Raw genomic sequence first — 259,893 nt, forward strand, 5'->3', positions numbered from 1 at the left:
TGGAGAGGGAGCGGGAGCGGGAGAGGGAGCGGGAGAGGAGCGGGAGCGGGAGAGGGAGCGTGAGGAGTGGGAGGGAGCGGAGCGGGAGAGGGAGCGGGAGAGGGAGCGGGAGGGAGAGGGAGCGGAAGAGGGAGCGGGAGGGGGACAGGGAGCGGGAGCGGGAGGGAGTGGGAGGGAGCGGGAGAGGGAGCGGGGAGCGGGAGAGGGAGCGGGAGCGGGAGAGGGAGCCGGGAGAGGGAGAGGGAGCGGGAGAGGGAGCGGGAGCGGGAGGAGGGAGCGGGAGAGGGAGCGGGAGCGGGAGCGGAGAGGGAGCGGAGCGGGAGAGGGAGCGGAGAGGGAGCGGAGAGGGAGCGGGAGCGGGAGAGGGAGCGGGAGCGGAGGGAGCGGGAGAGGGAGCGGAGAGGGAGCGGGAGAGGGAGCCGGTGGAGAGGAGGGAGCGGGAGAGGGAGCGGGAGGGGGAGGGAGGGAGCGGGAGGGAGCAGGAACGGGAGCGGGAGCCCGGCGGGGACGTCCCTCACCTTGTGCAGCGCCGGCCCCATCACCGGCACCAGGAACCCGTTGTGCACGTAGTCGACCCAGCTGCTTCTGCACCAGGGGGTGCGCGACCTGCGGGGCCGGGCATGGGGTCAGGGTCACGGGGGGGTCAGGGTCACGGGGGGTAAGGGTCACGGGGAGGTCAGGGTCACGGGAGGTCAGGGTCACGGGGGGTCAGGGTCATGGGGAGGTCAAGGTCATGGGGGGGTCAGGGTCGGGGGGGGTCAGGGTCATGGGCAGGTCAGGGTCACAGGGGGGTCAGGGTCATGGGGAGGTCAGGGCTGTGAGGGGGTCAGGGTTGCAGGGGAGCAGGGTCATGGGGGGGGTCAGGGTCACAGGGGGATCAGGGTCATGGGCAGGTCAGGGTCACAGGGGGGTCAGGGGTCATGGGGAGGGTCAGGGTCATGGGGGGGGTCAGGGCTGTGAGGGGGTCAGGGTTGCAGGAGAGTCAGGGTCATGGGGGGTCAGGGTCACAGGGGGATCAGGGTCACAGGGGGGGTCAGGGTCATGGGGGGGTCAGGGTCACAGGGGGGTCAGGGCTGTGGTGGGTCATGGTCACAGGGGGGTCAGGGTCACAGGGGTCAGGGCTGTGGGGAGTCAGGGTCACGGGGGGGGTCAGGGATCATGGGGGAGGTCAGGGTCATTGGGGAGGTCAGGGTCATGGGGGGGTCAGGGTTCACGGGGGGGGTCAGGGTCACGGGGGGGTCAGGGTCACGGGGGTTTCAGGGTCATGGGGAGGTCAGGGTCATGGGGGGGTCAGGGCTGTGGGGGTCAGGGTCACGGGGGTCAGGGTCACGGGGGTCAGGGCCGCACCTGTATGACGGCCGTTGCAGAACTCCAGCGAGTTCATGAGAGCACGAGGGAGGAGACGCCGATCCAGTCCTCGCGGCGCAGGCAGTGCCAGTCGTCCCCCCGCGCCTCCAGCTTGCGCGGCAGCGACGAGTACAGCGCGCTCAGCCCCGTGGCCAGGACTGCCAGGCGGCACTCAGCGCCCGCGCCGCCGCCGCGGCCCCGCGTCACACCACCCGCGGCCCCGCGTCACACCACCCGTGTCCCCGCGTCACACGACCCGCGGCCCCCGCATCACACCACCCGTGTCCCCACGTCACGCCACCCACGGCCCCGCGTCACACGCCCCCGGCCCCGCGTCACACACCCGTGTCCCTGCGTCACACGCCCCTGTCCCCGCGTCACACACCCGTGTCCCCGCGTCACACACCCGTGTCCCGTGTCACACACCCCTGGCCCCGCGTCACACACCCGTGTCCCCCCGCGTCCACACACCCGTGTCCCCGTGTCACACACCCCTGGCCCCGCGTCACACACCCGTGTCCCCGCGTCACACCACCCGTGGCCCCGCGTCACACGCCCCTGGCCCCGCGTCACACACCCGTGTCCCCGTGTCACACACCCCTGGGCCCCGCGTCACACCACCCGTGTCCCCGCGTCACACCACCCGTGGCCCCTGCGTCACACGCCCCTGGCCCCGCGTCACACGCCCCTGGCCCCGCGTCACACACCCCTGGCCCCGCGTCACACCACCCGTGTCCCCTCACCACCCACCCATGTCCCCTCATCACACCACCCGCGGCCCCGCGTCACACGCCCCTGGCTCCACGTCACACCACCCGTGTCCCCACGTCACACACCCCTGGCCCCTCATCACACCACCCGTGTCCCCGCATCACACACCCCTGTCCCCGCGTCACACACCCGTGTCCCCTCATCACAACACCCGCAGCCCCGCGTCACACACCCCTGTCCCCACATCATACCACCCGTGGCCCCACATCATACGCCCCTGTCCCCTTGTCACACACCCCTGTCCCCACGTCACACACCCGTGGCCCCACGTCACACCACCCATGTCCCCTCATCACATCACCCGTGTCCCCTCATCACAGCACCCGTGTCCCCTCATCACACCCATGTCCCCTCGTCACATCACCCATGTCCCCTCATCACAACACCCGTGTCCCCTCATCACAACACCCGTGTCCCCTTGTCACAACACCCATGTCCCCTCATCACAACACCCGTGTCCCCTTGTCACAACACCCATGTCCCCTCACCATCCACCCGTGTCCCCTCATCACATCACCCATGTCCCCTCATCACACCCATGTCCCCTCATCACAACACCCCTGTCCCCTCATCACATCACCCACGTCCCCTCATCACAACACCCCTGTCCCCTCATCACAACACCCGTGTCCCCTCATCACAGCACCCATGTCCCCTCATCACATCACCCACGTCCCCTCATCACAACACCCCTGTCCCCTCATCACAACACCCATGTCCCCTCATCACACCCATGTCCCCTCATCACAACACCCGTGTCCCCTCATCACATCACCCGTGTCCCCTCATCACAGCACCCGTGTCCCCTCATCACAGCACCCGTGTCCCCTTGTCACAACACCCCTGTCCCCTCACCATCCACCCGTGTCCCCTCATCACATCACCCATGTCCCCTCATCACAACACCCGTGTCCCCTCATCACAACACCCATGTCCCCTCATCACAGCACCCATGTCCCCTCATCACAGCACCCATGTCCCCTCACCACCCACTCGTGTCCCCTCACCACCCACTCGTGTCCCCTCATCACAACACCCACCCGTGTCCCCTCACCGCCCTATGTCCCCTCACTGCCCGCCCGTGTCCCCTGCCCCCCTGTGCCGCTCCTGCCCCCCAGACGCTGGAGCGTCCGTGCGTGCAGCCCCCGTCCCAGCCCCCCCACCAGTGCCAGGGGAAAGGCGCCCCCGGGCCCGTTCAGAGCCGGGGGCTCTGTGCCCGTGTCTCGGCCAAGCCCCCGCGCCGCCTTCCTCCTGCCCCCGGTCGCACCCGCGGGACCCGGCCGCGCCGGGGGGACACGGGGACGCGGCGCGGGCCCCCGGCTGCCCGCCGTACCGGGCAGAAGTAGGAGTTGTCGGTGATGGACCTGGCCACGGCCGGGTTGCCGGCGGACATGGCCATGATGAGCAGCAGCGCGTCGCGCGCCTGCTGGCCCAGGACGCCCTCGTGGTGGATGAAGGGGATGAGCAGGGAGAAGATGATGAGGTTGGCGGGGCCCTGGTCGGCGGGGCTGTGGAAGAACAGCTCCAGGACGGCGGGCTCCTGCGCCACGGAGGCGCAGAGCTGGCTGAGCAGCAGCACCAGGCTGTTGTCCAGCGCGGCCGAGCCGGGCTCGGCGCACAGGCCCAGCAGCCGCAGCAGCGGCGTCAGCACCGCGCGGTGCCGGAGCAGCGGCTGCCGCGCCTGGCTGATGAGCATCTCGTAGAGCTTGAGCTGCTCCACCTTGCGCTCCTCGCTCGGCTCGCCCTGCAGCTGCCAGCCCAGCAGCCGCTCCAGCACGTCCTCGGCGGCCACCAGCTCCAGGATGGGGCCCCGCGGCGCCTCCCCCCGCGGCCGGTCCTGCGCCAGCAGGTTCAGCATCTGGTAGGTGTGGTTGCGCACGGCGCTCAGGTCGTCGGGGGCCGGGCTGCAGCCGCGGCGCTCCAGGATGCGCAGGACCTGGGGGACGCGCGGTGAGCGCCGCGGTGAGCGCCGGGGCGCCCGGCCACGCTCCCCGGCTTCGTCACACACACGTTTGTCTCTTGGTGAACTCGCCCGTCAGCTAAAACCTGCTTATTAGCCGCATTTTCCTGAAAGCCAGGTCCGTGTTTGGGCAGCCGCAGCACGGGACGCGAGGTCAGGGAGGAGGGTGGACGGACACCCCGCGAGAGGGGCAGCGACAAACAGGAGACCGAAACCTGGCCAACTGCCCGTCCCACCCCACTCGTGGGACTGCATACAACAGGGGGAGACCACCAGGGTCTCGCCCCTTTTCCCTATGGGGACATTAGGAGAGGACCTTGCGAGTGGTCCCTGCGAACCGAGGCCAGTGACAGACCGAATCCAGCTCCGGTTGGCTCAGAGTCCAGTCCGGGGCTCTGGGTGCCGGCTCTGCAGTTGCCGGGGCTTTCCAGATGGGTTTGGTGTGTTTTGTATTATCTTCTCTATTTTTACTGGTAGCGTTACTACAACACCTTTGATTTCCCCAACTCCCTTCTCCCTGACGCTCCGTCCCTCCCGATGGCCTGTCCGGAGTGGGAAGGGGGGGGGTGAAGGGGGTGGCGGGGTGAACCATGCACCCGCCGCGGTTTAGGGTCACCCGCACGCACAGGCGTCCCCGCGCCCGCCGCCTCACCTGTGCCCAGTGGTTCTTGAACACCATGAGGCAGGTCTCGGGGTCGGCGGTGACCGGGCTCTGCAGGCTGGCGCTGCGGGGGGCCCGCTGCCCGCCCCCCCGCGGGTTCAGCTTGCTCAGCCAGCTCATCCTGTCCATGGGGACGCGCGGTCACGGGCGGCGCGGTGTCCCGCGGGGGGCGGCGGGTCCCACTGCGGGCTGGCGGCGCCGGGGGGGCCGCGCGGCCCCTCTCTCCATCCTGCTGCCTCGGCCGGGCTGCGGGGACACGGTGGCTCAGCGACCGTGGGGCCTGGGGCACCCGGACAGCGCCGGGGTCACTCGCACCACGCTGGGCACGGCTCCCCATGGTGGGGAGCGCGTCACTGAGCCGCTCGGTGGGAAAAGCCCCCCAAGATCATGGAGACCACCCACAACCCGCCCAGCACTGCCCACGTCCTGAGAACCTCCTGTCCGTCTGTCCAGCCCTCCAGGGCTGGTGACTCCAGCACTGCCCTGGGCAGCCTGTTCCAATGCCCCACAGCCCTTTGGGGAAGAAATTGTTCCCACATCCAACCTCAGCCTCCCCTGGGCAACTTGAGGCCGTTTCCTCTGCTCCTGGCGCTTGTTCCTGGGGAGCAGAGCCCGACCCCCCTGGCTCCAAGCTCCTTTCAGGCAGTTCAGAGATCAGAAGGTCTCCCCTCAGCTCCTGTTCTCCAGCTGAACCCCCAGCTCCCTCAGTCTCCATCACACTTGTGCTCCAGCCCCTCACCAGCTCCGTTCCCTTCTCTCCACTCGCTCCAGCACCTCAAGGCCTTTCTTGGCGTGAGGGGCCCAGAGCTGCCCCCCAGCGCCCCAGGCCGCGGCAGGGCCGGTGGGGGCGGCGGCAGCGCCGGGAAGGACGGGCTGCCGGGTGGCACAGCTCACGGCTCCAGCTGCCGGCGCCGCCCCCGCACCCAGCGCCGCACTTTGCACCCGGGAGCCGGCACAGCCCGGGGTGTGGGGACACCCAGCAGGGACACCTGGGACAGCGGGGACACCGAGCTGCGGCCACACCAGGGCCGTGCTGGGACACCCAGCGGGCCGGGCCAGCCCGGGCAGGGACGGGGACCAGAACCGAGCCCCCCGGGGAGGCACCGGCCGCCGCCACAGCGGTGACCCCAGGGACACGGGTGGGGACACGGGGGAGGCTGCAGGTCCTCCCACCCAAATCCTCAGTGTCAAATCCACAAGCTCACCCGGCACGAGGGCCACAGGATGGGGACACCGGCAGCACCGGTGCCATGGGGATGGGGACACCGGTGCCATGGGGATGGGGACACCGGCAGCCCCAGCACCGCAGGACGGGGACAGCGGCAGCACCGGCTGCGGATGGGGGGACAGCCCAGCGCGGGGCTGCGGCAGCACCGGCGCCCACGGGCGCTGCGGCACGAATCCAGGGATATTTATAGGGCCCCGGCACCGCGCTGCCCGGGGGGGCCAGCGCAGCCCCACGGCGCCCGGCCCAGAGCCCCCGGGGACCCGGCGGCCCCTCGGCAGCGTGTGCGGTGACGGCACCGGCAGCCCCCGCGCCACAGCCCCCGCCAGCCAGCTGCCCACCCTGCCAGAAATAACCTCCCGGGCAGCGTGTGCCGCGGGGACAGCGGAGCGGGGACAGCGGAGCGGGGACAGCCCGGGGGGACAGCGGAGCGGGGACAGCCCAGGGGGACAGCGGAGCAGGGACAGCCCGGGGAGACAGCCCGGGGGACCAGCCCGGGGGGACAGCTGGAGCGGGGACAGCGGAGCAGGGACAGCCGGAGCAGGGACAGCCGGAGCAGGGCCGGGTGCCACGCGTGCCGAGCGCGGCAGGCATGCCGGAGCGCGCCGGCGTGGCGGGGCAGGCACGGGGCCCTCCCCGGGGACACGTCCGGGAGCAGCCGCTGTGTGCGGCCCGTCCCGCACCGGGCACGGCTCCGGCCTCCCCCGCGGTCCCGCCGGCAGCACGTGCACGCCGGGGCCCGGCCAGGAGCCGGTGCAGGCCACCCGCGGGGCCAGCCAGGGCCGGCCGGGGACACGGCACCGGGGACACAGCAGCTGCCCCGGGCGGGGGAAAACGGAGCGGCCGTCACGGCGAAGCCACAGGCGCGGCCGGAGCGGGGCAGGCAGGACCCGGAGCCGTGCCGCTGCGCGGTAACCAGGGGACGAAGCCCCGGGCACGCGGCGCCGGCGGCAGGGACGGGCGCACCCTCCCGCGGCTCAGGGACATTTATACCGCGGCACAGCCAGTGTCCTGTTCCAGCGCGGCGAGGGCTGACCGCGGTTCTAAACTTAGACCCTGCCTAAGGCCGGCGTGCCGGGCCAGCCCGCGCAGACCGCGCAAGGGGACGAGCCGGGCAGGGCAGCGCGGTCACCGAGGCAGGACACGAAGGCGAAGGGCAGGGCGGCTGGGCGCCACACACAGGCGCGAGGGCCGGCAGCCCCACGGCCGGGCTGGCGTGGGACCCGTGTGCCGCGGGGACACCGGATGCCACCGAGACAGCCCCGAGAGCCGGGAGCTGCCAGCACCGGCTCCCTCCCGACCCGGCAGCTCCCGGAGGGACCCAGCGCCAGCCAAGAGCTGCCGGTGCACGGCACGGTGCCCCGAGCCCAGCCGTGCACCGGGAGCGCGGCCCTCACCCGCCAGCACCGGCCCCCAGGCCGCCCTGTGGGGACACGGGGACAGCCAGGGTGCCACCGCAGCCAGGGCACGGTCACCGGGGACACAGCGCCCACCTGGGCCCCCACCGCACACCGGAGACCGAGCGGAGCGCGGGGAGCTGCCGGCACAGCGCCGGGCGTCCCCGGCCCGTGGGACAGGGACACAGCCCCGCGCAGGCACAGGGGGACAAGGGGACAAGGGGGACAAGGGGGACAAGGGGGACAAGGGGCTCCCAGGAGCTGCTCCCGGGGTCCCGTTCTGCACCCGGTGGTCACTGGACCGTCCTCTGCACCCCGGAGCTGGGGACACGGCGCAGGGTCACCTGCTCACCGCAGGGAACCGTGTCACTGCTCACAGCCGTGCCCGCGGCACCGGGCGGGCACCCAAACCAACCCCTGGAGCCGGGGCGGGAGCCAAGCGCCGGGTGTCCCAGCACCGGGTGTCCCAGTCCCGGGTGTCCCAGCACCGGGTGTCCCAGCATGGGGCGTCCCAGTCCTGGGTGTCCCAACACGGGGTGCCCCAGCATGGGGCGTCCCAGTCCTGGGTGTCCCAGTCCCAGCTGTCCCAACACGGGGTGCCCCAGTCCCGGGTGTCCCAGTCCCGGGTGTCCCAGTCCCGGGTGTCCCAGTCCCGGGTGTCCCAGTCCCAGGTGCCCCAGTCCCGGGTGTCCCAGTCCCGGGTGTCCCAGCACCGGGTGTCCCAGTCCCGGGTGTCCCAACACGGGGTGTCCCAGTCCCGGGTGCCCCAGTCCCGGGTGTCCCAACACGGGGTGTCCCAGTCCCGGGTGTCCCAGCACCGGGTGTCCCAACACGGGGCGTCCCAGTCCCGGGTGTCCCAGTCCCGGGTGTCCCAGTCCCGGGTGTCCCAGCGCCGGGTACCCCGGGGGTCAGCGACAGGACGGGCACAGCAGCCGTGCGGGGTCCAGGGACGCCCCAGGGTGGCACATCCCACTGCTGGGGACACCGCACGCCGCTCCCGAGGCGCTGCCCGGGGCGGAGCCGCCTACCTGGGTCAAGGTCGCGGCGGGTCCCGTCCCATCAGCGCCGCACCTGGAGGGGACAGAGGGGACAGGAGGCGTCGGACGCGGGACCGACCCCGGGCAGGGCCGCCCCCGGCCCGCCGCCCCCCGGCAGCGCGGCCCAGCCCAGGCCCGGCCCCGCCGCTCCGCGCCCCGGGCACCCCCGGGCACCCCCGGGACACCGCCCGGCCCGACCCCCCGCGGGGACACCCGGGGCCGCGCAGCCCCGCTCGGCCAAGGGCAGGCGGCGGCCCGGGCGCCCCGCGGCACCCAGCGCAACGGCACCCAGCGCAACGGCGCCCGCCGGGCCCCGCCGAGCGGCCCCGCCGAGAGAGCCCAGCCCAGCCCAGCCCGTCCCGTCCCGTCCCGCCGCCCCCGCCCGCCCCGCCCCGCCCGTCCCGTCCCGCCCCGTCCCGTCCCGTGCCGCCGCTCACCGGCCGCCCCCGCTGCGGGCCCCGCGCGCCCGCCGCCATCTTCCCGCCGCCGCCCGACGCACCGGCCGCGGAAGCCCCGCCCACGGCCCCGCCCACCGCGCCCGCGGCCCCGCCCCCCCGCCGCGGTAGGCGGGGCCGACAGAGGGGGACTGGGCGGGGCCGGGACACCGGAGCGCTCATTGGCTGCGCTGCGTATGGGGCGGGGCTCAGGGCGGGGCCTGGGGCACAGCGGGGCTGGCGGGGCCGCGCGGGAACCGCGCATCCCCCACCGGGCACCACGTGTGCCGGGTGACCCCTGCACCGGGTGACCCCTGCACCGGGTAATGTCTGCACCGGGTAATCCCTGCACCGGGCACCCCGTGTACCGTGTACGCCTGAACCGGGCACCCTGTGTACCGGGCACCCCGTGTACTGGATACCCCGTGTACCGGGTACTCCTGAACCGAGCACCCCGTGTATCGGGCACCCCGTGTACCGAGTACTCCTGAACCGGGTGACCCCCACTTGCAGAGGGCACCGCCTGGCACCGGCCATCAGGCACGTACCTGCCCCCGGGCACCAGGGAGGTCAGCGGGTGTCCGGGTCCCTGCCCCGCACCGGCAACCGGCAACCGGCCACCGGGGACCGGGCTCTGTCCTGCTCCCGGGCAACCGGACAGCACGGGGCAGCGTGACCCTGCTGTGCCACCCGCACCGGGCACCGGGAGCCCTGCACCGGGCCCCATCCCCGGCACCCGCCGGTGCCCCCGGCGCCGCTCCCACCTCCCCACGGCCGCAGTGCCCCCCGCCAGGCACCCGCGCCCGTGCGTGTCCCTGCCCCGCGGACCCGGCTCCCCCCGCGCCGCCCCGGGGGTGCCCCGGGGTCCCCCAGCAGCCCCCGGCCCGGCGCTGGCACTGAGCCCCCGGCTCTGACCCCGCACACTCCCCCGCCGCCGGGTGTTCCGGGGGGACCACACGTGCCCCCCCAGCAGCACGGCCAGGATCGGGCCCGCACCCGGCGCGGGGGCTCCCGCAGCGCCCGGAGCCGCGGCTGCCGCCGCTCCGCCGCCCCGGGGGGCCGGGGACGCCCCGGGGAGCGCCGCGTTGCCAGGACGCGCCCGGCGCTGGCGGAGCCGGGCGGCCATTCCCGCTGCGCGATGCTCGGCGCCGGCTCCGCGCTGTCCCGCCGCTGGGCTCGGCCCCGGGAACGCGGCTCCACCGGGGCCGCCGCCGCACCCGGCACCGGGAGCGCCCGGGGGTGAGCGGGGAGCGCGGGGCGCGGACCCCCCTCGGCGCCGCGGGGCCGGGCGGCGTCACAGCGCCGGGGTCCCTCTGTCCCCGCAGCGCCCCCCGGGACTGGACCCTGGACCCCTCGGGAGACTGGTACTACTGGTGGATCAGCATCGTGGCGCTGCCTGTGCTCTACAACTGCATCGTCCTGGTCTGCAGGTGCCGGGGGGCGGCGAGGGGGCCTGGGGGGGTACGGGGTGTCCTGGCGTCCCGGGCACCGTCCCCAGCACCGTCCCCGCCGCGGTGACGCCGCCCGCGCCGCCAGGTCCTGCTTTCCCGCGCTGCAGGAGCAGCACGCGCGGCTGTGGCTGAGCCTGGACTGCGCGTGCGACGGGATCTACCTGCTGGACATCGGCGTGCGGCTGCACACCGGTCAGTGCCACGCGCCACACGCCCTGCCACACCTGCCACGCCCTGCCACACCCTGCCACACCCTGCCACGCCCTGCCACACCTGCCACCCCCTGCCACACCTGCCACTCCCCACCCCATCCCCGGCCCCGCCCGGCCCCCTGCCTGCACACACACACACACAGACACACACACACACACACACAGACACACACACACACCCGTGTCGGCACAGCCGTCACCCACCAGCCAGCCCGGCACAGGGTGGGCATGCCAGGGTTCCAGCACCCACCGCCCAGCCCCTCCCCCAGCCCCACGGGCAGCCCAGGGGATCCCCAGCGACACCCCACGGGACACCCGTAGGGTCCCTTCCAGGAGACCCAGGCCCTGTCCCAGGCACCCCCGTCCTGCACCACCAACCTCCCCCTCACTTGGAGCCCCCTCTTGCTGGGACCCCCACGTTGGCGTGTCCCCACCCTGCGCTGTCCCCCCGGCTCCCCGCGGCGCGGGGCGGGTGCTGACGCGCTCCCCCAGCCTTTGTCGAGGACGGCATCCTGGTGCGGGACCGCGGCCGCATCCGGCGCCGCTACCTGCGCTCCTCAGCCTTCCCCTGGGACGTGGCTGCGGTGCTGCCCACCGACCTGCTGTGGCTGCGCCTGGGCACGGCGGCGCCGGCGGTGCGCGCCAACCGCTGCCTGCGGGCACCGCGCCTCTTCGAGGCCTTCGACCGGCGGGAGACGCGCACGGCGCACCCCAACGCCTTCCGCGTGGCCAAGCTGATGCTATACGTCTTCATCGCCATCCACTGGTACGGCTGCCTCTACTTCGCCCTCTCGTCGCGGCTGGGGCTCGGCGCCGACGCCTGGGTCTGCCCCAACGCCAGCCGCCCCGGCTTCGCCCGCCCGCTGCGCCAGTACCTGCACAGCTTCTACTTCTCCACGCTCATCCTGGCCACGGTGGGCGACACGCCGGAGCCGCGGCGCGAGGAGGAGTTCCTCTTCGTCATCGCCGGCTTCCTCCTGGCCGTGCTGGGCTTCGCCACCATCACGGGCAGCATCAGCTCCGTCATCTCCAACGTGAACGCGGCTGACGCCGCCTTCTACCCCGACCCCGAGCCGGTGCGGCGCTACCTGCGGGCGCAGGGCGCGGGCGGGCGGCTGGCGCGGCGCGTGTCCCGCTGGCACCAGCACCTGCGGGCGCAGCGCAAGCTGCCGGCGGAGCGGGCGGTGCTGCGGCACCTGTCGCGGGGGCTGCGGGCCGAGGTGGCGGCCGGCGTGCACCTCCCGGCGCTGCGCCGCGTCGGCCTCTTCCAGAGCTGGGAGCCCGGCGTGCTGCGGCAGCTGGTGCTGCGCCTGCGCCCGCAGGTCTTCGGCCCCGGCGAGTTCGTGTGCCGCCGCGGGGACGTGGGCCACGAGATGTACTTCATCCGCGAGGGCCGCCTGGCCGTGGTGGCCGAGGACGGCGTCACGCAGCTCGCCGTCCTGGGCGAGGGGCTCTACTTCGGGGAGATCAGCCTCATCAACATCAAGGGTGAGCCCCCTAGCCCATGGCAGCCCAGCGCAGCCCCTGGATCCCCAGCCTCGCCCAGCCCCTGGATCCCCAGCCTCGCCCAACCCCTCCATCCCCAGCCTCGCCCAGCCCCTGGATCCTCAGCCTCACCCAGCCCCTGGATCCCCAGCCTCGCCCAGCCCCTCCACCCCCAGCCTCGCCCAGCCCCTGGATCCCCAGCCTCGCCCAGCCCCTCCATCCCCAGCCTCGCCCAGCCCCTCCATCCCCAGCCTCGCCCAGCCCCTCCATCCCCAGCCTCACCCAGCCCCTCCATCCCCAGGGAACACCTCGGGGAACCGGCGCACGGCCAACATCATGAGCATCGGCTACTCCGACCTGTTTTGCCTGTCCAAGGAGGACCTGGCAGAGGTGCTGGTGGAGTTCCCCAGCGCCCGGGCCGCACTGGAGGCCAAGGGCCGTGAGCTGCTGCTGCGCATGGGCAAGCTGGATGTGCGCGCCGAGGCCGCGGCGGCGGCGGCCGAGGAGGAGGCCGAGCGCCGCGTGCAGGCGCTGGAGATGGCGCTGGAGGGGCTGCAGACCCGGGCGGCCCGGCTGCTGGCCCAGCTGGAGTCCAGCGCCTTCAAACTGGCGCTGCGCGTCCAGCGCCTCGAGGGCCGGCTCCGGCGGCGGCGGCATGCCGGGACAAAGGGTCCTACCGGGGGACAAGGTCCTGCCACGCCGGGGCATCCTGCTGGGGCTCAGGGTCCTGCTGGGGAACCAACTCCCACCAGGGCACAGGGTCTCACAGGGTTGGAGGGTCCTAGTGGGGCTCAGGGTCCTCCCAGGTCACAGGGTCCCAGTGGGGCTCAGGGTCCTCCCAGGTCACAGGGTCCCAGTGGGGCTCAGGGTCCCACCAAGTCACAGGGTCCCAAAGGGGTGCAGGGTCCTCCCACGTCACAGGGTCCTAAAGAGGTGCAGGGTCCCAACAAGGCACAGGGTTCTCCGAGGGCGCAGGGTCCCACTGGGGCTCAGGGTCCCCCCAGGGTTCTGGTTCTTCCCAGGTCACAGAGTCCCCCCAGGGCTCAGGGTTCCCTAAGGGCTCAGGGTTCCCCCAGGGCTTGGGGCCCCAGCGGGGTACAGGGTCCCTTTAGGGCACAGGGTCCCCCCAGGGCTCAGGGCCCCCCCGGGCTTCCAGGTCCCCCGAGGTCACAGGGTCCCCCCAGGGCTCAGGGTCCCAGTGGGGTACAGGGTCCCCCGAGGTCACAGGGTCCCCCCAGGGCTCAGGGTCCCGCAGGGGGCCGGGGCACGGGGAGGACGGGCCCCCATCGCTGAGTTACTCGGGGCTGGGACAGCAGCGACAACCGCTGCTGGGTAGCCGTGACAACCGTTGCTAGGTAGCCGTGACAACTGTTGCTAGGTAACCGTGACAACTGTCGCTAGGTAACACTGATAACTGTTGCTAAGTAACGGTGAGTTGTTCGTGAACCGGGACAGCGCTGGAACCGCGGCGAGACGAGACGGGAATGGGAACAGGGACGGGGCAGGGACAGGGACGGGGATCGGGATGGGAACAGGGACAGGTATAGCAATCGGGATCAGGATGGGGACGGGGAAGGGGTAGGGGCAGGATAGAAACAGGACAGGGACAGCGACAAGGCAGGACAGGGCTAGGAACAGGCATAAGGACAGGGACAGTGACAGCGACTGGGATAGGACTGGGATGGGGATGGGAATGAGGATAGGAACAGAAATGGGGTAGGGTAGGAACTGGAGAAGGAGAAAGAGAAGGAGAAGGAGAAGGAGAAGGAGAAGGAGAAGGAGAAGGAGAAGGAGAAGGAGAAGGAGAAAGATGCGGGCAGGACCCGGGCAGGGTGCGGGTAACAGGGGCGGGTGCCGGTGCGGGGTGGCCGGGGGCTCCCGGAAAAGCGGCGGCGGCGGCGGCAGCCGAGCGAGGACCCGGAACGGGGCGGTCCGGGGTGGGGGCGAGCGGGGACCGGGGCTGGGGTCGGGGCAGCTCGGGTCCCCCCGCCCCGCGGGCACACACAGGGGCAGCGGGCAGGGCGCCGGCACCGCCGCCCGGTGACCGCCGGTGGTGACACCACCACGGCGACCACCACCCGGTGACAACCACCACGGCGACCACCGCCGCTAACAACCACCACGGTGCGCGCCGCCGGTGACAGCCACCACGGTGACAGCCACCACGGTGACCACGGCCGCCGCCTCCCGGTGCCCCAGGAGCGCTCCAGAGGGCGCCGTGCGAGCGGTCCAGGCGACCACCGTGCGAGACCCCCGAGCCCCCCGTCCCAGGGCGCCGCCGCTCCGCTGTCCCCTGTCCTCTGCCCAACCCCGCCCCGCACCTCCCGCTCCCGCCGCGTCCCCCCGCCAACTCCCCGGCGTCCCCGCGCTCCCTGGGGCCGCCGCCGCCCCCGGGCTCCCCCCGCTCCCGCTGCCGCCCCCCGCCTCCGGCCCGCCCCGCGCCCGGCGCCGCCCCCGCTCACTCTCCCGGCGGCTCCGGAGCGGAGCGGAGCGGAGCGTCCTCCCTCCCGGTGCCGGCGCGATGGGCGCGGGGCGGCTCTGAGGGCGCCATGGACCCGCGGCGCCTCAACGAGTCGCTGCAGGAGCTGCTCTGCCGGCCCGGGAACGGCTCCGGCTCCGCCACCGGCCCCGGGAACGGCTCCGCCGGGAACGGCTCCGCCTGCGACCTGCTCCGCAGGGGCCTCCGCGGGCCCCCGGCCCCCAAAGGTGAGACCGACTCGGGACAGGAGGGGACGGGAGAGAGCCCCCATCCCGCCCTGCGCCTCCGTGCCCCCGTCCGCCCACCCAGCCCGGTGGGTCCCGCCGCACATCCCGGTGCTTCCCGGTGCATCCCGGTGCCTCCCGGTGCACGCCGCTGTTCCTCCCGGTGCATCTGCCTGTTCGGTGCAGCCCGGTGCCCGTCGTCCCCTGCCCGGTCCATCCCGGCGCACGCCCCGCCGTGCGCCCCATCGCCCCGGTTCATCCCACTCTGCACCCCGGTGCTCCCTGTCTGCATCCCCGGTGCAGCCCCCGGCAGCCGCCGCACCGGGCCCGCCCCGCCAGCCGCTCCCCCAGCTCCGGTCCCGGTCCCGGTCCCGGTCGGGATGCGCCCCCGGCTGGGGGCTCGGCGGGACGGGCGCTGCCCGGCGCTCCCGGTACCGACTCCCGGGGCAGCTCGGCGGGGCTGCCCGGGCTCCGGGCGACGCTCAGCCGGGGGCAGCGGGAAGGTGAAGGGGACCCTGGCAGGGGGCCCACGGGGTGCACCCACCGCCCTGCACCCCCACCAGGACCCCAACCCGCCCCCCCGCGCCGGCACCGGCTGCCGTTCCGCTCCCGGGGATGAGCAGCCCCGCTCACGTCCCCCGAGCCGGGCAGCGGGGGTTCGGTGTGGGACCCCGCTGCGCTGCCAGAGGCCCAGGGTGGCCACGGGCAGACCCGTCCCGCGTGGCGCTGGGGACGGGCAAGACACGGGCGGCACCGCGGCTGCCACCCACCGGCTCGGGGTGTCCCGGCGCTGGAGCCCGGCCCAAGCAGCGGCGGCTGCAGAGCCAGCACAGGGCACACGGGCATCCCCCCGCACAACCGCTGCGGCCACGGCTGCCCGGCTCCCGGCTCCCCACGGAGCCCACCGGCCACGGCGGGAGCCAGCCGGAGCGCAGGTGCCGGCACCGCGCTCGCCCCCGCTGCTCGCCGTGCCGGGTGCCGCCGGGGTACCGCACGGCAGCCACGGCCCTGCTGCCCGCAGACCTGGACCTGACAGTGCGCGTCCTGCTGTACACGCTGATCTTCGTGCTGAGCGTCTGCGGGAACGCGCTGGTGGTGGCCGTGCTGCTCCTGAACCGCCGCCTGCGCACCGTCACCAACTCCTTCCTGCTGTCCCTGGCCGTCAGCGACCTGATGCTGGCCCTGTGCTGCATGCCCTTCACGCTCGTCCCCAACCTCATGGGCACCTTCATCTTCGGAGAGGCCATCTGCAAGCTCATGGCCTACCTCATGGGTACGCGGGGTGGCGGGCGCCGGGGCGGGCTGTGCCGTAGCGCCGCGGGCGCTGACCCCCGCTGCCCGCAGGCGTCTCCGTCTCGGTGTCCACGTTCAGCCTGGTGGCCATCGCCATCGAGCGGTACAGCGCCATCTGCAACCCGCTGCAGTCCCGCGTGTGGCAGACGCGCTCGCACGCCTGCCGGGTCATCGCCGGCACCTGGCTCTTCTCGGCGCTGCTCATGCTGCCCTACGCCGTGTACAGCACCACGCGCGCCGTGCCCGCCCGCGGCGCCCGCCCGCCCGTCAGCCAGTGCACCCACGACTGGCCCAGCGAGCACGTCCGGCAGGCCTGGTGAGCCCCGGCACGCGGGGGACACGGCGCGGCCACCGCCCCGCCGCTGCAGCCGGGCCGGCGAGCGGCTGGCGAGCGACGGCGCCTCGTTCTCCAGGTACGTCCTGCTGCTCCTCGTCCTCTTCTTCATCCCGGGCGTGGTGATGATCGTGGCTTACGGGCTCATCTCCCGCGAGCTCTACCGAGGGATCCGCTTCGAGCTGGACATCAAGGGGGACGGCGCAGGTGAGGGGCCGGGCTGGCACGGGGCGGGGGGCAACGCTTTGCTCTGAGCCCCACATGGGCAGAGCCTCAGGGTGCTGCGGGTCCCCATGGTGACACATCCATGACCTCAGGGTGATGTGGGTCCCCATGGTGACACCACCATAACAACCATGACCTCAGGGTGCTGCGGGTCCCCATGGTGACAGCACCGTGACCATGACCTCAAGGTGCTATGGGTCCCCATGGTGACACCACCATGACCATGACCTCCAGGTGATGTGGGTCCCCATGGTGATACCATCATAACAACCATGGTCTCAGGGTGGTGTGGGTCCCCATGGTGACACAGCCGTGACCACGGCCACAGGGCGCTGTGGATCCCCATGGTGACACCACCATGACAACCATGGCCTCAGGGTGCTATGGGTCCACATGGTGACACAGCTGTGACCATGACCTCAGGGCGCTGTGGATCCCCATGGTGACACAGCTGTGACCACGGCCTCAGGGTGACACAGGTCCCCATGGTGACACCACCGTGACCATGACCTCAGGGTGACGTGGGTCCCCGTGGTGGCACAGCCGTGATCACAGACTCAGGGTGATGTGGGTCCCCATGGTGGCACAGCCGTGACCATGACCTCAGGGTGACGTGGGTCCCCATGGTGGCACAGCCGTGATCACAGCCTCAGGGTGATGTGGGTCCCCATGGTGACATAGCCGTGACCATGACCTCAGGGTGCTGTGGGTGCCCGCAGTGCCATCGCCGTGACCGTGTCCCCTCCGCCCCACAGCGCAGCGCGGCCGGGACCCGGCGCCCGCGTGTGACGAGGGGGACGGGTGCTACCTGCAGCTGTCGCGGCCGGGCGGCGCGCTGGAGCTGCGGGCGCTGGGCTCGGCGGGCGCGCAGCAGGAGCGCGCGCGCATCAACAGCTCGGAGGCGAAGCTGGTGGCCAAGCGGCGCGTGATCCGCATGCTGGTGGTCATCGTGGCCATGTTCTTCCTGTGCTGGCTGCCCATCTTCACCGCCAACACGTGGCGCGCCTTCGCCCCGCGCGCGGCGCAGCGGGCGCTCTCGGGGACGCCCATCTCCTTCATCCACCTCCTGTCCTACACGTCGGCCTGCGCCAACCCGCTCATCTACTGCTTCATGAACCGCCGCTTCCGCAAGGCCTTCCTGGCCACCTGCGCCGGCTGCCGCCGCGCCTGCCCGCGCCGCGCGCCCGACGACGAGGCGGCCGCCGCCACCCGCCTCGCTCTCCAAGTTCAGCTACACCACCGTCAGCAGCCTCGGGCCCCCCTGAGCCCCGGCACGGCCCCCGCGCGCCTGTGGCCCCGAGCACCCCCTGCCCTGGCACCCCCGTGTCCCCCTGCCCTTGTACCACCTGTGCTCCCTTGTCCTGGCACCCCTGTGTCCCCCTGCCCTGACACCCCCGTGTCCCCCTGCCCTTGTACCACCTGTGCTCCCTTGTCCTGGCACCCCCGTGTCCCCCTGCCCTTGTATCACCTGTGCTCCCTTGTCCTGGCACCCCCGTGTCCCCCTGCCCTTGTACCACCTGTGTCCCCCTGCCCTGGCACGCCCATGTCCCCTGCCCTGGTACCACCTGTGCCCCCTCGTCCTGGCACCCCGTGTCCCCCTGCCCTGGCACCCCCGTGTCCCCCTGCCCTGGTACCACCTGTGTCCCCCTGCCCTGGCACGCCCATGTCCCCTGCCCTGGTACCACCTGTGCCCCCTCGTCCTGGCACCCCGTGTCCCCCTGCCCTGGTACTGCCAGTGCCCCCCTACCCTGGCACTGCCGGTGTCCCCCTGCCCTGGTACCACCTTGCCCTGGCACCCCCGTGTCCCCCTGCCCTGGCACCCCCGTGTCCCCTGCCCCGGTACCACCTGTGCCCCCTGTCCTGGCACCCCCGTGTCCCCTGCTCCGGCCCCCCATGCCCCCCTGCCCTGGCACAGCTCCCTGCACCCCCAGGCTCCAGGACCCCCGTGCCCTGGGGTGTCCCCACCCTGGGACCCCGCAGCCACGGTGCCCCCCGCCCCACACAGGGTCAGCGGGGGCGGGGCCGCGGGCCGGGCTCCCCAGCGACCCTGGGGGGGTGGGGGTAGCGGTGCCCCCAGCCCAGGGTCTCCCACCGCGCTCCCGGGCTCCGGCCAAAATAAACTCGCCCTCGCCCACCCGCGCCGCTGCGTCCAGCGCTGCCCACCCGCCCGGGTGCGGGCACAGCCGGGTGACGGGGGCACAGCCGGGTGACGGGGGCACAGCCGGGTGACAGGGTGACGGAGGTCGGGTGATGTGGGGCAGACCGGGCTGATGGGCTGACGGGGGCCGGGGTGACAGGGGCCAGACCCCCCACTGCACAACCGCAGACCCCGGACATGAGCCGGTGCAGCTGCTGGGAGCAGCGGGGACAGCCCGCCAGGGACAGCCGGAACGGCACGGGAACGCACGGGCGTGACACAGCCCGACATGTCACACACACACAGCTGGATACGCGGGTGACACCCGCGCGTGGACCTGCACACCCGGGTGACACCGGAGAGTGGACACGCACACACAGCTGCACACACGAGAGACACCCACGCGTGCACACGCACACACGGCTGCACACACGGGTGACTCCTCTGATGTGTGAGCAAGTGTCACACAAGTGAGCACACACACGTGAGCACACACCCACACCTGTGCACACACACAGACACGTGAACACGCACAGACACACGTGAACATGCACACAGACACACGTGAACACGCACAGACACACGTGAACACGCACAGACACACGTGAACACGCACAGACACACGTGAACACACACAGACACGTGAACACGTGCACACACGCACCTGCACACGCTCACGCCGCAGTCCCGGCACAGACACACACCCGGCACCCACAGCAGCTCCACACGGGCAGAGCGTGCGGGGACAGCACGGGACAGTGACCGACACAGGACAGGAGACAGCGGACACGGTGTCCCACAGCCCCAGAGACTCCATGTCCCACAGCCCCAGAGACTCCGTGTCCCACAGCCCAGAGACTCCATGTCCCACAGCAGAGACTCCATGTCCCACAGCCCAGAGACTCCATGTCCCACAGCCCAGAGACTCCGTGTCCCACAGCCCAGAGACTCCGTGTCCCGCAGCCCCAGAGACTCCATGTCCCACAGCCCAGAGACTCCATGTCCCAAAGCAGAGACTCCATGTCCCACAGCCCAGAGACTCCACGTCCCACAGCCCAGAGACTCCGTGTCCCACAGCCCAGAGACTCCGTGTCCCGCAGCCCCAGAGACTCCGTGTCCCACAGCCCAGAGACGCCATGTCCCAAAGCAGAGACTCCATGTCCCACAGCCCCGAGACTCCATGTCCCGCAGCCCAGAGACTCCATGTCCCACACCCCAGAGAATCCACGTCCCACAGCCCCAGAGACTCCATGTCCCACAGCCCAGAGACTCCATGTCCCGCAGCCCCAGAGACTCCATGTCCCACAGCCCAGAGACTCCGTGTCCCACACCCCAGAGAATCCACGTCCCACAGCCCCAGAGACTCCATGTCCCACAGCCCAGAGACTCCATGTCCCACAGCCCCAGAGACTCCATGTCCCACAGCCCAGAGACTCCATGTCCCGCAGCCCCAGAGACTCCATGTCCCACAGCCCAGAGACTCCATGTCCCGCAGCCCCAGAGACTCCGTGTCCCACAGCCCAGAGACTCCATGTCCCACAGCCCAGAGACTCCATGTCCCGCAGCCCCAGAGACTCCATGTCCCACAGCCCAGAGACTCCATGTCCCGCAGCCCCAGAGACTCCGTGTCCCACAGCCCAGAGACTCCATGTCCCACAGCCCAGAGACTCCATGTCCCGCAGCCCCAGAGACTCCGTGTCCCACAGCCCAGAGACTCCATGTCCCACAGCCCAGAGACTCCATGTCCCGCAGCCCCAGAGACTCCGTGTCCCACAGCCCAGAGACTCCACGTCCCACAGCCCCAGAGACTCCATGTCCCGCAGCCCCAGAGACTCCGTGTCCCACAGCCCAGAGACTCCATGTCCCACAGCCCCTGACACTCCGTGTCCCGCAGCCCCAGAGACTCCGTGTCCCGCAGCCCCAGAGACTCCGTGTCCCGCAGCCCCAGAGACTCCGTGTCCCGCAGCAGAGACTCCATGTCCCACAGCCCCTGAGACTCCGTGCCCCACAGCCCAGAGACTCCATGTCCCACAGCCGCAGAGACTCCGTGTCCCGCAGCCCCAGAGACTCCATGTCCCACAGCCCCAGAGACTCCATGTCCCGCAGCCCCAGAGACTCCATGTCCCGCAGCCCCAGAGACTCCATGTCCCACAGCCCAGAGACTCCATGTCCCGCAGCCCAGAGACTCCATGTCCCGCAGCCCCAGAGACTCCATGTCCCGCAGCCCCGAGACTCCATGTCCCGCAGCCCCGAGACTCCATGTCCCGCAGCCCCAGAGACTCCATGTCCCACAGCCCCAGAGACTCCATGTCCCGCAGCCCCAGAGACTCCATGTCCCACAGCCCCAGAGACTCCATGTCCCACAGCCCAGAGACTCCATGTCCCGCAGCCCAGAGACTCCATGTCCCGCAGCCCCAGAGACTCCATGTCCCGCAGCCCCAGAGACTCCATGTCCCGCAGCCCAGAGACTCCATGTCCCACAGCCCAGAGACTCCATGTCCCGCAGCCCCAGAGACTCCATGTCCCGCAGCCCAGAGACTCCATGTCCCACAGCAGAGACTCCATGTCCCACAGCCCAGAGACTCCATGTCCCACACGACCTCAGCAGCCCGGGCTGGTTGGTCCCTCTATAGATCCCCAGCCTCACCTGCTCACACAGTGTCACAGAGCAGATCACACAGGGTCACAGAGCAGATCACACAGGTCACAGAGCAGATCACACAGGTCACAGAGCAGATCACACAGGGTCACAGAGCAGATCACACAGGGTCACAGGGCAGATCACACAGGATCACAGAGCAGATCACACAGGTCACAGGGCAGATCACACAGGGTCACAGAGCAGGTCACACAGGTCACAGAGCAGATCACACAGGTCACAGGGCAGATCACACAGGGTCACAGGGCAGATCACACAGGGTCACAGGGCAGATCACACAGGTCACAGGGCTGATCACACAGGTCACAGAGCAGATCACACAGGGTCACAGGGCAGATCACACAGGTCACAGAGCAGATCACACAGGTCACAGGGCAGATCACACAGGTCACAGGGCAGATCACACAGGGTCACAGGGCAGATCACACAGGGTCACAGGGCAGATCACACAGGGTCACAGAGCAGATCACACAGGTCACAGGGCAGATCACACAGGTCACAGAGCAGATCACACAGGTCACAGGGCAGATCACACAGGGTCACAGGGCAGATCACACAGGGTCACAGGGCAGATCACACAGGGTCACAGGGCAGATCACACAGGTCACAGAGCAGATCACACAGGTCACAGGGCAGATCACACAGGGTCACAGGGCAGATCACACAGGGTCACAGAGCAGATCACACAGGGTCACAGAGCAGATCACACAGGTCACAGAGCAGATCACACAGGGTCACAGGGCAGATCACACAGGTCACAGGGCTGATCACACAGGTCACAGAGCAGATCACACAGGGTCACAGGGCAGATCACACAGGTCACAGAGCAGATCACACAGGTCACAGGGCAGATCACACAGGTCACAGGGCAGATCACACAGGGTCACAGGGCAGATCACACAGGTCACAGGGCAGATCACACAGGGTCACAGGGCAGATCACACAGGGGCACAGAGCAGATCACACAGGGTCACAGGGCAGATCACACAGGTCACAGGGCAGATCACACAGGGTCACAGAGCAGATCACACAGGGTCACAGGGCAGATCACACAGGTCACAGAGCAGATCACACAGGTCACAGAGCAGATCACACAGGTCACAGGGCAGATCACACAGGGTCACAGAGCAGATCACACAGGGTCACAGGGCAGATCACACAGGTCACAGAGCAGATCACACAGGTCACAGGGCAGATCACACAGGGTCACAGAGCAGATCACACAGGGTCACAGAGCAGATCACACAGGTCACAGGGCAGATCACACAGGTCACAGAGCAGATCACACAGGGTCACCAGAGCTGATCACTGCAGACAGATGGCCCTGGGACAGAGCCCTCTGGGCAGGTGTCCCTGGACAGACATCCCTGGACAGACATCCCTGGACAGACATCCCTGCAGACGGGGCTCAGCGCCGGGTGCTCAGCCCGGTTCTGGCGGGGGGACCCCACAGCGACAGCTCCGCTCAGAGCAGCGTCACCTCGGGGCCCTGCGCCGGGGCCGGGAGAGGGGCTGGGGACCCGCTCGAGCTGCGCGGCCCCAGCGGAGCAGGCCCGGGCCGCTCCCCGGGCGCAGCAGGCGGGACGGGGCTCTGCTCACCGCCCTGCACGGCCCCAGGGGCTCGGGCGGCACAAACCCGACCCCGCGACTCTGCACCCGGGGCCGGCCGCGCCGAGCCCCGCGGGGGCGCCGCTCCTGGGGCCACGGCCACTGCGGGATGGGCTGAGCGGACAGACCCCCTTCCCGGGGCCCGGGGACCCTTCCTGTGCCGCAGAACCGCAGCCTCGCCGTGCGGCAGCGCCGGAGCAGCTGGAGCCGCGGGAGAGCCCCGAGCTGTGCGGGACCTGGAGCAGGAGCCGGAGCTGCGGGAGAGCCCCGAGCTGTGCGGGAAATGGAGCAGGAGCTGGAGCCGCGGGAGAGCCCCGAGCTGTGCGGAACCTGGAGCAGGAGCCGGAGCTGCGGGAGAACCCCGAGCTGTGCGGGACCTGGAGCAGGAGCTGGAGCTGCGGGAGAGCCCCAGCTATGTGGGACTGGAGCAGGAGCCGGAGCCGCCACCCGCGGGGCCTTAAACTCCAGCGGACGTGTCTTTAATCCCCCGTGTTTCCAGTGGACGTGCCCATCATCCCCGCGTTCGCAGCGCCGCCCCTCGCCCCCGCTGGCCGCCCGTGTCCTCGGGGTCACGCCGCCCCCGCCCGCCAGCCCCACAGATGCGGGGCCGGACAGAGCAGGGTTTGCGCTGCTCAGAAACACGAGCCGGCCTCTGAACGCAGCACCAACCCGGACCTCAGGCTAAACACCCCTCGCGCCCCGAGGCCGTGGTGTCGGGGAGGAGACGGACACCGGCCACGGGAACGGCCCTACGTCACCTACACACCCGCAGCTGTTTTCCCGTCTGTTGCGATGGCACAAAGCGGGTGCGCTGGTTCGGTCCCCCTGGTGCCACCGTCCCGCAGCCCCCGCGTCCCGGGCTGGCGGGGTCACGTCTGGCTCCGGTTCACCGGTTCACCGGTTCAGCCCGACTTGCGTTCAGCGGGACGCTGCGCTGCACGTGCGAGTGTCGGGACAGGGAGCTGTTGCCAAACTGGGGCAGAGCACCGGCACTGACACAGGCACCGACACCAGCACAGGCACCGGCACCGGCACAAACACCGGCACTGACAGCAAAACAGGCACAGGCACCAGCACAGGCATTGAGACAGGCACTGGCACAGGCACCAGCACCGAGAGCAAAACAGTCACCGGCACAGGCATTGACACAAGCACCAACACCGGCACAGGCACCGGGACAGGCATTGACACAGGCAGCGGCACCAAGAGCAATACAGGCACCGGCACTGGCACCAGTACAGGCTTGAGAGCAAAACAGGCACCAGCACAGGCACCCGGCAGCACCGACAGTGAGGAAGAGCCAGAGCGGCAGCCTGTGCCAGGGTGATCACACTGTCCCCCGGCAGCGGTGACCGTGCCCGGCAGCGGTGACCGTCCTGGCAGCGGTGACCGTCCCCGGCAGCGGTGACCGTGCCCGGCGCTGCCCACGCACCGTGTGCCGCCCGGGAACACGCTGGACCTCGGTGTCCGGACCCGGTGAGTCCCGAGTGCTGTGAGCGGGTGAGTCACAGAGCCGTGAGGAACCGGCGCCTCTCCGCAGCGCCCCCAGGCGGCCCCGTGCCCGGGCAGCCCCGTGCTTGCGCCGCTGGACGGATCTGCTGCCTCGGGGGACTCGGAGCCCCAGAGCGGACCTGCGGAACCGGGACCCGCGGCCGGTGCTGCCGCTGACAGCCACGGCAGCCCAACGGTGCCAGCAGGAGCGGCAGCCCCTGCCCGGTGGGAACGCGCGCCCCGCACGGCGCTGTCAGCAGCGAGGCGTTAACGAAGATCTTTATTGGCACTGTGGCACCGTCCGTCACAACCGGGAGCAGCGCTGGCACGGAGCGGGAGCACCCCAGCGCCGGAGCCGTCCCGGTGAGGGGGCTGGCACAGCCGGTTCCCTCCGGTGCGCCGGCACCACGGCACAGGACGGCTGCGGGGGCTCCCGGTGCCGCGGGAGGACGCGGTGCGCAGGGTGCGCGGAGCCCGGGCCGCGCCGAACGTCACCCCGGCACGGGGGACGCGGGGGCCCGTCCCGCAGCCCCGCCGCGCCGCTGTGGAAGCTGCCGCCCGGGCGGCCGCCGCGCTACGTGCCCGGAGCCTCCCGCTGCGGCGCCGGAGCCTCCCGCTGCGGTGCCGGAGCCCTCCCGCTGCGGTGCCGGAGGCCGCCGGCGCGGCGGGGGGGGCCGCGCTGGCCTCGTAGTCCGCGGCGCGGCGCTGCAGCACGGCGGGGAGCAGCGCCACGTAGGCGCCCATCAGGCGGTGGTTGGAGTGGACCAGCTTCCCCGCACACCGGTCCAGGCACGACTCCTGCGGGACCACCGGGCGGGGGCCACGGGGGGGGGCGGGGCAGGGGGACGGGACGGGGGGGGCAGGACGGGGAAGCGGGGAGGGCGGGGCGGGGGGGGCGGGGCGAGGGGAGCGGGGCGGGGGGGGCGGGACGGGGGGAGCGGGACGGGGGGGGCAGGATGGGGGGGCAGGACGGCGGGGCAGGACGGGGGGCGGCAGGACGGGGGGGGGCGGGGCGAGCGGGGCGGGGCGAGCGGGGCGGGGGGGCGGGGCGGGGGGGCGGGGGCGGGGGGGGGCGGGGCGGGAGTGAGACACGGGGGGTGAGGGGGGTGTGAACGACAGGCGAGAGACGCGGGGGGTGAAGGGGACGGGGGAGCGGGACGGGGACCTGCAGCCGGTACGGGTCCCCCCCGGTCCCACTTACCCCGTCCCCGTTCCCCCATCCCCGTTCGCCATCCTCCGTTCCCCCGTCCCGGATCCCCCGTCCCCGGTTCCCCCGTCCCCGGTTTCCCCCGTCCCGGGGTTCCCCCACGCCCGGTTCCCCCGTCCCCGGTTCCCGGTCCCGGTCCCGCCTGACCTCGCGGCCGGTGAGCAGCCGGTAGTTGAGGTTGCAGACGCAGTGGCGGAAGCAGAGCTCGGTCATGCGGTTGTACACCAGCAGGAAGTCCCTCAGCTGCGGGGGCGGCACCGGACGCTCAGCCCGCGGCACCGCACGGCACCGGGCCCTCGGCCCCCCCGGCCCCGCCCCGCCCCCCGGCCCCGCCCCCCGCGCCCCGCCCCCCGCGCCCGGCCCCGCCCCCCCGCCCGCTCACGCTGCGCAGCTGCTGCCGGTGCTCGGCCCCCGGGTCCATCGGGCCCGCCCGCGGCGCCGCTTCCGCCCGGGAAGGCGCTTCCGGGAAAGACGCCGCTTCCGCCCGGCGCCGCCGGTGACGCCACGTCCGGGATCCCGGCGGCCCTCGCTCGCGGCGCGACGCGACTTCCGGCGTGTCGCGGGCCGAGCGGAGCGGGGGGGCCCGGCCGGGCCGCGCGGCGCAGGTGGGTGGGACCGAGACCGGAACCGGAACCGGAACGGAGAGCGGGGGGGCGGGAACGGGAAGCGGGGCCCGGGGCGGCGGGGCCCGGGGCGGCGGGGAGCGGGAGCCCGGGAGCCCGGCAGGTGAGCCCGCGGCAGCGCTGCCGGTAACGGCCGGTGCCCGGGTCCCGCGCGGGCCGCGGGGGGGGCGGGGCCTCGGGGAGCCCGCGCTGCCGGGGGCCCGCTCGAGGGGCGTCCCCGGGAGCGGGGGGGGCAGGGAGCGGGGCCGGGCCGCAGCGTCCGCCCCCCGGGCTGTCCCGTGTGTGTGTGTGTGTGTGTGTGTGTGTGTGTGTGTGTGTGTGTGTGTGTGTGTGTGTGTCCCGGGCTGTCCCGTGTGTGTGTGTGTGTGTGTGTGTGTGTGTGTGTGTGTGTGTGTGTGTGTCCCTCCCCGGCTGTCCCGTGTGTGTCCCCCCCCGCCCCGGGCTGTCCCGTGTGTCCCCCCCCGGGCTGTCCCGGGTCCGGTCCGGGCCGTGTCCCCTGGGGCCGCTAGCGGAGCGGGGGGGACTCCACCTGCTCTGGAATGTGCCCGGACCGGTCCGGGCGCCGCGGCTCCGCTGCTACGTGGCGCTGGCCCCGGCACCGCGCCAGCTCCCGCCGTGCGGACAGACGGACAGACGGACACCGCGGGGCCCGGGCTCACGAGGGACGGGGGAGCGCGGGCCCCGCGCCCGAACCCGCGAGCCGAGGGGCAAGGGGGCCGCGCCAGGGCCGGCGCGGGGCGGCTGGGGACGGCCACGCCGCGGTGTGACGGAGCGGGGCTGCGGTGGCTCCAGGGGGCTCGGGGACCTGCAGGCGGTGCCGGGGCGGCTGTCCCAGGGAACCCCCCGTCCCCCGCCCCCGCCCCGCTGTCCCAGGGAACCCCCCGTCCCCTGCCCCGCTGTCCCAGGGAACCCCCCGTCCCCTGCCCCGCTGTCCCAGGGAACCCCCCGTCCCCTGCCCCCGCCGTCCCCTTCCCTGCGCCATGGGGAGCGCAGCCCAGGCTCGGCCCCTCGGTTCCATGGCGCTGGGGCCGGTCCCGCGGGCGCCCGTCCCCGGCGGCGCCGGCAGCTCCGTGTCCCCGCAGGCGCTGCCATGTCGGACGGGATGATGAGCAAGGCGGCCACCATGGAGATCCCCATCAGCAGCAACGGCGACGCGGGCAGCCTGCCCGAGGACGACAGCCTGGAGCAGGTTTGTGCCGCGGTGCCGCCGTGCCCTCTGCGGGCCGCGCTGTCCCCCGTCCCCTCTGCGCCTCAGCCGCCGTGTCCCCCGCACCCAGGACCTGCAGCAGGTGATGGTGTCGGGGCCAACCTCAACGAGACCAGCATCGTGTCCGGCGGCTACGGGGGCACGGCCGAGGGCATCATCCCCACCGGCGCCATCAAAGGTGGGACGGGCTGCGCCGCGCTGGGGGGCCGCCCCCCTCCCCTGCGCTCCCCCGGGCGGTGACCGCGGGCGGCTGTGGGCCCCGCTGTGGGTGTGCGGCACCCCGGGCCCCGGTTTGCAGTTGTGCCGGGCCGGCTCCGCACTGCGCGGAGGGGTGGCCAGAGAGACGCTGGTGCCACCGCTCTGCTCCAGGAGGCGCCGGGTGCCGCGCGGCTGTGCCGAGAGGAGGGGGCTGGGCTGCGCAGGGGGCAGGGCAGGCGGCTGTGAGCCCCCCGGGAGCTGTGCCGGTCCCTGTGTGTGCCCCCACGGCAGCTCTGCCGGTCCCGGTGTCCCGGGAGCTGTGGCGGGGCGCAGGGGCAGCCGTGGCTCTGCGGTGAGTGCCGGTGGTGCTGGGCTGGACCCCCGCCAGCGGTGCCAGGGCAGGTCTGTCCCCGCCGTGTCACCCTCTGCCCCGCGGGGTCCTGTCACACGTTCCTTTCTGTCCCTCCCACGTGTGCAGCGGGTGCGCGGGTTTCCCGGCGCGGGGGACGCTGCGTTCCCTCCCGTTGCCTGTGCCAAGGAGTTGCCACGGCTGCCATCCAGCGTCCGTCTGTCCCGCTCCGCGGCACGGTGACCCCGGCCGAGGGGACGGAGGGCGCGGTGTCCGCCTGCAGCCCCCGTGTCCTCGGCGGTCACCTCACGCTCGTCTCACCCGCTGCTGTCCCGCTGCCGTCCCGCCCGCACACTCGTCCCGTGTCCCGGCCGTCCCCGTGCCCGTCCCCCTGTCCCTGCGCTCCCCGCCCGCCACCCCCCCGTTTCCAGGGTGCCTTGTCCAACCTCACCCGCCCCGAGGAGCACCCGTGTCCCCCAGCGCGGCTGCCGCCAGCAGGATGGCCGACCCGGCCGGTGCCTCAGGTACTGCGGCCGTGGGGCTGGGGACGGGAGCGTGGGGTCCCTCGGGCCCCTCGCAGTGACTGGGCTGCAGCCGCGGCGGCGCCACGGTGCCAGCAGTGAGGCCGCGGGAAGAGCTTCCCAGCGCCCACCGGCCTTGCGGCTGTGGCAGAGACCTGGTACCGGGGGCAGGGACAGCGCTGCCGGAGCAGCGGGTGGCTCAGAGCTGGGACCTGGCGGTGCCGGCTGCAGGAGATGGTTCTGTGGCACGGAGCCCGCCCGTGTGCCGGCTCCCGTGGCACGGAGCTCGCCCGTGTGCCGTGTGCCGGCTCCCGTGGCACGGAGCCCACCTGTGTGCCGGCTCCCGTGGCACAGAGCCCGCCCGCGTGCCGCCCAGGCACTGCCAGTGGGGCAGGACGTGGCTCGGGGCTGCCGGGATCACGGTGCAGCATGGGCGGTGCCGGGGTCACCTGGCGAGGGGCAGCCCTGGCCCTGCGGCACCCGGGGCCGGTGCCTTCTGCGGTGCCACCGCTTGGCCCCGCCAGGACCCCAAAGGGCTGGTGAGCAGCTTCCCCGCAGCGCGCGCCGGGCGTCGGGTCCCGGTGCCCACCAGCTGGGCGGTGGGTGCTCAGCGCCAGAGCGGCCCGAGCACCGTAACGCCCGGCTCGCGCGCTCGCCGCTGGCGGGGAACGTCTGCTCCGGCACGGGGCTGCGCGGGGCCGGGAGCCGCGAGGGGCGGGTCCCACAGCGCCGGTGCTGCCGGACCCCGCTCTGCTGCGCCGGGTGTTTTGGTGCTCCCGGCAGTCCCCACACGGCGCCCCAGGCCGCCCCCGCCCCGCACGCACGGGTGGGTTTGGCTCCGGTGCCAGGCGCTGTGTCTGCCCCAGGCTCCGCGCTGCACCAGCCCCACGCCGGCCCCGCCGCCGGGGGAGAGGAGATCGTCCGCGGCATCGCCGTGGAGAAGTTTGACATCGTCAAGAAGTGGGGGATCAACACGTACAAGGTGAGCGGGTGCCAGGGGAGCCCCCCGGGCGCGGGAGGGGCCGCGCGGCTCCCCTGACGCGTCCCGGCCCGCAGTGCACCAAGCAGCTGATCTCGGAGCGGTTCGGCCGCGGCTCCCGCACCGTGGACCTGGAGCTGGAGACGCAGATCGAGCTGCTGCGCGAGACCAAGCGCAAGTACGAGTGCGTGCTGCAGCTGGCGCGGGCGCTCACCAACCACTTCTACAGCCTGGTGCAGACGCAGCACGCGCTGGGCGACGCCTTCGCCGACCTCAGCCAGAAGTCCCCGGAGCTGCAGGTTTGACCGGGGGGGCGTCCGCAGCCCCTCGCGCCGGGGAGGGGACCCGGGGACCCAGCCTGGTCCTGCAGCACCTGTGTGGCTGGGAGAGCAGGACAGCTCGGGGACACCTGGGGAGGAGCAGGAGGAGCTCCGGGACACCTGGGGAGGAGTGAGGAGGTTGGAGACACCTGGAAAGGAGCAGGAGGAGCTCGGGGACACCTGGGGAGGAGCAGGAGGAGCTCGGGGACACCTGGGGAGGAGTGAAGAGGTCGGGGACACCTGGGGAGGAGCTCAGGGACACCTGGGGAGGAGCAGGAGGAGGTCGGGGACACCTGGGGAGAAGCTCGGGGACACCTGGGGATGAGTGGCGAGCTCGAGGACACCTGGGGAGGAGTGAAGAGGTCGGGGACACCTGGGCAGGGGCTCGGGGCCAACCATGCTCGGCAGCGGCCATGGGGACGTGGGGCCGTGTCCCCGCACCTGGCTGACCCGGGGCCCGGCACAGACCCCGACCTGCCCTCCCCTCCCAGGAGGAGTTCGGTTACAACGCGGAGACGCAGAAGCTGCTCTGCAAGAACGGGGAGACGCTGCTGGGCGGCCGTCAACTTCTTTGTGTCCAGCATCAACACGCTGGTGAACAAGACCATGGAGGACACGCTCATGACGGTCAAGCAGTACGAGACCGCCAGGTAGAGCCGCGGGCGGGTGCGGCGGGTGCGGCGCGTCCCGGCGCCGCGGGGCTGTGACGCCGTCCCCGCGCAGGCTGGAGTACGACGCGTACCGCACGGACCTGGAGGAGCTGAGCATGGGCCCGCGCGACGCCGGCACGCTGTGCCGCCTGGACGCCGCGCAGAGCCAGTTCCAGAGCCACAAGGACAAGTACGAGAAGCTGCGGGCGGACGTGGCCATCAAGCTCAAGTTCCTGGAGGAGAACAAGGTGCGGGGCTGAGGGCTGGGTGTCCTCGGCCCCAGTCCTGCCTGCCGGGGGGCAGCCAGCGGAGTGCTGGGCTCCGTCCCCCTGGCGCTGTCATGGCTCGTGGAGCTGACCCCCTGTCCTGGGCTGAGTGGGGTCCTGGCCCTGTCCCCGTCCCTGCTGCAGCTCTGACCTGTCCATGTCCCCGTCCCTGCTGCAGCTCTGAGAACCCATCCCTGTCCCTGCTGCAGCTCTGACCTGACCCCGTCCCTGCTGCAGCTCTGACCTGTCCATGTCCCTGTCCCTGCTGCAGCTCTGACCCCATCCCTGTCCCCGTCCCTGCTGCAGCTCTGACCTGTCCATGTCCCTGTCCCTGTTGCAGCTCTGACCTGTCCATGTCCCTGTCCCTGCTGCAGCTCTGACCTGTCCATGTCCCTGTCCCTGCTGCAGCTCTGACCCCATCCCTGTCCCCGTCCCTGCTGCAGCTCTGACCTGTCCATGTCCCTGTCCCTGTTGCAGCTCTGACCTGTCCATGTCCCTGTCCCTGCTGCAGCTCTGAGACCCCGTCCCTGTCCCTGTCCCTGTCCCTGCTGCAGCTCTGACCTGTCCCTGTCCCTCCTGCAGCTCTGACCTGTCCCTGTCCCTCCTGCAGCTCTGATCTGTCCCTGTCCCTCTGCGGTGCGGTGTCCCTGTCCCCTGACCCCCGTGCGGTGTCCCTGTCCCTCTGCGGTGTCCCTGTCCCTCTGCGGTGCGGTGTCTCTGTCCCCATGCGCTGTCCCTGTCCCCTGCAGATCAAGGTGATGCACAAGCAGCTGCTGCTGTTCCACAACGCCATCTCCGCGTACTTTGCGGGGAACCAGCAGCAGCTGGAGCAGACGCTCAAGCAGTTCAACATCAAGCTCAAGACCCCCGGCGCCGAGAAGCCGTCCTGGCTGGAGGAGCAGTGAGCGGCCTGCCGGGGGGGCCACGGACCTCGACTCGGCCTGGGGGAGCGGGGCGCTGGGCCCGCGGGGCCCCCACCTCGCGCACAGCCCGGCACCGCGGCCGGGAGCCCCCCGCCCCCCGGGGGCAGCGCCCCCTGCCCGGCTGCACCACACGCCCCGGCCCCCGCCCGCGCCTTGGGGTGGGGGGACGCTCCGGGCCTCCCTGCACCCCCGGCCCTGGGCAGGGCGCTCGTTCCCAAAGGAAGATGGAGCTGCACAGGAGCAGCACCGGGGCTGCGGGTGCCCCCCTCCCCATCCTGGGGGCTGCGGCTGCCCCCCTCCCCATCCTGGGGGCTGTGGGTGCCCCCCTCCCCATCCTGGGGGCTGCGGGTGCCCCCCTCCCATCCTGGGGGCTGCGGGTGCCCCCCCCTGCACCGGCACCCATGGTCCTGCCATCTCCCCGGCGCTGGGGCTGCGCCCCCTCCCTCCCCGCAGCCCCTCCAGTGTTCCAGCTGATCCCCAGTGCTCCCGGCTGATCCCCCGTGTTCCCAGCTGTTCCCCAGGGTTCCCGGCTGATCCCCGGTGCTCCCGGCTGATCCCCGGTGCTCCCGGTTGATCCCCGGTGTTCCCGGGCAGCTGCTCTCACACTCCCCCCCCAGCCGGCCCAGGCCCCCCCACCTCACACTACACTCCCCCCAGGACGGGCTGTCCCGCCTGTCCCCGGGGCTGCACATGTCCCCCACGGATCGCTGCTCTGGGGGGGCCTGTGCCCTGTCCCCAGGACTGCACGTGTCCCTTTGGGTCTGGGGGGGCTCTGTGCCCTGTCCCTGGGGCTGCACGTGTCCCTTTGGGTCTGGGGGCCTGTGCCCTGTCCCCAGGACTGCACGTGTCCCTTTGGGTCTGGGGGGCTCTGTGCCCTGTCCCCAGGACTGCACGTGTCCCTTTGGGTCTGGGGGGGTCCTGTGCCCTGTCCCTGGGGCTGTGCGTGTCCCTTTGGGTCTGGGGGGTCCTGTGCCCTGTCCCCGGGGCTGCGCGTGTCCCTTTGGGTCTGGGGGGTCCTGTGCCCTGTCCCCGGGGCTGCACGTGTCCCTTTGGGTCTGGGGGGGCCCTGTGCCCTGTCCCCGGGGCTGCGCGTGTCCCTTTGGGTCTGGGGGGGTCCTGTGCCATGTCCCAGGGGCTGCACGTGTCCCTTTGGGTCTGGGGGGGTCCTGTGCCCTGTCCCCGGGGCTGCATGTGTCCCTGCGGATCCCGGGCCTGGGGGGGTCTCTGTGCGCTGCTGCTGGTGAGGGGGGGGTGGGTTGGACCCCGGAGCCGCGGGACCCCCCCAAGGACCAAACGTGCCCGTCCCGGCGGATGCACGTGGGTGTGCGGGGCACGGCCGGGGTCCCGCGCCCCCCGCGTCGCCTCCAGCCCCCCACCCGCAGCACTGGGCACTTTCTCCTGAGACAAGACAGTTCGTTTCCGTTGCTAATTTAATCCTGGGTAATTTAACGTCTGGATCTGACACCCCCGTCCCGGTGAAGGTCTGACCCCCCCCCCGTACGACTCCAGAATAAACGGTACGATCATGGCCCCGCGCTGGGGGTGATGGGGACACAGGGACGGCCGGGGGTGACGGGGACGTGGGCACAGGCGGGGGTGGGGCTGTGGGCCCGTCCCAGCGCAGCCCGGGGCTCCCCCCGAGGACCTGGGGGCACCGGGAGCGCCCCCTGCCCCGTGTTCCCCAGCGCCGGGGGTCCTGGGCTCTGCCCCCTTGTCCTCTCAGCCCCCGCCTGCTCTGTCCCCCTCGTCCCCTGTTGGTTCTGTCCCCTTGTCACTGCCGGTTCTGTCCCCTCATCCCCTGTGCCCTTTGTCTCTTCATCCCCTGCCCACTCTGTCCCCTCGTCCCCTGCCCGTTCTATCCCCCCTGTCCCCTCGTCCCCTGCCCATTCTATTTCCTCTGTCCCCTCATCCCCTGCCCGCTCTGTCCCCTCTGTCCCCCCGTGCCCACTCTGTCCCCCCATGTCCTCTGTCCCCTCGTGTCCTCTGTCCTCTCGTGCCCGCTCTGTCCCCCCGTACCCGCTCTGTCCCCCCATGTCCTCTCTGTCCCCCCGTGTCCTCTGTCCCCCCGTGCCCGCTCTGTCCCCCCATGTCCCCTCTGTCCCCCCGTGTCCTCTGTCCCCTCGTGCCCGCTCTGTCCCCCCGTGTCCTCTGTCCCCCCATGCCCGCTCTGTCCCCCCGTGTCCTCTGTCCCCCCGTGTCCTCTGTCCCACCATGCCCGCTCTGTCCCCCCGTGTCCTCTGTCCCCCCGTGCCCGCTCTGTCCCCCCGTGTCCTCTGTCCCCCGTGCCCGCTGCACACGCGCAGCTGTGGGGTCGCGGGGTGGCCGTCGCTGCCCATGGGGCGCAGCCGCAGCCCGGTCGGGGGACAAGGGGTCGTGTCCCGGCGCTCGGGGTCCTGCCCCGCGGCGGGAACGGGGCCGCCCGGGGACAGCGGAGACGACGAGCCCGGACCCGTCCCCACGGCAGCGGGGACACGCGTGACAGGGCTCGCGCACCAGCGGGCGCTCGGGCTCCGTCGCAGCGGCCACCGGGTGCGCGGGAACCGGGCGAGGCCGCGGGAGGAGCTGCTGCCGGTGCCGGCCCCGGCTCGGGGGACGGGGCGCTGGGGTCTCCTGCGCCCCCCAGACACTCCCTGGGCACCCGCTGCCGTCTGTGCTGGGGCGAGGGGCCTCTGATCCGCCCCCAGCCGCTCTGAGCTCCCCGGAGCCCCGCCGGGAACCGGTACCGGCTGCGGGGCTTTCCCGATGGCCCGGGAACAGGAGACACGGGGAGCGACCCCAGGGGAGGGGGCTGGGGGGGACCCGGACAGGGGCTCGGGGGTCGTTCCTCGGGGACGGTGTCCCTGGGGGGTGTCCCTGGGGGGTGTCCCGGGGGTCTCGGCACTGCCGGTAGCCGCCGTCCCGCTGGCAGCACCGCGGCCGGGCCGGTTCCGTTCCCTGCGCTGGCTGCCTTCCCGGGGCCGGTTCCAACCGGGCGCCGCAGCCCCGAGGGCGCACCGACCGGGACAGGGGACATCGAGTGGGGCAGGGGGCACCGAGCCTGGCATGGGGCACCGAGCGGCACAGGGGGCACCGAGCCTGGCAGGGGGCACCGAGCGGCACAGGGGATACCGAGCGGCACAGGGGACACCGAGCCGGGCAGGGGGCACCGAGCGGGACAGGGGACACTGAGCGGGACAGGGGACACCGAGCCGGGCAAGGGGGCACTGAGCGGGACAGGGGGTCCGAGCGGGGCAAGGGGGGCACTGAGCGGGACAGGGGACACCGAGCCGGGCAAGGGGGCACTGAGCGGGACAGGGGGTCCGAGCGGGGCAAGGGGGGCACTGAGCGGGACAGGGGGCCCGAGCAGGGCAGGGGGCCCGAGCGGGGCAGGGGGCACGGAGCGGGGCAGGGGGCACCGAGCCGGGCAGGGGACACCGAGCGGGGCAGGGGGCACCGAGCCGGGCAGGGAGCACTGAGAGTGACAGGGGGCCCGAGTGGGGCAGGGGGCATCGAGCGGGACAGGGGACACTGAGCGGGACAGGGGGCGCCGAGCCGGGCAAGGGGGCACTGAGTGGGACAGGGGGTCCGAGCGGGGCAGGGGGCCCGAGCGGGGCAGGGGGCACCGAGCCGGGCAGGGGGCATCGAGCCGGGCAGGGGACACGGAGCGGGACAGGGGACACGGAGCGGGACAGGGGACACGGAGCAGGGCAGGGGGCACCGAGCCGGGCAGGGGACACCGAGCGGGACAGGGGGCACCGAGCGGGACAGGGGACACGGAGCGGGACAGGGGGCACTGAGCGGGACAGGGGGCATCGAGCGGGGCAGGGGACACCGAGCGGGACAGGGGGCACCGAGCGGGACAGGGGGCACCGAGCGGGACAGGGGACACCGAGCCGGGCAGGGGACACCGAGCGGGACAGGGGGCCCGAGCGGGGCAGGGGGCACCGAGCGGGGCAGGGGACACCGAGCGGGACAGGGGGGCACCGAGCGGGACAGGGGGCACCGAGCGCGGCAGGGGGCGGTCCGGGCTCCCAGCGCTGCACCGCGGCCCCGGCGCTCCCTCCGCCGCCAGCGCGGAGCGACCGGGGCACCGGGGCGGGGCCGGGGCGGGCGGAGCCGCAGCAGCCGCGGGGCGGCCGTCGTCCCCCTGCCCGTCCGGTCCGGCCATGGGCTCCCCCCGCCGCCCGGAGCCGCCGCCCCCCCCCGGGCCGCCCCCCCCGGCGCCGCCGCCCCCCCCCGGGCCGCCCCCCCCGGCGCTGCCGCCCCCGGGGCCGCCCCCCCCGCCGGGCGAGCGGCTGCGGGCGCTGCACTGGGAGCCGCTGTCCCCGGCGCGGGTGCGCGGCCGCCACTCGGTGTGGGCTCCGCGGCCCCCGCCGCCGCTGGACCTGCCGCGGCTCCGGCTGCTCTTCCGAGAGCCCCGCGGGGCCGCCCCGGGGCAGCGCCCGGCGCCCGCGGTGAGACCCCCCGACCCCCCCGACCCCCCCGAACCCCCGCGCTCCCCGGCCGCACTGACCCCCCGGCCCCCCCAGACCGCGCTGCTGGAGCCCAAGCGGAGCCTCGCCCTCGGCGTCTTCCTCAAGCAAGTCAAGCGGTGAGCGGAGCTGCCCCCCCGGGACACCCCTCCCGGGACACCCCCCGGGACAGCCCCCAGGGACACCCCCCCGGGACACCCCCTGGGACACCCCCCAGGAACACCCCCGAGGGACACCCCCCCCTGGACCCACCCCAGGGACACCCCCCGGGACCCCCCCCAGGGACACTCCCCGGGACACCCTCCAGGGACACCCCCTCGGGACACCCCCTCCCGGGACCCACCCCAGGGACACCCCCCCCGGGACCCACCCCAGGGACACCCCCCAGGGACCCCCCCCAGGGACACCCCCTCGGGACACCCCCCCCCGGGACCCACCCCAGGGACACCTCCCCCGGGACACCTCCCCAGGGACACCTCCCCAGGGACACCCCCCAGGGACACCCCCTCCCGGGAGACCCATCCCCCTCCCAACAACGTGCGCGCCCGGTGCTGCACACAAGGGGCGGGGGAGACGCCCATGTCCACGTCCAGCCCGTGGGGGCAGAACGAGGCCTGTCCCCGGGGGTCCCGGCGCGGGGGACATCGCAGGTACCTGCTCCCCGCCGGGGTCCCGCACACGGGTGGGGAACAGGCGGGTCCTGCTGCCCCGGGCATGGCGGGGGTCGCTGCCCGCCGCAGGGCTCAGGTGGGGTGGGGTGTGTGGGGCAGAGCGCTGCCCGCGGGCGGGCCGGGGGCAGCCGTGCGTGCGCGTCCCCAGGCCCGTCCGCCAGATCGTGCAGGACATCCGCGACGGCGTCGGGGCTCCGTACGGGGCCGAGAGGCTGCGGGAGCTCTCCCGGCTGCTGCCCGGCGCCGCAGAGGTGAGTGCTGGGGGGGGGGCGGCCCCGGCGAACCCCCCTGACCCGCGCTCTGCCCGCAGGTGGCCCGGCTGCGCTCCTTCCCCGGCGGCGCCCAGCAGCTCCCCGAGCCCGAGCTCTTCATGCTGCTGCTCACCGACGTGCCCAGGTGGGGGCCGGGCTCCCGGGGTCCCGTGTGCCGGGGGTCCCGTGTGCTGGGGGGTCCCGTGTGCAGGGGGTTCCGTGTGCAGGGGGGTCCCGGGGGCCGGGGGTCCAGTGTGCCGGGGGGTCCCGGGGGCTGGGGGATCTTGTGTACCGGGGTCCCGTGTGCCGGGGATCCCGGGGGCCGGGGGGTCCCGGGAGCCGGGGGTTCTTGTGTACCGGGGTCCCATGTGCAGGAGGTCCCACGTGCCACGGTCCCGTGTGCCGGGGGGTCCCGTGTGCAGGGGGTCCCACATGCCGGGGATCCCGTGTCCCGGGGTCCCTTGTGCCGGGGGCTCCCGTGTGCCGGGGGTCCCTTGTGCCGGGGTCCCGTGTGCCGGGTCCCGGACCCCCGCTCTCCCCTCGCCCCCAGCTACGCGCGGTGCCTGGAGCTGCTGGTGCTGAAGGAGGAGTTCTGGCCCCGGCTCAGCGCCCTGCGCGGCTCCATCCAGACGCTGACGGACGCCGCCGGCGGTGAGCGGCCCCGGGGGTGCGGGGCGGCGGGCGGGGCCGGTCCGCGCTCACCCTCGGCCGCTCCGCAGAGCTGCTGCGGTGCGAGGAGCTGCACACCATCCTGCACCTGGTCCTGAGCGCCGGCAACCACCTCAACTCGGTGAGCCCGCGGGAACCGCTCCCGCGGTGACCCCCGGTGACCCTCCGGTGACCCCCGGTGACCCCGCTCGCTCCCAGGGCGGCTACGCCGGCAGCGCCGCCGGGTTCCGCGTGTCCTCGCTGCTGAAGCTGCCGGACACCAAGGGCAACGAGCCGGGCGTGGACCTGCTGCACTTCGTGGCCATGGTGAGCGCGGGCCCTGGGGACAGCCCTGTCCCCTGCTGTGCCCGCTGTGCCCACACCGCCGGGCTGTCCCCTGCTGTCCCCGCACAGCTGGGCTGTCCCCGCAGCGGCTCACAGGGCGCCCTTGGGGCCACACTCCCCCGTCCCGCTCAAGGCCGCTCCGGGGGGGCCGCGCCCGCCCCCGCGCCCGGGGCTGTTTTCCCGGCACACGGGACCCAGAGCGCGGTTCCCACGCTGGGCGGGAGGCGGGACTGCCACCCCCGTCCCGCCTGCCCCTCTGCCCCCCTGTCCCCTTGTCCCCCCGGCCCCCTGTGCCCCTGCCCCCTTGTCCCCTTATCCCCCTGTACCCCCGTCCCGCCTGCCGGCTTGTTCCCCGTCCCTCCTGCACCCCTGTCCCTCCTGTTCCCTTGTCCCTCATGTTCCCTCTGTCCTGCCGTCCCTCCTGTCCCACCTGTCCCCCCGTCCCTCCTGTCCCCCCGTCCCTCCTGTGCCCCTGTCCCTCCTGTCCCCCTGTCCTCGCCACTGGCTTGTCCCCCCGGCTGGGTCCGGTCCCTCCTGTCCCCGCCGCCACAGCCCGTCCCAGAGCCCGGGTGCCTTCGGGGACACTTCTGTCCCTCCTGCCCAACGCGGCCCTTGTTCCAGGTCACCGGCAGTGTCCCCGCAGCACGTCTGGCCGGGGACACGGGGACGCGCCCCCCTGTGCTGTCCCCGTCCCCTGTGCTGTCCCTGTCCCTGTGCTGTCCCCGTCCCCTGTGCTGTCCCCGTCCCCTGTGCTGTCCCTGTCCACTCTGCTGTCCCTGTGCTGTCCCTGTCCCCTGTGCTGTCCCTGTCCCTGTGCTGTCCCCGTCCCCTGTGCTGTCCCCGTCCCCTGTGCTGTCCCCGTCCCCTGTGCTGTCCCCGTCCATCTGCTGTCCCCGTCCCCTGTGCTGTCCCCGTCCCTCTGCTGTCCCCGTCCCTCTGCTGTCCCTGTCCCTGTGCTGTCCCAGCTCCCGCGGGCGGCTCGGGGGGCCGGGGCCGCTCCCCCGCCACTCTCTGTCCGTCTGTCCCGCAGGAGGCGGCCAGGGCGGACCCGAACCTGCTGGAGTTCCCCGCCAAGATGCCGCACGTGGGCCCGGCCGCGCGGTGAGGGCTCCGGGGGCGGCGCGGGGCGCGGAGAGCGGGGCGGGCCGGTGACCGCGCGTCCCCGCAGCATCGATGTGTCGGAGGTGGAGGCGGAGCTGCGGCGGCTGGCGGGGCGGCTGGAGGGGGCTCGGGGCCCGGGGGGCCCGCCGCTGCAGCCGTTCCTGAGCGCGGCCGACGAGCAGCTGCGCGGGGCGCGGGACGCGCTGCAGCGGATGCAGCGGGCGGCGGCGGCCGCGCTCGAGTTCTACTGCGAGGAGGCGGCGCCCGGCGGGCTGCGGGAGCTCTGCGCCGTGCTCAGCGCCTTCGCGGGACGGCTGCGGGCGGCCGCGCAGGTACCGCCCCGCGGGGCACACAGGCACGCGTGGTACCGCCCCGCGTGGGCACCGACCCCGCGTGGGTACTGACCCGTGCGGGAACCGCCCCGTGTGGGTACTGACTCGTGCGGGTACCGCCCCGTGTGGGCACCGTCCCGTGTGGGTACCGACCCCGCGTGGGTACCGCCCCGTGCGGGTACCGCCCCGTGTGGGCACCGACCCCGTGTGGGTACCGCCCCGTGCGGGTACCGCCCCGCGGGGCACCCAAACACACGCGGGCACCGCCCTGTGCGGGTACCGACCCCGTGTGGGCACCGCCCCGCGTGGGTACCGACCCGCGTGGCACCGAAACACGCGTGGGCACCGCCCCGCGTGGGCACCGAAACGCGCACGGGCACCGTCCTGTGCGGGTATCGACCCCTCGAGAGTACCGACCCGTGTGGGTACTGACCCCGCGTGGGCACCGCCGCGTGCGGGTACCGACCCCGCGGGGGTACCGTCCCGTGCGGGTACCAACCCCGTGCAGACACCACTCCGGGGTGGGTACCGCCCCATGTGGGTACCGAAACCCGCCTGGGTGCCGACGCCGCGCAGGCACCACCCCGCGTGGGTACCGACCCGTGTGGGCACCGCCTCGTGTGGGTACCGAAACCTGCGCAGGCACCACCCCGCGTGGGTACCGCCCCGCGCAGGCACCGGCCCTGCGCCCTGTCACCCGTGGGACCGGCACCAGCTCCGCCAGCCCGCGGGGCGGTGCGGGTTTGGGCTCCCCCAGCCCGCGGGGCGGTGCGGTGCGGTTTGGCCCCGCAGCCCGTGGGCGGTGCGGTTTGGCCCCGCATCCCGCTCCGCTCCGCTCCCGCAGGAGAACCGCGCCCGGGAGCAGGCGCAGCAGCGGCGGCAGCAGCTGGAGCAGGAGCGGCTGAAGCGCCGCTCCATCGCCACGTGCTCGGCGCGGGACGCGTCCCCCCGGCCCCGCGGGCCCTTCCCGCTGACGCCCCAGCCCGGCCGGCACGGGCTCCGCGCCCCCCGGCCCGGCCCCGCGCCCCCCGGCAGCCCCCGCCCGGCCCCCGCCCCGCAGGGCCCCCCCCGCCCGCCCGGCGCCCCCCCGGCGCTGCAGCGGCGGCACACGGCCCCGGAGCTGCCCGAGGCGCGGGGCTGCGCGCAGGGGGCGCCCCGCGACCCCGCCCCCCCCCGAGCCGCCCCCCCCGGCCGCTGCCGCCCCCCCCGCCGGCCCCGCGCGCCCCTTCAGCCTGGCCGCCCTGTTCCGGGGCAGCGGGGCCCGCGGGGACCCGGAGCCCCCCCCCGCCGCCCCCGGCCGCGCCCCCCGGCGGCTCGGCGCTGCTCGGCTTCCTCCGGCGCCTGGCGGGCGGGAGGGGGCGCGGGGCCCCCCCCAGCTGAGGGGCGCGGGCTCCGTTTTACCCCCGTGTCCCCAGCCCCTCTGCTTCCTTGTGACAATAAACGCTGAGAATTCCCACGGCTTCCTTCCCCGCGGGGGGGCCCACGCCCCGCACGGCCACCGCCCCGCGCCGCTGTCACGCAGGGCCGTGGGGGCACCTCCGCCGGGCACGCGCAGCGCGCTGCTGGCCCCGTGGCTCCGGCGTGGCCACCGTGTCCGCCCCCGCTGGCCCGGGCCGGCTCGTGACCCGTCCCCCCGTCACTGCGCCCTTTGTTGCCACCCGGTGCCACCCGTGCCAGGCGGCGCGGAGGCGGCTGGAGCGCGAGCCCGCCTGCCCCGGCGGGCACCCCGGACACCCCAGGCACCCCCAGGACACCCATAGGCACCCCCAGACAGCCCCAGGGACCCCCAGACAGCCCCAGGCACACCCAGACAGCCCCAGACAGCCCCAGGGACCCCCGGACACCCCAAGACAGCCCCGGACACCCCCAGGCACCCCTAGACAGCTCCAGGCACCCCCGTACACCCCCAGGCACCCCTAGACACCCCAGGCACCCCCAGGGATCCCCAGGGACCCCCGGACACCCATAGGCACCCCCAGACACCCCCAGGCACCCCCAGACAGCCCCGGACACCCCCAGGGATCCCCAGACATCCATAGGCACCCCCAGACACACCCAGACAGCCCCAGGCACCCCCAGACAGACAGCCCCGGACACCCCCAGGGACCCCCAGGGACCCCCGGACACGCATAGGCACCCCCAGGCACCCCCAGACAGCCCCAGGCACCCCCAGACAGCCCCGGACACCCCCAGGCACCCCCAGGCACCCCCAGACACCCCCAGACAGCCTCAGGCACCCCCAGGGACCCCCGGACATTCCCAGACACCTCCAGGCACCCCCGGACACCCCCGGACAGCCCAGACAGCCCCAGGCACCCCCAGGGACCCCCGGACAGCCCCAGACAACCCAGGCACCCCCAGACTCCCCCAGGCACCCCCAGGCACCCCCAGGCACCCCCAGGCACCCCCTGGCCCGTGTCCCATGTCCCGTGTCCCATGTCCCCGCATGGTGCCGTGCCGTCCCTAGCGCTTGGCAGCTGTGTCCCTGCCGTGGGTCGTGCACAGAGGTGGGAGCTGCAGGATGCTGTACGTGGTGCTGTACGCGGGGGGGTGCTGGGCTGCTGGGTGCTGGGTGCTGGGTTGCTGGGTGCTGGGCTGCTGGGTGCTGGGTGCTGGGTTGCTGGGTGCTGGGGTGCTGGGTGCTGGGTGCTGGGTTGCTGGGTGCTGGGCTGCTGGGTGCTGGGCTGCTGGGTGCTGGGGTGCTGGGGTGCTGGGTGCTGGGTTGCTGGGTGCTGGGGTGCTGGGTGCTGGGTGCTGGGTTGCTGGGTGCTGGGTGCTGGGCTGCTGGGTGCTGGGTTGCTGGGTGCTGGGTGCTGGGCTGCTGGGTGCTGGGGTGCTGGGTGCTGGGTGCTGGGTTGCTGGGTGCTGGGCTGCTGGGTGCTGGGGTGCTGGGTGCTGGGTGCTGGGCTGCTGGGTGCTGGGGTGCTGGGTGCTGGGTGCTGGGTGCTGGGGTGCTGGGTGCTGGGTGCTGGATGCTGGGGTGCTGGGTGCTGGGCTGCTGGGTGCTGGGGTGCTGGGTGCTGGGTGCTGGGTGCTGGGGTGCTGGGTGCTGGGTGCTGGATGCTGGGGTGCTGGGTGCTGGGTGCTGGGGTGCTGGGTGCTGGGTGCTGGGGTGCTGGGTGCTGGGTGCTGGGTGCTGGATGCTGGGGTGCTGGGTGCTGGGTGCTGGGTGCTGGGCTGCTGGGTGCTGGGGTGCTGGGTGCTGGGTGCTGGGTGCTGGGGTGCTGGGTGCTGGGGTGCTGGGTGCTGGGTGCTGGGTGCTGGGGTGCTGGGTGCTGGGGTGCTGGGTGCTGGGTGCTGGGTGCTGAGTGCTGGGTGCTGGGGTGCTGAGTGCTGGGTGCTGGGGTGCTGGGTGCTGGGGTGCTGGGTGCTGGGTGCTGGGGTGCTGAGTGCTGGGTGCTGGGTGCTGGGGTGCTGGGTGCTGGGTGCTGGGTGCTGGGGTGCTGGGTGCTGGGTGCTGGGTGCTGGGGTGCTGGGTGCTGGGTGCTGGGTGCTGGGGTGCCGTAGCCTTGGGCTGGTGTGGGGCTCCTGCCTCCTCGTGGGGACACGAGCGCGTGGGGAGCAGCCGGGCGGTCACCGATCAATCCCAGCATGGAGTGGGTTGGAAAAGCCCTGAGAGACCACCCAGTCCAAGCCTTGGTCCAACTCCATCCATTGACTAGATCATGGCACTAAGTGCCATGGCCAATCTCGGCTTAAACACCTCCAGGGCCGGTGAGTCCAGCACCTCCCTGGGCAGCCATTCCAATGCCTGACCACTCTCTGTGAAGAATTGCTTCCTAATCTCCAGCCTAAATTTAAGTTTAAGCCCCCTTGTCCTGTTGCTGATGCCTGGGAGAAGAGCCCAATCCCCACCTGGCTAGAACTGCCCTTCAGGTAGTTCTAGAGAGTGCTGAGCTCAGCTCTAAGCCTCCTCTTCTCCAGACTAAACAAGCCCAGCTCCCTCAGCCTCTCCCCATAGGGCTTGTGTTCCAGTCCCTTCCCCAGTCTTGTTGCTCTTCTCTGGACCCGCTCCAGCACCTCAATATCGTTCCGGAGCTGGGGGGTCCTGCTGCCTCCGCCTGTAGGTGAACGGGGGTTTGGGGGGGCTGGAGCCCCCCGAGTGTTTCCCCGTGGGCACAGGAAGGAGCGCGTGGGGCCAGGGAATTGGGAGCTGGCCCGGACTGCACAGACCTTGCGAGTCTGGTCCAACGTCCTGCTCGAAGACGTGGGGTGAGACCCCACGGCTCATGACACCCCACGGCTCATGACACCCCACGGCTCATCACACACCCCACGGTTCATCACACACCCCACAGCTCATCACACCCCACAGCTCATCACACACCCCACGGCTCATCACACACCCCACGGCTCATCACACACCCCACAGCTCATCACGGACCCCACAGCCCATCACACACCCCACAGCTCATCACACACCCCACAGCTCATCACACCCCACAGCTCATCACACACCCCACGGCTCATCACACACCCCACAGCTCATCACACCCCACAGCTCATCACACCCCACAGCTCATCACACACCCCACAGCTCATCACGGACCCCACAGCCCATCACACCCCACGGCTCATCACGGACCCCACGGCTCATCCACCAGCACCCTAAAGACCCCCAAGAATCAGCCCCTTGCCCCAATATTGTGGGGTCCTCACCGGGCAAAACTTCCCCCCGTGTCACCCCAAAGTTCCCACCCCACCACCCGTGGGTTCTTGTTCTCGTCGCCCTTGCTAAACCCCATCGCGATCCCCATTGAAGGACAGACACCCCCCCCCCGCCCCGCGCCCCATATTATATTTTGGGGGGGGGGGTCTCCCAGCCGGCATCCCCCTCCCCATTCCGAAGCGGATGCGGGATGCGGTTGCCGTGGCGACAGCCGGGTACCCCGGGGATGCGGAGTGGGCGCGCCCGGAGCCCCCCCCACTGCAGAGCCACAGCCCGGACGCGACCATTCGTGCCGGGGGGGGGGGAGAAGCGGTGTGGTGGGGTCTCCAATGTTCCACGGGCCCCCCGCGCGGGTCCCAGGGCTGGGGGAGCGCAACGCGTCGCGGAGCGACGCGTTGCGCACCCCCAGCCCTGGGACCCGCGGGGGGGGCCCGTGTAATAGGTGTGTCCCCCCACTCGTGTCCCCCCCCCCATCTTTCACCGTGGTGCGCTCCCGGCTGGCAGCGCCGTCCCCCCCCCGCCCCTGGCGCAGTCCCCGCCGCCGGCCCGGGGCCGAGGATGCGGGGAAGGGGCCCGCGGAGAGGAGGGGGCTGCGTGGGGGGTGAGTGGGTTGTCACGCGTGGGGGGGGGCGGTGCGGAAGGGGGTGTGTGTGGGGAGTTGGGTGGGGATTTATAGGGTGGGGATGGGGGTGATAGGGATAACGGGGGGGAAGGGACAAGAAGGGGGGTGGGTGCGTGCGTGGGTGGGTAGGGGGACAGTGCGGGGTGGGGGGTCCCACGGGCAGGACGCGCACAGGGACACGGGGGACGGGATGCGGAGCCCGCAGCATCACGTCGGACACCCGCAGCGGCCCCGCGGGCCGGGCTGGCGCTGCCCCCCGTGTGTCCCGGTCACCCCCGTGTCCGTGTCCCCCCGTGTCCCCCCGTGTCCCCCGTGTCCGGGCGGCGCTGCGGCGGGCGGTGCCGCACAATGGCGGCCGGGGCGGGGCCGGGCCTGGAGCGCGGGGGCCGCCGCAGCGCCGTGAGCGGGGCCGGACCGGGACCGGGACGGGGAACCGGAATGGGACCGGGGGGACCGGGCGGCTCTGGGACCGCTGTGGGGCTGGCGGGGTGTCCCGGGGCTGCGGGGGATATGGGGGTCAGCGGGGGCCGGGGGGCAGGGGTGCCGTGGGTGCCGTGGGGCGGGGGTGTTGTGAGTGCTGTGGGTGCAGTGGGGCAGGGGGGGACCGGGGCAGGGGGCCGTGGGTGCCGTGGGGCAGGGGTGCCGGGGGTGCCGTGGGGCGGGGATGCCGTGGGTGTAGTGGGGCAGGGGGTGACTGGGGCAGGGGTGCCGTGGGTGCCGTGGGGCAGGGGTACTGTGGGGCAGGGGTGTTGTGGGTGCCGTGGGTGCAGTGGGGCAGGGAGGGACCAGGGCAGGGTGCCGTGGGGCAGGGGTGCCATGGGTGCCGAGGGACAGGGCTGCTGTGGGGCAGGGATGCTGTGGGTGCAGTGGGGCAGGGGATGACCGGGGCAGGGGTGTTGTGAGTGCCGTGGGGCAGGGGTGTAATGGGTGCCGTGGGGCAGGGGTGCCGTGGGGCAGGGGTGCCGTGGGTGCCATGGGGCAGGGATGCTGTGGGTGCCATGGGACAGGGATGCTGTGGGTGCCGTGGGTGCCGTGGGGCAGGGGTGCCGTGGGTGCCATGGAGCAGGGGTGTTGTGGGTGCCATGGGGCAGGGATGCTGTGGGTGCCGTGGGGCAGGGGTGCCATGGGTGCCGTGGGGCAGGGGTGCCGTGGGTGCCATGGGGCAGGGGTGCTGTGGGGCTGGCAGGGGCTCTGTGCCGGGCCCACCGCTATGGGGTGAGCAGCCGCTCGTGGGGCAGAGCTGTGGGTCCTGTGGGGCTGGGTGGGGGTGTCCGGGTGCCGTGGGTCCCCCCTGTGACCCCTGGAGCATGTGGGGCTGAGGGCTGTGGGGCTGATGCTGAGGGACTGTGGGGCTGATCCTGTGGGGCTGTGGGGCTGGTGCTGAGGGGCTGCAGGACTGATCCTGTGGGGCTGTGGGGTTGATGCTGTGGGGCTGTGGGCCTGGTCGTGCAGGGCTGTGGGGCTGTGGGACCGATCCTGCAGGGTTGTGGGGCCGATGCTGTGGGGCTGTGGAGTTGATGCTGTGGGTGTGTGGGTCTGGTTGTGCGGGGCCATGAGGCTGTGGGACTGATCCTGTGGGGCTGATGCTGTGGGTCCGTGGGTCCGGTCCTGCGGGGCCGTGGGGCTGTGGGACTGATCCTGTGGGGCTGTGGGGTTGATGCTGTGGGGCTGCGGGGCCGGTTGTGCAGGGCCGTGGGGCTGGTCCTGTGGGGCCATGGGGACAATGCTGTGGGTCTGTGGGGCTGATGCTGTGGGGCTCTGGGGTTGATGCTGTGGGGTCAATGCTGTGGGGCTCTGGGGCTGATGCTGTGGGGCTGATGGTGCTGTGGGGCTCTGGGGGTTGATGCTGTGGGGTCAATGCTGTGGGGCTGTGGTGTTGATGCTGGGGTCTGTGGGGCTGATGCTGTGGGGCTCTGGGGTTGATGCTGTGGGGCTGCGGGGCCGGTTGTGCAGGGCCGTGGGGCTGGTCCTGTGGGGCCATGGGGACAATGCTGTGGGTCTGTGGGGCTGATGCTGTGGGGCTCTGGGGTTGATGCTGTGGGGTCAATGCTGTGGGGCTCTGGGGTTGATGCTGTGGGGCTGATGCTGTGGGGCTCTGGGGTTGATGCTGTGGGGCTGATGCTGTGGGGCTGCGGGCCGTGGGTCCGTGGGCGCACTGACCGGCCGCCGCAGGCTGACGGGGACGCCGCCATGGCGCGGCACGAGGCCGGCGCCAGCCCGGTGGTGCGGCAGATCGACCAGCAGTTCCTGGTGTGCAGCATCTGCCTGGACCGCTACCGCAACCCCAAGGTGCTGCCGTGCCTGCACACCTTCTGCGAGAGGTGGGCACCCCCGTACCCCCGCACCCCCGCACCCCTGCACACAACCCCAAGGTGCTGCCGTGCCTGCACACCTTCTGCGAGAGGTGGGCACCCCCGCACCCCCGCACCCCCGTACCCCCGTACCCCTGCACACAACCCCAAGGTGCTGCCGTGCCTGCACACCTTCTGCGAGAGGTGGGCACCCCCGCACCCCCGCACCCCCGCACCCCTGCACACAACCCCAAGGTGCTGCTGTGCCTGCACACCTTCTGCGAGAGGTGGGCACCCCCGCATCCCTATACCCCCGCATCCCCATACCCCTGCATCCCCTGCAGATACCCCTGCACCCCCACACACAGCCCTGCACCCACTGCATTCCTGTGCCCTCTGCATCCAGTGCACCCCCCCAGCCCTGCATCCCTGCACCCCCTGCATCCCCTGCACCCCCACACACAGCCCTGCGCCCCCTGCATCCCCTGCACCCCCCCACACAGCCCTGCACCCACTGCATTCCTGTGCCCTCTGCATCCCTGCATCCACTGCACCCCAGCACACAGCCCTGCATCCCCTGCACCCACTGCATCCCCTGCACCCCCTGCATTCACTGCACCCGCTGCCCCCACACATCCCCGCTGTGTCCCTGGCGTGTCCCTCCTGTGACCTGCTGTGTCCCCAGCACCACTGTGTCCCCACTGCACCCCTGCAGTGCCCACGGGCCTCCCTGTGCCCCCAGTGTGTCCCCACTGTGCCCATGGCCCCCTGCATCCCCACTGAGTGCCCGTGGCGCCGTGTCCCCGTGGCGCCGTGTCCCGCTGCTCCTGCCGCACGGCACGGGCTGTTGGTCTGGGGGGTTTGGGGTGTTTTTGGGGGTTTGGGGCGGGGGGGCCGCAGCACGTCCCCGGGCTCTGGGCTCTGCTGATGAGTGTCCTCTCTGTGCCCCACAGCCCGACCCCCAAAACGCGCCCCCTGCCGCTCCCCTCTGTCCATCCGTCCCTCTGTCCATCCGTCCCTCTGTCCGTCCACCCCTCGGGCTCTGGCAGCGGCTGCTCGGTCACCGCGGCGCAGCCTCCGGTCCATCTGTCCTGCCGTCTGTCCGCCCCGGCCCCCGCGCCCTGGTGTGCCGCAGCGCAGCCCTCCCGTCCGTCTGTCTGCCCCGCGTCTGTCTGCCCCTCCAGCCCCGGCCCTCTGCTGCCGCCCCACACCCTGAGGCGTTGCCCTCCGGTCTGTCCGTCCTGCTGTCTGTCTGTCCTGCCAGCCCTGTCCTGCTGCTCCTGCCCTGCACCCCAGTGTGCCCCAGCGCAGCCCTGCTGTCCGTCTGTCCATCCATCCTGCCATCTGTCTGCCCCTCCAGCCCCGGCCCTCTGCTCCTGCCCCACGCACCCTGATGCCTCCTGTCCGTCTGTCCTGCGGCCAGTCTGTCCTGCCAGCCCTGGCCCTCACTCACGCACCCGTGTGCCGCAGTGCAGCCCTGCTGTCCGTCTGTCCTGCTGCCCGTCCAGTCCCTCCCTCTGCTGCTGTCCTGCACCTCTGTCCCTCCTGTCCGTGTGTCTGTCCTGAGCCCCATCCCTCTGCTTCTGCCTGCACCCCGTCCCTCCCGTCTGTCTGTCTGTCCCTCTGCTTCTGCCTGCTGCCTGTCCCATCCATGTGTCCGTCCCATCCGTGCGTCTGTCCCGTGCTGAGCCGTGTCCGTCCCGTCCGTGTGTCTGTCCCACGGCTGAGCCATGTCCATCCCGTCCATGTGTCCATCCCATCCGTGTGTCTGTCCCGCAGCTGAGCCGTGCCATCTCGTCCGTGCGCCCGTCCCGTCCGTGTGTCTGTCCTGTGCTGAGCCGTGTCCGTCCCGTCTGTGTGTCCATCCCGTCCGTGTGTCTGTCCCACGGCTGAGCCGTGTCTGTCCTGTCCGTGTGCCCGTCCCATCCATGCGTCCGTCCCATGGCTGAGCCATGCCCGTCCCGTCCGCGTGCCCATCCCGTCCGTGCGTCCGTCCCATGCGGAGCCGTGCCTGTCCCGTCCGCGTGCCCGTCCCATCCGTGTGCCCGTCCCGTCTGTTTGCCCATCCTGTCCGTGCGTCCGTCCCGCGCTGAGCCGTGCATCCGTCCCGTCCGTGCATCCGTCCCGTCCGTGCGCCCGTCCCGTCTGTTTGCCCATCCTGTCCATGCATCCATCCCGCGCTGAGCCGTGCGCCCGTCCCGTCCGTGCGCCCGTCCCGTCCGTGCGCCCGTCCCGTCCGTGCGCCCGTCCTGTCCGTGCGTCCGTCCCGCGCTGAGCCGCGTCCGCCCGCAGGTGCCTGCAGAACTACATCCCGGCGCAGAGCCTGTCGCTGTCGTGCCCCGTGTGCCGCCAGACGTCCATCCTGCCCGAGCGCGGCGTGGCCGCGCTGCAGAACAACTTCTTCATCACCAACCTCATGGAGGTGCTGCAGCGCCAGCCTGACGGGCCCCATCCTGCGCGCGGCGGCGACCCGCTCAGCGCCGTCACCGGCCAGCCCCTCTGCTGCCCCAACCACGAGGGCAAGGTGCGCCAGGACGGGCGATGCGGGGGCTGGGGGGTCCAGGGGGCTGCAGGGATCTGTGTGGGCTGCAAGAATCTGGGGGAGCTGCAGGGCTCTGGGGGGCTGTGGGGGTCCAGGTGAACTGGGGTCCTGTGGTCCTGGGGGTCCTGGTGGCACTGGAGGGTCCAATGGTCTGGGGGATCCCAGTGGCACTGGAGGGTCCTGTGGTCCAGGGGAGTCCTGGTGGCACTGGAGGGTCCTGTGGTCCAGGGGAGTCCTGGTGGCACTGGAGGGTCCCATGGTCCTGGTGGCACTGGAGGGTCCCGTGGTCCTGGGGGGTCCCAGGGGCACAGGGGTCCCAGGTGCACGGGGGTCCCGGGGGCACAGGATTCTGGGGGTCCCGGGTGCACAGGGGTCCCGGGTGCACGGGGTCCTGGGTGCACAGGGTTCTGGGGGTCCCAGGGGCACAGGGTCCCGGGTGCACGGGGTCCCGGGGGTGTGTGTGCGGCTCCCGGCAGCCGGTGCCCGGCGCAGGTGATGGAGTTCTACTGCGAGCCGTGCGAGACGGCGATGTGCCGCGAGTGCACGGCCGGGGAGCACCGCGAGCACCGCACCGTGCCGTTGCGAGACGTGCTGGAGCAGCACAAGGCGGCCCTGCAGCAGCAGCTGGACGCGGTGCGCAGCAGGTACGCAGCGGGGCCCCGGGGCGCCCCCCGCGCCCGCCCCGCGCCCACCCACGTGCCCCGCAGGCTCCCGCAGCTGGCGGCCGCCGTGGCGCTGGTGTCGGAGATCAGCCGGCAGCTGGGCGAGCGCAAGGACGAGGCCGTGGCCGAGATCGGCAGCACCTTCGAGGAGCTGGAGGCGGCGCTGCGGCAGCGCCGGGGGCTGCTGGTGCGCGACCTGGAGGCCGCCTGCGCCGCCAAGCAGAAGGTGACGGCCCCGCGGCGCGGGTCCCGTGTCCCCGTGTCCCCATGCACCATGTCCCCATGCACCATGTCCCATGCCACCACGCCTGCATGCTGCCGTGCCCGGTGCAGCCCTGCGGGGTCCGACGGGGCTGGGCTGGACAGTTGGGGTCAGGGTCCCGTCCCCGGGGTCAGGGTCCCGTCCCAACCGTGAGACTCCCATCCCAGCAGTGAGGGGCCCATACCTGTGGCGGGGTCCTGTCCCCAGGGTCCCGTCCCCACAATCGGGGCCCCATCCTGCTTTTCGGGGTTCCAACCCCGTGACCAGGGTCCTGTCCCCATGGTGGGGTCTGTCCTCATGATCAGGGTCCCATCCCCATGATCAGGGTCCTGTCCCCGCGGTGCGCTCTGTCCCACGATTGGGTCCTGTCCCCACAATCTGGTCCCGTCCCCGCGGTGGCCGTGTCCCTGTGTTGAGGTGCCGTGTCCCGGCGGCGGCTCTGTCCCCGTGGCAGCCATGTCCCCATGGTGGCCGTGTCCCCGCGGTGGCCATGTCCCCGTGTCCCCGTGGTGGCCGTGTCCCCGTGGTGGCCGTGTCCCCGTGTCCCCGTGGTGGCCGTGTCCCCATGGTGGCCGTGTCCCCGCGGCGGCCGTGTCCCCGTGTCGAGGTGCCGTGTCACCGTGGTGGCCGTGTCACCGTGGTGGCCGTGTCCCTGTGTTGACGTGCCGTGTCCCCGTGGTGGCCGTGTCCCCGCGGTGGCCGTGTCCCTGTGTTGAGGTGCCGTGTCCCGGCGGCGGCTCTGTCCCCGTGGTGGCCGTGTCCCCGTGTAGAGGTGCCGTGTCCCCGTGGTGGCCGTGTCCCCGCGGTGGCCATGTCCCCGTGTCCCCGCGGTGGCCGTGTCCCCGCGGTGGCCGTGTCCTCGTGTCGAGGTGCCGTGTCCCCGTGGTGGCCGTGTCCCCGCGGTGGCCGTGTCCTCGTGTTGAGGTGCCGTTTCCCCGTGGTGGCCGTGTCCCCGTGGTGGCCGTGTCCCCATGGTGGCCATGTCCCCGTGTTGAGGTGCCGTGTCCCCGTGGCAGCCATGTCCCCGTGGCAGCCATGTCCCCATGGTGGCCGTGTCCCCGTGGCGGCCGTGTCCCCGTGGCGGCCGTGTCCCCGCGGTGGCCGTGTCCCCGTGTTGAGGTGCCGTGTCCTGGCGGCGGCTCTGTCCCCGTGGTGGCCGTGTCCCAATGGTGGCCGTGTCCCCGCGGCGGCCGTGTCCCCGTGTCCCCACGGTGGCCGTGTCCCCACGGTGGCCGTGTCCCCGCGGTGGCCGTGTCCCCGTGTCCCCGTGGCAGCCATGTCCCCATGGTGGCCGTGTCCCCGTGGTGGCCGTGTCCCCGTGTCCCTGTGGTGGCCGTGTCCCTGTGTTGAGGTGCCGTGTCCCCATGGTGGCCATGTCCCCGTGGTGGCCATGTCCCCGTGGTGGCCGTGTCCCCGCGGTGGCCATGTCCCCATGTCCCCACGGTGGCCGTGTCCCCGCGGTGGCCGTGTCCCCGTGTCGAGGCGCCGTGTCCCCGCAGGTGCTGCAGGCACAGCTGGAGGCGCTGCGGCAGGGCCAGGAGAGCATCCTGAGCAGCTGCGCGTTCGCGGAGCAGGCGCTGCGGCACGGCACGGCCGGCGAGGTGCTGCTGGTGCAGAAGCAGATGGGCGAGCGGCTGGGCGAGCTGGCGGCGCGCGCCTTCCCCGAGCACCCGCACGAGAACGCGCAGCTCGACCTGGCCGTGGAGACCGACGCCGTGCGCCGCTCCATCCTCAACCTGGGCGCGCTCGTCACCACCAGCGCCACGGCGCACCAGACGGTGGCCACGGGCGAGGGGCTGCGGCACGCCGTGGTGGGGCAGCCGGCCTCGCTCAGCGTCACCACCAAGGACAAGGACGGCGAGCTGGTGCGCAGCGGCGGCGCCTGCCTGCGCTTCCAGGTGAGAGGCACAGCTGGCGCTTTCTGTGCATAAGCAACGCTTGGTCCCGTTCCCTAATCGTGTTCCTTAAACACGGGCTCGCTAGAGCACAAGCAAACAGCGCAGGGTGCGCGGGGAACCGCTCCGCCCAGCTCGCACACCTTTGACAGCAAGAGCTGTGCTTAAACGCAGTGAGGAGTTACACATTCCTAGTGACCCCAGGAACGCCTGTACATATCCATAACCTTCCCCGCTTCTCGTTAAAATGAGTCTCAGAGAACCATTTCCATAGTCTCCTCCCTGACCCTCCCCTGTTCGCCTGTGCAGTGCCACTTGGCGGCTTTGAGGAGGGCTCTCTAGGGCTCTCTAGGGCTCTTTGAGGGTCTCTGTGGGTCTCTGTGGGTCTCTATGGTCTCTCTAGGGCTCTATGGGACTCTGTGGTCTCTATGGCTCTCTATGGGACTCTGTGGGTCTCTATGGGACTCTGTAGTCTCTGTGGTCTCTATGAGACTCTATGGGTCTCTATGGGACTCTGTGGTCTCTATGGCTCTTTATGGGTCTCTGTGGGTCTCTATGGTCTCTATGGGACTCTGTGGGTCTCTGTGGGTCTCTATGGGTCTCCCAAGCCGCCAAGTCAACCCAAACCAGACTGGCGCCCCTTGTGCTGTAAATCTTGGTTATCTTGTCTGCTCAAGGCTCCAGCTGGTGCAGTAAAGCTTCTGAGCTCGGCATTCGATGGGTTCTGTTTGTCCTAGCACAAAGCTCTAAACCGAGCACTTGTTGTGTGCCTGAGCCTTGAAGCTCAGTGGGCTGCCAGGCACCCACTGCGTGTTAGCTAGCCCTGGAATCGCGAGTCCCCTCTGTCGACAGAACGTCGTCAACGAGCTTCACGACTTTGTACACGGGACTCAAGCAGCTTGTCCTCGCCCAGGCTCAGAGCCCGAGCCGCGCCTGGTTCGCTCTGCGGGCTCGGAGCGTCCGGCACGCTCACGGCCGCGTTTCTCGCGCAGGTGACGGGGCCGGACGGCGGCGCGGCCGAGGCCGAGGTGCAGGACAACCGCAACGGCACCTACGAGCTGCAGTACACGCCGCGCGCCGAGGGCGACTTCCAGCTGTCGGTGCTGCTGTACGGGCAGCCCCTGCGCGGCAGCCCGTTCCGCGTGCGCGCCGTGCGGCCCTGCGACGTGCCGCCCTCGCCCGACGACGCCAAGCGCCGCGTCAAGTCCCCCAGCGGCGCGCACATCCGGCAGAAGGCCGTGCGGCGCCCGTCCAGCATGTACAGCAGCGGCAAGAAGAAGGAGAACCCCATCGAGGACGAGCTCATCTTCCGCGTGGGTGAGCGGCCGCGGACACCGGCGCCGCTGCGGGCTCCCGGGGTCCCCGGGGCGGTGAGGCCTCCCTGGGGGCTTCCTGGGGCTCCTTGTGGCCCCCAGGGCTGTGGGGGCTCCCTGGGGTGCTGGGGGCTCCTGGGGCTCCTTGTGGCCCCCCAGTCTGGGGGGTTTCCTGAGGCTCCTGGGGCTCCCCAGGTCAGTGGGGGCTCCGCAGGATGGGGGGATTCCCTGGGGCTCCTCGGGGCCCTCCAGGGTTGTGGGGGCTCCCTGAGGTTGTGGGGGCTCCCTGGGGCTCCGTGCAGCACTGGGTGTCCCCGTGTGTCCCTGCTGTCCTCGGTGTCCCCACTGTCCCCATGTCCCCGCTGTCCCGGTGTGCCAGTGTCCCCAGTGTCCCCGCTGTCCCCCCTGTCCCCGCTGTCCCCGGTGTGCCGGTGTCCCCAGCCCCGCTGTGCCGCAGGAAGCCGTGGCCGTGAGAAGGGCGAGTTCACCAACCTGCAGGGCATCTCCACGTCCAGCAGCGGCCGCATCGTGGTGGCCGACAGCAACAACCAGTGCGTGCAGGTATGGCCCCGCACGGCACGGCACGGCATGGCACAGCCCAGCCTGTCCCGTCCCAATCCCGCCCCATCCCGTCCCCGTCCTGTCTCCATCCCCATCCTGTCCCATCCCCATCCTGTCCCATCCCCATCCTGTCCCATCCCATCCTGTCCCCATCCCCATCCTGTCCCATCCCATCCTGTCCACATCCCCGTCCCATCCCATCACATCCTTGTCCCATCCCCATCCTGTCCCCATCCCCATCCTGTCCCATCCCCATCCTGTCCCATCCCCATCCTGTCCCCATCCCTGTCCCATCCCTGTCTCATCCCATCCTGTCCCCGTCCTGTCTCCATCCCTGTCCCACCCCCGTCCTGTCCCATCCCGTCCCCATCCCATCCGTGTCCTGTCCCATCCCTGTCCCCGTCCTATCCCATCCTGTCCCTGTCTCTGTCCCATTCTGTCCCCATCCCATCCCATCCCTGTCCCGTCCCATCCCTGTCCCCATCCCATCCATGTCCTGTCCCATCCCTGTCCCGTCCCCATCCCCGTCCCATCCCTGTTCTGTCCCCATCCCTGTCTCATCCCATCCTGTCCCCGTCCTGTCTCCATCCTGTCCCATCCATGTCCTGTCCCCATTCCGTCCCTGTCCCCATCCCATCCCATCCCTGTCCTGTCCCATCCCTGTCTCATCCCATCCTGTCCCCATCCTGTCCCCATCCTGTCTTCATCCTCGTCCTGTCCCATCCCATCCCCATCCCATCCCTGTCCCCATCCCATCCCATCCCATCCCATCCCATCCCTGTCCCCATCCCATCCCATCCCTGTCCTGTCCCATCCCTGTCTCATCCTCGTCCTGTCCCATCCCATCCCCATCCCATCCATGTCCTGTCCCATCCCTGTCCCCATCCTATCCCATCCTGTCCCTGTCTCCGTCCCATCCCATCCCGTCCCATCCCCATCCCTGTCCTGTCCCCATCCCTGTCCCATCCCGTCCCCATCCCATCCGTGTCCTGTCCCATCCCTGTCCCCCTCCCATCCCTGTCCTGTCCCATCCCTGTCCCCGTCCCCTCCCGCGCCGCTGTCCCGCAGGTGTTCTCCAACGAGGGGCAGTTCCGGCTGCGGTTCGGGGTGCGCGGCCGCTCCCCGGGGCAGCTGCAGCGCCCCACCGGCGTCACCGTGGACACCAACGGGGACATCATCGTGGCCGACTACGACAACCGCTGGGTCAGCATCTTCTCCCCCGAGGGCAAGTTCAAGGTGAGGGGGGTTGGGCGGGGGCGGGGCGGCGGCCGCGCCCGGCGCTGACCCCTCCCCCGCAGAGCAAGATCGGGGCGGGGCGGCTGCTGGGCCCCAAGGGCGTGGCCGTGGACCGCAACGGGCACATCATCGTGGTGGACAACAAGGCCTGCTGCGTCTTCATCTTCCAGCCCAGCGGCAAGATGGTGGCCAAGTTCGGCAGCCGCGGCACGGCCGAGCGCCAGTTCGCAGGTACCGCTGGGCCCGGCTCTGGGTCTGGGCCCGGCTCTGCGCCTGCTCCCGGCACTGGCTCAGGTTCCGCGCTCTGCGGCTGGTTCCAGGCTCAGGTCCTGGGGTCTGGGTCTGGTTCTGGGCTCAGGTTCTGGGCCATGGTTCTAGTTCTGGGCTTGGGCTCTGGGTCTGGTTCTGGGCTCATGTTCTAGGCCATGGTTCTAGTTCTGGATTTAGGTTCTGGACTCTGGGTCTGGGCTCTGGGTCTGGCTCTGCGGCTGGTTCCAGGCTCAGGTTCTGGGCTCTGGGTCTGGTTCTGGGCTTGGCTTTTGGGTCCTGGGCTCTGGGTCTGGTCGTGGGCTGAGGTTCTGGGCTGTGGTTCTAGTTCTGGGTCTGGGCTCTGTGCCTGGGTCTGGCTCAGGTTCCGCGCTCTGCGGCTGGTTCCAGGCTCAGGTCCTGCGGTCTGGGTCTGGTTCCAGGCTCAGGTTCCGGCCTCTGGGTCTGGGCTCAGGTTCTGGGCCATGGTTCTAGTTCTGGGCTTGGGCTCTGGGTCTGGGTCTGGTCTCTGGTTTTGGGCTCAGGTTCTGGGCTCTGGTTCTGGGTCGGGGCTCAGGTTCTGGGCCATGGTTCTAGTTCTGGGTCTGGGTCTGGTTCCAGGCTCTGGTTCTGGGCTCTGGGCCTGGTCCTGGGCTGAGGTTCTGGGCTGTGGTTCTAGTTCTGGGCTTGGGTTCTGGGCTCTGATTCTGGGCTTGGCTTTTGGGTTCTGGGCTCTGCGTTTGGCTCTGGTTCTAGTTGTGGGGTCTGATTCCAGTTCTGGGTTCTAGGCCGGGGTGTTGGCTCTAGGTTCTGGGTTCTGGGTTCGGGTTCTGCTGCTGGTTTAGTTCTGGGTTTGGGTCATGGATTTGCGTTCTGGGTTCGTTCTGTTTCTGGGTTCCAGGTTCTAGCTCTGGGTTTGGGTTCTAGGCTCATTCTGGCTCTGGGTTGTGGCTCTGGGTTGTGGCTGTGTTTGGGCTGTGGTTCCGGGTTCTGGGCTCGCGTTCTAGCTCTGGGTTCTGGCTCTGGGTGCCGGAGCCCGGGGTCCGTTGGGGTCCGTCGGGCGGGGGCCCACGGCGCGCCCCTCCCCCCAGGGCCCCACTTTGTCGCCGTCAACAACAAGAACGAGATCGTGGTCACCGATTTCCACAACCACTCCGTCAAGGTGCGTGGGGGCGACCCCGCGCTGACCCCCCGCTGACCCCGCGCTGACCCCCTTGGTGACCCCGCGCTGACCCCACTGGCCCCATGGTGATCCCACTGACCCCACGCTGACCCCATGCTGACCCCCTTGGTGACCCCGCACTGACCCCACTGACCTCATGGTGACCCCACTGACCCCGCGCTGACCCCCTTGGTGACCCCGCGCTGACCCCACTGGCCCCATGTTGAACCCACTGACCCCATGCTGACCCCATGCTGACCCCCTTGGTGACCCCGCGGTGACCCCACTGACCCCTTGGTGACCCCCTTGGTGACCCCCTTGGTGACCCCCTTGGTGACCCCGTGCTGACCCCACAGACCCCATGGTGACCCCACTGACCCCGCGCTGACCCCCTTGGTGACCCCACGCTGACCCCGTGCTGACCCCACTGACCCCATGGTGACCCCACTGACCCTGTGCTGACCCCGCGCTGACCTCATGGTGACCCCACGCTGATCCCCTTGGTGACACCACGCTGACCCCCTGAGCCCATGGTGACCCCGCTGACCCTGCACTGACCCCCCGCTGACCCCATGGTGACCCCACTGACCCCATGGTGACCCCGTGGTGCCCCCGCTCCTCCGTGGTGCCCCCGCTGACCCCATGGTGACCCCATGGTGACCCCACGGTGCCCCCGCTGCCCCCGTGGTGCCCCCGCTGCCCCCGTGGTGCCCCCGCTGCTCCCATGGTGACCCCATGGTGACCCCACGGTGACCCCACGGTGCCCCCGTGCTGGCGCAGGTGTACAGCGCGGACGGGGAGTTCCTGTTCAAGTTCGGGTCGCACGGGGAGGGCAACGGGCAGTTCAACGCGCCCACCGGCGTGGCCGTGGACGCCAACGGCAACATCATTGTGGCCGACTGGGGCAACAGCCGCATCCAGGTGGGACACGGCACGGGACGGGGGACACGGGGACAGGGGGACACGGGGACACTGGGGACACGGGGCAGAGGGACACCGGGGACAGGGGGACACTGGGGACAGGGGGACAGGGGACACCGGGGACAGGGGGACACCGGGGACAGGGTGGGCAGGGGGACACAGGTGGCCGGGGGACACCAGGGACAGGGGGGCAGGGGGACACTGGGGACAGGGGGACACTGGGGACACAGGGGGCAGGGGGACAACAGGGACACTGGGGACACCAGGGACAGCAGCACACTGGATGCCCCTCTGCCCCCCACTCTGCCCCCACCCTCCACCCCCCCCGTCCCCCCCCGCCCCCCCTCCGCCTCCCCCTCTGCCCCCCGTCCTGCCCAGCCCTGGGTCCTGAGCTGGCACAGCACCCTCCCTGTGCTGTCCCCATCCCGCCCCTGTCCCCATCCCGTCCCTGTCCCCATCCCGTCCGTGTCCCCATCCCGCCCCTGTCCCCATCCCGTCCCTGTCCCCATCCCATCCCTGTCCCCATCCCGTCCGTGTCCTGGGGACATGGGGACCTGGGCAGGGGTGGCGGGTGGTGGCTGCGGGGCCATGGGGACATGGGGCCATGGGGCCATGGGGACACGGGGCCATGGGGACACGGGGACCTGGGGCCATGGGGACCTGGGGCCCTGGAGCCATGGGGCCCTGGAGCCATGGGGACCTGGGGCCATGGGGACATGGGGCCCCGGAGCCATGGGGACCCGGAGCCATGGGGACCTGGGGCCATGGGGACATGGGGCCCCGGAGCCATGGGGACATGAGGACCCGGAGCCATGGGGAGCTGGGGACATGGGGCCCCAGAGCCATGGGGCCCTGGAGCCATGGGGCCCCGGAGCCATGGGGACCTGGGGCCATGGGGACATGGGGCCCTGGAGCCATTGGGGACCTGGGACCATGGGGCCAATGGGACCCGGAGCCATGGGGACCCAGAGCCATGGGGACCCAGGGCCATGGGGACATGGGGACCCGGAGCCATGGGGAGCTGGGGCCCCGGAGCCATGGGGCCCCGGAGCCATGGGGACCTGGGGCCATGGGGACACGGGGACACGGAGCCATGGGGCCCTGGGGCCATGGGGCCAATGGGACCCGGAGCCATGGGGAGCTGGGGCCATGGGGCCGCTGCGCCCCTCCCGCAGGTGTTTGACGGCGCGGGCTCGTTCCTGTCGTACATCAACACGGCGGCCGAGCCGCTGTACGGGCCGCAGGGGCTGGCGCTCAGCGCCGACGGACACGTGCTGGTGGCCGACTCGGGCAACCACTGCTTCAAGGCCTACCGCTACCTGCAGTAGGGCTGCCCCACGGCTGCCCCACGGCTGCCCCGTGGCGTCCTGACCCACGGCGCCTGCCCCACCGCTACCTGCAGTAGGGCTGCCCCACGGCTGCCCCAGCACTACCTGCAGTAGGGCTGCCCCACAGCGCCTGACCCACAGCAGCCTGCCCCATGGCATCGTGCCCCACGGCGCCTGCCCCACCAGTGCCCCTGCCCCACAGCGCCCTGCCCCAGAGCCGCCCCGGCCTTCGCGTGCACTTTATCCGGGGGCGGCCGGGCCGGCGCGGGGCGAGGACGGGCATGGCGGGGGGGCGGTGCCGGGGGTCCTGCCCCACGGACGGGGGTCCCGACGGCACGTGGGAGCGTGTGGGGCCGGGGGAGCATCAGGCAGGGCTGGGGCTGTGGGGCGGCTGTGGGGCGGTGGGTCCTGGAGCCCCCGCCCCCCAGGGGCTGCCCCCTGCCAGCCCCATAGCCCAGCCCCAGCTGTGGGGCCACCGCGCGTGCCTGCTCCATGGTGGGGGTGTGGGGCTGCCTGCCCCGCAGCGGGTGTGGGATGTGGGTCCCTGCCCCACGGCGGGTGTGGGGTGTGGGTCCCTGCCCCACGGTGGGTGTGGGGTGTGGGTCCCGGCCCCACGGCGGCTGTGGGGCCGCACGCTGACAAACAGTCTGTACAAAATAAAATATTCTGGAAGAACCGGCCCTGGCAGCTCCAGCCCCACAGCGGGGGGGCAGCACCGCCCTGCCCCACAGCACCAGCACCGCCCCACAGCACCGCCCTGCCCCACAGCTCCGCCCCACACCACCGCCCCACACCACCGCCCTGCCCCACAGCACCGCCCCACAGCACCAGCACCGCCCCACAGCACTGCCCCACAGCACCGCCCTGCCCCACAGCACCAGCACCGCCCCACAGCTCCGCCCTGCCCCACAGCACCGCCCCACAGCACCGCCCTGCCCTACAGCACCGCCCTGCCCCACAGCACCAGCACCGCCCCACAGCTCCGCCCTGCCCCACAGCACCAGCACTGCCCCACAGCTCCGCCCCACAGCACCGCCCTGCCCCACAGCACTGCCCTGCCCCACAGCACCGCCCTGCCCCACAGCACCGCCCCACAGCACCGCCCTGCCCCACAGCTCCGCCCCACAGCACCGCCCCACAGCTCCGCCCTGCCCCACAGCACCAGCACTGCCCCACAGCTCCGCCCCACAGCTCCGCCCTGCCCCACAGCACCGCCCTGCCCCGCAGCACCAGCACTGCCCCGCAGCGGGGATGTGTCCCCGGTACGGGATGTGTCCCTGTTCCCGATGCCCCCGTGTCCCTGTCCCCGTGTCCCGCCGCCGGTTCCAGATCAATCACCCACACGGGTCCCGGGAACACGCGGGACCAGTGCCGGGGGGTCTGCCCCCCACCCACGGCACTGGGGTGTGACCCCCCCCGAACCGCTCCCCTGCCCCTCCCCGTCCCCGCCCAGCCCGTCCCCGTCCCCTCCCGTCCCGCCCCCGTCCCCGCCCAGCCCGTCCCCGTCCCCTCCCGTCCCGCCCCCGTCCATCCCGTCCCCGACCCCGCTCATCCCGCCCCCGTCCCCACCCATCCCGTCCCCGTCCCCGCCCATCCCGACCCCGCCCATCCCGTCCCTGTCCCCGCTCATCCCGCCCCCGTCCCCACCCATCCCGTCCCCGTCCCCGCCCATCCCGACCCCGTCCCCGCCCATCCCGACCCCGCCCATCCCGTCCCCGCCCATCCCGACCCCGCACATCCCGTCCCTGTCCCCGCCCATCCCGCCCCCGTCCCCACCCATCCCGCCCCCGTCCCCGCCCCTGACCCGCGGGGCTGTGCCGGGTGGGACACGGCGGGACCTCCGGGGCTGTGCTGGGTGGAGACCCCCGTGGGACCCGCGGGGCTGTGCGGGTGTGTGCCGGGGGCGCCAGCCCCGCCCGCCCCGCCCCATCGCGCGGGTGACCGCATCCAGCTCGTGGACGTGCCGCGGACTCCCTGGCGCGCGGGGCCGCCGCTGCCGCTGCCCCGCGACCGCGTGGACGGCGCCATGTGCACGCGCGACGGCGTGTTCGTGCTCGGCGGGCCCGCGCTGCACCGCTACCCGCGCCCACGCAGCTGCTGGCGGCCCCGCAGCCCGCGGCCCCGAGGCCGGCGGACGGACACGGACACGGACACGGACACGGACACGGACACGGACACGGACACGGGCACGGGCACGCACTGACACGAACTAATAAACACGGCGGAAGCCGAAACACCCGAGACGGCCCCGAGCTGTGGGGTGCGGGGGTGGCCGCGGTGACACGGCGCCGTCCCCGTCCCTGCGCCGTCCCCATCCCATCCCTGCGCCGTCCCCGTCCCTGCGCCGTCCCCGTCCCTGCGCTGTCCCCGTCCCCTGCCTGTCCTGTCCCCATCCCTGCGCTGTCCCCATCCCTGCCTGTCCTGTCCCCTGCCTGTTCCCGTGTCACCACCCAGGTGCACAGGGACAGCGGCGCAAGGCTGGCGGGTGCAGGTGCCCGTGGTCCTGGGGAGGGGACACCGTTTGTGACACCAGGGGACGTGGTACTGGGGAATGGGGGCTGTGTCAGGCTGCACTGGGCTGGACTGGGCTAGACTGGGCTGGACTGGACCAGACTGAGCTGAACTGGGCTGAGTTGTGCTGGACTGGGCTGAACTGGGCTGGACTGGTCAGTTCTGGTCTGTTCTGGTCCGCACTGGTCTGTACTGGTCCGTTCTGGTCTGTACTGGTCTGTATTGGTCCGTTCTGGTCTGTACTGGTCTGTATTGGTCCACAGTGGTCTGCACTGGTCTGTACTGGTCTGTACTGGTCCGTTCTGGTCTGTACTGGTCCGTACTGGTCTGTACTGGTCTGTTCTGGTCTGTATTGGTCCGCACTGGTCTGCACTGGTCTGTTCTGGTCCGTTCTGGTCCGCACTGGTCCGTTCTGGTCTGTATTGGTCTGTACTGGTCCGCACTGGTCTGTTCTGGTCTGTACTGGTCCGTTCTGGTCCGTTCCGGTCCGCACTGGTCGCGGTGCCGGGTCCGGGCGGGCTCACGGTGTCCCCGGGTCACTCTGGTCACTCGGTCCCCGCGGGGCCCGGGCTGCCCGGTCACTGCTCCCGGTGGACACGTCCCGCACCGGAGCGGGGAGCAGGGCCGGAGCGGGGAGCGGGACCGGACCAGGGACGGGATCGGAGCGGGGAGCGGGACCGGCGCGGGGAGCGGGATCGGACCGGGGAGCGGGACCGGACCGGGGAGCGGGATCGGAGCGGGGAGCGGGATCGGACCGGGGAGCGGGATCGGAGCGGGGAGCGGGATCGGACCGGGAACGGGATCGGACCGGTGAGCGGGACCGGAGCGGGGACCGGACCTGGGGCGGGATCGGAGCGGGGAGCGGGACCGGAGCGGGGAGCGGGACCGGAGCGGGAACGGGATCGGATCGGGGAGCGGGACCGGAGCGGGGAGCGGGACCGGACCGGGGGCGGGATCGGACCGGGGAGCGGGATCGGAGCGGGGAGCGGGACCGGCGTGGGGAGCGGGATCGGACTGGGGGCGGGACCGGCGCGGGGGCGGCCGTGATGCGGGTCCCCCAGCCCGCCGGGCCGGGGCCGGTGCTGGTGTCGGGCCGGTTCCGGTGTCTGTACGTGCCGGTTCCGGTGCCAGTCGGTACCGGGGGGGCGCTGTCTCCGCCCCGCCCCCGGAAGCGGAAGCAGAGCCCCCCCGTGCCCCCCAGCGGAGCCGCCGCAGGTACCGGCTGGGCCGAGCGGGGCCGCTGCGCCCGGGGGCGGGGGGTCTGGGGGTCCCGGTGCGGGTCCCGGGGGTCCCGGTGCGGGGTCCGGGGGGGTTCCGGTGCGGGCGGCCGGGCCGGGCGGTGGGATGGGGGGAACCGGGGAGCCGGCCGGGCCGCTCCGCGCTGCGGGACCGGGATGCCGGGCCGGGTTCGGGGGGCTGGGGCCGGGGTCCCGGGGCCGGTGCGGGGCTCCTCGGGGCCCCTCGGGTGCGGGGTCCGGGGCTCCGCGGGGCCCCTCGGGTCCCCTCGTGTCCGGCTCCCGGTCCGTCCCGCCGCCCCCCGCAGGCCCGATGGACGCGGAGCTGCCGCCGCCGCGGGCGCTGTAGGAGCCGCGGTCCCGCCGCCCCCGCCGCCCCCGCCGCCATGTCGGGGGCCGTGAGCAAGCGCAGCGACCTGGCCAACGACAACCGCTGCGCGGCGCCCAGCGCGGCCCCGGGCGCGGCCCCGGGCGGGACGGCGCTGCGGGACGGGGGCGCGCCCGCCGAGCCCCGCACGGCCAAGTGGCTGAAGGACGGGCAGAACCAGCAGCGCCGCGCCGAGCGCGACCAGAACCGCAACGAGCTGGCGCCCCCGCGCCCCGCCGAGCTGCCGCTGGCCGCCCACAACGCCCGCAACGCCCGCAGCAGCGCCCGCAGCGGCGGGGGCGCCCGGCCGCCGCTCATCCCGCTGCGCGACGAGGACGACGACGACGACGAGGACGACGAGGAGGGCGACGGGGACTCGACGCCGGTGCAGAGCGACCCCGCCACCGGCGAGTCGGAGCCCGGCGGGGAGCGGGGGCCGCGCGAGCCCCCCCGCAGCGCCAGCCGCCTCTTCGGGGCGCGCAGCGGCACGGCCAGCGACGAGGACTCCAGCTGGGCCACGCTCAGCCAGGGCAGCGCCGGCAGCTCCCCCGACGACGCAGGTGTGCCCCGCCGTGACCCCCACTGCCCCACGGTGATCCACGGTGACCCACAGTGAGCCCTGACTGCCCCACGGTGACCCACGGTGACCCACAGCTGCACCATGGCTGCCCCACAGTGACCCTGACTGCCCCATGGTGACCCACAGCTGCACCATGGCTGCCCCACAGTGACCCACGGTGACCCACAGCTGCACCTTGGCTGCCCCACAGACCCACAGTGACCCTGACTGCCCCACAGTGACCCACAGCTGCACCATGGCTGCCCCACAGACCCACAGCTGCACCATGGCTGCCCCACAGTGACCCAGTGACCCTGACTGCCCCACAGTGACCCACAGTGACCCTGACTGCCCCACAGTGACCCACGGCTACACCATGGCTGCCCCACAGTGACCCGTGGTGACCCCTGACTGCCCCACAGTCACCCCTGACTGTCTAGGTGGCCCCATGGCAGGCTGTGACTACCCCGTGGTAGCTCCAGTAGTGTCCCCTCTCTGCCCCATGGCCGTCCCTGCCCCAGGACCCCCTGACAAGCCCATGGTGTCCCCACGGTGTCCCCAGCCTGGCCCCACATCTCCCTGCCCTGGCTGTGTGCCCACAGCTGCTCCCCAGCCCTCCCCCCGCTGTGCCCCACGGCACCCACGCTGTGCCCCACAGCACCCCCGCGGTGCCCCCCACCCCCTCACTGCTCGTGTCCCCATGCTGTTGGTGCTGCTGTCCCTGCTGTGCCCACAGTGCTGTCCCCACGGCGCAGTCCATGCTGTGCCCCACGGTGCTGTCCCCACAGTGCTGTCCCCACAGTGCTGTCCCCACGGTGCTGTCCATGCTGTGCCCCACGGTGCTGTCCCCACAGTGCTGTCCCCACGGCGCTGTCCATGCTGTGCCCCACAGCTCTGTCCCCGCTGTCCCCGCTGCTCGGGGCGCAGCCCCTGTGCCCCACGGCTCTGTCCCCGCTGTTCCCGCTGTCCCCGCTGCTCGGGGTGCAGCCCCTGTGCCCCACGGCTCTGTCCCCACTGTCCCCGCTGTCCCTGCTGCTCGGGGCGCAGCCCCTGTGCCCCACGGCTCTGTCCCCACTGTCCCCGCTGTCCCCGCTGCTCGGGGCGCAGCCCCTGTGCCCCACGGCTCTGTCCCCACTGTCCCCGCTGCTCGGGGCGCAGCCCCTGTGCCCCACTGCTCTGTCCCCACTGTCCCCACTGTCCACGCTGCTCGGGGTGCAGCCCCTGTGCCCCACGGCTCTGTCCCCGCTGTCCCCGCTGCTCGGGGCGCAGCCCCTGTGCCCCACGGCTCTGTCCCCACTGTCCCCGCTGTCCCCGCTGCTCGGGGCGCAGCCCCTGTGCCCGTCACTGCGGGGCACAGCTCGTCCCGTGTCCCCAGCTGCGCTCGCTGTGCCTGGCAGTGCCGCCTCCGTGTCCCACGTGTCCCCGCTGGCCCCACAGCTGGCGCCAGCCCCTCCCCTCCCCCGCTCCCCGTGTCCCTCCCCTGTGCTCCCGCCGGCCCTGCCCCCCGGCCCTGTGTCCCCCCATCCTGCGCCCCTTTCTCTGCTCCCCACATCCCCCATCTCTGCCACCCTACCTCCCTGCCCCCCATCGTGCCCCACATCCTGCCCCACATCCCCGCACCCCCTATCCCTGTGCCCCCACTCCCCACATCCTCATCTCTGCCCCCGGTCCCTGTGCCCCCCCGGCATCCCAGCACCGCTGCCCTCCCGTCCCTGTGTCCCCGTGTCTCCACCCCTGTCACATCCTTGTCCCCATCCCAGCCCTGCCATCGCTGTCCCGTCCCTGTGTCCCCATCGCTGTCCCCATCCCAGCCCCGCCCCGGCCCCGCCCCGGCCCCGCCCCCGGTGCTGCCGTCAGCCGTTGCCGGGGAAACGCCCGCTCTGGCCGCAGGTGAGCGGGACCGGGATGGGGACGGGGACCAGGACCGGGATGGGGACGGGGACCGGGACGGGGATGGGGACACAGATGGGGACACCGCGGGCTGGCTCCGGGCGGGCTGGGAGCAGCGTCAGTACCGGCCCCTCGGTCCCCGGCTGCCCCAGCGGCCGCAGCTGCAGGCGGGGCTGGGGAGCGGCCGTGGGCACCGGCTGTGGGGACCGGCCGTGGGGACCGGCTGTGGGCACCGGCCCTGGGCACTGGCTGTGGGGACCGGCCGTGGGCACTGGCTGTGGGGACCGGCCGTGGGGACCGGCCGTGGGCACTGGCTGTGGGGACCGGCCCTGGGCACTGGCTGTGGGGACCGGCCGTGGGGAGCGGCCCTGGGCACTGGCTGTGGGGACCGGCTGTGGGGACCAGCCGTGGGCACTGGCTGTGGGGACCGGCTGTGGGGACCAGCTGTGGGGACCGGCCGTGGGGACCGGCCGTGGGCACTGGCTGTGGGGACCGGCCGTGGGGACCGGCCCTGGGCACTGGCTGTGGCACCGGCCATGGGGACCAGCCGTGGGGACCGGCCGTGGGGACTGGCTGTGGGGACTGTCTGTGGCACCGGCCATGGGTACCGGCCGTGGGTACCGGCTGTGGGGACTGGCCGTGGGTACCGGCCGTGGGGACCGGCTGTGGGGACTGGCTGTGGCACCGGCCCTGCAGACCGCTGTGGCGCTGGCCGTGGGGAGCAGCACCCTGCCTGGCTGTGGGGCTCTGAAGCCCCATTCCCCTTGGACGCAGCCGGGTCCCCGTCCCCACTGATGCGCCCCCCTCCTCGGGCGGGGGGGTCCTTGGCCCCCGGCCACAGTTCCCTGTGCTCATGGTGACGGGTCTCACCTCGCTGCGGCAGGTGCCGGCTCCCGTGGGGCAGTGGGGCTCCGTGGGTCCCATGGGGCAGTGGGGTGCAGTGGGGCTCCATGGGGCTGTGCCGTGCCATGCTGTGCCGTGCCGCACCATGCCATGCTGTGCCGTGCTGTGCCATGCCGTGCTGTGCCATGCCGTGCTGTGCTGTACCATGCCACACCATGCTGTGCTGTGCCGTGCTGTGCTGCGCCATGCCGTGGTGTGCCATACTGTGCCATGCCATGCCATGCCGTGCTGCACCATGCCGTGCTGTGCCATACTGTGCCATGCCATGCCATGCCGTGCTGCACCATGCCGTGCTGTGCCATACTGTGCCATACTGTGCCATGCCATGCCGTGCTGCACCATGCCGTGCTGTGCCATACTGTGCCATGCTGTGCCGTGCCGTGCTGTACCATGCCGTGCTGTGCCATACTGTGCCATGCCATGCCGTGCTGCGCCATGCCGTGGTGTGCCATACTGTGCCATGCCATGCCATGCTGTGCTGCACCATGCCGTGCTGTGCCATACTGTGCCATGCCATGCCGCGCCGTGCTGTACCATGCTGTGCTGTGCCATACTGTGCCATGCCATGCCGTGCCGTGCTGTACCATGCCGTGCTGTGCCGTGCCGGGCCCCGTGTGAGCGTCCCCGTTGTGCAGAGTCGTTGTGGAGCCGGAACGCGTTGGAGACGGACGCGGACCTGCCGGCGGGATGGCTGCGGGTGCAGGACACCTCGGGCACCTACTACTGGCACGTCCCCACCGGCACCACGCAGTGGCAGCCGCCCCCGGGGCTGCCCCGCGGCTCGGCGCCCGGCTCCCCGGACACGTCCCGCTGCCCACAGCCGCCGGTGCGCGGGGACACGGGCTGTGGGACTGTGGGGACCCCCAGGGTGCAGGGTGGTGGGGACCACGGGACTGCGGGGCCCCCCAGCGTGTGGGGCTGTAGCAACCCCTGTGAGCACAGGGCAGTGGGGACCCCGGGGTGCACTGCGGTGGGGACCCCGTGGTGTGGGGCTGTGGGGTGGTGGGGAGTGGGGCTGTGGGGACCCCGGGGTGCGGGCTATGGGGACCCCGGGCTATGGGGACCCCAGGGTGGGGGGCGGTGTGGACCCCGGTGTGCAGGCTATGGGAACCCCAGGGTGTGGGGCAGTGTGGACGCCAGGGTGCGGGGCTGTGGGGACCCCGGGCTCTGTGGACCCTGGGGTGCGGGGCTGTGGGGACCCCGGGCTATGGGGACCTCGGGGGGCGGGGCGGTGTGGACCCCGGGGTGCGGGGCTATGGGGACCCGGGGCAGTGTAGACCCCGGGGTGCGGGGCTGTGGGGACCACGGGGGGCGGGGCGGTGTGGACCGCGGGGTGCGGGGCTGTGGGGACCCCGGGCTGTGTGGACCGCGGGGTGCGGGGCTGCCTCGGTGAGCACCCCGAACCGGAGCCGCTCTCCCCAGCTGGCCTGGCCCGGCTTCGCCCCAGCCGAGTGCTTTGGAGACGGGGAGCTCTGGAAGGTGAGCAATGGGGGTACGGGGGGTGTGGAATGGGGGGTCGGGGGGCTCTGGAGGGTGAGCAATGGGAGGCACGGAGGTGCGTGGAATGGGGGTCAGGGGGCTCTGGAAGGTGAGCAGTGGGGGTACGGGGGGTGTGGAATGGGGGTCGGGGGGCTCTGGAAGGTGAGCAGTGGGGGTACGGGGAGTGTGGAATTGGGGTCGGGGGGCTCTGGAGGGTAAGCAATGGGAGGCACGGGGGGTGTGGAAAGGGGGTCGGGGTGGCCAGGTCTGGAGGGTGAGGGGGTGGGGCAGCACCCCCAGCCCCCCAGCCCGTCCCTCCCCAGGACCCCGCGGAGGACGAGGACGAGGACGACGACCCCGGGGCGCAGGATGCGGAGCCGCCGTCCCCAGGCCCGGCCTCGCCACCCGCGGGGTGCGTGGGGTCCACCCCCGGGGGGTGGGGGTGCGTGGGGTCCACCCCCGGGGGGTGGGGGTGTGCGGGGTCAGGGCTGGGATCCCCGGGGGGGTGGGGGTGGGGGTGCGTGGGGAGCAGCTGTGACGGTCCCGTCCCTTCTCAGGACCGTGCTGGCCGAGGAGGACAAGCCGGGCTCTAAGGTAGGCCTGGCCCAGCCAGACCCCCGCGGGGCCCTTGTGTACCACTGCCCCACGGGGCCGGGCTCTGTCCTGCTGCCGGGGGGCCTGGGACCCCCATGGGTGCAGCCTGGGACCCCCATGGGTGCAGTCTGGGACCCCCATGGGTGCAGTCTGGGATCCCTGTGGGTACACCTGGGACCCCTGTGGGTACACCTGGACCCCCGTGGTGCTTCCAGCACCGCCATGGCAGCTCAGCCCTGTCCCCAGGATCAGGGATGTGTGGGGCAGGCAGCTGCGGGGGGTCCCTGCCGGGGGGCTGTGCATTCCCCCCCGTGCCCCCCCGTGCCCCCCGTGCCCCCCGCGTGCCCCGTGCCCCACGCGTGCCCCGTGCCGCAGCGCTTTGCCGTGCGCTCGCTGGGCTGGGTGGAGATGAGCGAGGACGAGCTGGCCCCGGGCCGCAGCAGCGCGGCCGTCAACAACTGCATCCGGCAGCTCTCGCTGCACCAGCGCGGCCCCCCCGGCGCCTGGGGGGAGGTGAGTGACCCTGCCCACAGCGCCCCCTGCCCACAGTGCTCCCGCAGCCCCCACTGTCCCCACTGCCCCTGCTGTCCCCACAGCCCCCACTGTCCCACAGCCCCCGCAGCCCCCACAGCCCCCGCAGCCCCCACAGCCCCCGCTGCCCCCACAGCCCTTGTTGCCCCACAGTCCCCACTGTCCCCACAGCCCCCACTGTCCCCACAGCCCCCACTGCCCCCACTGTCCCCACAGCCCCCACTGCCCCCACTGTCCCCACTGCCCCTGCTGTCCCCACTGTCCCCACAGCCCCCGCAGCCCCCACTGTCCCCACTGCCCCTACTGTCCCCGCTGTCCCCACAGCCCCCGCTGTCCCCACTGCCCCTGCTGTCCCCACTGTCCCACAGCCCCCGCAGCCCCCACTGTCCCCACAGCCCCCGCAGCCCCCACAGCCCCCACTGTCCCCACAGCCCTTGTTGCCCCACAGCCTCCGCTGCCCCCACAGCCCCCACTGTCTCCACTGTCCCCACCGTCCCCACAGCCCCCACTGTCCCCGCAGCCCCCACTGCCCCCACAGTCCCCACTGTCCCCACTGTCCCACAGCCCCCGCAGCCCCCACTGTCCCCGCAGCCCCCACTGTCCCCGCAGCCCCCACTGTCCCCGCAGCCCCCACCGTCCCCACAGCCCCCACAGCCCCCACTGTCCCCACTGCCCCCGCCCCCCCAGGACCCTGACGCTCCCCAGGGCCGCGCGATGCTGCTGCTGCTGGAGAACCGGACGCTGAAGCTGCTGGAGCCGCAGGAGCAGGCGCTGCTGCACGCGCAGCCCGTGGCCGCCATCCGCGTCTGGGGCGTGGGGCGCGACAGCGGCAGGTGGGGGCCCTGCCACGCGCGTGGGGATGGGGGGTCTGCATGCGCACGGGCCACGGGGGCCGCGCGTGGGGGCGTGTGGGATGGGGGGGTACCGGGCGCGTGGGGTGCAGGGCTGTGGGGGTCAAGGTGCACGTGGGTGTGGGGATCCTGAGCCCATCGGAATGGGGTGTGTGGGACGTGGGTGCTTGTGGGGTGTGGGGCGGGGGTCCCGTGCACCCGCCATGGGGGTCCTGTGGCTGAGCCCCCGGCAGTGCCAGGGCAGGGGGTCTCATGGGCTCAGTCCTGCCTGTGGGGCTGGGGGTCCCTGGCTGGGGGGTCTGTGGGGTCTGTGGGGCTGGGGTCTGTGGAGCTGGGGTCTGTGGAGCTGGGGTCTGTGGGGCTGGGGTCTGTGGGGCTGGGGTCTGTGGGGTCTGTGGGGCTGGGGTCTGTGGAGCTGGGGTCTGTGGAGCTGGGGTCTGTGGGGCTGGGGTCTGTGGGGTCTGTGGAGCTGGGGTCTGTGGGGCTGGGGTCTGTGGGGTCTGTGGGGCTGTGATCTGTGGGGCTGGTGTCTGTGTGGTCTGTGGGGTCTGTGGGGCTGTGATCTGTGTGGTCCGTGGGGTCTGTGTGGTCTGTGGGTCTGTGTGGTCTGTGTGGTCCGTGGGGTCTGTGGTCCGTGGGGTCTGTGTGGTCTGTGGGTCTCTGGTCCGTGGGGTCTATGTGGTCTGTGGGGCTGTGGTCCGTGGGTCACACCGTCCCCTCTAACCGGGTCTCTGGTCTCTCCGCCGCGCTGCCGGACGCAGGGAGAGGTAGGGCAGCGCGCTCTGGTGCTGCCGGTGCTGCCCACACTGGTGGCGCTGGTGGCGCTGGTGGTGCTGGGTGGCACTGGTGGCGCTGGTGGCGCTGGTGGAGCTGGTGGCGCTGGTGGCGCTGGTGGCGCAGCGGCGGTGGGGCGGGGCGGGGGGAGCCCGGGGGCTGGGGTGGGGGTCCTGAGCGCTGCCCCCCCCGCAGGGACTTTGCGTTCGTGGCGCGGGACCCGCTGACGCAGATGCTCAAGTGCCACGTGTTCCGCTGCGAGAGCCCGGCCCGCAACATCGCCAGCAGCCTGCACGAGGTGTGCGCGCAGGTGAGACCCCGAGACCCCCAGTGCCCCCCGAGACCCCCAGTGCCAGCAGCCTGCACGAGGTGTGCGCGCAGGTGAGACCCCGAGACCCCCAGTGCCCCCCAGTGCCCCCCAGTGCCCCCCGAAATCCCCAGTGCCCCCCGAGACCCCCAGTGCCAGCAGCCTGCACGAGGTGTGCGCACAGGTGAGACCCCCGAGACCCCCAGTGCCCCCCAGTGCCCCCCCAGTGCCCCCCGAGACCCCCAGTGACCCCCCAGTGCCCCCCGAGACCCCCAGTGCCCCCCAGTGCCCCCCGAGACCCCCAGTGACCCCCCAGTGCCCCCCGAGACCCCCAGTGCCAGCAGCCTGCACGAGGTGTGTGCGCAGGTGAGACCCCTGGACCCCCCAGTGCCCCCCGAGACCCCTCAGTGTCCCCCCAGTGCCCCCAGCTGCCCGCACTGCCCGCTGTGCTCCTGTCCCCCCCCAGCTCCGAGCTCTGTCCCGGGGTCCCCCCTGTCCCCGTGGGGTGGGGGCTGGGGCCGTGCTGTGATGGCCGGGGGGGCTGGTGCCCCCGCGCTCCCCCCAGATCATGATGGAGCGGAGAAGCGCCCGGGGGGGGCCCAACGGGCTGAGCACGGACCCAGCGCGGCTGGTGGAGATCCCGTTCCAGGGTAGGGGCTGGGGGGCGGGTGGAGATCCCCTTCCAGGGTAGGGGCTGGGGGGTGGGGGTCCCGTTCCAGGGTAGGGGCTGGGGGGCGGGTGGAGATCCCCTTCCAGGGTAGGGGCTGGGGGGTGGGGGTCCCGTTCCAGGGTAGGGGCTGGGGGGCGGGTGGAGATCCCCTTCCAGGGTAGGGGCTGGGGGGTGGGGGTCCTGTTCCAGAGTAGGGGGCTGGGGGGTGGGGATCCCGTTCCAGAGTAGGGGGCTGGGGGGTGGGGATCCCGTTCCAGGGTAGGGGCTGGGGGGTGGGGGTCCCGTTCCAGAGTAGGGGGCTGGGGGGTGGGGATCCCGTTCCAGGGTAGGGGCTGGGGGGTGGGGGTCCTGTTCCAGGGTAGGGGTACAGGGTTTGGGGGGGCTGGGGGAACCCCCGTCCAGGGCACAGGGTGAGGATCTGGGGTGCTGGGGGCTTGCGGTGCTGGCATGGTGTTGGGCGCAGAGGCAGCGCGGGGCGTGGTGGGACGTGGTGCCGCCGTCGTGCAGGGAACACGGTGCCGGGCACGGGGAACATGGTGCTGGGTGCGGGGAACATGGTGCTGGGTGCGGGGAACATGGTGCTGGGTGTGGGGAACACGGTGCCGGGTGTGGGGAACACGGTGCCGGGTGCGGGGAACACGGTGCAGGATGTGGGGAACACGGTGCCGTGCGCCGGTGGCCGCGGTGCCGGCGCAGCCCCGACCCCGCCGTGTGCCGCAGTGGAGTTCCCGGCGCCCAAGAGCGAGGTGGTGCAGAAGTTCCCGGTGTGTTACCTGGGCTGCGTGCCCGTGGCCAAGCCCGTGGGTGAGTGTGGGGACGGGGTCCTGGCCGGGGGTCCCAGCCAGGGGGGGGTGGCAGTCCCTGAGCCCCCTGTCCCTGACCCCCTGTCCCTGACCCCCGGTGTCCCCAGGCATGGACGTCATCAACGCGGCGCTGGAGGCGGCGCTGGCGAGCGGCAGCCGGGACCACTGGACGCCCATCGTGGTCAACGTGGCGCCCGCCACGCTCACCATCACGCACCAGCAGGTGGGTGCCCCCCGTGTCCCCATCCCGTGGCCGTGACCGTGTCCCCGTGTCCCCCCATCCCTGTCCCCGTGCCGTGACCGTCCCTGTGCCCCTCCCACCCCCTTCCCGTGGCCATGACCGCGTCCCCATGTCCCTGTCCCGTGGCTGTGACCACAGCCCCATGTCCCCCCATGCTGTCCTGTGGCCGTGACCACGTCCCGTGCCCCCCTGTCCCCGTCCCACAGCAGTGACCGTGTCCCCACGACCCCATCCCATCCTGCGGCCGTGACCGTGTGTTCCCCTGTCCTATCCCGTCCCGTGACCATGTCCCATGTCCCCCCGTCCTGTGACCGTGTCCCCGTGCCCCCTGTCCCGTGCCATGGTGGTGACCGTGCCTGTCCCCGTGTCCCCATGTCCCCCCATCCCGTGGAGGTGACGGTGCCTGTCCCCGTGTCCCCCTGTGCCACGGTGGTGACGGTGCCTGTCCCCGTGTCTCCCATCCCGTCCCGCGGAGGTGACGGTGCCCGTCCCCGTGTCCCCCATTCCGTCCCGCGAAGGTGACGGTGCCTGTCCCCGTGTCCCCCGTCCCGTCCCGCGAAGGTGACGGTGCCTGTCCCCGTGTCCCCCGTCCCGTCCCGCGGAGGTGACGGTGCCTGTCCCCGTGTCCCCCGTCCCGTCCCGCGGAGGTGACGGTGCCTGTCCCCGTGTCCCCCGTCCCGTCCCGCGGAGGTGACGGTGCCTGTCCCCGTGTCCCCCGTCCCGTCCCGCGGAGGTGACGGTGCCTGTCCCCGTGTCCCCCGTCCCGTCCCGCGGAGGTGACGGTGCCTGTCCCCGTGTCCCCCGTCCCGTCCCGCGGAGGTGACGGTGCCTGTCCCCGTGTCCCCCGTCCCGTCCCGCGGAGGTGACGGTGCCTGTCCCCGTGTCCCCCGTCCCGTCCCGCGGAGGTGACGGTGCCTGTCCCCGTGTCTCCCGTCCCGTGCCGCGGAGGTGACGGTGCCCGTCCCTGTGTCCCCCTGTGCCGCGGAGGTGACGGTGCCCGTCCCCGTGTCCCCCATTCCGTCCTGCGGAGGTGACGGTGCCCGTCCCCGTGTCCCCGTCCTGTCCCGCGGAGGTGACGGTGCCCGTCCCTGTGTCCCCTGTCCCGTCCCGCGGAGGTGACGGTGCCCGTCCCCGTGTCGCAGAGCGAGGCCGTGCTGTGCGAGTGCCGCGTGCGCTTCCTGTCGTTCATGGGCGTGGGCCGCGACGTGCGCTCCTTCGCCTTCATCATGGCCGGCGCGCCCGGCGCCTTCCGCTGCCACATGGTCTGGTGCGAGCCCAACGCCGCGGGGCTCAGCGAGGCGCTGCAGGCGGCCTGCATGGTGAGCGGCACACGGAGCCCTGCCCCACAGAGACCCTGCCCCACAGAGACCCTGCCCCATAGACCCTGCCCCATAGAGACCCTGCCCCATAGACCCTGCCCCATAGACCTGCATGGTGAGCGGCACACGGAGCCCTGCCCCACAGAGACCCTGCCCCACAGAGACCCTGCCCCATAGACCCTGCCCCATAGAGACCCTGCCCCATAGAGACCCTGCCCCATAGACCTGCATGGTGAGCGGCACACGGAGCCCTGCCCCACAGAGACCCTGCCCCATAGACCCTGCCCCACAGAGACCCTGCCCCACAGAGACCCTGCCCCATAGAGACCCTGCCCCATAGACCTGCATGGTGAGCGGCACACGGAGCCCTGCCCCACAGAGACCCTGCCCCACAGAGACCCTGCCCCACAGAGACCCTGCCCCATAGACCCTGCCCCACAGAGACCCTGCCCCATAGAGACCCTGCCCCATAGACCTGCATGGTGAGCGGCACACGGAGCCCTGCCCCACAGAGACCCTGCCCCATAGAGACCCTGCCCCATAGACCTGCATGGTGAGCGGCACACGGAGCCCTGCCCCACAGAGACCCTGCCCCACAGAGACCCTGCCCCACAGAGACCCTGGCCCATAGACCCTGCCCCATAGACCTGCATGGTGAGCGGCACACGGAGCCCTGCCCCACAGAGACCCTGCCCCATAAAGACCCTGCCCCATAGAGGCCCTGCCCCACAGAGACCCTGCCCCATAGAGACCCTGCCCCATAGACCTGCATGGTGAGCGGCACACAGAGCCCTGCCCCACAGAGACCCTGCCCCACAGAGACCCTGCCCCATAGAGACCCTGCCCCATAGACCCTGCCCCATAGACCTGCATGGTGAGTGACCCCCCATGGACCCTGTCCCAGCCCCACGCCTGTCCCAGCCCCACACGTGTCCCTGGCACTGTCCCCCTCCGCAGCTGCGCTACCAGAAGTGCCTGGACGCGCGCCCCCAGGCCTCCAGCTCCTGCCTCCCCGCGGCCCCCGCCGACTCGGTGGCGCGGCGGGTGGGCTCCTCGGTGCGCCGGGGGGTGCAGACCCTGCTGGGCACCCTGAAGCCCAAGCGCCTGGGGGCCCAGACGCCGTGAGCCCCGCGGGAGCAGCGACGGAGACCCCTCCCCCCCCGCTGGGGGGGATGGGACGGAGGGGACGTGCGGGGCACCGGAGGGGGACCCGTGGTGCGGGTGTCCCTGTGTGCAGGTGTCCCCGTGGCATGGGTGTCCCCGTGTGCGGGTGTCCCCGGGTGTCCCCGTGCGCGGGTGTCCCCATGCGCGGGTGTCCCCGTGCGCGGGTGTCCCCATGCGCGAGGGGCCGTGGGGCTCGTGCCCGCAGCGGCGTGCGCGGCCCCAGCACGGCTGTGCCCCAGGGCGCTGTCCCGGGCCGGGGGTCCTGTCCCCCCGCGGGTGCCCCCAGCGGCACGGGGGGGCGCGGGGTCCCCCATGCATGTGGTGTAACCCGGGGCTCCCGGGGCCGCCGCTCCCGCTGTAACGAGGATCGTGTCGTACTAAACGTTAATAAACCCCATTCCAGCAGCGCGGGGGACACGGGTGGTGCTGGGGAGGTTGAGGTTGGATCTGCGAACAGTGTTGTCCCCAAAGGGCTGTGGGGCATTGAACAGGCTGCCCAGGGCAGTGCTGGAGTCACCAGCCCTGGAGGGCTGGACAGACGGACAGGAGGTTCTCAGGACATGGGCAGTGCCGGGCGGGTTGTGGTTGGTCTCCATGATCCCGAGGTCTCCTCCAGCCGAATCAGCTCTGAGAGCAGGACCCGGCGCAGGAGCCGCGGGGTCCATCACATGTTTATTGTGCCGGGGGAAGCACAGGGACACACAGGGACCCCAGCCCTGGCGCTGGGCCCAGCTCAGCAGAGCCGGCGCTGATCTGGCTCAGTGAAATCAGCGTTGATCCCGGCTCAGCAGAGTCAGTGGTGATCCTGGTCAAACAGCTGGTGCTGATCCTGGCTCAGCAGAACCAGCACTGATCTAGCTCAGCAGAGCTGGCGCTGATCCAGCTCAGTAGAACCAGCGCTGGTCCATCTCAGCAGAACCAGCACTGGTCCGGCTCAGCAGTGATGGTGCTGATCCAGCTCAGTGGAACCAGCGCTGATCCGGCTCAGCGGGACCAGCACCGATCCGGCTCAGTGGACCCAGCACAGATGCGGCTCAGCAGAGCTGGCGCTGGTCCCAGCTCAGCATTCCCAGCACCGATCCTGGCTCAGCAGAGCCGGCGCCGGTCCGAGCTCAGCAGAACCAGCACCGATCCGGCTCAGCAGAGCCGGCGCTGGTCCGAGCTCAGCAGAGCCGGCGCTGATCCCAGCTCAGCAGAGCCGGCGCCGGTCCGAGCTCAGCATAGCCGGCACTGGTCCGAGCTCAGCAGAGCCGGCGCTGATCCCAGCTCAGCAGAGCCGGTGCCGGTCCGAGCTCAGCAGAGCCGGCGCCGGTCCCAGCTCAGCGGACCCGGCACCGACTCGGCTCAGCGGACCCGGCAGCGATCCGGCTCAGCGGAGCCGGCAGCGATCCGGCTCAGCAGAGCCGGCGCTGGTCCCAGCTCAGCAGAGCCGGCGCCGGTCCGAGCTCAGCAGAACCAGCACCGATCCGGCTCAGCGGACCCGGCAGCGATCCGGCTCAGCAGAGCCGGCGCCGGTCCGAGCTCAGCAGAACCAGCACCGATCCGGCTCAGCGGACCCGGCACCGATCCGGCTCAGCAGAGCCGGCGCTGGCGCCAGAGCCGCAGCACGTGCGGGAAGGGCAGCGCGGGGCGCAGCGGGCGGCAGAGCGCGGGGTCGGCGGAGCGGCCGGTGCGCAGCGCGCAGAGCAGCGCGGCCTTGCAGGCGGCCCCGCAGGGCTCGCGGGGCGGGTGCCCCTTGTGCAGGTGGAACCAGAAGCGCTGGAACAGCCGCTCGTCGTCCTGGAAGCGGCGCAGCAGCCGGTCCCAGTCGGCGGGGAGGGCGCCGGGCAGCCCGTAGGCGGCGCGGGCGCGGTACAGGCTCCGCCAGCGCGGGGCGGCGCCGGGCGCGTTGGCCTCGGTCAGGTTCAGGATGAAGGTCTCGTGGTCCAGCACGGCCCCGGAGCTGCCGGGGTACGGCCCGTCCACCTCGTACACGCGGTACCCTGCGGGGGGGCGTCAGGCGGCGGCACCGCGGCCGGGGGGTGGGGAGGGGGCGGCACCACGGCCGGGGGGCGGAGGGGCGGGGTGGAGGGAGGCGGCGGTAACGCGGCCGGGGGGGTGGGGAGGGGGCGGGGCGCACCGGGGTTGAGGTTGATGTAGGTGGTGACGCTCGGGGCCACGAAGGCGACGGAGACCGGACGGGTCAGCGTCTCCTCGTCGTAGAACATCTCGAACTCGTCCACGTGCGTGTGCCCGAAGAACTGAGCCGCGATGGTGCCCTCAAACCTGCGTGACAGGGACGTCGGCACCGGCACCCCCGTCCCGCCCCGCGGTGCCGCCCCATCCCGGTGCTGCCCCGTCCCGGTGCTGCCCCATCCCGGTGCTGCCCCGTCCCGGTGCTGCCGGTCCCGGTGCTGCCCCATCCCGGTGCTGCCGGTCCCGGTGCTGCCCCATCCCATTGCTGCCGGTCCCGGTGCTGCCCCATCCCGGTGCTGCCCCATCCCGGTGCTGCCCATGCCGGTGCTGCCGGTCCCGGTGCTGCCCCATCCCGGTGCTGCCCCATCCCGGTGCTGCCCCGTCCCGGTGCTGCCCCATCCCATTGCTTCCGGTCCCGGTGCTGCCCCATCCCACTGCTGCCCCATCCCACTGCTGCCCCATCCCGGTGCTGCCGGTCCCGTGCCCCCGATACTGACTCCGCACATCCCGGCCGTGCCCACCAGCGCCAGCTCCACCCTCCCGCGGCCCCGCTCCGGCACAGCCCGGCACAGCGGTTTTGGATCGAGCCCCCCTGGCACAGAACTGTCCCCCATCCCCTCTGCTGCGCCTGCGCCCGGGCAGTGCGGCGGGGCCGGTGGGTGCGGAGGCCCGTGGGCGCGGGGCCGGCGGGCGCGGGGTGTGGTGCATGGCATGGGGGCCGGCGGGCGCGGGGGCTGGCAGGCGCGGGGCCGGTGGGCGCGGGGGCTGGCAGGCGCGGGGCCGGTGGTGCATGGCATGGGGGCCGGCGGGCGCGGGGGCTGGTGCGTGGCGCGGGGCCGGTGGGCGCGGGGGCTGGCGGGCGCGGGGCCGGTGGTGCATGGCATGGGGGCCGGCGGGCGCGGGGCCGGTGCGTGGCGGTGCCCGGCACTGACCTGCTGACGATCCTGTAGTAGTTCCAGCTCCAGCTGCGCAGGCAGTGCGCGGGGGGGATGTGCCCGATGATGTGCACCTGCGGGGCGGAGACCGGGGGGCTGCGGGTGGTGGGACTGCCGGGACCCCCGGGCCGGGACCCCCGAGCCCCCCCCCGCTCACCTTGTCCCCCGCGCGCTCGGCGGCCGCCAGGACCCCCACGAGCCACTGCAGCTGCCCCGCGGGGTCCGTGGCGTTGATGAGCAGCCAGAAGTTGGCCTGGGAGCAGAAGTTCATGTTGAGGGACACGACGCGCAGCCCCGGCCACACCTGCGCCGTGTAGAACCCGCCGGCCCTGCGGGGACGGGCCGTGAGCGCTGCCCCGCGGCCCACGGCACCCGCGCCCGGCCCACGGCACCCGCGCCCACCCCACGGCACCCACCCCCCCACCCCACAGCACCCACGGCACCCACCCCACGGCACCCATGGCACCCACCCCACGGCACCCACTGCACCCACACCATGGCACCCACTGCACCCACCCCCACCCACTGCACCTCCCACCCCTGACCCATCCCTGCCCCCCACAGCACCCACTGCAACCACACCCCACTCCCCACAGCACCCACCCCCACCCCACGGCACCCACTGCGCCCACCCCACGGCACCCACTGCACCCACCCCCCACAGCACCCACCCCCCACAGCACCCACACCCCACAGCACCCCCATGCCCTGAGCACCCCACCCACTGCACCTCCCACCCCTGACCCATCCCTGCCCCCCACAGCACCCCCATGCCCTGAGCCCACCACCCCCAGCACCCTGCACCCCCCGCCCTGCGCCCCCCCCGAGCTGGGGCACCTGAGCCTCAGCCCCCAGCTCCCCTGGCCCCCGGCCCCGGGCCCGTCCCTGGCCCCCATACGGAAACTGCTCCGCGCCCCCCGCTCTGAGCCCCCCAGGCCCTGCGAGCCCAAGCCCGGCCCCGCGCCCCCGCGCCCCCGCCCCGCCAGCCCTGCGGCCCCATCGCACCGGAGGGTGTCCAGCGCCGGGGCGGGCAGCCAGTCCCGCCAGGCTTCGGCCATGGCGTCGTACAGCCAGGCCGCGGACTGGTTGCCGTGCACGTATGGCGGCGGGAAGGCGTTGACCGGGGTGGCCTCGTGGTTACCCACGGCCGGGTAGACGGGCAGCGGCCCCAGGTGCCGGCGCAGCAGCGCGGTGACGGTGCGCAGCGCCAGCAGCTGGTCCTGCCGGCTCTGCTGCCACACGTCGTGCGCCGGGATGTCGCCCGTCCAGTACGCGGCGGCGAAGGCGGCGCCGGGCAGCTGCGCCAGCAGCAGCTCGATGGTGTGCAGCGGCAGGTCGCACTTGCCGTACTCGCCCCAGAAGCCGGCGCCGCCGGGGCCGGGCAGCGCGGTGCCGCGGCAGCACAGCGGGTCGGGGCAGGCGGCGGCGCTGCCCGGCGTGTAGCGCCGGTCCCAGTGCAGGTCGGTGAGGAACAGCACGCGGGCGACGGGCGCGCCGGGTGGCGGCGGCGCCGGGGGCCGCACCGGCGGCTTGGGGGTGTCGGGCAGCGTGACGTTCCAGTCGCCGAAGATGTCCCAGTGGCCGCAGCGCGGCCCCAGCAGCAGCCCGCAGGCCTCGGCCGGCCGCAGCACCGAGCGCGCCCACGCCGCCACCACGTCGCGCTGGAACAGCCGCACGGCGTCCCGGCACACCTCGGGGCGTGCCAGCCGCAGCGCCTGGCACAGCCGCGACGCCACGCGCCCCACGCGCGCCACGTTGGGCTCCAGCTGCAGGACATGGCGGGACGGGGCTCAGACGGGACCCCGGGACGGCCCCTGAGCCCGGCGCCCCGGTGCACCGGGGCCGTGGGACCCGCGCCTGCCCAGCGCCCCCAGCCCCATCGCCCTGGCCCAGCCCACAGAACCACAGAACGTCCTGAGGGGGAAGGGACCCGTTCCAGAGTCCAGACCCTTCTCCTCACGTCCAACCGGCCCCCCGCACACCCTCCTGCCGCTGCCCCGCGTTCTGTGCCCTGGGGAGCCCGTTCCAGCCCCGTCCCAGGTCCCGTTTGGGTGAGGAAGCCGGGCCCAGCCTGACCCTGTCCAGATCTGTCTTGTCCCTGTCCTGTCCCTGTCCCTGTCCTGACCATGAGCCAGCACTGGGCCCTTGTGGCCAGGAAGCCAATGGTACCTGGGGTGGGTTAGAAGGGGGTGGTCAGTAGGTCAGAGAGGTTCTGCTGCCCCTCTGCTCTGCCCTGGGGAGACCACACCTGGAATATTGTGTCCAGTTGTGGCCCCTCAGTTCCAGCAGGACAGGGAACTGCTGCAGAGAGTCCAGCGCAGCCACCAAGATGCTGAAGGGAGTGGAGCATCTCCCGTGGGAGGAAAGGCTGAGGGAGCTGGGGCTCTGGAGCTGGACAAGAGGACACTGAGGGGGGACTCATTCCTGGGGATCAAGATGGAAAGGGGCAGTGTCAGGAGGATGGAGCCAGGCTCTTCTGGTGACAACCAGTGACAGGACAAGGGGCAATGGGTGCAAACTGGAACACAGGAGGTTCCACTTAAATTTGAGAAGCAACTTGTTTGGGGTGAGGGTGGCAGAGCCTGGCCCAGGCTGCCCAGGGGGTTGTGGAGTCTCCTTCTGTGCAGACATTCCAACCCGCCTGGACACCTTCCTGTGTAACCTCATCTGGGTGTTCCTGCTCCATGGGGGATTGCACTGGATGAGCTTTCCAGGGCCCTTCAACCCCTCACATCCTGGGATTCTGTGATCTGTCCTGACCCTGTCCCTGTCCCTGTCCTGTCCTGTCCTGTCCCTGTCCCTGTCCTGTTCTGTCCCTGTCCCGTTCCTCACAGCGCAGCCGCTGGCACGTCCCAGCGTGTCCCGTCCTGGTCCCGTGCCTGTCACAAGCCAGACGTGCCCCAGCCTGTCCCGCCCCGGCGCTGTCACAAGGTCCCGGCCCAGCTCCTGCTCCGGCCCCGTCCCGGCGCCGGCCCTGTCCCACGCAGCGCGTCCCCGTCCCGTGTCCCTGTCCCACGCAGAGCGTCCCCCTCCCGTGTCCCTGTCCCGTGTCCCCGTCCCGTGTCCCCGTCCCATCCCCCGCCTGTCCCGGTCCCCCCCTGACCCCGCTCGGCTCCCGGCCCCGCGGTCCCCGCCCCGCCGGCCCCGCCCCGGTGCCGGTGTCCCCTGGGTGCCCCGTCCCGGTGTCCCCGGGCCCACCTGCAGCGCCAGGTCCAGCGCCCCGAACAGCAGCCGGCACGCCGGGCACGACACGTTCCGCCAGCCCCAGCGCGGAGCGGCCTCCAGCAGCGGCTCCGGCGCGGGCGGGGACGGCGGCGGGGACAGCGACAGGGACAGCGACAGCAGCAGCGACAGGGACAGCGGCACGGACAGGGACAGGGACAGGGACAGCGGCAGCCGCAGCCGCAGCCGGAGCGGCCGGCCCGGGCCGCAGCCCTGACCCCGCGCAGCCATGGCCGCTGGAGCCTCCGACGGGCGGGGCGGGGGCGGGAACAGCCGCGGGAGCATTGAAACAGCGCGGGAGGCGGACGGGAGGGGGAGCCCGAGAGGGACCGCGGGACATGGAGCCCGAGAGGGACCGCGGGACATGGAGCCCGGGAGGGACCGCGGGACATAGAGCCCGAGAGGGACCGCGGGACATGGAGCCCCAGAGGAACCGCGGGACATAGAGCCCGAGAGGGACCGCGGGACATGGAGCCCCAGAGGAACCGCGGGACATAGAGCCCGAGAGGGACTGCGGGACATGGAGCCCGAGAGGGACCGCAGGACGTGGAGCCCGAGAGGGACCGCAGGACGTGGAGCCCGAGAGGGACCGCAGGAGATGAAGTCCTGTGGGAGATGATGGAGCCCCGTGGGAGATGATGGAGCCCCGTGGGTGAGCTCACGCAGCGCGTGCGGATGAGCGTGCGGTGAGCTGGGTCACGAGCTGAGTGGACGCAGAGCTCAGGAGCTGTGACCAGCGGTGCACAGTCCGGCTTAGGCCTGTAGCCAGCGCTGTTCCCCAGCACTCAGCACTGGGTCCTGTCCTGTTCAGCCTGTTTGTCAACGACCTAAATGCAGGGACCGAGCGCACCCTCAGCCAGTTTGCTGATGACACCGAACCGGGAGGAAGGGCTGACACAGCAGAGGCCGTGCTGCCATCCAGCGAGACCTGGACAGGCTGCAGCCCTGGGCAGAGAAGAACCTGGTGCAGTTTAACCGGGCCAGTGCGGGGTCCTTTCCCCGGGAGGAACGACCCCGGCACCAGCACAGGTTGGGGTGACCTGCTGGAAAGCTGCTCTGTGGAGAAAGACCTGGGAGTCCTGGGGGACGACAGCGCGACCATGAGCCAGCAACGTGCCCTGTGGCCGAGAGGCCCACGGGACCCGGGCTGTGTGAGGAAGAGTGTGGGCGGCAGGTCAGGGCGGTTGCTCCTGCCCCTCTGCTCTGCCCTGTGACGCCCCATCTGCACAGCTGGGGCCAGTTTGGGCTCCCCAGTGCAAGGACACAGCCCCTCGTGTCCCTGCTCATGCTCTGCCCGTCTTGGGCCACCTTTGCCCACAGAAAACCATTTGGAGCCACATCCGTTGTGGTTGTGCCGCTGGCAATGCCGGGGGAGACGCCAGGACCGACCAGGGCGGAGCGACCGGGGCCACCCGTCCTGTGGGTCACCAGGTCTTTTCCAGGGGCTGCCAGGGGTTCCAAGTTGCTCCCGTACACAGGAAACGGAGCCGGAGCCATGGCAGAGGTGCCGGGAACCGCGGCACGGGGGGGCGCCGTCCTGCGGGAAAGATGGGCCTGTCCGGAGATAACAGCGCAGAACGTTCCGCGATGGCGTCTGCGTGGGCTCCCAGGGGACAGTGCACGGCCCGGCCCCCGCCAAGCCCGGAGCCCCCGCCCCTCTCTGGCCACCTCACCCGGGCACCGGCGAGCACACCCGGGCAACAATGAGCTCACCCGGGCGGCGGCAGGACGGGTGCTGGGGACAGGGACGGCCAGAAGAACACGCAGTCTGCAGGCTCCGGTGGCTCCTCGTGGCAGCGGCAGTGACAGGGACAGGGACAGTGACAGTGGCAGTAACATTGACAGTGGCGGTGACAGTGACAGTAACAGTGATGGTGACAGTGGCAGTGACGATGACAGTGGCAGTAACAGTGACAGACAGTGACAGTGACAATGACCCGTCCTCCGCGGGCTGGAAGGGACACACGAGGCTGCCAGCCCGCACCCGCACACCCCAGCTCTGCCAGGACAGCGGCTCCAGAGCCACGTCCAGCAGCTCCCCCAGCTCTGCCAGGACAGCGGCTCCGGAGCCACGTCCAGCAGCTCCCCAGCGCGGCCCAGGGCTGGAGGGATCCGCGCTGCCCAGCACCTCCCCGCTCCATCCGTCCGTCCGTCCCAGCGCCGGCAGCCCTGCAGTGCAGCAGCGGGGCTGCAGCCAGGCCCACGGACACAGGGCCGGGACACAGGAGCCACGTCCCGCAGGGACCATGTCGGCCCCGAGGCCCCTGCACTAAGTGCCATGTCCAATCTCAGTTTAAAAACCTCCAGGGCCGGTGAGTCCAGCACCTCCCTGGGCAGCCATTCCAATCCTGACCACTCTCTCTGCAAAGAATTGCTTTCTCATCTCCAGCCTCAATTTCCCCTGGCAGAGTTGAAGCATATGGCCCCTTGTCCTATTGCTGATGCCTGGGAGAAGAGCCCAATCCCCACCTGGCTAGAACTGCCCTTCAGGTAGTTCTAGAGAGTGCTGAGCTCAGCTCTAAGCCTCCTCTTCTCCAGACTAAACAAGCCCAGCTCCCTCAGCCTCTCCCCATAGGGCTTGTGTTCCAGTCCCTTCCCCAGTCTTGTTGCTCTTCTCTGGACCCGCTCCAGCACTTCAATCTCTTTCCTGAGCTGAGGGGCCCAGAACTGAACACAACACTCCAGGTGTGGCCTCCCCAATGCAGAGCACAGGGGAAGGATCACTGCCCTTGTCCTGCTGACCACGCTGGTTTGGATACAGGACACGACACCGTTGATGGAAGGAGTGAAGAGAAGATCACTTGAGCCCCTGAGTCTTTCACCATCCTTCCCAAGACCTTGAAATCGTTCTTCATTCCCCTCAGACCACGGGAAGCAGCTTCCTCCCCATCTGTCTGGAAGACCAGCAGCGGGTAGTAGTCTGTCGGGTGCACCAGTTTGGGGAGCTCTCTAGCGATATCCTTGATCCGGGCTCCAGGTAGACTGCAAACTTCCGTAAGATGAGGTTCAACCCTGCATATTGGGCCCTCTGTTCCTTTCAGAAGGGAATTTCCTATTACAATCACCCTTCTTTCTTTCTTATCAGAGGCAGTCTTAAGTTGTGAAGTCAACCGCCCCTTCCTATGTGATCTTGTAGGCAGTCTTGGCACCACCTCCTCACCCACCTCTTCTTCGAGATCCAGGGCCTCAAACCTATTACGGAGGGGCACCTGGGGAGACAAAGCAGGCAGGGAGGGGGGCAGCCCGTGACGCCGAACCGGAATACGCTTCCAACCCTCGTTGTCTTTTAGGTCCCCTACCTCTGCCCGACAACAACAAGGGCGGGGCCGTCTCCGGACTTCCGCCTCTGTCCGAGAGGGCAGGAGGTCCATCTCCTTTTGGGGATACCTCCCTGGGACCTTTCTGACTGGCACGTCAGTGTGTTACTCACCAGTCGATCTCCCTTTCGCACTCCCTGATGGTCCTCAGCGTCTCAACCTCCTCCTTAAGCTTCACAACCATGTCGAGCAGGTCTTGCACCTGCTCACACCTCACACAGGTGGAGAGCTGGCCTCTCTCCCCGGCAGCAGCAGCTCTGGCACTCCCTGCAGCCGGAGACCTGAACAGCCACCGTTCGGGACAGAACCTCAGTCTGCGTTGCCACAGTCTGTTTGAGACAAGCTCTCCTCCTGGAGGCGACCATGGTCGTCAGCACTCTGGGATGCTGGCAATGAGTTAGAGGGGCTGACAAGCGACAAGTGCTCTCTGCACCCTGCTGCACAAGGTACCACACCCGCTGCTGCAGCACAGTGTGGGTGGGACTCACCCGCTACACAAGCTGGCTGCTCCTCCCTGCACCTGGTGGGCAGCGACTAGTGGCTGCCCTCCCAAAGGCTTTTTCAAGGCAAGGGGAGAGGGTGTGGCCGCCGTCACCTTGGGAACGCCCCCCGCCACGTCAGCCGCTCTCGCAATGGCTGCCGGGGCTGCGGGGATCGGGACCCGACGGGAATCCCGCTGTCCCTGGACGCTTCCCTCTGAGCTTCCTAATCCCGGCTGAACCTCGTGGTCGGCTGAACCCCGCCGGCCTCGCGCTGTCCCCGCAATGTCCCCGCGCTGTCCCCGCGATGTCCCCGTGCTGTCCCTGCACCGACCCCGCACTGTCCCCACACTGTCCCTGCGCTGTCCCCACGCTGTCCCCGCGCTGTCCTCACGCCGACCCTGTGCTGTCCCCACGCTGTCCCCGCGCTGTCCCCGCGCCGACCCCGCACTGTCCCCGCACCGTCCCCACGCTGTCCCTGCACTGCCCCCGTGCCATCCCCACACTGTCCCTGTGCCATCCCTGCGCTGTCCCCACACTGTCCTCACACCATTCCCACACCATCCACACACGGTCTCCACGCTGTCCCCACACTGTCCTCACACCATCCACACGCGGTCTCCACGCTGTCCCCGCACTGTCCCCGTGGGGCCGCAGCTCCCAGGGAAGCAGCTGGAGCCGCCGCAGGGGCTGGTGCTCACCCGCCCGGGGGTGCCGGCGGGGCTGGTGCCGCCTGCCCCGCTCTGCCGTCCCCAGGGTCACCGCTGCGGCAGCGCGGCCCTGGGACACGAGCGCTGGGACACGAGCGCACGGGCCCGGCTGCCCACGGCCGCGTGGCCTGCGGCGCTGCCCCGCGAGACAGGGCCACAGAACCACCGCAGCTGGGGAAGCCCCTCAGGATCATCCAGTCCACCCACAACCCACCCCAGCACTGCCCCATGTCCTGAGAACCTCCTGTCCGTCTGTCCAACCCTCCAGGGCTGGTGACTCCAGCACTGCCCTGGGCAGCCTGTTCCAATGCCCCACAGCCCTTTGGGGAAGAAATTGTTCCCACATCCAACCTCAACCTCCCCTGGGCAACTTGAGGCCGTTTCCTCTGCTCCTGGCGCTTGTTCCTGGGGAGCAGAGCCCGACCCCCCTGGCTCCAAGCTCCTTTCAGGCAGTTCAGAGATCAGAAGGTCTCCCCTCAGCTCCTGTTCTCCAGCTGAACCCCCAGGTCCCTCAGCCGCTCCATCACACTTGTGCTCCAGCCCCTCACCAGCTCCGCTCCCTTCTCTCCACTCTCTAGTCCCTCAATGCCCTGATGATGATGATGATGATGATGATGATGATGATGATGATGAGGGGCTCAAACCTGACCCCAGGACTTGAGGTTTGGCCTCAGCAGTGCTGAGTGCAGCGGCACAATCACTCCTCTAGTCCTGCTGGCCACACCAGTGCTGGTACCAGCCAGGATCCTGCGGCCTCTTGGCCACCTGGGCACACGCTGGCTCATGTTCAGCCGCTGTTGTGACCCACGTGCAGGACCCGGCACTTGGCCTTGTTCAGCCTTGTGAAAACGGCCTCAGCCCCTCAAACCATCCCGCCCAGACCCCTCTGTACGTCCATCCCGCCCACACCCCTCTGTACGTCCATCCCGCCCAGACCCTCTGTACGTCCTTCCCGCCCAGACCCTCTGTACGTCCTTCCCGCCCAGACCCGTCTGTACGTCCATCCCGCCCAGACCCTCTGTACGTCCATCCCGCCCAGACCCTCTGTACGTCCTTCCCGCCCAGACCCTCTGTACGTCCTTCCCGCCCAGACCCTCTGTACGTCCTTCCCGCCCAGACCCTCTGTACGTCCTTCCCGCCCAGACCCGTCTGTACGTCCATCCCGCCCAGACCCTCTGTACGTCCATCCCGCTCAGACCCGTCTGTACGTCCTTCCCGCCCAGACCTGTCTGTACGTCCATCCCGCCCAGACCTGTCTGTACGTCCATCCTGCCCCCAGCAGATCAGCACTCCCACCCGAGCTGGTGTCACCTGCCACCTCACTCAGGGTAAGATGTCCCCGCGCTCGCGCTCGGCCCCTCGTGCCATGGCCAGTGCGCTGCGCCGCCCCAGACACAGAGCCGGGGCACGGACGCGGGACGCCGGGCCGGGGGCAGCCGGACAGGGACACGAGTGCGCGGGACGAGCGGGTCCCGGGGCCGGAGGTTCTGGGGACGGCTGCGCGCTCCCCCCTCTGCCTGCAGCCGAGGGGCTGCACCGCGCCGCAGCGGCTCCCACGGGGGGCAGCGCAGGGACCGCGGGGGGGCAGCTCAGGGACCGCGGGGGGGCAGAAGCAGGCCCCAGGTACAGAAATAAATCGCTCTATTAGTGTACAAAACATGCTCTGCAGCGCCGGCCGGGCGCGCTCCCCGCGGGGAGCCCACACGTATATAAATAAGGCCCAGACAGGCGCAACCGGTATTTACAGCCCGGGGGGCGCAGCTGGGGGGGCCAGCCCCACACGAGCAGCCGCTCGCCCGGCCCACGGGACCCGCGCCCGGCCCGGACCCGCCGGGCTCACTTCAGGTCCACATCGAAGTCCAGCACCAGCAGCTTGGTCTCCTCCGTGCCGTTGCGGCTGCCCACGGCGCACACCAGCTTGGTGTTGGAGGCGCGGATGCGCCACACGACGCCCCCGCTGCCCCCGCTCTCCAGCGCCACCAGGTTGCGCACAAACTCGCCCGTCTTGAGGTCCCAGAGCTTGACGGTGCCGTCGTCGGAGCTGGTCACCACGAACTTGGAGCTGAACTGCAGGCAGGTCACGGCGCTCTGGTGCTTGCTGGGCCCTGCAAGGGGAGCTCCGTCAGTCCCGCGGCCCCCGCAGCCCGCTCAGGAGCGCCCACCGCGGGGAACGTCTGCCCCGCCCCGCCACATCTGCCCCGCACCACCACATCTGCCCCACACCGCCACATCTGCCCCGCACCACCACATCTGCCCCGCCCCGCCACATCTGCCTCTAGTGACCAACCTGCTCCGGCACCGCCACATCTGCCCCGCGCCGCAACATCTGCCCCACACCGCCACATATGCTCCAGCACTGCCACATCGGCCATGCAACCCCACATCTGCCCCACACCACTGCATCTGCCCCACACCACTGCATCTGCCTGCAACAACCAGCCCTGCTCCGGCACTGCCACATCTGCCCTGCGACCCCACATCTGCCCCACGCCGACACATGTGGCTGCGGAGACCACCCCTGCTCCGGCGCCGTCCCGCACTCACCCTGCAGCGTCTGCAGGCACTGCCCCGTCTTGATGTCCCAGATCTTGACGGTGGAGTCGGCGTTGCCGGACACGAGGATGTTGTCCCGCAGCTCCATGCCGCTGGTGAGCGACTGGTGCCCCATGAGGGTGTGCAGGCAGTTCCCGCTCTCCACGTCCCACACGCGGATCGACGTGTCCAGGGAGCCGCTCACGATGTGCGTCCCGTCGAACTGCGGAGACACGGACCAGCGCCCGCGGCACATGAGACCACCAACCGCCATAGACCAGCACCCATGGCACATGAGAGACCACCAACCGCCACAGACCAGCACCCATGGCACATGAGAGACCACCAACCGCCATAGACCAGCACCCATGGCACGTGAGAGACCACCAACCGCCATAGACCAGCACCCATGGCACATGAGAGACCACCAACCGCCATAGACCAGCACCCATGGCACAGGAGAGACCACCAACCGCCATAGACCAGCACCCATGGCACGTGAGAGACCACCAACCGCCATGGACCAACACCCATGGCACGTGAGAGACCACCAACCGCCACAGACCAGCACCCATGGCACGTGAGAGACCACCAACCGCCATAGACCAGCACCCATGGCACGTGAGAGACCACCAACCGCCATAGACCAGCACCCATGGCACGTGAGAGACCACCAACCGCCATAGACCAGCACCCATGGCACGTGAGAGACCACCAACCGCCATAGACCAGCACCCATGGCACAGGAGAGACCACCAACCGCCACAGACCAGCACCCATGGCACAGGAGAGACCACCAACCGCCACAGACCAGCACCCATGGCACATGAGAGACCACCAACCGCCATAGACCAGCACCCATGGCACGTGAGAGACCACCAACCGCCATAGACCAGCACCCATGGCACGTGAGAGACCACCAACTGCCATAGACCAGCACCCATGGCACAGGAGAGACCACCAACCGCCATAGACCAGCACCCATGGCACAGGAGAGACCACCAACCGCCACAGACCAGCACCCATGGCACATGAGAGACCACCAACCGCCATAGACCAGCACCCATGGCATATGAGACCACCAACCGCCATGGACCAGCACCCATGGGACATGAGACCACCAACCACCATAGACCAGCACCCATGGCACATGAGAGACCACCAACCGCCATAGACCAGCACCCATGGCACATGAGAGACCACCAACCGCCACAGACCAGCACCCATGGCACATGAGACCACCAAAGGGCCACAGACACGCTGCACAGCCCCCATGAGATCCGGCATTCCCAGTGGGCAGCTGGTGGCTCTTGGCACCTGCCGTGCCCCGCTGTCCCCGTCCCCACGCGCACACGTGCCCGACGGTCACGTCCTCCCCACCTGGGACGGGGGACTTCGCCTGCCCGGCTCTGGGCAGGGGTTGGGACCCCGGCAGTAAACCGGGTCCTGAACAACTAGAACCTCCTGGACCGTGTTGTGATGGCCAGAGCTGGTCCGGCCGGGCTGCAAACAGGGACCCCGCGAAGGCCCTTGAGTGGGGGGTGCTCGAGCAGCGCGACTGGAGCAGAGCTGCCGCTTACACCGCGGCCTGAGGAGACAGGCGAGAGTGACCCGGCCTAACCCGGGGGGAGAGGGAGCCCGGCCTAACCCGGGGGGAGAGGGAGCCCGGCCTAACCCGGGGGAGAGGGAGCCCGGCCTAACCCGGGGGAGAGGGAGCCCGGCCTAACCCGGGGGAGAGGGAGCCCGGCCTAACCCGGGGGAGAGGGAGCCCGGCCTAACCCGGGGGAGAGGGAGCCCGGCCTAACCCGGGGGAGACGGAGCCCCGGCCTAACCCAGGGGAGACGGAGCCCCGGCCTAACCCAGGGGAGACGGAGCCCCGGCCTAACCCAGGGGAGACGGAGCCTCGGCCTAACCAAGGGGAGAGGGAGCCCGGCCTAACCCAGGGGAGAGGGAGCCCGGCCTAACCCAGGGGAGAGGGAGCCCGGCCTAACCCAAGGGAGACTGAGCCTGGCCTAACCCAGGAGAGAGGGAGCTCTGGCCTAACCCAGGGGAGACTGAGCCGCAGCCTAACCCAGGGGAGAGGGAGCCCAGCCTAACCCAAGGGAGACTGAGCCTGGCCTAACCCAGGAGAGAGGGAGCCCGGCCTAACTCAGGGGAGAGGGAGCCCAGCCTAACCCAAGGGAGACTGAGCCCGGCCTAACCCAGGAGAGAGGGAGTCCGGCCTAACCCAGGGGAGAGGGAGCCCGGCCTAACCCAGGGGAGAGGGAGCCCCGGCCTAAGCCAGGGGTGCGTGTTCCTACACTGCGTGCGTGTCCCTGCGGTGTGCGTGCAGTGTGCATGCGGGTCCTAGACCGTCCGTGTGTCCCCGCGGTCCGTGTGTCCCCCGCACGGTCCGTGTGTCCCCGCGGTCTGTGTGTCCCCGTGGTCCGTGTGTCCCCCGTGCGGTCCGTGTGTCCCCCGTGCGGTCCGTGTGTCCCCCGTGCGGTCCGTGTGTCCCCGTCACGGTCTGTGTTTCCCTGCGGTCCGTGTGTCCCTGTGGTCTGTGTGCCCCGCATGGTCCGTGTGTCCCCACGGTCCGTGTGTCCCCTGCACGGTCCATGTGTCCCCGCGGTCCGTGTGTCCCCGCGGTCCCTGTCCATGTGTCCCCTGCACAGTCTGTGTGTCCCCGCGGCGCGGGCGGGAGGAAGGGGCAGCCGGGCCTCACCTGCAGGGAGTAGACGCGGTTCGTGTGTCCCTGCAGCGTGTGCGTGCAGCTCTCGCTCTCGGGGTCCCACACCTTCACCGTGTAGTCGTAGGCGCCGCTCACCACCTTGTGCCCGTCGTACTGCACGCAGCGCACGGCGGCCACGTGCCCCATCAGCACGTGCAGGCACTGCCCCGTCTCGATGTCCCAGAGGCGCAGGGTGGCGTCCCGGGAGCCGCTCACGACCCTGCGGGCGGGGACGTGCTCGGAGCCCATCGGGCGACCCTGGACACACGAGCTGCCCGGGGCGGCCCCAGCCCGGCGTCCGGGGACACCGTCCCACACAGCATCTTCAGCTGCAGCGCCCAAGCCCCGACAGCCCTGCACCCCCACCCGCCCTCATCGCAGAACCACAGCGGTTTGTGCTGAGGGACCGACCCAGCTCCCCAGTCCCCTGCCATGACAGGGACACCGTCACCAGCTCAGGGTGCTCAGAGCCCCGTCCAGCCTGGCCTGGGATGTCTCCAGGGATGGTTCATCCACCACCTCTGCCCAACCTGGGCCAGGCTCTCACCACCCTCAGGACAACAATTCCTTCCTCATGTCCAGTCTGAATCTCCCTCCTTTAGTTTAACCCATCACCCCTTGTCCTGTCACAACAGGCCCTGCTCACAAGTCTGTCCCCATCTGTCTTACGGCCCCTTTTACATCCCGCCACAGACAGGCCCAGGCCCCCAACACTTCGACACCCCCACGTGCCCGTCGCGGGACCGGAGCAGCCCCGACCCACGCCCGTACCTGTTCCCGTGCAGGTGCATGCAGCGCACCGTGGACGTGTGCCCGTACAGCGTGTGCACGCACTCGCCCGTGTCCGCGTTCCACACTTTGAGCGTCCGGTCCGTGGAGCCGCTGATGACGACGCTGTCCCTCATCTGGGACGACCACACGCCGCCGGTGTGTCCCACCAGCGTCTGCACGCACTGCGCGGAACAGGGGCGAGACGCGCGGGGACTCGTGAGGCGCTGGGTCGGCAGCCCACCCCTCTGGGACAGACGCAGCCCCCACCAGAGCCCGCTGTGGTCCTGAGCACCAGCTCTTCTGAACCCTGAGGAGCTTCTGCCCTCCCGGATCTCCCGGAGCGGGAACACCCCCGTGGCAAAGCCCCGCTCACTTACCTGCAGCTCTTCCCACCCCCCGCAGCCACGGGCCCGCGGGTCTCCCCAGCGCCAGGACCAACCCCTCCCGGCCGCGCTGCTCGCGCCCCGGCCCGCAGACGGACGGCGGCCCCTCACCTCGCCGGTGACCGCTGACCACACCTTGAGCGTGTTGTCGTCGGAGCCGCTGACGATGCGGTTGCCGCAGAACTGCAGGCAGGTGATGACGTGGTCGTCGTGTCCCTTCAGCACCTGCGCGGGACAACACGGGCGCGGAGGGAGGCGAGGGCGGCTCCGAGCGCGTGGAGCCGCGGAGGAACCTCGGAGCAGCGGGGAGGCAGAGGGACGAACGGGTGTCACACCTGTCACCTCCCTGCTGCTCCTCTGCGGGGGCTGCTGGGGGACGGTGGGCTGCACGGGGACCCCGGAACACGGAGGGACCCTCGTGGCGGTTAAGGCCGCTCAAGCTGCCTTGCTCAGGGGCTGGGGACCCGCTCGAGCTGCGCGGCCCAGCGGAGCAGGCCCGGGCCGCTCCCCGGGCGCAGCAGGCGGGACGGGGCTCTGCTCACCGCCCTGCACGGCCCCAGGGGCTCGGGCGGCACAAACCCGACCCCGCGACTCTGCACCCGGGCCGGCCGCGCCGAGCCCGCGGGGGCGCCGCTCCTGGGGCCACGGCCGCTGCGGGACGGGCTGAGCGGACAGACCCCCTTCCCGGGGCCCGGGGACCCTTCCTGTGCCGCAGAACCGCAGCCTCGCCGTGCGGCAGCGCCGGAGCAGCCGGAGCTGCGGGAGAGCCCCGAGCTGTGCAGGACCTGAGCAGGAGCTGGAGCCGCGGGACAGCCCCAAGCTGTGCGGGACCTGAGCAGGAGCCGTGGCAGAGCCCCGAGCTGTGCGGGACCTGGAGCAGGAGCCGCAGGAGCCGCAGCCGCGGGGCCTCATACTCCCGTGTTGCCAGTGGCCAGGCACGGTGTGCTCCTGAAGACAGGCCACGCGTGCCAGTCTCTTCCTGAGGCACCTCTAGAATTCTCAGTGGTCGTGGATGTTTCTCTGCCACCCCCTTCCCGCTCCAGCCTCCTCCCCGCCACGGCTCCCGAGCGTGGGTCCCCACGGGGACTCCCCAACACCCACCTTGGGCGCCTTGAGCTCCCCGCTGCGCCAGTTCATGTCGATCTTGTGCTGCCGCATGAAGGCGAATTTCCAGGGGCTGTACATGAACCCGGGGCTCAGCAGGCGCCGCTTCCGCAGGTTCAAGGGCTCCTCGATGCCTGCGGGAGGGGACGCAGCAGGTGCCCAGCAGCACACAGGGCGCGTGCCCCCTGCACACCGGCAGCGCGGTGCCGCTGCCCGGCCACAGCGCCACGGGCAGGGCGTCTTACCCTCCTCGCGGCACTTCTCCCGCCACAGCAGGTTGTCCTCGGCCAGGACGCGCCAGTAGCGGCAGGTCTGGGCCGCGCGCAGCAGGTCCCGCGGCTCCAGGAACGACAGCACGTAGAGCGCGAGCTGCGGGAGGGGACGCGGTCGCACGGGCACGGCGGCTCGAGGCTGGTCACCGGGGACGCGGCCAGCCCGTCCCCAGCCCCGCTCACCTCCTTGGGCAGCAGGGAGATGAAATCCCTCTGGAACTGCGGCTCTATGACCTGCATCATGTACTTGATCTGGGAGGGCTCGCAGCGATCGATGAGCTCGTCCAGAGCCAGCAGCTTCTCCGGGCCGCTCCACCGCTGGGGACAGGGACACCGGTCACGACACCCGCACACGCGACAGGCTCCCGTGGCTCCGCTCAGCGCCCGTCCCCCACCCCAGCTCCTGGCCCTTGTCCCAGCCCCTGTCCCCCACCCCGGCCCCTGTCCTCTGTCCCCCATGCTGGCCCTTGTCCCAGCCCCTGTCCCTCACCCCGGCCCATGTCCCCTGTCCCCTATCCTGGCCCTTGTCCCCTGTCCCCAGGCCCTGTCCCCCACGCCAGCTCCTGGCCCTTGTCCCAGCCCCGGTCCCTTGTCCCAGCTCCCGTCTCTTGTCCCAGCCCCTGTCCCCCACCCCAGCCCCTGTCCCCCACCCCAGCCCCTGTCCCCTGTCCCCAGCCCGGCCCCGCAGACACCAGCCAGCACAGCTTGACGCACTGGCCGGGCCCCGATCGCCCCAGATCACAGAGCAGCCGTGGGCACAGCTGGGAGCTCCGTGAGTCACCCGGAGGGGACGCGGTGCCGTGTGACGGCAGACAAAGCAGCGCCCCTCCGGGCCCAGGGGCCAGCGCCCACCCGTGCTCCTGGCCCGGAGCCAGGAACTCACCGGAACCCCCCGCAGGACCCAACCCTGCCCGCCCGGGCTCGGCCCCCGCGCCCCCCGCGCCCCGCGGCGGCCGGGCCCACCTGGAAGGTGCGCAGCCAGTCCTGCAGCTCGGGCGGCGGCAGCACCGCGGGGATGCGGCGCCGGCGCGCCGGCCCGGCCTTGGCGTTGCGCAGGTCCCCGAAGGTGGTGGTGGGGCTGGGCGTGCAGGGACCCAGCGTCCTGGACGTGCACACACACAAAGCCGAGGTGAGACGTTCTGGTGCTGCCGCGGGCCGGGCAGCGCGGGGACTCGGGTCCGCACGAGCCACCCGCTGCCGGGCTCCCAGCACGCCTGCCCGTCCCCTCCCCCCGCAGGACGCGCTGCACCCCGCGCCCCCTCCACCCACACACGGGCTGGTGGAGGCTGGAGGCACCTCCGGAGCTCGGCTGGTCCAAGCCCCCAGCAGGGCCACCAGACGGCTTTGGAGACCCCCAAGGATGGGGCTGGCAGGAGGGGCCCCGCCCCGCGTCACCTCGGCTCAGCACCCTCTCACCTGCTGTACTCGGAGCCCTTGCACAGCTTCTTCCCCGGGGACAGGGCCCGGCCGTCCGGGCCGTTCTCCGACTTGCGCTTCATCTGCGAGAGAGGCGGTGAGGGCAGCGGGAGCGCGGCCCGGCGCACCCGCCACCGCTGCACCTCTGCTGCACCCACCCGAGCCCCAGAGCCGGCAGAACGCCAACTTCCGTGGGAGAATCACAGAGCCATCTCAGCTGGGAGAGACCCTCGGGATCGCTGGATCCAACCACGACCCAGCCTGACCCCAGCGCTGAACCGTGTCCCTAAGAGACACCGAACTTGGTCCTTCAAGGGGAACGTCAGACCTGACGAGGAAACGTCAGCAATACGGCTGCACCCGGACCAAAACGGGGGCTGAGAAAACCCACTGAACGTGTGCTGGGCCCTTGTCACACAGACCCACAGGAGCAGGGACCCCCGGGCAGCAGGGGACCCCTGGGGAGCAGGGACCCTTGGGGAGCAGGGAACCCTCAGGGAGCAGGGGACCCTCGGGGAGCAGGGACCCCTGGGGAGCAGGGGACCCCCGGGGAGCAGGGGACGCCATCCCGCGCAGGGATCCCAGCACACAGCCCTGCGGCCGGGCGCTGGAGCTGCCAGCACGGAGAGCCGTGCCGAGACATGTGGCCGCGCAGACCGTCCCCACGGGACCTGCATCCCCGGCCCGTGCAGAGCCGCGGGGCCGCCGGTGGCGCGGGGCAGTGCTGGAGCCGGGGCTCCTCCCCTCAGCCCCGCGCGCAGCACCCGCAGCACCCGCCGCAGCCCACGCTCGGGGCTCCTCGCGCAGCGCCCACGGACACCCCGGCCCCTGCCCGGCCCCGGCGCTCCTGCCGCCCCAGCTCGGGCTCTGCAGGACGCGGGGACCCCGGTGCCACACGGGGTGGCTCCGCGGGGATGGGGACAGCCAGCGGTGCTGGGACAGGCGGTGGCGGTGCCTCCTACCCCGGCAGCCAGGCAGGCCAAGGGCTGCCCAGCACCGTCCGCAGCGCGGAGCCCCCGGCGCACAGCCCGCGCTCCCCAGCAGGCCCTGGGGTCTGCAGCAGCAGCCGCAGCCCGGCACGCACCGCCGGGCCCGCCCTGGCGCTGCAGCGCGTGCCGGAAGGCTCTGAGGCCGCCAGGCACCAGGACGGGCCCGCAGGACGCGTGTCCGCGTCGGCTCCCGCAATGCGGCCCCCCGGGACACCGCTCGCCCCCGCTCACCTTGGGCCGCACGTGGCGGAGCAGCCCCCGGTCCTCCGTGCGCTGCAGGTAGTCGATCCAGCGCTCCCCGATGGTGTAATAGAAGTAGACGTTGCTGCTGTCCTCCCCGTCCTCACTGCAGCAGCTCTCCTCTTCCTCCTCCTCCTCCTCCTCCTCCTCCTGCTGCTCCTGCTCCCCGCAGACCGTGGAGCCGACGGGCTCCGGTGCCCCTCGCCCGCTGGAGCCATCGCCCCCCGGGCCCGGGCTGCCCTTCCCGGGGCGCTCTGGCTCCCAGGGGCCCGGCGCGTCCTGCTCGGCCACCGCCTGCGACACAGCGAGAGGGGGGTCAGGGCCGTCTGTCTGTCTGTCTGTCTGTCCGTCTGCTGCTGCCCTGCGCCCCGGCTCTCGGGCTGCTCCCGCCTCGGGGACACGCTGGGGACCAGAGGAACACATGGGGGAGCTGGGGGGACACACTGGGGGACACGCAGGGGAGTTGGGGGGACATGCTGCAGGGTCATGCAGTGGAGTTGAGGGGACACGCTTGGGGGACACGCTGGGGGACACGGCGGGGGACACGGCGGGGGACACGCTGGGGGGACACGCTCGGGCTGCCAGGCAGAGCAGTGGCCCAGGAGCAGACGGGCTCGTCTGTGCAGCACGGGGGTGACGAGCTACAGACGGGCAGGGGCAGCAGGTCACCAGGGCCAGGGCTCTCCGGGGTCACCAGGGCCAGGGCTCTCCGGGGTCACCAGGGCCGGGGCTCTCCGGGGTCACCAGGGCCGGGGCTCTCCGGGGTCACCAGGGCCGGGGCTCTCCGGGGTCACCGGCAGCCCCGCTGGGCTCCAGCTGGTGTCACGTCACTTCCCAGCCCCACTGCGCGGCTCCGGCGCGGCCTCGGGCGGCTCCAGCGGGAGCAGCGGCCACACGAGCAGCAGCAGCTGCAGCGCCACGTCCCGGCGCAGGGACACCCCGGGCCCGCTGTCCCGCTGCGGGCGGCTGTGCCGGGCAGGACCCCGTGCCGGAGCGGGGGCACCGGCTGCACTCCCAGCCAGCGCCCAGGCAGCACGACCTGGTCACGGCTGCTCCAGGGCCTGTCCCACTGCCCCCACGGGCCCTCCCCGGGAACAGCACGGCCAGTGACACCGGGAAACGATTTAAAGCAGCAGCAGCACGCGGTGATCGCCCCAGGAAGCAGGAGCAGCAGCAGCAGGAGCCCCACACCGCACCAGGAGCCGCGTCCAAGGCACCGCGCGCGGCCCCGGCAGCAGCGCAGCGTCACCTGCCCCCAGCGCCCGGCGAGCAGCAGGGGCCGCACGGCGGCTGCAGCGCCGCGCTGGGAAAGCTCGGGCTGCGGGAGACACCGCAGAACAAGGGGCGTGTGGCGGGTGCGCGAAACGGGGAAGCAGCAGAACCCTCTTCACGCAGCCGGACGCGTGGCCACGGCGCGGGCCGGCGGGCCCATGGTAAGCGGCAGGGCCGTGTTCCGCGCCAGCTGACGAGACCCGTGCCAACAGCCCTTTCCAAAGAGCTGCGTTTGTCCCCTGAAGCGCCGCACCCGGGTAAGAGCGCAGTCAGACCGCAGGCACCGAGCAGACTGACCCACACGGCCCTGCTCGCGGGGCCCGCCCAGCACCGCTCAGCACCGCCCAGCACCGCCCAGCACCGCTCAGCACCGCTCAGCACCGCTCAGCACCGCGGGCTCGGGTCTGCACCCAGCGGTGCCAACCGCAGCGCCGGGGACAGCGCGGGTGCGCTGCTGACCTCGTGCAAAACACGGCACTCGGCCTTTGCCTTACTCCTGGTGCCGAAGCAGATGGAACCTTTCCCGATTCCGCTCTCGGGCCGACGCTCGGGCAGGTGTGAAGAACACGACAGTCGCCCGGCGTGACACTCGGTGCGCTGGACACACACCGACCAGGAGCGTTCCAGCACGGGCGGAGCGGAGCTCAGCACCGCCGGGCAGCGCAGCGCCCGCCGGCACGGGCTGCGCCAGAGCGACCGCTGCGGAGCCCAGGAGCGGGGTCCACACCCGCACCCCGAGGAACCGCGAGCAGGGAGGCAACGCGACCCCGCGCCGACACCGCGACCCCGCGCCGACACCGTGATCCCCGCGCCGACACCGCGACCCTGCGCCGACACCGCGACCCCGCACTGATGCGCTCGGGTCCTGCGAGGCCCGACCCGCGCTTCCAGCAGGACGCCGAAGACCCGGGGATCTGCTCAACCTCCTCCTCGAACGATCCACACCACGCAGAAACGCTGCGGCAGAAGCAGAGCAGAGGGGCTTTGGTCACGGGGCAGGATGCGGCCGGAAGGAACAGGGCTGCTGCTCCGAGGGCGCCGCAGCCAGCGCCGCCAGGGCCGGGCTCATCCGCGCTCAGAAACCAGCACGCGTGTGCTGAGCACCGGCCTGGGACCCCCAGCACAGCAGAGTGGTCACCCCGTCACAGCACCCAGAGAGACCGGTCACCTCCTTACAGCACCCAGAGAGACCGGTCACCCCGTCACAGCGCCCAGAGAGACCAGTCACCCCGTCACAGCACCCAGAGAGACCGGTCACCCCGTCACAGCACCCAGAGAGACCGGTCACCTCCTCACAGCACCCAGAGAGACCGGTCACCTCCTCACAGCACCCAGAGAGACCGGTCACCCCGTCACAGCGCCCAGTGAGACCGGTCACCCCGTCACAGCACCCAGAGAGACCGGTCACCCCGTCACAGCGCCCAGAGAGACCGGTCACCCCGTCACAGCACCCAGAGAGACCGGTCACCCCGTCACAGCACCCAGTCACACCAGTCACCCCGTCACAGCACCCAGTGAGACCAGTCACCCCATTACACCACCCAGTCTGTCACACTGGTCACCCCATCACAGTGCACAGTCAGTCACACCAGTCACCCCGTTACACCACGCAGTCAGTCACACCAGTCACCCTGTTACCCCGCACAGTTGGTCAGTCACACTGGCCACCGCGTCACAGCGCACAGTCAGTCGCACCGGTCACCCCGTTACACCGCACGGTCAGTCAGTCACACTGGTCACCGTGTCACAGCGCACAGTCAGTCACACTGGTCACCCCGTTACACCGCATGGTCAGTCAGTCGCACCGGTCACCCTGTTACACCACACGGTCAGTCAGTCACACTGGTCACTGCGTCACAACACACAGTCAGTCGCACCAGTCACCCCGTTACACCACACGGTCAGTCAGTCACACTGGCCACCGCGTCACAGCGCACAGTCAGTCGCACCGGTCACCACGTCACAGCGCACAGTCAGTCGCACCGGTCACCCCGTTACACCGCACGGTCAGTCAGTCACACTGGTCACCGTGTCACAGCGCACAGTCAGTTGCACCGGTCATCCCGTTACACTGCACGGTCAGTCAGTCACACTGGTCACCGCGTCACAACACACAATCAGTAGCACCGGTCACCCTGTTACCCCTCACAGTTGGTCAGTCACACTGGCCACCGTGTCACAGCGCACAGTCAGTCGCACCAGTCACCCTGTTACACCACACGGTCAGTCAGTCACACTGGTCACCGTGTCACAGCGCACAGTCAGTCGCACTGGTCACCCCGTTACACAGCACGGTCAGTCAGCCGCACTGGTCACCGCGTCACAGCGCACAGTCAGTCGCACCGGTCACCCCGTTACACCGCACGGTCAGTCAGCCGCACTGGTCACCGCGTCACTGCCGCGCCGGCCTGCCCCGCGGGGCACGGGCAGCGGGGACTCTGGCGCTGCGCTCACACGAGGGGCACAGCCCAGGGCCCCTCCGGACACCCGGCTCGGGGGGCGCTGAGCCCTTCCCAGGCACCTCCCCCGAACAGAACCGGGTCAGGCCCGGCTCTGGTGGCAGCGAACGCGGGACGCGCTGCGGGGCAGGGGCAGCGCAGGCGCCGACCCCCCCGCGGTGAAACCCCTTCCCACGCCAACCCCACCCGCAGCCCTGTCCGCCCCCAGCCCCGCCGCGGGACACGCTGGCCAGGGCCAACCAGCGCCAGCAGCGTGACGGCACCGTGTCCCGCAGACGGGCAGGGAGCTCGGCAGGACACACAGACGTGGCCGCCCCTGCAGACGGGCAGGGAGCTCGGCAGGACACACGGACGTGACCGCCCCCGCAGACGGGCAGGGAGCTCGGCAGGACACACGGACGTGACCGCCCCCGCAGACGGGCAGGGAGCTCGGCAGGACACACGGACGTGGCCGCCCCTGCAGACGGGCAGGGAGCTTGGCAGGACACACGGACGTGACCGCCCCCGCAGACGGGCAGGGAGCTCGGCAGGACACACGGACGTGGCCGCCCCCGCTGCCGGCCCAGGGGAAGACGCTCACTCCGCGCCCCGTCCCGCCGGCAGCGATGAGCGAGCGGGACCTCCCCGCGGTCCCTGGAGCCCCACGCACCGGCACTGCCCCTGTCAGGGACACCGGGGCAGAGGTGTCACAGCGCCAGGGAGCGCCAGGCCAGGCTCTGCGCCCGGGGACACCGCAGCCATGCGGGACATGGCAGCGCCAGCTCTGCGCCCGGGGACACCGCGGGACACGGCAGCGCCGGCTCTGCGCTCGGGGACACTGCGGGACACGGCAGCGCCGGCGGGGCCGCACTGTCCCAGGCCCCCCAGCAGGACGGTCCCTGCCGCGAGCTGCCACCTGCCAGGGACAGCAGACAGGCCGCTGGCTGTGTGACCGGCCACGGCGCTGCTGGGGCTGCGGTGACAAAGCAGACACATCTCTTCCCCACAGAGCTCCTGCCCCTGCGCTGGCCACCGCATGTCCCTGCACAGACCCTGTCCCTGTCCAGCACAGACCCAGCCCAGCACAGACCCTGTCCCTGTCCAGCACAGACCCAGCCCAGCACAGACCCTGTCCCTGTCCAGCACAGACCCTGTCCCTGTCCCAGCACAGACCCTGTCCCCGTCCCTGTCCCTGCACAGACCCTGTCCCTGTCCCCATCCCTGTCCCAGCACAGACCCTGTCCCTGTCCCAGCACAGACCCCGTACGAGCGCAGACCTGTCCCAGTGCAGACCCCAGCCCGGCACAGACCCTGTCCCTGTCCCAGCGCAGACCCAGCTCAGCGCAGACCCTGTCCCAGCGCAGACCCCGGCCCAACACAGACCCTGTTCCAGCGCAGACCTGTCCCAGCGCAGACCCTGTCCCTGTCCCAGTGCAGACCCCAGCCCAGCGCAGACCCTGTCCCTGTCCCAGCGCAGACCCCGGCCCGGTGCAGACCCTGTCCCTGTCCCAGCGCAGACCCTGTCCCTGTCCCAGCGCAGACCCCAGCCCGGCGCAGACCCTGTCCCTGTCCCAGTGCAGACCCCGGCCCGGCGCAGACCCCCGCGGCAGGGGAGCCTCCGTTCCCACCTGGGGCGCCGCAGTGCTGCCGTCCTGCGGAGCCGGGCTCGCCCTCGCAGCTTCCTCGCCGCTCGGCCTCCTCCTGCACGTCATGCGCTGGCTGTTCAGCTCCAGGATGCGGGTGGTGATGCCTTTGACGTGCAGAAGATCATCGAGCGAGCTGAAGCCCTTCAGTTCCTGCGAGAGGAGAACGGAGAGCGGCCGTGGAGCCGGGACGCCCGGGACCGGGCGCAGTCCCTCCCAGGCTCCTTCGTGGCCGCGGACCCGCCCGCTCACGGCCCACCGCTCCCTGGGGCGCACGGGGAGCGGGTCGGGGCCGGAGCTGGGCCAGACCTTTGTACAGCGAGTCCTGATCGCTCCCGTCCCAGGGACGGCGGGGCTGCCTCCTCCCAAAAAGCCCTTCCCAGGTAATCCCTCCAGCGCCCGCACTTCCCTGCCCCGAACAAAACTGCGAGGAACAGGAACAGAGCTGCTCCGCACTCCGGCGGCAGCACAAAGCTCAGGCAAGAGCTCAGAAAGGGAAACTGGCTCCAGCTGAGCTGAGACCTGGAGCCGAGCTGAGACCCGGAGCTGAGACCCGGAACCCAGAGCTGAGCCGAGACCCGGAGCTGAGACCTGGAGCTGAGCTGAGACCCAGAGCTGAGCCGAGACCCGGAGCCGAGAGCCGAGCCGAGACCCGGAGCTGAGACCCAGAGCTGAGACCCAGAACCCAGAGCCGAGACCCGGAGCCGAGACCCAGAGCTGAGACCTGGAGCCAAGACCCGGAGCTGAGACCCAGAGCCGAGCCGAGACCTGGAGCCGCGACCCAGAGCGCTCCCGGCCCACGCGGTCCATCGGCCCCGTCTGCAGCGCGGGGACGGGAACAGCCCCCATCTCCTGCAGACACGTGTGCGCAGGGCCCCCGCAGTCCTGCTAACACGGGCCAGGCGCTGCCTGGAGCCGCAGCTCCCGCGCCCGGCCCCAGGGGCCTCAAGCCCGCAGGGCTGCCGCCGCGGGGCAGGATCCGGGAAAGCAGCCCCCTTGTGCGGTCACACAGGCACCAGCGCCCAGACGAGGTTCCGACCGTTCTCCCAAGCTCACCTGCGCTGTTTCAGGGCGCTCCTGCCGCCTCTCCCCTGTAAGCGGGTTTACCCCAAAGCACAGCCCTACCGACAGGCTCCGCTTCCCTAAACCCGTCCTCACCTGTTCTCAGACCGGCAGTCTTTTGTTTAAGCGGCTTTTACTCTTCCGCGCCCACGGTGTTGACATTCCCGCTGCATTTATAGCGGGTGACCCTGCCCCCCTCAGCCTCCTTTTCCAGGCCAAAAGCAGCCAAGCTCTCCTAGCCCGGCCCTGTCAAACCAAGCTTTCCCTGAGGCCCCGCCCCGCTCCTCTGCCTCCTGCGCCCGACGCCGAGTCCCGGCCGGGACCTCACCAGCTCTCCGTGCCACCAACAGCCCTGTCGCTGCTAAAGCGCCGCGGCAGACGTGCCCGGCCGTGTCACCCGGTGAATCAGACACAGCCCGGGATCGCGCTCACCGTGCCCGGCCGTGTCACCCGGTGATGTGGACACGGCCCGGGGTCACACTCACCGTGCCCGGCCGCGTCCCCCGGTGATGTGGACACGGCCCGGGGTCACATTCACCGTGCCCGGCCGCGTCCCCCGGTGAGCACCGCACGCTGGCCTCCCCGGCTGTCACTTCCCAAGGACAGCTCATCGCTCGAGCGGGAGCGGCGGCGTCCCCCGCCCGCGGTGACCGCACCGCACCGGCTGCTCCTTCCTGCCCCACGGGAACTCCTTCTACCGCCCCCGGCAGCGCCCGCGGCCCGGGACACGGGGAGCCGGTAGCGCAGGAGCGGCGGGAGCCCCGGCCCGCCCGGCGGCCCCGATCCCGGCGCAGCGCCGGTGCGGGCGGACGGCGGGACAGCGGCGGCCGCGGAACCCGAGGGAGCCGGCGCTGCCGGTGCCAGCCGGCCGGACCCCGCCCCTGGGCCCGCGGGGCCGGCAGCGCAGGCCGCGGCTGCCCCAGGCCCGGCAGCACAGCCGTGCCCGGGCACGGCGCCGCCCGCCCGGCCCGCTTCCCCGCGGCGCTCCGCGACCCCCGGCCCCGCCGGCCGCCCCCGGCCCCGCTCCCGCGGAGCGCCGCGAGTCCCGCCGGCCCGCCCGCACCTCTCTCTTCCGCACGATGCCGCGGGCCCGGCGGCGGCCGATGCCGCTGAGCGCGCCCTCCAGCTCGGCCACGCCGGCGCGGTTGATGTCCAGCCGCCCCCCGCCGGGGCCCGGCCCGCCCGGCCCCGACATCCCGGCAGCGACCGCCAGCAGGCCCGCGCGCACTGCGCAGGCGCCGCCGGCCCCGCCCCGCGCCCCGCCCCGCCCCCGACACCGCAGCCGTGAGGAAACTGCAGCTTTATTGGGAACCGCGCCTGCGCGGGGCGGGGCCGAGGGGCTGGCCTGGCTGTGGGCGGGGCCGAGGGGCGGGGCCTGGGGCTCAGCCCCGCCCTCAGCGGCGCTTGTGCAAACACGGCCGCAAAACGCGCGGGGCGGAGCCGAGCCCTGGCTGTGGGCGGGGAAGGGGGCGGGGCCTGGGGCTCAGCCCCGCCCTCAGCGGCGCTTGTACAAACACGGCCGCAAGACGCGCGGGGCGGGTCCGAGCCCTGGCTGTGGGCGGGGCCGGGGGCGGGGCCTGGTCTCAGCCCCGCCCTCAGCGGCGCTTGTACAGGCACGGCCGCAGGCGCAGCCCGGGCGCGGGGCGGCCCCGGGGCGGTCCGGTCTTGGCGAACTCCAGCAGGTAGAAGAAGGCGCTGGAGAGGTCCTGCGGAAGCACCGCCAGGGGAGCTCTGGCCCCAGCACCACTGCCAACCCCAACCCTCCCACATGCCCGGGGGCTCCAGGAACACCAACCCACCCCAAACTCCAGCACCATGTCCCCTGGGTGCCCCCTGCTCCCCTACCCTAACTCATGCTCCTCATCCCCTGTGTGCTCCGAGCCCCAGAACCCAGATGGTCCCAGGTCCCCCAAAACCATGCTTTCAGACCCCAGTACCGTGTACCCCACAGACCCCAGGTCCCCCAGACTCGGTAAGAAATAAATACCACAGCCCCATTGGCCCCAGGCCCCTCAAACCTCCCCCCAGACCTCAGCTCCACATCCCAGTGTGCCCTGGGTCCTGTCCTGTCCCCACACAATGCCAGCACCCCTGGCCGCAGGCCCTGCCAGCGCCCGGCTGCGCTGCCCTGCCGCCCGAGCCTCAGGGGCGCTCTGTGGCTGCCGGGGACCGGGGGCTCCTGCTAGGGCCCCCAGCCCCCAGTGCACCCAGCGCAGAGCAGGCTTGGGGACGCACCTTGGAGACGCTCTTGAAGCCCAGCTGAGCCATGGCGCTCACAAAGGTTCGGATGTTCTCAAAGCGGCTGGCCACCTCAGCCACCAGCAGCGTGCCCCTGCGGGACAGCGCGGCCCTGAGCGGCGGCAGCACGGGCAGCTCCGGCGGCACAGCCCGGCAGCCCTGCTCCTCACCGCCCACCAAGGCCAGCGCGCCCCTCCCTGCGCACCCCGACACCTCCTGAACACCCGCACCTCCTGAACCCCCACCCAAAGACCAGCGCGCCCCTCCCTGCGCACCCCGACACCTCCTGAACCCCCGCCCAGCACAGCCGGCACGCATGTCTCTGCCTACCCGGGCTTCAGCACACGGTTGGCCTCTTCCAGGATCTCCTGCAGGTTGGTGCCCATCAGCGCCAGGCAGAACACCGCGACGTCCACCGACTCGGCTGCCAAAGGCACCTGTCACACGCCAACCAGGACGCCCGCCCAGGAGCGGGAGGAGGATGGTGACGGGGCCGGGCAGCCCTTCCGTGCCTTCCCGCTCCCCAGGCCCTCGGGCTCCATGGCGCATCTTGCCCGCGGAGCCCACGGGTGGAGGCGCCCCAGTTTCCCAAACAGACGTGTGCTCCCCCTGGCGCCCAGGATCCCCGACCGCCCTCTCCTGTCCCCACGTTCGCCTCCCCAGCCCACAGGGATCCCCAGCGCGCCTCGTCCCCCAGCCCCACCTTGGCCATGTCGCAGACGGTGACCAGCGGGCTGAGCGGCACCAGGTCGAAGCAGTGAACCTTGTTCTTGATGCTGCTCGCAATCTTGCAGTCACCGCACCCAAAATCTGCCACCACGAGCGAGGCGGGCCTGGCCGGGGGAGGGGAGCTCAGGACACCCTTCCCGCTCGCCAGCCCCGGCTGTCCCGGTCCGCCCGCTCACCGGCGCCGCAGGCAGCGGATGATGCGGTGCACGGGGTTCTCCGGCCAGCGCCCCACTTGCCGGGCGAAGCCGCGGTGGTAGATCTCGAAGGCCTCGGGGTCGCTCTGGAAGAGCCGCGCTGCGTCCCGGCTGCTGGACGTGTAGAGCTGCTGGTTGATGTAGCGGAACCGGGCGCCCAGCAGCCGCTCCTCCATCCGCGCCCGCAGCGCCGCCGACCGGCCCGAGTCGGCGCCGGGCAGCTCCGGTCCCGCGCCCCGCTCCCCGCCGGGTCCCGCCCGGGGCTCGTTCTGCGGCCGCCGCTTGCTCCTGCGCTGCCTCCTGCCCGGGCCCCGCGCCGGCTGCCCGGTCCCCTGCGCCGGGGGCTCCGCGCTCGGCCGGGGCCGCTCAGCCGACGCGTCTGGCGGGGCCGAGAGGGACGTCAGGGCGGCCGGTCCGGGCTCCCGCCGCGGCCCCGGCAGGCCCGGCCGGCCCCGCCGCGGGGCGGCAGCGGTACCCGCGTCCGGGCGGTACCTGCGTCCCGGCGCTGCCCGTTCTGCGGCGGCTCCCCGGGCCCGGCCGGGCGCCCCTCCGCCGCCGCCCGCTGCCCGCCGGCCCGCCTGCGCTTCCCGGGCCGCTTGCCGTGCTCGGCCGCGCTGTCTCCCGGCGGCCGCCGACGCCGCTTCCCCGCTGCTGCCGCGGGGCCCTGCGGAGGGCGGGGGCCGGTCATCTCCCCCGCGCCCCGGGACCGGCCCGGCCCCCCGCGCCCCGCGCGCACTCCTTACCGGCCGGCCCGGGCCCTCCGCCCCGTCGTGCCGCTGCCGTTCCGCGAACATGGCGCGGCGGCCGCGGGGCTGCCCGGCCCGGGAGCCGCAACGACGACCGGCCCCGCCGGTACCCACGTGCGCCCGCCGGGCGCCCAGAGCGGCCGCAGCAGCACCGGCGGAAACAACGCCCCCTGCGGCCCGGAGGCCGAGCAGCCCGGCTGCGCGAGGCCGTGCCGACGGCGCCCCGCCCCGTGCGCGGTTCGCCCCGCCCACACCCGGTTCGCCCCGCCCCCAGCGCCGTGCGCCCCGCCCCGCCCAGCCCGGTGCGCCCCGGCCGGTGCCCCCGCTCCCCGCCCAGGGCTCGTGCGGTGCCGCCGCGCCCGGTGCCGCCCCCGCCGCTGCCCGCGCGCCCACGCGCCCTGCCCGCGGCGCGGAGCCGGAGCCGGTGCGGCGCGGCGGGCGGCCGGCAGGGGGCGCTGGCGGCGGGCGGCCCGGGGCGGAGCCCACGCGCTGCCCGCTCCCCCGAGCCGCCGCCCTGCGCCGCCGCCGGAGCCGGTAAGGGCGGCCGGGCCGCGCCGGGCTGGGGACGAAGCGGGGCCGGGCTGCGCGTTGGCGCGGACAAGGCCGGGCGGGTCGGGCCGGGACGGGCGCGGGTCGGGACAGAACGCGGTGGGGAGGGACGGGTCCGGCCGCGGTCAGTCCGGGCTGGGCCGGGCCGGGGGCTGAGGGGCAGCGGCCGGGGCCGGGCCGGGGCTGGGACAGGCTGCGAACGGGGGCGGGATTGGGGCGGCAGGGCTGGGTTCGAGCAGGCTGGGCTGGGCCCAGGTGTGGCGGGAGCTGGGCAGGGGCTGGGCCGGGCCTTAGGCCGGGCCCGGCCTTGGGCTGGGTGATGGGGCCGGGCCTGGCCTTGGGCCGGGCGCTGGGGTCTTGGGTCAGAGCTCCTGAGCAGCGGGGCGGGCAGCGCGGGGTGCCCCGGGGCTCTGCATCGTGGGGACGGGCCAGCGCGGGCTCAGTGGGGCCAGCGTGGCCACTTGGCCGCGGGGGTGGATGCCCCTCGGTTCGGGCAGGGCAGGGGCTGGGCCACCGGCAGCCCGGCCGGGGCCAGCGCTGGTGCGGGGCCAGCGCGGCAGCCCAGGCCGGGCAGGGGCACGGCTGCGGGGCCGGCAGCGGTGACAGCGGGGCACGAGTCCCGCGGGGCTGGGGCAGGATGGGGTGTCGCTGGGGTCCCGACCCTGGTCCTGTCCCAGCTGGCGGGTGACCGATCTGGTCTGGGGGCAGCGCTGCCCGCCCTGGGGCGCTGGCGGGACCCGCAGCACGCCGGCCGGGGCGCAGGGCAGGGCTGCTCCGTTCTCCGCAGCGGGTGAGCGGGAGCGGGGCCGGTGCTGCCCCGGCGGTGCCAGAGCTGCTCCTGGTGCCTGTGGGGCTCCCCGGGGCTCCAGGCCATGGGGCCGGTGTCCTGTGTCCCCCGCCCCGCGGAGCCGGCCGGGGCATGCGGTGCCCGCGGGGCCAGCCAGCCTGGCAGGGCGGGCGGGGTCCCGCTGCAGCGGGGCGAGCACCAGCCGGGGGCAGCGCGCTTGGCCTGTCCCTGCGCTACGGGACCCGCGGAGGGCAGCCCCGCGTCCCTGGCGGTGCCACAGCACCGTGTCCTTTCCCGGTGCCGCAGCCCCGCGTCCCTGGCGGTGCCACAGCACCGTGTCCTTTCCCGGTGCCACAGCAACATGTCCTTTCCCGGTGCCACAGCACCGTGTCCTTTCCCAGTGCCACAGCACCATGTCCCTGCCCGGTGCCACAGCAACATGTCCCTGGTGGTGCCACAGCAACATGTCCTTTCCCGGTGCCACAGCAACATGTCCCTGCCTGGTGCCACAGCCCGGCGTCCCTGGCGGTGCCACAGCCCCGTGTCCTTTCCTGGTGCCACAGCCCCGCATCCCTGCCCAGTGCCACAGCACCATGTCCTTTCCCGGTGCCACAGCACCATGTCCCTGCCCAGTGCCACAGCCCTGCATCCTTTCCTGGTGCCACAGCCCCGCGTCCCTGGCGGTGCCACAGCACCATGTCCTTTCCCGGTGCCGCAGCCCCGCGTCCCTGGCAGTGCCACAGCACCATGTCCTTTCCCGGTGCCACAGCCCCTCGTCCCTGGCAGTGCCACAGCCCTGCGTCCTTTCCTGGTGCCACAGCCCTGCGTCCTTTCCCGGTGCCACAGCCCCGCGTCCCTGGCAGTGCCACAGCACCATGTCCTTTCCCAGTGCCGCAGCCCTGCATCCCTGGCAGTGCCACAGCACCATGTCCTGTCCCGGTGCCGCAGCCCCTCGTCCCTGGCAGTGCCACAGCCCTGCGTCCTTTCCCGGTGCCACAGCCCCGCGTCCCTGGCAGTGCCACAGCACCATGTCCTTTCCCGGTGCCGCAGCACCGTGTCCCTGCCCGGTGCCGCAGCCCCCGGGCAGGAACGTACGCAGGCGCGGCGCTCGGGGTGGTGCAGCCCTGGCTCTCGGTGACACTGCTGCTGTCAGCGCGGCAGATGAACCAGCGGTGCTCTGGCTCTGGGCTGTCTGTGCGGTACAGTGGAGAGAGGGGGAGCCTCTGGACCTTTGGGGTCCCAGTGTCTCGAGTGGACGCTGTGCTGAGCTCAGCCAAGCTGGGTCAGAGCTGGGACCGGGCGGGTCTGCGGAGCTGTGGGTGCCATGCAGGGTGGTGCGGGGGCTCCCCCCGCCCGCTCCCCCCGGAGATGCGGGCACACGGGCCTGGCTGGGCCTGCAGATAAGCCCGCGGATGCCAGATCTGCTTCCTGCGCGCTGCTGGAGGCGGCCGGGAGCTTCCCCTCCGTCCCCAGCCCGGCTCCGTCCCCAGCCCGGCTCCGTCCCCAGCCCGGCTCCATCCCCAGCCCGGCTCCGTCCCCGGCCCGGCTCCGTCCCCAGCCCGGCTCCATCCCCAGCCCGGCTCCATCCCCAGCCCGGCTCCGTCCCCAGCCCGGCTCCGTTCCCGGCCCGGCCTTGTCCCCAGCCCGGCTCCGTCCCCAGCCCGGCTCCGTCCCCGCGGGTTTCCGCAGGGCTGCCGAGGGGGGCACGCAAGGCTCCCGACCCGCTCCCCAGGAGCCTCCCCAGCAGAGGGGCTGCGGGAGGCGACGTCCCGGCCCCAGCGCCGCGCGTGGAAAGGGGGCAGGAGCGCCGCGCGTGGAAAGGGGGCAGGAGCGCCTCGCCGCAGCGGGACCCGCGTCCTCACACCCCCGCTCCCTGCAGCGAGAGCCGCGATGGACGACATCTTCACGCAGTGCCGAGAGGGCAACGCGGTGGCCGTGCGGCTCTGGCTGGACAACACCGAGAACGACCTGAACCAGGGGTGAGCGGGACGGACCCGCCGGGGCCGGGCGCGCTGGATGGGGCCGGGAGCGCTGGATGGGGCCGGGGGCGCTGGATGGGGCCGGGGGCGCTGACGGGACAGGGGGCGCTGAATGGGGCCGGGGGCGCTGACGGGGCCGGGGGCGCTGGATGGGGCCGGGCGGGCTGGATGGGGCCGGGCGTGCTGCATGGGGCCGGGGGCGCTGACGGGGCTGGGGGCGCTGGATGGGGCCGGGCGTGCTGCATGGGGCCGGGGGCGCTGACGGGGCCGGGGGCGCTGACGGGGCCGGGGGCGCTGGATGGGGCCGGGGGCGCTGACGGGGCCGGGGGCACTGACGGGGCTGGGGGCGCTGGATGGGGCCGGGTGGGCTGGATGGGGCCGGGGCCGCTGGATGGGGCCGGGGGCGCTGACGGGGCCGGGGGCGCTGACGGGGCAGGGGGCGCTGAATGGGGTCGGGGGCGCTGGCGGGTCCGGGTCTCGTTTCCGCTGCGTGCCCGGGGCGGGGGCTGGGATGCGGCTCCTCCCGCCGGAGGAAGTTACCGCATCGCTGAGGCACGAGCGCGGCACGTCCTGCTGCCGCTTCCCCGGCCGCGGCTGCACGGGGCGCGGGTGGGAGCAGCTCCGGCCCCGCGGTGACCCGGACCCGGCCCCGGCCCGGGAGCGCTGCGGCTGCTCCCGCTCTCACGGGAGCCGGGCTCTGCCGGGGCTGACCCGCGCCCTGCCCCACATCTGCCCCACGGAACGTCCCCTGCCCCACATCTGGCCCACAGCACATCCCCTGCCCCACATCTCCCCCACGGCGCATCCCCTGCCCCACATCTCCCCCACGGCGCATCCCCTGCCCCACATCTGCCCCACGGAACATCCCCTGCCCCACATCTCCCCCACGGCGCATCCCCTGCCCCTGGAGCTCCTGCGGGACCTCGGCAGCGTGCCCAGGCCGGGCACAGGGTTCGGGCGGACCCGCTGCCCGCACCGATGGCCCTTCAGGGCCACGGCAGCGTCTCCCGCGCTTGTGCCGCCCGGCGCCCTGCAGCGTGTCTGCCGGTCCCTCCATGGCTCCGGTCACACCGGGCCGGCCCGTCCGCGGGTGGTGCCTGAGGGACAGGGGCTGCTGGCTCTTGCTGGGCACCTGTCCCAGGGTACCTGCCTGGGGGGCAGCTGGCCCACCTGCCCGCCTGTCCGCCTCTCCTGCCTGCCCTCCTGTCCTGCCCTCCCGCCTGTCCTGCCTGCCCTCCTGTCCTGCCTGCCCTCCTGTCCTGCCTGCCCTCCTGTCCTGCCCGCCTGTCCTGCCCGCCTGTCCTGCCCTCCTGTCCTGCCTGCCCTCCTGTCTGTCCTGCCTGTCCTGCCTGTCCTGCCCTCCTGTCTGTCCTGCCTGTCCTGCCCTCCTGTCTGTCCTGCCTGTCCTGCCTGTCCTGCCCTCCTGTCTGTCCTGCCTGTCCTGCCCTCCCTGCCTTCTGCATGCCCTCCTGCCCACCTGTCCCACCTGTCCCGCCTGTCCTGCCCTCCTGTCTGTCCTGCCTGTCCTGCCCTCCCTGCCTCCTGCATGCCCTCCTGCCCTCCTGCCCACCTGTCCCGCCTGTCCTGCCCTCCTGCCCGCAGGGAGGTGCGGGGGCTGATGGGGACACTGCTGGGGAGCAGATCGGTCACCCCGGGAGCTGCAGGGCCGGGGCGCACCCCCGCCAGGCCTGGGTCTCCTTTTAAGGCCGGGCCGGTCTCCTCCTCCCTTACTTGGGCAGGAGCAGCGAGCGGGGCCGGGGGAGGATCCGGCTCTGCAGCGCTGGTCCAGTGCGGGGAACACGGTCTGGTGGGGGCTGCGGGGCCCTGCTGGGGCAGGACAGCGGGAGAGACACCCAGCCTGTCCCTGTCCCCGCTCAGCCTGTCCCTGTCCCTGTCCCCGCTCAGCCTGTCCCTGTCCCCGCTCAGCCTGTCACTGTCCCTTGGCCCCACTCAGACTGTCCCTGTCCCTTGGCCCCGCTCAGCCTGTCCCTGTCTCCTTGGCCCCACTCAGCCTGTCCCTGTCCCTGTCCCTGTCCCCACTCAGCCTGTCCCTGTCCCCACTCAGACTGTCCCTGTCCCTTGGCCCCGCTCAGACTGTCCCTGTCCCTTGGCCCCGCTCAGCCTGTCCCTGTCCCTTGGCCCCACTCAGCCTGTCCCTGTCCCTGTCCCCACTCAGCCTGTCCCTGTCCCTTGGCCCCGCTCAGCCTGTCCCTGTCCCTTGGCCCCGCTCAGCCTGTCCCTGTCTCCTTGGCCCCGCTCAGCCTGTCCCTGTCCCCACTCAGCCTGTCCCTGTCTCCTTGGCCCCGCTCAGCCTGTCCCTGTCCCTTGGCCCCGTCCCCTGGGCTCGCAGCCGGTGTGTTGTTGTGTGGGCACAGGGTGACACGTCCCGGCCGCGGTGCCACGGGCAGCCCCTCCCCGCGCTCGGCCCCCCGCCCGGGCAGGGCAGGACGCGGCGGGCAGGCGGCTGAGCCGTCCCCGTCACCTGCGCAGGGATGACCACGGGTTCAGCCCCCTGCACTGGGCCTGCCGCGAGGGCCGCTCCAACGTGGTGGACATGCTCATCATGCGCGGGGCGCGCATCAACGTGATGAACCGCGGCGACGACACGCCGCTGCACCTGGCCGCCAGCCACGGCCACCGCGACATCGTGCAGAAGGTGCGTGTGTCCCCGTCCCCGGTCGCAGCCGAGCGGGACCCGCAGCCCTCGTCCCGCGCACCGCGGACGCGCTGCCCGCTGTCACTTGCTGGCGTCCCCACCTTGGTGCGCCCCTGGCGTCCCCCACGTGCAGCCCCAGGGCTCGGTGCTGGGGGACAGAACCTGCTCTGGCTCACCGGGCTTGTCCCCCGCCCCAGCTGATCCAGTTCAAGGCGGACATCAACGCCGTGAACGAGCACGGGAACACGCCGCTGCACTACGCCTGCTTCTGGGGACACGACCAGCTGGCAGAGGTGAGGGGGCCACGGGCAGCAGTCGGGAGGGGGCACGGGCCCGGCAGGAGCCGGGTGTGCGTGGGGGGGCTGCGGACAGACCCCCAGCTGCTGTCTCCTCCCTCAGGACCTGGTGGGCAACGGCGCCCTGGTCAGCATTGCCAACAAATACGGCGAGACGCCCATCGACAAAGCCAAGACCCCGCTGAGGGAGGTGCTGAGAGGTAGGAGGGTCCCATCCTGACCCACAGCCAGCTCCCCCTGCGGCCCTGCGCTCCTCAGCGAGCTCCCCGTGCCCACCCCCCGTGCCCACCCCCTCGTGCCCACCCCCCGTGCCCACCCCCCGTCGTGCCCCCCTCCCCGTGCCCCCCTCCCACGTCCGTGTGTCCGCAGAGCGCGCCGAGAAGCTGGGCCAGAGCCTCACCAGGATCCCCTACAAGGACACGTTCTGGAAGGGCACGACCCGCACGCGGCCCCGTAAGCACCGAGCCCCGGTGGGAACGGCTGAGAGCGCAGCCGGGCGGGCTCTGGGGACCCCGTCTGCAGGGAAACGGCCCCTCCGGGAGGTGGAAACCCCCTCCCCAGGGCTCCTGGCGGGAGGGGGTCCCGCTGGAACCGCCTCCGTGCGGACTCCGGAGGAGGCTCCGGGAGCCACGCGCGTCTCCTTTCTTACAGGGAACGGGACTCTCAACAAACTGGCTGGAATAGACTTCAAGCAGCTGAGCCTGAGCCAGAGGCTGAACGAGAACCAGTCGGGCGAGGTGCGCGGCCCCGTGCGGCGGTTGGAAAGCCTGCCCGCGCGGACCAGGCTGCCAGCGGAACCGGGACACGGCGCTCGGAGGCTCCGGCTTCCCGGCGCGGGCCGGCCCGCAGGGCAAGCGCTGCCCGGCGCCGGTGGCCACGGCTCGCTCCCGCGACTTGCCGTGGACCCGAGGGTCCCGTGGGGCTGGGAGGGGCTCGGGGACCGCGCGCGTGCCGCGGTGACTGGCTCCGTGTCCCCGCAGCTGTGGAAAGGGCGCTGGCAGGGCAACGACATCGTCGTCAAAGTACTGAAAATCCGGGACTGGACGACCCGGAAGAGCCGCGACTTCAACGAGGAGTACCCGAAGCTGCGGTGAGCACCGCGCCGGCGGCTCCGCGGGCTGGCGGCGGCCCAGGGACACAGGACGCCCCGCCAGGGCCCGGCAGCGCGAGGAGGGGTGGGCAGCACCCCCTTCTCAGGGCTGTGCTTTCCCTTGCAGGATCTTCTCTCACCCCAACGTGCTCCCGGTGCTGGGCGCCTGCCAGTCCCCCCCGGCCCCCCACCCCACCGTCATCAGCCACTGGATGCCCTACGGCTCCCTCTACAACGTGCTGCACGAGGGGACGAGTGAGTGCGGGCGGTGGCAGCGGGGCAGAGGGCTGTCCCCCCCCCAGCTTGCTTCCCCATGTGTTTGGGGGAGCAGGGACCCCCCAGCTGCAGCAGCGGGCTGGGCCGGGGCTGAGCCCCGGCTGCCATCCGCACACCCTCCTGCGCCCGCGTGCGGAGCCTGCCGGCGCCACCCCCCCTGCGGGTGGCATCACCCCTCACGTGGGCCCCTCGCCCTCGTGTCGCCCCCTCACCCTGACGTCACCCCCGTGTCCCTGCCCCGCAGACTTCGTGGTGGACCAGATGCAGGCGGTGAAGTTCGCGTTCGACATCGCGCGGGGCATGGCGTTCCTGCACACGCTGGAGCCGCTCATCCCGCGCCACCACCTCAACAGCCGCAGCGTCATGGTGAGTGCGGCGCCGCGGCGCGTCCCGCGGCCGGGCAGGGCCGGCTCCCGAACCCCGCTCTCCGCAGATCGACGAGGACATGACGGCCCGGATCAGCATGGCCGACGTGAAGTTCTCCTTCCAGTGCCCGGGCAGGATGTACGCGCCCGCCTGGGTGGCGCCAGAAGGTGAGTGCCCGGGAGCCGGCCCCCGCCCCTCGGCCCCGTCCTGGCCCCGCTCAGCCCCCGCGCTGGTCCCCGCAGCCCTGCAGAAGAAGCCGGAGGAGATCAACCGGCGCTCGGCCGACATGTGGAGCTTCGCGGTGCTGCTGTGGGAGCTGGTGACGCGCGAGGTGCCCTTTGCAGACTTGTCCAACATGGAGATCGGCATGAAGGTGAGGAGAGGGCCGGGAACGCCAGCCAGGCGTGCCGGGCGGAGCCGGGGGGCCGGAGGAGAGCCCCCGCTCCTGCTCCGGGCTCCTGATCCCGAACTGCTGCGCCCTGCTCCCAGGTGGCGCTGGAGGGGCTGCGTCCCACCATCCCGCCCGGCATCTCCCCACACATCTGCAAGCTGATGAAGATCTGCATGAACGAGGACCCGGCCAAGCGCCCCAAGTTTGACATGATCGTGCCCATCCTGGAGAAGATGCAGGAGAAGTAGGCGGGGAGGCGCCTCCCGCCACCCGACGCTGCCATGCTTCCCTCCCCGCCCCCCCAAGTGCCTTCTCACCCCAGTGCCAAGGGGAGCCGGGAGTGCCCCTCACCCTGAGCCGGCCACGGACACGGTACAGACACCGCTGCCCTCCCGGAGCTGCCCCGCAGCCCTCGGACCGCAGCGCCCGGCTGGCAGCACCAGCCCCGGCTGGCAGCACCAGCCCCAGCTGGCAGCACCAGCCCCGGCTGGCAGCACCAGCCCCCACGCTGGCAGCACCAGTGCCCGGCTGGCAGCACCAGCGCCCGGCTGGCAGCACCAGCCCCCCCAGCTGGCAGCACCAGCGCCCGGCTGGCAGCACCAGTGAGTGCCCGGCTGGCAGCACCAGCCCCAGCTGGCAGCACCAGCGCCCGGCTGGCAGCACCAGTGCCCAGCTGGCAGCACCAGCCCCCACGCTGGCAGCACCAGTGCCCGGCTGGCAGCACCAGCCCCAGCTGGCAGCACCAGTGCCCGGCTGGCAGCACCAGCCCCCACGCTGGCAGCACCAGCCCCACGCTGGCAGCACCAGCCCCCCCGGCTGGCAGCACCAGCCCCCCCGGCAGCTGCGGGCACAGCCTGAGGAGCCCCAGCCCCTCGCGCGGCTGGAGGGGCTGCGCCCCGCCCCCTCCCCAGCGCAGCTCACTAGTTCTGGGCCCCGGTCCCCCCGGCCAGCGCGCCTGCTGCGCCCAGCACCGCCCCAGCTTCGCGCTTCACTGTCACTGTTTCCATCCGGGCCACGTGGAACAGCCGCGGCACCACCAATAAACGTTTGTTATGAGAACCGGCTGCTGGGGGGTGTCCGCGGGAAGGGAGGGCGGAGGGGGGCTGCTGACGGGCTGCCCTGTCCCGGGCGCCGGGTCTGCGCCAGCCCCTGGTGAGCGAGCGATGGAGCCGGGGACGGAGCCGGGTCTGTCTGCGCAGCGCCCGGCGCTGCCCCTGCCGAGGCAGCAGGACGCAGGGAGGAGGAAGAGCGGGGGGCAGTCCCGGTGCCCTGCGCTCCCTGCACCCCCGGGGTAGGAAATGCCCTCCTGGAGCCGCAGACGGCGCACCCAGAGCCCCCAGGCTGGGAGTCCAACAACCCCTCTGCACCCGCTCCCCCGCACCGGCCCCCGGGCCCAGCGCTGGCGCGGTGAGCGGAGCCCGGCGGCGCAGCCCCGTGCCGCGGCACACCGGGACACACGGAGACCTGCCCGGCTGTTTAATGGCACCGAACTAACCCCAGAAAAGCTCCCAGTGACAACCCCTCAGTCTTTATGTGAAGTAATGCGGCTTTTTCACATTGATGCCGTATTCCGCAAGTGCTGGCGTCAGGTCTTCCATGGTCAGCGTGTATTTCTTATCCTGCGGGGACAGGGAGAAGCGTCAGACACGGTGAGGCCGGTCGACGCTGCCGTGCGTCCCTCCAGACCGCGTGGGTTCCGCGTTTCCCCTACGAGCCACGGTGACCGGCACGTCTCGACTCCCACACGCAGCCGCACGCCAGCGCGGGGCCGTTCACCGGCTCCCGAGCGCCGTTCACCGGTTCCCGAGCGCCGTTCACCGGCTCCCGAGCGCCGTTCACCGGCTCCCGAGCGCCGTGTGTGTCTGCTCTGTGCCCACGGCTGCTCCGCACACAGAAATGCACTGAGCGTTGCTCAATGCCATGAATCACATCACCCCCGTGAGGCCCCGGAACACAATGACCGGGAGAACTTCCAGGAACCATCACAGAATCACAGAAACCTAGAATGTCAGGGGTTGAAGGGCCTGGAAAGCTCATCCAGTGCAATCCCCCCATGGAGCAGGAACACCCAGATGAGGTTACACAGGAAGGTGTCCAGGCGGGTTGGAATGTCTGCACAGAAGGAGACTCCACAACCCCCTGGGCAGCCTGGGCCAGGCTCTGCCACCCTCACCCCAAACAAGTTGCTTCTCATAGTTAAGTGGAACCTCCTGTGTTCCAGTTTGAACCCATTACCCCTTGTCCTGTCCCTGGCTGTCACCAGAAGAGCCTGGCTCCATCCTCCTGACACTCCCCCTTTCCATATTGATCCCCATGAATGAGTCCCCCCTCAGTGTCCTCTTGTCCAGCTCCAGAGCCCCAGCTCCCTCAGCCTTTCCTCACACGGGAGATGCTCCACTCCCTCCAGCATCTTGGTGGCTGCGCTGGACTCTCTCCAGCAGTTCCCTGTCCTGATGGAGCTGAGGGGCCACAGCTGGACACAATGTTCCAGGTGTATCGCTACACGTTTGCTCCCCGTTCACGTTTGTCTCCAAGCAGCAGTTCAGGCCGTGGCCCGAGGGGGCGCACAGGGCTGCAGAGCCCTGCTCTGACGAGGTGCTCATAACCACACGTTCTGTGAGCCCGTCAAAGCATTTCCCCCAATTCCCCTGCCCGGCTGGTTTTCCCCAGCCTGCCTTTCACAGCCCGCAGCGTGCCAGCGCGCACGCCGGCCTGCAGGAGCACAGCAGGAAAGCCTGGCCAGGCGCAGCGAATGGCGGCGAGCTCGGCGCCTGCGGCCCCGGAGCTCGCTCCCCCGCCGCCGACCGCCCCCTCTCACCTTGCTCTTGTTGCGGGAGCTGCCCGAGGCCGTTCCCTTCATCTTGCAGTGCTGCAGCGCGTCGTTGGCGATGTCAGAAATAAACTTCTGTGCGGCCAGAGAGATCAAGCGGATGCTGCCCGGCAGAGAAGGGACAGTTCCGGACAGGGACCCAGGGACTGCCACCGGGGCCCCTATCGGACCCTGCACGGGGCCCTTGAGGCCACGCTCTGCCCCACCCGCTGTCACTTACATGCGTGGGTCGGAGGCCTCAAATCCTGCTCTGTTGAGGTAATAGCCCGTGACAGCGTCTGGGATCTGCGCAAGAGAAAAGCTACAGGAGCTCAGCGTCCCTGCACACAGCCCGACCCTGCACACAGCCCGTCCCTGCGCACAGCCTGACCCTGCACACAGCCCGACCCTGCACACAGCCTGACCCTGCACACAGCCCGACCCTGCACACAGCCCGACCCTGCGCACAGCCCGACCCTGCACACAGCCCGACCCTGCACACAGCCTGACCCTGCGCACAGCCCGACCCTGCACACAGCCTGACCCCATGGCAGCCTGACCCTGTACACAGCCCGACCCTGCACACAGCCCGACCCTGCACACAGCCCGACCCTGCACACAGCCCGACCCTGCACACAGCCCGACCCCGCACACAGCCTGACCCCATGGCAGCCTGACCCTGCACACAGCCTGACCCTGCACACAGCCCGACCCTGCACACAGCCCGACCCTGCACACAGCCCGACCCTGCACACAGCCCGACCCCGCACACAGCCTGACCCTGCACACAGCCCGTCCCTGCACACAGCCCGACCCTGCACACAGCCCGACCCTGCACACAGCCCGACCCTGCACACAGCCCGACCCCGCACACAGCCTGACCCCATGGCAGCCTGACCCTGCACACAGCCTGACCCTGCACACAGCCCGACCCTGCACACAGCCCGACCCCGCACACAGCCTGACCCCATGGCAGCCTGACCCTGCACACAGCCCGTCCCTGCACACAGCCCGTCCCTGCACACAGCCCGACCCTGCACACAGCCCGTCCCTGCACACAGCCCGACCCTGCACACTGGCAGGCTGTCCCTGAACACAGGATGTTCCCATGCCAGCCTGTCCTCGTGGGCAGCCTGTACTCTGTGCTCAGCCCGTCCCTGCGCTCAGTGTCCCCAGCTCCCAGCCCGTCCCCGTGCTCAGTGTCCCCATCTCCCAGCCCGTCCCCGTGCTCAGTGTCCCCAGCTCCCAGCCCGTCCCTGCGGTCACAGTGTCCCCATCTCCCAGCCCGTCCCCGTGCTCAGTGTCCCCAGCTCCCAGCCCATCCCCGTGCTCAGTGTCCCCAGCTCCCAGCCCGTCCCCGTGCTCACTGTCCCCAGCTCCCAGCCCGTCCCCGCGCTCAGTGTCCCCAGCTCCCAGCCCATCCCCGTGCTCAGTGTCCCCAGCTCCCAGCCCGTCCCCGTGCTCACTGTCCCCAGCTCCCAGCCCGTCCCCGTGCTCAGTGTCCCCAGCTCCCAGCCCATCCCCGTGCTCAGTGTCCCCAGCTCCCAGCCCGTCCCCGTGCTCACTGTCCCCAGCTCCCAGCCCGTCCCCGTGCTCAGTGTCCCCAGCTCCCAGCCCGTCCCCGCGCTCAGTGTCCCCAGCTCCCAGCCCGTCCCCGCGCTCAGTGTCCCCAGCTCCCAGCCCGTCCCCGTGCTCAGTGTCCCCAGCTCCCAGCCCGTCCCCGTGCTCAGTGTCCCCAGCTCCCAGCCCATCCCCGTGCTCAGTGTCCCCATCTCCCAGCCCATCCCCGTGCTCAGTGTCCCCAGCTCCCAGCCCGTCCCCGTGCTCAGTGTCCCCAGCTCTCAGCCCGTCCCTGCGGTCACAGTGTCCCCATCTCCCAGCCCGTCCCCGTGCTCAGTGTCCCCAGCTCCCAGCCCGTCCCCGCGCTCAGTGTCCCCAGCTCCCAGCCCGTCCCCGTGCTCAGTGTCCCCAGCTCCCAGCCCGTCCCCGTGCTCAGTGTCCCCAGCTCCCAGCCCATCCCCGTGCTCAGTGTCCCCAGCTCCCAGCCCATCCCCGTGCTCAGTGTCCCCATCTCCCAGCCCATCCCCGTGCTCAGTGTCCCCAGCTCCCAGCCCGTCCCCGTGCTCAGTGTCCCCAGCTCTCAGCCCGTCCCTGCGGTCACAGTGTCCCCATCTCCCAGCCCGTCCCCGTGCTCAGTGTCCCCAGCTCCCAGCCCGTCCCCGCGCTCAGTGTCCCCAGCTCCCAGCCCGTCCCCGTGCTCAGTGTCCCCAGCTCCCAGCCCGTCCCCGTGCTCAGTGTCCCCAGCTCCCAGCCCATCCCCGTGCTCAGTGTCCCCAGCTCCCAGCCCGTCCCCGTGCTCAGTGTCCCCAGCTCCCAGCCCGTCCCTGCGGTCACAGTGTCCCCAGCTCCCAGCCCGTCCCCGTGCTCAGTGTCCCCAGCTCCCAGCCCGTCCCCGTGCTCAGTGTCCCCAGCTCCCAGCCCGTCCCCGTGCTCAGTGTCCCCAGCTCCCAGCCCGTCCCTGCGGTCACAGTGTCCCCAGCTCCCAGCCCGTCCCCGTGCTCAGTGTCCCCAGCTCCCAGCCCGTCCCCGTGCTCAGTGTCCCCAGCTCCCAGCCCGTCCCCGCGCTCAGTGTCCCCAGCTCCCAGCCCGTCCCCGTGCTCAGTGTCCCCAGCTCCCAGCCCGTCCCCGTGCTCAGTGTCCCCAGCTCCCAGCCCATCCCCGTGCTCAGTGTCCCCAGCTCCCAGCCCGTCCCCGTGCTCAGTGTCCCCAGCTCCCAGCCCGTCCCCCGTGCAGCCCGCACCGTGGGTGTGTAATCCTCCAGCTGCATCAGGAAGTCGACAAGCGGCGTCGTGGACACCACCGGCTTCACGTCCCCGTTGGCCGCGCCGGGTGGCACGTAGACCCCGTTGGACATGGCCCCTTCCGGGGGGGCCGCGGCCACTGCGGCTGAGACGGGCGCTGCGGGCACAGGGCTCAGCGGGCACAGGGCTCCGCGGGCGGCTGTCCCCAGCGGCTGTCCCCAGCGGCTGTCCCCAGGTCCCGGCCCGGCGCTCCCGACGCCCCGGACCGCGCGGACGGTTGCGCTCGCTGCCCGGGCTCGGGCGCGCTCACGGGCCGCGCGCCCCGCGGACCCCTCGGCGCGCAGGTCCCGGCCCCGGGCCCCCCCGCGCTCGCGCCGCCCCCTGCCCCCCCGCGTGCCCCGGAGCCCGGTCACCCCGCGTGCTTACCGGGCCCCCTCCCGCCGGCCGCTCCGCCCTCGGCCCCCCGCGCCGCGCCGCCCCCCGCGCCCGGGGGCGCCCCGGGAACGCCGCTGCCGCCGGCGGCCGGGCTGGGCTTGTTGTCGGCGGCGGGCGCGGGGGCCGGCGGCGCGGGGGCGGCCGGGGCCGGGGCCGCGGGATCCAGATCGGCGCTGCCGCTCATCGCCCGACACCGCCCGCGCGGCCCCGCGCCTGCGCGCGGCCCCGGTGCCCCGCTGGCCCCGCCCCGCCGGCCCCGCGCGCCCCCCAGCGGCGCCGCGCGTTAACGACAGAGACGGGACGTGCGGGACCGGCGGCTTTATTGACAGCGCGGCGGCCCCGCCCCCCCGTGCCCCCGCCCCCCGGTGGCCGCGCGGGCGCGTCACGGCGGCGGCAGCAGCGCCCGCAGCAGCAGCGGGAAGTTGGGCGTTCCCCAGCCCGTGACCGGGTCCCAGGCGGGGCCGGCGCAGAAGCCCTGGCCCTGCACCGTGCCGTCCAGGCAGGACAGGTGACAGCCCTGCGTGACCTGCGGGGACAGAGGTGACAGCCCCGCGGGGACAGAGGTGACAGCCCTGCCTGACCTGCGGGGACAGAGGTGACAGCCCCGCGGGGACAGAGGTGACAGCCCTGCATGCCGGTGGGGAGCAGCACCCGGCCCGCTGAGAACAGGCTGCCCCTGCCCACCCCCGAGGAGGGCCCCGGGACCCCTCGCAGCCCCTGGTGGGACAGGAGCCCCTGGGAACTTGCCCCGTGGGAGGGCGCAGGACCCCCAGGACCCCCCGGGGCAAGGGCCACCCCCTCCCAGCCAGCAAGAGATCTGCCCCAGGACACTCGTCCCCGCACAGCACAGGGACCCCCAAGACCCCCCGCACTGCGAGGGGACCCCGCCTCACGCAGCCTGCGGGGCAGCCGCGGGGACCCCCAGGACACACCTCCCGTGGGACGGCAGCGTCACCCCGGCCCCAGGAGACCCAGCCTGCCCCAGCACCCACCCGCTCCGGAGCCCCCAGGACCCCCCGTGCCGGTCCCTGCCCCGCTCACGTCGTAGAGCGCAGCGCCGTGGCCCTGCTCCTGCAGCTGGTACAGCGCGGGGTTGAGGAAGCCCAGGGGCGGCAGCCCCCGCTGCAGCCGCCGGTCGTTGACCAGCGCCACCATGCCGGCCACCACCGGCGTGGACGCCTGCGGAGACACGGCCTCAGCGCCGGGGCGCCCGGTGCCGCGCCCCGGGAGAGCTCCGTGGCGCGCTCCTTACCGACGTGCCCGACACCCAGGGCAGCGGGATGCGGTTCGTCACCACCCAGTAGTTGTCGGAGAGGGCGGACAGGTCGGGGTAGGCGCGGCCGCTGCTGTTGTAGTAGGAGCCGGGCGGCAGCTTCGCGGCCGAGCGCAAGAAACGCCCCACGGCAGCAGCCTGGAGAGCACCGGGAGCCACGGCGGGCAGCGCGCACGCTCGGCCCTCAGCCCGCACCAGCACCAGCCCCACGCGGCCCCGCGCCCCCTCACCTGGTAGCTGGGCATGGGGAAGACGTTGCTGAAGCCGCCCCCGCTGATGTAGTCGGTCACCTCCGCGGTCACCAGGAACGGGTTCTTGAACGACGTTCCGCCCACGGTGGTGACGTACGGACTGCGGGGACAGGTGGGCACGTGGCTGCTGGGGGCCTCAGCAGCACCCCACACCACAGACACCCCCCGGAGCTGCACAGGTCACCCCACACCGCAGACACCCCACGGAGCTGCACAGGTCACCCCACACCGCAGACACCCCACGGAGCTGCACAGGTCACACCACACCACAGACACCCCACGGAGCTGCACAGGTCACCCCACACCGCAGACACCCCACGGAGCTGCACAGGTCACACCACACCACAGACACCCCATGGAGCTGCACAGGTCACCCCACACCACAGACACCCCCCGGAGCTGCACAGGTCACCCCACACCACAGACACCCCCCAGAGCTGCACAGGTCACCCCACACCACAGACACCCCAGAGCTGCACAGGTCACCCCACACCGCAGCCCCCCCGGAGCTGCACAGGTCACCCCACACCACAGACACCCCACGGAGCTGCACCCGTCACCCCACACCACAGACACCCCCCAGAGCTGCACAGGTCACCCCACACCACAGACACCCCCCAGAGCTGCACAGGTCACCCCACACCACAGACACCCCCCGGAGCTGCACAGGTCACCCCACACCACAGACACCCCAGAGCTGCACAGGTCACCCCACACCACAGACACCCCGGAGCTGCACAGGTCACCCCACACCGCAGACACCCCCCGGAGCTGCACAGGTCACCCCACACCACAGACACCCCCCGGAGCTGCACAGGTCACCCCACACCGCAGCCCCCCCGGCGCTGCACCCGTCACGCAGCTCTGAGATCGCGGGTGTCCAGGCACGCTGTGGGTCTCACCCCAGGGGGCTCAGAACGCGCCGCAGGCAGCAGCTGCCCAGGGGCCGGGGCTCAAAGCGCCAGCAGCAGCTCTCGGCTGCGGGCGAGCCGCAGCCCCAGCCCTGCGCAGAGCTCCGCGTCTCCACAGAACCCCCGTTCACCTCCACACATCTACCTCGAGGCTGGAAAGCTGGGCCGGAACGTGTGGTTGCCCCCGGACACCCTCCTGCAGCCAGCGCCGTCGTCACCTGCCGACAGACGGACGGGTAACCCAACGGCCCCCGAGCACCCCGCGCGCCCCGCGGTGCCCGGGGGACGGGCTGTCTGCAGCGCCAGGCTGTGCCCGCGCCCCGCCGTGCTGGGACCCCCGCCGCGCCCGCACCGCCAGCAGCAGCACGCACCGGAGGCGAACAGGACGGTCAAGCCGCGGGCAGCCGCCTTCATGAACTCCACGTTGACCCGCTCCATGTAGGCCAGCGAGAGGCTGTCCTCGTCATCCCCGTAGCTGACCGAGTGCACCCAGGGCAGCGACGACATGTTGCTGAGCAGCAGCAGCCAGGCCAGGAAGGGCTCCTGGCTCTCGTGCCTCCCTGCAGAGACGGGGCAGGGTCAGCTCCTCCTGGGCACGGGCTGGGGGAAAGCGGGGCAGGGGGAACCATGCCCAACGGCCCCAGCAGCACCAGCAGCTGAGGTCCTGCCGGCTCCTGTGCTCCCCACAGATCCAAGCGGCAGCACAGCTGGTCTGGAGCTCTCCCGCGAGCTCCTGCTGGCAGCACTGTCACCAGGCTCTGCTACAAGGCCACCCTGAACCCCAGGGCAGGGGGGCTCCGCTCACCCGCTCCTCCTCCCCCGTCTGCGGCGGGGCTGTGGCCGCCCCGGCACCCACACAGCCCTCCGGAGCCTCAGCTCCCCTATCGACAGCGGGCCCAGGGCAGCCCGATGCACGTTCCACCTCCATCTGCCAAGGCCCCTTCCTGCCCCTCGTGCCCCTCCGTGAGGTGGGACAGCAGAGCCCAGCCAGAGCTGTGCCTCCTTCCTTGGGAGCTGTGATAACGCAGAGCTGTGCCTCCTTCACCAGGAGGTGAGATAACAACGCAGAGCTGTGCCTCCTTCACCATCAGCTGTGCCTCCTTCACCAGGAGCTGCGTTAACGCCGAGCTGTGCCTCCTCCACCATCAGGAGGTGAAGTTAAGTTAACGCAGAGCTGTGCCTCCACCATCAGGAACACCGAGCTCACAGTCCCAAGGGCGCTGTGTCCTGTTCAGCCGGTTTCTGATCCGGGACAGATAACAACTTGTCCTGCACCGTGTCTGTGCAGCCTCTCTTGCAACCGTGTTTTCTCAGACTGCCCTGCTCTCCTTTACTCACTGTCCTGGTGGACTCACAGGGGACTGATCAGCTTCCACCCAAAGAGGCAGGAAAAACCCAAGCAGACACAGCTGCTGCTGTCCCTCCATGGAAAGGCAGCAGAGCAGGCGACTGCTTTATATTGTGTAGTCGAGGCATCCGAGTCCCTGCAACAGGATTCTCCGGGTGCCCAAAGTTCACACGGGTCCAAGAGCAACTACACAAATCCAGGGAGGACGATTTCCCTACGAGTCACCAGAAACACCAGCTCCAGGTTCGGAAGCGCACCAGCTGCACGCCGAGGGCAGCCGGGAAGCGTTCTGGGACCTAACACGCCTGCGCTGTCGGTGCGCGCTCTCCGGGCGCTCCCCTTTGACAGGGACCACGTGCACCCAGCGCAGAGATGCTCTGTGCACAGCTCCCCTTTGACAGGGACCACGTGCACCCAGCGCAGAGATGCTCTATGCACAGCTCCCCTTTGACAGGCACCACGTGCACCCAGTGCAGAGATGCTCTATGCACAGCTCCCCTTTGACAGGCACCACGTGCACCCAGTGCGGAGATGCTCTATGCACAGCTCCCCTTTGACAGGGACCACGTGCACCCAGTGCAGAGATGCTCTATGCACAGCTCCCCTTTGACAGGGACCACGTGCACCCAGTGCAGAGATGCTCTATGCACAGCTCCCCTTTGACAGGGACCACGTGCACCCAGCGCAGAGATGCTCTATGCACAGCTCCCCTTTGACAGGGACCACGTGCACCCAGCACAGAGATGCTCTGTGCACAGCTCCCCTTTGACAGGCACCACGTGCACCCAGTGCAGAGATGCTCTATGCACAGCTCCCCTTTGACAGGCACCACGTGCACCCAGCACAGAGATGCTCTGTGCACAGAGCAAGACCTCCCCTCAGCTACAGGCGAGTGCTGGCGCTACAGCCAGCGGGACGCTCGGAAGCGGCCCCGGGGGGCAGCAGTACCTGCGGTGCTGAAGACCCACGTGGAGATGTTGGCGCCCGAGCTCATGATGTACTCCACGTCCAGACTGGCCTCCAGCCCGGCCTTGCCCGTGCCCTGGTGCCCAACCACCCGGTCCACCTGGGAGCGGTGGGCGAAGCTGCTGCCGAAGAGCTGCATGAACTCTGCCAGGTCGGCCTGGTGGAAGTACTGCTCCAGGAACTGCGGGGACAACGGGCGCACGCGTCTTTCTCTCGTTTTCTCTTGAAAAACAAGGCAAAGCTTTTCCTCCTGACTCGGCGAGCTGGCCCGGCACGGGTCAGTAGAACGCGAGCTCACCGGCTGCTGAGCAGCCCCCGCAGCTGCCCTGGGGCCACCGGAGCAGCAAAGTCTCGGGGAAAGAGCAATGTGAGGCATTCCCACAGCCCACGGGGCTCTGACCTGCTCTGGCTCCACCGTTACCTGGGCACAGGCCTGGCTGTTGTTGGGCAGCAGCCCGACGTCTCCTCCCGTCATGTTGTATCTCTTGCGAATGACGGAGGGCATCACGCCCAGGTGGAAAGCTGCTCCCCCTCCACCGTGCCGCCCCGACTCGGTGTCCTTGGCCCAGGCTCTGCTGACCGCCTTCCTGTCCGCGGGGAAGCGGTGCAGACCTCCCACTGCCGCGCGGGCAGGCAGGGAGAGCAGCAGCTGTCATGGCCAGAGCTCCGACGCTGTCACAGCCCCTCGGCTCCCCGCTCGCCAGCCGCCCGCAGGCTCCAGCTCCGAGCGGCTCGGGGAGCTGCAGCGCCTGCCCGAGCGCTGCACAGCAGGGGAGGGCTCCCCCTGTCCCCCCGCAGACACCCCCTCTGCAGCGCAGCACCCCTGCGCCCCCGTGGAGCGGCCCCACCGGGGGCTTTCCACCCCGGCCGCAGCTGCACACGCAGACAGGCTGCACCCGAGCTCTGCGCTGGGCAGCCGTGCCCCAGTGCGCCAGCAGGACACGCTCTGGATGCTGCCTGTCCGCACCACAGAGCGCTCCGGGTTGGAAAGGATGGTCCAGGCCATCCAGTGCCCCTGCCGTGACAGGGACATCGCAGCTCAGGGCGCTCAGAGCCCCGTCCAGCCCGGCCTGGGGCGTCTCCAGGGACGGGGCATGCACATCCTACGCACAGAAGCTCCTGTGGGGGCAGCCGGGGCCACGGCTGCAGGCCGTGCCACACTGTCCTCTGGGGCAGCGAGACACAACGCTGAACCGCCGCCACCGCCCCGGCGGCAGGAGCGCCGGGCCCCTCCGCTCCCCCGCGGCACGTACCGAAGTCAACGTGCTCGGCCAGCTCCTCGGGGACGGCGTAGGGCCGCGGGGAGCGCACGAGGCTGCGCTGGCCCTTCACGTACCGGTGGAACTCGGCGCCGGGCAGGAGGCGCTCGGCCGTGCTGCAACACAGGGACGGGCACGCGCCAGGAGTCGCACCACGGGGACACCGTCAGCGCCGCCCGGCGCCGTGCCTCCCGCGGCCCCGCGCGCCCCTGCTGCCGGCGCGGGTGGGGAGGAGCTGCGCTTCCCAGCAGCGGGGCTGACGCGGAAAGCAAAGCGCGCCTTCCACACCCAACCAGCTCCGTCCCAAACGCGCCAGCGCTCTGACGCTGCAGCGTCGCCTGCAGCTCTGCCCCAGCGCTGCAGTGGGGACCCTGCGGCCCCACGGGCGGCCAGAGGTGTGCGGCTGGACCTAACGGATACGTGTGCCCTGTTCCGGTGCTCCAGATCACCGGCTGTGCCTGCCCCAGCACCGGGCACGGCAGCCAGCGCCGGGCACGGCAGCAGCCAGCACCGGGCACGGCAGCCAGCACCGGGCACGGCAGCCAGCACCAGGCACGGCAGCAGCCAGCACCGGGCATGGCGGCAGCCAGCACCGGGCACGGCAGCAGCCAGCACCGGGCACGGCAGCCAGCACCAGGCACGGCAGCAGCCAGCACCGGGCACGGCGGCAGCCAGCACCGGGCACGGCAGCAGCCAGCACCGGGCACGGCAGCAGCCAGCGCCGGGCACGGCAGCAGCCAGCACCAGGCACGGCAGCCAGCACCAGGCACGGCAGCAGCCAGCACCGGGCTGCGGAACGCTCGCAGCCCCGGCAGAAAGCAGCTCAGCCCTTGGCCACCTGGCCAGCCCCGCAGAGCCCTGGGGACAGGGACGTCACAGGCTTCTCCCGTCTTAGTGGGAATGGCACGGCCGCCCCCGCGGGACACGGCCAGCAGGGCTCACCTCGCCGGCATGCGGCACTCCAGGAAGTCAAGAGTGGCGACGCTCCTGCAGTTCTCGACACCGTGGCCCTGCAGCCACTTCAGCACCGTCATGAGCGTGGCCGAGGACGGCTGGACGAGGTCCCGCAGCTGCTCCAGGGACAGGTGCTGGCCTGCGAGGCACCGAGCGGGTCAGGGCACGCTGCCCGAGGGCCCGGCAGGGCCTGGCAGCTCTCGGGCGCAGCCGTTACCGTATCGCGGCGAGCGGGGGTCCGAGACGGCGCGGACGAGCTGCGCCAGGCGCGCGGTGCCCCGCTGCCGCAGCGCGAAGGTCAGCTGCAGGTCGTGGCCGGGGCTGACGCGGCCGGCGTGGGCCCAGCCGGGGGGCACGCTGCGGGCAGCCGTGAGCCGGGCGGCACAGCCCGGCCCAGCCCGGCACAGCCCGGCACAGCCCGGCCCCCGGCCCCCGGCCCCCGGCCCAGCACCTACCGGAACGGCTGGTCCCGCTCCAGGGCCAGGCCCGCGGCACAGCTCCAGGCGGCTGCGCACAGCGCCAGCGCCACGGGGACCCCCCGGCACCTGCAACGGCCGGTCAGGGCACGGCCGGCACCGCGGGGCCCGCAGCTACCGGGCACGCCGGGGGAAACCCGCGGACTGAAAGGTGCCCGCCCGCCCCCCAGCCCCGTCACCCCGGGCCAGGGAGCCCCCGGTCCCCAAACCCCGTCACCCCTGGGGCAGGGAGCCCCCGGTCCCCAAACCTCATCCCCCCCGGGGTGGAGAGCCCCCCGGTCCCCAGACCTCATCACCCCCGGGGCAGGGAGCCCCCGGTCCCCAAACCCCGTCACCCCGGGCCAGGGAGCCCCCCAGTCCCCCCAAACCCCGTCACCCCGGTCCCCCAGCCCCGTCACCCCGGTCCCCCAGCCCTGTCACCCCGGTCCCCAAACCCCGTCACCCCGGTCCCCCAGCCCCGTCACCCCGGGCCGGGGAGCCCCCGGTCCCCAAACCCCGTCACCCCGGTCCCCCAGCCCCGTCACCCCCGCGCCATCCCGCCGCTCCGGCCGCAGCGCCGATCACGTGTGGGCGCGCCCGATTCCCAGTCACGTGAGGAGGCGGAAGCCGCGGTCACGTGGGGGGCGAGGCCGAGGCCGCGGTCACGTGGGGGGCCGGGGGCGGCGCCGGCCCCTCGCCCCGGGAGCTCGCCGGTGGCGCCTCACCGCCATCCCGGGCAGGCTGCGGGCGGGCTTGCCGGAGCCCCGGAGGGGCGGCCCGGGCAGGAGCTGCGGCTGCCCCGGGCTGGGGGAGGCGCGGGAACACGGACCCCATGGGGACGGGCGTCCGGGCGGTCCTGGGGCGGGGCACGGGCGGCTGGTCTGCTCGGGGCCGCTGGGGCTGCAGCAGCGCGGCGCGGGCACGGCCGGGGCAGCGGCAGCGGCGGGCAGGCCTGAGCTCCGCCGTGTGCCCCGGGCCGTCTGTCCCCTGCGGAGCCGGGAGCCGCGGAGGGGGCGGCAGAGCAGGTCTGCGCACGCTGCGTGTGCCCGGCTGCTGCCCACGGCGTCACGGGATGGAAGGGCCCTGGAAACTCACCCCGTGCAATCCCCCATGGAGCAGGAACACCCAGATGAGGTTACACAGGAAGGTGTCCAGGCGGGTTGGAATGTCTGCACAGAAGGAGACTCCACAACCCCCTGGGCAGCCTGGGCCAGGCTCTGCCACCCTCACCCCCAACAAGTTGCTTCTCCTCTTTCAGTGGAACCTCCTGTGTTCCAGTTTGCACCCATTGCCCCTTGTCCTGTCACTGGTTGTCACCAGAAGAGCCTGGCTCCATCCTCCTGACACTGCCCCTTTCCATATTGATCCCCAGGAATGAGCCCCCCCTCAGTGTCCTCATGGAGTCTGCTTCCGAGCGTCGCGCTGGCTCGTGGTCACCCTGCTGTCCCCGGACGCCTGGCCCCGCGGGGTTCACACCGCAGGCAGCTGGGCACCGTGGGCACTGGGTGCCTCGGTCAGCCCGGACAGGAGCTCGGGGTGCGGGGCAGCCGGGCGCTGTGGGCGCGTGTTCTCCCGTGGGAGGGGGCACGCAGCCGGGCGGGACGGGCCGAGCGCCGGAGCCGTGTCCAGCTGGCCCCGCCACAGCAGCCGCTTGGCTCCCGAAGCTGCTGAGCTGCAGCCCTCGGCTTCCTGTGCTTGTTCTCTCAGAGCCTCGTTCCCACCAGGAGCTCCCCTAATTAGGATCACAATAGTGGTGTTCTGGTACTTGCAGATCGCAGCGTGCTGGAAGGTTCAAGCAATTTTTGCAAGGGAGCTCTGGAAATGGCACCTTGGTCACCACGGAGCTTGTCCTGCAGCCTGCGGGCCCCGGGGCAGTGCCGGAGCGGCGTTTGGGGGTCCTGTGACCCCACCTGCCCCGGGCCCGCTTGGCTCAGCCGCCCTGGTCCCGGTCCCAGCCCCGGTCACACGCAGACAGCCTGCATACCGCGGCTCCAGCGCTTCCCGGTAGCTTTCCTGCCTCTGCAGAGCACAGTCGAGCCAGGAAGAGACCGACAATGGGAAAACCACCTGCCTGGCCCGGGCTGCCGTGTCTCCCACGCCGGAGCCGCGCTGGCCGCGCGGAGCAGCAGCTGCGGGCCGGGCGCCCGAGGGCCCCCTGGGCTGGGCAGCAGCGCTCGAGAAGCGGCTGGCGCTCGGGCTGCGGCGCGGCGGGTGGAGGCGGTGCGGGTCTGTTCCCCGGCAAGGGCAGCGCGTGTGCAGCTCGCCGCGTGTGCCCGGGCGGCGCCGCTGCAGACCCCGCTCCGCTGCGGTGGAGGGAGGCAGCCGGGAGACCCGGGGCCTCAAGCAGCGCCTCCCTGCTCACAGAGCGCTGCTCAGTGTCTCGGTGACGCTGGGACCTCAGCCCGCGTTCCTCAGGCCCACCCAACCCCTGCCCGGCCCCCGAGGTGCTGCACGTGGCACCTCGAGGCTGGTTCTGTGTCTCCTAGGAAGCCCGCGCTCCATCCCGCTCCCGTGGGCCACCAGCGCTCCTCCGTGGGTGCTGCCCACAGCGTGAGCGCCTGTGCGAGGCCTCGGGGCACTTCTGGTCCCTGCGGCTGGAAGCACGCGTGGAGTTGCCGTGCACGCGCGCTGTGTGGCTGCAGCAGCTGGAGCCGCTTGCCGGCCCGGAGCCCCGCGGTCGCGCCCCGCGGGGCCGGGGCTGACAGCGGAGCTCATCCAGGGAACGCAGGGAAGGGGCCGGGCACGGGGTGCAGGCGGCCACTCGGGGCTGCGGCCGGGGACACGGGGCGCAGGGCAGCAGAGAAGGATTGGAGGGAGGGGCCCGGCAGCGCGTCCCCCCAGCCGAGCCCTGGCCCAGCCGCGGTGGGATTGTGCTGTGACGCAGGAAGGGTCCTGAGCCGCACGGACACAGCCCCATCAGGGCACCTGTCCTGCACGCGGGTGGCGTCTCAGCGCGGGTCTGCCCGGCTGGAGGACGCCCTGGGTGCTGTCCCCTCCCGGGACCCAGTGAGGACACAAAGACTCGGGATGGGCAGGGATGGCACCAGAAGGAGCGGCTGCCGGGCGGAGCGCGCCCCCCGTACCCGGCCGCAGCCACGCAGCCCGTGCTGCTCTGTCATCCCGCACCCGGGCACGCCGCCCGCCCCGCGTCCCCCGTCCCCGTCCCGCCGCTCGCGGTGCCGCGCTGCCCGCGGCGCTGCCCCAGGGCCGCAGCTGCAGGGGCTCGTGCTGCGGGCCGGGGGGCCGCGGGGGCCGCGGGGGCCGCGGGGGCGGCGCTGTGCCGCGCGCTGCGGGGAGCCGCAGCCCACCCGGCTGCCCAGCTGCTCACGGCTTTGCGCAGCACTGAGAGCCGGATGAGATCTGCAGGAGATTATTTCCTGGATCTGTCTGGCCAGCAAAGATGAGGTTGCCCCGGCAGAGCTAATTACTCTAACAAGCATCTGCCGCTGGTCTGAGTCGCTGGTCTGCCGGCAGCGGACACGAGAGCCCGAGCACCCAGCGAAGCTCACGCAAGAGCCTGTCTGGAGCTCTGCTCGCCCCCGGGACCCTTCTGCGCTGGTCCTGCAGATGGAGGCAAACGTGCCCTCTGGAATATTGTGCCACCTGGAACATTGTGTCCAGCTGTGGCCCCTCAGCTCCAGCAGGACAGGGAACTGCTGCAGAGAGTCCAGCGCAGCCACCAAGATGCTGGAGGGAGTGGAGCATCTCCCGTGTGAGGAAAGGCTGAGGGAGCTGGGGCTCTGGAGCTGGACAAGAGGAGACTGAGGGGGGACTCATTCCTGGGGATCAAGATGGAAAGGGGGAGTGTCAGGAGGATGGAGCCAGGCTCTTCTGGTGACAACCAGTGACAGGACAAGGGGCAATGGGTGCAAACTGGAGCACAGGAGGTTCCACTTCAATTTGAGAAGAAACTTGTTTGGGGTGAGGGTGGCAGAGCCTGGCCCAGGCTGCCCAGGGGGTTGTGGAGTCTCCTTCTGTGCAGACATTCCAACCCGCCTGGACACCTTCCTGTGTAACCTCATCTGGGTGTTCCTGCTCCGGAATAGATGATATTTCCAGGGCCCTTCAACCCCCGACATCCTGGGATTCTCTCCTCTGGACAGCCTGGGCAGAGCTGGGGAGGCGCGTCCCCTTCTCCAGCTGGGTCACTCGGGTTCCTCTGCCCGTCACTGTTTTTCTGTGCTACTTTCTCACACAACCAAACACCTTCTGGCTCCCTGAGCGGTAGCAACAGCAATGCCATGGCACGCCAGGCGTGTTCGCTGCTGGTTGGACCTGGGCCGTGGCACTGCGGCAGCCTCACCTGCCAGGCTCTGCAGCTCCTCACAGAAGGGACTCGCACAGCGTCGTCCTGCACGTGGGCACTGGTGGCCCGGCCAGGGCAACAGCCAAGGCAGGGCAACAGCCAAGGCAGGGCCACGCGTGCAGCGATGCGGGACACGCGCGGCCACACCGTGCGCCACTGCTGCGGTCAGGGGCAGCCGCGCCAGGCCCCCCGGGCTGTGCTCAGGCTCTTGGTTTCCTCTGCTGTGCTGAAGGCTGAAATACCTGCCACTTGCCTGCTGACCTGACCTATCGCTGTGGCCGGGCGGCAGGATCTGTCCCAGGGTCCGGAGCCACCACAGTGCAGCCCACGTGCCCCGGCTGTCCCGGCTCTGCCGCCCGGGAGCTGCGCAGCGCCGGGCGCGGGGCGCAGGTTGTGCCGGGCGCCTGTACCCGCGGCACGCTGCTGGCAGCCAAGCCACGCGCTGAGCCCCCCGCGCCTCGCGTCTGCCTCCTGCCCCCCAGCCCTGCTGGTGCTGCTCCCAGCACCCACGGGCCACGGTGCCGGCACAGCGTGAGCCCCGAGCCGCACTGCTGGTGTCCATCTCTGTACAAACAAGTGTGGTTTATTAAGGCATTTCTTTGAGAGGTTGGCACTTGGGTCCAGGCTGTGCTGGAACGGCCCAGCGTGCAGGCCGATGAGCAGCGCCCAATACATGCAGCTCAGCAAGACACGATACAAAAGGTACAAACAAAGTAGAAAACAGGAATCGTAGTACAATGTGTAAAAATAAATAACTGGAGGCTCGGCTCCTGGTTGGGCTTAGCAGCCTGTGGTTGTGCCGCCCGGACCAAAGTGGGGCTGCTGTGTGTCTGACCCTTCTGTGTGGCGTGCAGTGGGGTGACCCGTCTGTGTCCCCGTCCCAGACATGCAGGGGAGCAGGGCTGCTTGGCCACCCCCGCCCGCACAGGGCTCAGGGGGCAGCGGCGCCTCGGCTGCTCCGCACGGTGCCCGTGAGCAGGACAGCCTGGCCGGGAGAGAAGGGATGAGGGGTGCCCGCCCCAAGAGCCTCCCCGGGCTGCCCTGTGCCGAGTGGGCAGAACCATCCCCCATGGCCCCGGTGCCACCACTGCTGCTGCAGACCCCCGTCCTGCGTCACTGCCCTGTGCCCAGGACAGCTCCCAGGGCTGCTGGCACCGGGGACCCACTCGCCTGTGCATTGTGGGGACCGGGGCGCAGCCCTGTGCCGCGTCGCGGGGACACCCACCGTGCGGGCGGGCTGGGACCCGCGGCACCCGCTGCGGGTTTAGGGCTGAGACGGTGACAGAGGTGGGGCTGCAGCCACAGGTGGTTCTCAGTGGGACACGGGGACTGAGTGGGCGAAAGTGGTGGGTTCTGGCTGCTGTGATAAAACATTTGCGCTGGGGTTGCAGCCGCGGTGCTGACATGCTTCAGGCTGAGGGCAGAGTGGTATAGGAAAAGTGTGACAGGCAGGAAATCCCCTCCCAGGACCCCTCTCAGACGTCTGGGTGTCCTCCCTGAGGCCACAGACGCTCACGCCCAGGCGGCGTGTGTGCAGCCGCCGTGGTGCAACGCGCCCCGCTCCAGCCCCGGCTCTGCGCCCCGGCTGTGCACGGGCCACAGCGACCGCGCGCCCAGGGCCACACGGCGCCCGCCGGCTCCACCGGGAGCAGCCACGGGCTGTGCGGCTGTCCCCAGCAGGAGCGCGACACCGGCGGTGCGGGAGTGATGGGGACCAGCCCCATTGAAGCGTGGCTCTACCCCATGTTCACAAGGCGGCATGAAGGAGGGGTGCAGAGCAGCCCCTGCACAGAGGGCTGGGCCCGGGGCCGGGGGTTCTGGCACCTGCCCCCATCATTTTGGAAGTGTCCTTGGCGGTCCCCGCTGTCCTGGTGAGCGTGTCACACTGCAGGGCCCTATGGGAGATCAGCCGCCCAGTTCCTCAGCCTGTGGCTGTAAGATAATGTGCTGACTGCCACCGTGCCAGCTTTAGGGCACGTGCCTTTTTGGGGCAGCACGCCATCTGCCCCCTGCAGCTGCAGGCTGGACCCCGGCCAGGCAGGTGGAGCGGGACGAGGTCACTGGCTCGTGCTGCTGAGCGGCGACGTGGCCGCCTTTCCCGGGCCAGGCCGCGTCGGGTCAGCTCTGCTGCGGCTCCCGCTGCCGCTCCTGCCAGCCGCGCCGCACAGCCGGGCGCCGGGCAGCGGCCCCCAGCCCCCAGCCCCCAGCCCCCAGCCCACACGCACCTGACCCTGGGAGCGGCTCCCGCAGGAGTGCGGCTCCCGCGCTACGTGGGGCACCCGCCCCCCAGCCCGGGCTCCGAGGAACGGGGGCCCAGCAGCCCTGGGAGGGAGATCCCTTCGAAGGGTCCCGTGCGGAGGTGCCAGGTGGAAGGGCTCGAGAGACCCCAGAGGATGCCCTTCCCCCACCAGCCATGGATAGTCAAGCAGAGAGTGGGCGCTGCCTTCTCCTCCCACTCACCCTGGCCTGGGGCGGGCGTCCCCTCGCCCGCAGGAAGCAGGTTCAGCCATCCCCATCCCCGCGGGCAGCGTGGGACGCCCGCCAGGCTGCCGGGCTGTGCCTGCGGAGCACCACGTCCCTGCGGAGCCGGCGGGGATGGCGCCGCGTGCTGCTGCACCGGCTGCTGCGGCACGGGGCTGCAGGCTGCCGCGGCAGGGCATGGCTCTGCAGGACGCCGCGACAGGGCACGGGGCGGCAGGATTCCGCAGCAGGGCATGGCTCTGCAGGACGCCGCGACAGGGCACGGGGCTGCAGGATTCCGCGGCAGGGCATGGCTCTGCAGGACGCCGCGACAGGGCACGGGGCGGCAGGATGCTGCAGCAGGGCATGGCTCTGCAGGATGCTGCAGCAGGGCATGGCTCTGCAGGATGCTGCAGCAGGGCACGGGGCTGCCGGCTGCGGTGGCAGGGCATGGCTCTGCAGGATGCCGCGGCAGGGCATGGCTCTGCAGGATGCAGCAGCAGGGCATGGCTCTGCAGGATGCCGCGGCAGGGCATGGCTCTGCAGGATGCCGCGGCAGGGCACGGGGCTGCCGGCTGCGGTGGCAGGGCACGGGGCTGCCGGCTGCCGAGCCCCGGCCCAGCAGGGCAGGGAGCACTCGCTGGCTCCCGGCCTCCCTCCGAGTGGAGAGCACCATGGAGCACTGTCCTGCCAGGTGCCGATCTGAGACACCACGAACAGTACAAGGACCACGGCCCGTGGTGCTGGCACAAGGACCACAGGGCATCAAACCCAGCACTGAATGTGCCAGACTGCAGAGTGACGGGAGGCAGCAGCCCCAGAGGACACAGAACTCAGCCCAAGGGGCCACGGGCCAGGCAAGGTGCTGGGAGCAGGATTAGCACCTACGCAGAGCAGCCCTGGGCTCGGCCCCGCTCCTGACCCCACGGCTGCGGGCTGGGGCGGGGAGTCCACGGGCCCAGGTCTAAATCCTGAGCTCGGCCTCCTCGGGGGGCTCCAGCGAGTGCTCGGCACTGATGGTGGAGGCAGAAGGCCCCTGTGAGATGCCAAAGGGCGAGACCACGGGGGAGCGGGCGGCCAGCGGGGACAGCGAGGGGGAGAAGCTGGGCGACATGGCGGAGGACGAGATGGAGCCCTCGTGGCTGATGGGCGAGCGGCGCAGGGAGGACGGGTGCGGGAAGGTCCTGCCCGCTGGCGGCTTGGGCGGCACAGACTTGGCACCCGGGTGGGCCACCGAGGTGATGAGGGGCGGGGGGTCGATGCGGGGCTTGGGTTCCGCCTTGGGCTTGGTCGGGAAGGGCTTACGCAGGGAGCTCTCATCCTTGAGGCGGGCAATCTCCGTGAAGACGCTGGCCAGCGGCTGGAACTGGGGGCACCAGTTCAGCAGGTAATCCCAGTTGTAGCTGCCACGGAGCTCCTCATCGCTGGCCACAATGGCGGTGAGCGAGCCCTCCACAGAGGGCTTGCCGTCCTCCGGGAAGGCGTAGTCCTGGGGCTGGGAGGAGACGCTGAGGCCGCAGCGCACGCCGAGGAAGGCGCTGCCTCCCCCGTCCTCGCGGTACAGCTGCGGGGGCGGCCCTGGCAGCAGCAGCCCGGAGCCCTTCTTGCTCTTGAACCACTGGGCGCCCTCCAGGGCGGTCGGCTCGCAGGAGATGTCGGAGAGCTGGTCGGCGTCTTGCTGGATGCCCGAGTCGGGGCCGCGGGCGGAGATGTGCTCCTGCATGGAAGCCGTGATGCTGGCCACGCGTGGGTACTCGTTGATCATCCGGATCTCATCGTCCTCGGCGGCTTCGGCAGAGCCTCGGCCGCTGGAGTGCGAGGGGTCCAGCGAGCCGCCCCGCGTGTAGGGCCCCGCCGGCTCGCCCCCGTAGCCCGGCAGGGCCTGGTGGTAGATGTGCTCTCCCCCGGGAAGGGCCGGCTCCTCGCGGCCCAGCTTCTGCAGCGACCCGCTCTGCACGTGGCGCAGCGGCCCGTCGCCCTCCGGCTTCTCGTGGCCCCGGCGGTGCCGAGAGCGGACCAGCGCCAGCACGATGGCCACGGCGGCCAGCACCACCACAACCCCCAGCGAGGCGGCCACGGCCACCAGCAGCAGGTTGAGGTCCGGGGCCAGGCCGAAGGAGGTGTGCGTGACGTCGATGGTGACCTGCGCCGAGGCCGAGCGGGAGGCGGGCAGGGGGCTGCGCGCCTGCACCTCCAGGCTCATCTCGCGCGGCTCCCTCTTGGTGCGCCCGGCCCCCGCCTGGGGCTGGCTGTCCACACGCAGGTAGATGGTGCCGGTGGTTTGGTTGATGGCAAAGTATGGTGAGGGCTTTGCCAGGGAGTACAGTACGACGCCGTCAGCCCCCTCGTCCTCATCTGTTGCCAGCACCCGCCCAATGCTCTGCCCTCTGCGGGCGCCCTCAGGGACCTCGAAGTTGAAGGAGGGGCTCAGGAAGATGGGATCGTATTCGTCCTCCCCTGTCACCAGCACCCGCACGGTCACTGTGGCAGAGGCATTGCCAGCATCGGTGGCCCTGACTAAGAGCTGGAAGGCTTTGGCTCGTTCGTAGTCGAAGGTGAGTCGGGAGCGCAGCTCCCCAGAGCTGCTGTTGACAGTGAAGGCGTCCCGACCCTCTGCCACGCTGGGCTCCCCGACTGGCTGCTCCAGCACCGCGTACCGCAGCTCCCCAAAGACCCCGGTGTCCGCATCGACAGCACGCAGCGTGGTGACCAGCGTGCCAGGAGGCAGGTTCTCCCGCATGCTGGCACTCAGCACCTCCACTGGAAAGTACGGCTTGTTATCATTGACATCCTTCACCTCGATGGCGACGGGCACCAGCGCGAAGTGCCCGCCCGGCACGTCTGTGGCCTGCACCACAAGCGCGTGCAGCGCCTGTGCCTCCCGGTCCAGGGGCCGCGCCAGGCACAGGGCCCCTGTGCTCTCGTGAAGCTGGAAGAGACCGTGCTGGTCACCTGAGCTGATGGTGTAGCGAACGTGGCCGCGGGGCCCCGAGTCGGCGTCGTGGGCCACCACGCGCAGCAGCTCTGTGCCGGGGGGCGCGCTCTCGCTCACCGCCGTGCGGTACTCGGCTCGGGTGAACACGGGTGGGTTGTCGTTGACGTCCCGCACGGTGATGAGCACGGGCACTGTGGCACTGCGCTGTGGCAGGCCCCGGTCCGAGGCTGCCACGGTGAGGTTGTAGAATGGGATGGCCTCAAAGTCCAAGGGCTCCACGAGCACCAAGGCGCCCTGTGTGCGGAGGTGCCCCCCTGCCCAGGCCACGCGGCTCTCCACCTGGAAGGCGTTGCCACCGTTGCCACTGACGATGGTGTAGTCGAAGCCAGCGTTCTCCCGGGAGAGGTCGGCGTCACCTGCCTCTAGTGTCAGCACGGTGGTTCCTGGCTGCAGGTCCTCGGGGACACTGGCGTTGTAGCGTGGCGCCTGGAAGCTGGGGCTGTGGTCATTCACATCCAGAACCTGGAGCTGCACTGTGGCCCAGGATGAGAGGCTGGGAGAGCCATGGTCGCGCGCTTCCACCACCAGGTCCAGGGTGGGCTGGCTGGCGTCGAATTCCACCTGCCGGATGGTGAAGAGGGTCCCTGTGAGGGAACAAAGCCAGAGTCAGTATGGGGGCCAACGGGGGGCCGGGAAGGGTGTCCGGGTTATTGGCTGGAGGAACAGGCGTCTGGGACACTGCAGTAGGAGTGCTCGATGGCCACCACCGTGTCCGCCCCACCAGCCACCCCCCAGAGCGAGCTGGTGAGGGCTGAGCCTGGGCCAGCATGGGGGCGCCTCCCTCTGCAGGCACGGCCGAGCGACCCGGCAGACGGGCCCGCACAGCAGCCGGCACCACGCACCGTTGCTGGGGTCGATGGCAATGTCAGGGCTGGGCACGGCCAGGTGGAAGGTGACGTCTCCATTGCTCCCCGAGTCTGGGTCAGTTGCGCTCACGGTGAGAATGGTGCTGCCTGCAGGCGTGTGCTCCGGCAGCGTCACCTGCGAGAGAAGGAAGGTCCAGTGAGCACCGGCTGCCCCATGCAGGCGCCTGTGACCCCTTGCCTGGAGCCTGCAGGGCTGGGAGAAGGTCTGGGGCTGGCCAGGGCAGCCATAGCCAGGGTGGCCCAGCTCGTCGCTGGCCAGGTCCTTCCCCACCTCTGCAACAGGGCCGCGCTGGCATGCGAGGGCTGTCCCACGCGCGCCGCAGCTAAGCCTTGTTAGTGTGACCCCAGCCAGCTGCAGCATCCAGCTCCCGATTCTTTGCTCTGCTATTCTGAAGAACTCTTTAATAGCTGGTATTTTCCACACAGAAAGGTATTTACAGCAATCCAAACAGTTTTTGTCTTTTTGGTGTGCCAAAGAGCATGTACAGACAGTTCCACTGGTCTGTGCTCTCGTGAGCTTGAAACCTTCCTGTGGGTTCCCAGCTTCCTGCATCTCTACTCGGAGACGCAGCACATGGCGCAGGTCAGCGCTGACCCAGTGATCTGCCTGCGGGGCCCCAGACCCGGCGCTGCCAGAAGCACTCGTTGCGACGCCTCTGCCACCACTCCCGGCACTTCCCCTGTCCCCACCTATTGCAGCCCGTACCGCCGCACGCAGCCGCGCGGGCCCGCAGCTGCTGACCCCAGCGCCGGAGCTGGCTTCAGCCTCCTGCCCATGCCAGTGACGGCACAGCTGGTGCCAGGATGTGGATGGGGGCCCGGGAGGAGGGGCCGGGATGGGCTCAGACCCACCCCGCGGGATCTCTGTGCCTCGCAGGGCGCAGAGAGGGGCGCTGCGGACGGCCCGCGCCGCCCGGCGCGCTGGTGTGCACGCTACCTGGTAGAAGCCCTGGCTGAAGGTCGGTGCGTTGTCGTTCACGTCCTCCACGACGATGGTGAGGTTGGCCTCGGTCTCGTGGCGGGTGTCAGAGGCGCGCAGGGTGAGGGTGTAGCGGCTGCGCTGTTCGTAGTCCAGCGGCCCCGTCAGGGCAACGCGTCCCCCGTACCGCAGCACGCTGAACGTGCCCGCGGCATCGCCATCCAGCGTGAGCGTGTAGGAGAGCGCGGGGCCCGAGTCCACGTCGTTCCCGGTCAGCTGGGCTATCTGGGTGCCCAGCAGCGTGTCTGTGGAGAGGCGAGGCGTAAGCAAGCAGCCCCGTCTCCTCGGAGACCTGGCTCATGGGGTGGAGAAGCAGCCCAGTCCAGAGCCTGAGCACCAGGGGCTGGGAGACGCGGGGGTGAAGGGGCAGAGCTCGGGAGGGCAGGTGACAGCTGGCGCGGGGCACACAGGCCGAGGACAGAGAGCAGCCGGGCGGTGTGCGCAGCCAGAGCCCCCGCAGCGCGGGCAGGGCTGGGGACGAGCTGGGCACTCAGCTGGGTCTCTCGGGGCGCAGCGGCAGCACGGGGCTGTACGACCCCCAGCCCGTCACAGACCCGGCAGTGCCGAACAGCTCGGGGGGCTCAGCCGGTGGGTCAGCACGAGCCAGCCCTTGGCAAGGACACAACAGGCCTCTCTGGGGGCTCCTCGGCGACCCACAGGTGCCCATCGCGCCCTGACCCTTGCCATCGGTGACGCGTTGCCTCATGGGGCTGAGATGCACTTACTCTCTGGGACCCGCACCTCCCAGGGAAACGGGATGGTAGGGCTGTTGTCATTGATATCCATCACCACAACAGTCAGCGTGGCCGAGCCCACGAGAGGCGGCGTCCCTCTGTCCATTGCCGTTACCACCAAACTGCGGGCAAGCAAAAGGGCAGAGCACATGGTTCACAGACATGTGGCCATATGTGTGAGGTAGCAATGCGCGCATGCACAGCACCTGCAGCATGTTGGGGTCACTGCCTGTGTGCACAGGGGTGGAGTGTGTACATGTGGTACTGAACTGGCTACGTGCGGGGCATCTGGAGCGCACGTGTGGGGCAGCGGACGCGTGTGCACGCGCAGTCTGGCGGGGCAGGCGGCAGACGGACGCGCATCCGAGGTGCACGCTCGGAGGGCAGCGGGCCTGTGCCCAGCACCTGGAACATATGAGCCAGCAGTGGATGTGGGCACGGGAGTTTGGAGCATATGGTGGGCAGTGGATTCACACACGGCGCTGGCACCCTCGGAGGCTTTTGCAAGGGAACGTGGCGGGTGCACCCACGGCATCTCCAGCCCGTGCAAAGGGCGTGTCTGGAATGCGTGGGGGGACAATGCAGGCAGAACACATTGTGGGGTGCAGGGAGCAGACATTTCTGGGTGTTGGGGAATGCGCGGAGCCTCCTCAAGGAATGGCGGTGGGAATGTGAACGGAATGAGTGCCCCAGGCGTACCCGTGCCTGGGAAGAGGGGAGACGTAGCCAATGGAGCACGAGCGCTGAGGAAAGAACACAGCCCGGGTGGGGTGGCAGAAGCCGTTCCTTGCATCTGAACCATGCACGTGTAGAAGGGGAGGGAAAGACCGAAATTCATTGTGTGTAGTGTTTGCTGTCATTGGCGCCTCCAGCCAGCGCTGTTCCCCAGCACTCAGCACTGGGTCCTGTCCTGTTCAGCCTGTTCGTCAACGACCTAAATGCAGGGACCGAGTGCACCCTCAGCCAGTTTGCTGATGACACCGAACCGGGAGGAAGGGCTGACACAGCAGAGGCCGTGCTGCCATCCAGCGAGACCTGGACAGGCTGCAGCCCTGGGCAGAGAAGAACCTGATGCAGTTTAACCGGGCCAGTGCGGGGTCCTTTCCCCGAGAGGAACGACCCCCGGCACCAGCACAGGTTGGGGTGACCTGCTGGAAAGCAGCTCTGTGGAGAAAGACCTGGGAGTCCTGGGGGACGACAGCGCGACCATGAGCCAGCAACGTGCCCTGTGGCCGAGAGGCCCACGGGACCCGGGCTGTGTGAGGAAGAGTGTGGGCGGCAGGTCAGGGAGGTTGCTCCTGCCCCTCTGCTCTGCCCTGTGACGCCCCATCTGCACAGCTGGGGCCAGTTTGGGCTCCCCGGTTCAAGAAGGACAAGGAATCACTGCAGAGAGTCCAGGGAGGGACACAGAGATGCTGAGGGGTCTGGAGCATCTTTGTGCTGAAGAAAGGCTGAGAGAGCGGGGGCTGCTGAGCTGGAGAAGCTGAGAGGGATCTAATAAATGCTGATAAGTATGTCCAGGGCAGGTGCCCACAACAGAATGAGGAGCAACGGGCACACACTGAAGCACAGGAGGTTCCATCTGAACATGAGCAGAAACTTCTTTGCTGGGAGGTGCCAGAGCCTGGCCCAGGCTGCCCAGGGGGTTGTGGAGTCTCCTTCTGTGCAGACATTCCAACCCGCCTGGACACCTTCCTGTGTAACCTCATCTGGGTGTTCCTGCTCCATGGGGGGATTGCACTGGATGGGCTTTCCAGGGCCCTTCGACCCCTGACATCCTGGGATTCTGTGATTCTGTGATACCCAGAGTGAGGGGCCCACAGGACCTGCGCTGAATGCAGGACGGCTTGCAGAGGGTTCAGGGCAGTGTACAGCGCCTGGAGCACGTGTGGCAGGGCAGGAGGGTGCGATGTGTGGGAGTGGGAAGGGACTGAGCATATGTGGTCTGGATTAGGCAGGCAGGAAAGGGAATGGATGCAGCCACTGAAAAGAGTCCATTCCCCCTCTCACGACCTTCTCAGCTTTGCACAGACCAGGCTGAACAGAACTCTGGCTCATCTCATGGCCATCTGTCATGCCTTCAATACCATTTGCTCCCCATGGTAACACTAAGCCTAAGTTCATCTCACAGAGAGGGCTGAGACAGCTTTGGGTGGCAGCAAGCGGAGAGCATGCCCTGCAGCCTTGGGGATGCGGCTCCGCAGCCGTGCCCCCCCATCTGCGGCACCAGCTAGTCTGGCTGCACTCACCGGGTCTGGGACCAGATCTCCCTGTCCAGGATGGCAGCAGTCGTGATCGTGCCAGTCTGAGGATCGATGTGGAACAACCCTGTCATCGGCAGGGACTGGTTGATGGCGTATGTTACCTGCCCGTTTGCTCCCTGATCCAGGTCATCTGCCAGGACCTGCAAAGTCACGGGACACATTCAGCAGTGCAGTTGTGGAGCCCTGCAAAGCACAGCCCTCCAAGGCCGGGCCTATCCGTAGGTGCCAGCCCCAGGCCCGTGGCACAGCCCCCAGCCCCCCGTCCCGGCAGAGGGGCAGGGCAGGGGCCTGTGCCCTGTCCCTGTCCCTGTCCCTGTCCCTGCCTGTGCCCTGGCGATACCTGGATGACTGGCGAGTCATAGCTCTGCGACTCCCAGATGAACGCCACATAGTTCTGCAGCTGGAAGCGTGGCAAGTTGTCATTCACGTCTTGCAGGTTAAGGTTGATGGCCATAAAGCTGAAAGAAGCTGCTGTCTCCGCCTGGACCACAAGGCGCAGCCGGGGACTGGCCTCGAAATCCAGGCTGCTGGAGTCCTGAACCGAGATGGTACCTGCGAGCAGGGACACGGGCGGGGGGAAGAGGGAGTGAGCGATGCGCCAGCATCCATCCCTCGTCATCCGTTTTCTTCCCTTGCACTCAGCCCACCCCTCTGCTCATCCACCCATCCTCAAACAGACGGAGCAAACACACAGAGCTCTTCTGAGCCCTCTCCAAGCCGACGGCCTGCTCGTCAGACCCAGCGAGCCGCCCTGGGTGAACCGCTATGGAGACGCCATCTGAGGTATGGCCGGCCTAAAAACGAGCTGCTCCATGTCAAGCCCCATACTGCTACACGAGCTCATCAAGCTCCAAGCCAAAGTCACCTAACTGCAGCTATTGGTGTAGGACGAGTCCGTGTGAAGGCACTGCGGGAGCTGCCAGGAGCTCTGCTGTGCCTCTGAGGACAGCCACCCGACTCCCACCCTCCCGAGCCACTGTCACCAGGGTTTTCACGGTGACCAGGTACTGCTGACCCGCCCGGGGAGGCGGAGGGCATCCAAAAGGATATACCAAATGACTGGCGGCACTCCCACAGGCATGCACCCAAATGTAATGGGGAGGAAACGTGCTCCTGGGGCTGAATTCCTGCCTCGGGGAGTCCTGCAGAACCACGGTCTCCTTGCAGCGCCCACACGCAGCCACGGCGGAGCTGGATGCCGTGTCAGACACCGCCGTGTGGCCTTGCACAGGCTCCGCTCCCGTGGAAGAGCTCTGCTGCCGGCTCTGCGTGGTAACACGACAGACGTGGTCTCCTGCTCTGAGACGTTCAAACCCGCCCGGGTGCAGCGCTGTGCGACCTGCTCTGTGACCCCGCGTTAGCACCGCGGTTTGACCAGACCATCTCCAGAGGTGCCTTCCAACGCCCACCATTCTGCGACTCTGAGTTCCAGCGCACACACCTGAAAGCAGGCCACATGGCCAGGAACGGAAAACAGACTCTAGGTACCAGCATGGTGGCCTGGCTGGGAGAAGAGCTGCGTCCCCACCCAGGGGCCGGCGCTGGCTGTGCTGCCTGGCCCCTCTGCTACCGCTTGGCTGCCAGAGCGGGTCCTGCGTGCAGGGCTGGCTCGGCCCGCAGGAAACACAGGGACAGCGGCAGCAGCAGGGCGCTTTCTGAAGGGTTGCTGTTGCTTTCTGAGGGGTTGCTGTTGCTTTTTGAAGGGTTGCTGTTGCTTTCTGAAGGGTTGCTGTTGCTTTCTGAAGGGTTGCTGTTGCTTTCTGAAGGGTTGCTGTTGCTTTCTGAGAGGTTGCTGTTGCTTTCTGAAGGGTTGCTGTTGCTTTCTGAAGGGTTGCTGTTGCTTTCTGAAGGGTTGCTGTTGCTTTCTGAGGGGCTGTTCCTGGCTGGGACAGAGGCAGCACAGCCTGAGGTGCCATAGTATGGGGCTGAGGACGCTCCTGTGGCATTCCCTTCTCCGGTCCTGTCCACAGCAAGCACTTCAGTGTGTTCTCCAACGCGACGCTCTCACACAGCTCCCGTGGACCCCAGCTCTGGTGCTCTCTGGAGAGAAGTGAGCCTGGGGTGGCTGAGGACAGTGACGGACTGGTGCCCTTGCACTGGCCCGTTGTCACAGCGGAGCTGAAGGGACAGGGGCCAGAGCAGCCCTGCTTGGCAGCTGGTACGGGACAGGAGAGCAGCACCGTGGCCGCCCCCTTGGCCTCCCTGGCCATGGTGCTCCAGCGCCCTGGGTCCAGCTGCCGCATGCAACCCCCGGCCCTGGGAGAAAGCAGGGCAGTGTCTCATGGGCAGAAAAACGGCTTCAGGAGGGACATGTTTTAAGGGAAAAATCCTGAATTCTGGGCACTTCACCTGAGAGAAATGTTTCCTCATCGAGATGAAGTGGATAGAATAAGAGCATCACAGAATCCCAGGACAGTCTGGGTTGAAGGCACCCCTCACCAGCCCCAGGCAGGCCTTCCCGCCTCCAAGGGACCTGCAGCCCTCCACAGGCTGCCCTTCGCAGCACGGGGCGCACACAACGCCCGCGTGCCCAGCGCCGCGGGGCAGCGCCCTGCAGCCGCCTCGCTGCTCTGCCGGGGCTGGCGGCACCGCTGTGTGTGTCTGGCACCGCTGCTCTGCCGGGGCTGGCGGCACCGCTGTGTGTGTCTGGCACCGCTGCTCTGCCGGGGCTGGCGGCACCGCTGTGTGTGTCCGGCACCGCTGCTCTGCCGGGGCTGGCGGCACCGCTGTGTGTGTCCGGCACCGCTGCTCTGCCGGGGCTGGCGGCACCGCTGTGTGTGTCTGGCACCGCTGCTCTGCCGGGGCTAGCGGCACCGCTGTGTCCAGCACCGCTGTGTCCGGCACTGCTGCTGTGTCCAGCACCACTACTATGTCCAGCACCACTGCTCTGTTCAGCACCACTATGTCCAGCACCACTATGTCCAGCACCGCTGCTGTGTCCCACACCGCTGCTGTGTCCAGCAGCACTATGTCCAGCAGCACTATGTCCAGCACCGCTATGTCCAGCACCGCTATGTCCAGCACCACTGCTCTGTCCAGCAGCACTATGTCCAGCACCGCTATGTCCAGCACCGCTATGTCCAGCACCACCGCTGTGCCCAGCACCACTATGTCCAGCACCACTATGTCCAGCACCACCGCTGTGTCCAGCACCGCTATGTCCAGCACCACTATGTCCAGCACCACCGCTGTGTCCAGCACCACCGCTGTGCCCAGCAGCTGCTGAGTGCCCAGGAGCAGCCTGCCGCGGAGGGAGGGCTCCCTCAGGACGCCCGCCGGGCAGCGAGCAGCTCCCCATCTGGGACTGCCAGGGACGGGCGTGAACCCACAGCAGCGCGGCAGTCGCAGCAGCTTCACGCACACCAGAGAATAAAGCGTGGCCGTCCAGCTGTCTGGCGCTGAGGCCCCAACACAGGATGTGTCATTTGGCTGAACTGGCCACCTGAGGCAGGGGCTACACCCAGGTTACACCTCGGTGACGGTCCTGGCCTCTGCTAACGCCGGAACTGGGCCTAGGAGGCTTTGGGGGAAGGTCCAGTTAGGAGGGACCAAAATTGTGCTGCTAAATTCCCTAACAACCTCTGGACAATGACAGGTTAGTGTCCATGTCCAAACACTAATGCTATTTAATTTATCGGTATGGAGGTGCGGACCGTGTTCCTGTGCTTGTGGGGGACTCTGGGCCTCGTGACAGCGGCGGGGCGCTGCCAGAGCACAGCTGGGCTCCCACCCGCTGCTTCCCAGGTAGCCTTGGTGCCGTACCTGAGCTGGGCTGGATGAGGAAAGCGTTCTTCTCGTTGCCGCTGACGATGCTGTACGTGATGCGCCCGGAAGAGCCCCCCGTGTGCACCGCCTGGATGCTCGCCACAGCAGTGCCTGCGAGAGCAAACAGCGTGAAGGGGCCGCGCAGCCTTGGGGCAGAGAGGGTCAGCGTGCTGTGGGCACACGGGCTGTACCACAGGGCAGCGGCTCTGCCTCAGGACGCGAGGTCTTATGGTAACTTCGGGCTGTGAGCCAGGGTTCGTGGGGCTGCCCACGGCCCCTCGGTGGTCCCACTGTGATCCCCAGAGACCCCCCAGGAGCCCCTGGGCACCTGTGGCCACCTACAGGGATCAAACACCTTGAGGCAAACCCACATGGACTATGGCCCTGAACAGCCCGGGCACCAGGCAGGCCCCGTAGTCCCTTGGGTCTACCCGAAGCATAAAGGGGCTTCCCAAGACCCTGCCAGTGCTCCCTGCTTTGAGTTCCCCACAGCTTTGCCAGCCCAGCACCCGCCTCCCCTCCCGTCCTGTCCCGTGTCATCCCAGCGCTTTGCCGGTCGCTCTGCCCAGCTGTACCTGGGGCAGCGTTTTCCGGCAGGGCCACGTCGCTGGTGCTCCGGGGAAAGCGCAGCCCCCGGTAGGGCTCCTCCTGCAGGTGGATCACCACCACCCCGGTAGAGGACAGCGCGGGTTGGCCCAGGTCAGTGGCCAGGACGAAGAGCGTCCGCTGGCGCGGGCCAAGCGAGCCCAGCGGCTGCAGCAGCTGGATATCCCCTGTGTAGGAGTTGATTGCGAAGGCAGAGTTGGGGGTGGCAAGGCGATACAGGATGGAGGCATTGGCACCTGCGTCCCTGTCCTCTGCCCTCATGGTGGCCACAACCTGCTTGAGCGGCGTGTGGCGGGACAAGTTGACAGTGAGTGGGCTGTGCAGGAAGGCAGGGGCATGGTCGTTGACATCTCGCACCGTGACCGTGACACGCACAGCTGCGTTCTTGGGCTCCCATGGTGCCGAGTCCACGGCCTTGGCCAGGAAGCTGTAACTGGGGTGGCGCTCCCGGTCCAGCGCCTGGGCACTTCTGATGCGCCCGCTCTGCGGCTCAACCTGGAACATGCCGAGCGACTCGTTGCCGAGGTAGTAGGAGACCTGCCCGTTGGTGCCCTCGTCAGGGTCCTCGGCCACCAGCTGCAGCACCAGGGCACCAACAGGCAAGTCCTCTGGCACCTCCACCACATAGCTGGCCTGAGCAAAACTGGGTGCGTTGTCATTTAGGTCCAACACCCGCACGTTCACTGACATGGTGGCGCTGCGGGGGGGGGGTCCCGTGGTCCTGCACCACCACTGTGAGGCTGTAGGAAGCAACTTGCTCCCGGTCAAGGGCGCGTGCGGTGGAGAGGACACCGGAGACTGGGTCGAGGCTGAAATCCTGCGCAGGGTCTCCATCTGGAAGAGAGGGAACAGGAAGACAGCATGACTACAGCTGGTGAAAGGAAGGAGAGGACGGCGTGGAGTCCATCCCAGTGTGGCCTGGCAGGAGGGCAGAGCGAGCTGTTCTTACAGGCCCCGGTTGGACTGAACCTTCTCGGTCCAGCTCTGTGTGTGTGTAAGAACTGGCTGGAACAGCTGCCAGAGCAGTGCTGCTGCCACAGGAGCCCCCCGACAATGCATGGGGGGCACAGGGGTCTCTCCTGTAAATTCAACAGGTCAGAGTAGCCAAAAGAGGCAGGGAACTAGTCCAAGCTTGGGGAACCGGACAAGAGCCTGGAGAATGAAGAAGTGCAGCATGTCCAGATCTTGGGGTGCTCTTTACTGGAGGCAAAGAAACTAGGTGGCTGAGAGGCAGTAGCAGCTACATGTAGTTTGGAGCAGGAGAGAATGAAGTGGAACAGGAACTGCCACAGGTGACACTTCCTGGAGCAACCGAGGGTGCAGAGCCGTTCCTGACCCCCCGGGAAGAGGCTCCAGAGCCCCCCGTGCGCCTCACCTGCCACGCGGTACTCCAAGCGCCCGTTCTCGCCTCCGTCGGGATCAGTGGCCCGCAGGGTGTAGAGTGCCACGCGGCTTTGGTTCTCAGGGACCTCCACGGAGCAGGACTCGCTCTCCAGGTGCGGTGCGTGGTCATTCTCATCCCCCACCGTTATCCGCACAGTTGCCCTGGCGAGGCTGGGGGGCAGGCCGCCGTCCCGCGCATAGACTGCAGGAACACAGCAAGAGCGCTGCAGCCGCCCGCTCACCGGAGCTGCAGTCCGGGCTGCCACGTGCGAATGCCCAGACAAGCACCAGGGCAGCCAGGCACGGGACCACGGGCAATCCTGCACGCCCAAACCACCCGAGAACCCCGCGTGCCACACGAGCCCCACGTGCCACATGAGCCCCACCACCTCCCACCACCTCCCATGGCCTGTCCCCCTGCAGCACTGCCAGCCCCAGCAGTGGGGAGCACCCAGCCCCTCTCCTGCTGCACCCCTCACGCACCAGCACAGCCCTACCCATCAGCACGTGCTGTTCCTGCTCCTCGCGGTCCAGGACACGTGTGGTGACAATAAGCCCCGTCTGTGGGTCGATGGAGAACGGACCCCCAGACAAACCCCCATAGGACACCTGCCCGTTGGCACCTGCAGGGAGGAACACGGTTTGAGGGCAGCCCAGCAGCAACCCCGGGAGACTCACTTGGCTCACAGCCCTGAACCTCCCTCCTCCCAGGCGTCCCACCCAGGGGTTCACCGGCTGCGGAAGGGGATGATCTCACTCCCTGGCAAGTAAAGCTGGGGCAGAGCTGTGTGGTGGAGGGAGGTCCCAGCCCAGCCCAGCCTGTGGAAGGGAAGATGGGCCCAAGAACCTCCAAGGAACAAAGGCCAATGTCTTGGAGAGCAGAAGGAATTAGAGGCCCTATTCTCATTGTCAGCTTTTCCCAGGATTCGGCCCATCTCTCATCTCCAGGCCAGATGATCCTTCAGCCATGCTCTCCAAACCAGGTGGGAGGGAGCGGAGCGCACCCAGTCCTGGGTGCTGCATCTCCAGAAGGGTCCCTGACCAAACTGGGCAGCTCACCCCGACCCTGCATCCTCACCCAGGTCCCGGTCCACGGCCAGCACCTGCAGCACAGGGCTACCAGCTGGCAAGTTCTCCATGATGTGCGCTTCATACTCAGGTTTCTCGAAAGCGGGAGCCTCGTCGTTGACATCCAGCACCAGCACGGACAGCAGCTGTGTGGCGGAGCGGCGCGGGAAGCCGTGATCCGTGGCCACCACGGTCAGGTTGTGCTGTGCCACCTCCTCGCGGTTCAGGGACCGCACGATGGAGAGCGCGCCTGCAGACACAGAGAGGGCGAGCTGGCGCCGCGCGGCGCCAGGGCGGACCGTCCCCAGGACACGACGATCGCGAGGCTGCGGGCGCTGGGGCGAGCCGGGGACAGCCAGGTCTCGAGAGAGACAGCAGTACCACTCTAACCAGGGGCTAAGCTTGGGGCTCTCTGCACCTCACGTCTCCCTCCTCTGGTTTCCCAGCCCATGCCCTCCCCTGCACCTCGCTGCATCCCCAGGTAGCCCCGCACCCTCCTCAGCCCCCATGTTCCCACCCTGCATCGCCCTCACCGGTGCTGGGGTTGAGGTGGAAGCGGCTGTCACTGTTGCCTGCTCGCAATGAGTAGCTCACACGTCCGTTCTCTCCCAGATCGTTGTCCTGGGCCACCACATGCAGTGCCACGAAGCCCGTCGGCTGATCCTCCATGACGCTGACAGCAGCAGGTGAGAGGAACACAGGCGCGTTGTCGTTCTCGTCCGTCACAAACACGCGGGCCGTGACGGCTGCCGAGCGGCGCTGGCTCACGTTGCGCGCCTGGTCCGTGGCCTCCACCACCAAGAGGAAGGAGGCAGCAGCCTCCCGGTCCAGGCCCTGGCGGAGGCTCAGCAGCCCCGAGCGGCTGTCCAGCTGGAAGGGAGCCCCGGCGGGCTCCTGGTGCAGCAGGGCGTAGCGCACCTGGCTGTTGGGACCCACACCGTCCCCATCCAGCGCCTGGAAGGTGAAGACGGACGAGCCCGCCTGGGTGTTCTCGGGCACCACGATGGTGATGGGGTCTTCGGGGAAGGTGGGCGCCTGGTCGTTGCAGTCCTGCACGTGGATCTGTACCAGCACCAGCCGGCTGGAGGGATAGCCGTGCTGTGTGTCCTCAGCACTCACCTGAAGCACGTGCCGTGCCCCAGCCTCATAGTCCAACTCCCGGGCAGCATAAATCTCTCCTGTCACACTGTCGACCACAAAGGTGCCGTCCCCACCACCTCCTACCACCGTGTAGGTCAGCTGTCCTCGTGCAGGGGCATCTGTGGGTGCCACTGAGCCGATCACGGACCCCGGCTTGACCCCCTCGAGGGGCTGCAGGGTCAGCACGGTGGCATCGGGCCGTGGCAGCACCCGGGAGGACGGCAGCACCTGCGGGGAGAGGAGCAGTGAGGGGCAGGCGCCAGGGTCCCGTGTGTCAGGAGGTCCTGCTGGGCAGCCAGGGGACAGGAGGACACGGGGCCTGCAGAGAGCAGGTGTCAGGAGGCAAGATCTCAGCTCTTGTGGCCTAACAAATGAATAGCAACCCAAAAAACATACTGGGAATGAGCACGGATTTGACAGGGTGAAAGACGAGCCTCACCTGGGGAGCCAGGGCGGGTAAGGACAGACAGAGCTGCTGACCGGGCAGAGGAGGCTCAAGGGGATCTTATGAAAGTACATCAATACCTGCAGGGAGGGTGCAAGAGGACAGAGCCGGGCTCCTCCCAGCGGTGCCCAGTGCCGGGACAGAGGCCACGGGCACAAGCTGGAACGCAGGAGGTTCCCTCTGAACATCGGAAAAACCTTTTCAGGGTGAGGGTGACTGAGGGCTGGCACAGATTCCCCAGAGAGGTGGTGGAGTCTCCATCCCCGGAGACCCTCAAAAGCCACCTAGACATGGGCAACGGGCTCCGGGTGGCCCTGCTTGGGCAGGGTTGTTGGACAAGACGACCACCTCGGCCTTCCGTGGGCCTGGGATTGCCTTAGGCACCGCAGGGGCAACAGACACCAGCAGAAACAGCTCTGTACAACGTAAGCGAGAGTGGGCGAGAAGCGAGGTAACGCTCACCCAGATGAGAGGTACCGAGAAGGAAGATAACCCAGTACGACTCGAAGATAAGGAAATACTACCATTGCTTTAATTAAAGGTACTGAAGTTAATTTGGGGATGAGGTGTACCTGTGGGTGCAAGAGAGGATGCATGAGAAGCAATAGTGTTATCTGAAGGGCAAATGTATTGAAGAACCCAGTGCAAGTCAAGGAGCTGGGGGAAAGAGAATACAGCAAATCTGCCAGCCCAGAGCGGGATCAAAACTGGTGACTGCCAAGTAAATCGCTGCATTATAGCGATGCAAACAAACCCCTCAGGGACAACCAGCCTGACACCCTGGCCTCAACACTTCGAAGGCCACAGAACAACTCCGATGACAAGAACAGTTACAGACATGGCATAAAAAGGAAACGGCATAAAACATATTGTGGCAGGGCTAAAGGCAGCCGTGCCGGCTAGCGCAGCGCTTCTCCCCGCAAGGGCAGAGGAAACGGTGTCAACTGGCCTGGGCTTTAGCTGGGCTTTGATGCACATGGGAGACCGCTCATCAGGCTGGGGAAGGCACACTATGAACACCGCTGTATGACAGGAAGCACAAACAGACTGGCTGGCTCTAGCGCAGTGATCAGCAGGTCCCGCAGAGGTGGCTCTTGGTGCTGACATTTACTTTCGATAGGTGCAAGGGCAAAAGAAAGCCGAGCACGTTGTGAACTTGCTGATGATGTTAGAGGGCACTGCCAGCAGAGAGAAGCAGCAGAACACCAAACAAGGAGAGTCAGCTGGCCTTGGGAACTGCATGGACAGGGACAGGAAGATGTGAGCCAGGTACTGTGAAAGTGCCTTGACTGGGGGAAACCGCAGTCTCTGCTGTAAAAGGAAGCTCATTACTAACGGCAGAGAAAAGCCTTGGCTGTCCGGGCCAGTACACCAGGCAGTGAGTGCCCAGGTCACACAGAGCAGAGCACCCTGCGTGTCAGGAGCACTGCCCTCAGCTGGAAGAACGGGTGAGACCCCCTGCAGCGCTGGTCCAGCTCTGGGTCCTCAGCACAGCACACACATGGACCTGCTGGACAGGGGCCAGAGCAGCCCCAGGAATGACCCGAGGCTGGAACAGCTCTGCTGGGGACAGGTGAGAGAGTTGGGGTGTTCAGCTGGAGAGGAGAAGCTCTGGGAGACCTTAGTGCGGCCTTTCCGGACTGAAAAGGGGCTGATGAGAAAGATGGGGACAGACTTTTGAGCAGGGCCTGTTGTGACAGGACAAGGGGTGATGGGTTAAACTAAAGGAGGGAGATTCAGGCCGGACATGAGGAAGGAATTGTTGCCCTGAGGGTGGTGAGAGCCTGGCCCAGGTTGGCCAGAGAGGTGGTGGATGAACCATCCCTGGAGACATCCCAGGCCAGGCTGGACGGGGCTCTGAGCACCCTGAGCTGGTGACGATGTCCCTGCTCATGGCAGGGGTGCCACTGGGGAAGCTTTGAAGGTTCCTTCATACCCAAATGATTCTATGATCCTAACTAATGCCTCCATGCAGGGAATCTCTGCAGCAGCGTATCTAGGACAGGGCTGACTGTTCAAGTCAGGAAAAGACAGCAGTGCTTACTATTAACGCTGTTGACCTCTTTACAAATGAGAACATGCCCAGGGGCAGATGGACGCACCCTGTCCCGTCCCAGGTTCTCCACAGAGGTTTCAGGGCTGGATCAACAGCTGAGCAGGGGCAGAGGGTGCCCTGGGACGAAGGTGGTGGAGGGTGAGAAGGAGGGGAGGAAGGCTTCAAGTAGCTGGATGGTGACCTCCAAGAGGCGAGTGAGCGGTAGACGGTGCAGGGACGAGAGGACCTGGGGTGCTGCATACCTGAACGCGAATGATGGCCGACGTGCTGCGAGGCACCGTGCCCCGGTCACTGGCTGTCACGGTGAAGAGGTACTCAGCACGGTCAGCCCGCCGCAGAACCGTGGCAGTGCGCAGCTCTCCAGTAGCCACGTGCAGCGTGAAACGCTCTGCCCAGGCTCCTGCAGGAAGAGGGTGACATGCTGCAGAAGTGGCAGAGAGGAGGGAGCACAGGGGCAGGGTGGGATGGAGGGAGCACAGGGGCAGGGTGGGATGGAGGGAGCACAGGGGCAGGGTGGGATGGAGGGAGCGCAGGGGCAGGTGGGATGGAGGGAGCGCAGGGGCAGGGTGGGATGGAGGGAGCACAGGGGCAGGGTGGGATGGAGGGAGCGCAGGGGCAGGGTGGGATGGAGGGAGCGCAGGGGCAGGGTGGGATGGAGGGAGCACAGGGGCAGGGTGGGATGGAGGGAGCGCAGGGGCAGGGTGGGATGGAGGGAGCACAGGGGCAGGGTGGGATGGAGGGAGCGCAGGGGCAGGGTGGGATGGAGGGAGCACAGGGGCAGGGTGGGATGGAGGGAGCACAGGGGCAGGGTGGGATGGAGGGAACGCAGGGGCAGGTTGGGATGGAGGGAGCGCAGGGGCAGGGTGGGATGGAGGGAGCGCAGGGGCAGGGTGGGATGGAGGGAGCACAGGGGCAGGGTGGGATGGAGGGAGCACAGGGGCAGGGTGGGATGGAGGGAGCGCAGGGGCAGGGTGGGATGGAGGGAGCGCAGGGGCAGGTTGGGATGGAGGGAGCACAGGGGCAGGGTGGGATGGAGGGAGCACAGGGGCAGGGTGGGATGGAGGGAGCACAGGGGCGGGTTGGGATGGAGGGAGCACAGGGGCAGGGTGGGATGGAGGGAGCGCAGGGGCAGGGTGGGATGGAGGGAGCACAGGGGCAGGTTGGGATGGAGGGAGCACAGGGGCAGGTTGGGATGGAGGGAGCACAGGGTGGGATGGAGGGAGCACAGGGGCAGGTTGGGATGGAGGGAGCACAGGGGCAGGGTGGGATGGAGGAGGGAGCGCAGGGGCAGGTTGGGATGGAGGGAGCACAGGGGCAGGTTGGGATGGAGGGAGCACAGGGGCAGGTTGGGACGGAGGAGGGAGTGCGGTGTGGCAGGGTTGGGGCGGTGGGCACCTGCGTGCCCACAGGGATGATGGCTGTGAGGCAGAGAACAGCGTCGATTAATCAGTTCTCAGCTCATACCTATCAGTGAGTAGACGATGGTCCCGTTCTCGCCCTCGTCGGGGTCCTTGGCCTGCAGGGAGGCGACTAGCAGTCCCGATGGCTTCTCTTCCAGCACCTGCGGCACAGCGCGCGGAGCAGCTCAGTGGTACAGGGCACCCTTCAGCCTGCCCCACACGCCCCGGGCACGCCGCAGCACCCGCACCTTCCCGACAGCAGCCCCGCGCCTCGCCCACGGCACAGACCTCCCGGCACGGCCCACGGGCTGTGCCTGCGGCTGGACAACACGGACACGTCCACAGCAAAGCTGGCGAAGGGCATTTCTGCCTGGCCAGCCTTCCTCCCATCCTGCCCTGTTCCACAACCAGCTCAGCAGCACCGGGGCATGCAGCAGCAGTGACCCGCGGGTGACGGGAGGGCACTGTTTCACACATGTTATGTCCCAGGTCTCTGCAGCTACAAAAATCCAGGGCTCTGCGACAGTCCTGGTCACTCTGCCCCAACAGATCCCTTCAGCTGCAAATGCAAAGGTGCGAGCACTGACAGGTGCGAGCCAGTCACCCCGCAATGCGGGTGATCTGATCTCCTCAGGTCCCACCAGTCACCCCGCAATGCGGGTGATCTGATCTCCTCAGGTCCCACCAGCCACCCCGAAATGCGGGTGATCTGATCTCCTCAGGTCCCACCAGCCACCCCGCAATGCGGGTGATCCGATCTCCTCAGGTCCCACCAGTGATCCCGCAATGCGGGTGATCTGATCTCCTCAGGTCCCACCAGCCACCCCGCAATGCGGGTGATCTGATCTCCTCAGGTCCCACCAGCCACCCCGCAATGCAGGTGATCTGATCTCCTCAGGTCCCACCAGTCACCCCGCAATGCGGGTGATCCGATCTTCTCGGGTCCCACCAGTGATCCCGCAATGCGGGTGATCTGATCTCCTCAGGTCCCACCAGTCACCCCGCAATGCGGGTGATCTGATCTCCTCAGGTCCCACCAGCCATCCCACAATGCTGGTGATCTGATCTCCTCAGGTCCCACCAGTGATCCCGCAATGCGGGTGATCTGATCTCCTCAGGTCCCACCAGTCACCCCGCAATGCGGGTGATCTGATCTCCTCAGGTCCCACCAGTGATCCCGCAATGCGGGTGATCTGATCTCCTCAGGTCCCACCAGTGATCCCACAATGTGGGTGATCTGATCTCCTCAGGTCCCACCAGCCACCCCGCAATGCAGGTGATCTGATCTCCTCAGGTCCCACCAGTCACCCCGCAATGCGGGTGATCCGATCTCCTCATGTCCCACCAGTGATCCCGCAATGCGGGTGATCTGATCTCCTCAGGTCCCACCAGTGATCCCGCAATGCGGGTGATCTGATCTCCTCAGGTCCCACCAGTGATCCCGCAATGCGGGTGATCTGATCTCCTCAGGTCCCACCAGCCACCCCGCAATGCAGGTGATCTGATCTCCTCGGGTCCCACCAGCCACCCCGCAATGCAGGTGATCTGATCTCCTCGGGTCCCACCAGCCACCCCGCAATGCGGGTGATCCGATCTCCTCAGGTCCCACCAGTGATCCCGCAATGCGGGTGATCTGATCTCCTCAGGTCCCACCAGCCACCCCGCAATGCGGGTGATCTGATCTCCTCAGGTCCCACCAGCCACCCCGCAATGCGGGTGTTCCGATCTCCTCAGGTCCCACCAGCCAGCCCAGGAGGTCTGTGATCTCTGGAAATGCAGCTGGCAGTTCTTCCTGGGCTCGGACACTTGGACTCTCATGGCCTTTCCCTCTGCCGTTTGTTTCTGGTGAGCATTGCTGACCACCTGTCCCCATTTAACCAGTGCACCGCAGTACCGTCGAGACATCAGTTACACGTGTGCTCAGCTAAGCCCGCGTTCTGAGGCGAGTTTCCAGCTCCCTGGCAGAGCCCGCGTGTACCAGCGCTGCCTGCGGCGCCTCTCCGGACGGGTACGGAACACAAGCCGCGCCCGCCCTGCCCGGCGGTTTTCGGGAGCGCCCCGGAGCCGCGCGCCCGCGGCAGACCCGCCTGTCCCGCAGCGCCCTGCGGGCAGCGTCCCGCTCCGCACGCGCTCTGCGGCCTCTTCCAGCCCAGAGGACATCGGATTCAGTTCCTGAGGTCCCGGACCTCACATTCACGTCCCACCAGCAGCCCCGCAGCACCACTCATCCTCGCAGCTGTGCTGGGTGATCTCTGTGCCGCACCACTTCAGTGCATTTACGAAAAACATAAACGGAATCCGAGCGAGAACGCAGGGAAAGGGCTGCGAGCGCTCACGCTGTTGCACAAGCCGCTGGCACCGCGCTGGTGGCGCCGCGGGAGGCCAGAGGAGCCGGGCTCGTTCAGCCAGGCCCAGCGCGATGTGACTGCGCTCTGTAAACACTGCGCAGCGGAGGGAAATTCCAGGGACAGAGAAGAGCTATTTAAGCAAAAACACAATATTGGCACAAGAACAAATAAATATAAAGTGGTCAGAAATTAGTTTAGGCTGGAAATGGAGAGACGGTTTCAAACTACCAGATCAAGGAATCTGGAACAGCATTTCGCAGCAGTGATGGAGGCAGAAGACCTAAATATAGCTTGTCTGCTTATGAAAAGGAGTGTCTGCGTGGACACCTCCGAGTGGGGCCGCGCTCAGGAGGCCACTTCGACCCCTGCCCCGTAACAGGCTAACCACCCTCATCCCCAACCACCCTCATCCCCCTCCTCCCTAACCATCCTCACCCCTAACCACCCTCATCCCCCTCCTCCCTAACCATCCTCACCCCTAACCACCCTCATCACCCTCATCCCTAACCATCCTCACGCCTAACCACCCTCATCACCCTCATCCCTAACCATCCTCACCCCTAACCACCCTCATCATCCTCCTCCCTAACCATCCTCACCCCTAACCACCCTCATCACCCTCATCCCTAACCATCCTCACCCCTAACCACCCTCATCACCCTCATCCCTAACCATCCTCACCCCTAACCACCCTCATCACCCTCATCCCTAACCATCCTCACCCCTAACCACCCTCATCCCCAACCACCCTCATCACCCTCCTCCCTAACCATCCTCATCACCCTCATCCCTAACCACCCTCATCCCCCATCACCCTCATCCCTAACCACCCTCATCCCCCTCATCCAGGACACGAGGGGCTCCTGCTTCTCGTGCGTGGCCGCGCTCCCCTTCCACAGGGAACAAACGCATCTGAGGACAGCAGTGACTCAGCAGAGGAGTCAGACGAGCAGCATCCACACAGGCTCCATGTACAGATGCCATTTCGGACACATAAACAGAGGGATAAACAGCAATAGAGGCGGTCTTGCCTCTGCAAAGCCCCAGTAAAGGGCCACCAAGTGGGCTCGTTGCAGGTCAGACGTCCACCCTCCAGGAGGGCGGCTGCAAACAGCCTGGCCCGGAGGCCACAAGGCCGTCCCGAGCTGGCACAGCTCGGGCAGCAGCCGGCAGCGGATCCACGAGCAGAGGCACGAGCCAGGTGCACACGAGCAGCGCCCCGTGAGCCCCCAGCAGCCTGGGGAAGTCGCTTCCTGAGACACATCGCAGCTCTGCTCAGCAGCCTTTGACGGATCTTTTTCTTTCCATGAATTCATCTAATTTTGAACCCATGCAACTCTTGGCAACGATTTCACAATTTAATTATGTTCTGCATGAAAAAGCACTGCCCTTGTTTATTTTAAACCTGCTGCCTGGTCCTTCCTTACGAAGCCGCCTAGCTTTGGTACTGCGAAGAAAGAGTAGTTCACAAAACCGCCCGTTTCCCCGGGACCCTCTCGGTGCCGCTCCCTGCACACCTCGGTTACACTCCCGCAGTGCCTCCCATGCCAAGGAACGTACAGGCACTTCTTTCTTCACGGAAACCGTTACCTACAGGAGATCACGTCAACATCCTTCTCTGACCCTTTTCTGGCGCTGTTGCTCGTTTAGCGGAGTTGAGGCAGGGAGCGCGTGCGGAATCTGAGGTGCAGGGTCGCGGTCTTTTCTTCCATTCTCTGCTCCTTTTCCACTAAACTCAGCACTGGGTTTGCCTTTAGCCCGCGGCTGAGCCCCGGGTGGCATCTTCACAACACGTCCATGGCAATGCCCCAGTCTACTCCCCGAGCTTAAGCAGCCAGGCCAGAGCCCACCACCGTGTGAAATTCATATTGCTTTTTGCCACGTGCATCACCTTCCAGCTAGAAACAGTGAATCTTGTCTCCCATCTTCTTTCCTGACTGAACACTACAACAAGATCCTTCTACAGTTTTTCACAGGGACCTCTCACCTTTGTCACTATAAACAGACCAGTAACAGCCAACCGTCACCTCTCTGGAGGGTACATGAAAATGCTAACTCGCAGGGACAGCAGCTCCAGGCACCCAGCAGTGACAGCCCCTCTCTCTGAAAACAAACGCTCCTCCCTCTCCGCGCTCCCTTTCCCAGGGACCGTTCCCTGGCAGGACCCAGTGCTAGAGCAGCCCCCGCGCAAGCACGCCGGGTCCTGCGCCGTGTCTCCAGCGCGCCTGGCCAGCCCGTGCTGCAGCCCCGCAGCCGCAGACGCCCGCGAGCTGATGCGGAAAGCTGCTGATACAGAACCTCCCTCTGCTTTGCCTAATGAACGTTGATATGAACTCTTCACTGAGCAAGTCTGCAATAAATCACTGAGTTTTGCATTGATCATTCCATTTCTACTTTTCCCTCCAAGCCTTTCTTCTACACCTCACTCATGATTAACAGTGGCTTCTTCCCGTGCTTCGTCCTTCCCTGCCAGTGTTTCGAGCAGGAGAGCTTCAAACCTAAGTGCTCAAGTATTGGTTTAGTTCAAAACTCCCACAGCGTTCACCTGCCCCAGGACTCTAGATCTGTCCCAGCCTTGCTCTGTCCCCTGGGGGCCACGTACGCTATGTGGTACGTTTGCACGAGACGAGCCCTCCTGAGCTCTATCCGGAGGCTCCCGGCATCTCGCGCCCCCGAGCGCTGGGACCACGGGCAGAGGCTGCTGTGCAAGCGCGGGCAGGTGTCCCTGTGCGGAGACGGGACGCAGCACGCACAGCGCCAGCAATGCCACTTTGCAGAGCCTGTTCAGCCGCAGCAATGCCACTGCTGGCTGGTCCCTGGCCCGCAGGGTGACTGCAGCCAGAGCCTTGCTCCGAGAGAGGACAAGACTCCCTTTGCCTTCCTCTGCCTCCACCAGCCCGAGAGGTGCCTTCATCCAGGCCAGCACCTGCCAGGCAGTTTCGCGAGCAGAAAGCACCAGCTGGACACGCAGGGAGGGGGCTGGCCAAGGGACGGCTGTGACCTGGGAGAGGAAGGTTGTAAGTAATGAACGGGGAAGGCCTGACTGGAGCTGCTGGTGGCCACCCAGCCGTGGCAGCGACCCGCCGGTACAGCCCTGCCTGCTCCGACCCGCCCCTGCGGCGTGCGGCCCGGGCACAACCTGCGGCAGAAACGGGCGGCCACCACCGCCATGGTTCAAACCTAGCACAGTGCAGGTGGCTTCGGGCACGCTGCCTGAAGCAAAGCAACATGTGGAGCCGGCACATCCTTCCAGCTGCAGGTCCTGCCCACTCCGCAGAGGAGGCGAGGTCAGGGCCTCGGCTGCCCGCCCTGCTCGCTGCTGCCAGCGCTGCTTGGCCAGCTCCAGCGAGCCCCCAGCACGTGTGCCACTCCACAGGGGACACCGCGGAGCGAGCCCCCACGTGTGCCACTCCACAGGGGACACCGCGGAGCGAGCCCCTGAGCCCCCGCCACGTGTGCCACTCCACAGGGGACACCGTGGAGCAAACCCCCACCACGTGTGCCACTCCACAGGGGACACCGTGGAGTGAGCCCCCACCACGTGTGCCACTCCACAGGGGACACCGCGGAGTGAGCCCCCGCCACGTGTGCCACTCCACAGGGGACACCGCGGAGCGAGCCCCCGCCACGTGTGCCACTCCACAGGGGACACCGCGGAGCGAGCCCCTGAGCCCCCGCCACGTGTGCCACTCCACAGGGGACACCGTGGAGCGAACCCCCACCACGTGTGCCACTCCACAGGGGACACCGCGGAGCGAGCCCCCGCCACGTGTGCCACTCCACAGGGGACACCGCGGAGCAAGCCCCTGAGCCCCCGCCACGTGTGCCACTCCACAGGGGACACCGCGGAGTGAGCCCCCGCCACGTGTGCCACTCCACAGGGGACACCGTGGAGCGAACCCCCACCACGTGTGCCACTCACCAGGGGACACCGCGGAGTGAGCCCCCGCCACGTGTGCCACTCCACAGGGGACACCGCGGAGCGAGCCCCTGAGCCCCCGCCACGTGTGCCACTCGCCAGGGGACACCGCGGAGCGAACCCCCACGTGTGACACTCCACAGGGGACACCGCGGAGCGAGCCCCCGCCACGTGTGCCACTCGCCAAGGGACACCGCGGAGCGAGCCCCCACCACGTGTGCCACTCCACAGGGGACACCGTGGAGCGAACCCCCACGTGTGCCACTCGCCAGGGGACACCGCGGAGCGAGCCCCCGCCACGTGTGCCACTCCACAGGGGACACCGCGGAGCGAGCCCCCGCCACGTGTGCCACTCGCCAAGGGACACCGCGGAGCGAACCCCCACGTGTGACACTCCACAGGGGACACCGCGGAGCGAGCCCCCGCCACGTGTGCCACTCCACAGGGGACACGGCGGGGCAGATGCAGCGGCTGGGACGGGGGTGGAGGGTCAGTCCTCACCCCCTTTGTTGAGCAGCACAGACACGACTGGGTCTGCGGCGCGCTGTGCCCGGTGACCGCTGCCACCACACAGCTGGGGGGGAAAGCTGGGCTAAGAACAGCTGGGCAGCACTTTCTCGACCTCTCAGAAAGCCGAGTGCCTATACCAAAAGTCCTGAGACCTGGAAGTTAATGGCACCCCGTGCCTCCCTGCTCACAAGCGGTTTAGCCCTGGCTCTGCTGTCTCGTTAGGGCTCCCTTTCACCTTCCCTCCTTGCAGGCGTGTGTGAGCCACGAGCTCCTGCCCGCTGCCCAGCCCTGCTGGTTTCAGAGCCCTCCGCAGTCCTCGCTTGCTCTGTGCACAGGGACGCCCGCATTTCCCAAGGACACGCCTGTCTTACCAGATCTCGATCTGATTCACCAGACTGCCCTGGCTGCTGCAGAGATGCAACTCGTGCCTGCTTACCTCCCACCCCAAAACTCTCCTGGGTGCCCCTGCCCCCTCCCTTTGGCCCTGCAGAAGCACCTGCCCCCACACCAGAGGCTATCACAGCCCCGCGTCACCAGCCTGCTACCCCCACCTGCACCGGCAGCTCCTGACCGCTGGCCACGTGAAGGAAAGCAGGAGAGTTGTCGTTCTCATCCAGCACAGTGACATAGATGGTTCCCGTGGCACTGCGGGGTGGTGCTCCCCCATCCTGCACGATCACCAAGAGCTGGTAGCTGGACTGCTGCTCCCGGTCCAGGCTGTGCTTGGTGCTGAGCTCCCCTGTGAAGAAGAAGTGCGGACACAGCTCAGCCCAAAAACCTCTTTAGAGAAGAGCTTGTGCTCAGGTACGTTGCTGGGGAGCCCAGCAGGGAGGATGAATATTCTGTTGTGGCACTGGCCTGGCCCGCATGGCTTTTGATGGCTTTCCAGCCAGCGCCAGCCTAAGCCAGGACGCCTCTCACCTGTCTGTGTGTGGATAAGAAAGTTGGGATCGTGCTGGAGCAGGCGGTAGGTGAGCCGGCTGTTCTGCCCAGCATCCCGGTCACTTGCCATCACTCTCCCCACGCTGCTGCCAGGAGCCTGATTCTCAGCAACAGTGAAGAAATAACGCTCCTCGCTCAGCCGGGGGCTGTTGTCGTTCTCGTCGGTGATGCTGATCCGCACGGTGCTGGTACCCGTTTTCCGGGCTTCCGCCCCCGCGGCGCCGCCGCCCGCCGAGGCCAGCACCGTGAGCACGTACAGGTCCCGCGTCTCCCGGTCCAGCGCGCTTTTCACGTACAGCCAGCCGCTGTCGGGCATGATGCCGAAGCTGGCGGCATCCCCGTCCGCACGCAGGTGGTAGGTGAGGGTCGCGGACTCCGCATCGCGCGCCAGGGCCCGCACCTGCAGGAAGTGCGTGGAGACAGGCACCCCTTCCCGCACCTCCACGCGGTACGTGAGCGTGTCGAAGATGGGCCCGTTGTCGTGCTCGGCTTGCACATGCACCAGCAGCGTGAACGTGGAGCTGAGCTGGGGAACGCCACTGTCTCGGGCCACAATGGCCAGCCTGTAGGCTGAGCTGGCTTCATACTGCAGGGCGCCGACCAGCCGCACCGCCCCCGACGAGCGCTCCACGCTGAAGGTGCCGTCACCTCCTGACACCAGCTCAAAATGCACCTGCCCGTTGGCGCCGCTGTCGCGGTCCTCAGCCTGCAGAGAGTACACTGTAGTCCCAGGCTCTGTGGCCTCCGGCAGCAGAATTGAGTCAGAGGGGGCTGGGAACAGTGGCGCGTTGTCATTCACGTCTGACACAGAGATTTTCACGCGTGTGTTGCTATAGGCAGGAGGCGAACCGCTTCGGGCCTGCACATCCAGAACGAGGACGGCCTGGGACTCGTGATCGAGAGGCAGGCTGGTGCGGAGCTGCCCGGAGGCAGAGTCGATGGAAAAGTAGCCATGAGGATCCCCCGAGGAGATGGAATAAAAGATGTCATCAGCATGACCTGCGGACAAGGCAATGGAGACAGGAAGAATGATTCGCGCACCTGGCTCCCCTGGGCAGCGGCGGCGCTGGAGCAGCGCCCGGCAGACACTGGTCAGGGGTGCGCAGCAGCACTGTGTACATGTGCTTCTGTGCACAGATTATGCACAAGTGTGTGTGTACACACATCCGTAAGCACGTCAGAGCACGCACTGAACTGAGCGACGATCGCGCGGGTGCACGTTTGGATGCACGTGCTCCTGCGCGGGCGTGACGCTCCCAGCCAGGGCTGTTCTGTGGGGAACCTGGTGTTGGACCGTCAGGATGACTCAGAGACAGGGAAGGTGACTGTTTACAAAAGGGACAGGCCCGTACCTGGAGGGTTCTGGGCCCGGACAGCTCCCACGCTGGCACCCTGCAGCATGTCCTCGGGCACTGTGAAGAAGTACTGAGCTTGCTCAAAGACAGGGGGCGAGACCGTGCCCTCCACGATGCTGATGTTCACCCGGGCATTTGGCTGTGCCTGCAGGCCCCCGCCGTCCTGTGCAGAGATCACCAGCTGCACCAAGGTGTTGGCTTTGCCACTCAGGGACCATGAGAGGGAGATGACACCTAGGGAAGAACGAGTGCACTGCTGAGGTGGCCAAGCAGTGACCTGCGGGCTGGCTTCTACCCTGGCCACGTTCCCTGCTCTGACCGCTGCCTTCTCTGGCTGTCCCAAGCTCGCTCACCTGTGTCCTTGTTGAGGGAGAAGAGCGGGGGCGAGTTTCCCAGGACGATGCGGTAGGTCACCTTTCCGTGCAGGCCCTCGTCCTTGTCGTGGGCAGTCACACGCAGCACGGCTGTACCCGGCATGCTCTGTGTGCTGATGCTGGCAGCGTACTCCAGCGGGTAAAACACCGGGCGGTTGTCGTTTATGTCCTCCAGGAAAACCTTCACATACACCATGGAGTTCAGGCCACCCTGTGGAAGGACCAGATCAGAGATGGTGCAAAGAACAGGGGCAAGGACAACAGCATCTCTACAGTATTAGTGATAGGACAAGAGGAAACGGCCTCAAGTTGTGTCAGGGGAGGTTTAGATTGGGTATGAGGAAAAACGTTCTTCACGGAAAGGGCTGTGGGGCGTTGGAACAGGCTGCCCAGGGCAGCGCTGGAGTCACCACTTTAAAAGGCGTTTAGACGAGGTTCTCAGGGACACGGGTCAGTGCTAGAGTCAGGTTATGGTTGGACTTGATGCTGAGGGTCTCTTCCAAGCGCAAGGATTCTATGACTATCTCCTGCGCGGTGCTGACTCAGCAGCACGGCCTCCCTGCCGCCTCTCCAGCACTCACCCCATCGACCGCAGTGACGGTGAAGTCATAGGCAGACGTGCCCTCATCGCGGTCCAGAGGCTGCACAGTGCACAGCTGCCCCGTGTGCTTGTCGACGCTGAACTGCGTGGGGACAACGCTGACGATGCCAGAGCCAATGGAGTAGGAAAGGGAGCCAAACGTGCCGCTGTCTGCATCTGTGGCTGTCACCTGGATGAGGGAAGACACCACATGAACAGGGCGACCGTCACAAGACCACCAGCCCAACACAGCCCATCACCACGTCCACAACCCAATGCTGTCTCTGTCCTCCCCCTTGCACCCCTGGGGCCACATCCACGGCCCCGGTCAACAGACCCGACTTAGCAAAGGAAAAGGCCACATGGAGAGGGGGTGCAGAAAGGCCAGGCCAAGGATCCAGCAGCCAAGCAGCCCCATCGCACGCAGCTGATGGCCAGCCGGGGACAACCCACGCTGTCACAGCAGCTGCCCTGGCCCTCTGCTCCTTCTTTTCTGCAAAGACACTTAGGGTGAGAAGAAAAACAGCCCCTTTTCACCATGACCCTGGCTCTGTCCTGCTCTCCGAGCTCTGTGCCCAGTAGCCCTGGGCTCAGAGGATGACTGAGGCGGCGCCCAGAGACAGCCAGGGCCGCAAGAATTGCATTAGCAGTTACAGACACAGCAGGAGGATTGGAACTGCTCCCTGCTTGCAAGGCCCCAGCTCCTCCCTGGGCTCCTTGCAGCGCTCAGGTCAGCAGAAAACGGCTCCTTCCCCCGACCGCAGCATCGCTGCCCGTGGCTCATCCACCAGCTGGGAGCTGTGCACGGAGAACAAAGCTGGAGGACGGAGCCAGGAGGGAGGCAGCTGGGCCAGGCCGGGTGAAGCGGAGTTCAGGCCTCGTCAGCCACAGCTCCTCCCAGCAGCAGCGCTGGGGCCGCGGCTCCCGTGAGCGAGCGGCGCAGGAACGCTGCTCGCGCGCCAAGGAAGGGCCCGGCTGGGGGCTGCGAACGGCGCTTTCCTCCGGGCTGGGCCCCCAGCCCGAACCGCTCCCCCCGCCGTCAGACAGGGAGGAACAACGAGAGAGCGCAGGGAACAGCTGGGGCAGGGAGAAAAGAGTACATCAGGTAGAGGTGGGACCTCCCTCTCCACACACCGTATGCTCTGCACCCAGGGAGGGCAGGCGGCGCCCCGGAGCCCCCGGTGGGTCCCGCACCCAGGGAGGGCAGGCGACGCCCCGGAGCCCCCGGTGGGTCCCGCACCCAGGGAGGGCAGGCGGCGCCCCGGAGCGCCCGGTGGGTCCCGCACCCAGGGAGGGCAGGCGGCGCCCCGGAGCGCCCGGTGGGTCCCGCACCCAGGGAGGGCAGGCGGCGCCCCGGAGCCCCCGGTGGGTCCCGCACCCAGGGAGGGCAGGCGGCGCCCCGGAGCGCCCGGTGGGTCCCGCACCCAGGGAGGGCAGGCGGCGCCCCGGAGCGCCCGGTGGGTCCCGCACCCAGGGAGGGCAGGCGGCACCTGCAACACACCCTCACCAGCCATCCTGTCCCGCTGCCCATGGTCTGGGGGGAAGCCCGAGGGGAGAAGCTGAGAGCACATCTGCAATGAGCACCATGCTCCTGTACACAGAACCTGCTCCTCAACCCCGCAGCAGCTGCCAGAAGAAGCGCCATGAAACAGGATCCCCCTTCCCTGCTCCAGCTGCAGAGCTCAGAGCCACAGGTGCCATGGCAGCAGCCCGGCCCAAGGCTCTTTGGGAAACTGAACCCACCTGCCTGCCCCCAGCGCAACATCCGCCCTCCCTCCTGCCCCAGCCCCTTCACTGTGGTCATTTCGGAGCACAAATCTGACCTCACCGACGTTGCTGAAACCTGTATTCAGGTTACCTGTGTTCTGACTCCACGTTGGCTGCTACTACTGGGTAACAGCCCTGCACCAACAGTAGAATCGTGGGCTATGTCTGGCTTTCAGCTGGTAGCATTCACTGCTGCTGCAGATGGAAATGCACCTGAAACTGGTACACTACCACGGTGACTGGAACAGGCACTGCGTGGCAAATTAATAACTTGTTTCCTTCAAAACGGACTGCTTGTCACCCTGAAGGTGCTCTCAAACGCACGCCAGCTGCTTCAATACACTGCCCAGCAACGAGCCCTGCAGCAGAGGAAGGTGTTTTCTTTAGGCTCCTCAGGCCAGGGGCTCTGGGGCTCTGGGACAGCCCCACTCCCCCACCCAAACCGCCCTCTGATGCAGCCGTGCTGCGATACCCCGGCGGATGCTGCCTGGAGATCCAGCTTCTGCCACAGGCGCCGCGTCAGGTTTTGGGAACGGGGAGACTCAGATGAGGTCTCACCACTGAGCAGCACAGCACCATCTCCCTGGCACCCAGAGGCATCTCCCCGCCAGACTGCTCCAGGGCCGGCGGGCGGGCACCGGGGGCGCTGCTGGCTGTGCAGCCAGGGCAAGGCACCCCGGAGGGGTTCCCCTTCTCATCTCGGGCACTCCACCTCCCCATCCTGCTGTGGGACTGTGAACCAATGTCTAACACAAATCCTGCGGGTACAAGCCCACGCAGGGCCCAAGGGAGGTCACGTCGCTGCTACACCAGCACCGGTGCACCCACTGCTGGAGACTTGTGTCTGGTCCTAGTGTCACTAGAGGGTGGTGCTAAAGTGGTGCCCAGAGAAAAGCCACAGGAACGACAAACCCCTGAAGGAGCAGTGAACTGTGCTAGCTCAGCGTGCGGCAGCTGCACAGCTCAGTGGCCGTGGCTGTGGCTGTGGCGCCCCGGCCAGGCCCTCCCGCCCGCAGACTCTGTGTGCTCCGTGGGACCGGGCTGGCCGCCGGCGTCCAGCTCCGCAGCGCCCGACAGCACCCCGAGGGCAGCACAGACCCCGGCGTGGTGGGGCGATGCCTCCCGGGGAGGGTCTGAGCAGCCACTGGGTATGGCAGACACCTCTGTCCAGCCGGGACACGCAGCCGCAGACCGCGGAGCACGCGCAGTCTGGGACATCCTGCACGTTTTTAGCTGTGGGGGTAATTAACCACCAAAAGGGCTCATCACGGCCTGTGGTGAATTCACCACTCCTGGAAATTTTAAAACCGAGTCTGGATATTTCTCTAGGAACTTCGCTAGAAGCTAAAGCAGGGCAGCCCCAGGCTCTCCGTCCAGCGCCCACCCAAATCTTGGACCAACAGCTGGTTTTACTGTTGCTTACTTATGAGGCTCCTGATGTTTGCCTGAGAAGTACGAGGGAAATGGGGTCGAGCTGTCTATGGAGCAGCCCAGGAAACACCCCACTGAGGGCTGTGTAGGGCCCGCTGCTGAATCTGTGGGAGTCAGAGCTCTGAGCCCGAAGGCAGCTCCTACGGCACCGCCACCTCTGCGCTCTGCACGCCCGCGGGGCAGGGCTGCTGCTCCCCGGAGGAGCCAGAACAGACGCAGGAGGCTGCGGCTGCGAATAAGACGCTTGCACGAGCTTGCAGGGTCAGCATGCAGGTATGAGGTGCGCACAAAGTTGTGGGGTCACCTCATCCGCACAGGACGCCTGCGCGAGCTTGCAGGATCGCCACAGGCAGACCAGGCACAATGCTCAGAGCTGAAGTGCATGCTGTTTTCTGCCCAAGACCACAGCGTGTGCAGCTGCAACCCCACGTACCGAGAGCAGAGACATCCCCAAAGCACAGGTGCAGTGAGACCTCCCATTTGGTGAAAATGTTCTGTGCTGTGTCTGACCGCGAAGCCAGAGCCCCGTACTCTCCCCGTGCTGGGGCTCCAGAGGGTGCTCCATGAGGCACAGAGCGGGGTGACCCTGCAGCTCCGACATCGCGACTCCAGATGTTCCCATTCACAGACCCAGCCAGACCAGCAGTGAGAAGGGAGACACGGTTAATTGTTTCTACAGTTCTTTACATTCTCTGCTGAACACCTACTTCTAATCACTGCTATTACCCCAGAGTCTGATTCTTCCCCTGTAAGACCAAGGTTGTTCTCAGAACCCCTGTGCGCTGGTATTGCCAGGTGGACCAGGCAGCCCACCCCCTTCCTGGATAAACCAGCTGCAGAGTCAGAGGGTTTTCTGGCCCGTAACCTTCCTGTTCTATCTTGTAGGAGCCCATTCTGCAAAGGGAAATCCTTTGCCGTCAGGAGATGAGGGCTGCACCAATGCATCTTGATATTGCACAAGGGTTGTGTTTCTGACAGCAGCCAGATCTTGGTCTTGAAGAGAAAGGAGGCTGAGAGTCAGGGTCCTGCAGAGCATCCTGCTCGAGTGCAGAATGAGGCCGGGGTTTCTGAGTAGCACGGGCCGGTGCTCCTGCCTGCCGTTTGGCCTTGTTAAGATGGCGTTGGCTGCGAGCACGGGATTTCTCTGGAACCCGCTGCAGCCGTGCACAGCACCGGGAGCGTTACTCTCCCTCCTTGCCTTGTCCTCTCGTTCTGCTCCTGGGATAGCCCGGCCCTCATCCAGCCTCCCAGAGCCCACTCAGCCCGGGCAGCGCTGGTGACCCAGCACTGCGCGCTGTGCCCTGTGCCAGCCGTGGCCAGACCCAGCACTGCGCCCTGTGCCAGCCATGGACAGACCCAGCACTGTGCCCTGTGCCAGCCGTGGCCAGACCCAGCACTGCGCCCTGTGCCCTGTGCCAGCCGTGGCCAGACCCAGCACTGTGCCCTGTGCCCTGTGCCAGCCGTGGCCAGACCCAGCACTGCGCCCTGTGCCCTGTGCCAGCCGTGGCCAGACCCAGCACTGCGCCCTGTGCCAGCCGTGGCCAGACCCAGCACTGCGCGCTGTGCCAGCTGTGGCCAGACCCAGCACTGTGCCCTGTGCCCTGTGCCAGCCGTGGCCAGACCCAGCACTGCGCGCTGTGCCCTGTGCCAGCTGTGGCCAGACCCAGCACTGCGTTCTGTGCCAGCCATGGCCAGACCCAGCACTGCGCCCTGTGCCCTGTGCCAGCCGTGGCCAGACCCAGCACTGCGCCCTGTGCCCTGTGCCAGCCGTGGCCAGACCCAGCACTGTGCCCTGTGCCCTGTGCCAGCCGTGGCCAGACCCAGCACTGCGCCCTGTGCCCTGTGCCAGCCGTGGCCAGACCCAGCACTGCGCCCTGTGCCAGCCATGGCCAGACCCAGCACTGCGCCCTGTGCCCTGTGCCAGCCGTGGCCAGACCCAGCACTGCGCCCTGTGCCCTGTGCCAGCTGTGGCCAGACCCAGCACTGCGCCCTGTGCCCTGTGCCAGCCGTGGCCAGACCCAGCACTGCGCCCTGTGCCCTGTGCCAGCCGTGGCCAGACCCAGCACTGCGCGCTGTGCCCTGTGCCAGCCATGGCCAGACCCAGCACTGCGCCCTGTGCCCTGTGCCAGCCGTGGTCAGACCCAGCACTGCGCCCTGTGCCCTGTGCCAGCCATGGCCAGACCCAGCACTGCGCCCTGTGCCCTGTGCCAGCCATGGCCAGACCCAGCACTGTGCCCTGTGCCAGCTGTGCCCAGACCCAGCACTGCGCGGTCCATCAGGACAGCACACCCAGGCACGGGAACGGTCCATTGGGACAGCACACCCAGGCACGGGAACGGTCCATCAGGACAGCACACCCAGGCACAGGAACGGTCCATCGGGTCAGCACACCCAGGCACGGGAACGGTCCATCGGGTCAGCACACCCAGGCATGGGAACGGTCCATCGGGACAGCACAGCCCGGCACAGGAACGGTCCATCGGGACAGCACAGCCCGGCACAGGAACGGTCCATCGGGACAGCACAGCCCGGCACAGGAACGGTCCATCGGGACAGCACAGCCCGGCACAGGAACGGTCCATCGGGACAGCACAGCCCGGCACAGGAACGGTCCATCGGGACAGCACAGCCCGGCATGGGAACGGTCCATCGGGACAGCACAGCCCGGCATGGGAACGGTCCATCGGGACAGCACAGCCCGGCACGGGAACGGTCCAGCCCGGTGCTCAGCAAAACAAGGAGACGTATCAGCAGATGGCCTCGGCTAAGCAGCGACCTTAGGGCTAAGCTGCAACGCCAAAAGGAAGCATATGGGAGGTGGGCGCGGGGCAAGCTGCAAAAGAGGACTTTATTAACACTGCCCAGGCATGGAGGGATGGTGTCAGGAATGAAAACTTCAATGAGGTTGAGACTCACAAGGAAAACTGAGGCTGCTAAGAAGACCCTCTACCACTGTATTGGTAGCAAAAGGCTGAATACAGGCGCATTTATGAATGCGGTGGGTGATTTAGCGGCAGCAGACACAGACACGACTGGGACACTCAACGCCTCCTCTACCTCAGCCTTCACCAACAAGGTCTCCCAGGCCTCCATGCTTTTTGGAAGGGTTCAGGGAGTTACGAGACAGGGATGAACACTAAGTCAGGATTTCTTCAGTGAACCTGATCAGTAGAAATCCATGGGATCTCACAGGCTGCATCGACAGGTGCTGACAGGGCTGCTCTTTCAAATGTGGTGGAGATCAGGGGAGACCCCTGACAATTGGAGGAAAGAGAATATTTCGCCCCACCGTTAGAAAAGGCAAGAAGGGTGATCCGAGGGTCTACAGTCTTGTCTGCCGCACTCCGGTCCCTGGGACAATCATGGGGTAGCCCCCCGGAGCACGTTTTCAGCCACAGGAGCAGCCTGGGAGGGAACAGCGTGGACTGACTGTCCTGTCTGCTTCCCGCGGTGCAGTGACGGATCTGTGGCTGACGGCTCTGGACAACAATCGCCCTGACTTCAGGAAGGATTTTGGCATCCTCTCCCACCGTCCTCATGTCCAAGGCAGGATGCTATGTTTGGAGGGCTGGACCAGCGGGTGGTCACAAACGGGTTGGAATGCTGGGCTCAGAGCGGGGTGGGTGACAAGTGTCCACAGGGACCAGCCCGGGGACCTCTCCTGCCGAACATCCTCAGCAATGACCCTCACTCTGTGCAGGCACAGAGCGCTCGCTCGTCAGGGTGACAAGTGTCCCCGGCCTGGGCAGGGGGACGCAGCTGACACAGGCACGGGCACCCGCGGGCCTCGGCCAGGCGGGAGGAGGGGGCTGACGGGGACCGTGTGCGCCTCGGCGAGGACCAGCGCCAAGCGCTACTCTGGCCCTGCGCCACCGCTCCCCGGGACGGCCAGGCTGCGGATCAGCTGTGGGGACAACGTCCTGGGGTACGGGTGGGTGCTGAGCGGGACACGAGCCCCGGTGACCAGGAGAGCCCAGCAGCAGCACCCGGGGTGCAAGCAGGGGCACAGCCCGGAGCTGGAGGGCCGGGACTGTCCTCCCCTCTCGTCGGTCCTGGTAAACCACACCTAGACACCGCAGGGACCGTGGGGCCCCCGGGACAGGAGAGACCTCAACAAACCGCAGCGAGTTCGGGTGAATCCACGGAGCCGGTCAGGGCTGGAGCAGCTGCCCACAAGGAGCTGCAGGGTGCCCGGGCCGCTCGTCCTGCGGGAGGAGGCTGCAGACCCAGCAGAGAGCTGCCAGCACCCACGGGGCCATCGAGGGAACAGAGCCGGGCCCTGCACCGCGGTGCACAGCACGAGAACAGAGCCGGGCCCCGCACCGCGGTGCACAGCACGAGAACAGAGCCGGGCCCCGCACCGCGGTGCACGGCACGAGAACAGAGCCGGGCCCCGCACCGCGGTGCACAGCACTAGAACAGAGCCGGGCCCCGCACCGCGGTGCACAGCACGAGAACAGAGCCGGGCCCCGCACCGCGGTGCACAGCACTAGAACAGAGCCGGGCCCTGCACCGCGGTGCACAGCACTAGAACAGAGCCGGGCCCCGCACCGCGGTGCACAGCACGAGAACAGAGCCGGGCCCCGCACCGCGGTGCACAGCACTAGAACAGAGCCGGGCCCCGCACCGCGGTGCACAGCACGAGAACAGAGCCGGGCCCCGCACCGCGGTGCACAGCACTAGAACAGAGCCGGGCCCTGCACCGCGGTGCACAGCACTAGAACAGAGCCGGGCCCCGCACCGCGGTGCACAGCACGAGAACAGAGCCGGGCCCTGCACCGCGGTGCACAGCACGAGAACAGAGCCGGGCCCTGCACCGCGGTGCACAGCACGAGAACAGAGCCGGGCCCTGCACCGCGGTGCACAGCACGAGAACAGAGCCGGGCCCCGCACCGCGGTGCACAGCACGAGAACAGAGCCGGGCCCTGCACCGCGGTGCACAGCAATGAGAACAGAGCCGGGCCCTGCACCGCGGTGCACAGCACGAGAACAGAGCCGGGCCCTGCACCGCGGTGCACAGCAATGAGAACAGAGCCGGGCCCCGCACCGCGGTGCACAGCACGAGAACAGAGCCGGCCCCGCACCGCGGTGCACAGCAATGAGAACAGAGCCGGGCCCTGCACCGCGGTGCACAGCAATGAGAACAGAGCCGGGCCCCGCACCGCGGTGCACAGCACGAGAACAGAGCCGGGCCCCGCACCGCGGTGCACAGCACGAGAACAGAGCCGGGCCCCGCACCGCGGTGCACAGCACTAGAGCAGAGCCGGGCCCTGCACCGCGGTGCACAGCACTAGAACAGAGCCCACCAGAGCGGGTTGAAACGAGAACCTCAGGCTGGACACGGGGAAAGATTTTTCCCGGTGAGGACCATCCGGGTTTGGAGCAAGTCGTTGATCCTTGGGGGTTTTCAGGACGCTGCTGGATGAGCTGTGAGCAGCCTGGTCTGACCCAACAGCTTCAAGAAGGAGGCTGGACCAGAGACTTGCAAGGTCTCTGCAATCCGAATGGCCCCTGCTGCAGTGATCCAGCTCAGCACAGGCTCCCGGACGCTGGCGAAGCAGCTTCCCCTGCTCCCCCCGGCCCGCGCTGCTGCGCAGAGCTGCCCTCTGGCTCCTCGTCCAGCACTCGGTGCACCCGGTGCTGTACGGCCCCTGGTCCCGAACTCCGCAGGGTCCCTGTCTCACCACTCACAGCAGCCCCAGTTTGCTGCAGCGAACCCAGCAACAGATGCTCCTGCTCCTCTTCTCCCCGTCACACCCGGGCCGTTCCCAGTTCTCCTCTGGACGCACGCGCTCCTTTCCTGGGCCCGCGGGGCAGACGCCGCGCACTTGGGCGGGCTCCAGCACCCCCAAACCCTGTTCATCTACAGGCGGAGGCGGCAGGACCAGCCGGCTTTTCCTCATGGGCTCGTGTCCCCACGAGAAGGCAGGAGCCTCACACCAAGGCTACGGCACCCCAGCACCCTCCCCACGCATACAGCACCACGTACATCGTCCTGCAGCTCCCCACTTCTGTGCACGACCCACGGCAGGGTCACAGCTGCCGAGGGCCAGCGGACAACAAGAAGAGATACGGATTGCTGGGCGGTGTGTCCAGCAGAGTCCACATCTCCCAGACACTCCCGAACGTGGCAAAAACGGTGATTCCATCTATTTCATCCTGCGAAGCCTCCACTCGGCACTGTCACACAGCAGAACGAACACGTTCCTGCGCTCACGCTCTGCCCCCCTGCCCTCACCTGCAGGCTTCTCTGCTTTGCCCGCCGGGACCCATCTCTAGCACCTCCAGAACTCCCTCCTTGGCTGTTTTCACAGCTCCAGCACGTCCAGGGCCCATCTTTCAGATGACTCTTTCCATGGGTCCTGGCAAGGGCAAAGCCTCCCCACGCAGGCACGGCTGACGGTGCCCAGGTGATACGCAGCCCAAGAGAGAGAACACTCACCAGTGAAGGCAGGAAGAAGCATGAACCAGCCCTTTTCCCAAGGGCCAGGAGACACCCCCTGTTTGACTTGGAACAAGCTTATACTACGGCGACAGACAGCAGTGGTCAGCAGGACCCCGTGCCGCTCGTTAGCCCATGTTTCAGTCCTAGTTTGTACTTGCAGACGACAAGATAGGCTGGTAATTTTAAGGTTATTTAGTAGTAGGTTGTATGCTTGGGTTTTATTGTTTTCTCCTCACACCAGCCAAGGGCACACCGTGTAGCAGCGCGGACCAAAGGCTGGGCTGCGAAGGAAAACCTGACGGAGGGGAGCTAAGATTTTGCATTCTAAACAAGTGAAGCAAGAGGAGGTGAAGGCAGAGGGAAGCCAGTGAGGACGTGTCGCTGACAGCCCGAGCCAGAGGCCAGCGTCCTGGCACTGCTGGTGCAACCTGGAGATCCAAATGGAAATCAGGGGCTGGAGACTGATTCCGGAGCCAGGGACCACCAGCATTGTTTGGGGAAACGCTGCATTTCACCGGCAGACTTTGCAGACGAGCTGTTCAGTACAGGCCGCTGTCAATCAGTGCTGAGCCGTGACCCCGAGCAGGATGGGGAGAGAGGACACAGGCATCCAAACGCCGACAGCTGCTGGGTGGGCAGTGAGCCCCACAGGCAGCCCAGCAGGGTGTTTTGTACATGGACAGCCTCTCCGTGTCTACGCAAGTTGTTTGCAAACACTGTAAGAAGTCTGAGGACTTTCTCAAGTCCAAATGCATGACAAACAGTGCACAGCATACTGAGAGAGACGGCGGAATTGTTCACGCACGGCCCACCGGCAGTCCTGGCTAACTGGGGTGTCCCAGATGACTGGAGGTTAGCAGGTGTGATGCCCGTCTACAAGGGATGGGTGGAGGATCTGGAGAGCTGCAGGACCGTCAGTCTGACCTCAGCGCCAGGGAGAAGATCATCCTGTGGAGAAGATCATCCTGAGTGCCACCACATGGCAGTACAGGACAGCCGGGTGACGGGGCTCAGTCAGCACGGGTTTGTGAAAGGCAGGTCCTGCTTGACCAGCTCGACCTTCTGTGACAAGGCGACCCACCCAGTGGGTGAGGGAAGGGCTGTGGGTGCTGTGTAGAGTTTAGTAAAGCCTTAGATACTGTTTCCCACAGCATTCTCCTGAAAAACTCGCAGCTCATGGCTTGGAGAGCTGTACTCTTTGCTGGGTAAAATACTGTCCGGACAGCTGGGCCCAAAGAGCTGTGGTGATGGAGCCAAATCAAGCCAGCTGGTGGCCGGTCAGGAGTGGCGTCCCCAGGGCTCAGTGCTGGGGCCAGTTCTGTCTAATCTCTTTACAGTGATCTGGAGGAGGGGATCCAGGGCACCCTCACTAAGTGTGCAGATGACACCAAGTTGGGTGGGAGTGTTGATCTGTGTGAGGGCCGGAAGGCCGTACAGAGGGTCTGGAACAGCTGGATCAAGGGGCTGAGGCCATTTTTACAAGGTTCACCAAGGCCAAGTGCCGGGTCACACCAACCCCATGGACGCTGCAGCTGGGGAACAGCGGCTGGAAAAGGCCCTGGGGGTGCTGGTGGCAGCGGCTGAACATGAGCCAGCGTGTGCCCAGGTGGCCAAGAGGCCACAGGATCCTGGCTGGTACCAGCACTGGTGTGGCCAGCAGGCCCAGGGCAGTGACCGTCCCTGTGCTGGGACCTGGGGGGACAAACCGCCAATCCTGGGGCAGTTCTGGGACCCTTATGCCAAGAAAGGCCTTGAGGTGCTGGAGGGAGTGGAGAGAAGGGAACGGAGCTGGTGAGGGGCTGGAGCACAAGTGCGATGGAGCAGATGAGGGACCTGGGGGTTCAGCTGGAGAACAGGAGCTGAGGGGAGACCTTCTGATCTCTGAACTGCCTGAAAGGAGCTCGGGCCATGGAGGACGTTGGTCTCTCCTCCCAAGCAACAAGTGATAGATGAGAGGAAATGGCCTCAAGTTGTACCAGGGGATGTTTACATTGGATATTAGGAAAAAAGTATTCACAGAAATGGTTATCAAACATCGGAACAGGCTGCCCAGGGCAGTGGTTGAGCCACCATCCCTGGAGGTATCTAAAATACAGGTAGATGTGGTGCTAAGGGACATGGTTTAGCGGTGGACTCGGCAATGATGGGTTTGCAGTTGGACTTGATGATCTTAAGGGTCTTTTACAACCCAAATTATGCCATGATCCTATGATTCTAATATTTAGAGATGTGATTATCCAGATCCTGTGAGCTCAGACTTAGGAAGACCACGCAGTTTGTGAAAGCTGGCACACAAAGGGCAGGCCAGCAGAACTGCGCTAACCGGAAAACAAACCAAAGTGCAAAATGTTAACGTAAGATAGCTACAGTTCGGCACAAGCACCACCTGCGTGCCAGGGAGAGCTGCTGAGGCCCAAGGGACGGACCAGTAAACGCGAGGGGAGCCGCACAGGGGTGGCGTGAGGCTGGGGCACGCTGCTGTTGTTTCTGCACTAAACAGCACCGAGCCATGGAACCACAGAACAGTTCGGGTTGGAGGCGACTTCCAGAGGCCGTCTAGTCCGGTCCTCTGCGACGGGCAGAGGCGTCTTCGGCTAAATCAGGTTGCTGATGCCAAGTTAGGAAAAGAAACTGGGTGAAAGTGACAGGCAAAATATATTATTCCTTTTATTAATATATAATGGATGCAAATGAAATGGCATATGCCCCCTGGGACCCAAAAATGTGTTAAAGAACCCAGGGGATGAACCTGACGCTGTGTTTTGAAGACTTTTCTTTGATGGGTATAGAAAAGGTTGTTCATGGAGGGGCTCAGGGAATACATTCGGGCATTTTCTGCTGAAATCACTAACTGATCATTGTAATTACATGAAAATGTAGCTGTTTGCACTCAGTTTCCAGCTGGATTTGAATCTGGCAGGGATGTCAAAGTCAAGAAGGGTTCTGTGAGCGCACAGGTGATGAGAGGCCTGGGGAAACGCGGCCCACAGCTGAAGGAGACGGGACCTGGTGGGACGGGACACACAGGTCTGGGGTACCTAACGCCTTCTTTACCAGCAAGACCTGTCTCCAGGGGTCCCGTGTCCCCGAAACTGGAGGGAAGCTGGAACAAAGAAGAGGTACCCTTGTTGAAGAGGATCAGGTCAGCGAGGTCTTAAGCAAACTGGACATACGTAAGTCCTTGGGCCCTGTTGGGATGCACCCACAAGTGCTAAGATGGCAGATGCCGTTGAGGCCACTCTCAGTCATCGTTGCTCAGTCACAGTGTTTGGGAGAAGTGCCTGAAGACTGCAGGGAAGTAAACGTCACTCCTGCCTTCAAGAAGGGTGAGCAGGGGGACCCAGGTCGCTACAGATAGTCAGTCCTACCTCGGTCCCTGGGAAGGTGATGGGGCAGCTAATCCTGGAAACCACTTCCATGCACATAAAGGACAAGGAAATCATCAGGAGTAATCAGCATGGCTCCAAGCAAACGGAAGTCGTGCTTGACCAACCTGATAAATGACCGGCCTGGCAGATGAAGGAAAAGCAGTGGATATGGTCCACCTGCACTTCTGTAAGGCCTTTACCACTGTCTCCCATAAGATCCTACAGACAAGCTGTTGAAGAATGGCTGGGCTAGCAGACAGCGAGGTGGATTGAAACCGGGCCCAACGGCTCAGCCCAGAGGGTGCTGGTCAGCAGCAAAACATCTGCTTGCAGGCCAGTGGCTGGCAGCGTACCTCAGGGTCAGTGCTGCGTCCGGCCCCGTCCAGCACCCTCACTGGGACCTGGATGGTGAAGCAGAGTGCACCTCAGGACACTTGCTGATGACACCAGACTGGAAGGAACAGCTGGCACCCCAGAAGGTTGCGCTGCCATCCAGAGGGACCTCGAGGAGCTGGAGAGCTGGGCTGACGGGAACTGCAAGCTCAACAAGGGCAAAGTCCCCCACCTAGGGCGGGACAGCTTGTGGAAAACGTGCTGGGGACACCCAGCCGGAGAGCAGCTCGGCAAGAAGGGCCCGGGGCTCCTGGTGGACACCGACCGAAGATGAGACAGCAATGTGTCCTCGCCGCGAAGAAGGGGAACAGTGCCCTGGGCTGCGTCAGGCGCGCTGTCGGCAGGCTGAGGGAGGCGATCCTGCCCTCTGCTCAGCACCGCTGAGGCCACAGCTGGAGTGCTGGGCCCGGTGCTGGGCTCCCCAGCACAGGAGAGAGATGGACACACTGGACAGAGCCCAGCGAAAGGCCACGAAGGCGAAGAAGGGACCGGAACATCTCTCCTATGAGGAAAGGCCGAGAGCTGGGACTGTTCAGCCTGGAGAAGAGAACAGCTAGGGGAGATACATCCATACGTGGAAGAGAACACCAAGAGAAGAGAGCCAGGCTCTTCCCAGCGGGGCCAGTGCTAGGACCAGAGGCAAAGGGCACAAACTGCTCCCGCTGAACAGCAGGAAGCACTTTCTACTGCGAGGGTGACCAAATGCTGGCACAAGTTGCCCAGGTAGGTGGTGGAGGTTCCATGCCTGGAGGTATTGAAAAGCCGTCTGGACATGGTCCCTGGAAACCAACCCAGATGGCACTGCTTGAGCATGGGGGGGTTGCACTAGGTTGTCTCAAGAGGTCACCTCCTCCCTTCCCGCCTCAGCCATTCTGTGACCTCCAGCCAACGGCCTCCTTGGACCGCCATTCAGTTCCCCATTCAGCTCCAGTCCTTCTGAGCGCCGATCTGCTCCACCAGACCTGCACCACAGCCCCGACGGCACTGTCAGCCACGTCTGCTGCCTGCCCCTCCTTCCCTGAGCACTCGGTGAGAAGACGCCGCTCGTGTTCCCTGCAGTTGGGCAGAGGAGCGTCTCACGGAGCGCTGCGGCCAAAGCGAAGCAGAGCTGGATGACACAGAGCAGCGAGATGGCTCAGGGTTAGGCAGAAAGAAAGCAAGGCACCCATCTTAGGGAGCTTTGAGTGTTGTGAGGGCACGTGTGCCTCTCCCCTCTGCATGGAGAACTGGGAGGACAAAGAGGCCTTGTTATTTCATGCCCTTCTCCTAGTCCCCAGGCAAGACGGGAGGTACGAGAGGAGCCATGACACCACAAAGCTCCTACGTTTCGCAGTCGGGGCTGGATGGAGAAGCGCAGCCTCACACATCAGCTGTCAGAGTCAAAGCTTCTCCGCCACAGGCCCACCCAGAGGCAACACCAGGGCCCCTCAGACACAGCCATTCCTTGCCCTCCCAGCCCCACTGCTCACCCTGTGCCCCCTACACAGCCCGCAGTGCTGGAAAGGGATGGAGCGCTCCTCAGCCGCTCGGGGCTCCGTTCCCTGGCTGTCCTCCCCATCTCCAGCGAGCGCAGTCAGCAGGCGGGGAGCTCATCTGGAGCCCTGCCCTGGCTGGATCTCTGCTACGCACATGTTACGCTGTGGCTTTGGCAAACATCTGGCTCTGGGCTCCCGCCCCTCCGAGTGACGGCTCTTGGTGGGAGAGGAGGAGAGGCTGGCGCCAGTGTGGTCAGCGATCCCACGCACGACTCCCTCTGCCTGAGTGTGTGCCAGGCGTCCTGCCCTCCCAGCCCTGGCACAGCTGCTGGCCAGCTAAAAGCAGCCAGGGAGCGGCCACGGCTGCTATTTCAGGAGCTGCCGCTGGCTCGGGGCTGGGTCCCAGCCTCCAGCACGCCCAGGCCTCGGGGGAGAGAGCGGGGTCAGGGTTCGGCCCCAGTGACGGCGCGGCACGCGTGGCCGAGGCGAGGGTCAGCCCGCGGCGGCAGGGAGCAGCACGGCCGGGGAGCCCCGCACAGCTGCTCGCGGCACTGGCTCCCGCCGCCCCACGGCCGTGGGGCAAGGCAAGGGTGCTGCCTGGCGGCCCCACAGCCCAGGCGTGGGCAGGCCCAGGGCTGCCAGAGCCACGCACGGCAACGCATGGACAACGGGGGCAGCGCGCGGCTCCAGCGCGGCTCTGGGACGGGGTAAAGCCCTCGGGTTTGAGGGGGAGGGGAAACAGTTCAATCACAGATGCTGGCAAGGAGGTAGAATCATAGAAACACAGAATGTCCTCAGTTGGAAGGGACACACAAGGATCCTCAAGTCCAACTGCTGTCCCCGAGAATGACAACCCCAAAATTCACACCATGTGTCTGAGGGTGTTGTCCAAACACTTCTTGGGGCCGTGACACCTCCCTGGGGAGCCTGTTCCAGTGTCCAGAACCCTCCGGGTGAAGAACCTTTTCCTCATGGCCAGCCTGAACCTCCCCTGGAACATCTTGAAGGGTGTTGGTCTGTTCTCCCAAGGAACAAGCGACAGGACAAGAGGAAATGGCCTCAAGTTGTGCCAGGAGAGGTTTGGATTGGATTAGGAAAAAATTCTTCATGGAAAGGGTTGTCAGGCATTGGAACAGGCTGCCCAGGGCAGTGGTGCAGTCACCACTTCAAAAGGCGTTTAGACGAGGTTCTCAGGACATGGGTTAGTGCTGGAGTCAGGTTATGGTTGGACTCGATGATCCTGAGGTCTCTTCCAACCGAAATGATTCTGTGACCTTCCTGCATTCCCGCAGGCTCTGTCAAGGCAGGGCGGTGGAGGGTGAGGCTGGGTGACAGGTTTCAGGAGCCCAGGAGTGGACACGGCTCTTCCGGGAGCCCCGGTGCCTCTGAACTCAGGGGAAGAGTGGGGCACGGGAAGAGGAGAAGCAGGGCTCACGTACACCAGGGTGGCCCCTCTGGCGGAGCAGCCCAGAGGTGAAACGGGAGCTGCAGCAGCGAGGAACAGGGCACTGGGAGCCCAGCAGAACGCGCAGGGGCTCGGGAGCTGAGCAGGGCGCGGGCCCCGGCCCCCAGTAGAGGACGAGTGCTCGAGGCGTGGGATCGAGTGGGGCAGCAGTGGTGCGGGGTGGAAGCGACAGGGTCTGGGCACAGCCTCCCGGGGAGCACTCAGGGGCTCCAAACCAGGCTGCTGGGCTGGGTTTGGCTGTGCAGAGCTCAGGCGCTCACAAAGCCGGTCTGCACAGTGAGACGGGACACGGCTGGGCAGGACACGCAGGTGAGACCGCGGCTCAGGGCAGCGTTGGATGGAGCACCCCGAGCTGGGTGACCCTGGGGAGCGGGGCGGCGGTGGGGAGCAGGAGGAGGCTGGCGTGTCCCCAGGGCCATGCAGGTGACAGCACTGCCAGTGGGAGCAGCGACGGTCCGGGGGGCGCAGGCAACGGCAGCTGCGGGGCCAAGGGGAGCGGGGAGCAGAGCCCCAGCGCAGCAGAGGGGACACGGGTGCGCTGGGGCTCCGGGACGGCAGGCGCGGGGACTGGCACTTGGGGGGCACAGGTGTGGGGCTGTGGGGGACGTGGGGAGGGAGGGAGGTGTGAGCAAGCGCTGCGGCGGAAGGTGCGTTGGGGGGCCGGGGGCTGAAGCAGAGGTGAGGGAGAAGGGGCAGCCTGGGGGGCTGGGGATGGCGTGGAGGAAGGAGGGAGCTGAGCGAGGGGCCGGGGGAGGAGCGGAGCACGGGGGGAGCGGAGCGAGGGGCTGGGGCCTCTCGGCTGCAGTGGAAAAGCTGCTGCAGCTCCAGGGGAAATGCTACTTGAATTAATCATGGCGCTGGCTGCTGTGCCAAGCCCAGGAGGAGGCTGCTGGCAGCGCGAGGAAATAACTTTCACAGGAATTTGGAACAAATGCAGCTCTTCTGGCGGTAACAACAGCACTCACCTCCCCCACAACCTCCCCATGTACCAGCATCTCCCTCGCGTCCCCACTCCTGCGCACCCCGGGCTCTCCCGCGTTGCTCCCCAGAGGCGGGATGCACGCCCGCCCTCACGCTGCTCCCTGCGAGCGCACACGCGCTCCCCATCTTGCCTCGGGAAGCTCGCTTTCTTGTTCCCGAGGAGGGGGAGGCCTGTTTTATGTCGTGTAAGGGTCTGAAAATAGGTTAATGCTGAATCCCTTGTCCCAAGAAAATGAACGCACATAGTAATGTCCTCCCAACCTCCTGCCACTCTCTCTGGCAGCAAAGTCGGTGAGCATTATCCCTCCTGATATTCCAGTCCCCATGCACAGCTTCCCCTTGTGTTCCCTCACAGCTGCCCCTTCAGTAGCACAACCAATGCATCAGGATTACCCGTCAAGACTCTCAGTAACACGGGATACACAGCCTGGTCTATTCCACCGCACTTCACGCAGGTCCTATCTGGGGCACAGCCCAAGCGGCCGTGCTGGTGCTGGTGCTGGTGCTGTGCATGCAGCACAGACACGCCACAGAACCGCAAATCAGTACTCAGACTTCAAAACTCATCAGACTTGAACTCAAAATGGCAAGGTAAGACTATACATTAGGTGTGTGCTGGTCAGCCTTTGATCTCTGATGTTCTTGTTCCCCAGCAATTGTGTGTATGAGTGCAAAGGAATTATGTAAACCTTGCTTCCAACATCATTAATACTGGATCTGTGCAAGAATCGGTAATCCACCACCTCGCCTCCTCGCATTGCTGTCAGTCAGCCCGTGATCAGCACGGGGCTCTCACAGCTCAACCATCCCGTGCTCAACACGGGGCTCTCACAGCTCAACCAGCCCGTGCTCAACACGGGGTTCTCACAGCTCAACCAGCCCGTGATCAGCACGGGGCTCTCACAGCTCAACCATCCCGTGCTCAACATGGGGCTCTCACAGCTCAACCATCCCGTGCTCAACACGGGGCTCTCACAGCTCAACCATCCCGTGCTCAACACGGGGCTCTCACACCTCAACCAGCCCGTGCTCAACACGGGGCTCTCACAGCTCAACCATCCCGTGCTCAACACGGGGCTCTCACACCTCAACCAGCCCGTGCTCAACACGGGGCTCTCACAGCTCAACCATCCCGTGCTCAACGCGGGGCTCTCACAGCTCAACCAGCCCGTGCTCAACACGGGGCTCTCACAGCTCAACCAGCCCGTGCTCAACACGGGGCTCTCACAGCTCAACCATCCCGTGCTCAACGCGGGGCTCTCACAGCTCAACCAGCCCGTGCTCAACACGGGGCTCTCACAGCCCTGTGCTCTGTGCTCAACGCGGGGCTCTCACAGCTCAACCAGCCCGTGCTCAACGCGGGGCTCTCACAGCTCAACCAGCCCGTGCTCAACACGGGGCTCTCACAGCTCAACCATCCCGTGCTCAACACGGGGCTCTCACAGCTCAACCATCCCGTGCTCAACGCGGGGCTCTCACAGCTCAACCAGCCCGTGCTCAACACGGGGCTCTCACAGCTCAACCAGCCCGTGCTCAACACGGGGCTCTCACAGCTCAACCAGCCCGTGCTCAACGCGGGGCTCTCACAGCTCAACCATCCCGTGCTCAACGCGGGGCTCTCACAGCTCAACCAGCCCGTGCTCAACACGGGGCTCTCACAGCTCAACCAGCCCGTGCTCAACGCGGGGCTCTCACAGCTCAACCAGCCCGAGCTCAACACGGGGCTCTCACAGCCCTGTGCTCTGTGCTCAACGCGGGGCTCTCACAGCCCTGTGCTCCGTGCTGGCTGCCAGGGGACAGACAATACTTGGTTTTGCATGGAGAGTCAGGAAGGCCCACAAAGACAATATCTGATCGTGCATGCAGCTCGCTGGGACCAAGTCAAATGTTTTTAAAAATGTAAGCCAGCAGGGTGAATTTATAACAGAACAGGGCTTCACATCATGTAACCATAGCATTTGAATGTAGTCTGATGAGCCTTAAAACTTGTATATTATCAACTCATGGCAACGGAGAGAAACTGAGACAACCCGTCAGTGACCACCCCTTGCTCTGTCTTGTGCTGGTGTCACGATCGCTGATTCCCTGGGCTCCTTTTCCACTGGTGTTTCTCTCATCTCAGACTCGAGCTGTGAGTTTGTTGTTTCCCTTGCTTGGTGCTCATGCAGAGTCTGCTACCGTCAGACGTGGCTCATGGTAAACACGAGGAAGAAATAAAGATGTGAGATGTTACGAGATCCTTTTTCTTTCTCGGGAGCTGAGGCCAGCAACCCGCTCCGCCCATCCCTGTTCACGCACCGAACACACAGCCAGCCTGGCAGGGGACGGGCGCGCGGGGGAGCAGGAGAATGCAGCCATTCTTCGGTCTCTCCTGGCCGCCCACGTGGACTCCCCGCGTCCCCACCATTCTGTCCTGCCCACCAAGAGCCGGTGTCACCGTCTGCAAGTAGACCTGGTCCTCTCTGGGTTTTTGCTTGGAAACATGGAGAATCAAACCCATTCGGTTCTGTGCTGACCTTGGAGTCTGTCCTGTGTGCTGCCCATCATGCTGGCCAGTCCTGCCCATGGGCTCAGCTCTCGTGACCATTATGTGGGTCTGGACCAAGTCTTGACAGGGACCCATTAGCCTCCCAAGGCAGGATGAGCCCCGATGCCTGGAAGCTGCAGACAGATGGAGTCAGGCAGGAGCAACGGCACACAGGGGCTGTGGGGCAGCACATCTGACACAGGCGACGCTGTGGGGCATGGCGCTGGCTACCACGGACCCTGACAGCGCCTCTGAGCCCCTCCCGTCCGGGGCAACGGGGCTGCCGTGGCTCGGTGGCCGCACCAGGCAGCTGTGCTGTGGGCCCCGGGCTCCCCGCCGGCTCTGCCCTGCTCCCCGGCCTGGCTCGCTGCTGCTGCGGCCCAGCGCCGAGCCGGCAGCCTGGCCGGCCTCCTTTCCCATCCTCTCACGTTTCCCGGCCCAGAGGAAGCAGCAGCAGATGTGTGAGCTGTTTGCTTTGTGCCGAGGCCACGCGGGAGTTACCTGCGCTCAGCCCAGACGCGCAGTTTCCAAACGAAACATGAAGGCTGAGCCAAGACCATCGAAACCTGGCCAAACCCTCCGTTGCTGCCGGCTGCCCGGCCAGCACCAGTGCGGAGCTGGGCCGGCCCCTTCGCCCACCGGCCTCACCAGGGCCTGGCAGCCGCGCTGGACCCGCTTCGTCGTGCCGCCCCACGGCCCCGCACCACCAGCTCCTCCAGGTCCCGCTGTCCCGCCTGCCCGTCCCGCACTCGCAGTCAGGAGCTCAGCCGCCATCTCCGATTGCATTTCCAGAACGTCTTCCCACACGGCAAGCGGCACGGAGCAGCAAGGCACGAAGGAGGAGAGAGGGGCCTCCCTTCAGGGGCCGCCGCAGCCAAGACATCCCTGCACACGCCTGGGGCCTCCATGTTCACCCGGGGACACACGGCCGCTCCACTCCGACCCTGTCCCCGAACCCACCCTGAACCCTCCCCATCCCTGTCCCCGGCCCTGGTCCTGTCCCCACAGTGTGCAGTGTTGGCCTGCATAGACCAAACCTACAGCTTCTCCCACCCAAATCTTCCTCATTTCCCACTCACTTCTGCCCAGACTTCCCCCAAATCCCACCCTGACCCATTCCCTACCCCCAGATCTGCCCCATCCTAAACTTGCTCCCGCCCCATGTCCCTTCTCTATTCTACACCCGCCCTCGCTCCCACCCAGCTCCTCCTTGCCCCCATTCTCCCCGCCGTGCCCTGCCCTCTCCCGCGCCAAGCCGCACTGCAGTGCCCCGTCCCACACCGCCAGCCTCCCGCGGGCGCGCTCCCTGCATGGCCCACACGCGCCCCTGTGCGCCCACAGCACACACGCAGACTCGTCCTTCTCTCCAGATCAGGGCCCATCTGGAGGCCCTTTTCCCTGGCCGGGCCGTAGAACCCCCTCCTGCCCCGTCCCATGGGCCCCAGCATTCCTGCTGCACCTCGCCCCCTCCTCCAGCCCCATGGGCACCGCTCACCACCGGGCCCCAGAGCCCCACACGTCCCAGTGACCCACAACTACAGCAAAGAAGTGCCCCACACCCCACGGGTTCTTGTCCTGATGGCCAGTGTGGGCGCTGCCTTGCTTGCCACTGCGTTGCTGCATCATCGCACCAGATCCCCACCATCAGCCCCAACGCCGACGTGTCCCCATCACCCGTCCCCAGCAGCCAGCGCTCCGGGGCCAGAGATGCGATTGAAAGCGCAAAGGCAGGGAGCACAAACCATACAAAATACAAACGGCGTGACTGACGCATCTCGGGGCGCACGGAGCCGGTCAGCGGGGCAGCACCTCTCCAGGCCTCACCGCACAAAGGCTGATGCAGCACATCTCTCAGCTCAAGTCCCACAGCTGCTGTTTCCAAGGTAATATAACAATACCAATGGTGCAAATTAATGCTAAAGTTCACAACCAGCCTTACTGATGAACTTAGGCTAATGACCGCACAGGGGGAGAGCAAAGTCAACAGCTTAGCTCCATGCAGCTTCCTGGAGTCTCACCCGTGTTCCTGGGCACCGTTTTGAGTGTCCTGGCCGGGAAGGCAGCTCCACACCTGTGCAAGCGAGGCTTGGCACGGTGGGCCCCAAGCTTGGCTGAGGTCAGCGCCAGGCTTTGCGCCAACGACATCCTCGAGGTGTGCCTATACCATCAGTGATATCACCTGGTACCCACATGCAAAAGGGGTGTGACAGTGGTGTGCCCCATTTCCTACTCACACGGAGCACGGGGACCTCTGTTCCAGCATTCCTGCTGCAGCCGCTGCCATCCGCCCCGTGACAGCCGCACCGAACGGCCTGCAGTGGCGGGTCTGCCGCCCCGAGCCCCGCGCAGCCCCGTCCATGCCCTCAAGCTACAGCTCCTGGTAGCTGTACCCACCTGTAGGAAGCAGGTCCCAACAGGAGTGTTCTCCTTCAGTGACACGTTGTAGAAATTACTCCTGAACACCGGCTCGTTGTCATTGACGTCCTGCAGGGCCACCCGCACCACGGCAGAAGAAGAGAGCGGGGGGGTTCCCCTGTCGGTGGCCAGCACGGTCAGCTGAGGCTGAGGATCCTTCTCATAATCCAGCGGGGCAGCGGTGGTGATGATACCCGTGGCAGGGTCAATGGCAAACCAGCTTGAGTGGGTGTCACGGCCATGCACGATACTGTACCGCACCTCCCCGTTGGGACCCTGGTCCTTGTCACGAGCTGTCACCTGCAGGACAAAGCTGCCCGGGTACACAACCTCGGGGATGCTCTGCTTGTACTCCTGCTGGTCAAAGAGCGGAGGGTTGTCGTTGACATCCACCACCTGCAGCACAAAGGCCGACTCTGCCCGGAGCGGGGGTGTTCCCGAGTCTGTCGCTGTCACTCGCAAATCGTAGGAGTCTCTTTCTTCCCGGTCGAGAAGCTGGTCCACACAAATCAGGTAGATGATGTTGTCCTTGGTGGTGAGGGCGAACTTGCCATCCCCTCCCTCCAGCGTGACATTGACATTGGAGTACTCGCCGTAGTCTGGGTCAGAAACAGAGATGCGTGCCACATACTGGCCAGGCTGGGCTCCCTCAGAGATCTGGGGGGAGCCATCTTCGCTCAGGAAGATGATAGTCATGGTGGGCTGGTTGTCATTGTAGTCACGCACGTGAATAGTGACAAAGGCTGTGGTGACCTCAGGGTGGACAGCCTTGTCCCTCGCCTGCACCACCAGCTCATGCACCTTCCTTACTTCGTAGTCCAGGCCCTTGTTGAGCTTGATGACTCCAGTCCTGGAGTCAATGGTGAAGTACTGGTCAGGATCGCTCTGCCGCCGGTTGATCTCGTAAGTCACGTCCCCGTTGTCACCCTCATCTGCATCAGAGGCAAAGACCTGCAGGATGCTGCTGCCAGGTTTCAGATTCTCCGAGATGAGAGTATGATAGCGGCTCTGGTTGAAGCTCGGAGCATTGTCATTGATGTCCTGGATGGACACATCCAGTGTCATCTGGGTACTCCGGGGGGGAGAGCCACCATCATAGGCTTCCAACACCAGCGAGTATGACGAACGATTCTCCCGATCCAAGACGTTGCTGACCACTAGGTCCAAATACAGGACCCCGTTGGGTCCCCGACGCGTTTCCAGGCGGAAGGCCTGCCCCACGTTCTCTCCCTTAATCACATAGCCTTGCGTGTTGAGCAGCCCACTGTCAGCGTCAAAGGCTGGGTCCAAGGGAAATCTGCTGCCAATGGGCGTGTGCTCCGGGATCTGGAAGGTGCTGTGCTGTTTGGGGAAGGCTGGAGCATGGTCATTGATGTCATTCACCTGGATGTTCACTTCTACTGTGATGCCCTCGGGGGTAACAGCAATGAAGCTGTAGTGGTCTCGAGTCTCTCGGTCCAGGACACGAGCCGTTTTGATGATACCAGTGTTCTCGTCTATCCCCAGGTCAGTGGTAACACCGCTGCCCTCCTGCGCTGAGATGAAATACATGTAGGCACTCGTTCCAGGGGGCAGGCCAGCACTGATGTCCCCAATGATGGTGCCAGCTGGCTGCTCCTCATCTATCTGTAGATCCAGGGTGCCCAGGACGGCGGAGCCCTTCCCCGCTCTCAGGCCCCCGAGGATCAGCAGCTCCAGCAGAAGCACGGCTGACCCCTTCATCTGCTCCATTGCAGGGACTTGCAGGGCAGAGCGTGGCTCGATCTCCTTCGCAGGGCGCGCTCTAATCCTGCATGGAATGCAGACCAGAGGATGCTGGTTAGGAGGGAGCAGCAAAGGAAGGACAGGAAAAACACATGGAGAGGGAAGGCCCACCGCACACCTGCTGTCCAGCTGCCCTGTGTTACCTGTCCCTCACGAGGAGTGAAGGTGACAATGTGTCAGAGCAGGGGGTGGCGGGACAGTACCTAAAGCCAGCCAGGCAGGCCGCAGTGACAATGCCAGAGGTTAGCAGCTCGTGTCCTGTCACACAGGCCTTTTCCTACATAGCCAAACATTCTCCCCAGCCACCGGCCCTCCCAGCAACAGGAGCCAACTGCCCTAGAGCAGAGCGTTCCTGTGCCTTTAACACCTGGATGCTTCAGCCAGGCTGAGAGGGGCTGTCTGCAGGAGCAGAGGCCTTCAGACCAACAGCAGCCCAGCGCCTCTCCACCCTGGAGACAGCGGGTCTCCAGTCGGGACAGAGCTCGGCCACTGACCACGCTGAGGCCCCCGCCCGACGGCATGCCTTGCGGGACAACAGGGACGCAGGAGCTGCAAAATCCCGTGAAGTGCAGACCTGACGTCCCTGGGAGGGCACAGCAGAACCGGAGCAGGCTTACATCCAGCGAACAATAAATCAGAATGGCCGTGTTGCAAAGGATGCACCCACAGCTGGGGATGCCCAGGACAAAATCAGACTGGGCCCATTGTTTGGCGTGGTACAGAAATCTGCGGATGCCCCACGCTGGTACCATGGAGGGCGGTGTCAGTACAGCAGGAACGCAGCAGCTCCCTCTGAACCGCCAGCTGCTCTGGCTCCCTCGCAGTCCCACACCCTCCACTGCTCACTCTCCTTTGTCTCCTCGCTGCTCCGTTCCCCGCCGCAGCCTGGTCTCACTGCAGCGCCGGGGGAGGAGCAGCTCCCCGCAGCGGCACCGGCACCGCCGCGGGACCTGGACCCGCTGCCCGGGCTGCCAGCCCGCGGGGCTCGGCCAGTGCAGCCGGCAGCGCAGGAGCTGCACGAGCCGCGGCCCGAGCGGCCCCGGCCCGGCCAGCGGCGCCCAGCGCTCTGCGGGGATGGCGGCAGCATGAGCTCACACTTGGACTCTCTTGAAAGCATTTGCTGCTGGTCCCATAACCGCTCTCAGGAGCCACTCACGACAGAGCAGGACGGCAGGAACCTCCCTGTCCTGGGGGATGGAGGTGGCTGACACTGCCTAGTTTGGGGACTAAGAACGTCAATCCTCTCTACAGCAGTGTTAACCCTTTCCAGGGCACACGGGGTGATTATTCCTGGGTCGTCTGTCCCACATCGGTTCAGCTGTTTGGATTGGTTTTCCCTGTGGAAATCCCGGGGTAGTGACAGAAGGAAAAATATTAAAAAGCGTTTTCTGCATATACAGAAATGTTTGTCTACTTTAGTGGACATCCAGTGTGTGAGGTCTGTGCCAAGTAAATCCACACTCTCTTCTTGCCCCCAGCAAGTATAAATCATTATCTCTCAGGAGCAGGAATCAAGAGAAGTCACTTTCATCCCTGTGGGCTCTCGCGGGGATCTGCTCGCACTCGGTGGTCCTGGACAGGTCTGGCTCTCTTGGAGCTGCTACAGTTCCCAGCTGGAGGGGTGGCTGCGTACACCCCAAACACGCGGTGCTGGGTGAACGGGGTCCACGTTTGCTCCTGTACTGAAACTCACCGTCCTGTGACCCAGCTGCTCAGGCCATGGGAAGGCACAGGGAAGAGGGTTTGAAGTCAGAAACCAGAAAGGAGGGCGGAAAACCACATAGGGGAACAAGGCTCCCTGGGGTGATCCCAGTGGCTGAGGACACGATGGAGCTGGAGGGTCTCGGGTAAGGCCTGGAACAGACCGGGGCACAGATAGAGGGAAAAACACCTGGTTTGGTTAGTGACGTGGCTCTCGGGAAGCAGACGGGAGTGCAGCAAGGTTCTGTAGGCTGCTGGCGGGGAGCAGAGACGTTTGAAAAGCAGATCTGGGGAGTGTGAAGGGCGGCCGAGAGCACTGGGGCAACGAGGGAACGGAAACGAGGGTCCTCGAGGTGGGGAGCTGTGATGAAGCTTCTCCTCTTCCATCCTCCCTGGACACAAGTGGGCAGTTTCAGAGCCCAGACACCTTTCGGGTACGGGGCGCGGCCGCCAGGCTGCGCAGGCTGGGCAGAAGGCCGCCCAGCGGACCTGCGGCGCCCTGTCCCGACGAAGGCTGCGGGCCTGGGTCGCGGAGGAAGACAGCAGTGACCTCAGCTGATGCAGAGTCACCAAATCCGAACAGCTGCTTCCAATTAGCAGATCGCTCAGCGCTGGGGGCTGGCTCGACTGGTCCAGGCCCAGCCTGTGTAATGTGAGCCAGGCTGCCCTGCTCCCTCTCTGTCCCTCCCACCATCAGGCACTGAGTTCTCTAGTAAAAAATGGCAGGAGAAGCCTCTGAAGAAAACTGCCAGCATGAGAACCTGCCCAGAGAGGTGTTCGGGGTCCTGAGCACAGTAAGGAGGCTGACAGGGTGGGCGGCTAAAATGGAGTCAGCTGCAATACACATAAGCGTCTCTAAGCCTCGGGCTGCTAGGCCAGGGCACCAGGAGAGCCCAGCCTACGCTTAAGATAAGCCACATTTAGAAAAATAAGATAGGGAATTACAGAGGGACCGCTGCAAACATCCTTGCACGCCAGTGGTACCTCGCGTCTCCTGTCAGCCACGAGGGGCCCAGCCCAGGCCCAGCAGAGAACCTGGGAAGCAGCACCCACTGTGCACGCCGCAGACAGATGTCAGAGAGCTCGCTGTGCGAGAGCTCCATCAAAGCGGCAGATGCTGCTGATGCCGTACCCAGAGTCTCACATGAGGGGCCATGACTCATGTAATGATGTTTTTGAGACTCCGGTCCAGATGAGGAAGGATTCAGAAGCCTGTTTAATCTTTGCTGAGCACCATCGCTGACCTGGAATACGCTTTTCTTTTCTGCATTCACACATCTCTCAAGAGTTTCAGATTAGACGCCCTCAGAACCAGACGCAGCCCAGGCTTGCCTGCGGTGCAGCCTTCGGCTAAAAACTCGCTTTCATCCTCTACCTAGTCTGCCACTACCTCCAGTCATCTCCATGCCTCCTGGCCTCCTACCACCTCCCACCTGGCCCTTCAGGACCAGCACTGTACTGCCTGCTCCCCCAGCCACACAGCCTCACGTCCCCCTGACACCAGCTCTGAGCAGTGACCAGCACTGTACTGCCTGCTCCCCCAGCCTCACAGCCTCACGTCCCCCTGACACCAGCTCTGAGCAGTGACCAGCACTGTACTGCCCGCTCCCCCAGCCTCACAGCCTCACGTCCCCCTGACACCAGCTCTGAGCAGTGACCAGCACTGTACTGCCTGCTCCCCCAGCCACACAGCCTCATGTCCCCCTGACACCAGCTCTGAGCAGTGACCAGCACTGTACTGCCTGCTCCCCCAGCCTCACAGCCTCATGTCCCCCTGACACCAGCTCTGAGCAGTGACCAGCACTGTACTGCCCGCTCCCCCAGCCTCACAGCCTCACGTCCCCCTGACACCAGCTCTGAGCAGTGACCAGCACTGTACTGCCTGCTCCCCCAGCCACACAGCCTCATGTCCCCCTGACACCAGCTCTGAGCAGTGACCCGCAGTGGCGACCATCATCTCATGAGGATGCAGTCCAGCTCCACTGCACCCCGTGCATCCCATTTCTGTGCCACACCAGGGCTTCCTGCAGGCTGTCGTGTCTCGGCAAACACTTCCCCCACAAAGGAAGCTCTAATAAAATTTCCTCACACATTATCCAGTTCCCACAATCCCAGTCCACATGCATCCCAGCACTGGCCTGGGCCCTGCCATGCTGTCTGCTCATCACAGAGGTGCTGCAGAGCCTTTCTGCTCCCTGTCCACCGCTGCTCCCAGGCTGCCAGGGTTTCTAACCCTCAGATCGCCTGGGCATCCCGGACCCTCCGGCTCCCGGCGCTCCCTGCCCGCCTTGGGGCTTCTGCTGCTGCTCCCAGTCCCCGTGCACAGCTCGGTGCCCGGGCGCTCCCGGACGTCCCGCACGGCGCGCCCTCGGAGCCGGAGCTCTGCCAGCGCCGGCCCCGCTCCGCTCGGGACCGCAGCCCCCGCCCGGCGCCTCCGCGGCTCCTCCGCCGCGCCCGCTGCGCGCCCGCCCCGCGGCGGGTCTGCCCCTGCGGCGGCACCGCGGCCCCGCGCCCGCCCCGTCCCGCTCGTCCGCTGCCAGCGCCGGCCCCGCTGCCGTCGCGCCGCGGGCGAGGCCGCTCCGGCCGCGGGTCCGTGGAGCCGCTCCGGCCGCGGATCCGTGGAGCTGCGCCGCCGCGGGCGCGCCCCCCCTCCCCGCCCCATTGTCTGCGCAGCGGAGGCAGAACAAAGCGACCGGTCCCGGTCCGAGTCCCGGTCCCGGTCCCGGTCCCGCCCGGCCCGGCCCACCGTGCGGCGATGCCGACGTGCGGAGCAGCGGGCGAGGGCGGCGGGGCAGCAGGAGGGGGTCGGTCCCGGCGCTGGCACTTACACCGTGCGTCCCGCGCTGGCGGCGCTCACATCCCGCAGGATCCGGCCCCGCCAAGGCGTCCCGCAGCCGCTCTGGTGCCCCGGTGCTCCGGTGCCGCGGTCGCTTCGGTAGCGCTGGCCGCTCCGACTCCCCCCGCGCTCCGATGCCCTCCCGTGCCACGGCCGCCCCGGTGCTCCGGCGAGCCGGCCTCTCGGTGCCGCGGCTGCCCCGGTGCCGCGGTCGCCCCGCGGAGCGCTCGGCGGCAGGCGGCGGGTCGGCGCTGGCTCGGCGCGGAGGCTCCTGCTGAAACCCGACCCAGCGCCGCCCTCAGCCCCCCGCTCCCCCCGCCGCCCCCATCCCCGCCCCGCCACCGGAGCGCGCCGGCAGAGCGCGGCCCCCGAGTGGCCCCGGGCGGGGGACCGGAGCGGTGGGACGGCGTGGCGGGCACGGGGCACGGCGGGACCGGGAGCGGTGTCCGGGAGAGGCCGGCGCGGAGGGCGAGGAACGGCTGGAGCCGGGGTACAGAGAGATGGGGAGGAAGCAATGGGCGCCGGGAGCCCGGGGAAATGGGAAGGGGTGGGCAGGAGCAAGAGGCAGAGCAGTGCTGGGATGGGACAGGGCAGGACAGGGCTGCGCAGGACATGCAGGTAGGCTGTGGGTGACATCGAGGTGATGTGGGGACACGGTCACAGAACCACAGCCCATTCTTCGCTCTCTACCACAGTTCCTTCCTGAGCCCAGAGTCCAAGAACCAGTAACCTGCCAACACCTTGATTCACATCAGGGCTTCTGATGTCCAGGCTGGAAAGTACTTGTCTGCGAGTTACTGGGGCCCCACCAATCTGTTCTGAGAGACAAAGCAGGACTCCGGTGAGCGACTGTCCAGGGTTCACCAGCAGTGGCTGTTGTCTGACTGTTCTCTGCTCCAGACTGGCCAGGTCACAGCAGTACTGGTGTGCCTGAGCGGGCCACTCAGGGCCTGGGCCAATAGTCACTATGGTGGCCTTTTATTTCTTAGCAGAGAAACTGCCATTCGCTTCTGGCTGTGACGGTCCACCGCTAATACCATGTGCTGTAGAGGTGACGGGTCAGCCTGCTCCATCAGGAGAATGTCTAGGTGTTTCCATCAGTGACAATCAATTCAAACAGAGAATATGGACCAACACCCTAATTTAATGGAGGAGGAACCCCTCAAGATTTGCATGTCTGCATCCCTTCCTGAATAGCACATAGCCTGAGCTCACTGAGAAACAAAACGCAACTCTGGATTACTTCTACTGGTCTAAAGGTGCCCTGGAGAAACTGAATCGTTTTGACCCTGAACAGCACATCTTACAATTTTTATCATATATTCACCAATATGTAATATATTCAGCTTATTTCCCCTGCATCTATCTCCAGAAGGCCACGAGAAGGCAGGAAAAAGTTCAGATGTGAGGACGATAACGGTCTAGACCAGTTCCAACGCATGGAACAATTCAGTCTCCATTCTGGAAAGAAGACAAATGAGGGGACATGGAAGAGGACGATGAAATCACAGGCGGTCTGTGGAAAGTGGTTTTGTTCAGCTCTGTGAAGCTCATTTTGTTCCCTGTGTCTTCCAAAGTAAAAGAGGCGTGCAATGAGGCTAATAAAGCCAACATCAAACCAAAGTCAGGTAGTACCTCAGGTGAGGGGCTGTGCACCAGGGGAACTTTGTGCCATAGAACGCCGTGAATGCTCAGAATTTACATCGGCCCAAGAGATCACAGAATCCCAGAATGTGAGGGGTTGAAGGGCCCTGGAAACTCATCCAGTGCAATCCCCCCATGGAGCAGGAACACCCAGATGAGGTTACACAGGAAGGTGTCCAGGCAGGTTGGAATGTCTGCACAGAAGGAGACTCCACAACCCCCTGGGCAGCCTGGGCCAGGCTCTGCCACCCTCACCCCAAACAAGTTGCTTCTCATATTTCAGTGGAACCTCCTGTGTTCCAGTTTGCACCCATTGCCCCTTGTCCTGTCACTGGTTGTCACCAGAAGAGCCTGGCTCCATCCTCCTGACACTGCCCCTTTCCATATTGATCCCCATGAATGAGTCCCCCCTCAGTCTCCTCTTGTCCAGCTCCAGAGCCCCAGCTCCCTCAGCCTTTCCTCACACGGGAGATGCTCCACTCCCTCCAGCATCTTGGTGGCTGCGCTGGACTCTCTGCAGCAGTTCCCTGTCCTGCTGGAACTGAGGGGCCACAGCTGGACACAACATTCCAGGTGTGGTCTCCCCAGGGCAGAGCAGAGGGGCAGGAGAACCTCTCTGACCTACTGACCACCCCCTTCTAACCCACCCCAGGTACCATTGGCTTCCTGGCCACAAGGGCCCAGTGCTGGCTCATGGTCACCCTGCTGTCCCCAGCACCCCCAGGTCCCTTTCCCCTACGCTGCTCTCTAATAGGTCATTCCCCAACTTACACTGGAACCTGGGGTTGTTCTGCCCAGATTCAAGACTCTACACTTGCCCTTGTTCTATTTCATTACATTTTTCCCGCCCAGCTCTCCAGCCTGTCCAGGTCTCTGATGGCAGCACAGCTTCCAGTGTCACCACTCCTCCCAGCTTGGTGTCACCAGCAAACTTGCTGACAGTCACTCTATTCCCCCATCCAAATCATTGATGAATATATTGAATAACAGCGGCCCCAGCACTGCCCCTGAGGCACTGCACTGGATACTGGCCGCCAACTGGACTCTGCCCATTGACCACGACTCTCTGGCTTCTTCCCTTCAGCCAGTTCACAGTCCAGATGCCTGAATTAGTTCACAGAAGAGAAATCGCTCGAGGGTTCCTGAGCAGAGGAAAGCAGCTCCAGCTCCAGAAGTCTGTGAGTCACAAACAGTTGGGTCTGGAGGTGCACGTAGGTGAAATATCGTGTGTGATCCTCCTCCTCTCTCACACGTTCCTGTGCATCCCCTCGTAGCCACCCTGGGCTACAGGGAGTCTTGAACTGGTGAAGTACGGGCAGAATGAAGGGAGCATTAGACTGGCTGAAAATCGGCTGCCCCTCTGGGTTTAAAGGGTGGTGATCAAAGACTTAACATGGGGTTGGTGCCAGGCAGCCAACAAAGTACACCAAGCATTGATTTGGGACCCGATATTGCTCCGTATCTTCACTGATGTTCTATGACGACGGAGTGCAAGTTTGCAGATGACACTAGCAGGAGTGGCTGACACGTTGCACGGCAGAGCTTTGGTCCAGAAAATCAAAGGACTGGATCGGCAGAAAGCTCGTGAGGTTTAACTAAAGTATAGCTCTGCACCCTTGCGAGCTCTCGAGGCCGATCTGATCACCGACCGTCCTCAAAGCAGAGGCTGCACCGTGTGTCCGGACAGCCCTTTCAACCACGGGCGCTGTCTGCCAACCATCCACCAACTTCATTCAGTGTCTGCTGTGCTACTCCTTGATAACAGCTTTTTGCTTTTGTGATGTTCTGGTCACCTTCTTTACTCATCTCTTGATTCGTGTCACTGATCAACTTTATCAGTATATTGGTTTTTGTCTTTTGAGATATTTACTGACAAAAACCAAAACAGAGGGACTCTGAACTGGCCCTTGGCAGACCGTGCATTTCCTCAGGCACAAAACTTCTCATTTACCGTTAGGTTTTTTTGCCAGTGTCACATATCTGGCAGTTTTGTATTAATCTCTGTCTTCTCCATTTGACTCAGTTTCTCCCGTGTTCCTGTAGCGCTGCAGTTCAGACACTCTGATCAACCTTCTTTCCTGCCCACCCTCAAAAATCACAAATCAGGGTGTCTAATGTGCTGGTCTGGCACAATTTGGCAAGCTTGCTGCATTTGATCACATTTGCCATTTATTGTCATGTTTTCAAATGATCATTTACATTTAAAATCTGCTTTCAGTCCTTTACACTGTCCTGCTGTCCTGCCTCCACCACCAGTGGTGCGCGTCCCCACCCCGACCAGACGCTGCGCGTTCCCATGCTCGTGCACAGCAGGTGGGAGCTGGTCTGCCCGTTTAGCACCTTCCTGCTGGACGGCACGTTGCCCCTGGTTGGACGGCACGTTGCCCCTGGTCGGATGGCACATTGCCCCTGGTTGGACAGCATGTTGCCCCTGGTTGGACAGCACGTTGCCCCTGGTCGGATGGCACATTGCCCCTGGTTGGACAACACGTTGCCCCTGGTTGGACAGCACGTTGCCCCTGGTTGGACAGCACGTTGCCCCTGGTCGGACGGCACGTTGCCCCTGGTCGGACGGCACGTTGCCCCTGGTCGGAAGCACGTTGCCCCTGGTTGGACGGCACGTTGCCCCTGGTTGGACGGCACGTTGCCCCTGGTCGGACGGCACGTTGCCCCTGGTCGGACAGCACGTTGCCCCTCGTTGGACGGCACGTTGCCCCTGGTCAGAAGCACGTTGCCCCTGGTCGGACGGCAGGTTGCCCCTGGTTGGACAGCACGTTGCCCCTGGTTGGACGGCACGTTGCCCCTGGTTGGACAGCACGTTGCCCCTGGTTGGACAGCACGTTGCCCCTGGTCGGAAGCACGTTGCCCCTGGTCGGAAGCACGTTGCCCCTGGTTGGAAGCACGTTGCCCCTGGTCGGAAGCACGTTGCCCCTGGTCGGAAGCACGTTGCCCCTGGCTGGGCAGGAGCCGCGGGCGGCCAGCAGGGCTGTCAGCTGCTCGGGGGCTCCCGCTCGCGCAGGCCGGGTCTGGCTCGGAAGCCCCAACAGGAAATCCTTCTGGATGTGCTTAGGCTCCGGTTCCCGGACGCTCGCAGCAAGCAGAGGCTTCCTGCACTCCGAGAGCAGGTTAGAAACACAAGCAGGCACCTGCCAGGTGCACCCACGGCCGGGCGAGGGGACGGCAGGGAGGGAGCTCAGCGACAGCTCCCCCCAGCGCGGGAGCGAGTTTCCTGGTGCGATCCCAAGTCTGCCTCTGCCATTTGGAGCGCCCTCGAAATCCATGAAATGTAAAGAGCTGCAAGACCATTTCAGCTGGCAAATGGAGCTGGTACCTCAGCTTTACAGCTCTCCATTCACAGCTTGGTCAAAGGAAACGCTGCCTAGCGCGCTGCTGCTGGACGTAACCTGAGCAGACGGCTTGGGACCTTACAGCGTGCGGGTTCTTCTGCATCTCCCGCATGCCCAGATGGATGCAAGGTCTTGTCACACGAAGTTCTTGCCATAGGATTTGATCATGAGGAGCCTCAAGTCCTGAATGTAATGCCCTGGGCTGCATGTGCTGGATGGTTTTAGGGTAAAGCAGGTAAAGCTCATAGCTTCTGCTAATTTTTTATGGGAATGTTTACAATCTCGGAAATCTGCTGAAGCTCTGGCCGTGTTGGAAGCAGCCGGACTGGGCAGTGGTTTAATGTCACACACTACATCGTGCTGGAAGCACGGCTGCCCAGCAACCTCCTCCCCTGCTTCCCGTCTTTCTCGGGGCAGCCTGGTAAGGACTCCTATGGGCTGCTCTCCAGGGCTCTATCTAACACAGTCCTAAACGCCCTGAGCAATTATTGTCAACCTTGCCTACTTTTAGAGAAATTCTCTAGCACAGCAAACCTGTGAGCTAGTTGGGCTCATTATGCTGGTCATTGCTACCCGCTTGTCTTGAGCGTACATTGTACCGCGCGTCTTGCAGGCCGGGAGTCCCACCGGTCACCGTTTCATCTGTCCAAGTCCCGGACTTGGTCTTAGTTTTGCCAGTTCCGGTATTCCCAGCTAGCACCCCTCTTGTAATCCGGATGGGGACTTCCCAAACAGCTCATTTGGTACCATTTTTAGTTATAGCAGCATCTAAAGGTTAAGACTTAAGTGGAGCAATAAGACAATTCAGGCCCAGAAGACAAATAATCAAAGGTGAAGACAAGCAGGAAGCTACAACAACAAGCACGGAAGGACAAGATTACCAGTGAGATGGCAGTTATATTCTCCGCAGATACTTTCTAAACAGCATAGCACAGGTAGATTTCAAACAGCAGAAGAAAATCCAGGCTGGCAGCTGCTTCGTTCAGCACCTCGCAGAGGTTCGGCGGGGCCCGGGGCCGCTGCCACGCTCCGCAGGCGTGCGCCCAGCCCCCCCAGTGCTTAAGGTCTTCCCGTAAGGAAGACTTCACGAACCTGCCGGTCAGTCCGTTCTTTGCTATTATTTAAACCCATTATTTTTTGTTCCATCTGTCATGAACACTGGAAATAGATTGTTCTCTGCAACTGTCTTTTACAAATCAAGGCAGTTACCGTATTTTCTCACTCTTTGTTAAGCTAAACTGCCCCAGAGCATTTAATCTTTCCAAACTGTATTTTCTCAACCTCTGATCGTTTCTTCCGGACTTGCTGAGATTTGTCTGTGTTCTCCGAAGTGCACTAGGACTGGACAGAGCGCTGAGGCTAAGGGCCTTATCACAGCAAAGCAGACCAGAAACGTCACTTCATGCATCCTGCAAGACATATTCCTGTTTATACCATTTCATATGATGTTATTTAGTTTTTGCAATAACATGCCCTCAGCTGATTCATATTCAACCAACAGGTCACTATAAACTAAACACAGAGACCTACTGTATAGACCATTGTTTCTCAGTCTCTATCTGCACACCTTATTATTCCTGCCAAGCAGATGATCTTCCTGCCAAGGAATCGAATTATTTTAATATCTCTATCAGTGTTGTTTAGTACCTTGATTAATAATCTGCAAGGAAGTATGGACTGACTAAACAGAAGCACACAGAGCAATAGGGACATTATATTACTGCAGCTTTAGTGATGGAAATTTAATGTTCAGTATTTGTAAAGGCTGGTTTAACTCCAGCCTGCAACTAGGACCACACAGCTGCTCACTCACTCCCGTCCCCCGGGTGAGACGGCAGAGAGACTCAAAAGGGAAAGAAAAAACAACCCTAATGGGTTGAGACAAGGGCAGTTTAACAGAACAGCAAAGGAAGAGCAAATAATAATAGAATATACAAAACAAGCGATGCACAATGCAATTGCTCACCACTCATGACACCAACAGCCGATCCGCGCCGAGCAGTGGTATCTGCCCCATGCCAACTCCAGTTTATACACCGAGCATGATGCCGTGCGGTAAGGAACACCCTCTGTCCAGCTCGGGTCAGCTGGCCTGGCCAGGACACCGCCAGGGCCTTTTCCGCCAGGCGCTTTCCAGCCGCTCTTCTGCAAGCCCACAGCGTTCATGGGGCTGTTGTGACCCCAGTGCAGGACCTGGCACTTGACCTTGGTGACCCTCAGACAACTGGCCTCAGCCCATCGATCCAGCTGGGCCGGATCCCTCTGTACGGCCTTCCTGCCCTGGAGCAGATCAACACACCTGCCCACCTTGGTGTCATCTGCAGACTTACTGAGGGGGCACTTGATCCCCAGATCATCCAGATCATTGATAAAGAGATTAAACAGAACAGATGATTATGTCATCAATGTACAGCAGGTGTTCCAGAGCTTCACCCTGTTCCAGTTCAGTTTGCTCAGTCTCCACTCTCCGTCAGATGTTTGCGCTGACCATATGGGACCCTTAAAAGGTGAGTGAGTCTTGTTGATCACTCCTCGGCTCTCCAGCCCAATCAGCTTACGGATGCGAATCCGGGGTCTCGGTTGGTGTGATATTGCCACCAGTGCACTGTTGCGGTAGCGACTGGCACCTGTTGTTCTTTGACCCTTCGCAGCCCCACAACAGAAAGGTCCTTGAAGAGACCAGGCAAAGCAGAACTGTTTCATTTCCTCCGTCTCCAAGGCAGCTATACCAAAAGCCCATCAGCACACTTTTGGTCCTCGAAATACCTTCTTCTGAGGTAGTCTGTGCCAGCAAGGATGCACCTCCGGGCCAGTCACAATGGGGCGCGTTTGCCACTCATTCCCAGCGAGGCTCACTTCAGCCTCCAATACAGTTGTCTGTTGGGATCCTCCTGTCACTTCAGAAATGCAGATGGGTTCTGTGCCTCTATAGCTTGATTGCATTAGGGTACACTGTGCACCAGTGTACCCTAGAGCCTTATACAGTTTGATGTGTCAGGCTATCGAACGCACACAGTCCAATAAACCCGGCTGTCCCTTTCCTCCACCTGGCTGGAGGCAGAGCCCCTCTAGTCCTGCTCATAGCATTTGTTACCAACAAATGGGCTCGTGTAGTACACATGGGTTTGTATCTCACCCTTGTTACTCACCTCTTATAAACATACCAGGAGTTCCTTCCGTGGGATACTCTGCCTGGGGAACAGCCCGCTGGAGCCTGGAGCAGCAGTGTTCCTGGAAGAACCTGTATTCGTGATGGTTTTCCTCGCAACTCAGGTACCTGTGTTGAGACAGGTTTTCCATCCCACTTCCTCACATCCTCTCCCATGGTCATACAAGTAAAACCACAGGATGCCCTGTGGTGTGTACCCTCTGTATCCTCTACTCCTAGTAGCTGAGATACTGGTTTGTACAGGTGTGGACTAGGGCATATGTTCTTTGAATCGCTGGAGCTCCCAGGACAGTTTCTCAGCCATCACATCCGGTAATTTCTGCACAGTTGAGATGAGGGAGTAAGAGAGATTTTCCTCGTATTGCTGGAGTTGACAACCGCACCATCCACCATTGGCACCTCTCCATCTTTCCAGTTCAGTACAGCCAATGAATTGGAACACGATGACGGTGACAATGAACACGATGACGGTGTGCTCTGTACAACCTTCTGCCGCATGGGTTGTGTGCATGGGACTTCATCTGCATCTTTGGGTAACTGCACATTGTCTGGGTCATGATAAATCACTTCTGAAACAGCTGATTCCCTCAGTTACTGGATACATGTCTCCACAGTAGTCCAGTTGCCTGGGCTCCTTCAAACATCTCCCTTGAAGGGATACCTTTCCTTTATGTCTGACGGGAGTCGCCCCAGAGGCTGAGGGATTGTGCCCCTTTTCCAATCACACTGCCAATACCTCCTTCCCTAGAAAGGGCTCCCAGCTGCTTGTCTTCCTTACCCACTAGTTCCAGGCTACTGGCCCCTTATCCCAGCAGCGGAGCAGCCAGGTGACAGACAGTGTGCTTGCCTGGATGACAGGCAAAACTGTTTTGCCTGTCTTGTGGCTCACCCAGGGTCAGGTATGGGGTGGTTTACCATCTTGCTGTCTTCTTCTTCCTCCCCTCCTCGTGATGGCCCTGCTTTCTGGTCACCCCTTACTAAACAAGCTGACTTGCACTTCCAAGCTGTCTTCTTTTGTATAGGGGCGACCGATACCAGCACGGGTTGGTCCTCCGGCATCGGCAGCGCCTGTCGCTGGGGTGTGAGTAGCAGCGGTGCCCATTGTGGGGCTGGAGCAGCTGCAGTGCCTGTCACAGTGGCTGGAGTGGCCACAGTGTTGTCGTGTTGTTGTCAGATCCGGAGACCGGCTCTTCCTTTTGAGGGCGCTGAACGGGCGCCGGCCGGGCCGCGGCCATCGCGGTGACCCGCGTCTCCCTGGAACGGCCGGGATGTGGCACGCTTCCTCCAGACACTCTACTGGTGCTTCAGGACTCTGCGCTTGCTCAGGGGTGCAGTCCCAAAACACTGTAGGTGCCCACCATCCCAGGCATTCGCCTGTGCCATTGCACACACCCTGTCACTTACAACTATCCAGCCTCAGGACAGATCTCTGGGTGATATTCTTAAATTGTTTGCTAACCCTGGACAAAATCAAAATGATATTTCCAAGAAATACCAATAAAAGTATTTTAACTGCCCAAGGATGTGCAAGAGACTGACAAGTTATTGTAATAAAGGAGGAAACATCACAGAAGAAGGTAGCAAAGGTGCCACTCTGTATTTCCTCCACAAAAAACCTCTCAGAGGAAGAAGTGTGATTGCTAATTGTCTCAACGAGATGGTACCCAAATTACAGTAGTGGCTCCAGTACCAAGTTCTAAAACCAGATTAAGCTCAAGGTTATTGCTTTATCAGGAAGTTTCCCAGGCAAAGCATCAGTAATCAATGCAGAGCACAGCAAACTGCGAAACTAACATGTACCGCAAACCACGAGCATGGTGCAGATCGAATAAACTGGGATTGAGAACAGGTGAATCAATATCATAACTGTTAACAGGTATAAATCCCTTACTATGTTCTAGTTAGTCTGTTATTATCTCAGAAGCTTTGAGGCCCATGTTGGACACCAAAAAGGACTGTTGCGGTTTAATCCCACCTGGCCACTAGGCCCACGCAGCTGCTTGCTCTCCCCCACCCTGAAATGGGATGGAGAGAATGAAAGGGAAAGAAAATAGCCCACAACTTTGTGGGTTGAAATAAGAACAGTTTAATAGTACAGCAAACAAAGAGCAAATAATAATAGAATATACAAAACAGGTGATGCACAATGCAATTGCTCACCACTCATGACACCAACAGCCGATCCGCCCCGAGCAGTGGTATCTGTCCCTGGCCAACTCCAGTTTATACACCGAGCACGATGCCGTACGGTAAGGAACACCCTCTGTCCAGCTCGGGTCAGCTGGCGCGGCTCTGCTCCCTCCCAGCACCTGGCAGACTATGGGAGGCTGGAAACATCAGTGTTTTACCAGCAGGCGTCTCATACTAAATCCAAACCACAGCACTACACCAGCTACCCGAAGGAAAAGAACATCTATCCCAGCCGAGTCCAGGACACTGCAGAAAACTCAGAGTGGTCAGAGAAGAGACATAAGAATGAGACAAGATCCGCGGAACAAGTTTCCGCATGGAGAGCTTCAGAAAGATTAAAAAAGATAGCTGATTTCTAAGGATGTGTAAGAAATAACATTTTGTCTTGTGCATAATGTTTCAATCTGGCACATGGATTCAGAACAGGAGCAACGGGGTAGAACGGCAGTTATACAAAAGCAAAGAGCAACAGTTCCATGGAAGGAGGAATTAATCACTCAAGTAACTAAGAAAGAGGCATAACAGATTCCTAGGAATGAAGGCTGTCCATCGTCGGATGGACACGGTGCTGAGCCATCTTGCCTAGACCGTGCTTTTGCCAGGAAAAGTTGGACCAGACGATCACTGAGGTCCCTTCCAACCTGGTATTCGATGAATCTATGATTGTAGGATCTTTCTCAAGAGATGTGCTGGCTCAGCTCTGTTCTGCCAGCTTTGATTCCACAGAGTCACGGGCAGTGCCGCTCAGCCCTGGTGTCCCAACCTCCCTCGGAACCTGTGTGTCGCCTGCACCATTAAACCATCCCAAAGAGACGGCTGAACTGTGTCAGACAAAGAAGGGTTTTTATGATGAGAAAAGGGAATGAGCGAACGATGAGAAGGAAAACATCTAATCCATTTTAGTCTGTGCGCCAAGACAAAACTGAAATCAACATTTCCAGAGCGGGAGCTGACTGAGCGCGGTGCTGCCGACCGCTGCACTTCCTGCCTGCCTCTCCCGTCCTCCTCCTCGCGCCCCTCGGTCCGCGCTCTGCGGCAGGGTGACCTCATTTGGCAGCGGCCCCTGCGAGCGCACGCTGAGCACAGCGCACCGTTCTCATCGGTGCCTCTGGAGCCCCGCTCGCTAAGGCCTGGACTTCCTCCCTGGTAGCAAACAAGTCTCCTTCTGTTCCCCCGAAAATCAGCTGGGAGGAAGTGAGATGGGGAGGTGGTTTCCGAAACTCGGCGGATTGTGATTACAGACGCGGCCTCGGGACCCACGGGGTGGGGGCAGGAGCGCAGGGCCGGCATGGGGAAGCCAGACTGTTTTCGTGTGAGCTGAACACGTGCCTCTGATCAGCAGTGTTCGCAAACACAGGCCTCGTGGCAAAGGGCCTGGCAGTGTTTGGTAAGAGGAAGAAAACAATCTGAGGAATATCCCTTCCCAGAGAACATGGCTTTTGCTTTGGAGGCGTTTTCTATATATAGTGAGGTGATTATTTCAGAATGGAAAATGTTCGTTCCGGAAGGAAAGGCTGTGAGATCAGCAGTGGAGTCTCACCCACACGCTGCCGGCTCCGCCGGCTCCTCCGCCTCGCAGGGAGCCGGGCGCACCCGCGGGGACGGCGCGGCCGCCCAGGGCCGCCGGCCCACAGCGCAGCCCGCGGCGCGCCCGGTCGGTCACAGACCGGCGGGGTCCAAACCCGGTCTGCTGGCTCCGCCAGGCAAGCGCAAAGCGCAGACGGCCTGACCTTCTTTCTGCCTTCACAAGTTTAGTTTGTCACCCACAACTGGTGCACAATGAGGTGCAACAAGAGACCCCACATACATTACGCTCCTATACAAGCCAGCAGGCAAATTAGCAACAGCGTGCACACTGACCAAACAGCCTGCGCTAAACATGCTGCGTGCACACGTAAGATCTGAACTGAACATACCAGCCACACAGAAATACAGGAGGCTGTGGGTATTAGACCAGAGGATGACACACAAACGCACGTACACCCCTTCTCTCTGCACCACACCGGGGGAAGGAAGGAACGAACCGGTATGGCACACCTCCATCTAGTGGAAGTTTATGTATTATACAATCTTAACCTCATGAATATTACTTATTTGTGTTGTAGCATTGCTTATGAGCTCCAGACACAGAGCAGAATTTGTGCTATACTTAACGTGTTTCTATCATTCTAAAAAAAAGAAAAAAGTGATTAACTTGCAGTTTAAGCTGCTGTGATACACATAATTTAACAAAGATGTTACCGTTAGGCAACACGGAACGCTGTAACGCGGGTCACAATCCAACCCATCCCGCAGGTTAACAATGCACACGTAAGCCTCCCACACACTTTAAAAGGTGACTCAGACCTCCAGGTTGACTCGCAGCCGCGCGGCTCCTCCAAAGGCAAAATCAGGCGGTAAACAACCGCTCAGCTGATCCTGCTCCACACAGCCCTTAAGGGCCACAGCTGGCCCAGCAGGAGGAAGAAAGTAATTCTGGTTTATGAGTCACCTTAATGATTCTTGGGTATCTAAAAACACCTCGGGCCACGGTGAGGCACTATGGGACGGAACAGGGACAGGTAATGCAGAAGGAATATAGAGCAGTTACCCGAGCAAGCGGATATGGGGGGGGCAAACCAAAGCTCACGTGGAGTCACAGCCGGGAAGAGACGCGAAGTGCAACGAGAGGCTTCGGCAGGTGTCCCAGCAGCAACGGGACTAGGAAAACGGGGGCCCACTGCTAAGTGGGGCAAGAACACTGGTGACAAAGGACACAGAGGAGCAACCTTCAAGAATCCCAGGGCCCCAGGACCAAAGGAAGCTCTGGAGCAGGGCAGACTGACCCTCGGCGGAGGGTCGCGTTAGGGGCCGCTTTAGCAGCCTGGGCCTACACGAGTCCATGGGACCTGGGAGAACGCACCACAGTGGCCCGGCGGCTGGGTGACACCACTGCAGGCCACCCTCGATGACTTTGACAGGTCACAGTGACCTGAGGACTGGGAGAAAGCAAATATCGCTCCTGTCTTCAGGAAGGGCAGAAAGGAAGCTCCATGGAGCCACGGGCCAGGCAGCCTCACCTCAGTTTATTACAGGCCGAGAATTACATAGACATGACCCGTTTTATCCAACACTTACTGCAATCCCTTACTGCATCCCGCACGCCATGGACACTGTCTGCAGAGCACATCAGACAGGTTTTACAGCACTGTCTGATGAACTTCTGGAAGGTGTTCAGGTTTTGTAAGGAAGGCAGTTAAAAACTATAGACCAGAAATCGCGCCTTGTCTGCTTCCTGTGCCTGCAGCCCCAGGCAATTCAGAGTAACAGAATCATAGAGTCATTTTGATTGGAAAAGACCTTTAAGATAATTGAGTCCAATCATTAATCTAACACTACCAAGTCCAGCACCATGTCCCTAGGAACCTGATCTCCATGTCTTTTAAACACCTCCGGCTGGTGACTCCACCATTCCCTGGGCAGCCTGTTCCAATGCCCCACAGCCCTTTTAGTAAATAAACTTTTCCTGATCATAGAATAGTCTGGTTTGAAAGGGACCTTCAAAGGTCTAATATCGAATCTAAACCTCCCCTGGCGCAACTTGAGGCCGTTTCCTCTGCTCCTGGCGCTTGTTCCTGGGGAGCAGAGCCCGACCCCCCTGGCTCCAAGCTCCTTTCAGGCAGTTCAGAGATCAGAAGGTCTCCCCTCAGCTCCTGTTCTCCAGCTGAACCCCCAGGTCCCTCAGCCGCTCCATCACACTTGTGCTCCAGCCCCTCACCAGCTCCGTTCCCTTCTCTCCACTCGCTCCAGCACCTCAAGGCCTTTCTTCCGCCCTGAGGTGATTTTGGCGCCACTGGCGCTGCCATTTTGTGCACGGAGGTGATTTTGGTGCCGCCATTTTGAGCCCTGAGCTGAGGGGCCCAGAACTGCCCCAGGATTGGCGGTTTGTCCCCCCAGGTCCCAGCACAGGGACGGTCACTGCCCTGGGCCTGCTGGCCACCCCAGTGCTGGTACCAGCCAGGATCCTGTGGCCTCTTGGCCCCTGGGCACACGCTGGCTCGTGTTCATTCAGCCAGATGTCACCCAACACCCCCAGGGCCTTTTCCGCTGGGCAGCTTTCCAGTCTCCCTCCCCCGAGCCCGTGGCGTTGCCTGGGGTTGTTGTGACCCAAGCGCAGGACCTGAACTTGGCCTCACTGAACCTCATACAGTTTGCATCAGCCCAGCCAGTCGAACCCCATTGCCCAGGCAGGGACGTCTTTCACTGGATCAGGTTGCTCAAAGCCCCATCAAACTCACCTTGAACACTTCCAGGGATGTGACACACATAATTTCTCAGGGCAATCTGTTCCATTGTCTCACAACTTTTCCAGTAAATAATTTCTTCCTCATGTCCAGTCTAAATCTATGCTTTAGTTTAGAACCACTACCCATTGTCCTGTCACTACAGGCCTTGGTACAAAGTCTCTCTGTCTTTCTTGTAAGCCCTTTAAGTACTGAAAGGCCACGGGAAGGTGTCCTGGGAGCCTTCTCTTCTCCAGGTTTGACGGCCCTGGCTAGAGGCGATCCAGCCCTCTGACCGCCGCCGCGGGCTCCTCCGGGTGCGGAGCTGGCGCGGCGCTGCGGGCGGGCCCTCGGCCGGCAGAGGGGAGCCGGCTCTTCAGCCCGTGTCTCGTGTCCTCAGCCAGGACACGACTGGTTTGCTGGGCTGCAAACGCACATTGCCAGGTCACTCCGATTTGTCACCACGAGTGCCCCCACGTCCCCCTTTGCAGGACCTCTCCACCCACTCATGCCCCGGTCTGCGCTGACACTGGGGGTTCCCAGCCCACGTTCTGTGGTTCTTTAATGAAGGCAAAATACGATTTTAAGTAACTTCAGAATTCACCATTCGTTACAGATCTGACAAACCTGACAAAGCGTTCAAAGCGAAATCGTGTGAGCAGGGGCCACAATGGCAGAGGCATCAGAAAAGTCCAGATTTGTTTTACTCCGATTACTCATCCCTGTCGTTCCGCAGGCAGCTTGATATCATTTCCAGCTCCTCACAAGTGCGTTGCCGTAGCAAGGGTAACTCAGCGGAGCTGCACTGCTTCCATTAAAACAAACACGTTGTCCAAGCAACAGCTGAGACTGAACTTTCAGGGGTTCTTTCTCCCCCACTCACCTCAAAACTCAGCATTATTTCAACAGCGTAGGTCTCTACTTACACACTAAGCAGCTTTCTGTGAGTCAATACAGACTCGTTTTCCCTGGAAGACGAGATGTCTTACAGAAGAACCTCACAGTGTTTCTCAGGAGATGCGTGTGTTATACCGAAGGGAGGGCTGGCAAACTCTCGGAGAGCTGCACGTTGTCATATCCATCTACTCAGCTCTAAAACTGCGGGCAAAACCCCTGCCGTAAGCCAACGATGGCCCCCAGAGAGCTGCCACGTTCCGCATCAGCATCCAAAAGAGAAGAAATGCCTCCTTTTCTTGCTTTGTGAGGGAGTGAAATACCAATTTGCTCTGTCTTAATTTTTGAAACGACCAAGTTACTGAGGTTTGGCACATAAATCTTCTCACATTAAGAAATTGTTGTTCCTTATTTTCATCAGTGTAAGAAATGCCCCCCACATGTACATAGCGTGGTGTGAAATGTGCACGTTATAAACGAAGACACCGGCCCAAAGGGTGGATCATGCAAGGGCTGCTCTCGATCCGGAGGCTCTGGGCGGGCGCTGTGCAGAGGGAGGCCAGCTCTCACCTCGTGGCTGTGTCCCGGTCACCCCCGAGGGACACCCAGCTCAGCTCTGGTGATGCCGCAGGTATCGCGGGGGTTCCCCTGCAGCGGTTTACAGAAGCCTTTGCCAGACGCAGAATAACGCCCGCTAGCCCGTGCATGAAGTCGCTGTTCATGCAGGGCTCTCCGCCGCTGACAGTTCAGCTGCTTTTCGGCTGCAGCACAGAACCCGGCAGCAAGTCCACTTCTCCTTCTCCACAGTCCTCGCCTTCGACAAAGACTCTTCTCTAACAGTCCTTGATTCTCTCTCTATTCCTGTGACATAATTCCTCTTGTTATAATTCCTCTGTGAACCTTGAATGTGTTTTTTCTTGGAGCAGGAGCTCTCCCAGAGCCGCCCGCCAGCAGGCTGCAAGGCAGGGCTGCTCCGGCCGTGCCCGGTGCGGACCTGCCGGGGCAGGGCACGCGGGAGCCCTCCGGCTTCCCCTCCGCAGGGCTCGTGCAGCTGACTGAACACCACGTGCCGCTGGCGCAGCGGTGGGGCTCCCGGTCTAAGGCGAGCACGGCTGGGAACGCGGGCGGGCGGCGAGGAGGCACAACGCTGCATGGCTGCCACTGTTCACTCGGGAACGTTTCTGCGCGAGGCATCTCTCTCCAGGCTCAGACATGCAGGGAGACACTTTGCTTACGCTTTTGCTCCCTGAAGTGTGCTGAGTGAGCTGGATGCTGCCTGACTTCATCTGCCCCGGCATCCTCCAATTATTTCTTCCATGCACACTGAAAGATGTCTGAGACCAGACTTAAGTGTTGAGCACTCTTCTTTGCTATCTCAGATGGGCATGGTTGCTGCACCAGTTAACTAATGCTCAAACAGGACTCGTGGGATGCTTTCAATGGCGCTTTTGCCTCAGTCTTTAATGCTAATGATAGACCTTGGGCTGCCCGGTCCCCCGAGCTGGAGGACCATGACTGCGGGAACAGTGACTTCCAATTTGCGGATACTGACATTGCAAGAGCAGTTTTATTAGCTGGTGTTTGTGAGTCCATGAGGCCTGATGGGACCAACCCCGGAGTATTCAAGGAGTCAGCGAAATGTTCCGAGCACGCTCCTTGATCCTGTGCCAAGGGCCTGGGGAGCCTGGGGAAGCCCCGCTGGCTGGGAGCGGCCAGAGCTGCTCCAGCGAGGGACGACCCAGGAGAGCACGGACCGCTCAGTCCAGCCGCAGTGCCTGCAGAACTGACCGACAAAGTCATACCGGGTGCTACCGAAAGGCGTTTAAAGGACAACGCAATTATCGGGCACAGTCAAATGGGTTCACAAAGCACAAGTCCTAACTAATCTGAGGTCCTTCTATAAAGTCACCCACCTAGCGCATGCGGGCAAGGCAGTGGGTGTAGTTCTTCTGGACTTTAGTAAGGCTTTTGATCCTGTGCTTCACAGCACCCTTCTGTTCGGGTTGTCCGGCCACAGGATGAGCAAGCAGCTGGTGCACTGGGTGAAGAAGCGGCTGACGGGCAGGGCTCAAAGGGCGGCAGTGAACGGGGGCCAGTCACCAGCGCTGCTCTCAGGGCTCAGTCCTGGGGCCGGTTCTGTTCAACACTTTGTAAATGAGCCAGAACGTGCCACTTGTAAGTCTGCTGCTGACACTAAACTGCGAGGAGCTGTTGACTGTCGAGGAACACGAGGCCTTGCAGAAGGATCTGGATTGACTGGAGCATTGGGTGGTCATCAATGGCATGAAATTAGCAAAACCAAGAGCTGGATTCTGCCCTGGGATGGAGTAATGCTGGACAACAGTAAAACCCGGAGAGGAATGGCTCGGAGCAGACCTGCAGAAGGGACCTCGGGCGCTGGTTGCGCAGCGTGAGCCCGCAGCGTGGCCCGGCAGCTGGACGGACAAACCGCGTCCTGCGGTGCGCCAGACCCCGACAACCGGCCAGGAGGGGCGAGCGTACGCGGCACTGAGCCACGACGCGGCCTCGCCTCGGGTGCTGCGTGCCGCTCCGCGCCCCGTAACTGAGGCAGGACGTGAGAGTGCTCGGATGTACCACCACGCGAAAGCTGAGGAAGGAGCTGCAAGGCAGGTCCTAGCAGTGGCTGAAGACTCCAGGTTTGTCTCGTTTGGAGGAAAAGCGACTGAGGGGCAACTTGTTTGCTCTCGACAGCTTCCTCGAGGGGGCACGCGGAGAGGGGGGTGCTGAGCTCTTCTCCCTGGTATCCGGGGACAGGACGCATGGGAAGGGTTCCAAGCTGCACTGCGAGTAGTTTAGACTGGACATGAGGAAGCGTTTACTTACTGAAAAGGTGGTCAAACACTGGAACAGGCTCCTGGAGATGTGACCCGTGCCCCACGCCCGTCAGAGTTTAAGAGGCATTTGGACAAGGCCCCTAATGCCTTAATGCTTCAACTTCCGGTCAGCCCTGAAGCGGTCAGGCAGTTGGACTAGATGGTCGTTGTGGGTCCCTCCCAAGTAGATCTATTCTATTCTAATACAGAATAATACTTTCTGGTTTCATTACTGTCAAAGGTGAAAGACTCTTCTTAGCACTTTTCCAGCTCTGTCGCACCAAGTGTCCCCGTCTGCGCCCAGAGAAACGACGAATCCAACGGCACTCGCCTAGGAAACACGGGGACGCGCGCGGCTTTGGCGTCCTCTGCCACAGCCAACGGACAACGTGCTGCGCCTAGAACTCTGCGATTCCGAGAAACACCATCCCTCACCTACACCACACACAACTGCAGCTGTTCTGGTTTAGTCTTACTGTTGATTATTTCCTCCAAGGAAATGTAATTTACTGAAAACTAACCTATCTGCGGCACTTGCTTTGTGCCTGAGGAGCCCTGCGCATGACAGGTTTTGTGCCCCACTCACGTTGTGTCCGGCCCCCCTGGAGGCTGGAGCCCAGAGCCCCCGTGCCACAGACATGCTGTTTGCTGCAAAAACACCGTCGACAAACTTTGTCTTCCCTTCTGGAGCAAATGATAAAGGAGTCACATAAATTCTTTGAAATGCTGCACTTGAAATCCTCAGAACATGTTACCCGGGATCACAATAACAGGATAAAGTAGGTAAGAGATTTCTGCATTGGTGAAGCACAGAAGAAAGAGCAGAGTGAAAGGCAGGCAGAGAAAGACGTTGCTCCTTGGTCCTTTCCTGTGGGAGGAAGCAGGGAGCTCTTACAAAGAGTCAGAGGCGAGGGAGGAAGAGCGCGAGGAATGAGCCGAAACAGGCTGCAGGAACCTGAAACTGAGGACAGGGGAGAAAGCAGAACTGCGACGCTTCCGTTTTAAACTAGGGCGGCAGAACGGGAGCGGGAGGAAAGCAGCGAAGCGGCAGAATTCAGACTGTTTCTGACGGTCTGCTAGTGCCGGCGCAGGAGGTGAAAGAGACGCCGGCTGTGTAAGCCGTGAGGACTGCCAGCGTCGAGCTCCATGGAACGAAGGGGAAATGAATCAAGGGCGAGACAACAGAGCACGAGAGAACCAGACGGTGGGGAAGTGCGAGCGGTAACTGAGCAGAGGGAGGGACAGAAACTGAGGGGCAGGATGGACGCGGTGACACTGAAAAGCTGAAGAGGAAAAGAGAGAAGGAGCCAGGGAGGGAGCAGGGAGCAGCGGGACACGGCGGTGCAGCGTCCCCGCAGCACGACCTGCTTCACGAACACCCGCCGTCAGTCGACACCCTGAGAAATGTCACATAAAGGCACCAGCGTCTCTGAAGGACACAAGACAAGGGCAGGGAGCCCATGAACGTGCCAGGCACAGGGGCATTTTTAGAGGGCATTTCAGAAACAGCAGGAGGAGGCAAAGTGATGCTAAAACCAACAACGTGACCTGTGAGTGAGCAGAAGAGATGGAAGGAAATATTAATCAAACTCAGGGTGAGGGAAGGATGTAGCAGCTCTTGCAATAGGGATGCACGATTTAGATTTATCCTTACAAGGGGAAAGCAAAAACTAGGCAGAGATCTAGCAAAAGTGACCGTAACCACTCAGACAGGGCAGCAAGATGGAGAATCAGGACCAGCAGGACAGGAGGAACACTAAAGTATGCAGGACACATAAAAACCGTCCCCCAAAGCGTGTGAAAAATGCCGAGCAGATGATTTTCATCGCAGGACTCCAAAGGGCTGCACTGTACCCAGCGCTCTGGAGGAAAAGAGGATGACCGCAAGGCAAAGCACAAACGTGAAGACAGAACATCTCTTCCACGTGCCCGCAGCATTCTCTGCCAGGCTGTGAACAGCAGCAGCCCAAGCTCTGCATTAGTCCTTAGGAGAGCTCAGCAGGACAAGCCCAGAGCACGGTTCTCCACAGCACAATGTCACCTTGAGCAGAGCTGAGACACGGGGCAAAGGTGAGCAAAGCCCGCAGTGCTTCCCTTCCATTTCGAATTGGTGCTTGCTTTACTCTGCTGCTCCGAGTCTGCAGAGCGAGTTCCCTCCTCTTCAGAAGAGCTCTGTTCCGGGTCTCACTAAGAACCGGTCTCGTTCTCCACAAGGACTGCTTTCCCGCAGGGTGAAGCACACTGCATCCCCGCAGCACCGCGGGCTGGGCTGGGCTGGGCTGGGCTGGGCTGGGCTGAGCTGGGCTGGGCTGAGCTGGGCTGGGCTGGGCTGGGCTGAGCTGGGCTGGGCTGAGCTGGGCTGGGCTGGGCTGGGCTGAGCTGGGCTGGGCTGGGCTGGGCTGGGCTGAGCTGGGCTGGGCTGGGCTGAGCTGGGCTGGGCTGGGCTGGGCTGGGCTGGGCTGGGCTGGGCTGGGCTGGGCTGGGCTGGGCTGCACTGCTCACCGGCCCCTGTCACTGCTGGCAGCACCGCGGGCTGGGCTGGGCTGGGCTGGGCTGGGCTGAGCTGGGCTGGGCTGGGCTGGGCTGGGCTGGGCTGGGCTGGGCTGAGCTGGGCTGGGCTGGGCTGGGCTGGGCTGGGCTGGGCTGGGCTGAGCTGGGCTGGGCTGGGCTGGGCTGGGCTGAGCTGGGCTGGGCTGGGCTGGGCTGAGCTGGGCTGGGCTGGGCTGGGCTGGGCTGGGCTGGGCTGGGCTGGGCTGGGCTGCACTGCTCACTGGCCCCTGTCACTGCTGGCAGCACCGCGGGCTGGGCTGGGCTGGGCTGGGCTGGGCTGAGCTGGGCTGGGCTGGGCTGGGCTGGGCTGGGCTGGGCTGGGCTGAGCTGGGCTGGGCTGGGCTGGGCTGAGCTGGGCTGGGCTGGGCTGGGCTGGGCTGGGCTGGGCTGGGCTGCACTGCTCACCGGCCCCTGTCACTGCCGGCAGCACCGCGGCACCGTGCTGGTGGGGATAATTAAAACCTTCTTTGGTGCCGCTTTCTCCACTCAGAATAGAAAGTGCCTCCCTCTCCCTTATGAAACCCATTCCCAGCCCAGAACAAAGGCTGGAAGTTTCTGGCAAGTACAGATCTCACCACAAGAAAGCGGGGGCCAGCATAATTTATATTGTTTCTTCCTTTGCCATCTATGTGTGGGGCCCAGAATGATGACGTCGTGGCTCAGATGCCATAAAGAAGGCCAGATTAGGGACCGAGGCTCCCTGCAGCCCGGGGGGATGTCTGTGTGATGCGTCCCTGGGAGCAGAGCTGACGCAGGATGACGCTGAGCGCATGGGACGGTGCAGAGCGGGGAGGGAGGACACTGGAGATGTTTTCCTCTTGCTAGTCTGGTTCATCTGAGTCCCCTGGGAGGAAACTGCTGGATGTGGTTCTGGATTTAACATCACGCGGGCAGTGGATTCTCATTTGGGGACGCAGCACTGTGTCTGCTGGCCAACGCGGCGGTAACGGCGATCCCTGAAACCCCAGGAAACTGGTGAGAAAGGATGTCACCGCACCTGGGACCCCCACAGAATTTACGGACGGTCCAAACACGGGTTGGACTTCACTTTCTGAAAGTCCTCTTGTCATTCCATACCGGTTAATTTTTTAAAACGAGAGACTGTGCCTTCAATCTCTGAATGCAGGGGAGACCCCAAACCAGAATTCCTTTCAACTTGTAACCAGAATGGGCCCCAATGCTGGTTCCAGGACGCTGACATCACGTCAGTAACCATTATACTAATGTGATACATGGGTGTAATACCAGTCCTCCTTTGCAGCTGGACTAGATGGTTGTTGTAGGTCCCTCCCAACTGAATCTATTCTATTCTATTCTATTCCATTCTATTCCATTCTATTCTATTCTATTCTATTCTATTCTATTCTATTCTATTCTATTCTATTCTATTCTATTCTATTCTATTCTATTCTATTCTATTCTATCGTATTCTATCCTGTTCTGTCCTATCCTGTCCTATCCTGTCCTATCCTACATTGTCCTTTTTACACACTCTTCAAAATACCTTCTGGGCTAGCTGTTTCATCAAACTGAGAACTCATATTCTATTGGCCACCTAATGCAACCAAATCCTTTAATTCCCGCTCAGAATTCCTCTAAACAACCATGCTGGCAGGGTTAAACTGAGTTTAAGTCCGAAGTTAATGAATTACTGCTCAGTGTTTAATCAGCTCTTCATGCACTACTGAAAAATGCCTTACAGAAATCCCGGATCCATCCCCGACGTGCTAAAATTGCCTTTTTTCCCCTCATGCATCTCCCCTTGGAGGTTTGAAATCTGGTCTTATCCCCATTTTACAGAGAGCGACTTTCAACGAAGATTTGAGGAGGAAACAATGAAAGAGCCAGAGTTCTGAAGGCTTTCAAGTCACCACAGAAACCATGAAACAGGCCGTGTGTACTTTCTGCATTTGGAGCGAGGAGCAAGGCGAGGTCTTTACCTCTGGAGCACGGAGGCGCGCGGTGAAGTTTCGGCCTGCTTGCCAAAGCAAGGGCCGAGCAGCAGCGCGCAGAGCGGGCCCTGAGCGCGGGCACACGCGGCCTCGGGAGAGCGCCCTCCAGGGAAGGCAGAGGCTCCTGTCCCGCTCAGCCCGCTGAGCTGTTCCACGCTGGACGGGAGTTTGACCCATTCAGACAGAAACAGCAAACTGAGATGGTGCGATAAGGCCTTTGAACAGCACGAACACAGATGTAATACAGCACAAGGTGCCAGATCATTTTATTGGAAGTATCCTGTGTGCGCTATCCCAGCCCATGTTTATTCACACAATGTAGGGAATCACCGAAAGTAAACACAACAGATGTATTTGGCAACGTGTTACTTAAAACGGGGACAGCAGCGGGCAGTGCAGCAGCTGCGGTGGGTGAGGAGACAAGAGTGTCGCGCCAGGCAGCCGAAAGGCCACGCGGGGTCAGCATCGCTCGGTGTGAAGTGCACGAGCATCCTCCAGCAGGGAGAGACTGCGTCATTTCTGGGAAGGCTTTAGCGGTTTTTCGGGAAGAGCTGATCACAGCAGTTGCATAGCACAACCTCTTGTCCTTCAACATGGAATGGACAACATAATTTAATGAAGTTCTGAATTATTAACAAGGAGATTTTTAAAATACCACAATATTATGTCATAGAATCATAGAGTGTCCTGAGCTGGAGGGACCCACAGGATCGTCGGTTCCAGCTCCTGTCCCTGCGCAGGACACCCCGCAGGTCACCCGTGTGTCTGAGGACGGTGTCCAGTCTCTTGTTGAACACTGTCAGGTTGGGCTGTGACCCCTCCCTGGGAGCCTGTTCAGTGTCCAGCACCTCTGGGGAAGAACCTTTGCCTCATGTCCACTGACCCTCCCCAGCACATCTCCTGCTGTTCCCTGGGCTCTGATGTTGGTCGCTGAAGAGAAGAGCTCAGCACCCACGCTTCCTCCTCCCGCTGCGAGGAGCCTGCAGACCACGACGAGGTTTCCTTCCAGCCTGCTCTGCTCCAGCTGAGCAAACCCAGGGACTGCAGCCGCTCCTCACACGGCTTCACTCCAAACCCTCACCAACTTCGTGGCCTCCTCTGGACGCTCTCCAGCAGCTTCATCTCCTTCACCCTGTGCCCCAGCCCTGCACACAGTGAATGCTGCAGGTGAGGCCGAGCAGAGCGGGACATCCCCGCCCGGCCGTGCTGTACTGTGCTGTGCCGTGCCGTGCTGTGCTGTGCCGTACTGTGCTGTGCTGTGCTGTGCCGTGCTGTGCCGTGCCGTGCTGTGCCGTGCCGTGCTGTACTGTGCTGTGCCGTACTGTGCTGTACTGTGCCGTGCCGTGCCGTGCTGTGCCGTACTGTGCTGTGCCGTACTGTACTGTGCTGTGCTGTGCTGTGCCGTGCTGTACTGTGCTGTGCCGTGCCGTGCTGTGCTGTGCCGTGCTGTACTGTGCTGTGCCGTGCCGTGCTGTGCTGTGCTGTGCTGTGCCGTGCTGTACTGTGCTGTGCTGTGCTGTGCTGTGCTGTGCTGTGCTGTGCTGTGCTGTACTGTGCTGTGCCGTGCTGTGCTGTGCCGTACTGTGCTGTGCTGTACTGTGCTGTACTGTGCTGTGCCGTGCTGTGCTGTGCCGTGCTGTACTGTGCTGTGCCGTACTGTGCTGTGCCGTACTGTGCTGTGCTGTGCCGTGCCGTGCTGTGCCGTGCCGTGCCGTGCTGTACTGTGCTGTGCCGTGCCGTGCTGTGCCGTGCCGTGCCGTGCTGTACTGTGCTGTGCCGTGCCGTGCTGTGCCGTGCCGTGCTGTGCTGTGCCGTGCTGTGCTGTGCCGTGCTGTACTGTGCTGTGCCGTACTGTGCTGTGCCGTGCCGTGCTGTACTGTGCCGTGCCGTGCTGTACTGTGCCGTGCCGTGCTGTACTGTGCTGTGCCGTGCTGTACTGTGCTGTGCCGTGCTGTGCCGTGCTGTGCTGTGCTGTGCCGTGCCGTGCTGTACTGTGCTGTGCCGTGCTGTGCCGTGCTGTGCTGTACTGTGCTGTGCCGTGCTGTACTGTGCTGTGCCGTACTGTGCTGTGCCGTGCTGTGCTGTGCCGTGCCGTGCTGTACTGTGCTGTGCCGTGCTGTGCTGTGCCGTGCCGTACCATGCCGTGCCGTGCTGTGCCGTGCCGTGCTGTGCCGTGCCGTGCCGTACCATGCCGTGCCACGCTGTGCCGTGCCGTGCTGTGCTGTGCCGTGCTGTGCTGTGCTGTGCTGTGCTGTGCCGTACCAGGCCGTGCCGTGCTGTGCCGTGCCGTGCCGTGCTGTGCCGTGCCGTGCCATGCTGTGCCGTGCCGTACCATGCCGTGCCGCGCTGTGCCGTGCCGTGCTGTGCCGTGCCGTGCCATGCCGTGCTGTGCCGTGCTGCCCCAGGCCGAGCAGAGCGGGACATCCCCCCGGCTGGCCGTGCTGTGCTGGGTGCCGCAGGACACGGGTCCCTCTTGGCTCCAGGGACACTGGGGGCTCATGTTCCATTTGCCGTTGACCAGAACTCGCAGATGTGTCTTCGCAGAGCTGCTCTCCAGCTCCTCGTCCCCCGGTCTGTCGGTACAGCCGGGGTGCTGTGTTCCGGGTGCACAATCTGGCACTTGCTCTTGTTGAACTTCACGCAGTTGGTGACTGCCCAGTCCTCCAGTTTGCCCGGACCCCTCTGCGGGCCCCTCTGCCCTCCAGAGTGCCAACAGCTCCTCCCAATTTTGTATCACCGGCAAGGTTACTAAGTAATGCCTCAAGTCCTGAGTCTAAGACATTTATGAGGATGTTGAAGAGTGCTGGCCCTGAGGTGGATCCCTGCGGAACCCCGACACGACCCCATTTACCAAACCCATCAGCCCACTGCTCAGCCACTGCACTGTGCGTTTGCCCAGCTGTGCGGGACCTCTTGTCCAGGAGGAGACCGTGAGAGACACTGCCCGAGGCTGCACCGCAATCCGAACGGGTCACGTCCACAGGCTTCCCTTGGCCAACCAGTGGGCAACGTTGCTGTAGAACGGAACTGAGTGCGCCAAACAGGCTCTCCCCGCTGAACCCGTGCTGGCTGGGACCAGTGACCACGCTGCTGGTCAGAGGTTTCCCAGTGACTCCCAGAACCGCCGTTCCACAGCTCTGCCGGGCACAGAGCTGCGGCTGACGGGCCCGTATGTGGGAGCAGAACAGAAACAAACCTCCTAGGATGTCAACATATACCCAATGGTGGTATTTCAAACAGACATGATTGTCTGGCTCAGAAATGTGTATCAGTTGAACAGTTAGCGGCAAACATCACTCTCTCTTACAATGTGCGGTCAACCCTTCCACTATTTTGCTCAGGGCTGATACTGTATTAAATGACCAACAATTTCACAAGACACGTCATTCTCATCCTATGAACAGCAGTGCGCTGCTAATTCCCCAGGCTCCTGGGGTCCCAGATCTCTGCAAAACAAGGACAACAGAAAAACAAAACCCCACCTTAACATTCTTTGTTCTCACATCTCCTCAGCCGGTTCTTCTGACTCTCCTCGTTGATTCACAAATCTAAGTCTACGATGACACCGGTGCAAATGTCCCCTCCGGTCTGGTATTTTAGCCATATCATTTCCCCATTTCCCCTTCGCTGCTGCACAGTCTCTACAAGGCAATGGAACAAACTACTTATTGTATCTTTTGAAAGTCCTCACAGCCATTTGCTGCCCTTCCTGCACTTCTCTCCCCTTCCAACATCATTGCCATTAGTATCTAACAGTATTTTCTAAACTTCCTTTCCATCACTCTTTTTGAAGGACAAAAGATTCCACTGAACATCAAAGACTGAGAACATCGCAATATGTCCCTTGACAGTGATGGATTTTTTGAGATGTTTACATTCCTAACAACTGCTGGAAAGCTGGTTCCTCTGGTTGTGTTCAAATGGACAAAGCCAGGCTGGACGAGGCTCTGAGCGACCTGATCCAGTGAGAGACGTTCCTGCCCACGGCGGGGGGTGGTCTCCTCCAACCCAGACCATTACACCACTCTGTAATTGCATCCTGTTTTGCTAATCACACACCCTTTGATGCCAGATGAAGTATTTGGGTTGTCCACTCCAGACTTCCACGTGCGTTTCAGACTTGCGGGTTATGCCGTGCACCTCTAAACTTTGCTGCACTGGCCTTAGCCTGACCGGCCTCGCCCTGTCACTGAGGTCTCTCTGTGGTGCTCCATTACAATAAAATGATTGAGATCTGAGACTCATACGCGCTCTCCTGGATCCAGTTCCAACCACACTGTCCTAGATGGGCTGATGAATTCCACCCTCCACTCCTGCAGTGACCGGGAGCAACAGGACAATCTCGGTAGCATTAGAACCAAATATTCCGGGTAGCAGAATGTGTGAGGCACAGCCCTAGTGCTTCGCACAACACAGATCTGTAACCTTGCCATCATTCTCAGAACTTTCCCGGGTGCAAGCGAATGCAGAGACTGTGCTGTAACCGGTAACCTTCACTATGCATCCAAGTGGTGAAGAAAGCAGAGCAGGGAAGGGAAAACGCTTGTCGTCGATGAGAAGCATTAATTTTGTGTTGCTGAGTCACTCCATAGAAAGACCCAAAGTTCTTTGGCCCAGCTTGAATGGATGCCAGAGCCTTGATAATGTGGACAGAGTGCCCTTCTGTGGGGAGCAATAGCTCCCACTTCACCTCGTGTCTTCCAGCAGTGCCACTGTCACCCCTTCGTGCCGGGCGCTGCTGTCACCGGGCACTGCTGTCATCGGGCGCTGCTGTCACCGGGCACTGCTGTCACCCCTTCGTGCCGGGCACTGCTGTCACCGGGCACTGCTGTCACCCCTTCGTGCCGGGCACTGCTGTCATCGGGCGCTGCTGTCACCAGGTGCTGCTGTCGCCCCTTCGTGCCGGGCGCTGCTGTCACCGGGCGCTGCTGTCACCCCTTCGCGCCGGGCACTGCTGTCACCGGGCACTGCTGTCACCGGGCGCTGCTGTCACCGGGCACTGCTGTCACCCCTTCGCGCCGGGCACTGCTGTCACCGGGCGCTGCTGTCACCGGGCGCTGCTGTCACCCCTTCGCGCTGGGTGCTGCTGTCACCGGGCACTGCTGTCACCGGGCGCTGCTGTCACTGGGCACTGCTGTCACCCCTTTGTGCCGGGCGCTGCTGTCACCGGGCACTGCTGTCACTGGGCGCTGCTGTCACCCCTTCGTGCCGGGCACTGCTGTCACCGGGCGCTGCTGTCACCGGGCGCTGCTGTCACCGGGCGCCGCTGTCACCGCTTTGTGTCGGGCACTGCTGTCACCGGGCACTGCTGTCACCGAGCACTGCTGTCACCCCTTCGCGCTGGGCACTGCTGTCACCGGGCACTGCTGTCACCGGGCACTGCTGTCATCCCTTCGCGCTGGGCGCTGCTGTCACCGGGCGCTGCTGTCACCCCTTCGCGCTGGGCGCTGCTGTTGCCCCTCCATGCCGGGCGCTGCTGTCACCGGGCGCCGCTGTCACCCCTTTGTGCCAGGTGCTGCTGTCACCGGGCGCCGCTGTCACCCCTTTGTGCCAGGTGCTGCTGTCACCGGGCGCTGCTGTCACCCTTTCACGCTGGGTGCTGCTGTCGCCCCTTCGTGCCAGGTGCTGCTGTCACCGGGCGCTGCTGTCACCCCTTTGTGCCGGGCACTGCTGTCACCGGGCACTGCTGTCACCGGGCGCTGCTGTCACCGGGCACTGCTGTCACCGGGCGCTGCTGTCACCCCTTCGTGCCAGGCGCTGCTGTCGCTGGGCGCCGCTGTAGCCCGTTCGCGCCGGGCGCTGCTGTCACCCCTTCGCGCCGGGCGCTGCTGTCACCCGCGCTGCTGTCACCCCTTCGTGCCAGGCACTGCTGTCGCCCCTTCGTGCCGAGTGCTGCTGTCACCGGGCGCCGCTGTCACCGGGCGCCGCTGTCACCGGGCGCTGCTGTCACCGGGCGCTGCTGTCACCGGGCGCCGCTGTCACCGGGCGCCGCTGTCACCGGGCGCCGCTGCCGCCCCTCCGCGCCGGGCGCCGCGCGGGCTGGCTGCGCAGCCCTCTCTGCAGCACCCCCTGCTGTTCACGGGGCCCTCTGACGTCATCGCTGAGGTCAGGCGCTCCCGCACTCGGGACTATAGGCAGCTGCTGCAGCGAGTGCTTCTCGTTACGCGCCCCCCAGCCCCCAGCCCGCCCGCGGGGGCGGGAGCCGCATGGCCCGGGCCGCCTGCGCCGCGCCGCTCCGTGTTTCTGTTACGTGGGGCGGGCTGTGCGTTCCTCACGAGCTTCGCGTGTCGTGCAGGGCCCGGGGACCCTCGGAGGAGTGGGGGGCGAGGCGGGGCGGGAAGGCTGCCCACGCACCCCTCCCCACGTCAGCCCGTGGGGATGTCCGCCCGGGACGTGCCAGGCCCGTGACAGCGTACCCTGCACACACAGCACCCGTCCCCGCTCTGGAAGGAGCAGAGCTTGCTTAGCTAGCCCAGTCTGGCTAAACAGAGCAAGAGATGATACATCTGTCTGCTTGTGCACTTGGAGTCAGCGCCAGAACGGCAAAGGAGCAATTTCAGATTAAAGCTAACTGTGAATCAAGAATAAATGGATGCAAATTGGCCATTAATACATGCAACAAGAAATCTGGAGATTTTTAGCTATCACAGCAATCAGGCTCCAAAACATCCTTCCAGACTAAGGAGGACTCAGGAGCACAAGTCCCATCTGCCGCTAAACTAGAGCCTGATAAAATGATGAGTGACGGCAGGATCTGTGACACCCAGGAACAGGCCAGGCAGCCCAAGAAGGGCTGCGCGCCCCCTTCTCACCCTTTACCGAGGAAATCTGATGTAGAGACTCCAGCCCGGGAGCGCACACGTGGTGCCTTGTGCTAAGGGCACGACACCAACCTCCCAGCCCCCTGCCCACTCCCCCAAACTGTTTAAGTCTGTGGTTTTGTGTTAAACCCAAGAAGCCCAGTTTATGTTTCATGTCATAGACTTTGCACACAAGATTGTTATGGATATAGAAATGCAGGACTGGGAAAGACTTCCTGGGATGGCCAAAAGCAGCGAGGTCAGTGGTCACTGCCTGACTTGCTGCCACGAGTTTTGCTCCATCATAATTTGCAGGACACTGGTGTAACTGCAAATACTGCAGGACCTGACTTGCCAGCAGGACTGGCTAGCACTCCCTGTAAGTTAACCTCTAGGACTGGCTAGCATTCCCTGTAAGTTAACCTCTGGGACTGGCTAGCACTCCCTGTAAGTTAACCTCTGGGACTGGCTAGCACTCCCTGTAAGTTAACCTCTGGGACTGGCTAGCACTCCCTGTAAGTTAACCTCTAGGACTGGCTAGCATTCCCTGTAAGTTAACCTCTGGGACTGGCTAGCACTCCCTGTAAGTTAACCTCTAGGACTGGCTAGCACTCCCTGTAAGTTAACCTCTAGGACTGGCTAGCATTCCCTGTAAGTTAACCTCTGGGACTGGCTAGCACTCCCTGTAAGTTAACCTCTGGGACTGGCTAGCATTCCCTGTAAGTTAACCTCTAGGACTGGCTAGCACTCCCTGTAAATTAACCTCTGGGACTGGCTAGCACTCCCTGTAAGTTAACCTCTGGGACTGGCTAGCACTCCCTGTAAGTTAACCTCTAGGACTGGCTAGCACTCCCTGTAAGTTAACCTCTGGGACTGGCTAGCACTCCCTGTAAGTTAACCTCTGGGACTGGCTAGCACTCCCTGTAAGTTAACCTCTAGGACTGGCTAGCACTCCCTGTAAGTTAACCTCTGGGACTGGCTAGCACTCCCTGTAAGTTAACCTCTAGGACTGGCTAGCATTCCCTGTAAGTTAACCTCTGGGACTGGCTAGCATTCCCTGTAAGTTAACCTCTGGGACTGGCTACCTTTCCCTGTAAGTTAACCTCTAGGACTGGCTAGCATTCCCTGTAAGTTAACCTCTGGGACTGGCTAGCATTCCCTGTAAGTTAACCTCTGGGACTGGCTAGCATTCCCTGTAAGTTAACCTCTGGGACTGGCTAGCACTCCCTGTAAGTTAACCTCTGGGACTGGCTAGCACTCCCTGTAAGTTAACCTCTAGGACTGGCTAGCATTCCCTGTAAGTTAACCTCTGGGACTGGCTAGCATTCCCTGTAAGTTAACCTCTGGGACTGGCTAGCATTCCCTGTAAGTTAACCTCTGGGACTGGCTAGCATTCCCTGTAAGTTAACCTCTGGGACTGGCTAGCATTCCCTGTAAGTTAACCTCTGGGACTGGCTAGCACTCCCTGTAAGTTAACCTCTGGGACTGGCTAGCACTCCCTGTAAATTAACCTCTGGGACTGGCTAGCACTCCCTGTAAGTTAACCTCTGGGACTGGCTAGCACTCCCTGTAAGTTAACCTCTAGGACTGGCTAGCACTCCCTGTAAGTTAACCTCTGGGACTGGCTAGCACTCCCTGTAAGTTAACCTCTGGGACTGGCTAGCACTCCCTGTAAGTTAACCTCTAGGACTGGCTAGCACTCCCTGTAAGTTAACCTCTGGGACTGGCTAGCATTCCCTGTAAGTTAACCTCTAGGACTGGCTAGCACTCCCTGTAAGTTAACCTCTGGGACTGGCTAGCATTCCCTGTAAGTTAACCGCTAGGACTGGCTAGCATTCCCTGTAAGTTAACCTCTAGGACTGGCTAGCACTCCCTGTAAGTTAACCTCTGGGACTGGCTAGCACTCCCTGTAAGTTAACCTCTAGGACTGGCTAGCATTCCCTGTAAGTTAACCTCTGGGACTGGCTAGCATTCCCTGTAAGTTAACCTCTGGGACTGGCTACCTTTCCCTGTAAGTTAACCTCTAGGACTGGCTAGCATTCCCTGTAAGTTAACCTCTGGGACTGGCTAGCATTCCCTGTAAGTTAACCTCTGGGACTGGCTAGCATTCCCTGTAAGTTAACCTCTGGGACTGGCTAGCACTCCCTGTAAGTTAACCTCTGGGACTGGCTAGCACTCCCTGTAAGTTAACCTCTGGGACTGGCTAGCATTCCCTGTAAGTTAACCTCTGGGACTGGCTAGCATTCCCTGTAAGTTAACCTCTAGGACTGGCTAGCACTCCCTGTAAGTTAACCTCTAGGACTGGCTAGCACTCCCTGTAAGTTAACCTCTGGGACTGGCTAGCACTCCCTGTAAGTTAACCTCTAGGACTGGCTAGCACTCCCTGTAAGTTAACCTCTGGGACTGGCTAGCATTCCCTGTAAGTTAACCTCTAGGACTGGCTAGCACTCCCTGTAAGTTAACCTCTAGGACTGGCTAGCATTCCCTGTAAGTTAACCTCTGGGACTGGCTAGCACTCCCTGTAAGTTAACCTCTGGGACTGGCTAGCATTCCCTGTAAGTTAACCTCTGGGACTGGCTAGCACTCCCTGTAAGTTAACCTCTGGGACTGGCTAGCATTCCCTGTAAGTTAACCTCTGGGACTGGCTAGCATTCCCTGTAAGTTAACCTCTGGGACTGGCTACCTTTCCCTGTAAGTTAACCTCTAGGACTGGCTAGCATTCCCTGTAAGTTAACCTCTGGGACTGGCTAGCATTCCCTGTAAGTTAACCTCTGGGACTGGCTAGCACTCCCTGTAAGTTAACCTCTGGGACTGGCTAGCACTCCCTGTAAGTTAACCTCTAGGACTGGCTAGCATTCCCTGTAAGTTAACCTCTGGGACTGGCTAGCATTCCCTGTAAGTTAACCTCTAGGACTGGCTAGCACTCCCTGTAAGTTAACCTCTAGGACTGGCTAGCATTCCCTGTAAGTTAACCTCTAGGACTGGCTAGCATTCCCTGTAAGTTAACCTCTGGGACTGGCTAGCATTCCCTGTAAGTTAACCTCTGGGACTGGCTAGCACTCCCTGTAAGTTAACCTCTGGGACTGGCTAGCACTCCCTGTAAGTTAACCTCTCACTGACTCAAAACGTCATTTCCAGAACCCGGCGATGTGACAAGATCAAGAACATGATGAACGGCCAGGAGAAGAGAACGTGGAGGAGAACAAAGACTTGTTCTCCGCAGAAACGGTGCACACATCTGGCATGTGAACCAGGAGCCAGCGCAAGGTGCTCTATCACACCCTGCGGCTGCAGCAGCCAGGACCAGTTACTTCAGCCTGCCAGAACCACCTAAGAGGCAACACTAACTAAATACATCTCAGAAAAGAGTTTTCATGCTGCTGCTGCTAAAACGCCGTCGCTGTCTAAGGACTGAGATTTGTGGGTCCCAGTTAGAAATATGCATACTGGCCACTCTCGGTAAAAGTGCCATTTTGAGATTGTAGCTTATTTCATGCACAACGTACTAATTTTTTGAGTGCAAGATGTGCAGTGACACTGGATAGGAAGCATGCATAGTATTTGTGACATCTTACACGGCTCAGGCTACCAGAGTTCCTCTACAACTCCTAGTGCACATCCTAAGGAGAAATAACATGGGAGAGTCACCTCCTCTGCCACAGACACCGCCATGGCGCTGCCTGTTGGTCCTCCAGACCATCAGCCTGGGAACCCCAAGAAGCCACGTTCCGAACACCCGGTCACCAGGGCCAGCTGTCAGCTGCAGCCCAGGGAACAGCACGGGCACAACTACTGCGGGTGCTGCTCACCGAGCCCTGCACCATCCACGGAGCCCTGCACCATCCACGGAGCTCTGCACCATCCACGGAGCTCTGCACCCCATCACTGAGCTCTGCACCATCCACTGAGCTCTGCACCATCCATGGAGCTCTGCACCCCAACACTGAGCTCTGCACCATCCACTGAGCTCTGCACCATCCACGGAGCCCTGCACCATCCACGGAGCCCTGCACCATCCACGGAGCCCTGCACCCCATCACTGAGCTCTGCACCCCAACACTGAGCTCTGCACCATCCACGGAGCTCTGCACCCCATCACTGAGCTCTGCACCATCCACGGAGCCCTGCACCATCCATGGAGCTCTGTACCCCAACATTGAGCTCTGCACCCCAACACTGAGCTCTGCACCATCCACGGAGCTCTGCACCCCAACACTGAGCTCTGCACCATCCACGGAGCTCTGCACCCCATCACTGAGCTCTGCACCATCCACGGAGCCCTGCACCATCCACGGAGCTCTGCACCATCCATGGAGCCCTGCACCATCCATGGAGCTCTGTACCCCAACATTGAGCTCTGCACCCCAACACTGAGCTCTGCACCATCCACGGAGCTCTGCACCCCATCACTGAGCTCTGCACCCCAACACTGAGCTCTGCACCATCCACGGAGCTCTGCACCCCATCACTGAGCTCTGCACCATCCACGGAGCTCTGCACCATCCACGGAGCTCTGCACCCCAACACTGAGCTCTGCACCATCCACTGAGCTCTGCACCCCAACACTGAGCTCTGTACCCCAACATGGAGCTCTGCACCACATCACTGAGCTCCGCACCATCCACGGAGCTCTGTACCCCAACATTGAGCTCTGCACCCCAACACTGAGCTCTGCACCATCCACTGAGCTCTGCACCCCAACACTGAGCTCTGTACCATCCACTGAGCTCTGCACCATCCACTGAGCTCTGCACCCCAACACTGAGCTCTGCACCCCGACACGGAGCTCTGCACCATCCACGGAGCTCTGCACCCCAACACTGAGCTCTGCACCCCGACACGGAGCTCTGCACCATCCACGGAGCTCTGCACCCCGACACGGAGCTCTGCACCATCCACTGAGCTCTGCACCCCGACACGGAGCTCTGCACCCCGACACGGAGCTCTGCACCCTGTCCCGGGGAAGCTCCCCCCGGGGGCACGGACACTCTTCCCGGGAGCCCCGGGCTCGGGGCAGCTCCGCTCCCGCTGCTGACAGCGCTTCTCCGCTTACCGCGCGCAGGCTGCTCGTTGCCATGGCGACGTGCTCCCGCCTCTCCCTCACTGCCGGGCCAGGCACGGGACTGCGCTCGCGGGTCCGCCGGGTGCCGCGGCGGCCTCCCTGGGAGTGGGACGGCCGGGCCGGGACCCCGGGACCAGGAGCCCAGTGGCGGCCAGGCCGGGCCGGGACCCGGGGACCGGGACAGGCATTGGGGGGCGCCCGGGCCGGCCGCGCTAGGGGGCGCGCTGCCCGGTAGCTCTCCAGCCCTGACGCTCCCCTGCCGGGAGTCGCGCGCGGTGCGTCACTTCCTGCGTACGGCAGAGCGCGCGCGCTTCCCGTCGCTGCGGCGCGGCCAGGATGGGCCGCGGCCGCACGGACGTTCCGCGCCCCGCCGCCGTGAGTGGGCGCGGCGGGCAGCGCGCGAGTGGGGCGGCCGGGCGGCGCGCGGGTGGTCCCGGCGGGCGGTGCCGCCCCTCCGCGCGGGGAGCCCGGCGGGTGTCTGCGCAGGCGGCGCCCGAGCGGGGTCGGTCGCAGGGCCGGCGCGGCAGGCTCGGGGCAGCGCTGTGTCCTTGTCCCGGCAGGTCCGGAGCACCGGCGGCAGCAGCGCCGTCAGCAAGTGCTCGGCGGCGGCGCGGGGCTACATCCAGGACCGGTTCCTGCGGCTCCTGGCGGCGCGGCAGCGGCGGCGAGCGCCGCTTGTGCACCGGTGAGGAGCGCGCGCTGCGCGGGCCCGCGGCTCCTCCGGGTGCGAGTCCCGGTGCCGCGGGTGGCGGCCGGCGGGGGGTCTGCCCTCTGCTCGGCGGTTCCCCAGCCCCTCGGGCTGTCCCCTCTGCTCAAGGCACAGCGTGTTGAAGTGCGCTCAGGAAAGCGTGCGTAACGGCGGCTTGCAGAGAACTGCCAGCAGTATAACCTTTCAGAAATGTTGGTGTAGCTTCACATGGCTTGCGGGCACGAGCTGAAAGGTTTGTAAAACACGACACTGAAGGAGAAACTTCCCTGGAGGTGCCAGAGCCCGGCCCGGGCTGCCCAGAGCGGGCGTGGAGTCTCCTCTGAGACATTCAGACCTGTCTGTGATCCTGCGTGATCTGCCATGTGATCCTGTGTGATCTGCCCTGTGACCCTCTGTGATCTGCCCTGTGACCCTGTGTGATCTGCCCTGTGATCCTGCGTGATCTGCTCTGTGACCTGTGTGATCTGCCCTGTGACCTGTGTGATCTGCCCTGTGACCTGTGTGATCTGCCCTGTGACCCTGTGTGATCTGCCCTGTGACCTGTGTGATCTGCCCTGTGACCCTGCGTGATCTGCCCGGTGACCCTGCGTGATCTGCCCTGTGACCTGTGTGATCTGCCCTGTGACCCTGTGTGATCTGCCCTGTGACCTGTGTGATCTGCCCTGTGATCCTGCGTGATCTGCCATGCGACCCTGTGTGATCTGCCCTGTGACCCTCTGTGATCTGCCCTGTGACCTGTGTGATCTGCTCTGTGACCTGTGTGATCTGCCCTCTGACCCTGTGTGATCTGCCCTGTGACCTGTGTGATCTGCCCTGTGACCTGTGTGATCTGCTCTGTGACCCTGTGTGATCTGCTCTGTGACCCTGCGTGATCTGCCCTGTGACCCTGTGTGATCTGCTGTGTGACCTGTGTGATCTGCTCTGTGACCCTGTGTGATCTGCTCTGTGACCTGTGTGATCTGCCCTGTGACCTGTGTGATCTGCCCTGTGACCCTGTGTGATCTGCCCTGTGACCCTGTGTGATCTGCTCTGTGACCTGTGTGATCTGCCCTGTGACCCTGTGTGATCTGCCCTGTGACCCTGTGTGATCTGCCCTGTGACCTGTGTGATCAGCTCTGTGACCCTGTGTGATCTGCTCTGTGACCTGTGTGATCTGCCCTGTGACCCTGTGTGATCTGCTCTGTGACCTGTGTGATCTGCCCTGTGACCTGTGTGATCTGCCCTGTGACCCTGTGTGATCTGCTCTGTGACCCTGTGTGATCTGCTCTGTGACCTGTGTGATCTGCCCTGTGACCCTGTGTGATCTGCTCTGTGACCCTGTGTGATCTGCTCTGTGACCTGTGTGATCTGCCCTGTGACCCTGTGTGATCTGCTCTGTGACCTGTGTGATCTGCCCTGTGACCCTGTGTGATCTCCCCTGTGACCTGTGTGATCTGCCCTGTGACCCTGTGTTTTCTGCTCTGTGACCCTGTGTGATCTGCTCTGTGACCTGTGTGATCTGCCCTGTGACCCTGTGTGATCTGCCCTGTGACCCTGTGTGATCTGCCCTGTGACCTGTGTGATCTGCCCTGTGACCTGTGTGATCTGCCCTGTGACCTGTGTGATCTGCCCTGTGACCTGTGTGATCTGCCCTGTGACCTGTGTGATCTGCCCTGTGACCTGTGTGATCTGCCCTGTGACCTGTGTGATCTGCCCTGTGACCTGCGTGATCTGCCCTGTGACCTGTGTGATCTGCCCTGTGACCTGTGTGATCTGCCCTGTGACCTGTGTGATCTGCCCTGTGACCCTGTGTGATCTGCCCTGTGACCCTGTGTGATCTGCCCTGTGACCCTGTGTGATCTGCCCTGCGACCCTGCGTGATCTGCTCTGCGACCCTGCGTGATCTGCCCTGTGACCCTGCGTGATCTGCCCTGTGACCCTGCGTGATCTGCCCTGTGACCCTGTGTGATCTGCCCTGTGACCTGTGTGATCTGCCCTGTGACCCTGTGTGATCTGCCCTGTGACCCTGTGTGATCTGCTCTGTGACCTGTGTGATCTGCCCTGTGACCTGTGTGATCTGCCCTGTGACCCTGTGTGATCTGCTCTGTGACCCTGTGTGATCTGCTCTGTGACCTGTGTGATCTGCCCTGTGACCCTGTGTGATCTGCTCTGTGACCTGTGTGATCTGCCCTGTGACGTGTGTGATCTGCTCTGTGACCTGTGTGATCTGCCCTGTGACCCTGTGTGATCTGCCCTGTGACCCTGTGTGATCTGCCCTGTGCCCCTGTGTGATCTGCTCTGTGACCTGTGTGATCTGCCCTGTGACCCTGTGTGATCTGCCCTGTGACCCTGTGTGATCTGCTCTGTGACCCTGTGTGATCTGCTCTGTGACCTGTGTGATCTGCCCTGTGACCTGTGTGATCTGCCCTGTGACCCTGTGTGATCTGCCCTGTGACCTGTGTGATCTGCCCTGTGACCTGTGTGATCTGCCCTGTGACCCTGTGTGATCTGCTCTGTGACCTGTGTGATCTGCTCTGTGACCCTGTGTGATCTGCTCTGTGACCCTGTGTGATCTGCTCTGTGACCCTGTGTGATCTGCCCTGTGACCCTGTGTGATCTGCTCTGTGACCTGTGTGATCTGCTCTGTGACCCTGTGTGATCTGCCCTGTGACCCTGTGTGATCTGCCCTGTGACCTGTGTGATCTGCTCTGTGACCTGTGTGATCTGCCCTGTGACCCTGTGTGATCTGCTCTGTGACCCTGTGTGATCTGCCCTGTGACCTGTGTGATCTGCCCTGTGACCCTGTGTGATCTGCTCTGTGACCCTGTGTGATCTGCTCTGTGACCTGTGTGATCTGCCCTGTGACCCTGTGTGATCTGCCCTGTGACCCTGTGTGATTTGCTCTGTGACCTGTGTGATCTGCCCTGTGACCCTGTGTGATCTGCTCTGTGACCTGTGTGATCTGCCCTGTGACCCTGTGTGATCTCCCCTGTGACCTGTGTGATCTGCCCTGTGACCCTGTGTTTTCTGCTCTGTGACCCTGTGTGATCTGCTCTGTGACCCTGTGTGATCTGCTCTGTGACCTGTGTGATCTGCTCTGTGACCCTGTGTGATCTGCCCTGTGACCTGTGTGATCTGCCCTGTGACCTGTGTGATCTGCCCTGTGACCTGTGTGATCTGCTCTGTGACCTGTGTGATCTGCTCTGTGACCCTGTGTGATCTGTTCTGTGACCTGTGTGATCTGCTCTGTGACCCTGTGTGTTCTGCTCTGCGACCCTGTGTGTTCTGCTCTGCGACCCTGCGTGATCTGCCCTGTGACCCTGCGTGATCTGCCCTGTGACCTGTGTGATCTGCCCTGTGACCCTGTGTGATCTGCCCTGTGACCCTGTGTGATCTGCTCTGTGACCCTGTGTGATCTGCCCTGTGACCTGTGTGATCTGCCCTGTGACCTGTGTGATCTGCCCTGTGACCTGTGTGATCTGCCCTGTGACCTGTGTGATCTGCTCTGTGACCTGTGTGATCTGCCCTGTGACCCTGTGTGATCTGCCCTGTGACCTGTGTGATCTGCTCTGTGACCCTGTGTGATCTGCTCTGTGACCTGTGTGATCTGCCCTGTGACCCTGTGTGATCTGCTCTGTGACCTGTGTGATCTGCTCTGTGACCTGTGTGATCTGCCCTGTGACCCTGTGTGATCTGCCCTGTGACCCTGTGTGATCTGCCCTGTGACCTGCGTGATCTGCCCTGTGACCCTGCGTGATCTGCCCTGTGACCTGTGTGATCTGCCCTGTGACCTGTGTGATCTGCCCTGTGACCCTGCGTGATATGCTCTGTGACCTGTGTGATCTGCCCTGTGACCTGTGTGATCTGCCCTGTGACCCTGTGTGATCTGCTCTGTGCCCCTGCGTGATCTGCCCGGTGACCCTGTGTGATCTGCCCTGTGACCTGTGTGATCTGCCCTGTGACCCTGTGTGATCTGCTCTGTGACCTGTGTGATCTGCTCTGTGACCCTGTGTGATCTGCTCTGTGACCTGTGTGATCTGCCCGGTGACCCTGTGTGATCTGCCCGGTGACCCTGTGTGATCTGCCCTGTGACCCTGTGTGATCTGCTCTGTGACCCTGTGTGATCTGCTCTGTGACCCTGTGTGATCTGCCCTGTGACCTGTGTGATCTGCCCTGTGACCTGTGTGATCTGCCCTGTGACCTGTTTGATCTGCTCTGTGACCCTGTGTGATCTGCCCTGTGACCTGTGTGATCTGCCCTGTGACCCTGCGTGATCTGCCCGGTGACCCTGTGTGATCTCCCCTGTGACCTGTGTGATCTGCCCTGTGACCCTGTGTGATCTGCCCTGTGACCTGTGTGATCTGCTCTGTGACCCTGTGTGATCTGCTCTGTGACCTGTGTGATCTGCTCTGTGACCTGTGTGATCTGCTCTGTGACCCTGTGTGATCTGCTCTGTGACCCTGTGTGATCTGCTCTGTGACCTGTGTGATCTGCCCTGTGACCTGTGTGATCTGCCCTGTGACCTGTGTGATCTGCTCTGTGACCCTGTGTGATCTGCCCTGTGACCTGTGTGATCTGCCCTGTGACCCTGCGTGATCTGCCCGGTGACCCTGTGTGATCTGCCCTGTGACCTGTGTGATCTGCCCTGTGACCCTGTGTGATCTGCCCTGTGACCTGTGTGATCTGCTCTGTGACCCTGTGTGATCTGCTCTGTGACCTGTGTGATCTGCTCTGTGACCTGTGTGATCTGCCCTGTGACCCTGTGTGATCTGCCCTGTGACCCTGTATGATCTGCCCTGTGACCCTGTATGATCTGCCCTGTGACCTGTGTGATCTGCCCGGTGACCTGTGTGATCTGCCCGGTGACCCTGTGTGATCTGCCCTGTGACCCTGTGTGATCTGCCCTGTGACCTGTGTGATCTGCTCTGTGACCCTGTGTGATCTGTTCTGTGACCCTGTGTGATCTGCCCGGTGACCCTGTGTGATCTGCCGTGTGACCTGTGTGATCTGCCCTGTGACCTGTGTGATCTGCCCGGTGACCTGTGTGATCTGCCCTGTGACCTGTGTGATCTGCCCTGTGACCTGTGTGATCTGCCCTGTGACCCTGTGTGATCTGCCCTGTGACCTGTGTGATCTGCTCTGCGACCCTGCGTGATCTGCCCTGTGACCTGTGTGATCTGCCCTGTGACCTGTGTGATCTGCTCTGCGACCCTGCGTGATCTGCCCTGTGACCTGTGTGATCTGCCCTGTGACCTGTGTGATCTGCCCTGTGACCCTGCGTGACCTGCCCTGTGAGCTGTGTGATCTGCCCTGGGATCCTGTGTGATCTGTCCTGTGACCTGTGTGATCTGCCCTGTGACCTGTTTGATCTGCCCTGTGACCTGTGTGATCTGCTCTGTGACCCTGTGTGATCTGCCCTGTGACCCTGTGTGATCTGCCCTGTGACCCTGTGTGATCTGCCCTGTGACCTGTGTGATCTGCTCTGTGACCCTGTGTGATCTGCCCTGTGACCCTGTGTGATCTGCCCTGTGACCTGTGTGATCTGCCCTGTGACCTGTGTGATCTGCCCTGTGACCCTGTGTGATCTGCTCTGTGACCTGTGTGATCTGCTCTGTGACCCTGTGTGATCTGCTCTGTGACCCTGTGTGATCTGCTCTGTGACCTGTGTGATCTGCCCGGTGACCCTGTGTGATCTGCCCTGTGACCCTGTGTGATCTGCCCTGTGACCTGTGTGATCTGCTCTGTGACCCTGTGTGATCTGCTCTGTGACCCTGTGTGATCTGCTCTGTGACCCTGTGTGATCTGCCCTGTGACCCTGTGTGATCTGCCCTGTGACCCTGTGTGATCTGCCCTGTGACCTGTGTGATCTGCTCTGTGACCCTGTGTGATCTGTTCTGTGACCCTGTGTGATCTGCCCGGTGACCCTGTGTGATCTGCCGTGTGACCTGTGTGATCTGCTCTGTGACCCTGTGTGATCTGTTCTGTGACCCTGTGTGATCTGCCCTGTGACCCTGTGTGATCTGCCCTGTGACCTGTGTGATCTGCTCTGTGACCCTGTGTGATCTGTTCTGTGACCCTGTGTGATCTGCCCGGTGACCCTGTGTGATCTGCCCTGTGACCTGTGTGATCTGCCCTGTGACCCTGCGTGATCTGCCCGGTGACCCTGTGTGATCTGCCCTGTGACCTGTGTGATCTGCCCTGTGACCTGTGTGATCTGCCCTGTGACCCTGTGTGATCTGCCCTGTGACCTGTGTGATCTGCTCTGTGACCCTGTGTGATCTGCTCTGTGACCTGTGTGATCTGCTCTGTGACCTGTGTGATCTGCCCTGTGACCCTGTGTGATCTGCCCTGTGACCCTGTATGATCTGCCCTGTGACCTGTGTGATCTGCCCGGTGACCTGTGTGATCTGCCCGGTGACCCTGTGTGATCTGCCCTGTGACCCTGTGTGATCTGCCCTGTGACCCTGTGTGATCTGCCCTGTGACCTGTGTGATCTGCTCTGTGACCCTGTGTGATCTGCCCGGTGACCCTGTGTGATCTGCCGTGTGACCTGTGTGATCTGCTCTGTGACCCTGTGTGATCTGCTCTGTGACCTGTGTGATCTGCTCTGTGACCTGTGTGATCTGCCCTGTGACCCTGTGTGATCTGCCCTGTGACCCTGTATGATCTGCCCTGTGACCTGTGTGATCTGCCCGGTGACCTGTGTGATCTGCCCGGTGACCCTGTGTGATCTGCCCTGTGACCCTGTGTGATCTGCTCTGTGACCTGTGTGATCTGCTCTGTGACCCTGTGTGATCTGCCCTGTGACCCTGTGTGATCTGCCCGGTGACCCTGTGTGATCTGCCGTGTGACCTGTGTGATCTGCTCTGTGACCTGTGTGATCTGCCCTGTGACCTGTGTGATCTGCCGTGTGACCCTGTGTGATCTGCCCTGTGACCTGTGTGATCTGCCCTGTGACCTGTGTGATCTGCCCTGTGACCTGTGTGATCTGCCCTGTGACCCTGCGTTGTCAGGGCTTGGACTGGGTGATCTCCAGGGTCCCTTCCAGCCCCAGCCATCCTGTGATTCTGTGGCTGGTTCTTGTCTCCAGTGTTCCGTGCTCCTGCAGACTAACTCAGACAAGGCTTGAAAACGATCAATATTAGACAGTGGTTTTCTCGTTAGTTTCCAAGGACGTTGCAGGTTCAGTAAGTTACTTGCTGGCTCAGGGCTGGTGTGCTCGTTGAGGGGGTGACAGGAGCTGGTGAGCCTGTCGGGGACGTGATGAAAGCGGCCGAAAGCGTCTGCCAAGGACAAAGCGGCGCCGGCGCCCGCCCGGCTAGGTGAGCGCTCCACGGTGCAGGAGTTAGACGTAGTTCAGTCGCTCAGAACAGGCGGTGAGATTCCTGTCGTTGCTTCTCTTCCGTTTCTTGTTCCCTGCTCACCGCCTTTGCACTCTGTCAGTCATTTGTTACCCCCGATAGTGCACTGCACGTGAAGGAGCTGACATCGTCATGGCACGTGGCGTATTGGCCGCTCGTTGCAGGGAGCCTTCTGGCTGTCTGAATTTATACTGGTTTATTCAGTGAATATTTAGGCAAAATGGAACAGGTCAAGGAGGATAGCTGTATGTTTTCTCTGGGTTATCTGTAGTCTTGTTGGTTAACACTGAATACAGGAGATCTGTATTTGTTACCAGGCTGTAGATGTGACACAGTCAGACATATTGGGTAGAAGCTGAGGGAGAAAACCCCAGTTTTGGAAATGGAGAAGGGGGGTTCCTGGCGGTGACTGCGACCGAACGTCTTTCCGCAGGGGTTATTACATCCGTGCCCGTGCTGTCGATCACTGTGTCCGAGACTTCCTGCTGAAGACCCACGGCCACGCCAGGACACAGGTGCGTTTCGTTTGGCAGGTGGACATGTGCGAGAGGTGCACGTGCCGTGGTCCTTTTCCAGAGCAGCGCTGCTGTGCTGTCCCCTGCCGCTTGAGCAGAGATGTCTCGGGGGAGCAGTAACTGCACAGGATCCTTCTGCCTCTTGCAGACGATTGCCTGGTCTTGTCGCTCTACAAATTGCGTTGTTGAGTATTTCTCACACCCAGATGCCCAAGGCGCCGGTAGAGTTGTGTATAACTTTGTTCTGGTGCTTCCTCTGCAGATCGTGTCTCTAGGCGCTGGCTTCGACTCGTTATTCTTCCGTCTGAAGGACATGGGCCTTCTGCATGGCGCTGCGGTGTACGAGGTGGATTTCCCAAGCGTGGCGCGCCAAAAAGCCGCTCTGATCGAAACAACCAGAGAGCTGTCGGCGCTGGTGGGAGAGGCTGGAGGGGAAGAGCTGGGTATGGTGTTTGTGGAACGTTTTCTAGATACTGAGTGTTTAGAAAAACCAAATGCAGTTTCAGCTTTTAACAAGTGAGATATGATGGTAGAGGAACTACGAAGTGGTAGATGAAAAGCATGTTCATTTTCTGAAACAAATAGGAAAAAAGAAATAATTCGTAAGCTCTGGGAGATAACAAATGCATAGCTGGGTTTGTTAGGGTTTGTTAGAGCAGGCCCTGTCACGCCCGGTTCGGTTTGTCTCAGACTCCCCAGTCCCGTGCCAGCGGCGGCTCCGTGGCGCGGCGGCTCCGTGGTGCGGTGCTGCCCGTGCCAGCAGTGGCTCCGTGGCGCGGCGGCTCCGTGGTGCGGCGGCTCCGTGGCGCGGCGGCTCCGTGGCGCGGCGGCTCCGTGGCGCGGCGGCTCCGTGGCGCGGCGGCTCCGTGGCGCGGTGGCTCCGTGGCGCGGCGGCTCTGTGGTGCGGCGGCTCCGTGGTGCGGTGGCTCCGTGGTGCGGTGGCTCCGTGGCGCGGCGGCTCCGTGGCGCGGCGGCTCTGTGGTGCGGCGGCTCCGTGGCGCGGTGGCTCCGTGGTGCGGTGGCTCCGTGGTGCGGCGCTGCCCGTGCCAGCAGTGGCTCCGTGGCGCGGCGGCTCCGTGGCGCGGCGCTGCCCATGGCGCCTGGCGGCCGGCAGCCCGCCCAGGGAAGGCTGGGGAAAGCGGGCGGCGCTGCGGCCTCAGGCGCCCGACGCAGCGCGGAGCCGGGGCCGGGCTCACGGCCGCAGGGCCGCAGTCAGTGGGCAGTGGCTGCTCGTTGCAATACGGGCAGTTCAGTCCTGTATAAGGAAAATGTTCAGGTGTTGCGTTGTTTGGTGGTTTGAGTTGTTTTCCTGCCATGTGAGTAGTTAGAAACGGTAACAGATTTGCCAGAAAGGCGGTGGAGTCTCCCGCCGTGGAGATAGAGCTCGACTTGACAGAGCCTTGAGCAGCCTGATACAGGTGACCCTGCAGTGAGCAAGGACTTGGGCTGCAACCCAACCCAACCTAAACTACACTGTGGTGCATGAGTTTTTGGGTAGGAGAGAAGGCACGACTGAGCTGTCTTGACTGCAATAAAACATCAGGTGTTATGTTACCTGACGACTTTTCCTTCTCTCCAAGGAAGGAAAATATGAGCCTTATGAAACTGCTATAGAATATAAGCAGAGCTGAGAGGATTGTTATGCTAAGTACTAAGGGGCCGTTCAGTGGCAAAATGGGAAGTCTGGGGTTTACTAGAGGCTCCTCCTGCAGGTTTCCCTCGCGGTTTCCGTTCGTCTTACTGGGTGATGTGCTGTGGAAGGTTAAAATGCCATAAACCGGCGGGAACCTGGGGGAGGCGCAGTGCTGGATGAGAGCAGGGTTTTGACAGAGCGCGTGGGTGGTCTGGAAGATGGGGAATGAGATACAGCAGGGACCTGTGTGAGCCACCGCATTTAGACTGTAATCATCGATTTAAATAGAGACGGAAGACAGCTGCAGAGCGCGAGTCCCTGGCGCCGGTGGGCAGCTGAACCAGCCTTAGTGAGCAGCTTTGCCACGAGCTTGTTCCGTTTCCTCTTGAATCCATGCACATTTTTGATATCAGCAGCTAAGAGTTCTGTCCCTACCAATCTTGTTCAGTTACTCAGACTAAAAGAGTTGGGAATGCCCAGTTATCTGTGTCCAGAGGGCAGCAAGTGAGGGACAGACAAGTTAGTTGTTATAGAAATTACCTTCTGAAGGAGGCTGTTTCGCCTCCAGAAATGGGTGCCTTTGGGAGATTAACAGTTCCCAAGACAGGTACAATTGTTGGATTGCACTAATACAGAGCCATCGAGTAGGTGATTTCTAAAGGTACTTTGCAGCTTGCTTTGTTCATTATTTGGTTTTGGTTGAAACGGGCCGACAAGCTATAGCCTATGGTATTTTTATGGAGTACAGAAATGTGCCACGACAATGCTCGCAGATAATGAGCTGGAACTTATTTCCGAGCAGGGCGATCTGTGAGACCGGTCCTGGGGACTCGCTCGTGCTCGGTCGGGATTCCGCGCCGGGTGACGCAGATGGACTCTGTTCAAAAGCCGAACAAACCGTGAAAACTTGAGAACGGCTTCTCGGTTGTGGGGCAAACCGTTCAGATCCTGCCAGAGCAGGGGTACTTCCTTAGCCTGGACTGAAAGGTCCATGAAGGAGAGCACTTGAGGTTTGATTCTGAGTCGTAGTGGTTCTATAAAAACGTTTTTGAAGGAAATATGATAAAGTTTTGTTGTTGTAGTAAATGTGATAATTCCGTGGGTGAAGTTTACATTGGGAATAATGGAGTTTTATATCTGCATTCAATGGGCCGCTCCTTCACGCTGTCCCTTAGTGGTCCGTTCAGCCACGGGCAGTGTCGTGCGCTTGTCCCGGAGGACGGAGCCGGTGTGCACGGTGTCGGGAGCGCTCGCCTGCGTGGCTGATTCCGCGACTGCCCCTTTTGGCCCCAGTACTGCATCGGCTCTGTAGGGACGTGGTGCCGTTTCTGTCTCCCAGGAGTCGTTGCCTTGTCCGGAGAGGATTATAAGTTACTGGGCGTGGATTTGTCGGAGCTGTCTGAGCTGGAGAGAGCCCTGGAGGGAGCGGGACTGGACAGCGGAGCCCCCACGCTCTTCATAGCAGAGGTGGTGCTCACCTACATGGAAAACAGCAGGTTAGTGCAGGTGTCGTCTGTTAGCGAAATGAGAACAAGCTGCTTTGTGTGTATGTCTCCTGGGGACTTCCCTCTTGTGACTAGGACCGCAGGACATCCCTGGAAGTCCCAGTCAGCTCCTGGTAGCACAATCGGTGCCGCTTGGCGTCCTGAAGGGGAGGTGGAAGCAGCAGCAAACCCTCCAAGGAAGGGTTTGAGTTTTTGTTCTTCTCATCCCCGGAGTTCTCTGCACGGGTGGGGGAAGGATGTTCATGGGTCTCCAGCACAGGGTTCTCTTTGTGTGTTGCCTCTGCCAGGGTGCCTTCATAACGTGCTGAATGGTGTTGCAAGAAGATGCATTGCGTTTGCCGTGTGCCAGCTGGGCCCTCAGTTGTTTAATGTCTTGTGCTCAACTTGCCCCGCAGGTCGGACGCCTTGATCCAGTGGGCAGCGGGTCGTTTCCCGCGGGCGTGCTTTGTGCTGTACGAGCAGGTGTGCCCGCGGGACCCGTTCGGGCGCGTCATGCAGCAGCACTTCAGCCAGCGGGGCTCCGCGCTGCGCGCCTTGGCGCGGTACCCGGACTGCGGCGCGCAGCGCAGGCGCTTCCTCGAACAGGCAGGTTCCTGCCGGCCCAGGGCGCGCGGCACGCGTGGTTGACTCGGGAAGGGGGGCGCTGCGGAGCTTCGGGGGTCGTCGGCTGTGTCAGCCGTGAGGCGAAGTGGACAGGGCCGGGGCTGGGACGCTGCCTTCTCTAGCGGCACGAGCAGTCCTTCAAAGGTCGTTCCAGCCGGTGCGCAGCGTGCTTTGTGGCACGCGTGTGAGGCAAGGGGGGTTTCTCCGAGACTTTTGATACAATGAAATAAGTTCTTAAGAGCTTTACAGGTAAAAGATCCATCCTCACCAGATTCTGGGCTGCTGTTGATCCAGCTAGACAATCCTGAAGGGTCACACAGGTGTTTAATTGAGGGGTTTTCTTTTCTCGTGGGAGGTGAGTCTCTGTCCTTCCAGGGGTGATGACTGTGAGGGATTACTCTTTCCAGGGCTGGACCGAGTGCAGTGTCATGGATATGAATGAGTTTTTCACCCGTTGCACTCCACAAGAAGAGCAGCAGAGAGTGCAGGCTCTGGAGCCTTTTGATGAATACGAGGTAACGTTCCTTTATTCTGAGTGCCAGGGGCTTGGCTTTGATTTGAGGAGGTTTCTGCAATGTCTCGTGGCCACGATCCTGTACAGCAGCTGCTGAGGCGCAGGTGTTCGTAGCCGCAGGAAGACCTGGGACCAGACTGGGTTGGTGCGGAGCCTGCAGGAAGCTCCGTGGAAAGCTGGGCGGGGGGCACTGGGAGAGGCTCTTTGGCGCTCAAGAGCTGCTCGTTCCTTGCCCTGCGAGTGGTCTCTCAGGGTCACAGTCTTAGCATAGAAAACCCGCTGCTGGTGCGAAAGACCTGGCAGATGCTGTGTGTGCATGGCCTCAAGGGGCAATTGTTGTCATCAAAGAGAAATCCATTGAGGATTAATCAACACCTGATGTGAGGTTCCCGACTGCAAATGGTTGGGAGCATTGCTGGGGGAAGTGCATGCACTTGTCCTGCCTTTTGCATTTCTGTAGGCTGTTCCCGTTCCTCGTTGTTGGGGATAGGTTAGTAGTTTCAGATATTTTTTGGTCTGACTTTGTACAGCCTTTCCTGTATTAATGATTGAAATTTAACTATGACTCTGTTATTTTCAGTTTTGACGTTAAATGCTGGCAACGTTTGTGACTGTTTGAAGTCTGGATGAGAAGTCAAAAATACTGAGTAACTTTGAGACAAATATGCTGTAGGACACTTAGCAGAAGTTTCTGTTTTGACTTTATGGTTCTCTGTAATTCTCTCTGGGAATGTGAAGCCCGCGGTGTGAGAACCGGTTAACGTGCCTGCGTGTGTTTCGCCAACACGTGCTACGTGAGGGCTGGGGCGGTGGCTGAAAGACGCTGGCCAGTTGACAGTGGTGTGGAAGGAAACGTGCACAAGAGTTATTGCAGACCAAGACAACTGCTTGTACATCAGAAAGTGAAAACTCTTTATTGCTTTCCTTACAGATGAGGTTAACGTGTACACAACTGTAAGCTGAAAGATTTGCATAGGAGTAAGATATGTGGTAACAGAGAGCTCTACGATTAGCTGGGGAGGTAAAGTAAGATCCAGGTCTTACTGGAAAGAAGATTGATTGAATTACATAAGAAATGTAAAATACACACTTAGTGCTGAGAGCGACTCATTTTTAGAATAATTTGCCCAGGGATGAACAGTGGATTCATCCATTTTCAGTATTTCCACTAACTTTTGGGTATTGCTTTTCAAAAGATCACAGAATCCCAGAGTGTCAGGGCTGGAAGGGCCCTGGAAAGCTCACCCAGTGCAATCCCCCATGGAGCAGGAACACCCAGATGAGGTTACACAGGAAGGTGCCCAGGCGGGTTGGAATGTCTGCACAGAAGGAGACTCCACAACCCCCTGGGCAGCCTGGGCCAGGCTCTGACACCCTCACCCCAACAAGTTGCTTCTCCTCTTTCAGTGGAACCTCCTGTGTTCCAGTTTGCACCCATTGCCCCTTGTCCTGTCACTGGTTGTCACCAGAAGAGCCTGGCTCCATCCTCCTGACACTGCCCCTTTCCATATTGATCCCCATGAATGAGTCCCCCCTCAGTCTCCTCTTGTCCAGCTCCAGAGCCCCAGCTCCCTCAGCCTTTCCTCACACGGGAGATGCTCCACTCCCTCCAGCATCTTGGTGGCTGCGCTGGACTCTCTGCAGCAGTTCCCTGTCCTGCTGGAACTGAGGGGCCACAACTGGACACAATATTCCAGGTGTGGTCTCCTCAGGGCAGAGCAGAGGGGCAGGAGAACCTCTCTGACCTACTGACCACCCCCTTCTAACCCACCCCAGGTACCATTGGCTTCCTGGCCACAAGGGCCCCAGCTCCCTTTTCCCCACACTGCTCAAGGCTTTTTACTTCTAGTGTGAGCAGCAGCCGTTGTTAGCAGCAGCCCTCCGGATCGGAGAAACAGTGCAACACAATGCTGCTCCTCGGGCCTGTCTCCAGGTCGTTGTCCGTCTGTTCTGTCGGTCTCAGGGTCAGTTCTCTAAGTCTCTGGTGGCGATGTTCAGGCAAACGCTGCTCCGGCTTCAGAGCGACTCACAGGTGTTTATTTCTTTTTTGGGCCTGCTGCAGGAATGGCATCTGAAATGTTCTCATTACTTTGTCTTGGCTGCGTCGAAGGGGATGGAACCTTCCTGGACTCCGTTGTTATCCAGCGTGGCAGGTACACACTGACTGGTTTTCATAGTATTGTTTTAACCATGGGCTTCTCTGGGAGGTTTCGGGAGACGGTAAGAGCCGGGAAGGAACAGGTGGCATGCTGATCCGAGCCGCTTTCCCCATCCCCATAGCAATGGTGCTGCTGCCTGTAGTGGGGCCAGGGCCTCATCCTGACTGTGGTGGTTCTCATCAGTTTCACTCTTCCCGTTGACCCTGAACAGCTCTCGCTTGTGTTTGTACGTGGCACCCCGGTGCGTGCTGCGGTGCCGGTCTGCCTGCCCTCCTCCTGTGTCCGGGATCTGCAGGCGCGTTCCCTCTGCCCCCACACACGGCGTTCTGCGCCATTCTGCTCTTCCAGCTCGCGAAAGGCTGTTGTGTGTTATGACTGCGCGGTCACAGCGTTGTCCAGCAGAGCGCTTGGGAGCATCTCATGAAGTTTGTGCTTTGTGGTGTTGTCCCCTGTGAGAGGAATTGTATGTGTAGTACTTCTGTTTCTGAAATGCTTTTAGATCTGTGTGTGCCCTTTTGAGATGGTAGAACAGCGGCGCAGCCGGGACCGAGCCCGTGTGCCCGTGATGAAACGGCCTGGCAGCAGCCGCAGTCCAAGACGCTCCTGCTTCTGGCTGCTGGGTGCCTTTCTCAGGGTGGAAAGCAGTACTTAGCCTGTTTCCCGTCACTGGTGTTGTCCGCAGTGTAGCACCGCAGTAATTCCCTCTGCAGCTGGAAGGCGCTGAAGCGGGGTGGCATTCCTCAGGCCAGCAGGGCGCTCAGCGCCGTGTCGTGTCTTGTGAGAACTGCAAATGTGTGGCGACACTGAAGCTGAATAAATGTGTGTGTGGTCACGTACACCGTGCGAGTGTCACTCATCCTGATGCTCAGACCTTAAAGGCCCCTATATGCACAGGATCTGTCCTTACATCTAAAGGAAAACAAACCTGACCTTTGCTCAGACACTTGATTCATTGGAGACAGGAATAGGGTCTTTCTGCTGCTGCTTCTGTTGTGTTCAAAACCGATAGCAAAAGCCTTCAAAGCCTGACATATTACCCATGCTTAGGCATTTTTTACTGGGAACGCCCCGAGGTTTGTCTCGGGTCGCAGTGTGTGCCCCAGCTCTCCCCTCCTGTAGACCTGGGTCCCTGGTCCCAAGTGCGGGTACTGAGTCTTTCAGACGGAGCCCGGTGGGTGTGTTTCCTGAAACGAAAGACTCCCTCAGTCTAGGAGGATCCAGCTGTAGGAAGACGTTGCAGCCCCGGGAGATGAGATACAAATCAAACAATACAAAGTAGGTTCTTTTACTAAACAACGTTCAGTACGGGCAGTTTTTCTGGGTATGGCATACAAGAAGCACACTGAGACCCGCTGCCCTCCGCCTCATCATCCTTATAACACAAGAATAACGCACTTGATTGAAACAAGATGCAAAATCGCTTAAAACCGTTTGCACAGTGCATGGGTGAGCTAGAGTCCCGTGTTCAAAGGTTGTTTCATACTAAGGGGTATAGTATTTAGAGAGAAGATCTTTAGATAACTGAGAATGTTCTGCTGTAGTAAGATCATTGGAGTTAACAGAGATGATTCATCATGCTTTGGAACTTTATTTGGATGCTTTTGTGAAGGTAGCGTCAAAATCTGGCAAGAAACTTGTGAATCCAGCTTGCAGGTGTTCTTTGCTGCCCAGGTGACCGCCTGCTGTGTTATCGGGGTGGTGGGGCGGTGCTGGCTCGCTGCAGCCCCTCGGGACGCCGTTCTCGCAGCCGGCCCCGGCTGCCCCGTTACGGAGCCTCGGAACTGTCGGGGCTGCGGGAGCAGGGAGCGGAAGTTGGAAGTTGGCGCAGGGTAGTTTAACCATTGCAGGTTGATTTCGAGATCGTATCCCATTGTCTGTGTGCTCTGTCAACTTGCTTCACAATGTTTTCTTCTCGAAAAGCTGAACATGTTTGCTTCCATGTAAGATGTCGTCCTGCGTTCCTGCTTGTGCCTGAGCTCTTTGGTTCTCTCTGCCCTGCAGTCCACGGCGACGGTGCTGTCCGCACAGCGGGGACCGTCGCCGCGGCGCCCTGTGCGCTGCCCTCCGAAGCTTCTGGCCTGAGACGTTACGGTCACCACTCCGTTCTCATAGAACCCAATGTGATTCTCACCACTGGAGGCTTTGGGGAGGAGGACGGACAGCACTGCCGTATGAGACATTTCAATGTGCTAATTAAGCGTGCAGGCTACTGGAAATCTGGCCGCGTGAAAACAGAGCCTTCTGGTGAAAGATGGGGTGAGTTCCGTGCTGATGACAAGTATAAGGAACAGGTTCTTGAGCTAACAGCAAAATGTCTAATGGAAAGGTGATGTCAAATCCTGGGGCAGCTCTGGGCCCCTCATGCCAAGAAAGCCCTTGAGGTGCTGGAGCGAGTGGAGAGAAGGGAACGGAGCTGGTGAGGGGCTGGAGCACAAGTGTGATGGAGCGGCTGAGGGACCTGGGGGGTTCAGCTGGAGAACAGGAGCTGAGGGGAGACCTTCTGATCTCTGAACTGCCTGAAAGGAGCTTGGAGCCAGGGGGGTCGGGCTCTGCTCCCCAGGAACAAGCGCCAGGAGCAGAGGAAACGGCCTCAAGTTGCGCCAGGGGAGGTTGAGGTTGGATGTGGGAACAATTTCTTCCCCAAAGGGCTGTGGGGCATTGAACAGGCTGCCCAGGGCAGTGCTGGAGTCACCAGCCCTGGAGGTACTCAAAACATGTGTGGATGTGGCACTTAGGGACACAGTCTGGAGGAGGACTTGGCAGTGTTAGGTTAATGGTTGGACTTGATGGTCTTTTCCAACCAAAACGGTCCTCTGATTCTATAAATGCGGTGGCAGAAGGATTGCTGCGAACCGTGATGTTCCGTATCTCCACAGATGGGCGGCTGTACCATACGGTGTCACGTCTCTCGAGCACTCTGGCGCTGGTGACAGGAGGACGAACATCCCCGTCAAGCGCAGGCTTGGGAATGTTGTGGCTGAAGTTTCCCGAACCCTGTAACGACCCAGACCCGGAGGACTTTGCGGTGGAGCTTGTCAGTCTGCAGCGTGGCTCCGAGCCGGCTGCTCTGCGTTGGAGACACAGCGCAACGGAGGTCGTGTTCCAAGGTAAGAAGCCTGGAAAGAGTGGAATGGCTGTAGGTATGTGCAGGTATGTAAATTCCAGGATGTATGGGACAGTCCTGTCCAGACAGTGAGGTCTAAAAGGCAAATTGTCGTAATGTAGCCTTGCTTTTTGTGTAGTACAGGCTATACAGTTACTGTTGTTGCATTGTATTCCTTCGCCTGAAACAACAGCTTTTTGCTGAACATTTTTGACAGAATATGATCTTCATAGATTCATCATCACTTCAGAGAATCCAGCTGCATTTTGTAAAGATCTTGTTCCAGTGGTGGGTTCTTCTCCAGTCTTAGAGACTTAAGGCTTAAAGTTCCTTTGAGTGTGTTTTCCTTGCTGTGTCTCCCCAGCGCTGCTTGTGCCGTGTGCGCCTGTCGAGTCCCAAAGGGAAAGACTGAGCAGGCTCAGCTGGGTTTCCTGAATGGAGCAACTGAGTGTTTTGATCCAACAGCTGATCATGGTTTCAGTTATCTGTGCCGTTAACACACGGTTGATTCGTTACAGAACCCATACAACAGATACCGTGTCATAATGACTTATTATAGATGAGCTGCAATCTTGTTAATTTTCTAGATGCAGGACAGGAATAAAAAAATATATATGATTGTATAATGCTGAAACATGCTCTTAATGCATTTTTGAAAGTGCTACAACACATGTTTGCAGCGGCAGTTTAGTTGGCTTCCTTCTCACAAACACACCCACCTGCAAATGGAAAGGCTGATTTTCAGTTGTTGCTGTGTAGGGTTTGGGATGTGGCCAGACAGACGTGCTGGCCAGCAGCCCGTTTACACGTGACTAGTCCTTTCTGGCCCAGCTGTGCAGATGGGGCGTCACAGGGCAGAGCAGAGGGGCAGGAGCAACCGCCCTGACCTGCCGCCCACACTCTTCCTCACACAGCCCGGGTCCCGTGGGCCTCTCGGCCACAGGGCACGTTGCTGGCTCATGGTCGCGCTGTCGTCCCCCAGGACTCCCAGGTCTTTCTCCACAGAGCTGCTTTCCAGCAGGTCACCCCAACCTGTGCTGGTGCCGGGGGTCGTTCCTCCCGGGGAAAGGACCCCGCACTGGCCCGGTTAAACTGCATCAGGTTCTTCTCTGCCCAGGGCTGCAGCCTGTCCAGGTCTCGCTGGATGGCAGCACGGCCTCTGCTGTGTCAGCCCTTCCTCCCGGTTCGGTGTCATCAGCAAACTGGCTGAGGGTGCACTCGGTCCCTGCATTTAGGTCGTTGACGAACAGGCTGAACAGGACAGGACCCAGTGCTGAGTGCTGGGGAACAGCGCTGGCTACAGGCCTAAGCCGGACTGTGCACCGCTGGTCACAGCTCCTGAGCTCTGCGTCCACTCAGCTCGTGACCCGTGCCTGCTGCCGTGTTTGAGACGAGACCTGCTGGTCAAGCCGAAGGACGAGGAGGAGACGCACAGGCGGTGGAAGCAGGGACAGGAGTCCTGCGAAGAGCATAGGGACACCGCCTGGTTGTGCAGAGGTGGGGTCGGGAAGGCCAAGGCACAGCCGAGCCTGGAGCTGAACTTGGCACGGGATGCAGAGAATAACAAGGGCTTCTGCAGGTGTGTAAACCAGAAGAGGAAAGGCAAAGAACGTGTAGTCCCCTGGTGAGCAAGACTGGCAAACTGTTGATGGCCAAGGAGAAGGCCGAGGTACTCAACTCCTTTTGCCTCAGTCTTCACTGGAAAGCGCTCTCCCCACACTTCTCGAGTGGAAAATTAACTGCAAGACCAGGGCGGGGGGAACCAAGTCCCTCCCGCTGTAAATGAGGATTAGGTTTGTGACCGCTCGAGGGGCCTGTGGGACCCGGTGCGTTCTGTCCCAGAGTCCTGAGGGAGCTGGCCGGTGGCATTGCAAGCCGCTCTCCGTGATATTTGAGGAGTCATGGCAGTCGGGTGAAGTCCCTGGTGACTGGAAAAGGGAATCGCTGCACTCATTTTTGAAAGGGTAGAAAGGAGGACCCTTGGATCTGCCGACCTGTCAGCCTCGCGCTGTGCCTGGGGGCGTCACGGCACAGACCCCGAGCAGCTGTGCTGAGGCGCAAGGGCACAGGGGGGGGATTTGAGACAGCCAGCACGGCCTCACCAAGGGCAGGTCCTGCCTGACCAGCCTGGTGGCCTGTGATGGAGCAACCGCAGCCGTGGACAAAGGAACGGCTATGGATGTCATCTGCCTGGACTCTGTAAAAGCCTTTGACGTGGTCCCCCGCAACATCCTTCTGTCTAAACTGGAGAAGTATGGATTTGATGGGTGGACTGTTCAGTGGATGAGGAACTGGTTGTATGGTCGCATCCAGAGGGTAGTGGGTAATGGCTCAGTGTCTGGATGGACAAGTGGTGTCCCGTCAGGGTCCATATTAATAACTTCCTCAGTGACAGAGACAGTGGGATCGAGCGCACCCTCAGCAGGTTTGCGGGTGCACCGAGCTGCGTGGTGCAGCTGACACGCCTGAGGGACAGCATGCCGCCCGGAGGGACCTGGAGGGCTGGAGAAGTGGGCCCAGGCGAACCTCGTGAGGTTCAGCAAGGTACAGGGTCCTGCACCTGTGCCAGAGCAAGCACCAGTGTCAATGCAGAGTGCAGGTGGAGGGAGCTCCAGTATCAACCCAGGCTCCAGCCCTGTGGAGAAGGGCCTGGGGGTGCTGGGGGGCGAGAGATTGGCCGTGACCCAGCCACGTGCCCTTGCAGCCCAGAAGCCGGTTGTGTCCTGGGCTGCATCCCCAGTCCCGTGAGCAGCAGGTTTGGGGGGATCCTGCCCCTCTGCCCCGCTCTGTGAGACCCCCCTGCAGTGCTGGTCCAGCTCTGGGTCCTCAGCACAGGACACACATGGAGCTGCTGGAGAGGGGCCAGAGGAGCCCCAGGAATGATCCAAGGCTGGAACAGCTCTGCTGGGGACAGGTGAGAGAGCTGGGGTGTTCAGCTGGAGAACAGAAGCTCTGGGAGACCTTAGTGCGGCCTTTCCGGACTGAAAAGGGGCCATAAGACAGATGGGGACAGACTTTTGAGCAGGGCCTGTTGTGACAGGACAAGGGGTGATGGGTTAAACTAAAGGAGGGAGATTGAGGCTGAATATAAGGAATTGTTGCCCTGAGGGTGGTGAGAGCCTGGCCCAGGTTCCCAGAGAGGTGGTGGATGAACCATCCCTGAGACATCCCAGGCCAGGCTGGACGGGGCTCTGAGCACCCTGAGCTGGTGACGATGTCCCTGTCATGGCAGGGGGGACACTGGGGGAGCTGGGACGGTCCCTTCAATCCAAACTGTTCTATGGTCTTTAAGGTCTCTTCCAACCCAAACCATTCTGTGATACTTTTTCACCTTTTGTACTTCCTTTTTAAGGCTTCTCCAGATTAACTCCTACACACTTAGATTATCATTATCTCCCTTTCGTATTAACAAATACACATTCTTGTCGTGTGAGGATTTATCTGTTTTCTTGGGATACGTACATGTCATTGTATTGCTATGATGATTGCTATTTCCAGTTTTATTAGTTCTACACATGTAATCTTTCTGTTGCATAAATTTTCATTTCTTAAGTCCACTAAAAACATGTTTTCTCCTGTTACTTTTGAGGCCATAGTGTGTGATTCCCATTCAGACCTTAAACATCCAGAAACTGCATGAGTGGATTATGGGGGTGTTCTGACCAGGAATTGAAGAATACAGCTTCTTCCTGAAGACACTTGGTCTTCCGTGCATCTTATAAAAGATTTAGATACAAGAGTAATCCTGTATCTATGAAACAATTTATTGCTAAAATCTGGAGATGTTTGTCAGGTTGCGTGGTGTCCTAATATAAAACTTCTGCCCGACTGCATTAATTTCTGTATGCAAACAGAGGTTTCTGCCTTTGTGGCGTTCCAGGTTATAACTTCCTGCACCGGTTGTGTTTGCCTGCAGGCGAGAGGTACCTGTTTGTGTACGGCGGCCGCTCTGCGGCGGAGCCCGTGCTGGGGGACTGGTGCTTCCTGCGCGCCGACGCGCGGTCCTGCGCTGCGGTAAGAGCCCAGGGGGCCTGGCGGGGGCGGACGCTGCCTCCACCACGGGGTCTGCCCGTGGCGGTGGGTCCGTGGGGTGGACGCTGCCTCCATCACGGGGTCTGCCCGTGGCCGTGGGTCCATGGTGGGTGGACGCTGCCTCCATCACGGGGTCTGCCTGTGGCCGTGGGTCCGTGGGGGGTGGACGCTGCCTCCATCACGGGGTCTGCCCGTGGCCGTGGGTCCGTGGGGGGTGGACGCTGCCTCCATCACGGGGTCTGCCCGTGGCGGTGGGTCCATGGAGGGGTGGACGCTGCCTCCACCACGGGGTCTGCCCGTGGCCGTGGGTCCATGGGGGGTGGACGCTGCCTCCATCACGGGGTCTGCCCGTGGCGGTGGGTCCGTGGGGGGTGGACGCTGCCTCCATCATGGGGTCTGCCCGTGGCCGTGGGTCCATGGGGGGGTGGACGCTGCCTCCACCACGGGGTCTGCCCGTGGCCGTGGGTCCATGGGGGGTGGACGCTGCCTCCATCACGGGGTCTGCCCGTGGCGGTGGGTCCATGGGGGGTGGACGCTGCCTCCACCACGGGGTCTGCCCATGGCAGTGGGTCCATGGGGGGGTGGACACTGCCTCCATCACGGGGTCTGCCCGTGGCGGTGGGTCCATGGGGGGGTGGACGCTGCCTCCATCACGGGGTCTGCCCGTGGCGGTGGGTCCATGGGGGGGTGGACACTGCCTCCATCACGGGGTCTGCCCGTGGCGGTGGGTCCATGGGGGGTGGACGCTGCCTCCATCACGGGGTCTGCCCGTGGCGGTGGGTCCATGGGGGGGTGGACGCTGCCTCCATCACGGGGTCTGCCCGTGGCCGTGGGTCCATGGGGGGGTGGACGCTGCCTCCATCACGGGGTCTGCCCGTGGCAGTGGGTCCATGGGGGGCGGACGCTGCCTCCATCACGGGGTCTGCCCGTGGCCGTGGGTCCATGGGGGGCGGACGCTGCCTCCATCACGGGGTCTGCCCGTGGCCGTGGGTCCGTGGGGTGGACGCTGCCTCCATCACGGGGTCTGCCCGTGGCGGTGGGTCCATGGGGGGCGGACGCTGCCTCCACCACGGGGTCTGCCCGTGGCGGTGGGTCCATGGGGGGCGGACGCTGCCTCCATCACGGGGTCTGCCCGTGGCGGTGGGTCCATGGGGGGCGGTTTTGGTGTTTAAGTGGGTTTCTTTCGGATTTCAGTTTGTGCCCATTGCCTCCTGCCCTGTTGCTGGGTGTGAGAACATTCTGTCTCCGTCTTCTTTCTGCTCTCCCGTTAGGCGTTTTACGTGTTGATAGGATTTCCCCGTGACTGTTCAGAGTCAAAACCACTTTCAACAGGAAAAAAAGATGGGTCGTTGTCACAGGAGACTTTGCTCTGAGGGGAAGAGAAGGCCCAATACGCTGACCAGACCCACTTCTTAGGGAAGTCTGCTGCCCCCATGGGCCCGGGTCAAAACTGTTACGAGAAAACTTCCTGCCCGGTGTGGCGCTCAGAGCCGTTAGTGCTTTTTCAGGTAGGCAGCAATGAAGTTGCAATAATAAGTCCTTGGGCGATCAAAGGAGACTTCAGGGCCTCGGGACCACTGGCTGAGGGTTCGGGAGCACAAGCTGTGTTTTCCTCTGTCCTCGTAGTTGCAGGGAGTGGTGTTGGAAGAAGCAGGAGGACCCAGCCGATCAGTACCTGGCTCCATGGCTGGTGTCACCAGCAGAATTCGGGGTGTTCTGATGGTGATACACGACACCAGGGCTGCCGGCAGCAGACGGGGCGCACCTGGCTCAAAGGGAGAAGGGAGCGTTTGCGCAGGAGTTAGCCGGGCTTGTTGAAGGAGCTTTGAACTAGATTTGAAGGGGGAAGGAAATCAAAGCAGGCTTGCCGGTGATGAGCCGCGGGACAGCACGCTGGCGTGCAGGGGCGCTGTGCTGGCGAGGTCTTCCAGGCCGTCCAGGTGTGCTGGGTACACGGGTGCACAGCTCCAGTGTCTCTGTGCTGCTGCACACAGCGTAACGAACGAACAGGAGGCGTGAGCGGCTTAGGCCCCGTCCCAGAGCTGCAGCATCGCTGGCGCGAGTGAGGCCTGGGGGACGCGTCCCGTGGCTGCTGCGCCCTGGTGGGCGCCTCAGGCCGTTCGGGGCTGGCAGGGCAGCCAGGAGGCCGTTGGTGCTGCGTGCGGGCCGGGGCTGGGTGGTACGGTGCTCGCCGCTGACACAGCGGCTGGGAGCCTGGGGTAAGGAGTAAGGGGAAAGCGAACAAAGCAGATGTGGTGCGGGTCTGCTGTCGACCGCCCAGCCAGGACGACAACACCGATGAATTATCCTATAAGGAATTAAGGGATAGATCTAGATCAGCCCTTGTCCTTGCGGGTACTTTAACTTCCCAGATGTCAGCCGAGAACGTCACACAGCAGACACTAACAGGTCCAGCGAATTCCTGAAGCACGTTGAAGAACCTCTTGGTGCAGATTCTGAAGGGCCCAACTGAACGGTGCTCTCCTCAGTTTGTTGTTTGTGAACAGTGAAGACTTGTGAGCAAAGTGGTGACGGGTGCCTGTCTTGGTCACAACGACTGTGAAGTAGTTTAGTTTCCCAGCACTGGCCGCAGGATGTGTGTCCCCTCGCTCGCTGCAGCCGTTGGCTCGGAAGGCGCAGGAACGCTCCCCCTGCTCTGTTTCCCGCTCCGTGTTCGCTGGCGCACGTCTCTGCGCTGCAGGCGCCTCTTGCATCGCCCACACGCGTGGGGCAGGGAGTGACGTTACACAGAGAGATGCTTAGGAGAGGATTTAATCGGCAAGACAGATTGGTGAGGTGCAAAGCTCGGTCAGACAGGTGCGCTGACCGGTGACTGTTTACATGCCACCGACCCCTTCTATGCCCGTTTCTGTTTGTTGCCCCGTGGTCCCGCGCTCCCAAGCGTTCCTGTGAGAGCTTCGTTTAGTCCCGCAGGGCCGCTCCTGAGTCTCCTGAACCCTCCTGTTCTCAGTTCCCCCTTTATCCGTTGCAAAGTCCAGGCTGGCCCTCTCCAGAGCTGTCTGGAGTTTCTTACTGGCCCATGGGCTAGTGACTGCAGATTGTTGATCTTTGGCATTGTCTCCGTTATCCCTCATTTATCAGGTTTGTGCCTCTGTGGGGTTTTGCTTATCAGTTCCCCCTTTACTTATTCTTCTTTGCACCGAAAGTGACTGTTATTCAGTAAATTTAATGAAACAGGTGCTCTCAACCTGCACATATGCCAAATCAACTTCACTTCAGGTCCTCAAAAATGCAGAAACCAGTAGTAACAGCCTATAAATATCTGGCAGATAACTGGGAGAGAAATGACCACCAGCAGGAGTTCAAGAAGGGATCAGTTGTCATTGTTTATTTTTCTGTGGCACGGTGCGTGCCGCGACTTTAGCAGGACTTCGGCACATCTCGTGTGACACTGATACCGTACGGAGGAAACGTGGCTTAAACATGAGTGTTGCAGAGTACTGCAGAATGGTTGGAAATCAGAGTGTTCAGAAATCACGCTCTGGAGATGGTGCTGTCCCGCAGGATCGGGCCTGGGGTCCAGCTGTTAACATCAGGAACAACGAAGCAAAGAGTATCTGTATTATGTAGGCAGGTACCATCAGGCAGGGTAGGCCAGTAATGGACAAGATGAAAGGTGAAAATTACTCTGACATGGAAGAAATACCTGTGGAAAAACAAATTGCGGTTTATTAAAGATAGACTGAGATTTAAAAATAGTGCCTAGCACAATTATAGCGTGAGAGCTGCATAATTACAGGAGACGACAAGCTGACCGTGAGTGAGCTGTGTTATGCTGCTGTTGCGTGTGTTCGGGTGTGTAACCGGGAGTGTCACCTGTTGGACACGCGACCTGGTCCTTCGGTGCTTTCGCTCTCAGCAGGACCCTGGTGAAGCACCCAGAGCTGATTCCTGAGAGCAAGACGGAGACGGTGCGCTGAGCGGGCTCCGCAGGGCGGGGTCGCGGCCCCGCTGACGGTGCTGGGGAGGGGGCCGGGCAGCGTCCCCGGACTCACGGCGCGACCGTGGGGTGTCCTGTGCAGGGACAGACGCTGGACTCCATGGTGCTGTGGGTCCCTCCAGCCCAGGACATTCCCTGATTCATGCTGTGATTCACTACAGCTCTATAGGGATGCAACGAGAGTGACCAGACCATGTACCTTGCAGGGGAAGATTCTGAAGGACTTGTAGCTATTGAGTCTGGAGAAGCTTCAGGATAGAAATAAATCTTCAAATATGTAAAATATAGCTGCATACAGGACAAAAAAACCTGTTCTCTGCATTTATTTGGGTAGTACAAGGAATCTGTTGAAAGGGCAACTTCAGTTGGGTCCCAAGAAAAGCCATTAATTGTGAAGGTAGTGAAGTGCTGTCCTGGGTTGCCTGAAGAAACGGTCACTGCAGACTTTCAGAAACTACTGAACAACCATCTCCCCAGATGGGAACAGATAGAGTTGAGTTTGCGTTGGGAGACAGGGATGGACCGGATGGTGCTTGAAATTCTGTCCACAGCGTGTTTGCTGTGATATTCCTTTAAGCCCTGCTCTTACACCTTTTCCTTCATGCTTGCACTGGCGGTTTCCTTTCTGCACGTCAGTCCTGCGGTTCGGCGTTTACTTTGCTCTGGGGCTGAGCCGCTGGTCCGGGCTTTGCTGGTCACTGCATAGCCCAGGTGTTCCTAAACTCGTGGTCTTGGACAGAAAGGCAGCACGCAAGAATGCAAAATAAAATTACCTCTAATAAATGTGCAGAAATAGAACCCGTTAGGAAGGCTGAATGATACTGAGTGTACTAAGGGCAGAGAAGTGCTGGAGATAGTGTAAATGGAAGCACTTCTACCTCAGCGTCCCTAGAGGAACGCGCGTGGTGCTTGGACGGTTCCTTTCGTGCGAGCCCCGTTCCCGGCGGCAGGAGGGCCGCTGCGTCCGGACACGAGGAGCGCGCTCGGCTTGGCCAGCCGCGGCCTCGCGCTCCTGTTTCCCAGGTTCCCGTGCAGGGTCCGGTTCCCGAAGGCCGCCACTCGCACAGCGCCTGCGGCTGGAACGGGGGAGTGCTGATCGCGGGAGGGCTGGGCGCAGCCGAGCGGCCCCTGGGCTCGCTGCTGTTCCTGGGGGCGGTGGACCGCGGCTTTCAGTGGCAGACGGTGCAGACGCAGCCTCCTCTCACCCCAAGGTAAGCAGAAGTCGTTCCGCTGCGGATCTTTGGCCTGTGAGACCTACATCTCTTACTGATGGAATTCGGTCTCGTTTTGACCTCTCAGGTATTCCCACACTGCACACGTTCATGATGGAAAACTTCTGCTTGTTGGAGGAGTGTGGTTTCATTCGTCTTCTGTGCCAGGCGTCACTGTTATCGACTTAATGACTGGTCTCTGCTTGGACTACACAATTGATGTGGTGAGTACCGACATCTTTCGTTCAAGGGAAACGGTGTTCCGTGAAGGAACATGGCACCTGTAGTGCTGTTCCCTGAAACGGAGCAGAGAATGCGAAGGAGCCGATCTGTGAGTGGAATAAGCGCTCGTGTTTGAGGCAGAATCTGGTTTGAAGTGCTTTTGCCAGCCCAGAGAACGCAGCAGTGTTAGGAGGGCGCAGAGCAGCTCTGTTCACTCGGGGGAGCAGGACTGGGAGGGGCACGAGCAGCGTCATTTCGGATGTCTGTGGAAGAGAACGGATCACAGCAGAGCCTCAGTTGGCCTTCATGGGGGTTTGTGTACAATTTCATTAAAAACTCAGTAGTGGAAATTGCTGTGTACTATAGCTGCTGCCTGAAGAAGAAAACAGCATGGAAATACTGGAAACTCCGTTTAAACGTAGAAAACTTTGTAGTGCTAGGATGAACAGGCACTGAACAGGTTGCTCAGAGAGGCTGTGGTGTCTCCACCATTGGAGATACTCAGAGCCTGACTGGGCGGGGGACTGAGCAACTTGCTGTAGCTGAGCCTGCCTTAAACAGGGTGGCTGGACTAGATCACACTCAGGTCCCTCCCAACCTCAGCGGTTGTACGATTCGGTTCTGTGGTTCAGTGAATGACAGTCGTACAGGTTATGTCACGTAGCTGGATTTTGGCATACTCCGGGCAAAATGTATTCTAAACCTTTGAGCGACTCTCATCTGTGATAACACTGCCTGGAGTACAAGAAGGACTTGGACCTGTTGGAATGGGTATAGAGGTGGCCACAGAAATGGTCAGAGCGGTGGGACCCCTCCTGTGAGGACGGGCCGAGAGCTGGCGTCCAGCCTGGAGGGGCTCCGGGGAGACCTTACTGCAGGGCAGCAAAGGTGCTGGAGGGAGTGGAGCATCTCCCGCGTGAGGAGAGCCGAGCTGCTCCCTTCCCACCAGTGCTCCCTGTCCCCGGGCGGGTGAGGGTGGGTGATCGGGTCGTGGCTGCGGGCTCTGCGGGCTCTGCGGGCTCTGCGGGCTGTGTGGGCTGTGTGGGCTGTGCGGGCTGTGCGGGCTGTGTGGGCTGTGCGGGGTGTGTGGGCTGTGCGGGCTGTGCGGGCTGTGTGGGCTGTGCGGGCTGTGTGGGCTGTGTGGGCTGTGTGGGCTGTGTGGGCTGTGCGGGCTGTGCGGGCTGTGTGGGCTGTGCGGGGTGTGTGGGCTGTGCGGGCTGTGCGGGCTGTGCACGCTGGGGTTAAGCACCGCGCTGCGGTGCCTCTGCACGCCGTCTCCTCGCCTTCCAGCGGCCACAGCAACAACTCGGTTGCCAGCACGGCAGTTCTGTTTCTGCTCCCGCCCGTCACCTGGACAGCGCTCGCTTTCCTGAGCTTTCGGATAACTACACGTCTTGGCGTGGCGAGGAGCGCGACGCTGCTCGTTGTTTCTGCTGATGGAAGATCTGGGAGACATAAAAGGAAGCTGGCAGGTGATACGGTGGAAAAGAGTCCCTCGTATGAAACATAGTTAAGCTCTGGAACTCTGACACAGGACACGAATGCCACAGATTTACATGGATTCAAAAAGTGACCGTCTGTGTTCTTGGTAGGAAAAACATTGAAGTTCAGGGAGCACAAAGACAAAAAGTCGGTGAACTGCAGGCTGTTGGGTGCATGGAATACACCAGAGGAGTGTGTCGTTTCCTGCGCTCTCTGGCTGTTTAGTTTTGCCCACATTTGTGGGTGGTACAGTGGACAAAATGGTCCTAGATGAGACCCACTGTGGCTGTTCTTTCTAACGAAGGTACCGTGTGAAGTATCTCTACAGCACTGTGTGCGGTACATGTGTTGAAGTCCTGTGTGTTCAAAATCGCCTTTCCTTTTTTAGGAGCATCTGGAGTGGCCATTAATGCTGCATAACCATAGCAGTGTCTTTCTGCCGGACGAGGAGGAGTTGTTGCTTATCGGCGGTGGTGGGAACTGCTTCTCCTTCGGGACGCACCTGAACGCCGAGCCTGTCGTGCTGAGCCTCCGCGGCGTCCTGGCCAGCGGCTGAGCGGGACCAGGACCCACCGCACCGCGCTGCCGCGGGACGCCTGCTCACCTGCGCTCCAAGGGAGCAGGATGTGTCCACACAGCTCCTGTATCCAGAGTGCACCTGTGAAGGTGGGATTATGACAAGGGACTGCATATCTCACTTGTCTTGTTTTGTACGGCTTTGGTTGCTGTGAATAAAGTCTCCTTAGGCCTCCTTGGAATTAAACCTGGCAAGAGGGGTCAAGGACAACAGGAAGAGCTTTTTCCAATCTGTGGCAGATAAAACTAACAGCAGAGGCAGTGTAGGCCCACTGAGGAACAAGGCGGGTGCCCTGGAGACAGAAGACACAGAGAAGGCAGAGTTACTGAATGTTCTTTGCTCTGCTCTGCCGGGGGCTGTCCTGGGGATCCCGCACCGCTGAGGCCCAGAGGAGGGCAGGACAGTGGAGGGTTTGCCTGGGTTGATGGGGACTGGGTTAGGGAGCAGTTGGGCAATCTGGACATCCATAAATCCACGGGTCCGGATGGGATGCACCCGCGGGTGCTGAGGGAGCTGGCTGAAGTCACTGCTGGACCGCTCTCCGTCATCTTTGCCAAGTCTTGGGAAACGGGGGAGGTGCCCGAGGACTGGAGGAAAGCAAATGTCACTGCAGTCTTCAAAAAGGGCAAGAAGGAGGACCCGGGTAATTACAGACCGGTCAGCCTCACCTCTGTCCCTGGGAAAGTAATGGAACAGCTTCGCCTTGGTGCCATCTCAAGGCATATCAAGGATAAGAGGGTCATTAGGGGCAGTCAGCATGGAAGTCGTGCTTGAGCAACCTTGTTGACTTTGATGAGGACATAACAAGATGGATGGATGATGGCAGAGCGGTGGACGTGATCTCCCTTGACTCGAGTGAGGCATTTGACACCGTGTCCCACAGCATCCTCACACTGAACTGAGGGAGTGGGTCTGGACGAGCGGGTGGTGAGGTGACTGTGAACTGGCTGAAGGGAAGAAGCCAGAGAGTCGTGGTCAATGGGCAGAGTCCAGTTGAGGCCTGGATCTAGTGCAGTGCCTCAGGGGGCAGTGCTGGGGCCGCTGTTATTCAATATATTCATCAATGATTTGGACGAGGGAATAGAGTGACTGTCAGCAAGTTTGCTGGTGACACCAAGCTGGGAGCAGTGGTGACACTGGAAGCTGTGCTGCCATCAGAGACCTGGACAGGCTGGAGAGCTGGGCAGGGAAAATGTAATGAAATAGAACAAGGGAAGTGTAGAGTCTTGAATCTGGGCAGGAACAACCCCAGGTTCCAGATCAATATGGAAAGGGGGAGTGTCAGGAGGATGGAGCCAGGCTCTTCTGGTGACAACCAGGGACAGGACAAGGGGCAATGGGTGCAAACTGGAACACAGGAGGTTCCACTGAAAGAGGAGAAGCAACTTGTTCCTGGTGAGGGTGGCAGAGCCTGGCCCAGGCTGCCCAGGGGGTTGTGGAGTCTCCTTCTGTGCAGACATTCCAACCCGCCTGGACACCTTCCTGTGTAACCTCATCTGGGTGTTCCTGCCCCATGGGGGATTGCACGGGGTGCGTTTCCAGGGCCCTTCAGCCCTGACATCCTGGGGTTCTGTGGAAGGTCCCTGCCCAAGGAGCGGGCGGTGGAGCAGGGCTGCTGCGCTGCGTCAGAGCTCTGTCTGCGTTCTTCCTAAGGTACTTGTAGAGTGGACTTCAAAGGCAATGTGCCGACTCCTCTATATTTTTAAAATGAAATATATTAACACAAATACTAAAAGCAGGGCCTGTTGCAG

At 65.6% G+C, this 259,893-nt stretch overlaps 15 protein-coding genes across 44 annotated transcripts; 9 read left to right on the plus strand and 6 right to left on the minus strand.

Moving 5' to 3' along the window:
- Positions 1–447: 447 nt before the first annotated feature.
- Positions 448–8,952, minus strand: FHIP1B (FHF complex subunit HOOK interacting protein 1B). Of its 2 annotated transcripts, none has more exons than XM_065056786.1 (6): positions 8,836–8,952; positions 8,390–8,432; positions 4,731–4,985; positions 3,452–4,054; positions 1,348–1,458; positions 448–606 (listed from the first exon to the last, which is right to left on the minus strand). In XM_065056786.1, exons 3-5 carry the CDS (start codon positions 4,866–4,868, stop codon positions 1,381–1,383), a joined length of 819 nt encoding a protein of 272 aa, XP_064912858.1. In that variant the 5' UTR covers positions 4,869–4,985; positions 8,390–8,432; positions 8,836–8,952; the 3' UTR covers positions 448–606; positions 1,348–1,380. The 2 variants fall into 2 exon arrangements, with proteins under 2 accessions (XP_064912858.1, XP_064912806.1); XM_065056734.1 differs by having other exon boundaries at positions 1,348–1,504; positions 3,450–4,054.
- A 206-nt stretch (positions 8,953–9,158) lies between these two features.
- Positions 9,159–13,537, plus strand: CNGA4 (cyclic nucleotide gated channel subunit alpha 4). Its single transcript, XM_065049565.1, has 5 exons — positions 9,159–9,266; positions 9,850–10,262; positions 10,369–10,475; positions 10,988–11,983; positions 12,282–13,537. The coding sequence occupies exons 1-5, from the start codon at positions 9,159–9,161 to the stop codon at positions 13,271–13,273; spliced, it is 2,616 nt and encodes an 871-aa protein (XP_064905637.1). The 3' UTR covers positions 13,274–13,537.
- A 462-nt stretch (positions 13,538–13,999) lies between these two features.
- CCKBR (cholecystokinin B receptor) lies at positions 14,000–17,937 on the plus strand. The gene is given in 6 exon segments (XM_065056641.1): positions 14,000–14,686; positions 15,705–15,956; positions 16,028–16,292; positions 16,390–16,517; positions 17,291–17,745; positions 17,747–17,937. Coding segments are annotated over 6 exon segments (1,311 nt in total). The 5' UTR covers positions 14,000–14,529; the 3' UTR covers positions 17,801–17,937.
- Positions 17,938–26,108: 8,171 nt separating this feature from the next.
- On the plus strand, positions 26,109–31,884 carry ARFIP2 (ADP ribosylation factor interacting protein 2). Its single transcript, XM_065057745.1, is given in 11 exon segments — positions 26,109–26,242; positions 27,343–27,449; positions 27,538–27,565; positions 27,568–27,645; positions 28,446–28,538; positions 29,402–29,517; positions 29,592–29,813; positions 30,326–30,391; positions 30,393–30,484; positions 30,558–30,732; positions 31,500–31,884. Coding segments are annotated over 10 exon segments (1,125 nt in total). The 5' UTR covers positions 26,109–26,242; positions 27,343–27,350; the 3' UTR covers positions 31,656–31,884.
- Positions 31,885–35,689: 3,805 nt separating this feature from the next.
- Positions 35,690–40,956, plus strand: LOC135579068 (basic proline-rich protein-like). Of its 5 annotated transcripts, XM_065057647.1 has the most exons (9): positions 35,690–36,243; positions 36,944–37,046; positions 37,106–37,191; positions 37,597–37,697; positions 37,766–37,836; positions 37,914–38,021; positions 39,070–39,140; positions 39,208–39,472; positions 40,317–40,956. In XM_065057647.1, exons 1-9 carry the CDS (start codon positions 35,819–35,821, stop codon positions 40,917–40,919), a joined length of 1,833 nt encoding a protein of 610 aa, XP_064913719.1. In that variant the 5' UTR covers positions 35,690–35,818; the 3' UTR covers positions 40,920–40,956. The 5 variants fall into 5 exon arrangements, with proteins under 5 accessions (XP_064913719.1, XP_064913650.1, XP_064913490.1 ...); XM_065057578.1 differs by having other exon boundaries at positions 36,944–37,456; positions 37,521–37,697; XM_065057418.1 differs by having other exon boundaries at positions 37,106–37,697.
- A 3,628-nt stretch (positions 40,957–44,584) lies between these two features.
- TRIM3 (tripartite motif containing 3) lies at positions 44,585–59,857 on the plus strand. Of its 5 annotated transcripts, none has more exons than XM_065057058.1 (13): positions 44,585–44,742; positions 46,936–47,084; positions 49,347–49,578; positions 50,089–50,240; positions 50,304–50,484; positions 52,020–52,418; positions 53,408–53,732; positions 54,186–54,289; positions 55,358–55,525; positions 55,588–55,756; positions 56,863–56,933; positions 57,714–57,854; positions 59,030–59,857. In XM_065057058.1, the coding sequence occupies exons 2-13, from the start codon at positions 46,954–46,956 to the stop codon at positions 59,180–59,182; spliced, it is 2,226 nt and encodes a 741-aa protein (XP_064913130.1). In that variant the 5' UTR covers positions 44,585–44,742; positions 46,936–46,953; the 3' UTR covers positions 59,183–59,857. The 5 variants fall into 5 exon arrangements, with proteins under 5 accessions (XP_064913130.1, XP_064913060.1, XP_064912979.1 ...); XM_065056988.1 differs by lacking the exon at positions 44,585–44,742 and adding an exon at positions 45,097–45,162; XM_065056907.1 differs by lacking the exon at positions 44,585–44,742 and having other exon boundaries at positions 55,696–55,756.
- LOC135579002 (nascent polypeptide-associated complex subunit alpha, muscle-specific form-like) lies at positions 50,491–52,015 on the plus strand (the record flags this gene model as incomplete). Its single annotated transcript, XM_065056494.1, has 2 exons — positions 50,491–51,389; positions 51,445–52,015. Coding segments are annotated over exons 1-2 (984 nt in total), but the record flags the coding sequence as incomplete, so codon positions are not given.
- A 2,874-nt stretch (positions 59,858–62,731) lies between the features above and the next one.
- On the plus strand, positions 62,732–75,785 carry APBB1 (amyloid beta precursor protein binding family B member 1). 9 transcript variants are annotated; one of them, XM_065058163.1, is made up of 14 exons: positions 62,732–62,908; positions 63,237–63,855; positions 67,283–67,473; positions 68,070–68,126; positions 68,435–68,538; positions 68,684–68,720; positions 69,096–69,233; positions 69,906–70,084; positions 71,072–71,186; positions 71,749–71,833; positions 72,574–72,657; positions 72,764–72,879; positions 74,040–74,216; positions 75,174–75,785. In XM_065058163.1, the coding sequence occupies exons 2-14, from the start codon at positions 63,315–63,317 to the stop codon at positions 75,339–75,341; spliced, it is 1,992 nt and encodes a 663-aa protein (XP_064914235.1). In that variant the 5' UTR covers positions 62,732–62,908; positions 63,237–63,314; the 3' UTR covers positions 75,342–75,785. The 9 variants fall into 9 exon arrangements, 8 of the variants coding, with proteins under 8 accessions (XP_064914235.1, XP_064914378.1, XP_064914456.1 ...); XM_065058306.1 differs by having other exon boundaries at positions 62,733–62,908; positions 68,450–68,538; XM_065058384.1 differs by having other exon boundaries at positions 62,734–62,908; positions 68,450–68,538; positions 69,957–70,084.
- A 223-nt stretch (positions 75,786–76,008) lies between these two features.
- Positions 76,009–81,978, minus strand: SMPD1 (sphingomyelin phosphodiesterase 1). Its single transcript, XM_065058491.1, has 6 exons — positions 81,689–81,978; positions 79,496–80,256; positions 78,648–78,819; positions 78,488–78,564; positions 77,500–77,645; positions 76,009–77,362 (listed from the first exon to the last, which is right to left on the minus strand). The coding sequence occupies exons 1-6, from the start codon at positions 81,941–81,943 to the stop codon at positions 76,953–76,955; spliced, it is 1,821 nt and encodes a 606-aa protein (XP_064914563.1). The 5' UTR covers positions 81,944–81,978; the 3' UTR covers positions 76,009–76,952.
- A 5,864-nt stretch (positions 81,979–87,842) lies between these two features.
- RRP8 (ribosomal RNA processing 8) lies at positions 87,843–107,119 on the minus strand. Of its 4 annotated transcripts, XM_065058712.1 has the most exons (18): positions 106,955–107,119; positions 106,704–106,875; positions 106,194–106,590; positions 105,992–106,121; positions 105,619–105,725; positions 105,286–105,382; positions 101,974–102,141; positions 96,627–96,929; positions 95,407–95,489; positions 94,954–95,092; positions 94,174–94,308; positions 93,964–94,087; positions 93,716–93,852; positions 92,726–92,839; positions 92,232–92,413; positions 91,455–91,680; positions 88,763–88,973; positions 87,843–88,323 (listed from the first exon to the last, which is right to left on the minus strand). In XM_065058712.1, the coding sequence occupies exons 1-18, from the start codon at positions 107,003–107,005 to the stop codon at positions 88,055–88,057; spliced, it is 3,045 nt and encodes a 1,014-aa protein (XP_064914784.1). In that variant the 5' UTR covers positions 107,006–107,119; the 3' UTR covers positions 87,843–88,054. The 4 variants fall into 4 exon arrangements, with proteins under 4 accessions (XP_064914784.1, XP_064914865.1, XP_064914948.1 ...); XM_065058793.1 differs by lacking the exons at positions 106,194–106,590; positions 106,704–106,875; positions 106,955–107,119 and having other exon boundaries at positions 105,619–105,712; XM_065058876.1 differs by lacking the exons at positions 105,286–105,382; positions 105,619–105,725; positions 105,992–106,121; ... (1 more) ...; positions 106,704–106,875; positions 106,955–107,119 and adding an exon at positions 104,114–104,295.
- A 172-nt stretch (positions 107,120–107,291) lies between these two features.
- On the plus strand, positions 107,292–116,406 carry ILK (integrin linked kinase). Of its 5 annotated transcripts, none has more exons than XR_010471844.1 (14): positions 107,301–107,491; positions 110,173–110,272; positions 112,763–112,928; positions 113,126–113,221; positions 113,328–113,424; positions 113,594–113,677; positions 113,876–113,961; positions 114,205–114,314; positions 114,442–114,569; positions 114,835–114,956; positions 115,024–115,123; positions 115,199–115,329; positions 115,446–116,092; positions 116,155–116,406. XR_010471844.1 is itself a non-coding variant. In XM_065059571.1 (13 exons), the coding sequence occupies exons 2-13, from the start codon at positions 110,184–110,186 to the stop codon at positions 115,593–115,595; spliced, it is 1,302 nt and encodes a 433-aa protein (XP_064915643.1). In that variant the 5' UTR covers positions 107,292–107,491; positions 110,173–110,183; the 3' UTR covers positions 115,596–116,406. The 5 variants fall into 5 exon arrangements, 2 of the variants coding, with proteins under 2 accessions (XP_064915643.1, XP_064915444.1); XR_010471851.1 differs by having other exon boundaries at positions 115,446–116,012; XR_010471825.1 differs by having other exon boundaries at positions 115,446–115,771; positions 115,870–116,406.
- A 402-nt stretch (positions 116,407–116,808) lies between these two features.
- Positions 116,809–121,633, minus strand: TAF10 (TATA-box binding protein associated factor 10). The gene is made up of 5 exons (XM_065059946.1): positions 121,384–121,633; positions 120,957–121,114; positions 118,398–118,462; positions 118,166–118,280; positions 116,809–116,966 (listed from the first exon to the last, which is right to left on the minus strand). Exons 1-5 carry the CDS (start codon positions 121,574–121,576, stop codon positions 116,877–116,879), a joined length of 621 nt encoding a protein of 206 aa, XP_064916018.1. The 5' UTR covers positions 121,577–121,633; the 3' UTR covers positions 116,809–116,876.
- A 62-nt stretch (positions 121,634–121,695) lies between these two features.
- TPP1 (tripeptidyl peptidase 1) lies at positions 121,696–129,491 on the minus strand. Of its 3 annotated transcripts, XM_065059768.1 has the most exons (13): positions 129,355–129,491; positions 128,810–128,899; positions 128,572–128,711; positions 128,343–128,493; positions 127,395–127,516; positions 126,563–126,759; positions 126,124–126,322; positions 124,199–124,387; positions 123,973–124,045; positions 122,896–123,016; positions 122,645–122,803; positions 122,434–122,571; positions 121,696–121,918 (listed from the first exon to the last, which is right to left on the minus strand). In XM_065059768.1, the coding sequence occupies exons 1-13, from the start codon at positions 129,363–129,365 to the stop codon at positions 121,775–121,777; spliced, it is 1,734 nt and encodes a 577-aa protein (XP_064915840.1). In that variant the 5' UTR covers positions 129,366–129,491; the 3' UTR covers positions 121,696–121,774. The 3 variants fall into 3 exon arrangements, with proteins under 3 accessions (XP_064915840.1, XP_064915762.1, XP_064915916.1); XM_065059690.1 differs by lacking the exon at positions 129,355–129,491 and having other exon boundaries at positions 128,810–129,138; XM_065059844.1 differs by lacking the exons at positions 128,572–128,711; positions 129,355–129,491 and having other exon boundaries at positions 128,810–128,980.
- Positions 129,492–133,676: 4,185 nt separating this feature from the next.
- Positions 133,677–194,523, minus strand: DCHS1 (dachsous cadherin-related 1). The gene is given in 22 exon segments (XM_065058596.1): positions 133,677–139,154; positions 139,413–139,551; positions 140,374–140,660; positions 141,141–141,271; positions 143,399–143,553; positions 143,754–143,965; positions 147,176–147,289; positions 147,754–148,501; positions 148,503–148,618; positions 149,160–149,369; positions 149,665–149,790; positions 150,246–150,485; positions 150,769–151,603; positions 154,119–154,276; positions 155,341–155,437; positions 162,605–162,792; positions 162,975–163,994; positions 164,348–164,584; positions 164,704–164,935; positions 165,306–165,494; positions 187,551–189,360; positions 193,865–194,523. Coding segments are annotated over 22 exon segments (10,503 nt in total). The 5' UTR covers positions 194,509–194,523; the 3' UTR covers positions 133,677–136,539.
- A 34,294-nt stretch (positions 194,524–228,817) lies between these two features.
- On the plus strand, positions 228,818–258,358 carry LCMT2 (leucine carboxyl methyltransferase 2). Of its 4 annotated transcripts, XR_010471741.1 has the most exons (15): positions 228,818–228,951; positions 229,137–229,261; positions 237,059–237,140; positions 237,403–237,583; positions 240,113–240,269; positions 240,674–240,863; positions 241,289–241,396; positions 243,458–243,548; positions 245,556–245,810; positions 246,431–246,661; positions 250,574–250,671; positions 255,674–255,861; positions 255,950–256,085; positions 257,374–257,869; positions 257,954–258,093. XR_010471741.1 is itself a non-coding variant. In XM_065059084.1 (14 exons), the coding sequence occupies exons 1-14, from the start codon at positions 228,913–228,915 to the stop codon at positions 258,119–258,121; spliced, it is 2,049 nt and encodes a 682-aa protein (XP_064915156.1). In that variant the 5' UTR covers positions 228,819–228,912; the 3' UTR covers positions 258,122–258,358. The 4 variants fall into 4 exon arrangements, 3 of the variants coding, with proteins under 3 accessions (XP_064915156.1, XP_064915355.1, XP_064915285.1); XM_065059084.1 differs by lacking the exon at positions 257,374–257,869 and having other exon boundaries at positions 228,819–228,951; positions 257,954–258,358; XM_065059283.1 differs by lacking the exons at positions 228,818–228,951; positions 229,137–229,261; positions 257,374–257,869 and adding an exon at positions 229,272–229,517 and having other exon boundaries at positions 257,954–258,358.
- Positions 258,359–259,893: the final 1,535 nt, after the last annotated feature.

This window comes from Columba livia, chromosome 1, assembly GCF_036013475.1.
Source record: "Columba livia isolate bColLiv1 breed racing homer chromosome 1, bColLiv1.pat.W.v2, whole genome shotgun sequence".
Classification (NCBI taxonomy): domain Eukaryota; kingdom Metazoa; phylum Chordata; class Aves; order Columbiformes; family Columbidae; genus Columba; species Columba livia.

Bases quoted from the DNA above. Each gene is read 5' to 3' on its own strand.
- FHIP1B (XM_065056734.1), bottom strand. From the start codon at position 4,868: ATGGACAGGATGAGCTGGCTGAGCAAGCTGAACCCGCGGGGGGGCGGG. The intron at 4,055-4,730 runs GTGAGGCGGCGG...CGCGTCCCCCAG, and splicing joins TCAAGAACCACTGGGCACAG to GTCCTGCGCATCCTGGAGCG. The intron at 1,505-3,449 runs ACGGCGGGCAGC...CCGCCTGGCAGT, and splicing joins AACTCCTACTTCTGCCCGGT to CCTGGCCACGGGGCTGAGCG.
- CNGA4 (XM_065049565.1), top strand. From the start codon at position 9,159: ATGTCTGCACCGGGTAATCCCTGCACCGGGCACCCCGTGTACCGTGTA. The intron at 10,263-10,368 runs GTGCCGGGGGGC...CCGCGCCGCCAG, and splicing joins TGCATCGTCCTGGTCTGCAG to GTCCTGCTTTCCCGCGCTGC. The intron at 11,984-12,281 runs GTGAGCCCCCTA...CTCCATCCCCAG, and splicing joins CAGCCTCATCAACATCAAGG to GGAACACCTCGGGGAACCGG.
- LOC135579068 (XM_065057336.1), top strand. From the start codon at position 35,819: ATGGGCTCCCCCCGCCGCCCGGAGCCGCCGCCCCCCCCCGGGCCGCCC. The intron at 36,244-36,943 runs GTGAGCGGAGCT...GCGCGTCCCCAG, and splicing joins TTCCTCAAGCAAGTCAAGCG to GCCCGTCCGCCAGATCGTGC. The intron at 38,022-39,069 runs GTGAGCGCGGGC...TCTGTCCCGCAG, and splicing joins TGCTGCACTTCGTGGCCATG to GAGGCGGCCAGGGCGGACCC.
- TRIM3 (XM_065056988.1), top strand. From the start codon at position 45,112: ATGGCGGCCGGGGCGGGGCCGGGCCTGGAGCGCGGGGGCCGCCGCAGC. The intron at 50,241-50,303 runs GTACGCAGCGGG...CGTGCCCCGCAG, and splicing joins CTGGACGCGGTGCGCAGCAG to GCTCCCGCAGCTGGCGGCCG. The intron at 55,757-56,862 runs GTACCGCTGGGC...CCCTCCCCCCAG, and splicing joins GGCCGAGCGCCAGTTCGCAG to GGCCCCACTTTGTCGCCGTC.
- APBB1 (XM_065057847.1), top strand. From the start codon at position 64,613: ATGCTGTGCCCCACGGTGCTGTCCCCACAGTGCTGTCCCCACAGTGCT. The intron at 69,234-69,905 runs GTGAGTGACCCT...CAGCCCCCACAG, and splicing joins CCCCCGGCGCCTGGGGGGAG to CCCCCACTGTCCCCACTGCC. The intron at 71,187-71,748 runs GTGAGACCCCGA...CGCTCCCCCCAG, and splicing joins TGCACGAGGTGTGCGCGCAG to ATCATGATGGAGCGGAGAAG.
- SMPD1 (XM_065058491.1), bottom strand. From the start codon at position 81,943: ATGGCTGCGCGGGGTCAGGGCTGCGGCCCGGGCCGGCCGCTCCGGCTG. The intron at 78,565-78,647 runs GTGAGCGGGGGG...TCCGCCCCGCAG, and splicing joins CCGAGCGCGCGGGGGACAAG to GTGCACATCATCGGGCACAT. The intron at 77,363-77,499 runs GTGCGCCCCGCC...GCCCCCCCGCAG, and splicing joins CTACATCAACCTCAACCCCG to GGTACCGCGTGTACGAGGTG.
- RRP8 (XM_065058712.1), bottom strand. From the start codon at position 107,005: ATGTTCGCGGAACGGCAGCGGCACGACGGGGCGGAGGGCCCGGGCCGG. The intron at 106,876-106,954 runs GTAAGGAGTGCG...CGCCCTCCGCAG, and splicing joins CGGAGGGCCCGGGCCGGCCG to GGCCCCGCGGCAGCAGCGGG. The intron at 92,414-92,725 runs GTGAGGGGCCGC...TGTTCCGCGCAG, and splicing joins GGTCAGCGGTCACCGGCGAG to TGCGTGCAGACGCTGGTGGG.
- ILK (XM_065059372.1), top strand. From the start codon at position 110,184: ATGGACGACATCTTCACGCAGTGCCGAGAGGGCAACGCGGTGGCCGTG. The intron at 113,425-113,593 runs GTAGGAGGGTCC...GTGTGTCCGCAG, and splicing joins GCTGAGGGAGGTGCTGAGAG to AGCGCGCCGAGAAGCTGGGC. The intron at 115,124-115,198 runs GTGAGTGCCCGG...TGGTCCCCGCAG, and splicing joins CGCCTGGGTGGCGCCAGAAG to CCCTGCAGAAGAAGCCGGAG.
- TAF10 (XM_065059946.1), bottom strand. From the start codon at position 121,576: ATGAGCGGCAGCGCCGATCTGGATCCCGCGGCCCCGGCCCCGGCCGCC. The intron at 121,115-121,383 runs GTAAGCACGCGG...CTGTGCCCGCAG, and splicing joins GGCCGGCGGGAGGGGGCCCG to CGCCCGTCTCAGCCGCAGTG. The intron at 118,463-120,956 runs GTGCGGGCTGCA...TCTCTTGCGCAG, and splicing joins TGGAGGATTACACACCCACG to ATCCCAGACGCTGTCACGGG.
- TPP1 (XM_065059690.1), bottom strand. From the start codon at position 129,123: ATGAGGTCTGGGGACCGGGGGGCTCTCCACCCCGGGGGGGATGAGGTT. The intron at 127,517-128,342 runs GTGAGCCCTGCT...CCTGTGTTGCAG, and splicing joins GAGTGCCGCATGCCGGCGAG to CACGGCCGAGCGCCTCCTGC. The intron at 122,572-122,644 runs GTAAGGAGCGCG...GTGTCTCCGCAG, and splicing joins CCTGGGTGTCGGGCACGTCG to GCGTCCACGCCGGTGGTGGC.
- LCMT2 (XM_065059084.1), top strand. From the start codon at position 228,913: ATGGGCCGCGGCCGCACGGACGTTCCGCGCCCCGCCGCC. The intron at 255,862-255,949 runs GTAAGCAGAAGT...TTGACCTCTCAG, and splicing joins CAGCCTCCTCTCACCCCAAG to GTATTCCCACACTGCACACG. The intron at 256,086-257,953 runs GTGAGTACCGAC...TTCCTTTTTTAG, and splicing joins TGGACTACACAATTGATGTG to GAGCATCTGGAGTGGCCATT.